The sequence below is a fragment of the Strix uralensis genome, chromosome 1 (genome assembly GCF_047716275.1).
Source record: "Strix uralensis isolate ZFMK-TIS-50842 chromosome 1, bStrUra1, whole genome shotgun sequence".
In the NCBI taxonomy this organism is placed as follows: Eukaryota; Metazoa; Chordata; class Aves; order Strigiformes; family Strigidae; genus Strix; species Strix uralensis.
Window position 1 is genome coordinate 12,922,706 of NC_133972.1, and position 288,358 is coordinate 13,211,063.

Sequence of the window (288,358 nt, forward strand, 5' to 3'; positions counted from 1 at the left end):
CCCTGGCCTCACTGTGGGCACTGGGACCTCCTCCTGCTCATGCAGTGCCACTGGGTAGCAACTACTGCAAGGGACAGTGCAGGTGAGGAGGCTTCCAGCTCAGGCAAGCAAGAGCCTGGTCTGCAGCCACATCTTTTGGGGAGCTTCTGAGAGGTACCTATTTGTCACTGAGCTCCACAACTCCGAGGGTTCAGTGTCTGCTGACTGCTTTCGCACAAGGTATGAGCTGGTTTTTTAGCCCTCTGTAACCCTCTGGTGAGAGCTCAAGTTCAGCTTCTGCAGCAGGACAGTGGATGGGGATGGGGATGCCACTGACCATTTTTTTTTCTTTGAAGCTCCATCCAAAAAAGCCATATTCTGGCAATGCCATGGTGTGTGGTCTCACAGCCAAAGTCAAAGGAGTTTACCGAAAGCCATGAACTGGGGGCTGAAGTGGTCAGAAATGCCAGGAATGAGACACATCTGCCTTTTCCCAGCAAAAGCCTTCTGGGCAGATAAAGAATTTGTCTAGTGAAAACATTGCCACAATCCTTTGGCACTGCGGGATGTGCTGTAGGTCTTCAGAACAAAACTGCCTCAAGGCAAGATGGGCAAATTGGGTTTTTCCTATGGCTTGGGAGAGCTGGCTGCTCATGTCATGGAAATGGGAAGTCTTTCAGCAGCAAAGGTGCAGCGGGAACCATGCTCAGGAGGTGTAAGCACACATTTCCCATGGTCCCCCCTCAGGAGATGCTGCCTGGAGCCAGAACCCTTTCTCTGCCCAGCCTTATAGGTGCCTCTGCTTTGGGGTTTTCACTAGGGGTTGCTATAGGAACTTAAGTACTTCTGTGCATCCACATCTGAGCAGCTTCCTGCTCCCACTCCCCCTCACAAGCATGGGGCTGGCAGCACCGGGGGCTCTGAGGACAGTGGAGGATGCTCAGGTACAGCATGAGTGGGGTCGTTCAGCTCAGCTAATTAGTGCTACTATTTCTGTCTCTGGCCTTTTCTCAGTTCTTATCCATCTGGGGCTCTTTTCAGTCATTGCAGAGCTTTCTACCCTGTTGTTTTCTTTCTCTCTCCTCCTCTCTCTTCCAGATTTTTGCCACTGTTTCATGTTGCTGAGCTCAAACCACGACACTGTCCAAGTTATTTGTCTCTTCTGTCTTGCTCCGGTCGTGGGAACATTAGCAATGTTTTTCTGCAGAGCAGAGTGGCTTAGAGACCGCCTCGCAGACCTGACAGCCATCCTAGCGCTGCTGGCAAAGGCTGGAGCATCTCAGCCAGGCCCTGGGAAACGATCCTGTTTATGGTTCATCACCATCTGATCTACCCACTGTTTCTCGCTCCCTCCTGGGCTCAACTGTGCTGCCGCCGTGCTTGGCCGTGCCGAGCCGGGAGGGGAGATGCAGTCCAGCCCGCTCACTCCCCGCTCTCCTGCTGCAGCCGCCCGGTGCGTGGCTGCGAAGGGAAGCGTGACTCACACGGGCCTCCCACCCGTGAGTAACAGTGTTGGTCTATCACGTCTCAGCCTGCTCGGAGGGAGGGCGGCTGCTTCCCTGGCGAGGCATGAAATAGGTCACTCTGTCCCCGGGACATGGGTGAAACAGGGGACCATGCAAGGCATGGCAGCTGTGAGCAGCCTCACGTCAGATGCAGGGGCTGTGCCCCGTAACCGTGGGACAGGCAAGGAGGTACACGTGCAGGCAGACACGGGGTGCAGGGAGTCCCATGAAACACCGTCAGTTCTTCCTTCTTCCTTGCCCAAACCCACTCCCTTTTTCCTGGGAAATGCACGGGGCCTGTCTGAAGCCAGTAAAGGAAGATGGGCGGAGACGGTGGGAACGCGAGGGAAAGAAACACAAAGCGGTTATGTGCTTCTCGGGGTGGAAAGAGGCCCAGGTTATTAAATAGCAGGCAATTTTAGCATGAGTTATTAGCATTAGTTGTTTGTACTGGGAAGTGGTGCCTAGGGGCTCCCATTGCACTAATCATGTAACAAAGCCGTGTTCCTAACACAAATAGCTTGTGTTTCAGCCTGCAGAGAGCGAGTCATCTTCCCATTACCCCCTCTTTGAAAAAACAGTATCAAGATTGCACAGTCGAGCCCACAAAAATTGGGAAAGGAAAAAAACGACACTGGGCTGTCCTACAGTGCCAATGCTTACACCCCTCCTGATAACGCCATCAGCACCTTGGGCCCACGCCTCTCGCTCTTCCCCCGTGGCTCCCCTGGTTCATCCCCCAACCTGGCAGGTCTGGCCTCAGCATTATTGACAATTTTTTTGTTGCCTTTGTGTTCGGGTATAGTAACATCACATCACCTGCTTAGGATAGTGGGGGGCTGTGGGGGTGGGTTTTTTCCTGCCTCGCTGATCCGTGCTGTCTATCTCTGTTGTATTTTTTCAGGCTTTGCAAACTGCAGTTTTCTCGGGTACATGCCCTTCTGAAGTAACAAACCAATTTAATGAATTCAATTAATTAATTTACAGCCTTGGCACTGAAGCACAGACTAAAGGTCAACAGCATCCGCTAATTTTGGATGGTACAAACCACGAATGCCCTGCTATTTTTTGTTTTCCTGAGGACTTGGCATTATTTTGAGCTTTACCACATGGAAACACAGGTCCTCCTGCCCCAGGCTGCAGCTTTGCACATGCAACCCTTCAGCAGCCCAATCTCAAGTCAGGCTGGAGGACCAGAAATGTGTCCTGCAGCCCCAGCCCTTCTGCTCACCTCTGAGAATGCTGTGTCCCTGGTGCCTGACCTCGCACCGACTGGCAGCATCTTCATCTGCATCCTCCAGACAGCAACCAACCATGGGCGTCTCCTGCCCTCTTGACGTTCATCCTCAGGTATATCCGGCTGGTGGAGATCAACGAAAAAACGAGCATGCACGGGGATGGTTAAAGGTAGGCCTGTGCGTTTTCCCTCTGCTCTGTCGTGTCTTTGCCCAAGGCTTGTCCCATCCCTGCTGCTGATCTCCTGTTGGTGGAGGAAGCTGGGGGGAGCCACTGTCACACACATCCCCACTCCCCCCTCAGAGTGAGCTGGTGCTGGAGCACTGCCAGACTCTGGATTTTTCAGCACATGAGATAAGGCACCATGGCCACCATCAAGTTCCCTGTCCCGCTGCAGGGTCTCCTTCACCCCTATCAGACCACCCCCAGGCCTCTCCTCCTGTCTCACTGGCTTCTCAGCTGGGCTTGCTACACCTCTCCCTTCCACCCTTTGTCCCTCACAAACCTTCTGTCTGTGCTAAATGACAAAAGCTTAATAATGGCTGAAAAGTGAACAAAAAACCCCAAACCAAAACAAAGAAGTTAAGATGAGCAAATAAAAATGCAAGGTTACCTCCCCTTGGCCAAGGAAGGCCTACAACAGAATCTGAGCCACTGACAGCTCAACAGAGTGATCTGGGTCTTGCTGAGGTACGAGGAATGAAAACAAGAGGTCTTGAAATGAGAACAAATCAGTCGCCTTAACACTAAGCAACACTACAACTCCTTCTATACTTTTTGCCCCAACTAACCTGACAGCGCCCACGACAGCCATACTCCACAGGAACACTCGCTATGTCCAGCTTTGAAGAAGTCTGCATCTAGTTCTTCTGCAGATCATGCAATAACCCACCAGAGCAGACACCTACAGACTAACCCAGCCAGAGGAGCTGCTCTTCTTCCTCCCCGTGTTTCTTCATGGGTGGCCAAGCCTTTGCAAGAGATAACAGCCCAGAGCAGCTTGGCTTTGACCTCTGAAATGACTGCTCTTGCAGCAGAGCTAACCAGCTCTCTCCTCCTTTCAAACATTTTATCTGTGTGACACTGCATTTTTATTTATTTCTCCACCTGGCACCTCTCAAGCCATTTTTCTTTAGAGAGAAGGTAAATGCTGTTTTGCTTCCCTGTTTTGTGAAATGTGAATGAAGTGAAGCAACAGGCTGGGAAGTAGAAACAGCAAAGGAGCAGCCAGGAGTAGAAGCGATACAGGCGCTGATTGCAACCAGGCTCTCCAGCTGAATGAAAAAATAACTCCCTCCCCCAAGGAGATATTTTAAAAGCTGAAAGCTAAGACTTAAGTACAAAGGCTTTTGTGTTTTTATTGACATTGTAAGAAACATTTTTTTTCTTTGTTACAAAAGAGCTAAGTGGTTCTGAAAGCAGAAGTACAGTTTATATGTACACAGTGCTACAGACCCTTCAGATCAACCTAAGGCTCGAGAAACATCAGATCATAACTGCAGGTTTATCAAATGAAGACCACTAAGGCCTGTTACAGTCGAACACTATTCCTACCGTACATAAATGTATTTACACATTTTCTTTTTTTTGTTTTTTAAAAAAAGGATTACAAGCTTTATAAAAAAAACTAAAAAAAAAATTGAAAACAAAAATGAACACATTTTTATCTTACACATCTGCAGGACTGACAACAGTAATTGTTCCATAGGAGACATTCCACCAATCCAAGGACAATAACACATGAATACCAGAGGTTTACAAGACGTTTTGGACACTATTAACAGTGGTATGTGCTATTAGATGAACGGCGAATACAGCCTCATCAGGAAAATTTGGCAACACATCTTGGTCCCTCTCTTTTACAGGATCAACACAAAATAAGGCACGTACATTGTGAGAATAGAAACACTGCTGTCCAGAAGGGCGAGCCATTGCGCAACAGGCGTGGGTGAGCTGACCGGCCATTTCATTGAGGGGTGGGGGGGAAGCAATGATTGGAAGCGAGCGAGCCAGCCAGCACCTTAATGCACGTACCATTTGGGGCCATTCTCCAAGGAGAGAATAACATCATCTGCCGTGTGGATGTACGGGGCCATCGTACTCACCAGCAAAGCCCCCCTGGAAGCTCACTGACTTCTTTGCAAAAACACTTTTCCTCCACCTGGGTGTTCCTGGCAGATGAGCTCTCACTGGCGACTCCCACTCTGTGGGAATTAAAACTGCCTGGCTGAGCGAGGCGGATGTGCCCAAGGCCAACAGTGACGAATCTGGAAGACCCCCCCCCCCCGCCACAGAACCATTAGAAGAAAAGGTGATTTAGACTCAGGCTGCAACCTTTAAAAATAGGAAATTCACAATATTTTCTGCATTTTCTAGTACTCTCGGGTGAGCAGTGGGTTTCCAACTGCTATGGCAATACCAACTGACATGCCAGATAGACAAAAGCAAGCTGTAACTGGAAGAGCAGGCGTAGAGGGGTGCTGGGAAACATGCAGCAACGTTGGTGGGGCCTTCTCCAGACTGCCACACGTTGAGAAGGAGGTTGGCAAGTGAAAGCTGATGTCCAGCCTAACAGTGCCATGCTCAGAGAGCCCAGTTTACCTTATCAAAACAAAACCAAACCCCAAGACAGCCGGGCTACGACATATTGCTACCCTCACAGGTACCAAATCAGGCTCTTTAGCATAAACCAGAAAAAATACTAAAAGCTGAAAAATGACACATGAACGCAAGTGGCACATATGCTTAATGGTGAAAAGGATAAACACTTTGCACAAACTCCCTGGGGACATGGTGGAGTCTCTGGTTCTTCAACTTTGCCAAATCAAAATGGGATGCCTTTCTGGAGCATGGGGTTTCAGCCAAGACACATTGCTGGCCCAAGACAGGGGTAAGTGAGTGACGAAGGTTTGTCGAATCCAGGAAGGCAAATTAGCTACTCAAACAAGTCCCTTTTAGCCTTGAGCAGTATGAATGGCTCCTTCTAAGCTCTGATGGATCACATCTGCTAATGGCTTCCCAGCTTCAATTGGACCAGCAAATACAATTATGAACTGGAAAATTGAGTTTAAAAAAACAGTTGGGTTTTTTTTAATGTATTGGCTCTATAACAATAAAAGGCTTCTCTCCCAAGCCACCTACTCCCAAGCTGGTCATAAGTCTCCCTGTTGAAATTGTTTATAAACATGTAATTGATGGCTTAATAAACAGCCAGCGATTGGTTACCGAGAACCATCTGAAACACGTCCAGCACAGCCTTTCCTCATGCATACGCTGCTGTTTTTCCGCAGGGGTGTGAGCTGTACCCTAACACTGCAACAGTGCGGCCACCGAAGCATCCCTCCTCGCCCTGGCAGCAGGGGAGGGGCAAGGCCTGCGGACAGGCAGCGGGTCTCTACGGGGCTGCCGCTGGATGATGAGAGCACAGAAGGGAGAAGCTTTGCCACGTTGCAACAGCAAAGCAACTATTTGCCACGGTGAGCTGTGCCCAATGCCCCGTGCAGCCCAGGGACCATGGCAGCAGGGCTGCGATAGTTGGTCATGGGCAGGGAGGTTGGGAGGGGAACCAGCAAAGGGCAAAGAGCAGGATGGGGGAATATCTCTGCATGAGGCAGAGGAAGGAAGAAATGCTTGGTAAAGATATGAAGAAAGACAAGAGCTGGATGATGGTAAAAACTGTAGGATATTTACATTTGTCTTCATTTCTGACATTCCAGCTCACAGTGCAAATCACTGGGTACGTGCTGCGGTAAACCCAAATACGGCCCCAGCACCAGAGTCCTATGACGTTTTCCTACTGATTTACAGCTTCTTCCTCTGATTCTAACAGCTGTTAATAGATCAATGTAATCCGACAGCTTCACTGAGGTTGCATTCCTACATATTCCTCAAATACCATGTCCTGAATCAGTTGGTATTTCACCTTTTTTAACAGTAAAAACAAATGAGTGCTATGGCCTTCTAGCCTATAGAAATCACCTTCTGGTGCTACTCCTAATTTTGACTGGGCTAAAGTTTATCTGTATTTCAAAAGTGACCACACTTCTCCTTCTCACTGTGTGTCTACTCTAACAGCAGCTCCTTACAGGCATCAAATCCACGGCTGTAAGTGCCTGCAACACTTACATCCCATAGCAGCATTTTACTATCGGGATTTAACTGAGAAGTCTGCAAGGACTGGGCTTGTATGCAGTTTCTAGGAGTGGGTGAACTTAAACCTTGGTCTTGTAACTGCTGTCCATCCCAACCTGGTTACCCAGGAGCACTGTGTGTTCAGGGGTGCTGACATGGAGCCCAGCACAGCAAAAAAACATGCTAGAAGAGCTAGTACTTATGGAGCAAATGCCATTCACCTCTACCAGTGAGTAGCTTCACAAGAACAGCGTGTTAGGTCCCATTTTTGCTGGTGTAACTGAGCTTGGGCACTGACCCACTGGTTTGCTTTGGAATGAAATGCATGTTGGTGTCACCAAGAGAGATGTTGGGTTGGTCTTTCTGAGTTTTGATTAGTTAGTTACCAGACATACTCGCCGTTCTGCTCATTTCTTTGCTATTTCTAATGGCAATTTAAATTTCTTAATTTTGTAAAGCCTGGATACAGTGGAAAAGCATTTAAGATTATCAGACTGCTTGCAATCACTTTGATTTATTTGGCGAGTCTGAGAACTGGGCCATTTGTTTTCTACTTGTTTTACATGCCATGACCAGCATGCTTCTGAAGCCGTAATTGTGTGTTCTGTCAGTGGGCATTTACTTATTTTAAAACATACCATCAATCCACAAAGCTGTATGTGCTAAAAGGGATGTACAGGACAGTTCTCCCGGCAAAGGAATTGTTACCGCGAATAAGAACCAGTGGCTCAGCAAACCACATCTCAACAATTTGCATTTTTTAAAAAACAGTCCCCAGTATGGAATACTGCAATTTTGTTATTTTGTTGTATGAAATACTCTGTAAGACCCCAATCGTCTCTCCACAACTGTGGCATGCAATGAAGGAATTATAGACTACTCAAATCACCAAACATGCCCATAATTTTACTATCCAGTCTTTTAAAAAAAGAAGGCTGAAAAACAGAATACCAAACCCCACAAGAGATTAGAGCTGGACTAAGAATAGCTTTCTGGTCCTCTCCTTCCTCTGAAATGGATTAAACATGAAACAATCTCACTATCATTATGCAAGGCAGTGACAGTTTTCTGTGTGTGTGTTTACAAAAACCTTAAACATTCACTAGGGATCAAAGGGCCGATGGTTTTACATTTCTTATTTGCTTGAACCTCCTAATTTCTCGTGCTCCATGACTCTGACACGACAGCCTAGGGGTACCATGGCAGTGCATTTCTAAACTGGTTGTCCACCTCAGTGCGATGTATCCAATGCATCCAGAGAGAATTTCATCACTGTATGCTCACTTCACATTGTGCCTGGTTATTTTGTGCCTATATATTTAGGGGGAAAAGTTCCAACAGTTTTACAAGGTCTAGTTTCTTTTGAGTAACAGAAAATTGCGAAGTCATTTCATCAGACCTTTCTTTAAAAAAACAAAACAAAACAAAAACATGCACTTCACACGTTTACATTGGTTTACAATTTAAAAAAAAAAAAAAAAAGAAAAAGGAAGGGAAGCATACAGACATTCAAAAAAGGGGAGAGAGAGAGAGAAGGGGAGGGGGCAAATGGGTGTAGCAATACTGATTCAAAACTGAAATGGAAGACAGTTTCTCCCTAGAACACTTTAGGGTTTTCAGAGTCCTTATTCCATAAAAGGAATATACTTGAAACACATCCCATTTAGGTGAGATGAGATTGCTAAAATACATACACAACTAAAAAATATGAGTCTTTCTTTTTTTATCTGTTATCTCCTAAGGGTTTTTTGTTTTTTTGTTTTTATGTCTATTGCATAACAGCAAGAAACTTGCTTTCTTCTGCAAGTGAGGTCAACAAAGAGCTCATGTCCCCAATAGCCATGTTGGTTGTGCTTACGGGCATAGCTGGGAATGTAAGAGACGCTCGGGGAGTGGTGAGGCGTGAGGAGTTGCGGGAGAGGTTCTGAATGATACTCGGGCTCAGGGCTCCCGAAATTAAGCTGACATGGTCCCCATCATCTATGATAGCATCGAAATCAATCTGCACACCCTCTAAGCTGTTGCTGTCAATGCTGTCAACTGTGCTCGACACTTGGTTAGCCCCCGGGGAAAGAAGCTCGGATGAATTTGCATTCGCAGTCCCCTGCAGCAGGCAGTTAGCTTCCGAACCAAAGAAAGAACCTGTTTTCATAGCTTGGTGGCTAAAGCCCGTGGTTTGGTCATATAACTGACCAGAGTAATTCTGCACGTTAGAGCAGAACTGCTGTGATTGACCTTGCATCTCCATCTTAACGGTGTTTACCCTGTACATCTGGTTGCCATCACTTATGTGTCCTTGCTGTTGTGCCAGGTTGTTTCTCAACACGTTTTGCCGTCTGTTGCCACTGTAATTAGAGCACGGCTGGTAACTTTTGGCTGCCAACAAACCTGAAGGCTGGCTACCAATGGTGTGAGATACCGGTGGACAACTCTGCGGTCCTTGATACAGGCTGCTTTGTGAGGTAGGACTAACCTGCCCTAGCATCATTTGACCGGATTGATTGACTCCCTGGTAATGAACGCCGTCTCCGACTGGTTGGTTTTGCAAATATTCCTGTTCCATCATATTCCTGTTCTGCATCCCATTTGCCATACTGGTGGCTTGATCGCTGGGTGCCATGGGATGGCCAAAATTTTGCTGGTTCCCACTCACTGGCACGTTGCTGCTTCTCAGCTTCTGCCCTTGAACTGCCATGCCACAGGAATTGTCCATTGCCCCAGACATCATTGCTTGCCTGACGATGCTTTCGCTGTAAGGCTTATTGGGCTGCATGCTGAAAGAATTACCGGCTCCGCTGCCAAGAACTGTGTTCTGCTGTAAACTGTAGGAACCGTTGTTCTCCATGAGGTTCCGATAGCCGTTCTGCTGGGCCACGTTGCTTCTCTCCAGGTTCTGCTGCTGAATCATCATGTTGTTATACAGTCCGAAGGCCCGAGCCTGCTGCACCGTTGAGCGCTGACCACATTTCAGTTTTGAAGGAGATAAGTCAGAACTTCCTGAGCTTACTTCATTCCACTGAATGGGCAAGTCGCTCTTGTTTGCCTCAGAACCTGCCTGCTGACTGCTTGGCGGAGGGGCTTGGTCAAAGTTGCTGGGGTTGTTGTTTCCTAACACTGAGCTGTGATGCATTTTGTTGCTGTCTAGGACATTGTTCAACAAGTGGTCGTACATGCCCTGGTTCTGGGAATTCAGATACTGAACGACGTCATCTGGCAGGAGATCCTCATCATTCAGGCTGCCACCCGCTTCCATCGTAGCAGCCTCCAGGGCAACGTTCTCACTGATGCTCGGAGGACAGGGGGAGCTGAAGCCGCGGAAGACGCCACCCTCAGAACGGGTATAGTTCTGAAGAACAAGGTTGCGCTTTTCCATGGACGGAGGCAAAGCAGGAGGGTTAAAGCTATTAAGACTGTTGAAACGCTGGACTCTAGGGACAGAGAGGTTGTCGGAGGCCATTCTTACTGGATCACTGGCTCTCCTCGTCCCGTTTCCTAGAGCATCGTGAGACAGAAAATGCCTCCTGCTGTAACCATTTGCCCCACCGTCACTACATCTTCGAGGGGCATTCACTGGAGGCAGTGGAGATACTCCGGAGTCCCTGCAGTCACCCAAGAGTGCCATCCTTGTTTTGAGGCTCATCCTCTCCATGTTAGGCAGTGGAGTTGGTGGGGGTCCACCAGTAGCTGCTGCGTATTTAGCTTTCAGCCTGTATTGCTGGGCCGGGGTGAGGCTGAGAAGACTTGGCAGGTCATCACATTGGCTCGCTTCACTGGAGCGCCGGGAGGCATCTGTCGAGATGGGGTCATAGGAGTCTGCAACACTCATGTTCTGCGGCCTTCCCTCCGCCTGGGAGGCGTCGCTGGACCTCCGGCTGGAGAAGCAAGGTGAGATTCCAGAGGACCTGCGGCTGCTCAAGTAGGCTGAACTGATTGTGCTAGTATTGCTGTCTCTCCTGTTCAGCATGTTCAACACAGTGATGTCCGTACTTGAAAGTTCGTTCCTGTTTGGCAGAATAGTCATGGATCCTCCTACACTGCAGCTGCTGTTCGACTGGGTACCTGGAGGTAAAATTCACAGTTAAACAAAGGGGCATCACCCAGAAACTGGTACAGAAAACACCCGGTAAAGAAGTAAGGGGCATACAGAGGAAGAGCCTGCACCATCACAGCAATTCATAGCAGTGCTCTTTCTTGAAAGAAGTAGGGATAAAAACTGTGTCCTTAGGTTAAAAGCTAATTCAGAGACTCAAGGGTAACATTTCAGTGTGAATCCCAGCACAAAATTTATAGGCCATAGCCACAAACTGTCATCAGCTGGTGTAGTGCTCCAGCCTGCAGTGCAGCTATGCTGACTGATGTGCCAGAAGGACACATTCGTAAGGGAGCTTTTTATAGGCAAAATATAATTGAACAGGCATTTGCATGGAATGGCAAAATATACAAATTGGAGGCTATTCAAGGTCATTTCTAAGACTTCTTGAAATATTCTTGAAATAACTCCTAACAACTGCAAAACATCTTTGCTGGTTTCCTTGTTTTGTTTTGTTTTTAAGTAAACAGAACACATTTCTTAATTTTACATAGTTTCCTTCAACTGAACGGGTTTCAGAAAACCTGGGCTGTCACTGCTGGGTGGAGTGCAGAAACCTACGGGCATGTTGTAGGCAATGTGGAGGCAGCAGGGACATATGTTTTGCACTGAGCCGCTCCTTGTACAAAAACAACTATGGAACTTCATTTCAATCTTGCCTTGCTCCCGTTCAGGCATATCTGCCCTTTGTAGCAGTAGTATCTGTATGTGTGATTACTTATATGTGTGGAAACAGTTTATTTAAAGGGCAGCCCGACACATCTATGCAAAGGGTGTCTTGCTAAGGCCTCATCTGAAAGACTTGCATACAATAAACTGGCAGGTATTTATTTCATCTGCCTTGCCTCAGAACAAGATAGGATTATGATGATCTTGGCTCCAAACCTTTAACTGTAAGCAATATTTAAAATGTGATGCATGGCTCCCTTGCTGGCCCCTGTTCTGTGAAACATGGGACTATCAGACTGCTCTCAGGGTGCGTAGTAGGACTTGTAATGAAGGGCTAAACAGAAAGTGATCAATTTACGAACCATTCTCACAGCTGCTGAGTTTCATAAGCAACAAATTTAAGAACAAAAAGTGTTACCACTCCTTTCATGTGTATCTCACCATTTCCTATGAGAGGCGGCAAGGTCGGGGCTTTGGAAGGTGGAACGGGGTTCAGTCTTGGAAGCATTCCATTAACTTGTTTCAACCTTTCTAATTTCACTTGCTCCATCCATTTGGTCCCTGTCATATTCCTCCTGGCCTGTAAGCCAAGTGCTGTGGTGGCTGTGGAAATGGTAGAGTCCATGATTGGGGTTTCATCGATGACACTGAGGTCTCCTACACTACCACCACCAGTCAGAGTAAGCTCGATCCCATTGTTGGAATAGTTGCTGATGGGGGACTGTTCGCTGCTGCATGTAGACTGACCACCAGGGCTTGGCTGAGATGTCTGCTGGAGTGAAGTAAGAAACAAAAGAACATGAGGATTAAGCAAACAACGTTAGCAAGAGCACTTGCAGCAAATGCAACTCTAAATGGAGCCAAAGGAAACCAAACGTAAAGAAAAGTTTAGCATTAAAGGATGACAGTGATCATTCATTATGAGGCTTTCTAGATATTAACTGCAGTAAATGGCATTGCAAAACTCGAGATTAAAATCCACTTTAATATCTTGCTGATAATATACATTATATCTACATGAGACATTTATTTCTTTTAGTCCCATAATTGCTTCTATCACTTCATGTCATTTGTGAGCATGTATGTATGGATACTCTGGGTAATGCGCTGTTCCCAACTGAAGTTGCAGCTCAATAAACCAAATCAGAATTCAGCCATGTTACAAGGTCTAATTTACACTGCTAGGCTTGCAGCAAGCAAACAAACAAACAAGACTCCAACAATGGAATTTGGGTTTTTTTAATTAGACTTGTGGCTAAAGGATATAAGTATTTTCCAAGCTTAAGGCTCATTGTTACGAGCAGCGGTTGGCCCGAAATGTTGGCGCGTAATAAAACAGGGACAAAGCATCAGTGCAAAAAATACTGTATCGTATTATCAGTGTCCTGTGACTCTAGCAGCACTAGGGTATAACTTATACTTCCTCTTAAACCTAACTTATACCACCTCTGCCCTGAATCAAGAAGGCTATGATCTACTGAAACAAATCCTTCGTTTTATTAGAATTTAAGATTTTAAATTTAAGAATTTAAGTACACAGTACAGGCTGCTAATCTATGGGGATATAAAACCACTGCAATAGCTTCTTCTTTCTTAACAGACAGTGTTCCCTGCTGCTCTAGCAGAATTCTTGCTGTGGGGAAACACGGGCTTGATTTATTTTTCATACTCATAGAGTTCTCATAAAAGAATGGGAAAATATCTCTGGCAAACTTAAACACTCAGACAGACTGACAGACAAAACAGACAGCAAGACAGACAGAAGTCTCTTGACATGGTATCTCACTGTAGGTTGTATCAGTGTGATCACAAATCAGTGGGGCATGCAGTATCATTTTGCTCCCAAGAACAGTTTCATGTAAGTATTTCACTTCTGGGGTTTCTGCTGTGTTGATTTTTTTCTGCCAGCCTGGGATTTTTACGCACATTTTACTGACAGATGCTAGCTAGAATTTCTGAGGTAGCAGCGACGGCTCTCACTTTTAACATCAGCAAATGAAGACACAGATTCATGGCAGTACTGTAGCTTCATATGCCCCTGAGGAGTCCATTAAGATACAATAACTATTTTATTATTTCTAACTTGAACAATGATACTTAGAATTTTATGAGGCCACACTGAGCAAGTTCATTTCCAAATCCTGGCCATGGCAGATTTGGTGACAAGAATAGAAATAACAGTTATTATACAAAAGAGAGTTTGTGCTTCTGGACAATAGCCCCATGCTATATGGAAGAAGATGAATAATGGTCAGAAGCCCATTCTTGTAGCCACGTGTCAAGATCACAGTGAGGTATGTTACAGAAATAAGAACTGTATTATGGAGTACATACATTTCTAGATGTGCAGTACAGAAAAAAATGGATGTATCATCTAGAGGGGAAGGTACAAACACATTTCTGAAGACATTTCACCAATATAAGCCAGATTTTTCACATGTCAAGTGTTGCAAAATGCTCACAGCACATTCATTTGGGAATGAGTTTGATGGATTGCACATTACTAAATAAAGGGATGATTGGACAACAGGCAGAAGGCTAAAATAAAGACATAAATAATGTGGCAATAAGAAAAACAGCAGAAAAAGTTAAAATGCCCTCACCTTATTACCCACTGTCCTTAGGAAGTTAGAACAAGACATTTAAGAGCATTAGACAGAAAAGACATTGGATTAGTTGAAAAACAAGAAATCTTAATTCATACAAGCAATAAAAAGCAGGAAATACAGAATTATTTTTAGAAGGTATTTTTCAGTGAGAAATATTTAATACTACGTAAGCAATCAGCATTAACGCCCCTCTCCTGCAAATTTTAATGTTAAAACCATCTACACCCAACATGCCTCAGTAATGCTACAGATTTACTTAGCTAAGCAAGAGGGGAATGGGTTTTGTTCCTTTGTAATCTAAGGCAGTTATCACCAAAGACAGCAGAGGATCTCCTTTCGACTTCAGCAGGAGTTAAATGGGCCCTCGGAAGTTTCTGAATTCAGGATTAATACTCCACAGTTTGGGCACAAGCCTTAGGCACAATATAGCAGTAACTCGTATTTCAATGAGTAATCACTTTGAATTGCAGCGTGATTAACAATATGAGCAGAATTTGGAGGGCTCATATTTGTAGTCCCCAAGGGTCTGGTCCAGATGAATCGTAGACCCAGATGTGGAACAGGATGGAGTGACTGCCTTTGCTAGTTTTAACCCTTGTGAAGAGGATGGATGGCACATGAAACGCAGGCAAATGACCAAAAAAACTTCTTTATTTAATATAGCATGTCAAAAAATGGAATAAGGTCCCTTCAACGTTCAAGGCTATACTGGTTTAATGAAAGACATTAAAGTAAACCACTGAAAAGACCTTCAGAGACTCTTAATTCAGCTCGATTTAGTTAAATTGGAATTAGGCTAACTTGGTCAAGTTAAATTAAGTACCAGACTAACATAAGAGGTCACATCACAATAGAGATCAAATGTAATCGGAAGATCTCCTCCTGCTGTTTAAGCAAGTCAATTTATCCTGCTTCAGTTTGATCCATGACCCAACAACCTCAAGCCCCTAAAATCTGACTGTTTCCCCAGGTTGTCCAAAAATTATCATCTTCAATATTGTCATTTTAGTCTTTTGGACTTTTCTTTTTCACGTTCTGGTTTTGAGCCTGCAGGATTCACATTCGCTAACTTTCTTCTGTAAACAGGAGAGTGGAAAAAAATGCCTTTTTAAAAATGAAAACTATGATTTTCTCATAATATGCTGATTCCAAAAGATGGAACTTTAAGAGAAACAACTACTGTGAAAGTTGCCAACACTGCACTTACTGCATATTGCACAGACTAGATGTAAACTTTTTATTTGCTATTTCTTAGCCTTTAAAAACGTTTTACAATGTAAACTAAAAAAGGAAACCTCAGAAAACCTAACCTTGTGAGCTAGAGTTTACGTGCTTGAGCGTTTCATAAAGGGATTATTAATTGGTTGCAAGAAGAAAAAGGACAAAGGGAGTGGCACGGTGTATTGCATACCATTGGTTTTTCTGACTTGACCGCTTTCACTTGGAGGCATTCTTCACGCTTTGAGGTAGTGTTGCTGAGGTCCTTCTGCTCACCAATTGCACCCTGAGTCTGATGGCCTGGTGACCGGGTCTGAGAGTGGCTGCCTGGGTCTCTCGGTGGCGGAGGCCTTGGGTGGATATCTCCCCGCTGCTTCTTGGTGACGTGTGCCTCTGGGCCGTGCACGGTCTTCACATGTTTCCGGAGAGAACTGGGGTCTGTGTAGCGCTTTGTGCAGCCCGGTATCTTGCAAACATACGGTTTCTGCCAAGAGAGGAAAAACACTTAAATTAGATTTCATTTCATGTGGGACTCTTGAAGAGCTCTTTGGAGCACAGCTGGTGTTACAGTTATATACTTTTATGGTCTCTACAGTGAATCATAGAATGGTTTGGGTTGAAAGGGACCTTAAAGACCATCCAGTCCCAACCCCCTGCCACGGGCAGGGACACCTTCCACTAGCCCAGGTTGCTCAAAGCCCCGTTCAACCTGGCCTTGAACACTGCCAGGAAGGGGGCAGCCACAGCTTCTCTGGGCAACCTGTGCCAGGGCCTCACCACCACCACCACAGTGAAGAATTTCTTCCTTAGATCTAATCTAAATCTACTCTCTTTCAGTTTAAAACTGTTACCCCATGTCCCATCAAGCACTCAGCCAAGCCTATTAACTGCCCTTGGGTTTGAAGGGACCCACTAACGCTGCAGAGTTTACAGAGGGCAGAGGCTCTCATGATACGAACTGGCACAGCTTTGACTTATAGCAGAAAAGTCAACAGAGCTATGGCAATTTATGAAGACTGGCCTAATTTTCTACCCTGTCAATTGCCCTCAGCAGCCTGATACCCTGTTTCTAGTGTGCCCAGTACCTACTCCTTGACATTCAGAGGCAAACAACCCCCTTCAAAACAGGTTGGGACATTTGTTCAGGCAGGATTATCTGAGGAAGCATTTTTTCCCTGGCTCCTTCAGATTACCAGTATAATGTCAAAGCACAGGATGCAGCACCATAAACATTTTCATGCTGCAGCAATATATGCACTAGTGCTATTAGTGCTACTAGCATAACCAATCACTCATTTTTGTAAAACCTGCTTCCTTTGTCTGTGAATTTCTCTAGTTCACTAAGCAATGTAGAATAAAGTAAATTTACTGTCTTATAGTATAACAAAGACTTTGTTCTTGTATTATGAGAGGATTAAAACGAAGAGTTGAGCCCTCCCTAAACACTTTAATTGCCTCAGGAAACAAAGTATCATTCACTCACTTTTATGACTGAATTGTTTCCAAAAAACTACTATTTTAAAGTCTTATTTATACTAGCTCTCAAGAAAAAAAAAAGAGACCTTCATGCAGAGTTCCTCAAAGGGGTTCTGTCTGCTTACACATGGCACTGTGAAGCCTCTGACAAATGCAGCTTCTTCATGGCTATCTAAGGCCTGAGCCTGATTCCACTGACGTCAGTGGGAAAAAAATCCCATCGACTTTAATAGGAGCAAGAATGTTGATTGTGAGCAATTTAAAGTTGATGCTGAGCTACTGAGGCAGGTTTTCTCAAATTGCTATGGAAGTACGAGTCAGCTCTCTTCTACATGTGTAAGGCATATCTGCATCAAGATATGTCAGCTGCTTTTAAATCTGTCTCCAGGTTACCTCCTTACAATCAAAATGGCACTGTGAGGAAGTGCTGAATTGGGTCTGTGCTTTCCACAGAATTCATGGCACTCCATTAGTATACATTGCCTAAGAATATTCACCTGTTTCATTGTGAAATAATGGAGGAGGGAATTTTTCATTTGCCCTTGCTGCTGCACCTACCAGAAATGATGCGCAGGAGAAGATTTTTCTTGGTGACTTACTGTTAGACATGAAATCGTGATCTTAAAACACATGCAGTACAGGTCATGTCTTTAACTTTGAGAGGATCTTACTCATCAACTAGGCATCAGATTGGTTCAGACAGTGAATAAAAAAAAAATGTTCAGTCAACTATTAGTGAGACTCGGTGAACTTTCTTCTACCTTGGTGACAATTCACAAAATTGCTGCTGGGCTTCAGTGCAGTTGTTAATTGGGCTGCTGAGAGCACACACTGTAGGGATGGGGCAAACTCAAGACTTGTGCAATGGTCTCTCCTCCCCTTGGGACTCAAGAGATGCTGCAGGGACTGGAAGAAGATGAATGCTACCAGCAGATTCTGCCAGCTCTAGTGAATGCCTGCGACAGACCTGACAGACAGCTAGAAAAGACACAAGCCTTGTGGAAAGGGATATAGCTGCTATGGTTTCCACACCACACAGTCAGCATGCTGGTACGCCCTGCCCTTCCAGTACTTCCAGGTGTAGACTACAGTATAGGGAGAGATCAAGGAGAAGAGACCGGGCTCCAAGACGTACGACTGAGATGATGCGACTCCCTGTGTAACCTGAAATGGGGCAATAAAACAGGGACAAGGTATGAAGATGGTGTGATTCCTGAAAGAGGGGGCAGCAGTAACGGGAAACACACAGTAATAAAGAGGTGTTACGCTCAGAGTCTGGGAGACAGCTGTGGCTGCCACAGCTGGTTTGCTTGAGAAAGATCAAAACAGCCCAGAGAAGGAGGAAAAGGCATAATTCAGAACTTACGGGGCAACCCAAATTTTCTAAACCCTGGAGAATTCTCCGTAGCTACCCGCAAGAGCCCAAAGGGATGATGCAAGGCGCCGTGGGAGCTGTGGGCTGGCAGCCCCGTGTGCCACCACTGCCCCAGGCGAGGGGATGTGCTCCGGGCACTGGGCAAGCCCCTCCAGCTCCAGAGGGAAGAATGACCCCAGCCTTCCAGGGAAACCAGGATCTCTCCCTCGTTAACACCTGTTTCCATTACACCCCTCCTTCAAACCTTTCTTATGCTTAATAAAAAGACCAGCAGCCTCTCTAGTGTACAACACAGGAATGATTGTGCTGCTAAGAGACACCTAGAAATTCTATTCCTTTCAGGTTGCTGAGGGTTTCTGTGTCTGTCCTCTGTAATGAATCATTATGACTGCATTGTAAGTCTGTTCGATGCCGAATTTCATTATTTTTTTTGAAGCTGTGCTTACTTACCTCATTGGAATGAGTCCTGTTTTGGTGCTTGGCCCTGTCGGACGCGTTGGAGAAAGCTTTGTTGCAGCCTTCATGTTCACACACATATGGTTTCTCTCCAGTGTGAGATCTCAAGTGCGTTTTCAAGTTTTCTAGTCTGGAGTAGGCCTTTGTACAACCTTCAAACTGCAGACAAGAAGTAAGTCTGGATTAATTTTAATCTTTGGACTTGCAGGAAACAGTAAAAGCTGACCTATAAAAGTTTAGAAACTTTCCAAGCCTTCATAACCTTGCCCAATGTAATTTTGTTTTTTAGATTTTAATTTCACCCAGGTAAACTCCATCACAGCTCAAGTTAAAATGCTTCCAGCATTATGTAAATCTTGTCTTACAGGAGAGCGCAGTATTTGTCTAAGACAGAAATTCATTGCAAAGCCGTTAGGAGGCTGGTGGCCAGCAATAATACCCAGCTCTGTAAGAGAAAGTGCTTTTAAATAATTAAGCAAACTGAGCCCTGTTTAATAATGCCTTTTGGGGTTTCTTTGCACTTTAAACTTGAGGAAGTGGGCCAAGTTATCCAGTGAATCCCCTCTCCTAAAGCTCTTCTCATCTGGGCGAGCTGGATCACAAAGCAGACATGGTAGCCTCTTCTCCAGCAAATGTCCGACGGACAAGAGTTCAGGGAATGCAGCATCTGTGCCGCTCTGTTCCCTGCACATCCCCAGCTCCCCCGTTGGAGCCTGGAGCTCAGCCCGCTTTACTCACAGTGCATTTGTGTGGCTTTTCCCCTGTATGTCTCCTCATGTGGACCACCAGCATATACTGGGCTTTGAATGGTTTCTGCTCCCGGGAACAGTCCAGCCATCGGCACACAAACTCTTTCTTCTCACCGTGTATATGGTCATTGTTTATATGCTGTTCAGGTAGAAGAGAGATTACAGTTTAACAGAACTGCAACATCGTCATCAGCCTTACTGCAACAGCACCAGAGGCTCAGGTGTGAACCAGGATGCTGCAGTACTAAAAGAGTAAGAAGATTGTCTGAGCTTCAAAGCGATCACGGGGTTCAAATTATAGATCTCACTGGAAGTCCACTAACGCCCATGAATTTGTTTCTACTGACGTCAACAGGCTTTGGATCAGGCCTTGGGGATACAGGCTGTTAAATGGATCCTGGATAATCTCATGCACAGCACCACTTGCGTGATTCACACTGAGTAATGCTTTCTCGGACCAGGAAAGCCTTATTTAAGTGCCACTCAACACAAACAAGGTTTACAAAATGAGGCCTTTAAAAACACATCCTCCAACCTGAAAAATCAACAGAACTGCTAAACCAAGTTTCCACCAAGACTTTTAACTCCCCGCTACCCATATTTTCTTCCAGTAAATGTATTAGGTTAGTGTACACGCTGTGGCGGGGGAAACAAAACCCTGCACACTGCAGTAAGGAAAAACTCTGAGCACTGAAGCAGTCATCAAACCAGCTTTTGCCATTGCCAAGTATGGCTCTGCCTGCACGTCTCTGGGAGCAACACCTGCCCCAGGCCTGCTGAGACGCACGCACGTGCCTTGCTGTGGTCAGCGTCATCTGCGTGAGTGCATCCAGAGACAGGCTGGGGCTGTGTACCTTTTACTCTTCCAGAAAGGTAGCTTGCTCTGTTCCCTTTACTAAGATCCAGTTCAGCAGAGCATTTAAATACGGATTTAATTCTTTCGGAGAAGAAATGGGCAGATGAATCAGGGCCAGCCTCAAGACTGGTTTGTGGTTTTTTTAAGGTTCAACTGTTTGAATTTTTTGCACAGCTTCAGAAAACAACAAAAGCACCCTACACCTGGGCTTTCGAAGGTTTATGAAAGCTGGAATTTCAGCAGGAGCTACCTGACTCATCCTCCTGGACTCTGTTGGAGAAACCCTGTCTCAGAGACTTGATTCCCCCTGGCTGTACTTTCTACCACAGCTTGCTAGCTGTGCCACTAGATGGCCGCATTTCTCAGCGAATGCGATGATTTCCATTAAGGTACTAGACAAAAACCTTCCAGAGTTTATATTTGATCACAGCACAGGGATGAAATCTGTACCTACTCCATTAAGTAGCTCACAGAAAAAGCCAGCTGTACAGAAACTCAGTAGTTCATACTGGAACACAAAGAAGATAATCCCGATCCTTTCTAAAGTCCTGAAATCAATCAGAAAACCAAATAAAATCACTTATGTTCACAATTACGCGGCATCACCATGGCAAACAGATGTACGCTGCCTATAAAAGATGACCGCTCTTTTTCTCTTTCGGAAACTTTATTGCCATTTTTTAAAGGTTGTGATGGGGCACAGAGCACATGAACAGAGCAGATGTGCTGGACAATGGACAACATGAAATCTGCAGGAGTTTATGTTTTAAGTGCAGATCTCCAGTTCATTCGTACTACACACGCCTGTGCCAAAAGTGAGCAAATGCCCTGCGCTGTGAAATGGCATCGGAAGAGTACAATGAGGTTAATGTGCACTCTTCTTTCCTGAAAAAGAAAGAAGTAACAGGACAAAACTCAATGCATTCAAGTAATTCTTAGCCAAATCTTACTGTAGATGTTACAGACTATGAGTTATTTCATTAAACCTACACAGCCACGAGGGAAATGAAAATTAAGTGTGTGACACAAGCTTTCCATTCGATACAAAAACTTCAAGGCTGGTTCAATCAGTTCACAACAGCACCTCCCTTTACCTCCTGCTGTGTGGACACTCAAGGCACCATGCATGCTCTCTCAGAGAAATACTCCATAGGACACTTTTTCTATTTGTCCCTGCAAATGAGCTTGCTCCTTGCCTTCTGCTCCTTTAGACCTTTAGCCTTTATCAGCACGAGCATCCTCTAAAACTGGCCTTCCTCATGGGCACAGAACCTCCCTTCCTCACTCCCTCCCCAGGCCAGGCTCACTGCAGCAGCTGACAAAGGTCAGGCAGTGCAATAGGCTGCCCAGGGAGGGGGTGGAGTCACCATCCCTGGATGTGTTTAAGGGTCGTTTAGATGAGATGCTGGGGGATATGGTGTACGGGAGAACTTTGGGCTGATGGCTGGACTCGATGATCCCAAGGGTCTTTTCCAACCTGAATGATTCTGGGATTCTGTGAAAGCTTGCCCAGGATTGATCACTCACCTCTCTCTGCCACTCCACTGGCTCACCTGTCAAGTAATTGTGATCACCCTCAGGTCCCTGCACAACTGTGTCCCTCCATACTCGTCTGCCCTGCTCTCTTACCCTGCCACTCCTTTCCTACTCCCTCTGCTCTTCCTACACTCAAACCCCTATTTGCGCTGTTTTCTCTCATCGCTCTGATGCTCCAAGTGGCCTCTGAGAGCTCACCTCCAAAGCCATCTTGTTCTCATTCAATCTCTCTGAGGATCCTCACCTTCAGGTAAAGCCTAGAAGAAACGAGCCCATGACATTGTCTGCTAATCTGGGTAATTTCTTTAGCTCTCAAGTGAGATGCTCAATTGCGTTTTGCAGAGGGGGAATATTTTAGAAGACCTATAAATGTGCCCAAATACTGGCAGGCTTGTTGGGAAGAAGACACTTGTTAGACATTAAGTCAGTACAAGTAGGAGGCCAACAGCAGAAACCAGCGGTGCTCTCAGGTAAGGAGATTCACAGCATTTGTAACCCTGACCATGTAGGGCCAGATTCAAATGCCCCCACTCACCCAAGTCATGATGTGAAAACTCATCAGTCATCTGCTATGGACATGTAGGCAGAACTAGACAAATTCAAAACAGGAACTAAAACTACACTGGGATTTTTTATCATTTGGCAGAAACAATGTGCAATATTAATATTTACAACATGTTTAAAGGAAGAAGGAGGTCTCACTGCACAAACAACGGCAATTAGGAAAGTTCAGAAGTTTGTGAACTCTGGCATTCAGGTTCTTTGACTCAGATAATTACCTTTGGATTTTGCACGGTGTTTTTGGCTCCCTGGTCTCTATTATGAGAGGGAATGAATAGTTTTGAGCTTGTAAAACAAAGAACAGTCAGGAATAAGAGTATTATGCAAAGTAGAAGCTTTGGTACAGTACAATAAGGATTTATAGGGTTTCAATTTATAATCTGTTTGTAACCTTATTACACTCATGAAATGTCACATTCCAGGGACTAGATCAGAAGGATTTTTTTTTTCCTGGTGAAATTGAATTTTGATGCAGTTTCAGGGTGTGAAAAGGCTTTTCTTTTAATTTTGTAGGCCCGAACCTGCAAGTTTTACTTACGTTGGTAATCCTTATTACCGTAAATAGGCGCATGAAAGCCAATGATATTACTCCCTAGTGTCAGGTTTGCTAACATAAGGCTCTGAAGCACCAGCTCTGTATTATTAAGAATTTCTGACCTGAAAAAAAGCCCCCATTAAAAGCTGGAATTCTACTAGCTATCTCCCACTGCACACAGATCCAAAAAGCTGCTAAACAGGGGTCATTTGCAGAATACCAGTCACTTTCATGCCACTTCAATGCTCATTACCAAACCTCAGTCTGTCCTGCCTCATTTTCTCTAAAAAATGTTGCTATTATCATTCGACTCCAAAATACCTGAAAATGAACAGAGGAAGCTGACCTAAATACTGATTTTGGTCTCAAAATTCCCTGGCTTTGAAGGAGGAAGCTCTGAGATGGTTTTCAATTCTAGAGACAAAAAAAAAAGCCCCCAAATTCATTGAAATCAAGGCTGAAGTTGGCCTGTCATCTCTATTGGGGAGGCTCAAAAGCCAGAGGTAACAGGGAGCACAACCTGCAGTGTCCTGGAAGCACAAATGCTTACACGGCAAGAAATACTATTTAAAAAGCAACACCTTAAATCATACATGTTCTCATATAATCAATGCACACCGTACATGCTACCCCATATTGTAGCAGATGATGTGAAGTGAGACTTGGAGGAAGGATCTGCAATAATCTTAGTGTTCCATTTCCTTCCTCCACGTGTTTTTTAGAAGAAAGGAGTATCTAAGCATATCCTAGCTGACTGCTTGGTACCCATTAGCTATTCAATACATAAACAAAGGACAAATGTGCTCTCACAGTAGTCAAACAGCAGGAGGAAAGCCTCTTCATACCAGTGGAATGAGTTAGGAACAACAGAAAAAGAATGATTGTCACCTGCAACTGAGATTGCATCTGAAAGCAAAGTGTTATTTGGCGGATAAAGCAGAAAACATTGAGAAAATCTGAGAAAAAAACATTGAGAAAATATAGGTTCTGCTTTCTAACCTAGACACACTACCCTAGAGTATGCTAGGAGAAAACTGGGAAGAGACTATGCTGTATTGATATAATGTGGGAAGTTAGTGGCACAGTGGAAGGCATATCACCATTGCCAAAAATTGGTTTAATTTCAATTATACAACGACAATTTCAGACTTTTATCTTCTCACAGTTATTTCCCTGTATTTCAAAAATTTAAAAAGGTGGTGCTAAATAACTTCTTACTAGATCTCACTACTGCCATTGAGCAAAAGCAGCATTTAAGCCATCTCCTAGCACAAATCTCCCCCTGGACTGTACTGCCACAGAAAGTCCCTCACACCAGCAGAGCTGCTGCATTTGCTGCGTAGGAGACAAAGCGCAAACGGCGAAGAGGCATCGCAGTGGAACTGCTGCTAAACAGAGCTCACCCTGCAGCTACACGAGGGAGTCGCAGAGCCCACGGTCTGCAGAGAGGACATGTGTCCAGCAGGAACAGACTGGATAGCTCTGAGGCTGGTTTGGAAGGGGATTAGCTGCCCTTGACCTGTCACCCTGCAGGGAACGCTCTTATTTATGTGTTTTGCATAGGGGATGTAGATTTGTCCTTAAATTCACGTACGGTTAGAAACAGCAGGAGGGTTCCTGGTCATCAGACCCATCCCTCGCTGCGGCAAGCCCTGCTACACATAATCCTGGTCATGAACGGAGCAAGCTTCATCTTCTAAGTACGCTGGTGATCTGCTCCCTCTGCTCCCATCGGAAGGCTCTTCTAGGAACTCACTCCTCTGCTGGTTAGCAACTAATTTCTAGCTTCGATTTATTCACAGCCAATTTATATCCATTTGTTCTTGTGCCAACATTATCCTTTAGCTTAAACAGCTCTCCTTCCCTACATGGTGTTTATTTCTCTCCCTTCCCCACCCTAACTAACTGACTGACAGCACTCTCCTCTCTGCCTTCATTTGCTGGATTAAAGAAGCTGATTCCTTCTGGTCTTCCCTAGGATGACCAAGTCCTCATTCCCCCTCTTACCCTGCTTTGGCTTGAGGTGTGGAAGTCCCTGTGTACTGCCTGTCATTTTGTTCCCAGGTTCCCCATTGTCACTTCCAGCACTGTGTCAGTCCATCCCTCCTCAGTGGTCCTCCCACCCCTCCTCTTCACCTGCTCTAATATGATTTCAACCTTGTCTACCAGGATATTGTGAAGTACACCAGAGCTCGCCAGACTTAAGAGTGACAGAATTCAAACTTCCCTGTCCTCGCTTAGGTGTAGGTACGGATCTCTCCTTCACATTGGACTTTAGACCATTACCAAAGCATCTGAACACCTCACAGTGTGTGAATGTACCCCTCCTAACAACAAACCCTGGGAAACAGTATCTGCTTCTATGGCCACAGTAGAGGCGGAGATGTAAGGCCCAGGAAAGCTAAAGCCCTCATGCATAGAAGTATTTACGTCTCTGATTCCCACTAAAAGTAGTCACTTGTTCATGAGTGGTGTGACTACTTTTGAGGTTCTTGACCCACACAGCTTCTTGAGATATCTGAGTGATTGTAAAAAGAGTATCAGCATTCAGAAAAGCGACGGGGCGGCACTTAAGCAAGTACCCAATGCTTGCCTGCTCCCCGGGGAATCCACAGCTCATCACTGCTCCTTGCTACCATTTTAGGTAGTCAGACAGCTACAAGATGACATCAGGCAGGCCTCCCTACCATCTCATTAACATCTCGATAAAGATTAACTCCATGATCCACACAAGATGGACAGACAAAAGCTTTGTAAAGAAGTCAGGATATAAAGGAGGTCCTGGTGAGGCAGGAAATATCCTGTGACAATAGAAATCCCATTGTGAAGAGGAAAAAAACCGGCATCTCCATGGAGTGAAATCCCCAGCAGACTTTTTGGACACGTTCCAATCACTGCAATCGAGTGTCTCGCTAACCTCTGTGACTCTCTGTTAGAACAATGCATGCATTTTAATTTCCTCTTATCTGCTGAAAAATAGGTATGGATCCTGTCTGTCCTTTCCCTACTAAAGATCATTTGCAGGCACAACCAGGCTAAACAACCAGAGGAGACTAATGTCTCTTCCCTGCTGCACAAGTCAAGAGTATGCTGTTGACCTCATGTCCTTAGGGTGGCATAAGTACTTAAGCCATTTTTAGTTCCTGAGACGGAAGAAGCACTTAAGCTGCTTTAAACCTTTATGGTGGCATAAATGCTTAAGCTGGCTGCAGTTCCTAAAGCCAAGTTGAAGCTATAGCTATACATGAAGAACTCTGCACTTCTGCATAGGCACAAGCCTGTGGAGTAGCTCAGATAATGATCTCCAGTCCTCCTTCCTTTTCTTTGGATGCATTTATTGTTATTCTATTAGAGTTCTTGCGGCTGTCTTGCATACTTTATGGAAGATTTAAGAAATGTTGTGACAGATCTCTGCTAACGCTGATTAGCAACATGACAATTTATACAATCCGATGATCTGGCCCAAAGCAGGTCAGCGCCTCGACAGTCTTGACACCTTTGCTGAAACAGAATACTTGCAGTTGAAATCAGCTGGATCTTCAAAGCACTGCACGGTAATTTCCTCTGGGCATAATGAATGCACTAAATACTCTGTTTGCACACTGCACTCCTCACCTCGCAGTGTTTGATCTTGTCATTCAATCTCAATACTTAATTTTCAAAGTTTTTCACTATTAACAAATGAATCCCCCCGCTCCCCCTAGATTTGGTCATGATTGTAAACCTAAATGAGGACTAGCGGCACACCACACAGAGAGAAGTGTGACTTTTTTAACAGCATAAAAAAAACATGTACTGCAAATGTTTATAACTTAGTGTGTCTAAAAAGGTTCTACTCATTAAGAAAAATCAAATCACTAAATAAAGAGTTTCAGTCAAAAAGATGGTTATTTCAAAAAGGAGTGAAGTATGTAGAAAATAGGAAATATAACTTAGGCTATTTTACAAACATAATATATGAACTCTGTGTCCAGGACTGTTAATACTTAATTATAAGAAAAAAATTAGACCTCAGTCAGCACTCTAGCTGAATTCATAGTTGAAGCTCATTTATTACTGTGCCATTCTGGATTCCCATCTCTGTCCCTTGAGAACTGGCAATAGCAGTCAATGAAGAAAGGGAGGGATCAAAATTAGAAGCCCGAGTCAACTGAAAAATAATGATGATTTATAACTTGGAAGTAGATGGACAGGGATGACAGGCACAGAAGGGCAGCATGGAAACCAATGGCTGGAAGAGAGAATGGAAACAGTAAGAAAGGAGGAAAGTGGCGGGTGGCGGGGATCACATCACGTTCTGGCCATGCTGAGACACTGCATGGTTCTGCCCCATAACAGCTCATCACCTTTTCTTACCTGTTGCTGTACCTCCAATTTCACTACTTCAATAGCTCATAAACTGTTTATTCACCTGCCTTGGTCCAAAGGGCTTGGGTTAATCTGGTTATTTTGACTCCAGGATTCGAGGGAGAATTCCCATGTGAAGGACAGGCTGAGGGGAACCTCAGAGATGCTGCAAGAAACAGTTGGGGTCAACAGCTGCCTTGGACCAGCACAGCTGTCACTGGGAGAAGACCAGGTTTATAGTCACATTTTAAAATGTATTAAAGATCTGGGGTCAGTGCAACACACGGCAAGATACTGTTCTTGTCCCATAGGGCATACAGGTTTGGAATGAAGGAATGCACAAAGACTGAGAGCAGTCAAACTAATAATAGTTAATGAACATTTGCATTTTGTGGAGTTTACTGTAAGCCTAAGCAGGAGTCATCTTTTTGCCCCAAACACGGTTTAACCAAGCCATGACGAAGCAAATCATTTTCTATGTATGGGCTCAGAGAAGTCTTGCTCTCTAAGTGTGAAACTGTATTACTAATGAACAAGAATACAGTAATTCAAAGGACACAACCCATCAGGACAGTTTTCCTCTCCCCTCCCTGTTTCAGTTAAAAATATAGGTCCGATTAATTTTTTCATCTCTCTGCACTAATAACAGCAATAAAAGTTCTCAATCCCCAAGTTAAAAAAAAGATGTTTTCTTTCTGCTTCTCCTTTTGTTCTCTTGGAATAAATTCTGTAGTTGTCTTTGTTGCCTATCAATAGGTTAAACATATCCAACTTGTATGTTTAAATGCTAAAGACAGAGAAGTCCCCAAGGATACGTCAATCGTTGGCTCTTGTACAAAGAAAATACTGTATTTTGCTCAGAAGAGCTTTCTGTGGCAATTTAAACACAGTGAGACAGACACAATATCCTGGAGAGAGGAAAACCTGCCTTATTACATTCCTGACCCAAGAGAAAGGATCTGCCCTTAGGACATAAAGAGAATCAGTGGGGGGAAAAAAAGAGGAAAGTTATCTAATCCTAAAAATAAAGACAGCAGTTCATAATACAGCATGACCTTCTTTTAATCTCTGATATAGTAGTTATACAGTATGGATGTGATATAATACCAACAGGGCAAACACAGCTTGCTCATCAGGCTGGGAACTGACTCCCTCAGCCTGTATCTACATTTCCAGGTTTTGGACAGCTTTTTGGTAGGCTTTGGGATATTCTGTGGAGGGAATGGAACTTATGGGATATTGCGGGGATTCTTTCCCAATAAGATCACATCTTGTTCTTGTTTCATTTAATATACATATATTCACGTATACAGTACAGTTAAGTCTGTTAGCAGCAAAATGCAGCTCTATCAAGGGCAATGTTTTACAGCTCTCCCTTGATTTCCTGTGTGAGAGCATACAGCTATAAAGCAACAGGCAGAAATTGCATCTTTATTTCCTAAACCTGAAAATTTAATAAATGAGATTCAGCCAGAACATCAACATAAACGCTGTGGACATTAATCATTCCACTTTTACAGTGGTAGGAACGATGCTTTGATGACTCTCAGCTTTGTTTCTTCTCTGATGTTCTCTTCCATAACTCTGACTACAATCAAGTGCCATCTCTTTCTTGAAGGTTGCATTCTTATATTACTAGCTGGGAGGTTAATAGATGAAGCTGGTATGTTACAGGAATTCCAGCTTCCTTTACTCTTTTTTCTTCCCAAATGTATGGAAATAATTTTTTAATGTGTGATGCTGTGATAACTGGGCTTTGCCAGCTCCTCCAGCACTGATGCTCTGTATTGCGTTTGCCTTAGTTCAAGCAATGTATCACAGCTGCCATATTTTGTGATGTTACAAAAAAAAGAAAAAAAAAACACCTCTGTCTTCAACCACCTGAATCTGTGACCTGCCCAAGGACAGGGCTAATTGCATTTGTGTGAGGAAGCTGCAGCAGAGAATCCCTGTGAAGGAAAGTGGAAACCATGAACCGGATGCGCAGGTTCTCAAAGGGGGACATTTTGGTTGTGTCCCTGCCCTCCAGGGGTACGCCCTGCTCTCCTGAGAACTGCTGAAGCAGGGAAAGGTGCAACAGCGTTCCCATGAGGATGACTAAGATCTTCAGGCACTGGAATGAAGGAGCCCATAGGGAAGAAGTGCCCCCCCCCCCCTGCTCCTGAAAGAGTACAAGGGGCCAACTGCCAGCTGACTGCTCCTGGCGTTTCTCCCAACCACCTTCTCCTACCTGTCTGCCGTCTGCATTACTTCCCGGCTCTGGCTGCCCTCCCGGCTGCCTCCACCGCAGCGCACGCCTGTGCACAACTCCTGTGGGTTGTATTGCACACTCCACACCACTGTGTGGATGCTGGTAAACTCTTCTCCAACTTCCACTCGCTCCAGCATCTTTCTTGGTGCAAACTGTGCATGTTCGGATGCTGCACTGAGCATGTAACTGCTACGCTGACAGCAAGAAAGCCTTCTGCTGGAGGGTAATCCCTTTTGGAAGAGGCAACCTGACAGGTAGAACCCCTATACAACTTTCATCTTCACCAAGACTCCAAGACTTTAAGAAAAATAATCTTACATATCCATGTTTGGCTCACTTTTAGTTTGTGGGGTTTTATGCTCTTCACATTTAGCTCCCCAAATCATACCCACATTTTACCTGTCTCCTGTGTGAAGGTCGTGCAAGAAAAATTTAGGGTAATTTGATGCCTGTAGCATAAACCAAGAGACCCAAGACAGATTAGCAAGGAGAAAAGCAGAGTGAGAAAGAAGCCAGGTGAAGTGTGCACCAGTGATGAGGAATTCAAACTTGTCTCAAAAGGCCAGGGCTGGAAGAAGAAACTGAACAAAGGATGCTTGCTGAAGGGTTTAAGACCCACTGCTGACTAAGTGATGGAACTTGGTCTTTACGACACAATAGAGACTGAAGGTGGTCTTCTCCCAAATCCTATACCCTAGCCCTGCACTGATGACCACTGATGGTCACTGATGGTCTGTTCTCTGCTTTCCTTCCTTCTTTCTCCATCACACATGCACACGAGCTCTCCTCACAGGCTTTCTGAGAGCTGGCTAGGGGCAGGAGTGTTACAGCTTCAGATGCAGGAAGGATTCCTGCCTTCAGGAAACAGCTCTACCTCACGACTGCAAGGAGGTGCAATGCCTGTTCCTGCCATAAACTCACAAGAGAGGAGGAGACCTTCATTGCAAAGAGCTCCACATTCTCCGCAAATCTGTTACACATTCCTCTCTCAACCTAGCCAAAGCAGAAGTGCACAAACAAGGGCAGAGTTCTTCCTACAGTTGGATGGGAAGAGGGTAAAGGCTGGCCTGAAACCAAACATCTGCCCTTCACTAGGTCTGAGATTACCAGTGAATGTTGCCTAGAAAATGCACTGTCTGATATCTTCTAGGAGTGACTGAATATGGAAGGAGAGAAAACCACCTGAGGCTCAACTTCAAAATTTGCTGCTTCGTGATCTTTGCATTTAGGGATTAAAATTGATTTTACATGCAACAGCTACAGAATTTCCAGGAAAATCAAGTTAAAACCCATTAAAACTCTCTCACAGGCAGTACCGAACACGAGCAATGGCTGACTTCCTTCTTTACAAATCTGAACTCACATACAGCTGTGTGCAATCTTTAACAAAAACATACGTGAAAAACAGTCCTTACCTTAAAAAAACCCCACCAAAATCTGAACAGCCTAGCACTTAGCACTGCTACAGATGTTAGCGTAACACATTTAAAAGCATATATTCTATTTCTGGATTTTTCTCACTAGCAAAAAAAGACCACAGAGGACTCCTGCCAGAACACTTGAGAAGGAAGTCATCATAAAGAGGCATTACAATAAGGTATTTCATCTTATTTGCAAACAGCATGAAGAATGAAAATACCATCCTGATTTTGTAAGAAGCACACCAGCACACATGAAGCAGAAGAACTAAATACTTTGGATGTTTTCCCACATTGCTGCAGAAAACAAAAATCTAGAGGCCTCCTTCCTGCCACCATAACTCATCTGACTTCAATGGAAATCAGACCCGCTGTACGTATTAACCTGAAATTAACTGTTCTCCCCCCATATTGTTTAGCTTTCATAAATTCCGATCGGCTCCTAGCCGAGATGCGCAGACCTTGGTTCTATGAGCTGCTCTGCTTGCACAGGCTCTTAGGGCAGCCTGGAGCCCATTAAATTCGATTGGGTCTAAACGCACCAAGGTCTCTGCAGGAGCAGGGCTTTAGCAGCTCTTCTAGTTAGTTATTGAGCTGTGGGTTCAAACCACGCTCAAAGTAATAATATTTTCGTTTAAAATAGGGCATGTTCACAAGAAAATAAAATGGGAAGAAATTTCTAATCTTTACATTCCAGAGCACAGACCAGACTGGTGGAGCCAAGAAATAAATGCTCAACAGTAAAGATGCCTAGAGCAGAAAAAAATTGAAGTAAAAAAAGTACCCAGCAAAATATCCCAACAACTGTGGTGCACCAAATGAATATATAGAGCCAGAGCAGTTTTATAAAAATTGTATGGCTCTAATGATGAAAATCTATTAAAATTTACACTGCTTTTCAGTGCACGGGTTTGGAAATACACTGCAAGCAGGTTAGTACCAACAGGCTCTTTAAGTTAAAATGTAACCATATATTACAACAGCTTTATATCATTTTATATTAGCAGAGACAAACCGCTTAATCCCATGAGCCAACTTATAAATCTATGAAAGGCTATAGCAAGATAGAATAAGGAAAAGCTATCCATTTTAACAAGATTTTGAAGTCTTCCAAGCTCCCGGACTGGTACAATGGGTCATCTATCTATGCAGAAGGATTAGCAAAATACTTGATCTCTTACCAAAAAGTTAAACTATGGCCTTCTTTTACTGAAAATCCTATGCTCCTAATGGGGTGAAATAGCAAGGTAAATGTCAGACAATTAAACAGGATCTGCTCTTCAGGGTGTATTAAGCATATGGCCACTAACACTACGCATGTAGACGGGACTTGCTGAACAACATGCACTTCATTTAGTTCAACCTTGGACCAGATTTTGTAAAACCATGCACTTTCTTCTGCTTTTAGTACTCTGTTAATGATTACAGAACAGTTAACACCGATCCACTTAAAATGAAAGAAAAGATATCCCTCAGCAGGATCTTCCTGTGTAAATCAATCAGTAAATCCTTTTAATTTTTTTAAAGAGAGTCCTATGCTTACCACATGGACACATTCAAATTGCCTGTATGATAAAAACACCAATGCTTCATCTGCAGAAAGAGACTGTCGAATAGCAGGATTTTTTTCAATAAATGCACTTAGTGTCTCCTTATACATAATCTACAAAAGATGCAGTTTCGATTGGAGATAATACTTGATCCACTTTTTGCAATGAAACGCACAAAAAGCCCTAAGAAAACTGGGAATGTAGTGACTTAAAAACACACAACTCTTCTCACAGAAACTACAAAGAAAAATGTTGGTCGTGATAAGCATTACCAAAATCTTTACTAGGTGACGTACGTTTTAATGTTTGTTTCGTCACAGAGGAGATCCTGGTAGAATTAATCCAGCAACGGTGGGTAACAGCAACAGCAGTGTGTTAAAGCCACGACATCACAACTGAACTGGAGAAAATATTTGGGGCGCTTTCTTCTTAAGATCTCTAAGAAACATTTCGAACAAGCTTCAGCACGTGCAACAGTTTATTGCTCTTCTGAGATCTCTTGCAGCTTTCTTCCACTGGACATCCATTTAGAATTTACCATTCACATCCATGCTAGGCTTGGAGTTTCCTGTCACATCCTAGCAAAGTCAGGGTTAGCAAAGGTCTCTGTCACATGTTAGATGTTAGTCACCCTTGATGCTCCAGGGAGTGGCAGCAGAAATACCTTCTTTCATCCCTCTCTAGCCATGGGATAACATTTTCTATTCTCTCATACATACCCCAGGCAGTCTTGCGCTGTAGCTAGACTACAGACATATGTTTGAGCTGTTGGAATGAAAACTGTGCAGGATCTCTTAGTAGAACATGGGGTATCGCCTAACACACTTAGAAAAGAGCCAAGCCCAATTCTTTTCTGCCTTGCATTCCATGCACTAACTTTAATTGACTTGCAGTGAACTTACAGGTGCTTCTGGTAACTAAAAATCAATCCTAAATCGTCTGGTTTATCTCAAAGATTCATCTCTTCTCCTATATACCATTGTTGCACCATCTGAAGGGGACAGAGTTGTACTGGTAGTCAACCCCAGTCTTACAGGAGTAAACCAAAGGGCAGTCCTGTATCTCTGTAACTCTCCCTCACCCAGAAACTATCAGAGCTGGAGCCTGGCGCCTCCAGAATGTGATATAAACCACACTTCTTTGTTCAGGCTTCTTTTACTAACCGTAAATGTCGGAATCCCCTTGGCAATTAATTTCCTGGCTGGTAATCCCTTGGCTCTGATCCACGCAGAGAAAGTGGCTGCACTGGAGGGAGGTGTGCAAGGCACATGCTCCGGCTTTGCAAAATGAAGTGGTCTCTTGATATAAATGACAACAGCCAAGCCTGAAAACTTATTTGCTCTGCATAATGAAGTAAGCTAAGCTCACTGTTAAACGCTCTTTAAGATGAGTGTAATGTGGTGAATAGTCAAATACTGCAAGCAGGGTTGTCTCTGGTAATATTAGAAATAGTTTAGGCACACGAAAGATATGCAAAAACTATCCTAGTGAGATACAGAAATATACATCGTACGATAATTAGCACTGATAAGTTTAAAGGATAAAGCCTTTATTTTACTAACTTTAAGAAGAATTACACTAACCAAAAAAAAAAAAATTTCTCCATACCCATAGCATATCAAGCCTCTATATATTCTCAGCTCTTGTACTGAGGTACAAAACTCTTGTGCAGTAATCCTGCCTAGTGCTGGTAACTGGCAAAACAATCTACAATGCACAGTCCAGAGCTACATGGATGCCTCTCCCTAGCAGCCAGCCCAGGTGGGCTTGATCAGTTTTGACATATATATATTGTTTAAGGTCGTCTGAGACGAAAGGACAGAGAAACTGTGAGGGCATAATTTCTATAAGCAGCCAAACTCTCAAAAACATCTTGACTAAGTTTCCTTTAGTTTTAGACAAAGGCTGTCACAGGAGGAAGAAAGTTGGTACCGTGCTCACATGTGCTGTGATGAGTGAGATACTATCTTTTTAATTAACTCAGCCTAAAGTGATGCAGTCTTAAGTGAAGTGCTCCAATCCTGGATTCCTCAAAAATTAGGATAAATAAATACAGGAAAGCCACTTGCTCTTCACACTCCAGAATGCTAGAAAAAACCTCACAAAACCCAGGGTCTCCCTGGGTGCACCCTCTTTCCACATTGTCCTGACATGGAGGGCCTACCCATGGGCATACCTTAAACAAGGATCATAAATAAAACCAGTGCCAAGGGAATAACAGAAGGAAAAAAGGACAGTGAACATCTGAGGTACGAATACTTGTGGAGCAAGCTCTTGCCCTCACTGAAAACACTCTGAAAAAGATCCCTGAATTCAAGGGGTGTTGCCTTTATCTGGCAGAAATCACTGTGCTAACTAGAAGCAAAGGATGGACTTTGCTGTGTTGTGCTTCTCTCCGAAAATTTAGTGAGTGCCTACCTGCTGCTGTGTTGCTGCTGTTCTTTCTTTTAGTGCTTTCTTGACACATGTAGGAGAGGATAAAAGCCTAATGGGTACGAGTGTCAGCACAATATAAATTACTGCAAGGAAAAACTTGATGCATGGCTTGGGATCTGAAAGAGGAATGTCCACCATTGTTTGTGATTATGGATCACATCACAATCTAATAGCAATTTTTATTTAATCAATAATTTCCATGCTGAACAGACAGCCCTGTTACAGAGAATCGACAAGCAGGTACTGATAGCGACAAGGCTTGTTATTAATCTTTACCCTGCCAACATATCAACCAAACTACTGTAAAAAAGCACCACCAGGATGGATTTAGAAGTAGGTCTGTCTTTTTCTTTCTTTCTTTCCTGTCTCTCTTTCTTTTTTCTCCTTCTCTTTCTTTCCATATCTCTCTCTTTCTTTCTCCCCTCCTTCCTTTACCTTTCTTTTCTTTTTAGCTACACAACCCCATTACCCTTCTCCCTTTCCAGGTATGTAATGTCTCATACACTTTATATTCTAAGTTTATTTGAAAAACCTGGGGCTTGAATTACACAAAAAGGCAATTCATATTAAGCAATTTCACAAATCAGTGGGACCTAGCCCAGTGCTCAGTGTTAGCCATTATAGGCTAATAAATCATACTTTCTCTTTGAGATGTCAATCGCCAAAGTGCTTTGTAAAAATGTTGGCATCTGTAATTCAGCGAAGCCTTTTCATCTTGAAATAAGATGCTCCAGACTGATAACAAGAATAATCCTCTCTTGATCAAAAAAAAAATCTGCATTTTACCAATTAAAGCTGCTGCCAGAAGCCAAACGGAGCAGCACTGAGACTCCACTGTAGTTTATCTCTACTAAACACAAGGAGGGATACAGTTAGAGCTTTGTTTCATTTTCAGCTTGACTACTTTATCTCATGGAGAACTGCAGCATCTCAGCCCTGCGATACACGTAAGAATGGTATATGCAGACCTCATACCTACAGTGCAAGCCACCAGAGGACCCACTCCTGACAAAACCACCACCCATTCATTTTATAGATTAGGTGAAGAAGAAAAGTCACGCTCACACAAAAGTTTAAGCACCGGAAAACACTAAATTTGTTTCACCACGATAAAAGGCTCATCTGCTTTTTTTTTTTTTTTATTTCTATGAAAAGCTTACACAAACAAAAGAGACTGCAAAAATGAATCCATGCAGCCCAGCCCTCTCAGAATCAAATGCAGAAGCTGCACTCATGCCTGTATTTAGCTTGCCTGTCCTTGCCTCCGTTCGTGCACACTGATCTGCCAGTTCTGTCTGAGAAAAAGCAGTTCCACATGCAATAGCTGGACAGCACTCATAGATTTCTATTCTTCCAGTCACTGGGTTTCTACAGGCAAAGCTTCTGGGTAGAATATGGGCAGCTATGAGGGTGAACGTGGTACTTGTGACAAAGATACGAAGATGGGCTGTACTATGGATGGAATCCTCTCCATCAGGAGATGACAAAAGCAGTGCAGAGACACATCACACTGAACAGGGGACTCCGGAAGGTCCGAGGTAGATCTTCCACTGGTTCACTGTAACAACACAGGCTACATAACAGCAAATCACTTAGTCAGCAGTAGCAAGGCAGGCAAAAGCTTCACAGAAACCACAGCTCTGTCCAGGAGAATATGCCGTGTCCTGGCCACGTGGTCGGGACTGAAAGGTACCTGGAGTCAGTGCACAAGCCCAACCTGCCTTGCAGCTCAGAGGCAGCAAAAAAAGCAGGCTGGGACTTCCCTTTTCTCTCTTCTCCGTGATATGCCAACAAGAGTCAGGAGCCAAAGACCCAACTCAGTTTGCAGTTTTACTCTTGCCCTCGAGTTTGTCACTCAGTCAGTGTGGGCTCCCCTGGGACTTGGCTGGCAGCTTTTCATCCGAAACTGGAAGTCCTCTATGAAACACCACTAACCTGGAAGAGTTTACTAGCTGAACTCTCAGGCAAAATAAACACTTTAAATAAGTACATATATCCCAAACCCACCTAAAACAATGCTTTGTGATTAAAAACACGGACAGAGGCCAAACCTTGCTTTCTGCAACACACTGCCCTTTCCACTCAAGTGCTCACTTGCTAAGATTTTAATCTAAATGGCTAGGGTAACTTCTTGGAGCACGGGAGGAGCACTGTTCATCCCCACCCGCAACAGAGAAAAAGAAGTGCTATTTAAATGACATATCATAGTTTAGCAACCTCTCTCAGGGACACCAATTCAAAGACATTGACTTTGGCAGCTCATATGAACAGTAGTGGTAGCAGCAGCAGACTAACAACAAGTTTTCCTAATGCTGTGAAAGAAATGCTAATTACAGAGGAATTAAAATAAAAAAAATGATTACATTTCTCTCTCTAAATCCCCTCTTAATACTTCACAGATTAGGGTGGATTTATTTTTTTGTAAACCTTTCTCTATCAAAAAAAGAAATCCCCACTTTATTTTTTTTTTTTTTCTCTTCTCCTCTGTGATTCATCAAAAGCCAGACTCTAGGTAGGGGAACTGCCGATCCGCTTGTGTAGTGGAGTGCTTAAGAGGACCTGAGCCAAAGCACAGCTGGCCTTTGGGTCAAGCCCAGAGTGAATAAGATCTTTTCACAAGACAGCAGTGCTGACTTTTAACACTGCTGGAAGGCAGAGGGCATCACGGTGGCTGGTGCAGAGCAAGGATGTGCTGGGAAGGCAAACAGGGGCTGTGCCAGGCCCCGAGGGCTACTGAGGCTACAGAACAGCAGTGAGGTCTGTCTGCGGTTACTTAACCTTAAAACCCCACAGCATTTACACAGTTACCTTTGATGAGGGGTTAAACACTTGCTTCATTTAAAGAAGTCTGTATTAGGTACCCATACTGAAACCAAGAGAGAATGAACACGCATTTAGGGGCACAGATCTGCTTACCAGCTTTCCTATGCCGTGTAATGAATTGCTGTCCTGCAAACGATGCTGCCATTCCGGCACAGTTCAAAACTCTGGGTTCAGCAGCCTATAATCCAGCACAGTAAGGTGGTGTCTCAATTATAACTCAGCCTTTAAACAGGCAGTGAGGAAGAGATTTCAAAATCTAAAAACCTCTGGACAGATGTTTCTCATGATTATTTGCTATAATCTCTCCTCCCTCTCTCTCCTCTCCTTGTTCCCTCTCAGCTACAAAGATCAAATATACTGAGGGGATGCACAAACTGGAAAAAAACCTTTCAACAGCACTTGCTTGCCTTTGAAACAGCTCCTTGCCTTCTCCATGTTTTCCCAAACTTCAGCCCAAGCCCTGGGCTTGTCTCACTTAAAGAATAATTTCTTTTGTCCACAGCATTGCTTCTCCAAATATGGATTAGGGTCCAGACCCCAGTGAGTAAAAAATAAAGTAAGATGAAACGGAATAAAACCACCAACAAAATCCCCTTTGCTGTTGTACGTAAAACATTCTCCTTTTGTCAGGAAAAAAATGATTACTATAATGGATTTCATGTTCTTATCTATTCCTTACTCTTTTCAATTTAAAGGAAACATTTCTGAACCTTTCAGGGCAGTAGCTGTCACTGCCACGCACAATGAGCTTGCGAATGGGCTGAAGCCTCTCCGTGTTACTGCGCTAGAGCAAAAATAAAACTATAATGAAAATGTACTGAAAACTGCCTCTGCAAAGAAGAATTAAAAATTAAATAAATCCCTGCATATATCTGGAGATGTATGCAAACTGGGATGTGTAATTACACCCCTTTGGGATTGTGAAGCGACTTGCTTCACGTAGCTGGGACTTCACCTACTTTCACCACCAGTTTGCAAGCACACCTCCAGCATGCAGAGAAAAGAAATAGGTAACACACAAAGGGTAATCTGCCTTTTGGGGCAGCTGTGTGTAATTGCCTCCTTTCAGGTGTAGATGGCTACCAGCACCCAGCACCCAGTCTTTGGCAGCTCGAGGCTGTTTGCTCACAGGGCAGTTTCTGTGTGACTCTCGGGATCATTTACAGCTCTGCCACTGCAGCTATTAGTTAGGGAAACTGCTCTAATCTGGTTTATTCTCCTATTGCAGCTGGATCTTTTTTTAGAGAAGAGACGTGAAGTCCTTACCTACCACTCTCCTACAGGAGACTTGCTGAGGAAGAAGCCACAGGCCAAAGGCAGCACAGAGTGAGACTTTCAAGGCTATTGACTTGGAGTGTCCCTACTTCTGGGCATCCAAACTGACCCACTCCAAAGAGGTCTAGTCCTTCAGAGAGTGCTGTGCTCTTCACCTCCCGATCAGACATGCTCTTAAGTGTTCTGAGGTGCACCTCGTTGATTAAGGCAACTCATATCACGAGAGATGCTGCAAACCCTGAGCCAAGGCAGGCTGTGGGCACAGCCCAGGTTTTACGTAGGTCTCCATGGATCACTGGCCAACTTCTGTTGGTCAGAGCTGAACCCACCCTCTTCTGTAGGAGCCACGGGCAAAAACATTAAGAAACCCAAGTCAGGGAACTTCACATAAATAGTTCTTCTGGGTATCCTCAGTGCACTGTGATTACCTTGGGAACACGTGGGCATCTGAGAAACACAAGAAACTTTCCCCCGGTGCGATAAGGGAGCCTGGTGGAGCATTACAGCAGCTGCCCCGGGGATTGCCAGGGGAGTGCTCCAGTCATCGGGGCTTTGCAGATAGGCAGGAAGACCTCAGCAAATGAAATCATGAGTGTAAGCCATTACTGTCAGTTTAGGGCTTTTTGATCTCATCTAATCAAATGTAACAACAATGAGAGAATTTTATTGCTGTACAATTAAGGAGAAAACACTAACAAAAAATAGCTCTGTGGTTCTTCAAGCATGTTTTTGAATAAAAAATAATTATCATCAAGGCTACACAGCAAGGGGGATGAGAAATAGGCAGCACTGCGTTTTTCTGATTGCCATTGTATTAATATTTAACAATAACTTCAGTCATTTCCTTGAAGGATAATTTTCTTAAACAAACTTTTATCTTTAGTGTCTAACCCTTTTGCAATATTTTATTCTTAAACTGATTTCTGGGGGAAAAAAAAAGACAAACCGCAACAAAAAGCAGATTTATAAAAATATACAATATCTTATTAGCTTCTGGGCGCTCAAGTGCATTTATCACATATTTAAAACAAACTTCAGCTCAGCTAAGCCCAATTATAATATCTCGCTGGGCAGAGAAATTAATTAAACAGCTGAATGATAAAGACCCCAGCAGCAAACTGAGGCTTTAAAATAAATAAGATTTTTTTTTTTTTTTTTTTTAAGAAGAAGGGAAAGAAAGAAACCTATCATACACATGTTCAAGCAGTAATGTAAGCAGTCTTTTCAAGAGTGCAACGCACTGTAAATAAGGCTACCAGGCAGGTGAACGCCGCGGCGGCTCTCCAACTTTGTGATTTGCTAATGTGCAACACGCGCACCCCTTCTGCACCAACTTCAAACAACCCTGGGATCCCAGCAGTGCAGCTCAGCGACTGAACCAGAACAAGGGCAGAACTTGTCAGGATTTAAGAGCTTTCAGCAAAACCCTTCAATTGCAGCCGGTACCCTATTCCATAGAAGGATATCAATTATAGATAGTGACTTGCTTTAGCAGGGCAGTCGGTACTGTCAGACGCTAGATAGACAACCATGAAGAATCATGAATCTTTCTATTAACTGTAAGAGAGGGGGGAAAAAGGGATGGATAGGTGCTATAAATAAGGCAGAGCGTCTGAATGGTTTAACACCTTGCCTTTTGGTGTATGTATCATGAAAATTTAACCACGCTGAATTCTGAGTGGCACATATCGCTTGAAAATAAGAGCTCCCGCACCAAAATCATTTCAGTGTCAAACCCTTCTGGGTGGGTCAATAACGATTCTTTTATGTAGCTTTTCAGTTATTTATTCATAGCAGCCCAGGTTCTGTTCATAAATTCAGTCAGAAAACATTGTCTCTTGGGGCCTAAGCACACTTTCACTAGCGCCCACATTTTACACTAATAACAGCAGGACTTTGCTACAGAAAATAATGCAGAAAACTGCCATCAAATGCTGAGCATTGTGCCCAAGACTGCAATTTCTGCTCCAAAACTATACCACATATTCAGACACAGATTATGTTTGTATTTACCATCTCATACATGCTATATCACACATCATTTTGTAATGCAGATATTGCTAGAATATGATTCACCTACGGTTGATTTCAAAGTAAATCAGGTTCCATCATTCCCAAAAAGACAATAAGGCTATCCCCACGTGACAGAAAGACCAGAATATAAACAAATTTGTATTTACCTCTTTCGAAACACATGCATATGTGCTTGTGTATACACGCTATACATGGTGGGAGTAATGAGATCTATAATGTGAACTGTGTGTTGTATATTGTGGAAAAGCTCTCCTAGCTCTGCTCAACCTGTTACAACTAGAATTCACACTGAGGTACCTAATCCTTTAGGAAACAAAGCAAACAGCTAGAAACATACTTCCACCTTTTCCCTAAACACTGCAGTTCCTCTAAATTGCTTTGGGATGCAAGGCTTGGGTAACAGCCTGTTCTGTGCCATTGGATGTTTTGGGTCTGATATCTTACTATTACATATGGCTACAAACAGTAGCTTTATTCCCTTGACAAAAAACCCCACATTCATTAAAAGACTTACTGCTAGCCTGTGTAGATCCTGAAAATTTAGCCTTATCGGGATGTACAAGAATGCTTTTAAGGTCTTTTTTCTGAAACTGAGCATTTTACAAATTTATTCTTCCCAGCTGAACTTCCAAAGCCCAGGGAACTGATTTAGAGACTTGTACGGGTGAAAGAATTCCCAAGTCAAATATACAAATGCATTTTCCTTTCTTCTGAATATACGCTACATACCACGTAGCCAATGAAGTGGGTGACAGGGAAGGGGTTTCTTGCAATCCTTTGTGAAGGTCTGCATAGCTCACTCTTAGCTTCACTGTACAGTTCACTTGACTACCCACAGTATGGGCAAGTAGGTGTGTGTACACAATATGATGTAGTATCACATGTGTAGTGCTATATCACACCCACCCAACTTCTGAACATGTGACTGCGGCCCTCTGCTCGTGCTAATCATCCTTTCTGAGTGTCAGGGAATAAGGGAAGACAGCAGATGTTATCTAGATGAGTCTTGCTAGGGCAATTTAAGCCTTTATCTATGCCAGTTGCCCCTGCCTGGATGATTACTACCCCACAGCAGAGTCAACAAAACAGGATGGTTACCTATACTTTTGATGTCCCAGATGGCAGTCCACCGTCTTACTTCAAAACCACCTTCAAGCTTGGCTGGAGCAACCAAAGCTCTGCTGACTCTGACAGCGGGTTGGGAATCACCCACTGAGCTGCAGCGTGTGCAACCAGGAGAGGCAACGTGGCAGAGCTCTGCTGCAAGATTTGAAGGTTAATAGTGTGATCCTACCTGTACACAAGCTCAGGTACCTCCAGACAGCACTGAACAGCCCGATGTACATGGCCCCGGAGCTGCAGGGTGAAGGCCTCATGCCCGTATCAGCCCCATTCTTTCTATTGCATTTGTGCAGCGCCTAGCACCACAGGACTCTGGGCTTGACAAAGCCTCCAGCTACTACTGCAGTGTAAATATTACTGAGTAAAGGATGTACTTATGCCATTGAGACACATATGTGTGTGCCTAGTTCAGGTGCACACACCAAGTCAGGAACTCACCCAGTGCAAAAAGACTGAGGTAAGCACACTTATAGCAATCGGTATCTACTTGGATTTACCCACCAGTATTTGGGTAGGAGGCACATATGAGCCACATCAGTGGGGAGATTTTCAAGGACCAAACTGCTGCAAAGGGACTGAATGCTTTCTGCTGGAGTCACACACCTAAGCAAAACCAGGACTGCCCTCCCACAAAGCCCTACCGAGACTCAGACTTCATTTCCCTGGTTGTTGCAGGTGTACATTAGAGGGCTATGGCAATCAAGGGCAGACAAAATGTGGGAGAGATAGACCCGGGTGAAGGGCCAGACTTTCAAACAGATGTCTAAAGCTCTTTGCAAATCTGGACAGAAATAACTCGCTCAAGTCCCCACAGCAGGGCTCTGTCAGAGCAGCAAAAGAAATCACAAACCAGGGCCCCATCACTGAGTCACGCTGACTCTTACAGTGTGATTTGTGCTACTTGAATGTGATGGTTGCAATGATGAATTTATTGTCTTCGGGGTATCGAGTCAGGACTTGGACCTCGTAATCGTAAATGCCATCATAACATATCTGAATTCTGAGCCCTGCCAAAAAGAACTCCTTGTATCACAGAAACATTTTTTATATCCCTTTTTTATGTCTAGAGAAACCCATTTCAGATGTTGCCATTGTGCAGAAACATAAGAAACACACTTTTTTCAGAGGAGTCTTGTTGTTGACCCTTGTAATACAGTCAGATCTACTATAAAAATCACACCAGCAACAACAAATGCATTTAAAAAAACCCAAAACAACCAAATTATCACACTGTCAATTTAATTTACCTTAAACTACAAAACATTAGCTATTAACTAACAGGCACAGAGAAATTCAATTAAATTTTACATCTGAAACATCAAAAAATCATCTTCCTTTTTTTCATTACCAAGGGCACCTTTATTCTGAATTTCTCTTTTATTTCATATATTTTGGTGTAAATCATTTATCATCATCACTGGGATCATTTCTGAATATTGAGAAAGGTTTGCCAGGCGTCATAAAGCTTCAGCCTTACAATTATTAGCAGATAGAAAAGACTGTGCCTGTGCAGAGCCCCAGATGATGTCAATTGGTCTGTTTGCACGGAATCAATTGCAAGACCAACGCTTTATCTTTTAAATATGTCCAACCCTTTGCAGTAGCCATTCGTATGGCTTTTCTTCCCAAAAAGATATTGTGATGCCAAAAGAGTCTCTCCTCACATTTCATTTTGGCCTATTAAAATGTGAGGAAATTATTTGAGCAAAATGTGTCCAAAGAGTTCTTTAAAAGTGTCACATTTCTGCCATTATTTTAGTTTTTTATAGTCTTTCATTTATTATTATTGTTGCTACCATTACTGCTACTACCTAATAATAATGACAAGAAACTGAAAATACATCTTGATGAATAACTGCAACACCAAGAGGCTCTCACACTCCAGCAAGTGAAAGCTGGCATCGCTTTACTAAAGTCAGCTTTGTGGCATCAGTTTACCGTTTTGCATAGTGTTTGGAGATATATAGAGGGGGTTTTTTATTTATTTTGGGTGGAAAAGTACACTTTTCAACAGGCTATTTCAGTAGTACTGGCCACATTTTGCAATAGATTTTGCATGATCTCCAGGAAAGCATTAAACAGTTTTCTACAGTAAATATGATTCTGATGCACTGATCATTTGCTGAAGATGTTCCTCTCTACTTTGTACTAGGAATTTCTTTTTTTTCCAGAGTATTTGATATGCTTTATGATGCTGCTAATTAAGAGAGGTGCTGCTAGCTAAGAAGGTGTGGGGGGGACTGTACTTGTCAGGTTATATTCTAGATTTTGATTGTTCATTTCTAGCTTACAATACTACAAAACAGCAAAAATTATTTTGGAGAGGTGGCAGACACGACGAAAAACAAGACAGATACGACTAATATTTGGTGTAGCATGAAAAAAGACCAGACAGTTTGCTTTTGCTAAAAAGACTGAAATAACTCAGTCTCCATCTATTTAGCCAAATAACCCCCCTCAGTTTACACACAACAGCAAATTGATACCAAAACCCCCCTTAGGGGAGGGGATGAATTCCACTCACCCTCTTCTACTGTTACAGTCCCTTTGGGGAGAAAAAAAAATCAAACTTTGCTAAAGGTTAATAATAATTCATGTCCAGCTTACTATTACTCAATAACTATCAAAGTCTCTAACTCAAAATAGCGTTTGCTGGCTTACAGGATCAGAGCCATTACAATCTCTATTGAAGACTTTATTGAATTTTACACTAAGCTTTAGCTGACTGAACAGGTCAAGCACTGTGGCTCCGAGTTTTCTTTATTCTCAGAAACTCATAAACCCCTCTCCAGTTTGCAGCGCTGTTAGCTAAGAAACTTGACTCAGCACAGGGTCAGAGAACCCGACCCCCATGAAAAAGGTCACGTAGTTTTAAAACCCAGTTCCTGAATACCATTAACTTACATGCACTAGCTGTTCCTGCGTGTCAAACTCCCGGGAACAGCCTTCCCAGTGGCAGTTTGTCTCATAGACCACTTCAGGCTCCTGTTTGCTTTCATCTTTGTCCCCTTCCTCTTTTACCAGGGTCATTCCTTCTGGCTGTTCCTGGAGAGAGGGAAAAAACAGGCGTGAGGAGAAAGGAAATTCCGAAACTGAGGAGGAAGAAAAGTGAATTACTTCAGCATTTAAAGAAAGATGATGGGGGCGTGGGGGTATTATTTTACTCTGTTCTACAAAATACAAAAGCCCAAAACAGGCCTGGTAAGCCAGAAGCCATTCGCAGACTATACGTGTAAAATAAAGTTTTCCTCCCCATAAGTACTCACTGCAGAGAATTTAAAAAAAAAAAAATAATCTCTTTACATTTCAATTAAAAGCAAATCATAAAGGCTTGGCTTCCCTATCCCTATATTTAAGCAGCTTGTCATTTGTACACTTGCCCCTTATTATTCAGGGGCACCACTAGTGAAAAAGGCACTATTCAACGTAGTTGAATTAATTGCAATTTAACTTTAGTACTGGGGTTAGACCCAAACTGGATCACCAGTAACCCGAAGTGTGTTTTCATTGTTAATCCAGTGATAGTTTTGTACATTGAAACCTTTCCAAGAGCAGGCTGGTAACATTCAGGTGACTTTTTAGTCTGTTCTTGCCTATAACGTGTGCATGAAAGGGGTGAGTGGGGGAAGCGAGTATTTAATTTTGGTTTGTGACTTTCCACCTTCAGCTCCTCAAGGTGCCTCATTCTCCCCAGCTTGTTATTTGCTGAGGGTGAGAGTCAGATGTTAGCATAAACATTTGGTTCAGATTATGCACTCGTGCCTATTTTTTCCATTTCAAACCTGCTGAAGGATTTAGATAGACCTCTGCTTTGTTTTCATGGATCCACTCACAAGATCAAGGCTCCGATTCTCATCTCCCCCGAGTCACTGTAAATCAGGAGTCGCTCTAGTAAAACCAGTGGCATTATCTGGTATAGAAAGTATAGCAAACAGGACTGGAGTCTGACACTGAGAGGCCTCAATGCAGTACAGTGCCAAGACCTGGCAAAAGTCAAGCTGGCGTTAAGTGTTTTTGCTGAACAGAAAACACGTCCTCAATAAAGACCTGAATGTCCCTTGTTCACTTTCCCATGGCCAACAGAGGGTTGAGCACACTGATCTCTGTCAGCCTCCTTCCTCTCTGCCCTCATTCTGCAACAGACCCTGCACCCCAGCAGCCCCTCACTGCTCACATTTAACCCTTGCTACCGTGAAGGGCCGTAGGCGTGCAGGAAGCCTGAAAGCACGTGCTACAGGCAAGGTGCGTTTTCCCTCCGGCAGCGAGGCGAAAGGCTTGTGGCTGTGACCTGACCACCATACCTGCACGCTTCCTGCTCCCGGGCTGGGGAGGTCCTCGTCGGGCTTTATCTTGGAGCGCTTGTTGTGCATGGGATCTCCAGTGCTGCTCACTGCAGATTCGCTTGTGGGTTTATTCTGCTGCAGGCACATTTTTTTTTTTTTTTCCCCCAAAAGAAGACAAAATTAGACTGTGATAAATATGTAGCTCCAAACAAAAATATGCAGCATCTGCTCAGCAACTTTATTTGGAGAAGCTACACTGTTAATTATATTGGATATGCAATTATATTGTGTTTCAATTACATAGCATTAACTTGTGGAAGAGCTGCATCACTCAACCTTGTAATGGAGCAGGGAGGGAACAGGAAGGAGGGCATCTGATGTAATTCTTTGCTACAAACCAATGTTGTTTTTGTCAGGCCAGGGAGGAGTAGGAAGAACTCAATTTTCCACATAATGATGACTTCAGAAAGGCAATTTTGAAAAGCAAAATCACTGTATGCTCATTCAAATAAACACAAGAGAAAGATTTATTTTTTCACACTTGGAGGAAAGGTTTTGCACTTAACATCTACACACAAGATCTTGGCTCTTTTACTGCGTTTCCCATTATAACAGTGGATAGAAAGAAAAACTGAACAACACTAGTGTGAGACTCAGTTGAAAAATCCTAGATGAAGTCCTGGATTCTCCCAAGTCAACAGCAAAACTACTGCTAACATAAACAGGCCAGAATCTTGTTTTTCTCTTTCTGTGCTAGACTGAACACCATTATCTACACCTGCAAATGGATCTTGTAGGAATCCAGAGATCTTTTAGAGATATCTGAACTTGCATGGACCCCACAAAAAATCAATATGCTTCTTACAGCAGCATGTTCTGCTTCTACATTTGTAAAAGCTAGCCAGGAGATAAACAGCTCCCAGACTGATAAATAACCTATCCCAGGTCATCTGGAAACAAACAGCACTAGTTAATAACAGGCAAACCACAAACTGTGATAAACTCTACATTATGGGCCTGATTCACTGCTGCACATCCCCAGGTTTTGAGAATACACCTTGGTTTATTGACATGATTAATTCAAATTCAGTAAGTCCAATTTTGCACAAATCAGAAAAAAATTTTCAAACCTGTGCACTATCTTTGAGTTCCTCTGCTGCTCACAGATTGTTACTCACTTTGAGTTATTCACACCTGTGTCAGGAGGGCAGAATAGGACCCTGTGTATATTAGTCAGCCTGATTTGGAGGTGAAGCCGCTAATCTTTAAATTGTTAGAGTTTTGATGTGTTTTTCCCCCTTTTCTTACTTACCACCTCTATTAAGTTCCTCTGTAAGATCCAGCAGAGACAGTTTGGAATAAGAAGCTGCTGCAGCACGCTGAAATATTTATGAGGACTAAAAAGCATGCTACCAATCAGAACTGCGCATACACTCCTGTGATTTATAATAAAGGGACTGCAAATGCTATAGCTGCAAGAAAACTGTTATCGAAGGGTCTCAGTGACAGTGGTGATTAATTGTCATCGAGACAATGTCATTTATTTAATTTTTAAATTAACGGGGTGCAAAGGTTTCTTTTGTCATCTCTCACCTGTGTGGACTCAGAAGGTCCAGAGCTGACCTGGACAGGGTTCAGGACACTGGGGATGCCGGGGATAGGTCTCTGGGTAGGAAAAGTTGGAGCAGGATGGATGAGTGGAGGGCTGTGTCCAAAGGCTGAACCTAGGGTTTGCTGACGACTTATAATTTGCTGATGCATTTGCTGGAGAGATACCGGTGTAGGAGGGTACGTGAAACTCAGAGCAGGGCTGAATTTGGGAGGAAAAATAAGAGGGAAGAGAGAGGAAAAAGATGAGGATCATTACAGTACGGAATTGTACAGATTAAGCCTTTAAAATATATTTGATATATTTACATTAATTGAAGTCAGGTCCCTTTCTCTCATATCTTCCTTCGTGCCCCAGAGGATGATAAATTCTGGTTTTAAATCCAGAGTTGGCCTGGATTTACTAGTGAGTGCAAAAATGAAACCATAACAAAACATAACATTTTTTCCTAACATTTACCAGGAAACCACAGAAAGCCAGCTGAAATAAAATTCAGAAAAACTGAAATAAAAGGCAAGCAGTTCAATAACAGCTATTTATTGCAATAACAAACTTTATATAAAGAAAAAGAATGGGTGCCTACATGCTTTATAGTACTTTTATTGATAATGCAGTTCCCCTATGTTCGCGTGTATGAAGCAGTTCCTTTAATCTTGGCTCATGCTACACTCTTTCATATGTCTCGAGATCTTATTACAAGAGGAGAGAAAATCAATTGGTTAAATGTGTTCTGAACACCATGCTTGTCATATCACTCATTTGTTTGCAAAGATGGAAAGCTCAGTTCATCCAGAATGTCACCTAAAGAATTTCCATCAGTGCCGTTTGGTTACAGAAACTGATGGATTAACCTTTCCCCTCTGAAATTGGTGATCAATGAGTTTCAATGTAGAAATATTCCAATGGGAAAGCACTTCTCCTTCTTCCAGTTAAACAACATTAAATGTCTATTAAAGCCCATTATGCATGTTAATACCTGTCATCACTTCATTACTTCACCGTATTTCCCAGACTACAGTGACTTTGGAGGAAATTATACTGCCATCTAAGGACCTATTTTGTGGGTAGAGCCAAAGCATTCTTTGTGTCACACTCGAGAAATAAATGGTGTGGAACTAAATCTTCACACACAGGAATATGAGATTCTCCTGTAAACATTTGCCAATAACTTACAATCATAAAAGGAAAAAAAAAAAGCACGTATTCATTGATTTTTTTTTTTCTTAAAAAAAACACCGAACAACCACAGTTCAAAAGAGCCATGCAAACTTAAAACATTAGGTCTTAAAAGAGAAGGGTGTAAGCATAATACCTTTTAAGAATCAAGGCTTTTTCTAATGTCAAAAGGGTGGATTTAATCCAAATTTACAGTCTGGAGTCTTAATTGCTGTTGCTGTTAAGTGCATTAACTGAAAATACTGTGATACAAAAAGAGCTAAAATCATTTCAACCATTTTAAGTAGTAATTCTACAGAAATTCTGTGTTCATTAATCTGACTATACAGTTTGTCTGTTTGACTACAATCCATAAAGAGACAGCTTCAATGTGATTACATTACTATTATTCCTGGTGAGAACTCTGCATTACAATAGTTTGCCCATTTAGGACAGAATATCATTAAGAATACCCTGGGAGAATTTTACTGGTCTTTGAGGAACTCTCTTTTCATTTTGCATTGTATTCTTTTTAATAAAGGGAGGCAGAAATGTAGTGAAAACAGTAATTGTTCACAGCAAGAGTTAGGGAGAAATCAGTAATAATATTCAGTTATTGCAGCTCTATAGTCCCTGCTAGTGTTCCTGTAAGCAACCATGAATGATTACAGCACGACTTAGCTAAGGTAGCCACTATGGATGATTGATAGGACATTAATCAAAAGATGCATATCAGGCTCAGAATTTGTTCACAAGCTTTCTTCTAATAGCTGATTTCATGTTCACTGAGCTCTATGCCAGTTTGTTCAATTTATTCTTCAGTGTACAAGCCATTCATCAAAGAGCACAATGATTTAACACCCCTTTTCCATTTTAGTGAACAAACATCACTAAGTGTAACTACTCTGGTCTGTTCATTAAAAAACATACAATTACAATGTCATACATGAGGCTGAAACAATGCCTCCTTGCTATATCCTGGCATTTTTTGCTTCCATATATACAGTGGCAGTTCACCTCATACCCTTCAAACACTAGACGGCACCATCCTGAAGATGCTATCAAATTCACCATGATCAACAAACGCAACATAAAAACAATTTGGATGAAGTATTTTATTTGTCTGCGAGTGGTTAACGTCTGGGACATCTTCACCCTTCAGCTGAATCAGTTTAAAAAGAAAAAAAATTAGTGGACTGATTTCATTGGGAGCTCCAAGCACATAGCACCCTTGGAAATACAGGTTGGGATTTTTCCTTTCTAGGTGTTTAAGCATGCACAACAATACCTAGCTTTGCAAGTCCAGGCTCAAAACTTTGGTAATATTCTTCAGATCCTATACTGTAAAAAGACAAACCTACAATTCAGCCGCAAGACATGACCGACTTAAGACCTCAGCTCGGAGATGTAGACCTGGCCCATCACTGCTCTGTGACCACAGTTACATTGAGCACCTGCATCTAACATTAATTTTTTAACCTACCCGAAGAGAAAGCACAGGAGATCCCCCCCAAACACTTCAGGAGGGGCAGGAGGAACTGCTGTGATCTGAATATACTTTTACCTCAGTAGGAGGCTGTTAAGGTGCCACTGACTAGACACTCAGAAACTTGGGAGTGAAACCTTTGGCCCCGGGTAGAAAACAGACCGTAGGAGCCCCAAGATGTATACATACAGCTTGCACTTAACACAGCTCACTTACATTTACTGGAGTTTGGCAATATTCTCCACTCAGTCCCTCCAAAGATGGGAAGAGACTGCAGTGTCATAGGGTATTTTTGACCAAGCATCCCTCCTTTGCTTTCTCTACCCCACGCAGAGCAACACAAAAAGTGATGACGCCCCCCCAATGGCAAAATACCTTTCTAAGTAAAGGACAAAAGCAGCTCTGCTTTAACAAATAGAGAAGCTAGTTTCACTGGCCTGCAGTGACACACCTTACACTAGTACAGTGCAAGTGTTTAAATGTTACTTAAGTATATTTGCTATTCCCCTCCCTATATAAATAAAAATGGCTTCCATCAAAACGACAGATTTTACCTCACAGAGATGTCCTCTTTATCTACATCTGCTCTAACACCATATGGGCCTCCAGGAGGAGGATGCTAAGCCAGGCATTGCCAACTTTTGTCCAACTTGCAAGCAAGCAAACTTGTAGGGTACAGAAGAGTAGACAACACGATCTTAGCTAGTGGCTCCTACTGGAAAACGATGACACCAGCAGCAGATGCATTAAGACACCACTGGACAGATGTGCTAAGGAAAGGAGGAATCCTTTAGTATCTTTCTTCTGCCCCATGCTCAGCAGCAAGAGTTGAGTCTGAGGTGCTAGGATTTTCCTATGGAGCCTGGCAACTTTCACCTCATTCCCTCTACCTCCAAACTTCAAGCATCTCAGACTGGAACGAAAAGGTGACCATGAGGGAGCAGAGGAATAACCAGCACAGCTAAGGGGAGTACTCAGAAATGGTGACAACAGTTCAGCCATCACGGTGATTTCTTAAATAGCTCAGATAGCTATCTTCAAATAAATCTCTCCAGCTGTTTCTGAAGAGCTCTTCATAAGGCAAGATGACCTGGCTGCGTTTAAAATCACCTGCATGCAAGATGCTGTCACAGGGCAGCCTGGATGATTTTTCTGATCTGAAAAGATCAGAAGGATCTGAAGAGAACAGAAGGTGGCAGGTCTTTCTCTGTCTTTCAGAAACCATTCAGGCTGCTCGACAATGAAATTGATGTTGTGGGCCAAAAAGAAGAAAAAGAAATAAAAGCAAACAGTTCTTGGGAAGGGGAGACCTGGATTCCTGCCCTCCTTCCCAAAGTTTTTAATGCACTTTGTTCAGTAACTCTTGAATACAGGATGCGTGAAGGACCCCCATAGCCCAGAGTCCCCTCAGACCCCATGGGATCCATCTGCCTTGTCTGGCAGCCGTATGCCCTCTTGCTGGCCACACCAAGCTCACATTGCTTTCTAGCCAGGAGGCCAGCATCAACAGGAAGGGTGTGCAGCAGCACCACTTGGCCTTGCCCAGCCAATCCAGCCCAAGATGGCACCAAGTGTCACTCTGTAACCATCTAAAATCCATGCCCAGAGTGGTAAACAAGACCTAGAAGTAATCGTTTTGAGAGTCCAGAACTACTAAAACCAACAACCAGTTTTTTCAAAAGCTATGAGTGGTTTGAGGCCTCAATTTGCTTCATGCTTCTTTTAAGATACCTTAAAGAGGCTGCATTTCAGGCAAGGTGATGCCAGATGAATGCAAGATGCCTGTTCCAATCATCCACATTTTCCAAAACACCAGTCACTTCCAAGAAAAGCCTGGATTCATGGAAGTGCGAGTGAACTATGAATCTTTTTCTTCCATCTACCTACCGAGAAATGAAAATCTACACCACTGGAGGGAATCTGATTTGTATTTCTGTTACAGACTTTTTCTTTTTAAACGAAGTAGAAAAGGAAAAGAAGAAAAAGATGAATGCATGCAAGACCACTAATAAACTACATGCAGGTTATCTTTTCAGTTGTTGAGTTTTATGGGAGATAGGGGTTAGAAAAAACGTGTAATACTCCTGCTTAAGCATTCAATAACTCATATACACTGACAGAAAAGCCCATCAGTGATATCATTTATTTTTCCATACTGTGGGCTTCTGTGTCTGTCTGTCAGTCTGTCTCTCTCTCTCTCTTTCTCTTCTCCTCCTCTGCAAAGTCTCAAACTCCCTTCACCGGAGGTAAAGCAGGGCAGTGAACTACATTGCAATTACATGAGCACATCAAATTTTAAGGAACAGACTTCAAGAAGAAGAAAAACAGACGTTATAATCAAAACCAAACTTTGTGGCTACTTTGTGGCTGTCCTACTAACAAGGTCATCCAGTTTCTGGTCACAGCTGCGGAATTTACCGCAAAACAGCTGTGAATTCAAGTCAGGAAATATTCCTTCTTTCCTATACATTGCATAGGTGTGCCTAAGGAGACAGGCTGACACAAAAAACGCTGAGGAGATCCCAATTTTGTGAATATTGTGAGGACAGTTTTGTTATATCACAATAGTTTTCTTCACAAAAAGAAGAATGCGATACATGTGAAGATACCTTCCATGTATCACAACACACATGCAGTTCTGCAAGACCTGACGCATATAAGTCTTGCAAAAGTAACCCAGTGCTTTTCCCTTTCTGGTTCTGCTTTGCAAGGTTTTAGGAAAAGAGCTTTTCAAGTGTGTAAACTAGAGGGCATTCAATGAAAGCCACAGGTGAACAACTTAAAAGATTAAAAAAGCATTGGCGGACTTCTGGAACAGCTGCCCCAAGAGTCACATATAGGCAGCAGGTCCGTATGGGACTAGACAAGTCCAAAGACAACAGGTCCATAAATACTAAAAAGAACAAACAAAAGCATATGCTTTGGGAATCGCTAATCCAATGATTATTGATGTTGGGAGAGCGCAGAGAGAACAAAAGTCAGAAAGTCTTAGCTGGTCACACCAAGATCTGCTTCTTAAATAGCATCCGCTGTTTGCACCATCAGACAGACTGCGTGACTAGACAGCATCTAACACCTATACCTTGACCCATGGGACATTTCTTATGTCTTAAAATCTCTTTTCTTTTTTAAATTTCACAGGATAGATTTGTTTCTTTGGGATATCTTTATTTATTCATACAGAACTACATGGTGTTTACCATATTAAAGTTTTCTTTCCTATCCTCTATCCTGAATCTTTCCTGCAGCAATTCAAGATGAGCACTAGTTATTCTATCCAGCACTCACCATGCACCTTCCCCTTTGCAGTCTCTTAGTTTCTCTTCTCTTTTGCATATTTGAAATTATTACTATACCTTCTTCTTGTCCAGTCTTCTCATCTTTAATCTGGACAAAATAGGTCAAGTCCATTTTATCTCATCGGTATCACTTTTCAGAACTCTGATCATTTTCCCTGCTCTTCCTTGTAGCCCCCTCAGTGGTCTAACATCTTTCCTGAAATCAGATGTACACAACTGGTCACAGTACAGGAATGTGTCATGGTGAGACACACTGGCTCCATCTACACCACCATGCAGGAGAAGGCTTCAGACCCTTTGGCCTGAAGGGTCTTTGACATGGTGCACTCACTGCCCAAGCGCTCACTCCATGAGGGAGGGCACACCCTGCACTGCAAGGGGGCACACAGGCCCTTCCCAACTTGTGAAAAAGCCTTAACACTCCCAGATTGTTCCATAGCCTCCATTATTTGTTCTTGCTGTCAGCAACAGATGCTAGGCAGACAAAATGATCCAAGTCCCTCCAAAAAGGACCCCAGTTCATGAAAGGAGAGGTAATTTGTAGGTGGACTGGCTCCATGTTCAATAAAGCTGATAACCAGGTCTTAGGATAACACCACGGTTTCTTCTACCTCATGCTCAAGTAGGTATAGATGTCATTACTTTGTCTTACTCTTCCTTAAGAGTTGCATGAAGCCTGTGGGCAAGTGAAACTGAGAAACCAGGGTGCAGAAACCCACTAATAAACATTGGATGAATAGCTGGACTCACTGAATTTTAATGGACTTTGTATCCTTTTCTTGCACCAGGCCAGGATTTCACCTTTAGTTATTTTATCTGGATTTTCAAAGTCCTTATTTATTGTTTAGGAATGTTGTTAAGGGGCAAACAAGCACCTTTCCTGTTTTACAAATGTATCCAGCTACACTTCAGGAAAGTCCCTAATAACACTTAAATACTTCTGAAGAGGGACTGACTTCAGCAAGTCCTTAAGTACCATCCTAAAACCTGGGTCCTACAGACACTGCAGTCTTAACTAAGTCATAAAGTCATAATTAAATTAACAGTGATAAATACTGCTTTTCACACGCTCAGATGCTCTGGTTTTAAAAGGAGTAATGTAAGAAACAGCTTCATTCATCCCATGGTAAACTGACACGTAAAAGCCACTGTCCAAAATACGGGATGTATGTAAGGGTGGCTGGGAGTTGAGCCACGGGTGCTGCATAATCTGACTTCATACACCGAAGTTTATGTATACACTTTGATGGAACTATATATATGTGTAATACGCAGCCAGGAACATTGCAGAGTCAGAGGTGGAAAGCTGTGGACAGCCAGCAGGACCAACTTGTAGTCTGATCCCAACAGAGATGTAGCGGAGAGAAAGCCCATGAGTTCTGCTTGGACAGGACCCGGAAGAGAAGCAGCAGCCGGGAATATCATGTAAGAAAACTATCTCCTGTTGTTTGAGTTGGCAGAGACAGGAATTTGTGTATGTTCTTTGTAAATGAACAGGAGTGAATAGAAAGAAGTTTCCAACTGTCATCTACTTCTCTTCCTGATGGAAACAACCTGCAGGAGTGACTGTTGACAAATTGCTCAGGTCACAGGACTGACAATGCACTCAGCCACCTCGCAGCCCTGAAGAGACCTGTGAAATTCTTAGTGCTTCAAGTATCTGAGATGCAAAATGAAAACCAAACGGCGTTACAGGAAGGGAGACTTTACAAATGCACTTCTGTTTGGAGCATTTTACCCACAGTATGTGTAACATTTTTAGTAATGCAAAAGAAGAGTTTTGTTTTAAATTCTGTTCTTTTCCTTCTACTTTCTAACTGACAACACTGATCTTTGAGTAGACAATGCAGACAAGTCATCAGTTGCTTTTATGGCTTGTCACTTAAGTACAGGGGAAAACAATATCAAACTGTGACTATGAAACCGGACACGTGGCATTATCTTAAAGGCAGGTAAGGGACTTGAGATCCTTTGAAGTAACTTCTCAAAACTGACTAGGTTTCATGAATGTCCCTCTGCATTTGTAAGTTTGACACATTTCATTAAAAATCACTAACTTAAGAGACAAGTCATCTAACTGAATTTGTAAAAAGACATAACCTGCATCTAATAAAGTATAGCATACATTATACTTTTTTTCCAGTTTTCATCAGATAATAGTCATCATTTTACAATTGTATTTAACTCACATACATCATTGCCTCTTTTTTCACTTTTCTATTACCAGTTTAAAATTAACAGAGCTTGTGGTTTGTACTTTCTCTTCAGCTTACCATGTTATCTATTCTGTTTTATCTGCTAGGCTAGGTGAAATTTTTCTTCATGAATACGTTGCCGTATGCCAGAGTGAAATGGAATAGTTTCACTGAGAGCAACAGAGCCACACTCATTAACCTTATGTGCTCAGACAGCACTGACAGCTTTGTCCTTCTCACTGGGATATTCCTCTTCAGGAATCCTTGGTATCCTAACTGGACTTTGTATTAACAGTACCTTGTGTAATTCATCTGTGCTCTCTCCATGCAAGCTCATGACCCTCCTGGCAAACATAATTTTGAATTAAATTAATGGCTAAGCATTTTTGGGTTTCTAAAACTGGTATCCTTAATTACACGGAAAGTGCTAATTAATACTTGCTTTTAGGGTCTGAAAATGAAGTAATGAAGCGTTGAACTCCAGCACACTTCTCTTAGCTCCAGAACTTTCCTGGATCTAATAATGCTCTGGGTCCAATGCCCTTAAACTCTTTGAGTAACATTGAACCAGTCTGGAGCAAGTTGCTTCAACCTGACTTTTAATTACAAGATCTGTGACATACACATTTACAGGCATACCTACATAATCACACTTGCATAGATATGTATTTGTGCATGTAAATGTGCATGCAACACGTGCCTGCATGGTCTATATTCTTTATGTTGCTTGACTTCTTATAACATACACTTTCTGAAGGTAAAAATCTTGCCAATCGTGTGTATTTGTGGTGAAAAACATCCATCACTTTCTAATGCAAGATGCAGGTGAGCTCCAAAACACTCTCCCCGAATGTCACCATCCTATAATCTATATGAGCTTTCTGTAGGAGGCTAGCTGCAGAATGACAGAGCCTGAATTAGACACAACTCTGTAATACTGATGAATTTCATTTTTACTCACTTTGTAGCACTTCTCTGCCATTCACACTTCTTGAAAGAGGGTATAAAATGAAGCTATTATAGCACGATCGAGCATTATATTCCCTTCTTTAGATTAACCATACACAGTACCAGACCATGGAGAATAAAGCCCTGTGCTGCACATATGTGATGTGTCTAGTTATAATAGAACCTGTTTCAGTGGGGTTACACCTGGTCTGAATTTGACTCAGGCTGAACTGCAACTAAGCTTTCATTTACAGCATATTACATGTAATTAACTAGAGACCTTTTAATGTAAAAACAAGTTTTCATTCAAAGGCAGCTTTGCATCTCACTTAGGCAGATCCCAACAGTGATAATAAAACAGCAAAACACCTGTAATGCTCACACACTGAACACACTTTTTATCCTGTACATCTTATAAGGAGCTTCTTGCAAAACATTGGTGAATATATTGTGTTCTACCTGTTCTACTCTAAACACATCCTTTTTAAGATTAATTTAATTAAGCAGTATTTGAGTGTATCCTTTTACACAGATTTAAATACATAAATATACAAACGTGAAAGTTACCTGCCTAAAACAGAAATCAAAAGTAAGAATTAAGCAGTTGGCTTTCAGTAAAAGTTAGATACAAATTCTCAAATGGGGGTCTTCTGGTTTTTAGTGCAATTGTCAGCAATCTGGGCACGGAGTCAAGCAATGAAGAAATGAAATCTGCATATATGACAAAATTATTTTGAGCAGCGTGGTGAAGAGCCAAGAGGTTATCTTTAGAGCCAAGTATGTTAAATGAATGAGCAATACTGAGAGCAAGATGCGTATCAATACTGAAGGGGAGTCTGAGCTACTCATACACTGGTTCTACATTAGCTGAGCCAACTCATGAGAAGCACTTGCTTGTCTCAATGCGGAATTCAATGGAGGAATGAAAATTTGATCAACGTGAAGCTATGGCAAAAACATGTTAAGATAAATGGAATGGGAGACAGAACACAGAATACTATTGTGCATTTGAATTGCTGGTCCTCTTCTGGAATATTATTGCATGTAGTAAAGGGAGACTGTTTCAGACAGCATCGGCAGAAATGACAATGCAAGAACTCTAAAGAGCACACTGAAAACAACCATTTGCCTCAGAAAGGAGATGAATAAGATGAGACATAATAAGAATATATAAAATATTGAATAAAGAAGGAAGACTGAGAACATGAGGGCTCCCTGTCTTATAACTATGAGACATTCTGTTAAATTCAAGAACTGGATAATTTAAACCTGATAAAAGGATACTCTTTTCTTTTTTTACACAGTGCCTAATTAGACTGTTGGGCTCTCTGCTGGAGATACTTTCACTTTTCTCTGTGATAACCTGATACTTCATTTGTATATCTTAACTCTGTTTTTATTTTTCTCTTTGCTTTTCTCTCCACGTTTGCCAAGGGGAACTGGAGAGAAATTAATACACGGTGACTTGTCTCTAGATATAAAGCAGTTCAGAGAGAAGGGCACTGACTAATTATACAACAAACGCTCTATACAAGGAGCTTATATGAGATGAGGAAAGCATTGAGAATACACAATACCTGCTTGCAGAAACACAGACTCTTGTCTTCCTCACTGATATTAATCCACTGCTGCCTAAGCTCACCCTACAAACCTGGCTATCCCTTTCTAGTGCTCTTTGTGAAAGTATCCTCACCACCATTCCCTGATGCTCAACTTCAGATCAGTCCAGAGCAAAGTTACAGGACCTAGAACAGCCAAGATCTGTCTGTAATTAACCACACTATGTTAATTGCTCCTTCCTGTTCTGATGACATCAGGGAAGCAGGAGCAGAGCCTGGTGGGAGAAAAAAAAAAAAAAGAAGTGCTTCTGTGCTTTCTCCATTTCTTTCAAACCTTGGAGGAGATCCCAAAGGGCTCTCGTGCTCACATGAAGCTGAATTTTAACATGTTATGAGATGGCTAAGGTGTATTCACAGTTACATCTGCCTAGACCCAAAGAAAGTCTCTTGTAGTAGGTGGAACTACTCCTGATTTAAACACCTTGTAGCTCACAGAGAATTCAGCTCATTTTCTGAAAACTAACTTTGTAAATTTGGTTTCGCAGCACTGCTAAGGGACTAGAAAAATACAGAGGTTCTGAATTTCAGATCATATAGAACATGAAGTCCCAACCTCCTGTGTTTATTAAGACCAGCTAATCTTTTGTATCGGTATTCTTAATATCATGGGAAGTGATTACTCCCTCTATACTCACTCTAGGCCATGCTGTCTCTCAAAAAGAAGTGCTGCTGAAGTGCAAAGTCTAATAATTGTCACAGGTAGCAGATATAACATTAAGTACATCCTGACAAAAGATTAATAGCAGGGGTGCTGCACTGCAGGACTGAGGCAGGTAACCAAATGAGTAAATGTCAAATGAAGGATTATCCTCATTTGATGCTATTTCATACGCCTCCTTTCTGCATAATCTCTCCCAGCTGAGACCTAAACCAGGTGTTTTCAAATGCACAAAGTAGAAGCTCTACCTGGTGTGCTAAAGGAGATCCACTATTAGCTGTCAGCAGGAGCGACATCTTCTTTTCAAGTACTCAGCCAGTAGTCAGGATACAGCATTACACTGCCAGCTGACAATGACAAAGCGCCCGCCTAGTCAAGCCCTATCTGGATTGTGCTAAACTTTTATTATTTATTATTTTAACTGCAGTAGTACCCATGTCAAGGACCAGAGCCCTTCTTTGCTCGGCTCTGTAAAAACAGAGCCTGAAACGTGGCTCCTTTCATTTGATTTCATCCTCAACATCCCACAGTGCTCATATAGAGGGTCCTACGCTGGGCAGCTGTGTGAAGCACAGGATGTAATCTTTTAGCCAGAGGATGTACTTTTTTTAGCCAATGCAATGACCAGTCAGGTCTTGGAGACATCTTCCTAACACAAGTAGCACCTTTGCAAAAACAGGTTAAAAGAGCATAGAGCCTGCCAAATCAAACATACCAGAATCAAACCTTTCCGCACCTTCATGCGCTGACTCATCTGCTTTTAGTTACGTGACCACACACCCCTTTTTGCCTCTGCAGAATTCATTACTTGTTCAGTGCACAAGATGCGCAATAGTCTTCAGTGAGAGACCCTCTGGTATTTTTCTTCTCCTTGCCCAGAGGCCTTTCTTCCATTGTATTTAAGCCATCAGTGAATACATAATTACTGATGCCCTCCTGAGCTCCTCTACTGTGCTCATCACTCTATAATCTAAGTGCTTCACAAAACATTAATGCTTTCAACCCCCCTCTGAGGTGAAGGGGAAGGACTCATTTTGCACAGGAACACGAATCAGAGAAAGATGAAGGTTAAAAGTGCCACTCATTGTGGTTGCCCAATTTCAGACATGGAGACCAGATCTCGCAGGTTAGTTAACATGAGCAATTCGGCTCCTCTGCATAATTAAGAGTGCCAGGCTGGGACTTTAGAAGAGAAACTATGAGCCTGGTGGTCCCTTCCGACTAGTTCCGTTCGCCCACCATCAGGCTGGGATTACATTGCAAGAGCAGGGTCTGCTCTCCAGGCAGCAAACCACCAGGTAAGAGGCTCCCTCCTCTTTTACAGCTGCCTGGGGCAGGTGAGGCAGGGTCCTGCGGCTCTGACTGATCCGGAGAGGATGTTCAGCCCAAACACTGCAGCAGGCAGGGGCCCGGTGAAAAAATACTGTGCAACCCTGAAATTAAAGATGGTATCAAAGCACAATCACAAGGGGGCAGTACCTTCATTCTCCTTAATGACCGGCTTCTGCATGCTTTATTTTGCAGCTTTTTCTCTCTTCTAGCGTAATCCTATGTTGTGTTATAGAAAAGCATTTTGTCCCAGCTTGCTTAACCTGGACAGTTCCTGGTCTGACTCCCGGCTCCTCTGAAGACTGCTTTCTTTTCACAAGGCTGGTATGGCTGGGCTGACAGTTTAGCCTCCACAGGCTTCCCAAGGAGGTACCAGATTAACCAGAGCTGCAGCTGCAGGTAAAGGTCCTCCTTCGCCTCTGTGGGCCCCGGACTGGAAGATGCTGAACACTTAGTCTATTTAACACATGCTAATAGAAACTCTTAAAGGCTTATCTCTTGGCTGAATGAGACAATTCCTCAAGAACATCAAAGATCATATCTATAGCATCTAGGCAACATTCCTGGCAAATTTGAGCTTCTCAGTGAAAAGGTAGCAAGAGGTCTTTTACAGTCTGTACAGGAAAGTCTCTTCTTCCCTAACTTCATTCTGATAAATGAGTAACTTTGTTGATGCTTCCTGGAAATACTCAGCATTAGATAGGTATCTGCCATGAAAAATACTGCCAAGTGTAAACTATTTGGGCTAAGTTAAAAGTGACTGGAAACAAGATCTAAAAGTAGAAGGATTGTGTAATGTTAAGTATAGTTAATGCTACTGATGTTGCCTCAAATACAAATCCTTCCTGTCTCACAATTGCATCTAGTGGCCTGCACAACTGTGCCATTTTTTTGCAGCAACTCCTATGAGATTTACCTGCAAGTTTCCAGAAGTTAGAGTTTTACACTAGGAAAAGTTTTTTCTAGACTTTGATCACTGTTGCCGACAGGATATTAAATGGGATGAACCTACGGTTTGATTCAGTACAGCAGTTCTGGTGCTGAATGCATTATTTACAAGACAGTGAGTTGCAATAAATTCAGTTTTACTGATAGTCTTGTTGCTATTTAGTCTCGGAATTTATTAAAGCAATGAAATGTGGTTTGGGTTTAATACCTTACGTCACTATTTACTTTGGTGTAAGTCTTTTATAGACAGGTTCACATGGGAGAAGTTAAAGGGCATCAACAGAGGTGAGCTGCAATGCTGGAAAAAGAGCTAGCTCTCCCCCTCTCCCTCCTTTCCACTGGCAAGAGTAGAGATGAACATTTCTAACTTTTCATGTTGAACAGGCATACTCTTATCAAAAATTAAAAAATTATTAATTCAAAATCATGTGAAATTTTGGATTATGCATTCCCAGAAAGTAAGACCAGGAAGTGCTGAAAGCTTTGGTCAGCCATAGGCTCAGTCACACAAGCCTTGCTTTCTTCAGTGACACCGGTTCACAAGACTCACTGTTCTACTCCTTAGCATCCTTACTCAGTCTCTGCCCATAACTTACTCCAGTTCCACAACTGCCTTCAACAAAACTATTCATCTGACTCCAGCTTTGCAGGGATGGCCCTTAGGTTTCTGATTCTATGTTTCAAAAACATATACCAACCATTTCCATCTGTGGAGGAAGAGTAAAAGGAGGGAAGACTTACTCCACTGTAGAGGCTATGCCAACTTTCATGGACTATTTGCTTTACCAAAGTTACAAGCAATGGAAAAGGAGGTTAGTAATTAAAGTGCCATCCCGTCTTAACGACAGTGGGGATAGTACACCTCCACACTGTGCATGTATTTAACAGATGTGGTCCAAAACTGCTGCCAGCTGTTGACATAAATCATATTCCACATTATGGAGCTTCGTAACTGTGACCGTGGTTACACAGATTGCAGAGTTGTATTGCAGAGTTATGATATCATACCTGTGAAATACTATACAGCTATTCAAGTACATCAGAGCTACGAAGCATGCCTGTTTAAAAGAAGTGCTAAAAAAACCCCAACCGCACTTATACTAATACCAAATATTTACAGTGCTGTCACCTTCAAAGTCTGGCAGGCTGATGGTTTCTAACACACCAGTTGCATGCCCCTTTTTCTCCAAAAGTGCAAATCCCCATAGCCAGTTTTTGAAGTTCTAAGTGTGTCATTTTTGCTGGAGAGGCATGTTTGAGCCTTGCCAAAACTGGGTCTTTTAGATCAAGAAATTGCTATGGGGACTTGCTCCTCTGCCTCATTGCAAATCGAAGGTGGAGGCTGCTTTTAAGCCAGGGACCAGCAGCACTCTTTGAGTGCCATAAATGCAAACTCAGTATTTTCTGGAGGCTTTGGAGAGGTGGGGGATTTTTTTTGGAATAACAAAGGAGCTTTTCTCAGTTAACATATAGCAATCAAACACAAGAACACTCTGGAGCTGCATCGCCATTTTTTCTGCTGCTTCTCTTAATTTTCTTCCACTCTCTTTTTTTTGACATTCTTGCTTTTGTTCCCTCTCCCTGTGCCCTGTTTGCTTCCCTTTCCTGTACAACTTCTGCCCACCTCTTCCCTCGCTACTCTACTCTTCTGCCTCCAGAACAACCATTTTTGCCTGCTTTCTTGTACATGCAAGTGAAGCTGCCAAGTGAAAATCACAGCATTTCTGATGATACTGGATGATAACAGTACTTCCTTGGTACAAAAAGAAGATAATTTAGCCACAGAAAGTCTAATCTTTCAATACATGAACTAAAATATGAAGAAAAACTTGGGAGATAAATACCAAGAAGTTCTAGCCAAACATTTTAACTGAACAGTACCACGCATCTGTGCTTTACTCTCTGATGACTGTAATGTAGGAACGTTTCACAGTCCATCCTATCTATGGCCAGAAGAACCCAAGTGACTTAAGTCACAAACCTGTTTTAGAGCTTCTTCTCTGAAAACAGATTCCCAAGCACACAGACACACACACCATTAATGCTGGTCAGATGGAATATCACCTGCACTGGACAGTAATATGCCAAAAAGTCCCTTGTGGTTACCTTTCTGAGCCAAGAAGAAAAGTATTTTGTACTTTAAATTAAGCTCCAGTGAACATGCATTATAGAAACTGCAAAATACACGTATTCACAAAACAAAGTGGTTCCTTAAAGATGTGAGTATACATTCACATTTGCATGTGGTGTATGACACATAAATGAAAATATACAATATAGGTAGAAAATGCTATTCTTACCTTATTGCACTTGCAGATAAGTGGCCATAAGAACCACTGGCTGAGGAACTGCTACGAGAATTATTGAGAATTGTGACCAAGGAATTTGGAGATGTCCGTATCATGGTCTGAAGGTCAAAGCTGTGATCAGATAGGGGGGATATGGACAACGTACGCTTTCGGCTTGGTCTAGCTGACAATCTCGGACTCGGAAACCTGGCGCCTGTTATGTAAACACAAATAATTATCCACCAGGGTACTTAATCGCATTTATTTGTTATCAGTGATGGGTAGAGGGAGTCGCAAGACACCAACACGCTGTGACAAGCCCACTCTCTCCACTTGTGATCTACTGGCTATGATTGAGGAAAATTAGGAAGAAAAATCTATCTTCCTGTGGCTTACCTCAGGGGAGCTCTGTTTATTAATGTGCAAGCAAAATGATAAATTGCTAAACAAAAGGAAAAGACTTTTATGAGTTATCCCTCTCATTTCTGGTGATTTATGAATCTGATGGCTTCTTAGACATTCACATCATTAATTCAACCATGAGCAATGAGACAGTTGTTCAGATCTGGGCTACCAGCAAACCCAAACCCACATCACTTTAATACATACAGCCAAAGCTAAACTTGTAAAATACAGCGTAGAAATTAAAGGCAGCTTTTCCTTTGTTGACCATAATTCTGCCTGGTTGATAATTGATGCAAACCTAAAAATCAGGACTGAAAAAACACTATAAATGCCAGATCTATCAGCAGAAGTCAAACTGACATTCACAGCATTAGACTGAGAAACGGGCTTTATTTGACTTTGTCCAGGATCCCGTGATATTCTTGTGCTGGAATGTACAGGGTCTATGATTGCCAGATTTCTTTAAGACTAGAGATTAAGCTTTTCAAAGCAGCAAAGAGAAGGCAACCACATAGATACCATTTAAATAAATATATATTACATTTCTAAATTTTCTGTGCTGCTCTGGAAATCTCTACCTCTTCCGGTCTATTTTACCATGTCATCCCAACTCTCTGCAGTCCTGAGGGAAGATATATCACCTTAAATTTCTTCCATTTATTTAATTATTTTCCATCTCAGTTGAGACCAGGGAGAGAATTAGCTTCCCCACTGCATACTGAATTATTTCCTTTAGCAGTACTGAGCTTCTACCTTTTTAATCCCTTTAACCTGTAGTAAAGGACTGAGTCCTAATGATTTTGGCAGCAGGGTCATGCAGGTCTTGGGTTTGTTACCTACTTTACAGCTACTTGTCCCAGAGTCCCTGGCATTGTCTGTAACTTGGTAATAATTCACAGCTGGTCACAAGCCTCCATCAGAGGTCTGCCTTTCCTAATTCTTTCTCATGTCTTGGTGCCCAGGACCATTTTTCAACAGGGTATTTAAGCTTACGTGCCTAAGAGTAATCAGGAGAAGAGCCCAACTGACTCCACTTAGACTCACCTCAAGGACAGAGCTGGATTAGAATCTGCCATTATGTTTTCCTTACACACCTGAGTGGGTTGCCCTTCTTTCTGTTTGTGCTATCCAAGATTTTCATCTGGTATTAAAAGCTGCCATGTTATTGCTGCTGTGACTGTGTGATCAGATCTCTGTATACAGTCCTTCTCCTAATCTGTGTTTAGATTTGTCTCAACTAGCCAACATGAGTGTCAGTTGTCTTTGGCATCTGGCTAACACAGAGGTTTTTTCCCTTCGTGCCGTTTCCGCAACAGGCCTTAGCCCATACTACTTCAGTCTTTCAATGAATATTCACGCTCTTGATTCATCATTTAAAACTTAGGCATAGCCTTTTATTTCTTCCTAAAGGCTACTACACGTTATTTTATGTAATCTGTTTTATCTCCTTTTTATGAGCTTGCTATTGTACTGTGCCTCCTTGATATTTCATTAGTGCTGTGCCTCCTGTCTTTTGTTTGTGCTAAAATAAAAACCAACACTGATCAGCAGCTATAAGAAGCTGCAACATATTTGGTAAGGAAATACAAGATACACGTCATGGTAAAACAAAAATAGTAATACTTTGCACTTAGATCTTTCATCCACAACTCTCCACTGCTGACTGTTCAGCCAGCATGAATGAGGACAATGCCTCTGAAGTCAGCAGTGGTAACATAACTTGTTGCAGCTAAGGATACAATTCGAGTGCTTTAGAGGTGAATAAACTCTGTTATCGTGGTTTTACATGGGGATAGCTAAGTACAGGTGTTCATGGTTAAACAGCAAGTGAAGGGGACAGGAAGACCTGCTATGCATTGGCTGACCAGCACAATGAGACGTTACTCAAACACTGCTACCACAGTATCATGCGTTACTACCAGCCATCCTAATGGTGTGCTATGTGCGACAGCAACAGTTTGCAGTCATGTGAACATAATTATGAACCCTCTGTTTCCCTCAAACTGATGGGCACAGACCTCATCGTGCCAGCAAGAAGGCAGCAGAGATGCTCAGAGGGGACAAGCACAGATCACCTTCTTTTCATAAGCAAGTTAAATTTCTGTATTTACAACTGAGAGTCACTGTGTGCTACTGATGGCCAATGTATGAACAGTTTCAAATGTGATTTCCATGAGAAACACTTTCAAAAAATTACTTGTTATGGAACTGAAGTCCAGTTTTGAATCTGTACAACTACAGAGGGATTGCCACTTATTTGAGAAATTCATTACAAGCCTGCTAAACGTGGACTACTGATACTAACTAAAGAGGGGGTGCATAGGTTTGATCAAAAAAGTGAAGGAGTTGTTAAGAATACTAGCACCTGAGCATCTCTCCTTTGAAGTAGACTGGGCAATAAAAGCAGGAGACGACAGTTGTGTTTTGCTGCTTCTGTGATCAGACACCATGTATTTTCCGTGCCACAACCTCCCAATCAGACTCGCCGGTACTCCAGCCCGCATCTCAGAGACAAGCGTTACCGACAACTGTTCAAAGCTCTTACCATCTTGGAGAGAAGCACAGTCACCCTGGACAGATCACAGAGGAGGGGAATTTATACTCCCTGTGGTGCTCTGCAGACTCTCAAAAACTTGAACAACTTCCCTCTTCCTCCTCACCCATTCTGCACTTGAGCCCATCTCCTTTACCCATTGCCTAAGTCATGCTACGGCTCTTGTAAGAGGCCCTCTCTGCCCACTCCTCATTAAACCTCCCCCTTGCCTGCCAGCTGCTGCCAGGGCATCCCTGTCCCTGCTCTGTGAGGGATGCACCAGTTCTGCAGCCAGTGATGGAGAAAGATGCTCATTCCAGCTTCCAGGGGCAGAGCCCAGGCTTCAGCCACACCACGGCGCAGTCTCAGGCTTCCACTTCTCCTCCAGGCAGCGCCTGTTTCAAGCCCCACCTAGACCTGGGAATTCGGCAGCCCCCTCCATCTACCTGGGACAGGAATACCCTCCTAAGGGCCAACAGCCTCCTGCAAAAATGGAATATTTCTGCTTTGCAGCAGGAGCTCAACAGCTGAGGCCCAGCATGTACTGTACAGAGGAGAGGGGGATTCGCTTCAAGGGAGGCCACAACTTTCAAAATTGAAAATACAATTAAATGGAATTACTGTTTTTTCAGATCTTCGTGGTTTAATTAGGTTTCACATGCCTAAAAAGTCTTAAGCATGAGCTGACCACTCATTACGCTGCAGGACGTTTGCTAAACCATTCATTTAGCATAACATCAGTCTTAGTTAGTATGTTACTATAAAAAGGAATAGGTCACAATTTGTCAGTGCCTCTGAATACTAAACCAACTTTCAGCCCTGCCCAGGCATTTATTTTAAAAACAAATACTTCAATATTTATTTAGCAATTTGAGATGTTCATCCGCTCACAGTATTCTCCCACCGAAGCATTACATTCCCTACTCAATAATGCTTTAAAATCAAAAAATGCAGGAGCACTGATTCACTAAAAATCCATTTACCTCTGTGCATGTGCTGAAAAAAACCCATCAGTTTTGGCAAAGCATGCAAATGGAAGCTGACAGTGAAGATTTGTTTAGGAATGTCACCTTTTTGGAGTAGACATTACAGTAATAAAAAGTCAGTAGTTGATAGTAAAGACTTGAGTGCACCAACAAAAAATCCAGCAGGTGTCAGAAGAAAAGATCTCACTCCTGAGGTGGAGATCAATTCTAAAATAACAGATATCTATCTCCATCATAAATTTCAAAAATGGAATATGCCATCCAGCAAATTTGCCCATGAATTTGATTTCTGAGTTGAAGTTTTTAGCATTGCTTAATCATTTATAAGGCAATCTTCAGACATGTATCATTTATTCCATCCCTTTAAATCAAACTTCTTCAACCTTTTTTCTCCCATCCCTCTAAATCAAACTTCTTTGAACCTGTCTCAGGCACTAGTTTTTGCTGAAGGCTGTGAACATGGGAAGTTTGATTTTTTTTTTTTTTACATGAAAGCTTTTTTCTCTTCTTTCTTTTCCTTCTGGTTTCTGCTCACAGATGTGTAAACTTTGTTTCACTTCATGAAACTTTGTCATAAATTTTGGTGCAGCTTTCAAAATGGTAAATCTGTCATCAGTATGAGAGGAAAATGAATGACTTTGTTACTCCACCCTCATTCTCCAACTGTGTCTGAAAATCAGAAATCAAACCCAGTCCAAAGCTGCTCACATTGGCTTAACTCTTCAGGCTGGCAGAACTCTTTAAGTCAATTGTCTCTAATGCCAAAAGGGGTAGGTCAATGCTGAACACCTTTGAAAAAGAAAAACCTCCTATTCTGAGTAAGCATAGGCAAAAGTTAATCAGAGTGAAGATATTAATACTCTCAGGGTGAATCTAGAAACCTCAGGGAACATGCTTGCCTTCCACTGAACACCAGTTAAAAGAATAGCAAAACATTCCACAAGTGAAAAATGCAGCTATCAAACCCAAAAGGCTGTGATTTTTGGAATTATGTAAGTGCTTAAAAGACAGTTTTGGCATACAGTATCTTTACAGCCACAACAAGGAATTTCAGTTGCTGCTGCTGTGGTACTGTCAATACCTTCCCCATCTACTCCCGTCCTGGTTACTCTGATGTTTTACTTAAAGGTAGCACATGTGATCCTTTTAGATCAAGCAAGAAGATGGGAAGACTGCATCAGGGATTCTGGCCACCAAAAGTGTAAAAAAGCTTTATAGCAGCAAAGAAAATTCTGGTCCACTTTTCATGTCACACAGGACAGGATGAGGAAAAATGACAATCAAGCATACACAATCTTGACTTTATTCTTCCACAATATATTTGACAGTTCATGGACAGTGAAGTTCAGAGCTTCAAGAAGTCTACTGCTCCTCAGGCAAGATTTCACTTTCTGATTAACGCTGCTCCCACTCATATCATCCTCATTTTGAAATCAGTTTTCCAGCACCACAGAGCAAAACAAAAGGCCCAAAACTGCACAAACTGTATGTAATATGCTTTTGTGCCGAGTGCATGCTGGTGTTGGAATTATTATTTGTACTACAGAAGAGGGTAGAGATGCCAAATTACTGTGCTAGATGCCGCATAAACACATAATTAGGAGACAGACTTGCTTTACAAAAGAACAATGCCTTGCTTGTATCTATTTGGTTGTTGTGTGGAATAAATGAGTAGCAGCCTTTGAGTGAGTTGAGTCAACTTGCTCAGAATTTGATAGCAGATAATGAGGGAAACTACCAATCTCTCTTCTGTTTCCTTTGACAAGACTGGGCAAAGGAGAAAGAGTACTTTTAAGATTGTCATACAAACCCTTAAGAAGAAAGATCCAAACAAATAGCATTGCTTTGCATTGATCACTGTACTTTGTTACTAAATGCAAACATGGGCATTCTCATTGTTTTTTTGAAAAAAGTCTTAATATCGGCTTCCTGCTAATTGTTTTGTTCTCGTTTCTAATCTAAAATTCTGACAAAGAAGAAAGGGGTTTTCTTTAGCATGATGAATGATAGGACATTCGGATTCCTACTTAATGACAATTAATTTACTGTATACCCATGCAAGTTAAGATAGTTTTAATTAGTTTTTACAAAGTAAAAGGGTAACTTCATACTCAATTTAGATAAAAGCAGCCATTGCCTGACTAAACACATTCTCATCAAATACAGAAGGTGAGCTGGGTGACCTTACTAGGATTCACTCTTATTTTAATTCTCTATTTACTGTTTAAAAATAACCCATTTGCATATTAGTGCTACACATTTTTTTGTCTTTAATGCTGAAATAATCTCTAATTGAAAAGTTGCTGCTATAATGAATCTCAAATGTGTGATCTTAATTTTTAAAAACAAACACAAAACAAATTAAAAACGCATTTTGAATGTATCGTACCTAAAGCTGGTGACAGCAAATATCCTTATTAGAGATAGTGTTTAGGCACCTTTTATAAATGGGCTGAAGTTATGGGCAAAGGTCAAAACATCTTCTCTTAAGTAAGAAGTGATAACATTCCTGGGATGCAACAGCTGAAATTCTATGTAGATTACAGCAAACACAGTCTCTAACACGTGAAGGTCCTTTGTGCAAATGCCATTATTTGTATGAGTACTGCAACATCTTCTGGTTTTCTTAAGTTTTCTGGCATACATCTGGGTATCTATCTTCCTATAGACTGAATAGAACCATCCAAATATGTGGTTTAGCACTGCTACGTACATGCATTAAGAAATTCTCTCTCAATAGGAACCAAAAACATTGAAAGTTTAAAATATCCCTGCTCACTGCAGGGGTGGTTGGACTAGATGACCTTTAAAGGTCACTTCCAACCCAAACCATTCTGTGATTCGATGATCCCTTTACGTCAATGAAATCATGTCCATTCATACAAGCTGGGGATTTTCCTTGCAGCTGGAATATAGCAGCAGATTTACATTACCTGAACCATGCATAAGTTTCCATTCTGCAAGGTATTATTAATATGCATCAAGTGCATTAGCAGCGTACCTCGCCTCTCCCTATTCCTCTCAAAATCCAAATTAGGAAGTATCATATCCTTAAGCTTTCAAGCACTGAAATCTGCATATTAATTACTGGTCCAGGCTACTTGTGTGGCTTTATTATGTTTCTGAAGTGGGTTCAAGTTATGTTACGTTACTGTAAAATCACTATGCACGCTACCAGTGCAGTGAGACTGATAACAGAAACTGAATTAAAAAATCCTTCACTATCAAGGTAACAAAACAAGTAGTTTCCCTGCCCAGTTTCACAACTATTTGTCTTGCCCGGTTCTTATAAAAATTGTTGGTCAGTCAACCACTTCACACTCCCAGGCATGTGTTCTGCAGGGGTAGCTATCGATATTCCCACGTGCTCCAGAGGTGAACCTCCCAGCTCCCACACTCCTTGAGATCAGCAGCTATGGCATGCAGCCAACAGCAGGGAACAAGAAACTGCATGCTAACAAAGATTTTAAAAAGCTGTGGGACACGAAATGGTCTAAGGCTATTGTGTTGCTCTGTACTACCAAGCAAGAGTCAACAGTCACCACCTTTTCTTGTCACCACCTTTTATTTTGCTTGTTGGAAAGGACCGAGTACATCCCAAACAGCATGTAAGCATCTTACGACTAGAGGGGATAGCTCTGCATAATCCCTTCTGGCTGATCACAAGCAGCAGTAGTGAGCAGTTTGGAATAGGGTGCTCTCACTTCCTCCTTCACCAGAGAAAGGGAGACAGATTAGAAGTCTGAAAGATGCTGAAGTGGGTAAAGAAAGATCTTAATGTTAGGGAAAACTAAGTCAGGATCCTTGAGAATTCAGCAAACTGCTTCACCTTAGAAGTGGTCTCAAAGTCTATCAGTCTATGATACACAACTTGTAAGCATGGTTACCACTCTCTAAAAAAGTAGGGGAACATGCTCTCCTATTGGAAAACCAGATGTAAACCTTTTATTAACAGAGAGCTCACATCAGGGAAATACTGAGCCTAACAATGAAAGTGAGTTTCTGACTGTGAATAGAAAAGGACATTTCCAAAAGCACCTAAGCCCTGCTGGAAATAAAATTTATAACCTGTTTTCAGGAGCAGTCCTGTTCCTCTCCCTCCTCACTTTCAAAGTCTACTTTCAGACTTGACGTAACCCTTGTACATTTGGCAATCAATGCTTTGGCCCTCCAGCCTCATGAGGAGGCTTACGTTGACTCCCACTTCTCTGTCTGCGTGGAGGCCTTTTGGGTCAGACCAGGGACAACCCACGTGGTTCCCTTTGTGGGACTGTCTGTATTTCTGGAAAACATCACTTACTATCCATGGCGTGAAGATACTCCATGTGAAGAGCACCGGCTCCTGCAGTGGCAGCTGAAGGGATGATGTCTGCATAGGGGCTGCGCTGGCCTGCCAACAGAGCCATCTGATGATAATATTCAGCTGGACTGACGCCAGCATGTGGAGCTAAAAACACAACATAAAAAGCACCGTTAATGACGTAAGATAAACGAGAAGGAAAGTTTTATCACATTGCTGGTTTCTCTGGCTATTAAAACAGCTTGTTTATTTTTTAATGTAATGCAATGTCTGCAGTATGCCACCACCGGTCAATATATTTCAACCAATGATACTGTAAAGACACCATTCAAAAAACAGCAAGGCATAAAATATTAATGAGCTCGGTGATCTCATACTTTTATATTTATTATTAAGTGACTCAAAAAGTGACAGGCTGACAGCAATGGAAACTAGTATGATTTATTTAGTGACATAAAAAAGCAGGAAAACCTTCCTACAGCTTTATTCCCATTTACCTCATCTCTGGCCCAAAGGACTCCATCTCTAAGGTAACAACGTGACTGAACTTCCATAAGCATTCCAGTTTCAGGAGTCTCTGCTTAGAGGACCAGAAGATTTTCACTCACAGTGACAGCTTGTGTATAAGTTTAGGAGTAAACAAGGACAAACGTTTTCAAGATAAATACTAGTTTTCCATGAACAACATCAGGGCAGTTTTTGGGAGGACAGACTATAAAGTCAATGAATGTGGCCATCCCATCCTTCAAAGTTCATATATAAGCGTACTTGACGCACGAGCATATTTGCAGAGTCAAACCCACAGACTGGATAGGCTCCACATCCCTTCAGTGAGATTATGACTGATGCAGTCCTCTGATAATGACTTATGTTAGCCTTTCTCTCCTGTAAAAATAATATGCAAGCTTTCTTTCCCCTGCAGTTTTCAATCATGCCATCAAATAATGGGCAACTCTGGACCAACACAAAAATCCACATAATTTTAATATCATCTCATCTCAGCAGGCTTCAGAGGGTACCGTAAGTAGAGGATCATTTCATGGGCTTGGGGGAGAAGTACTCATAAAATAAGCTGGGCTTCATCTCCCTGATCCTGAGTGTAACTTGCTATGTGACCTGAGGTGACCAACCTTCTTCTCTGCTCTCTACTTGTTGCACTCACAGAATAGTTAAAATTTCCTTATGCTCTGCTCACCAGAAGATGGTATGCAAGTTTGCCTAAAATACTTCAAGTTCCTTGGGCTACACCCCAACAGATTATTTTTATATTCTTTCATATTATTTAATGAGATTTTTCTTTGATCCCAGGAACTGAATCTTGAATGGAAGCAAAATTTTAAGCTGAAATGCAAACCTTAGAAGCAAAGAATCAACATTTGCACTAAAGGGAGGTAAACAAGGCATTGGAGTTTGGAGAAAAGTTTATTCAGCAACAGATTTCTAAAGTGTATAATCTGTCTTTATTTTTACCAAAGAAAATGGAAGAATGTGCTTTTGATGTTATAATGCTAAATATAATCCTTTTCAGGAAAGGTTCAGAAAAATAAAAGTACATCAAACAGGAACAGGAATGGCATAAAAATAAGCTGAGATAAATTAAAGGTTGCTGGTATTTTTTCCAAATTACAAATTGATTTATCGATTAAATATAATCTACTTCAGCCTCCACCACTTTCTGTGAAATGGCAAGAAAAATATTCAGAACAAATTTTAAAAGAGCAGTAACTCACACTGAATCACTGATTTAAAAAGTTTTACAGTAGTAGGCAACCAACATATCGTTCCAGACACACTGAAAATACTTCCTAAGCTTTCTGACATAAGTGTCTGGGTTAACTAACAATAACATTGGCTGCGAACTTTAAAATGAACTGCTGCAGAAAACATAGTGAGCATATAATTGCGTTACTAAATGTTCCATATGCTGAGAAATGCTCTGGTGCTCTTTAAAGATCATTCCTTACTACCATCTTCAAACATAAAAAATTAGCCTACTAAATGATGTATTTGCATGAAGGGTAAATGAAGGGTAAACGGCAAGGTCCGCAGCCCTGAATTTTCTCCTGTTTGTTCCTGGGTAGCTTCAGCTTTGCCCCTGCTTTTTTTACCAGGGGAGGCATTTGCTTCTGCATTGTGGGTGCTGCTGAGCTTCGTTTGAGCACTCTGCTCTCCACACACCACTGACTCAGTCCTTACCCCTGCCCTGAACCCTCTGTGTTACTTGGCCACCCCCGGCCCACCGATTCTGCCAGGTAAGGTGAAGTGACAAGACAGAAGACACTCTACCATTACTGCTGCTGTGGCAGTCATTAATTACAGCTGGCAAGACTCTGCTCTTCGTTATGTTCCAGATTGTTTTGGCTCCTGGCCATCCCCAGATCTGTGAGTCGACAGACTGAGCCCAGTAGTACACTGACCTAATTATCTAACTGGCCTAAAGCAATTAGGGTAGGAAGAGAAATCTTGCTATGACATTCAAAAGAACAATTACAACTTTCAAGTTTTCATAGTTCAAATGCTATATGACCTAAGCCATGGTGTCCATTATGTTATTAGTACATTATGTGCACGTACCCCTTTAAATCACAGGGGTTTTTAATTTACATTCTAGTAGTGCCCAAGCCATGACCTGGACTATGTGATCCCAGGAACCTACACCTGAAAAAAGCATTTCATTGTATACCTGACTGATCACACAACTAACTATGGATTCCAGAGAACAAATTTAACAGCTGTTCAATAAGCACGTTGTTTTACTGAAAGATCTCCAATGCTTCAATCAAGTTACTGTATTTTCACGAGGTGCTGCACAACACCTGGGCTGTGGTAACTGATCAAAGATAAGCTGTGAGTCTAGAGGAAACGTGAAGTAACGTGTATTTGTTTAAAACCCAAAGAAAGAAGCTTAAGCTAGTAAGTTTAGTTTGTACTTATGAAAAGCTAAGGTTGTGTATACAGTCAGCAATCAAAGCTCAGGGGACAAGTGTTAGAGCATACTCAACTGCGTTGTCCACACCTGAGTGTCTCGTGCCATCTGAAAGCCCGTGGGTATCCAAGGCACCTACATGAGGATGGCAGGTATGAGACAGGCCTTAGAGGAGAAAACCGCCTTTCCGAGGTAAGCAGTTGGAGTTTAGGCAAGGTATTTCAGACCTGAACTGACACCAAACACCTACGTTGTAGACAGATGAATCTTAGCATCAGTGCAGTTAAGATGGAGCTCCAGACTCAGCTGGTAACATGCAAGTGTCTGTATTTGGGTTAACTGAATAGTTCTCTAAGGCTCCACTGACTGCACTACCTAGAACTCACTGGACTATAACGGCAAGACAACAGACCAAGATCACAGAGAGATTTCTATACTGTAAAGACCTAAATTCAGGTGCCAGAATCTGGAACCAAATTCTACCCTGAGACATCCTAGAGTTTCAGAGAGGTTACCAGTGGCCTGGTGAATATGGCAAAGCACCTCCAGAAGACCTCTGCCTTTCTGGAGTGTCAGCTGGGTACTCGCTTAGATACCCCAGTGTTATCTCAGATAGCACGATCTACCTACATCTATGCAAGTGACTTCAGTGTTGTGTACCCAAGACCAAGAACATACACAGATTAATGTCACATGGTTGTGATAGGTGGTTTCCTTCCCTCCTGCCTATGTATGTGCAACCAGAGCATACCCTAAGCATAAATGAAATTCTGCAGGCATGTGATCTGAAGATTCTTGAAGGAAAGATAGCAAAGTGTTCTGCATACTAGCTTTTGTGAAAAGCCCAAATACACAACTGCAAGAGTTTTCCCAATTTTTGACTCAGCTCCCTGAGACAAAACATGTATTTCTGAGCATTCAAACTGTTCCTTCAAAATATTTTTTTTAATACTTTGGCTAAAATAAAAAGGGTAGAATTAGCAAGGATTCATACAACATCCAAAGTGCTGCTAGGAAAGCCCTATGTGCATGCCATATACCTTGACTGACAATAGGTCATTAAAATTTATTCTCATAAGAATATGTGCCCATAACTAATGGATTAACTGTAAAGGTATATGTTCTTATAAGCGAGGATTAATTAGTTATCCGTTTGGATAGGGTGCACAGCTCATTTTTCAAATTCAGCTAAAGGCAGTTTAGCTCCATTTGGTGAGTTTCTGCATATACTGGGAAGATCTTTCCCATAGTTAAAATAAAAGTTTAATTATCTTCACTACATATTTGTTTCCGATCATGTTGTATTTTAGCTCTTTTCAGCAAATGCTACAATTTTGAAATGTCAAACTGCTTACTCTATTATTGAAAAACCTACTGCTAACAAGACTGAGCCTTTTTACAGTTCTGTTCATTGCTCGCTTTGGCAAAATTCCCATTGAAATGAATAGGAAATGTGTCAAGAGTAATGCCAAGGGTGATTGCAGGAGTTCACTTCAACACAAATAACCTGGAAAGTAATAGCCATGGTCACACCAAGACCTAAAGCACTGGTATTTCAAGTATACTGCCCACCATTTAAACAAAAGCGGCCAGTCCTGATCATCAGCCACGTCTCCTGCACCAGCATCATTTCATTTGGCCATATCATTGGCTAGGATAAACTGAAATAATTCTACATAACTTTTAACAGAACTATTGACTAAATATGACAAGACAGTGCATGCTTTACATGACTGAAAAATACTATTTTAATTAACAAGCCTTTTGCACCTGAAGAACTCCATGGTTATACACTGATGTGCACTCATGAAGAATCTGGCTCAATTCAGTGCAGATACAGTGGATTTCTTGGGAGATCAGAATCACACCCTAGCTCAGCTCCACCAATAAAAGATATCACAAGACATATACCACCCTTCCAGCTTAAATTTTGAATGAAGCAGGGCTTTTTTTTTTTCTTCTCCCTGAAGTTTCAACATTTGTGAGATGTACAAATGAGCCATGATCGGCTGATGAAGTATTGAAACATTTATGACATAATGAATATGTCTGACAAACCTGCTGAAGCTGCTTTGAACAAGGGGGGAAAAATGTTGACAAGATTAATATAACTTAAGTTGCTACAATGACAGAAAACAGGAAGCCTGTCTTAACCCACCGTCTGTTGGGCTGAGTCCACGGGCTGCTGAGATCATGGAGAGGGATGGGCTGCTGTGCAGGGACCTGATGTAGTCCATGTAGGGGTTAATGTATGGGTGAGGAGTGCTGAAGGGAGATTCTGATGTCGCAGCAGGATTTCGGTGCGGGGAGATTCTAAGGAACGGAAGCTCTGAGTATGTCGGGCTACTAGATAAGGCAGAAGGCCTGGAAGAAAAAAGAAAGACAAACAAAAACCATCCAGGTTATCTACACGATAAAGAAAAATACTGTAAAGGTAACACATTCATTTCTTGAAGAATAACAACTGGGTTGCACATGTAATAGCTTCCACTAAAGTCAACTGCCTGGAAACAAAAAGGATAGGAAATTAGTTCTTCTCTATACCCATTATTAGCAACATTTCTCTGACAAATTTTAACACGAGTTTATATTTGGTTTAATCTTTACATCCCTCACTACCCTTTCCCCATGGAGATCAGCAGAAAATCACTTTAATTAGTGTGAAATATGCACCCTGTATACCACATATTAATTCTTGCTGCAATACGGAAGACATACTGAGATGCTGAATCATCTACATCTTCAAAACCATGTGGCTATTAGAAAAAGAGTTTTGAGAACTACACTGCGCCCACTCCCTTCACTTGCCAGCTTATTCTTCCTGAAACTACGAGATTGCACGTTTATACAGAAGTCACTTCAGAAGACCCAAACTTTGCAAGCCATTAAGATAGCTGGGTCCTTTAGAGCATTTTTTTGTTGATGTCCCTTCCCATGAAGGATGCAGAAAACTTGGTGGCAAAGGAAGAAAGATTGCTGCATATGTTTGGTTTTTAGCATGGTACCAGAGACTAATGCCTTTAACAAGACCACATTAATTAACTACCTCATTCTTGCAAAGGGAGAGGTGTGGTGCCTTTTCAGGCTACATGTATGAAGCTGTGATGAACCAAGGCTGAAAGCTGAGTTCTGAGCTGCCAAAAGATAAATAACTTGCCATAACTCTCCCCATCATCCCACCCTGTCAGTATGACAGCGTCCGGGCTCTGTGTGGAGACCTTTCTCTAGCAGCATCCTGCCTCCAAAGGCACTGGAAAAAGTCCAAATTTCATCAGAAGGGGTTGGAGTCCCTGCCCTTGCCAACCTGCTCTTTGGCAAAAGACAATGATTAAGCCTGTCATGCATTTGCTGTAGTCCAACTGGTTGACCCGAACTAAATGCCTTTTTGTCCCTGTTTTTCCAATTAATTTAGCATATATACAGCACAGACACAGGCAGCAGCTGTGAGAGCAGTGAGGGCAGCCTTTTCTTTTGATGCTGCTGGCTTACAGAGAATAATAAAACAAGAAATGTATTTTTTTTTCCTTTAACATACACATACCATGATCAGTGGAGATAGCTGTCATCGCCTAAAAGGCCAAAGAACATAATCTTACAGGAGCCAATTCTACCCTGCCATCAGCTCGGAAATGCTAGCTTAGGAGTGGGACAAAGATCAAAGTTACTCACTCCTAACATGATGCCGGCTTCCCTGCCACAAAATCCATGAGGACTCATAAAATCTGGAGAATAAAGATTTTTCCTGTTGTGCTTTTCTCCCTCTTTTCCTTTCCCTTCCCTTCCCTATTTGGCTTTTGTGTGTTTCTTGCCCTCCTACAGCTTTCTGCAAGGTAAGCCTGTTTAGCCTTCCCGTATGAAATTGCCTCCCAGCTCCAAAGTTTGTTAGAGAGCTGCATTCGTTGTGCGCTAGCAGCAGGTACCAGCAGCACAATCACTCCTCTGGCACCCAAGCAAGTGAGTCACATGAAGCCCAGCCGCTCGCTGGTACACCTTCACTGTTTTTAAAATGCACCAAGAACCTGAAACCACCACTGTGCAAAACAGGCATCTCCTTTCCCCAGACCACTTTTTCTCTGCATGGTTTTGAAGCACCTTTGTTTTATGCTGGAAACACATCTTTACTCTTGTTGGTACTGTGAAACCCCACCAGCCATGAAGCATTGCTGTCTCATGGCTCACTGTCAGGCTGAGTATGGAAGGCAGGAGTCTTACAAGTCATGGTGATGTAGGAAGCAAAAATACCACAGCTGGCTATCACATTACAGAGTGAATTTTCCATCCTGGCAGTGAGGAAAATACAGTAGTATAGCAAATTTAATACAAGAGTAACAAAGAAACTAAGTTTAGATGTCATTTTACAAGTAATTTTTTCTAATGTGATCTCAACTCAGTTAGTTGAAAGTTAGAAACCCGAAGAGCATGCAGGCTAGCAGGAGCCCTGGCCTTATCTGGTGCATATCAAACAGAAAACTGTTTAAATGCTTTTGCAAGAAGGCTGAAAGTCTGTATCAGCCTCAGTGATTCACTCTCCAGCTGGCCAACGGCCAAACGCTGCCGCAGGAGCAAGATTAAGAGCCAGGCTGTCAGCTTCTCCCTCTAGATCCAATGGGAGCCATTCAAGGACACTGGGACTCAACCGCTTCTACTCCTCCTCTGCCCTGCCTCTTCTCTCTCCGCTCCTCTAAGCTCCTCAGTTTTCTAAGGATGCTAGGGAAAGGACGCCGACCTGGGTAACATCAATCAACAGCTGGCATATAAACCGTATTATCAGAGGCAGAAATAAGGAGTCATCAGATTCCACATAAAATTCCCAGCTCTGGACTCTCATGTTTACTGATTTTTCTCCAACATCTGATTTTAACGTGCCACTAACTTCCCCGCTCACTTCCAGCCTGCACTTTTCTCACTCCTCTGTGTTTCCAGACCCTCATTCCCCTACAGTCCCATTTTTCCTTCTGCCTCCATCTGCTCTCACCTCCCACTGTTTGAGCCCTCCTGATTTACTCCAATAAACGTCACATTCTTCCCTTCCTTTCCCTCTATGATTAAACTTCACTACGAACATCTTTCAAAAGTATTGTTTAACTCCCTTCTTCGAACTAAAACGTGACTTTTAGAAAGGCTGCAGCCAAACACACTTACTATTAGCTGTTGCTTTGCAACCTCTTTGCGCACCAATAAAGAGTGACTTTTGTCCTGTAAACAACAAACATTACAGCCCAGGAGTGGCTCTGCAGATACTGAATTCAGTGAGAAGCAAATCCAATCTCCAGATGTGGGTGGCAGTCCACCGCCATCATTTTTATTTCACGTGTACTTTGTCCCCAGCCTTGGCAAATGGTGTTCTGCCTTGGGTCTGAGGCTGCTTTGTGGGATGCAATGAGGCTTCAGCATGAGAAAAGGCAGAGACATTTTCAGTGATACTGCTTGAAAGTTTATGCCTCACTTGTAAACCATGGGAAGGCAGAACTTGCTCTGCATCCTCTCCTACACAGGGGTTTTCCTGTTCAAAGACATACTCGGAGCACTTAGGCTTCCTTCAGAGAGAGGGAGCAAAGCAGGTGTATGCTTTTTTCTGAATCAGGACCTTTGCATCTACTCCCAGAGATCCTGCAACCTCAACTCAAATTTAATACAAGCCTATCATACTTTCAGTACTTACTTGAAGTTGGAGGTCTCCAGGTTTGGGAGTAAAAGAGATCCTATGGTTGTGTTTTATCACTGCAATTTTTATTCTGGCACATTAGGCTGATTTTATTATTTTCTCAGTAACCTTGGTTACATCTATACCCCTGACATTAAAGAGAAGCAGCAGAGAATGGGGCCGGCTGTAAAGGCGTCTCCTCCCTTCTGTCCAGACTGCCTTCCTACTCACCGTTAAGGTGCCAAAACACTGTGACAGACACACAGCTTCCACATCTAACACAGGTCTTCCCACTCCCCACCCACCTCCAGGCTGCTCACTTCTCCCTGTCCTGACTCTGGAGAACCAAAACTCCTCAGCAGGAGAATGGCACACACGTGCCGAGGCATTGAGATATGGGCAAACACGTGTATTTTTTCTTATTAGTCATGGCAGTTTTTTTGACAAATGTTGCAGAGGTGTCCGCACTGTCTTAAAAACTTATGTGGCCACACCAGTTCAGCAGCTGCGAGCAGCATCAGACGTATGGAAATATGGAAATCACAAAATGCCCCAAGCCACTGTTTTTTTTTTTTTGGATGCTTTTTCTGACCACTGCTGAACCACAGGTGAGCTGTATGCAAGATTTCAGTTATTACTCATGAAAACGGTGTGTCATTTTGTTTTGCTGCTTACACCTGCAACAGATGAATTCTGCACCAGAAGACTGACCAGCAGCAGATTTGGATTTTAGCCACCACAAAAACTGAACAAAGCACAATTCCCTTTTCAGCCAATGCAGCCCTTTTTTTAACTGGGGAAGGAAGATCATGGGAATCTGAGAGTTGATGCTGCAAGCATGAGCGAGTTATACGTATTTCAAAATGATGTGCATGCACAGATCACTACCTAGTATTCTCTTGTAAGATCACACATTTTTTCCATCAGCAGAGAGAACAGGGATAGGAGTTGTTTTTTCTACCTAAGCATTATCCAGTTTTACAATGAAGAAGATCAGAGGCTCCAAATGCAAGTGGAAATCCTATCCTTTTCTCTGGTAGTAAAGGCATGGCTAACTCGTGCAGGTGAAATACTGCTGCCTGGCTATGACTAACTAAGGGTAAAAATCCCCAAGCAAGCACAGAGCTTGCTGACTATGTGGCCCTTCAGCCATCCTCTCTTCTCAGTGCGTACCGACAGGATTCAGGAGCACAATTTCCAGTCTCTGCCCATGTCCCTGGTGCGGCAGGGTGAGGTGTGACAGGTGCCAAATGTGCTCTGGATATTAGGCTAGAGAAGGCACAGAGTGTTCCCTACCTTACCTCATTTTTCCATTCTAGCTTGCACCTTTTTTCCCACCTACTTTCCTGAACTGCTCCTGTGGCACAAGGCAGAAGGAAACCACAGGTGGGAATAAACAACTTCCTTGAATTCTGTACATTCAAAATATTTGGTGATTTTGAGCCTCTAAAAAATGAAGACCGACAAAAATATTAATGGGTTTTTATCCTCCAGGCTAGTAGACCTGTAACTGTTCAGAAATTTCGTAACAAAACGAGAACACTGAACTCCAATTTCCCATTCTCCTTTTTTCACCCCCTTCCTAAGTCACGCAGTTTTCATGTAGACCTAGTCAAGAGCCAGGCAGAGGACCAGCCCAAAGTACCATGAAACTATCTTAGGTGGATTTATGCTTGTAACTGAGTAAGGGTGGTTAGCCCAGGAATTGAAGGAGGGGAGGGGATGGGAAGAAAGACTCAGTTCAGGGTGCTGGGGAGCAGCAAGGGCCAGCTGCTGTCTAAGGGAAGCAAAGCCAGGAGCCAAGGTTAACTCCAGCACAGGCCATGCACGCCATGCCACCAGATCTGAACTGAATGACCAGAGCCAGGTGCTGGTAACAGGGTCCATCAGCAGTCTGAGACAAGGCAAAGTGACAACCCAGGTCCCAGCAGAGCAGTCAAGTGCAGAAGGAGATAGGGCCAAAGCTACACCATGGCTCTGAGGGGTCAGCCCAGGAGAACAGCTACCTACAGTGCAGGTCCCAAGGTCAGGCAGGAGCAGGACCAGAGATGGGCGCTACCTACAACACAGCTCAGGCAGGGACTAAAGGCCCCAAGCTGATCTTAAAAGGGGCTCCTGGATGCATGAGATGTGGATTGAGTTCCCTGGTGAGGCTGTTCAAGGCAATTATGGCCTGTTAGTGACCTCAGGGTCCTCACACTGGGTTTCTTTGCTTTGGAGTCCTTGAACAGCTCTAAGACATGCCAGAATATCAACACAGAGCACACTGTCCCTGTTCTTGACTGTCTTGCAACTGTGCAAAGTATGGAAAGTACAGCAGGCCCTGGGACGTACTGCAACCCCCACCCTTGCCAGAGAGCACACTTCAATAGCAATGTTTTCTGGAAGCAGACACAAAGCCACTCAGGACAGCCACAAAGGTCTGTGTCACAGGAAAATCTGGATGAAAATTTTGAGGTTGGTTTGGTGTTAAGAGAAGTGATCTGTCACAAATGGTCTCCAAATAGCTTTAAGCTGTGCTTTGGCAAAAACCTCTTCTAAGCACAACCTATCTTAAAAAAAAAAAAAAAAAAATCATGGTGATTTAAGCATTTCCTGATTTTAAAGGAAACTATAACTCCAGGACTGGAAATTTTAATGCCAAGTTTTGTCCTGATAAATTTTTAAATGGCTCTTTTATGAATGTGTTGAAAAATACATTTATATTGAAAACAGCAAGTGATCCTTAACTATAACATTGTAAATATGACACTGAGCTGAGGTTACAGATGGAACAATAATCTATCTCACAGAACAAAGCTTGTCAACGAAGTGGGATGAAATATTGTAACATAACCTAATTTATTATTGCCTTTTCATCCATCTTGTTATATTATGAAAGTGTCAAAGTTCAAACCTCGATATTTAATCATTTAACAGTACGTTATTCAATGCTGGAGCAAGCACTGATGGCATAACTCTCATACCAATGATATCCACACTGTTTCTCTGATACCTGCTCAATTCAGTCCTGCCTGAAGAATTGAAAAATGTTGAACTCATTAAACTGCCTATGATCCTTTTCTTTTTTCTTTTTCTTTTTTTTTGTTTTTTTTTTTTTTTTTTTTTTTCTGCAATAATCTTCTGAGGGCTGCCCCCAAAACATTAACACTTTTATTTCTAGTAGATCCTGGAGGATGAACAAACAGTAAGGACTCCCTTGCTATGTAGTGACTCCTATTTTAAAGCACACGGCTCAATTCCTTTGGTAGTATCTCCCATGTTAAATGACTATTGTTTGTTTGATGCCATAGTTGCTTGTACAGACTGAACCTTTGGCATCAGCAGTCATCAACTGGCTAATAAAAGGTTTTTATACTAAAAAAGCTGAGCTCTAAGGAAGTAAGGCTCAATCCTGGAAATACCAGTGAGAACAATTCTAATAGTTGTGATTAGCCCAAATGATCAAGTTACTCCTCACTGCTACAAGCACATACGTGGTTGTAGGTGCTCAATACATCAGGCTCAAGCAACTAAGTATACGCCTAAATGATACGGAAAAATTAAGAGTCAAATAATCACCCCGCTTCTCAAAATCTTTAGCTGCTATTGTAGGGTTCAACCTTGTATAAACAGCAATCAATGGGAAAGTGTCCACTGATTTAATTGATAAAATCCTTAAGTGATCATAAACAGGATCTTTGTAAGCACAAAGTGCTGACCCAATTCTGCTCTCCCCAACAGCGCTCAGTAAGGCTTCTACTGACTTCAGTGCAAGGAGAGTGAGGCCAGCACCAACTATTTTTAAAATGCAATTCCACAATCCCTTTTCTCTTTGCACTTCTAATTGAACTTGTAAACAATCAAACCCATAAATATGTAATATGGGAGATCAATAGTATCATCTTTTAATACTTAATTCTTTTTCAGAAATTGGGTCTTAAAATAGGCAGTACATTCTCTTAAAATCACTCGCTGCCCCAAAGCTACTGTATTGCATTCTTGGACTTCGGAAAACTAAGAAAATTATTTTGAACATTTAAAGAATTAGAGTTAAGTGAATACACGGAAATGTCAGCGCATTCTTCACGTAAAGAGCTGAAGTGCTACAAAAAGGTAAGCACTGGTAACTGTATGTTCTTAGTGGTGCAAATGAAGAAGAGGGAAAACAAGAACATGCTTACATCCTAATACGAGAAAGAACATTGATTTCCTATACTCCTTTCCATGTTCCAACACCTAGTCAATATTTTGCTCACTTTTCCTCCAAAAGTCACACTGGAATTGTAGTCAGTATGGAGAAGTCAGTCACAGAATTGGATTTGGTAGCAACCTTCCCTTCAGTACATATATGTACAAATAAACCACGAATGGGTCAGTGCCTATGTAGTTTATGCCTAAAAGGAGCTATATCAGGGTTTAAGGTACACAGGGTCTGGTTTGGTTTCCATCACTTATCTGCTGTGCCACCTTGGACACATTTGTTGACTTCCTCATCTGCTGTTTCCCCATCGATAAACTGTGGTAAAACACCCAGAAAGTGTTCGGTATCTACAGTGGAAAGGTCAGACCAAGAGGTACTATGTTATTAATATCTTCTCATTGAGGCAAGGACAATGCCTTACAAAATGTGTGCAGTTCTGGAATGTAAATTCCTGAAATATACAAATAACCTCACTTTGGGTTAGAATAAAATGTTTCTCCCTCATAAAGTTAAAAGGTACCACTGCAGGAAAAAAATAAAGACACAAATGACTGCACAAGAGATGTTGGAAATCATGCACAACAATCAGCTGATGACCCACAGCAAAAGAATATTACTCTGGTTCCCCTTTCCTTCTTTGGGAAGGGTTAACATTATGTAGTTACAGTTAAAAATTGGCTACATTAATCAAGGCACTAAATCCTTAGCCAGTGACTGTATTCCTATTTTTCAACTGATGGACTGCCTGAACGCAAATCCAGCTTTTCTACATACACCCTCTGCTACTTCTAATACTTCATAAATAATCCAACCATCAGCTTGTGGATTCCCTCTACAAGAGTTTATGCTGTAAAAAGCAATGAATAATCATTCCATTATTTAACATTTTGTTTACATAAGGTCAGCTGTAACGCCAGTGGCCTTCAGCCCACAGTAACCACCTGTATTGACTACAGTGTGCAATTGCTGCTTCAGATGCCACTAAGTCAAGGTACACTCATTTCATTACACGAGTCTTGACATGCATTCCTTAAATGTGTATGCAGATACAGTTTTGACTGATTTTTTTTTCTTCTTTATGCAAAATACAAATAAAACCATGTACTGTCTCCTAGTATTTCTCCAAGTCAAGCCCAGGCTTCTTGTTCTCCTCCTCACACAATGGTAATCTCCCCAAACCAACCTGCCTCTCCTTTTCCTCTTCCTTCTACCCTGCCACCAGCCACCGTCACTGCCTCCCGACACTCCTCTGAAACACCGTCCACTTGGCCTTTGCCTACAGAGCATCCCACCTTGCCTCTCCTTCCTCCAAATCCTTCTCAGGACTGCTGCAAAGAAATCGGTGACTAGGGGAGGACTATGTGGATTTACTTGGCAATTTGTTTGTACAAACGTACAAAAACCTCACCAACTGTCACTACTCACTCCAAATGCCACTTGCCTTTTAGGCTTCTAGCAGATGTCCTCTTGCAAATTTTGTGGCGGCTGTGTAAGCTTTTACTGCCCCCAACTCCCCAACTGGTGCCCCTCCCCACACAGGCAGCACAACTCTGCCTCTAACCACTCCAGTGCCCAGTTTCAGTGAGCCACAGCAAAGTTGCCAGATTGTATATGGGGCAAAGGCACACTGTCTGACCCTGCTGAGGAACGAGGGATAATCTTCAGGGCGAGGAAAGCAGCTGGGGCTGGTAACCCCCTAGGCCGTCAGAGCCGACTCACTAGAGTTCATTTGCCAAAGCTGTCCGACCGCGAGCTCTTCCTGGCAGAGCTCCTTGTATTTGCACAACACTCAGCAGAACTCTGGTCCTGTACAGAGCTGTTGGACATTGAGGCAATGAAAACAGTAAATAAAAGTAATGCTAACAAGATACGCTGTGATTTCCATCGCCTTACCAAGGCATTGCCTTACTTTGCTCGGTTCACACTGACTATGAACCACAACTAAGCTAAGACCCCATACCCGCATAGCACAGCCCAGTGTCAGTGCTGGTAAATTTTTCCTCCCCTGTCTTCAGCTGGTTGCACGTCTGTTGACTTGTGGTCATTAATATATTGAAGAGAATGTATTAATGCTGCATTTGATGCAGAACTCATCATCACAAATATAAAACAGATGCACTGGACAAGCAAATGTTATTTGAATACGCCTTGGAAAAGTGTTGCTACACATCAGACGTGAGACTGCTCCACACACAATTCCCTCTTCAAACTGTGCTGTAGCACAAAGTGCAGCAGGAAAATCTAAAAGGTCTACAGCATACTCATTATCTGTTGTTATTAATAACAGACTGGACAGTGAAATTACCAACTGCATTCCTACAGCAAACTTCCCTCTCTGCAATTCTTTTCTGATGCTCTAGAGGTGGTCTCATTGCTATTCAAATTTTAGCCTCCTCTGGGTTACAGGCAGGCCCTGCCATCTCTTGAAGTGTTTAACGACAGCGGCACCATCATATGAATATGTGGGCATATATAAATCCTGACAGCATTGATGCACCCCTTTCTTCCTTCCCTTTCCGCTTCCTCTCCTCCTGCAAAAGAGTGGGTCAAAGGAGTGTCAGAAGCTTTCTCACACTTAATGCTGTTAAGTCAGCTAATTGAATAAACATTTGTTTAACATTTGCTCCTATTTCACTAATGCACTGTGAGAATGAGAAGAATTTTATTCCCCTTCTCCCCCGTCCTCCCCCTTCCTCAGGAGTGCCACTAGCTGTTATCGCAGTGACTAATGTGCTGTATGTGGCCATTATAGTCCTCAACTCTGAAATTACACCCAGGATGAACGATAGGCTCTGCCTGTATGCTGATTGGAGTTGGATGATGATTGATTAGAAGAAAGTCAGACTACGTAGCCATGCAAAAAGAACTGCACTAAGCCACAAGCTTAAACACTAAAGAGCATTTCACCAGTGGCTTCAGAGCTATTAGATGTTTTCATATGAACAACATTTCTCACATCCAGGTTTGCGCATTTTATCTTTATTCTTTCAAATCCTGAAATTGCTTGGATAAGAGGGTTTTATATATATATTTATACACATTTCTAAGAGTAGCCTGAACTTTTAGGGGAAATTGAAGAGGCTTTGTGTCAAGTACAGCTAAATCCAGCCTTTCTATATCAAACCCCTGCTAGAAAATTACTGTGCAGATGATAAGGCTGAAAGATATAATAAAAAGTGACTCTACTCAATTTACACTGCAATATTGGTATGACTGAATATTTTTCATTCAGGTGACTGATAAAATCACTAAACTGTATTGCAGATAAATAAAGGAGGCTTCTGTCAAGAATAAACACCATTAATCATGAAGTCTCACCCTCTGAGTGGCTGTGCTATGCAACTGAACAAATGCACCATCACAAGTGGCATGTGACCCAGTGCCTCCTTTCTTCCCCCGGCTCCCTGGTGACGCTGTCTTCTTAGGAAACTTTTATTTTTTTTACTGCCTTTACAACATTTGGAAGTCCTGTAATATCTTTTCCATTTGAGTTTGTGTGCGATTGCAACTGAAATCTAAATTTCAGTGATGATACATTCAGCTAAAAATTGATCCCACGAGACAAAGTGAACCAATGCAGACTGTGGCCACATTTCTGTAAATCCAGCATCACACTGAGGAATGCTGTATTTAAACTGGTGAGGATGAGATCTTTGTAACTCTAAAACTGAAACAAGTAGGAAAATTTTATCAGTTCCCCCAAGACAGCTTCCCCTTTTCTCCCCAAACCACATTTTCTTAGATTTGCTGCTTCGAAATAGGTGCTAAATTTCTTTTTGAACATGCAAATATGAAATTTCTCACCATGGCAAATCTACCTGAGCAGAATCGATGGGTCTCCTTTCAAAAAGCAACTTATAGGCTAAAACTGGACATGTGCTGAAAGAAACTGTTACCCAGTAAAAGCACGGCCGTACAAAAAGAAAACCAGACAACTTAGGTAACCTTTTTGTAACCTGTTTTAGAGCAAGTGATGATTCAATAGTGGCCATGTTATTAAGCTGGAATGAAGCAGTGCCCTACACACTAATGAGGTTAAAAAATGTAGTTAGGTCTTCATGTTAAAGGCACTTAGCAAGCAGTTTGCTTGGCAAAGACCAACTGTGTGTTGGAGCAGAGGACTAATCACACAGGCAGGAATCAAATCGACTGGAAGAATTAGGAGACTTGCGGCCCCGAGGAATGTAATTCATGCAGAAAAGCAGTTGTCAGAGTGAGGCCAGGGAACTGTGTGGGAAGAAAGCAAAATAAACAGCTCAACAAAGAAAACAAAGACGCTCAAATAGTGGCTTTTCTACTGCTTGAGTACACTGAAACTTCAGTGGGTGCATATGACAAAAACCTCATCAAAGACGACCTCTATACAAGCAATACACCGGTGAATGGTGCACTGGTTCAAAAACACTCAGAAAATGCCTGAAGGTCTTTAAAAAATAACCTTGAGGTTGTTATGCACAACCAAGAAAGTGCACATAGGTACGTGTATGCATGACTGGGAGAAGAGAAACATCCAAATGGTACAAAGCTAAGAGTTGAAATGGTTACTCCTGATTTCTCTCTCTGCCGTTCAGAGATGAGAAGAGGATGCAGCCTGCATGCAGAGAGCACTCCTGCCTATGTGCAGCAATACTCTCGGTGGAAAAATGGCATTGCTAATTGGGATCCACTCCTGCAGCGTGAAGATCAGCTGACTGCAACCACCGGGGGCATTACCTGACCAGAAAGAAGAGCTTGAGGCTGGTCCTAAATCTCAAGAAAACTCATGTGCTATTCACAGAAAGTTTTTCTTGGGACCGGTATGACCCATGACAGTAAAATCAAACTTTGAAATCAACTGATATATGAATTTCACAAATACTCTGTTCTCTCAAAAAACAGTATTTTCCACTAATGGGTGTTTACTCCCATAATTTAATGTTTTTAAATTTTTAGAGGATGAAGCTTTTAGCACTTTTGGTACTTAAGCACCTCTCTCCTCATGTCATTCACTCACTGATGATTTTTGTAAGCCCCCACTACCTCACACTCCAGAATGCCACATTCACCATTGTTTCAGCAAATTTCAGCTTCTCTTCTTCCCTTAACTCCTTCTTCCTGCTAAGGCAGGCATTCCTCGTCCTGACAAAGCTCCTGAAAAGCCTCTCACGTTACCTCAAATGAACACTCTCCTCAATGTCTGTTCTGTGGTGCCAAGAAACACTCTTTTTCCGAATTCAAAACCACAGCAAAACAAACCCCTCCGCTTTCATTTCCAGTGCCTACTGTAAGTCACATCCACAATATCACAAAACTGAGATTCGGGGGAAGAGAGAAAGCTTTTCTTCAATTCTCATTTTATATGCTAAATAAGATCTTAACTGTTTAAAACAAAAGCAAGTTGGTAATAACAAAAGACAAATTCAGTGACTGAATGTCCCTCCTATTGCACTTGCTACCTAAATTTGGTTTTGAAAAGAACATTTGACTAAAATTCTAACTTTAAAGGACTACAGTCCTGACAGAAACAGTGATGTGAAGGTTCAGCATTAATCATTTCTGTGGAGGTATGACTGGATTTGCTTCACATCTCTGTACTAACATTAACAGACAGCCCAAAATTGATATTCGCAAGGATTAGTGACTGTTACTGAACAGAGAGAGTACCAGTTAGAAATTCTCACCTAACACTACCACTTGCAGCAGAAAAAAAAAAATCATACAGATGTACAGAAATTTCTGTATAAAATTTTTATGTACATACATTTCTATATAAAATACACAGATTATTTTCTGAAATCCCTCCCCCCCCTCCAAGGCAAATCCACGATTTGGGAAAGAAAAGCCATTCTGAGAGTGCACCTCAGTGACAGTACCAGATGTACGGTACACGTGTATGCTGAACCCAGGACTGCAAGTCAAGGAGTGACCCTATGAAAACACAACAGCTTCTGAGCTTCTCCCATCCTCCAAGCACCACCACAAATAGCAGGCAAGCCACAGATCAGCACCAACATCCATGGGGGCAGTAGGATTCACAGGTATATGAAGCACAATTTATATCAAAGGTGAATGCTGCTATGTTAGGAGGGGGGGGGAAAGAAAGATATTCTGCTAATAGTCACTTCTCGTATTTTCTCTGCCAGTACCAAAGGTCCAGGTGTGGGAGCTGGCTAGGGTGCCACCAAATCAGAGTGGGAAAACACCCAGTTCTCATGTTGGGCTAAGAAGTTTTGTCTCAGTCAGGCCAGCTTCTTTATTTGATCCTGCAGGCACTGAAAGCCATTGTGGTGCTACATAATCTGCACAAGTCAGTTCTCACAAATGGTGAATATAAAATGACTGGAACACCATAGCCATCAGAAGAAACAAGAGATAAAGGCTTCACACTGCTGTTCTTGCTCTATTTGTGTGCAAAAATGGAGTTAAAAAAACATTTCTTGGGCAAAGCTGTAACTTCGAACAACCTCAAGAACCAGAAATGGGTGGGGACACCACCTCTAATGTGACTGTAGGGGGAAATATGTGAAAAACAAACACTCAGTGTAAAGCAAATGAATGTTCTGTCTGCACATTTTTAGAGAAGTATTAAATTAAGTTTTGAAGTCTTTGAGGTAAAGGCACTATCTATATGCTGAAATTAGTTCCCTAAACAGAGTAGGTAGCTATGTGTGCAGATGAAAACCCCAAGGGGAACAAGCTGGCCAACTCAGGACACACTTGCACCATCAGGACGACCAACACATTTGTTCCCTCAGCACCTCTGCAATTCCATCTAATCACCTGAGTAGAAACGGTTCCCAGAAATGTGTGGGATGGAAGCCTGACATCCAAGGAACGACTACAGCAAACCAAGACAGAGGAAGCTACGCAAGCTTTCTTGGTACTGTCTTGATGATGTACGCTGATAGTGATCTTCCAGGGTGATGCAGAGAACACCTGATTGCCTCTGGTCATTCAGCTCCTGCCCTCCCCGCCAAATCTGTCTACAATGTTGTTAAATGGGGCTATTTGCGTTGGTGGCCTCTATAAACTGGACTAGACTATCAATCTTTTCTTCCACAGGCCAGAGGAAGAGGCATGATAAATCTAGGCTGAATTTCAACAGGAGATACAGGACTGAAAGATGTGTATCTTTAAAGAGATAGCCACTTAAATCTGATATGTTTAGAAATTCTCCCTCATGCGAAATACTCCCTAATTTTCTGTTGATCCTTAACACCAGTGGTCACAGCACCTCATAAATAATGCTTTCAAGACGATGACAGGTCAGTTCGTTCCTTCAGAAGCTTTGTATTCCTGGCTTATACGCTTCAGGATGTTTTGCCTCTGTGTCTAACCTCTGTGGGGTCTCCAGAAAATTACCAACACCCCCATAAAGTTGACTATAAATCCAGTCATAATCTACTGTAGGCTCAGACCTACACATTCAGTGCTGGAAAGGACTACGCAAAATATTCTCGCCTGGGCTTTAATGGCAACTTCATAGGGCCCAGCTTCAATAAAAATCTTCTTCCAAAATAAGTTCCCAAGTCATTCCCTGGTCAGGTAAAGCATCCAAAGAGCAAAAATCAAACAGCATAACATTTTTCTTTAAATCGTTTCCTCTATTAATCGATAACATCAGTCACAAATGTTGGCCCAGCCTACACCGAGGCACACAGATAAAACACCCATTGAGCACATTCCTTTGGGTGGAATTAGGGTCTTGTCCTTCTTGTTCCTAGCATCATATAATAGAGAATATGCAAGTCAGTCTCCTACATCTCAGCAGCATAGCCAACACCAGCTCGAGAGCCTGCTTTGTCACAAATATGCAAACATATATAGACATATATATATATAAAATATAGTGGGTTGAGTAAGGGGTGACAAAAAGGGAAACTAGGTCTTATTTAACTTCTGGTTTTAGTTCCTTTGGTAAAAAAAGTCTGAACTAAATTCAATCCATACTCCAAGATTATAGGACATGATGTCTGTGTTGGGGGAGGAGAGAGTCTAAGTCAGAGAAAGATTGCATGAGAGTATGATGAAGATGCTCTGTGCTCTTACACTGCAGATGTATTCATTGCTCACAGTTCTCCCAGTTTATACCTACTCTCACTTTAGGGACTTCCAATTCACAACACCAAAACCTCACCAGTACACTTTAAAAAAAGAAAGCAGAAAAAGGAAAGAAAGAAAGAACGCTAAGACTGTAACATTTCAGTTCTCTTTGAAGCAAGATTTAACATGAGTGGAAGAATTGTACTGAAAAAAAAGGAATCTGTCACAGTCCAGTACCTCACAGGCCACTGCAACAAGTTTGACAGCAGCCTCTATAGAGTTGGCTTGCTTCTGGTTCACTGCACGTGAATACCACAGTCAATATCTGCTCACTCGACTAATACTGCTGACTACAGCACAAAGAACACAGGAATTTTGTCCAAGAAACCACAGGCTCAGAGCCTCTGAATGTGGACTATATTTAGAGCTTGCATTCTTTGCAGCTGATAACAGAATGAGATAATAGAAAATTCAAGCAGCAGAACTCCAGCATTGCAGCTATTCTATGTATTTTTGGTTAAATGTTAAATTAAGGTAATGATCCACGTTCTCAATGGTTTTGCCCACGAATATTTTTCCTGCTTGTTTTGTCATGTTTTCCCTCTAATTTTCCATCTTTCTTAGGCTCTGTGTAGCTCATTCCATTAGTTTTAACTGTAAAGATCTAGAAATATTCAGTCCATGATAAATGCAAGCACAGATATTCACCCTATCATGTAAAGAGGATGCACGCACACACACACACAAATGCACACTTGTATACGCGTCCACACAGAGGGAGTGCCCCAAAAGCTTGAAGTCATGCCTAGTTATTCCTCAGTCTACAGAAAAATGTTACATACAACACAGTGTCCCGAGGCATGACTTTGCTGGCCATTCATTTTGCTTCCATCATCTCTTAATTCATGCTGGTTTGAAAGCCTGCCTTAGGGAACCACTTCTCACTGGCAGCCAAGAATTTGTCTAAGCACTGTTAACTGCCCAGATGGGGTAAATCAGCTAAGTGGCAGTGCTGTCCAGTGCCGATAGATACGTAACTGCTGATAAATCTACAAACTGTTTCTCTGCAACAACATAATCCATACAAACCTCTTTAAGAATCCTTTTCACTGGATTGGGCCCCACCAGACGAATCTGTGCCATTCTGCCTCTCAGGTGGGGCTCAGGCAACTGGTTCCCTTCAGGCCAGCAGAGGAGCATTCCCGAGGACCACTGAGGGCTTCCCTCTCTTTTTCCTCCCTCCGCGTTGCCCCGGGAAGTTGCCCTGCGAGCTGTTGCTGCTACCGAGTGACCGTATCATGAGAGGTGGTCAGCCAGCAGCCAGCTGGTGGAAACATGCCTTTCTCATTAAGGCTGGGGGCTGCTGGCTCTCCAGAGCTTTTCTTGACATAAAAAAAATGAACGGAAGATTTGGGGGAAGTTTCTACCAAAGTATTTTTTAACAAAACAAACCATTGCGTTTTACAAGCTTTGCCTTCTACATTAAAAATCTCACCAAAATTTTCCTCTTATTTCAATTGCCCTAACTTCCCCAGCCATCCCGAAATCAAGTTGGCTGTATGGGAAGAACAAAGAGCCTCTGTTAACGCAATATTTATCTGCTGCTATTGTTTCTCCTTTATAAATCTGTAGTTCCTTGGCCTTACAATTAGCTACTCCAGAGAAAATGATTATGTCACAAAGTATTATCCGCCACAGAAACAGATGAATGATGTGAACCAAATGTAATCTGGTGCGCTTAGAGGCAATTCTGTTGACTTTCATGTAAATGCGCTTGCTAAAAGTGGGGATGATTTTTAGCAGTGAATCCTTATTTGATCTAGAATTTATTTGCCAGCAGAAATTAACTTTTATAGAAAATCCTCTTTTCTCAATACCACTTTTTCCTAGTAGGAAGAGAGCAAACCTGTGAGAAATATAAGAGAGTTGAATCGAGTGTTCAGAAACTTCAGACTTCAGCTTACCTAAACAAATCAATGTAACTGAACTTACGTAAAACAGCTACATTCAAAAATATTTACCTCTTTTTACCCACATTATCTACTTCTTTCCTAATTTTAAGTGTGTCTCAGTCAAAAACTTAAGAGAATCACATCTTTTTTTTTTTTTTCTGCAATTCAATATATGCCCCAAGTAATTTGTTTTCCAAACTTTTCCCAGTTTCAGATAGTTTTTAAAAAATGGTCTGTTTCTGAAGCTACCCTGCAAGACTGCTTGCAAAGGAGAATTCATGGTCTGCAAGTCTTAATGTGAATATTACTAAACAAGTACCAACAGCTAAACAAAACACTAATTTGCTATTTCCAATGATGCAACACTATATACTGAGAGATTGCAGTTCTGGTCTAGACTCAGGCTTCCTCTTCCCCGCTTTATAAAAGGCCTGGCACTGAATGAAAACTACCTGCTCGAGTTTATGTGCAGGCATCTGGCACTGCTATTTTACTTCTGTGAAACACCATCGCCGCGCTGCTCTAAGAAAAGAGGCATACATGCTGCTTGCACAGCCTACAACACACATATCCATGGCATATAACAAACTCTGAATAACCTTAATGAATCACCAGACCATGCTGGTTCCTTCTCAGAGACTTGCTATAGAAATCCTCCAGTCTATTAGCAGCTGCTTATCCTCGATGCAGCACTTCACTTCCAGGGACAGGTTTCTTGAGGTGCTTCCCATTTAATACAAGGTTTCTCCTTGCTTACAGAAAATACTTTCATGGATGATTTTGGAAAGCTGTAACTAGTGTCATCTTTTCATGTCCCAAGAACTTCCCAGTTTTTCTTCTGATGGCTCCTGGCTAAACCATAAAACCCCTTCCAAGTCCTAAAGTAATTAAAGCCAATTCAACTAGTGATGTTTTTCACACTGGGTGGAGCTCTCCTTCCCACCGTGAAAGGATCAATGAATGCTCTGACAAGCTGACAGATTCCTTGCCAAGTCTCCAGCTTAGAGGTACGCTGAGGTAAAGCGGTAGGTAAAAGATTTAAGAGGTTTAAACACCAAGATTTTTAAAGAAATAAGAGTTTAGGAATGAAAGTGCAAAGGAAAAATCAAAATGTCAGTGATGGGGCTGGGAAAACCTAAACACCCTAGCAAACGTATGGCAAGCAGTTTCTCTCATAATCATGGATATTTTGCAGAGCCAATGCTTTAATCTTCTCGTATTTGGACATCCCCCATTATACTGCATGGTCCAAAATCAGAAGCTGATGAAAGCTGAGCATCTGGGCCTGACTTGCCTTTCCTTTTCACCCTTGTGTAACTGATGTCTGTATAAATTAGATATGAAATAACATATCTAAGAATCAGACTCTCTTTTTATCAACTTGAAGCTGACTGCAAGCAAAACACATGCTTTGCTTTAGTATGGGTGCATTCACACAGTTCAAAATTATCTGTTCAAGGCATTCATGTTAGGCACATGCACAATTATCTGCATGTGCATCATTCCAGGGCATAAGTCTGCCAAACTTGGATGCCGCTAGCCTCAGTCAGGTAGTAAAAAGGGAGCTTGGAGTATCGTTGATCCTAGGAAGCTACAGCTTTACCCTGCAGCTTCCTCCTTGCAAGGGCAGCCTCCCCTGGCCGTAAGCATATGGGTAACTATCAACGCCCCTTCCCTTAGATTTACCTGCTCACACTCCCTTACTCACAGTCCAGAGCTAAAATGTGATGGGAACAGAAAGAGACACAGAGACTAAATGGATGAATGTTCTGAAACATGCGTGGTGTATCCTGTAGTACATTCAGCCCTGAAACTTTAACTTTCTACTGGACTCCTACGACATGTGTGTTAACTACTCTGAGATGCAGACCGGCCACCACCCTGGAGCCACTCCTGATATTGCCACCTGGCAGTTGTCCCCTGCCCCACCTCTGCAGGAGTGTGCTTCCTTCACAGCCACATTAACAGCACCTGGAAATACTGGGTTAGGTCACCTTAAAGGCTGTCCAACCAACTTTGAAATAAAGCAGATTGGGAGCAGCCTATTAACGCAACTTGGTAACGGTCTGGGAATGAACGAATGAATGAATGAATGATGAAGAATGGTAGCTTCCTAAATCGCTGCAGTTAAGTTGGTCAGTAGAAGTTTGCCTCTGCCTCAGGAGCTTTTTTATCTTTAAATTAATAAATAAAAACTCCATCCTGGCTAAGTCAGATTTTAGAAGTTGTGGGAGTATAAAGTTATTCACACTTGCAGTGTCATAAAAGTAGTCAAGACACCCTTATTCTTCCCCTGCTCACTGCTAACAGCTCTCATTCCAACAAAGCCAATGTCAACACAGGCAACCGGAAGAGTTAGCCAATAGGAAATTTATGGTTTGGTTCTTGAGGAGTAAAAAAAAATAGCGTGCTCAATATATTAGTTTATGTTCAAATAAATACCCTCATTAAGAGCATGATTTTGAATCACTGCAAACCAACCAGAGAAGGCATCACACTCTATTGCATGGCCTAGCAAATGTCAAGGACCAAAACATAGTTTGGCTTCAGTTTCTCCTTTAGTACCTTACTTCAGCAATCATTTCTGGAAATTAAGAAAGAGCTAGACGAAAACAACAACAAAGAAGAACAAAGCAAGAAGTGAGATTATTAAAGCCATGCTTCTTTCGGCATGTTTAAATCATACAGTGTTTAACAAGTAATTTAACTTGGTAGTTCAATGAAAGTGGCAAAACTGAATTACAGTTTACTGGAATATTTTTTTAAAACTAAGATTCATGCCTCGAATTTGAAAACATAAAAAAAAAAAAAATAAAAAAAAAGGAAAACACAAGCTCCACCTCCAATTACACTGTTCATGTGTTGCGGCTAAAGAACAACTTAAGTTTTTACTGAAGTATAAACTGAAGATGTACTGTAGAAATTCCAGGATAACTACACAGTCCTAACAAACAGGTTTTGGTAACACAAAGTGACACATTTCAGTACATATTCATAAGGGTTGGGGGTTATTATTGGGCTGTAATTGCAGTTGTTCTAACACCTAATAAGCCATGGCTGGAAAAACAAAGGCAGGTTAATTTGTGATTTCCTCTACTCATTCAGAGGCAAATTAAGTGTCAAACAGCTAATACAGAACATATTTCATTTTATGAGATTTTAATTTAATTCTGCACCATATCGTTGATGCCTTAATGTAGGGTGGTTTATCTAAGAGGAAGAGCAATTTATAAACCTCTTTCAATTGAAATCTTTAATGATAGGATACGATAGCATAATTACAGCAATGCCTGCTAGTCCTACCATACATAAGCATCTGTCAGCAATTCCATCATAAACATAAACCCTTATTTTAGGGGTTTATAACTCAAATGATAAAATTTAGCTCCAGGCTGAAATTTGGGATACAACAGTTCTGCCCATCAGCAATTAAACTACAAAAATTATGTATATAAATACATATATATCTTTAAAGCTGCAAGTACATAAGAGTGCTGTAACACCTTAAAAATTCCTCCTTTCTTTTTCCTTTTTCACTTGGCCATTGTTCAGAATTACGTGCACACACTGTAGGTATCATGCAGACAAGGCCCTCTCCACATTTTTTCTTGCACTTGTATTATACCTAAACTAATCCCACTAAGGCTTGACAGGTTCTGGAACACATTTCTAAGAGTTTCAATAACTGGAATGATGCCAATTTTTTGCCCTTTTTTAATTTATATTACACACACACACATTTGAGAGTATTATGAAGCTGAGGAGAAAACCACTCATACAATGAAGTCACTGATGAAGCTGTGGGTAAATATTTGTATCCTGACTGGTGTTCTTGCCATTTTCTCACATTTCTCAAAAAACTTCTCTGACCCAGTTCTTTCTTCTGCTTTTTTTTTAATGGGTGTTAGGACAGCAGTTCAAGTAATGGCTCCAAATAATCCCAAATCTAACACTCCTACGTGATACACCAGGCTCTGTAAGACTTGCAAGAAAACTTCTGTGTGTCTACCTCATACATTAAAACGTATTCCTGAAAACTGCAAAAGCATGACAAACCTTGGAATCTGATGGATAATTTTTTTTAAGTTGCTTTATTGCATACTTAAATTTAATCACACTGACCACAACGGCTCCAAGGGTCCACTACAGCTCATCATTCCAATGGCGACACAAACCAAATGAGCGGAAGAATCGACAGAAGTTAATGGAAAAATAAATGGTCGGTATCAAGGAAATTTTGAGTTTAAAGCTTGCGCTGGTATCAGAGTGTTTTTCTAAAGCAGCTGCCTGCAGTCATATCACATCATGCTAAGATCTTCTCGTCTCTAACAAGCCTCTGCAGGGCCCGGCTGAATCACCGCCGCACCGCGGGGTTCGGCAGGGAGTGGGGGTGCCCGGCGCACAGCGCGTGGCACCTTTCCGCAGAAGGGGCGTTGATTTCGGCATCGGAGGGACTACTGAACACCGAAACGAGGCATGAAGCAGACGTTTTCAGCATCTTTTGGGGCTCTTACAGAAACCCTTGCACTTTTAGCAGTGCAGGCTGCTAGTCCCGATTTCCCACTGTCACCCGAAGCAGTGGGTGCAGGGTGTCACGGCATGGGCTGGGTTCACAGGGCTCAGGCTCTGGAGAGGGCTCAGCACAGCAAGCGCAGCCAGGAGAGGTCCCACACGGCACCGGCTCTAGAAGCCTCCGTGAAAGCTCACAGGTACCCAGGTTTTGGATGTCAGTCCTCTGCTGACGCAGGTTAACACACTTCCCGGGGCTCCCTACCCCGTCTGCCACGCACCGAAGACAAAGACAAATTCGCCACTAGCTTCAGAAGGAGCAGGATCATCCCTCAGCTCCCAAAAACATCCAGGCAGAAGATTCACTCCACTACAAAATCTAGGATAACTGTTAAATGACTGAGTCTGCCACCTTCAGCTTACAATGTTTTTTAGCAGCAAATTTAAGTGTGTATTTGAAGTATATTTTATGATGTGATTGACTGTGGTGTAAATAGTGATGCATCAGAGGAACTCTGAGGAATAAATCACAAGTTTCTGTACTCTCTCCTATAAATACCCACTTTTCCTCTAATGCCCAAGAAGACTGCAACACAGATTTATTACTTACCTCCAGGCAAATTTGCTCTGAAATTACAATTCAGTAATAGAAGACTGACCCAAAAAAACCTGTTAGTAAAATATTGCGTGTGTACTTGGGCATGTAGTTAGGATTGTTAATATCAATTAATTCTGCTCACAGAGGAGGACTTGTTTTAAAACAACTTCATTTTTCTTCTGCATATATGTAATTACACAGCTGTAACTAATAGCCATAGCAAAGCAATCCGCCATCTAAACAACTAGCATTATTCTTCAAAGTATTACTTGTGCTTTTCTTCCTGTATTTTCTCAGTATGAGAGGTGATTAGTAGACATGATTAAATGTATATATCAAGCCTTTTATACCAAGCCCCGCTTTTTGGCTCCATTTTTAATGGTATATAGCAGTTTTCTGGACACAACAACTATTTTATTCTGCAATGCTGATATCAGTCTCCCCATATAGAATAAGATAAAATTTATTTCTACAGGATTTCACCACTACCACCCTTTTCTAATGCATGTTATCACTGGTATTCATTTCTTTTATCTTTGTGTAAACCATGTGCTCTATCACATTTGCCATTTTGTTTGGGTGACATTCCCATCAATCAACCGATTGCCTGTGCATGCACACAACAGGGTCTATGAAAATTTACCAAAAATTTCATTATGCTTCATAGCAGTCACTGGAAAAAAAATATTTCACATGAGAGGAAATTTTAGCAATGAAGAATCCCAAGACTAATACAGACAAAATACACGTTTTGTCTGGCTGTATTTCACAGGGTTCAGCACTTTTTAATTTAGTATTTATAGAACAACAGCACACAGAATAAATATCAGCAGAACATATAGGTAACACTTGCCAGCCACCTATTTTAACAGGAATTCCTCAGGCACCAGCCTGGGTTTTGCTTCACAAGCAGATAACATCAACGCTTTCCAAAAGTAAATCTTGCTCTCCGGCAAGGCTGGCAAAGCGCTCCAGGTGCATGGCTTTAAGCACTGCAAAGGTTCATATATTTGCCCGTTCTTCCAGGCAGCTGAAGGGAGGGGAAATACTGAATACTCACACATGCAGAGGAGGAATGGGAGATGGTTCATAATGGTAGCGTCCCTCATGATGTCTCGCATCAATTGGTACAGGAGGGTGGAATGCTGGAAAGAGGTGAGGTGGATCTGAAAAAACAAGCAAGGTTCCCAGATCTGAGTATCTCCAGCGACTCTTTAAAAACAACATTCGTAAAGACGGAACAGATACTGAAAAGCAGGTGTCATCAGCACTACAACTTACGGGTCACATTCTCCTTCCCTGTGGCAGTCAGTCAGGTCTGTTTGAGGAGAGTTTGGCCCACAGTGTTTGCATGAATATGTATTTACTAATTTTAATATTCTCTTTTTTTAGCTTAAATGGAAAGGGACGTAAAGAAGTCTTTAATAAGTAATTATGTGCCCATATGTGAAGTGTCAGATCAAAAGAACCACCAAGCCTTTCATAAGCATTCCTGATTTATTTATTTTTTATTAAAACAAGGAAAAAAAACCATCATCCCAGGACGAAAAGCCTAGGCAGAGAATACAATACAATAAAAAAAGGATATCCTCAGAGATGTACACACAATTCTACAATGGAAAGCAAAACTGAAGAGGCATGCTGGAGAAATTACTATCTGGAGTAAATCAGACAACAGAGTTAAAAGGGCAATGCAACTGGGAAAGGCTGTACTGGAGATGCTTAACAACTGCATCACACCAATGGCCTCATCCGGAGAAATGTGCCTGAGGACAAGGGGACTCATTTCATACACCACTCTTAAAAAGGAAGGGTGCCTTCTTTGTCCCCACAGCTGGAGACCTGGGGACCGACGGCTGCAGTAAGCTCCCCTGCCCCATCTCCTCCAAGGCTTTCACAAGATGGGGGTTTCTGCAGCTGCCAGGGCTCCTGTTCCCCACTGTTTCCGGAGAGCCTGGGCAACAAGACCAACAAAAGGGGGAATGCACCCCCGTTGGCCCCAAGGGCTCTGCCCTGAGGGGTCAAGCGCAAGCCCACCCCACAGCTCCCCACCTTGCCTCCCAGCTTTGGGGGACACAACGCACACAGACCACAGGTTGCACACAATGCACACAATGCACAGAGACCACAGGTCTCTACACCAGCACACCGGTGTGATTTGTGTGCCTAGAGGAGGTTATTGCCAACCGTGCTGCTCACCGTTGTCTCCCAAATGTTCAAAGTCCAAACGAGATGCTGAGCATCTCCAGCAGCACGAAACAAACCCATCCTGCACAGTTATTACCCACTTGCCACTTTGGATGAAGTCATGTGTTTATCCGACACCAAAAACCGAGATTAGAATCCAAACATGGATTTACTAAAATGCTTCTAGAAAGAAAGAAAACTTTTATTATGCACTGGAAGTAAAACTAAGCCTATTTCAGTTTTGCCTGCTGACTCTTGAAGGTATCTTCTCTTTGTATTTCCTGCCTTTCTTATTCAGCAAAATGTAATCCTCCTCTTAGATTATATTATCTGTGAAAGCAGTTCCCTCATGCCAACTGGAGATGGTTAAAAAAAAAAAAAAAAGATTTTTCCCCTTGGTGTTTGTCAAAAGTTGCGTTGGTTTATTATCATGTTTTGAAGCAAGAGAAAGAACTAGAGGAACAAACCTCATGGCCCTGAGGGATTAAGTGGAGGGAACAAAGGGGAAATCGTGTAAATTCTGAGGAAATATTCCTAGTATTTCAGGAAAATCTGGAAACATCTGACGCAGCCTGTCCAATTTCATGGCTTGATTTTGCGAAACATCGCCAGCATGTGATCAGCCACAGCATATTTCTGCCGTTCACTGACTCAGGGCTTAGGCACCATAAATGAAAAATAATTGTGGCTTACTACTGTGAGCTGGGAGGTCAAACTGGCGGTAGTTTTAATTCTGGTTCTGCTGCACCAACTGGACCTTGGCATGCAATCTGTTGCAAGCTTCACTCCCCATGGCAAGCACTCCTGGGCTTCAGCAGGAGTAAAGGAGTAAAGGTGGGTCACAGATGACCAAGTACCCCCGTGAACACTGTCATCATCTGAGTGGAAGATGCTGGCTGCCACCTCCTGAAACACATTCCTCACCAGCTGCCAAGGTGGAGAAGGGGAAAAGGGGCATGAGAAGTGTATTTTAGCACAGCTCCCTGCCTGCCCTGTTCCCTACTTCGCTGGTATTTGACTACAGCAGCGTAAGCCAAAGGGAGGAGGTTTTAAAGCAGATGTCTGGCATTTTACCATAAAAACTCTGCCACCATTTTTTCAGCAAAGAAGTAAGTCACTCATGCCCTCGTAGATGCACAGGCATCCTCTGCCCTCTGTGTCTCTGAAGGGTGAGTCTGTGAAGCATGGGTGAGACCACAGACAGGACGGGCTCCACCTGGCCAAGGCAAGCAACCCCACTCAGGACACGGAGCCTCCTCACTGTCCCACCCTCGCCCAGCCTGAGCTCCTACCCATTAAAGCAGTCCCAATATTTATGCAGCAGAACACCATTTAACCCTCCTGAATGCGATCACCTATCTTCCCCATCTGGGAAATGGAAAATGAGTATTAAACGACCCAAAAAGGGCATCCCCTTTGTGGGGCCTGCGCAGTGCAGAGCACCAACAAGTTGTATTTAACACACGAGATATAAATCTTCAAGGACCTTTTTGAGTCCTCTCACATTAAGGCCCTTTGTGTATCTTGGTTGCATCTTGTTTGCAGTTTCCATCTGGGAAACAGCCGTACTCCATCACGGCACAGGGAGCTGTCTCCGTCAGCCCTGCACCGACCGGAGCAGAGCTGCATATCAAAACCCAACATAATTATCCATCTCACAGTTTATTATTTACACATGAGCAATACAGCTGCTGAACATCATAACTCAAGTGTATGTGTAATAAGTTACTACACTGTAGCCATCTCCTGTTCCAACCCTTAAGAAAAACCACATGATGACTTTTCCAAAGTCAGGCTAAAACTGCTGAAGCAGAATAAAGTGCCACTAAACCTGGCTACCTCCTATTTATCATATAATTTCCTGACTGATGGTTCCACAAACCAGCTGCTAAGTGCTGTGTACTCTACTGTCACCAGACTAACATGCTAAATGGGAGACAGGGAGAATAATGTGCAGAACTAGTGGAGTCAATTTTACGGAGAGAATTCAAATTCTGCCATGTTTGGGTCAGCCCCTGGCACAGAGGTAGGCAGTAAATTCTACATGCTTGGGGGTCCAAAACCACTCCACTTTGAAAAACATTGCATATTTATATGGAAAGACTCTTAGATCAAACAGAGACCTGCCAAAGCACCCATCGTCTAGGGCTTCACTTGGAATTCACTTGAAACTCCATAAAAATGTAATCTGTTGACATGTATTTATATGGAAATACATAGTAAGAAGTTTGCAAAGCAGTAACTCGGGCTGTAGCCAGTTTCACTTTGCTTTTTCATATCACACCCAGTAACTATTTCATTAAAGGCACCATCAGAATATTACAGGCACATTCCAGTAACTATTTCATTAAAGGCACCATCAGAATATTACAGGCGCATTCTGCCGCTATTATTTATGCTGTAGCTGAGTAAAGAATGAGTTAGACTACTCATAGAACTGAGCCTGGACCTAGCTGACTCCTGGCTGTTTGTGAGACATGCTCTACCTATCTAGAAAACCAGGGGGCAACTTAGCGTAAAAGACAGAATACCTGCTCTGACTATAAAGTGTGAGGAACAAAACTCTTAACCTTAGCAAAGAGGAACTCCTCCCACCAAAACGAATCAACAAAATCTAAATTCCTATTCTGCGAGGGAAATTATTTATTAGCATTTGCAACTTCTTAAAAATTCTGACTGAGATGCAAACCACCACAGCACATGCCACGCAGTTTTCTTACAGACATGCAAAGGCAACCATGAACTCCTGGACCAATCCTTCAATTACATCCTTGCAGAGACTCCCTGATGTAAGTGTACAGTACAGGAGTCAAGACAGACAGATGCTGCCCGTGTATCTGGAGCCCTCAGCTCCAATTCAGCAGAAGTATCTGATTCTGTGCTTAAATTTCACTATTTTCAAGAACTTGTAAGGACATGCCAAGGCACTGGAAATACACTTAAACACATTCCTCACTCATTGCTGAATTTGGTAGCTGTTGCCACCTTCTGAATTCTCTGCTGCCTACTACTGTAAGATTCCTTCAGATGCTCTCCTGTCTCTTGCATAGCTAACAGGGTCTCCTCAAAACAAAATGGGAGATACAACGGCCTGAAATGCTACAAACTCATCAATTTTAGCACTGTGAGATTTTCTGGAAAATATGTCAATTTATGCTGACTTTTTGTTGTGTAAAACGTGCCTTTTTATTTCTTCTTCAAGAATCTTTCCTGCCTTCTTAAAGACAGTGAATAGGAAAATCTCTCTCAAATTACAATCACTCCCATACAGGAAAAAAGAAGAGACCTTACACTTGTTCTCTGAAGGTCAGCAACCTAGGGCTCCGCTGCAGCATCAAGGGAAAGAAACTGGGAGAAATGACAGGTATGGTCCTTGCTGCTGAACTGCAAACCTGAACTGAAGTCTGATGAGATGAAGCTGGCAGCAGCAATGCACTGCAAGACTTGGTGGAAAGGTAGATGATGCCAACTGGCTCAAAGGTGCTGTGCAACATCTTGAGACAACAGCAAAGAGGTTGGGCTGCTCCGAAGCTCACTGGAGTTAAGGGTAACTTCTCTGTAGACTCTGTAGTCTCTCAAATAAGCCTCACTCAGTTATGGGATCACTACATTTGGAAAGCTTGGCTGTGGTAATAAGGCTAGTAAAACTCTGCCCTCAGCTAACCGACTTGCTCAAGAACCTTGTGATTCCTGCCAAACCCTTGAGGAAGACGGCTGCTGAAATGACAGGCTGCGTTTTTCAGCACATCAAGAAAACATTTGCTACTGTAGAAAACGCCTTCATCAGCTTGAACGCACCCAGTGTGGCCCCGATGCCTGCACCTGTGTGGTGCGATCAGGACCAAGCCAACACAGGACTCCAGCCCAACACAGGAAGCCCTTGGTATGTTTTAGCAGATTTGTCCTCAGGACAATCAGCTCACCAAATTAAATGTCAGAATTGAGGCAGGTGCAAACCTCTATCTCAGATATAACCTCATTTGAGGTGAAATCTCCTTCCTGCTTAAATTCATTATGGTCTTGATGCTGAACTCAGTGGTACCAAGCTTTCACAACAGATGTAACAGGAACAGTATCAGGCAAAATATAGCCTCCCCTCTAATGTCTTTTCAATACGCAGAACAGTTTTGAAGAGTTTGCCAGCAAATTTCTACACTTCCTTTGGTTCCTAAGCTGATCACCAGATGGGAATTTTCTAATATTCAGGTTTGCAGAGTCCCTAAGGGCACCACTGTTTCTTCACGTACATTCACTTCAACTGATCTGAACTTAATGGTATTGCCAGGTTTTATGGCAAGAATTAGGTTCTTTTTTGCCAAGCAAAGATCCTATGTTGGATTTCTGTTTAATTACAGCTTGCATTAGGGCTCAATAAGAGCACATGTTGTCTTTGGGGGGTTTTTCAGGTCTCTTTCAGAAAGGGGTGAGTTATGTTCTCCACGTATGCTTATACAGAGGCTTTAATCAGGAAGAAAAATGACTGAGCCACAGCCACACGTTAATGCATGCACTTAACTTTGTGCACTTTGAAGAGTCTCCCTACGGTGACGGGGGTTGCTGCTTCAAGCGTGGCTGGTTGCCATCTGAAGCACTGCTTCTTTGCAGGCTGATCCACAGATGTGCTACAGCCAGTTATCTCAGGAGGCTTTTCCGTGTGGGGGTCCGTCCGTGTGTGCGTGCATACACACGCACGCTTCCGATGTGGCAACCGTCGCATTGACAGCGACGTGACTACTCACTATCTGACTTCACAGAGGAGGAGATTTTAAGTAGGAAGAAGAAAAAGCCACAGCAAAACCAAGAAAAAAAGGCAAATAAACAGATAAAGCCAAGAAATGGACAGAAGGAGAGTGAGAAAAAGAATTTTTAATTGGTAAGTCCTCTCCGTTTCGGTAATACTAAAAGTTAATTGTTGTAACATACAGTAGATGTAACACTTTCAGAGAAAAACCACAATTTTCAATCAGATCACATCCTTTCCATGTGTCTGTGTGTATTAATGATGATCAGACTTCCCCTCCCTACCCTCTGCTTGTGCTTGCACAGCCTGTACACTGATCTTAAAAATAAACCACAGGAGTTCCAGGCCAAACCTCACAAACTAGAGCCCAGCTCCAACTCTGTGCCTCTTGTTACAGCCGAAAAATTATTTCTACCTTTGTGAAACTGAAAATTAAGACTTCAGGGCATCTTAGATCCCTGTCATCCATTTTACTGCTTTTTAGTTTGTAAACTTAAAACACCTTGTGAGAACACGTTTTATTGTTTTTAGTAGTTCCACAACAACCATCAGGCCAAACACATGAAGGAGGAGCAGTTATCGGTGTGCTGGAAGAAAAGTGGCTGGAAATTATTTCATCAGCTGGCACTGAGAGGTCTTTAATACGCCAAATTTGCTGCAGGTACTGGCTAAATAACTACTGGATTTATTTCGGTTTGAACGTATTATTATTCCTCCCAGTCACTGCAACTCTGCTGTCTGAGGAGCAGGACTGCCTTCTGGAATACTAACTAAACTTCAAGTCCATTCAGCTGATTCCAGTGTTCCCTGCCGTTCGCCCATCCAAAACAGAAAAAGAAAAAAAAAAAATCAGTAAGAGACAGACTTGCAGGGTAATAAACATAATGCATGTACAAAACACCTTGGACTGAAATGTCTCAAATTCTTGAGGAACAGAATTTGCGGTTCATCACAGCCCCATGACTTACAAGTGACTTTCCACTGGGCTGGACTCACTGGTTAGCAAAGGAAGGACTCCTTGTGCTGCCCTGAGCATGCAGTCGTCAACTTGCCTGGGGAGCGGGGTGGGCACAGCACTGCCACCCCACTGCCTCCCCAGGACACACATTTTCAGAGGAGGAAAGTCAAGGCACAACACTAGCATAGTATGCCCAAGAACAAACAGCAAATTGGTAGAAATGCACCAGGAATATCCCACCCCAGTGGCTTCTTCCACCCAAACAACACTGGCTACTTCATCCTATAAGCAACCTTAGAAAACCCTCATGAACATGAGCAAGAGTTGCATATAGTCAGCATCTGCACATTGACCCGTGCTTTCAGGAAAAGCTGATGATGATGAGACAGCCTCATCACCATGTTACTTGGAGGGAAAATTGTTTCATCTAACGCAGCTGGCTCTTGGTACAGCACAGCTCATCTTTTTCATAACCTCTGGATCCCACGCAGCATTTCTTAACTAACTTAATAATGTGGTCTCCGCAAGAAAATGACAAATTGTCCTCTGCCAGGAAGCTGACAAAAGAAATCCCTCCCTCCACTACCTCCGATGGACTCTGCAGTGAAAAAATAATTCAGCTTCTGCCTTGCAACACACTTGCTGTTTTGCTGTTGCTCCCCCTAACTTCTTGTGAACCATGTGTCAGTGCATCCTCCAACGCTTAAAAATCGCCCGCCCCAATTATGGAGAACAAAACAAGCATCCATGTTTAACTCTCAACAACTCCAGACAAACGATTTCACCCAGCTGCTCAGGAATGCTTCCCACCTTTGATTACACATGTGTATGAAGGAGCACATTCTCAGCGTTTCCTTCTGTAGGAGCAGCAAGTAACTGGATGCATAACCACAATATGTACACAAATAATTGGTACCTATGTACCTGTGCATACTCACTTCTGGAACACACAGCAAATTCCAGTGGTTGAATATAAGCTACAAAGTGGAAACTAAGGAAATGAAAAGATTATAAAAGAAATAAATCCTGATCCACGCTGGAGAGAACTAAAGGAGAAATCTCACAGCAAGGCTCTCAACTCCAAACTACTAAGCAGAGGTTTAATGTGGGCTTCCTGACCAGTAGGAACAAGGAGCTGCCACACAACAGCTTAGTTATTCCCTACGGCTCAACACAGCTCAAGGAAAGCATTCAAATGCCCTGCTATCAGCTGCATGCCTTAACTCAGCAATGACAAATATCTGTAAGATGCAAAGGTAAATGTGGCTAAAGAGAGGTAACAGAAAGTTAGAAACTAGAAAAAAAAATCCAAAAGCAACCTTGTATGGCTGTTGATTTGATGGGGGAACAAATAAAGACAGCGAGCTTTGGTAACATCCTTAGAAGTTTATAAAGCAGCAGCGTGAGTCAGTCTGCAAATGTTATTTGTTTAAATGGTGCTTTGGAGACTTGTGTGATCTTCTGTGTACTAGAATCAAGTTTAAAAGCTATTTGAAAGGCCAAACCTCAAACAGTTGGGTATCAGTATAGCATGATGAAAATCACTGTAGCTAAACAGATTTCCAGCAGCTGAAGGTCTGGACCACAGGGTGAAAGACTTAGAAATAGGTTATACTTAGCAGCTTTGATGAGTAATTTATGGCATGATAGGAATTAGAGAGGGAAAGTATAATTAGCTCAATTATGTCTATTTTTAGATATTAAACCAGTTCAGATTCTATGGGATGCACAATCAGATGAACACTCGGAGAGATTTTTTTTTTCCCTGCTGTTCAACCTGATTTTTTAAAATTTCATCCAAATATTCATACTTATTTAACTTCTCTCCGTAGCATCCCTAGCAATTACTCTCCTCCTGCGGTGTTTACACTTTTGAAGCTCTTGCAGATGAGCAGATAGTTATCACATGTGCTGTCAGGCCACTCGATAATATACATTTATTGCATCCTTTAATCTCTATGTCCATATTCTAAATTAATCACAGTCACTTGGTTTTGCTCCCTGGGTTTCTTCGAGCTTGGGAGAGATATATAGTTGTCACCCTTCCACTCTTGGGCATCAGGTTTTCATGCAGGCTGACATGACACTGTTTAGGAGGAGGCAGCCTCAGAAATTTATAAAACAAATAACCTATTTCTGTGAATTTCTCTTTCCAGTAGGAGTATGTGTTTCTTGTACACAGTCTCAAATACCATTACTTTTCGTTTTCCCACTATGAGACAGTGCCTTCATCGTGTGGCACTGACCTACCCTACCATTTCTAGGGGACTGCTGGTGAAATGGGCACTGCTCAAGTCAAGCAACGGCAACACAAACTGGCTCTTGATTATTACTTCTTGACGTTTCTAAATTCTTGACTTTAAGTTGCTTTCTTCCTCTTTGTTCCCTCATCCTCCCTCAGCTGCTTAGAGAGTTTCTCCCCTACATTTCATTTTTATGCTGGGTATCTTTTTGTTTCAGATCATTACTGAAGATGGAAAGTATGGCGAGTTCCCTTAATTTGCCCTATTGACATTCATCCTAAGTGCTCATTCAGCTTATTTTTGAGAATGTCATTTTGTCGATATTTCACTCAATCTGAGTTAGTTTTTTCAAGCCAAGCTTTGAGGCAAATACTTTTAATGAAGAGGGCCATACTCAAATTACACCACTTCCCTGTGCCTCAGTCTGGTCACTGTTAACACAGAGATATCCCTTCTGAGACACTCAGACCCTCTTCAGTGAAAAGTCCCAACAAAGAGCTAGAATAACAGTATTTTATCCACTACCCATTATTTCTTTAATTCTTTAAAAAGATAGGTTCAATTGCCTAAAACTGCTCATTCTTTACAAACCTCTCTCGGGTTTTGCTCGTGATCTTTTTTTAAGTTTGTTTTTCTTTACAGACAACTTTTTCTTTGTTTCCTATTACTCAGAGGGTGAGAGTATCCGCTTTAGATATAACCATGCTTTTTGTGGGTTTTTAGGATCACTGTTCGGATCCCCACCAGTTCCCCTTCCCCACCAAGCAGCTTTTCTCTCTACAGCATATGGGAAGTTCCTCACAAAGTCCTATCAACACCTTCACCTTCATCCCCTCTCAGCAGACATAGTGGCAGGATCTAGTCTACACTTCTCTTGCTTTGGGAACTAAGTGCTGCTTACCAAAAGCGGCCCAGCCTTTGCATCACCCACTTACAGCTCACACCACTGCTGAGAAATGGGATGAAGGGCACGTATGTCCGAGCATACTTGTTTAAAAAGACAAATCAAGAAATCGGAGTCAACCACCTCAGCTTGATTAACACTCATGGTCCTTACACCCCGTGAGGGCAGCCCCAAGTTAGCTGCATGTTGTGTCAAATCCAGATGCTGCACCTGGTTGCATCAGAGCTGCGGAGTAGGGGCACCAACTGGCTGCAGAACCAGCTCCAGCATCTCCTGAGCTCTCCTGCCCACACCGCCTCCTACTCGCACAAGCCTCACTGCTAGGACTCCAGTGTCACGGGCTCCGTGGGTAGGTCCAGCCTCATCAGAGAGGAAAACCACTCCCATTAATGAGAGAAAAGGAAAAATGGAAGAACGGAGACACGAACAGGCAGGAGCATACAAATGCAGTAGCAGGCAAAGCAACCCATGGCATTAGCAAAATTCTTCTGCATAGCAACAGCACAAAAGCAAACTCTTCAGGGCAGTTTCCATCTCTATATCACCTGTCTACAGTGCTTACCACAACAGGGCCCCCCAGTCTCTGACTGACCTTTTGGCACTACCACAAATGACACAACAGCATTGCTTTCACCAGCTTCCAGTCCAGGCAGACCAGAGGAAAAGTTACATTACCTGCCTATGCACGGCCATGTTTTTCAGTTTGGTGATTAAGGGACAAGATGGGAGAAAACATAGAATTACGTGGAGCACAATCACACAAATATGAGAGAAGTGAGAAAGGACCATTCTTCTGCACCTCTGGGTAGGCAAGGAGGCACTGAAGAGGAGGCCACTGCTTTTAATTCCTCTCTTTACATCCTAGAGGAGAAGCCAAAGGTGCTATGAGGACACAACAGGAGACAGAAGAGGGGAAAGATGGCCAAGTTAGTATGAGGCACGCAGACCACCATTCCCTGACACACGGCCAACTGCCACAGGGAGGCTACAGACACCGAAAGTTTAAATGGCCTCAAGGGGAAAGTCACAGAAAAGAAATGCAGTAAGGGTCCAAATGTGTAGAAACCACTTATGGACCAGGAAATTCCTGGTCTGCAAATTTTGGGAAGTTGGGAGAGTGCCTGGGGGCAAAAAGAGAGGAGAATCACATTCTTACATTAACTCCTGGGCGTCTGCTTTTGGTCACTGCTTGGAAAGGATACCAGGCCAGATGGACCTGTGGTGTGGGCCAGAATGGTCCCTCATGCTCTGTGCACTCCTGGCATGTTCCCCAAGGCCGAGATGGTTGCAAACCCCTTCCCCTGACACTCAGCCAGCACATCACCAAGAGCAGTGCCCGAGCTGTGGGACTTCAGCCCGTACAGTTCTGTGGCACAAGCATGAAGACTTCCTGAGCCTGTAAAAGCCCATCTTTCAGTTGTATGTTTGCACAACACGCGGCACAAAAGAGGGCTTTGGTCTACGGCTAATGTCAAGCACATGGTGGAAATAAAAATAACTCAAGATGTCTATCCCCTGCCCACCGAGACACAATCCTCCCTTCAGCATTTCTGTGCAGAGTTCAGACGCAATCTGGCTATAGGAAAACGGGGGACTTCACGGGGGACTTCATTTACCCTCCGACAGAAGAGGAGACAGCTCTCCTCAGTCCCACCCTCTGGCAGTCTTGGAGCTTTTCCAATGCATTAAGCATCAGTTTCCCGCCAGTGGAGTGTTTGATGCTCTACTAAATGCAGCGGCCCTCAGAGAGGTATAGTAACCCTCCATATGGAAAAGCCGTTTGACACAAAGGTTGGAGGTCAAAAGTTTAAATGTTCGTGACAGAGACGACAGCAGTCCTTTTCTGGTCAATAACATCAAAGGATTTGCCAGCTCTTAATGCTACTATTGTCGCTTGTTTGGATCCTATTGAAATTCTAGCATATTTATTGCACTCCAGGAGCATAAGGACTTTTTGTTTGTTTTAATCTCTATGCTGAACCCAAGGAGTCTGAAGTGTTGTGACTCCCCTTGCTCCCGAAGAGAATGCACGGGGAAACAATGCCAGAGGATGCGGCATTGTAATCCCAACCAACTTGGCGCTTTCTTCCCCACCAAAAAATATAAATGATGGATGGAAACATATGGTCTCTATTGGACAGGGCTGGAAATCTCTGCTCCTGAACTCCCCACATGACCGGCTTTAATTGTTTTGTGCTATGGCAGGGGGTGAAAAGCGCTCCCCACCAAAGATCTCCATTTTGCCAGTCATTGTTGAGAAACGTTGTGCTGCAGCCGACTAAGACTCCCATCAGGCACAACTGTGGCGGAGCCGGGAACAGCAGTGAGGTTCTCCGAGACGAATTGTAATGCCATAACCACAAAGAGTATCACTTCTCCCAGCCCTCCTTCGCTCTCTGAACTTCTGCTTGCGGTTAGGCAGAAACTTATTACCAGAGCTCTGCAGTGCATGTTCCAAGCATTGTATCAGCCATCGATACCTCGTGCCTTGCCAGGAGCAGGATCCAAGTTCATTTGTTACTACCTTCCTCAGATTCCTGTTCCCCTCTCCACAATGAGGATTAGCAGTTTAAGTTATGTTGCTGACCTCCAGCTGGCTAGGCAGAAACAGATGTCTGCGCACTCGGGCACGATCTTATTTCAAAGTGGGGACTCTGGGTTACTAATGACGTTATAAAGGCAATAGCATATGTTGGCTCTCAACAGTCCATTGTCTAATTGGGATGGTTTTAATCAAATATGAATGTACCCAAGTTTTCGCAGCTAATGAATAAATCCCCTTTTTAAATAACGACAGTAATTTTGAGCTCTCCATGGAGGCAGCATCCCAAGGAAGCCTACATGAGCAGCAGTCATCACAGAAGGCCCGTAAGAGGCTGCAGCAACATCCGCCGCATCCCAGTTCATTATTTAAACAGCTCCTAACTGCCCTTCCCAGAGGTAAGCTGCAGCCAAATTGTTTTCCTTCACTTCACAAACCAGATATGCATGGCTTATGTGAACAGCCCGAAAGTTTACTTTAGTCTCTGTTTAAATACCTTCTACCACATATTTCAAACAAACAGTTCACTTCATTAGAAAGGCAAACAGCGTAGCCGCAGAATACGAGCACTTGAGGAGAACCACGCCGGGCAGAGAAATCCTCTGCCCCTGAGTAAACACTGCTGCTCTGCAGCTCGGGCAGCATCCGCCTGCAACGCCACTTCAAAAGCCTTTTCACAAATACTTCACACGGCTGTTTGTAAGTAAATGATAACCCTGAAGAGATTATCGCAGGGCTGAGAGCGATGACTATCACTACCACTGCATAGGCAAAAAAAGAAAAGCCAAAACCTTTGCTGCCAGCCCTGGGTGAGTTATGAAACCATAATAAACTCAGTGGCGATCCAGTAGCATCAGCTAAACCGGAAAAGCAGTGCTGCTTTGGTAGCCTGCTTTGGTGTATTAGGCTCCACAAAGGGAAGCAAGTTTTACCTTAGCAATGGAAAGGTTACCGCACCTCCATCGTTATTTAACCGAGTCGTTAAATTGGCACACAGCAGAGAGTTGTACAAAAGAGCAAGAAAGCTGCACAGCCAACAAACCGCCAGATAAAGCCCTAAGCTATTTCTTTCTGGACAAAATACACATGGCGATTTGAATGCCCCAGGAGCATACTCTCAAATCCCAGAAACAACTATGAAAGGAGGAGGAAATAAAAAGACAGCCAGACACGGAGAGAAGAGGTGAGGGAAGGCAGCCAGTGCTAGCAGGCTCCTGTCCCCTGCCCTCCCCACCGCACGCCCCTGCGGCTCCGCGGGACACTTGCCGCCGAGCAGGGAATACACCCTCAAGAGAGCAAAGCGGCTCAGAAACAGCGTTTGCTGACACTCCCTGCTGTTTTTACTGCTTTGTGCCAACTGAAAAGTTTTAATCAAAATACTGGCATTTGCATATTTGAGGGAAAGGCAGCTCATTATAAGCAAAGGCACTCTCACCATGTCCATCACTACCATCATCACTGGAGCGATCACAGCAAGCTACCGGGACGGCATCTCTTGGCATCAGTCATGAAGCACAGACCCATGGTATGCCCAACACTTTAGCACAGCATTAAAAAATGTATTATCAACTATCCATATGCTCTTAAATCCATTCTCAGTCAAAAAGAAACAACCAAAAATCTAAAAATCCTCAAAAAAGTTCATGAGCAGAGACCGTACCTGGCTGTAGGTTAAGGGTTCACAAGCTGTGAGAGTGCTGAAGTTATTCCAGCTGGCATATAAAGAGGAGAGGAACAGATAACATTTTTATTAGGGGGAATCAAGTATTGTCAAATATGGACATGAATGTTAGGACACCTCCACAACCACAGCTTTAACCTTGCAGTGACTCAAAACGTAATTTTCAGTTATTTTGATTCTCAGGGTGAAACTAAGTCCCACTAAGTCAATGACTGTTTTATCATTAATTTCAGAGGAGGCAGTGTAGGCAGCTCTTGTGATTTTATCAGGAGTCTTATTTTTCTTTTCAGTGTTTTGGGGGTTTTTTTTAAGCTCCGGTCTTTTCAGTCATGTCACTAAGCAAGAATCTCAGCTTTCATTTAAAAAAAAAAAAAAAGTAAAACAACCAAAAAACCCACACGTATGTTCCCAGCTGTTATGGTTGCAGAGAAAAGCTGGAAAAAGTAAAACTTCCAGGTTTCATAACCTGTGAGCAAATAAAAAGATCCAACAAAACCACACATGAGCAGGTATGTAGTACAGGATCTTTCAATAGGTATGTACGCATTTTGCACACTCACATACACAAAATTATTCTTTTGAACACCTAGATACGTGGGGATGGCTGGACAGTGCATCTGTGTTACAAATGGTATCTGTTGGCATTAAAATCTGTGGTTTTTAACTGTGATCATCTTTAAAGTTGCTTGCACAGGTTTTGGTCCATACCAGAACTGCACATCACGTATCAATGATTTTTTTATTTGACTACATAGATGTTTCCTGTATAAAGGCTATTTTTTTTTTTTGCCCTCTCTATTAACAGTTGAGGATTCTTCTACATTCTGCTTTAAGACCATAATCTGGGTTTATGAGGATTATTTACTAAAAAACGTGAGGTAGAAAGATCCTTTCTGAGCATTTTAGTGGAAAGGCTGAATTTAGGTTTAAAGTGGAAATAAAAAACCCCCTAAGTTTCAGCATGAAGAAAATAACAGTCTTAGCTCTTCGAGTGGCTGCGATAATACAAGCAATAAATTTACTATTATTATTACAATTGATAACACAAGCTGAGCTAATGGAACTACAATATCTTCTAAAGCAGTTCTTGGAGAGCTGATAATATTAACCTTTAGGTGCCAGGAGTTGGGGATTTCCCAGCGTACCAAGCTCGTTGACTTACTGACACTAAAAATAGGACTCTAAACCCTGCTGGCTCTTCTGGGCTATGTACGAACAATATGATGTTTTTCAAGCAACTCTGATCCATTCAGAAGGGTAAAAAAAAAAAAATCAATTTCTTTCAAGATGTTTATGGCCTGAGGCTTTTCCAATACAAAAAGGGGAAAAACAATTTATTTTTTATTATGCCATTCCCCAATCTTCAACTTGAAACAGACCACTTCCGTACAAGTTTTTTACAACATTCCAGTGACTCCTCTGTTGCAGTTTTTTGTTCCCTAGCACATTGAGCTACTAGCTGAAATTTGCCTGGCCATTCTCCTTAAAGCATCTTTGATACAAATAACTAAGTAGTACAAGACTTAACAGACAACAACACTGTCTATTCCTTTATTGCACGTATTTATTTCATATATTACTAATAGCAAAATAAGAAGAGTTTGCATGTACAAGTCCCAGTTCTACCTTCTGTTTGATCATCCAAATCAAGGAGGAGATGCACCAGCTCGCCCTGGTATTTAAAAGACACCCCCTCAATTTTATTTCTCAGAGTGATCTCACTCAGCTTCTGCAAGATGTTATGCGTACCCAAACAGCACATGGTTTTGTTAGTTGGTGGTTCAAGGTGCCAGAGTTAATCTAAGCTCCATCACAAGCACCAGTCAATAGACTACAGTTTTCCTTCCAAATCCAGTACACCCTCTTGCCACAAATGGACAAGCTCCATGGGAGAGTCAGTTCAGAGATAAGGAGATACTGCATCCTCTGACCCACAAACACAGAGAAGAGTCCTAGGAACACAGAAAAAACATCATCCCGTCTTTCTCTGCAAGTGTTATTTCTGCTCCTTTCTTTGCTTGAGCAGTCTGCCATTAGTTTCATTTCATCTACCCATACTGCAGCAATAAAAACCTCAAATGAGCTAAAGAGAACAACTCATGTAAGCATCTTATGAATGTACTTTAAAGAGTGAAATACATAATGAGCATTCACTGAAGAAATACAGGTCTCTGTTTTAGCTCCACGAAAGATCACCGTGGCTTGTCTTTTCCGAGTGTTTAACTTGGGGTGACATCTCTTTGGAAAAAATGACCTCTCACTTGATGCCCAAGCCCAGGGTCATCCTCAAGAGACTCTCAATCACGCTTGAGTTCAGCAGCCTTCTTGATAGAGGAATGTGAACAAGCAGCATCAACAATAGCCTGTGCTCCTAGATTCCTCTTGGTGACATATTCTCATTAGTCAAAACAAGATGGCAACACTTCACTGATGTTTACAATAATGGTGGCACAAGCTGCCCTTCAGTGCAGATGAAAAGCAACTAAGAGGGGCTTGTCCCTTTCTTAAGTGCAAACATATAAAGAAGCAACAAGTATATTTAGTATTTTCTTCAGTTCACCAAAATGGATCTCCAGAACTTGCTGAACAGTCCCAAATGGTTAAAGCAGGTAGGAGTTGGAAAGCTATTTTTCATAGGCCTGCGGATTCATTAGTACATCATGGGTAGAATTTGCAGGGAACCAAGGACAGAGACAATCGTCAACAACAAACCTTGAACTGGGACGCAGTGAATGATCCTATGATGAGGTACAGTAGAAGCTGAGACCAAGAGAAGATGATTCAAAAGGACTAGCAACTACCACCTTCTCCTTCACACACAAGGCTTGTCTGTTCTAGCAGAAATCTAAGGCGCTACTTCCTAAAGCACCCAGGCTGTACGATCCATTCCAGGCAGATGTGGCATGTAAATTCTCAGGACAAGAGGTACATGCCTTTCCTCCCCTCTCACCTGAAAGATTTTGAGAAGGTCAAAGTGAGGAAGCAACAACGAGGATTCAACGGAGTTGAGAGTCAACACTTGAGCACCAGGCAGGCTCTCATGGGAGGGCTGACCCATCGTGCCAGCCACATGTGGGGACTTCTTGGCCAGGTGGGAAAGCGGTTTTCAAGATGAAAAGCTCCCTTTGGCTGCCTTTGCTTCTGGCATTCGTTCCTATTTGTATCTGATTACAGATTTGGTGTAGAATTTACTTTTGGAAAAAAAAAATTCAGGGAAGAGTCTCTTTTTCAGACACGGGCTTAGAGAGAAAAAGAGAGCCTCATGCTCCTTCCTCTCCCTGCTCCTGAGCTGCACGTAACAGGGTGGGGGTCAGGAGGGCAGCAAACCCTCTGTAAATAATCCCCAATTAAGTTTGTTCTTAACTGAAGCACTTGGCTCGTGGGCAGATGCTGTTTCTCCTGCACACGTGAGCTCAGCAGAGAGAAAACCCTGGCTCGAAGCTGTGTGCCTTGAGCAGAGGGAAACTCCTTGTTCCCTGGAGCTGAGCTGGTGGGTGAGAAAGAGCATGAAGACCACACTGAAATGAGAGCTACATTAAGGGGACTTGCGTAAGTCCTGATTTGCACCGATGGCTGGCTATGTACACGGTAAGACTGAAATAAGCCTGACTGAGAATCCAGTTCACTTGCCTCACTTATACAAACCCAGCAAAGCATACAGCATACTCTGAACGTAACAACTTTTGGGAACTCTGACGGAGGCCTGGCAGAAGAAGAAACTTAACCAACCCAAAGCAGCCTTCTCAAGTGCTGTGGTGTGTATTCAGTTCTTTAAGGAAGGCATTTCTACCAGGACCAGGGACATTTGGTACATGTATGGAGCAGCCCACTGAGGCTTTGCCTGCATGCCAGAGATGTGACCAGCACGTGCAGACACCAGAGAACAGTGAAGCTCTCCCGAGGACTAGGAGCTGCGTCTCCCACACACGAGCCATACAATGATCTGGTATGCTCCCACAGCCCAGAAATGGCAAGGACAACTAAGCTGTCTCTGGGACTACCCCTGCAGCCACAGAAAGAGGCCACAGCCTCTCTCCTCTGCCCTAGCAACCCTCCTCTCCTGTTCTCTCAGCACAGCCCCCAGCCACTGCTAGTACAGCAGGGACAGTGGAGTGGGACAAGAAGCCTGGAGCTGCTGACCCCCCATGAGCGAAGCCATGCTTGCACTGTATCTGCCCAGTCTGGTTCACAGGGTCCCAGCAAGAGCGGAGCTGTGGTAACACAAACCCTGGCATCACAGCTGCGCTCCTGGCCTGTTGATTCAGACAGTGAGCCCAGAGCTGGGGTAGCCTGCACGGTGCCCATCGGCATCAGCACCTGAGCTGGTGGGACACCGGTGGGCACCAGCACCAGCACCAGCCGTGCCTGGGACTGTGATGGACTCACGGGGTCCATGCTAACTCCCTGGCCTGAGGGTGAGTGGGAACAAGCCCAGCCACAGCTGGCAGGATGCTAAACTAATGCTCCAATTATGCTCCCAGGACAGCGGTGAGCAGAGCCAGCACCTCGAGCGGGGCACGGCTGTACTAGGCACTCTTCGACATATACGGACACATTAACCCCCCCATAGAGGCTCATACCTTACCAGCCCTTAGCAGACTGAAGGCTAAAGCAGGCCAGGGAGTTTCCAGCCTGTCAAATAAAATATAGAGGTGTCTGCTGGGAAGAGCTTTTCCAGCCAATGTTCTCTATTTAATAACCCAGTGTCTCTTCATAGGGTGTTAACCCTACCATGGAAAAGAGGGGGGAAAAAAAGGAAAAAAAAAATCAGACTTTGGACATGATCCAAAACCCACATTCCCAAAGCAGCTGAGAATCACTATGGGGACAATTAAGAACACAGTGTTTTTTTCATGTGACAGCTTCAGACTGAAACCCCCAGGCACTGGCATGTTGAACTGTGCGTTTCAATCCTGCCACACTGCTCCAGCAATAGCATCTGGAGTGGTTGCAGCAGCCACTGCCGCCATAACAGGTATTACTTTTGCTGCCAAAACAGCTGGGGAAGAGGTATTGGCAAAGATCTGGCGTACGGATGTGTGCAAGTGCTTTTGAACTTTCCCCCCCCTCACCGCCTCCCTTGCTGGCAGCGGCCTATGCCAGTACAGACACTTTGAAACTACAGACAAGAAAGAACACAAAGTTAGTTAAAGGAGGATCGGAAAATAAAGTAACATCTAAAGAGAAAAAAAAATCCCCAACAAGGCAGACTCCAGCATAACTGCAGGTTTTAGGAAGCATGGGAGGAGATCTGTGTGGATAATAAGCAATACTAGGGAAACTCTGTGAGAAGGCCTCACAGAGCTCATTTGTTGCTGAAATAGGTACAAATCTGGCAGGCAGCAACTGCAAAGAGTAAGAAAGGAGAAGGGGAAAAGAGACCGGAGCTTGGCTCAGGGATGAAGAGAGAGAGGGAAGCTGGCCTCCCGCCAGGATTTTTGTGAATGGGTGGGTATGTAGTATCCATTTCCTCCCAGTTCCAGGGGGGAAAAAACAACAAGAGGGTAGGGAAATGCTTCGAGTGATATGTTATTTGGTCATGCTTCAAAAATGTGCATCTACTGTCACACATTTTGATATTTTCCTGGTATTATGGGTATTTTCTAGCAGCCTGACTTCTTTCTTAACAAAGGTATTTTTCACAGTGTGCTGAATGTATTCAACTTTTACACACTGTCTATTCATAAAAAATGCAAGCCCTTTAAGTGAAAAATTCTGAATTTATGAGTATAAAAGACTGTAATGTACCTTAACTGTCTTAAATTCTCATGCTGATTTCTGCCGAGCTAACATTTTCTTCTTCTAGCATAAAGGGAGAGCAAGGAGTGTTGCAAGAAGAGGCAATTTCACAGGTGTTGCAAAAATTACAGTTGCTCCAAAGTATATTTGAAGCATTGTACTGTATTGCTGGCCAGATGAAGACGGAAAGAACATCTGATGACGAAAACACTGAACTAGACACATGAAAAAAATTAGACCTCTAATATGGTGAGGTTTGGGGTGTTGCTGTTTTTTCCCTGGCTGTATGATTCAAGTCTTGTCTTTCTCTTTCATTGTTTGGATCTAGTTTTTCATTATAAATGTTTCTTAATTATAAAGCACATGAATTGTGTGGTGGAGATATTCTAAGCTGAAATAATCATGTACCATTGAACAGATTACAGCAATTTGAAAGTCAGCTGCAAAACAAAGCAAGGAAAACTGTTTAGAATACGTCACAGAACTCAGAGAGAACGAATCTAGGAGAAAGGAGTATGCAATAATTAGAGCCAAGACTGAAAGAGAAGGGCCTAAAATTAGGCTCCTCAGCAGAGACTGAAGTATACAAGTCACAGATTTCCTGAAGTTATGGTTCCCTAAAGTCAACATGCTTGAAAGTGGGGAAGAGGGCTGTCTGACTTCAAGAGGGGTAAATTTTCACCTCCAATTTTCAGATATATTTATTATTCAGACACTAATCAAACCCAAACTTCACCATTATTGATAGTTAATTTTCCAAACTTTCTAATACAGGTTTTTAGAAAGTAGGTTGTTTTCAGTGCTTGATAAGAACTGCAAAGCTCCCAGTAAGAGATTTAGAATAAGAGAATGGCATTTATTCAGGGTGAACCCCAAAAATGAGATATAACTTCGCCCTGGACTGCTGAAATGAAGGACTTTTAGGTTTCCCCTAACCAGCAGGGAAGTTGCAGAATTGCCCTGTGGGGACCCCAGGAGCTGTTTGTTTAGTTTGTGTGCCAAGTGCTTCTTAAACGAGCTTCTAAATAAACGGCCCTCAGTAATCACAGGTAAAAGGGGACTTGGGCTCACTAGCCATGACCACCAGAGTAAGCCAACCCATTTGAGACTGTTTCTGTGCCACAAAGAGCAAGCAGGGACCAGTGAAAGCAGAAACTGTTTGTAACTCCTCCCTAGCTCAGCTCCACTGCAGGATTTAAAGACCTGGAGGCCTGCCTATAAAAAAGAGCAGCCTCCAGCCTTGCTAACTAGTGCGAACTTGGAAAGTGTTTTGAAGATGTAAAGAAGTGGCTGTCACTTAATAGAGCGTAAGTTTTAAATAACGATAACCATTTAACATTCCTGCAGAGCCTTTTGAGTCAACAACTTGTCACCTTGGGCTTGGCGGACAGAAGTGTGTAACAGCCACACAGAGCAAACGAAGTTCTCCTTGCATCTCTTCAATCTCTCTCCCAGGGTTTGAATTTCTTACAAACAATTTATTTCTCTTCCATTATCTTACCTTCAGAACAGGTTATGTATTTTGGTGCTGCCCTGCCACCTTGCATGAATTCAATTTTTATTAAAGTACAGACACAGAAGGAAAAAGAGAAGAAATTCCTTTGGCAAGATTATTTAAAAAGAAATATATGTTCAGTCCATGAGGGCTACTGATGTTTCTCACACAGACTATTTTGTTGTGGGGTTTTTTTTTTTTAATATTATCATTATGACAGATGGATCTGGTAAGCTATGTACACTTACCTAGAGTATAGCATACATGTTGTCATCATTCACCAATAAAAATATTCTTATTTTCAGTTCAGTGTAAATTCATTCAGTGTAAGTTCATTCAACCAACAGGATGTGATATTCCATGCTGAACGATGTATCATGGTATATTGTAAAAGGTGACATCAGTCTGAGAAGACTCCATGCTTCTAAAGTTAAATGGATGTTTTACTGAGGAAAACATCTATAAGGTAGCTCAGAGTACAGATACACCTATCACTTTAGACATGTCCCTACAGACTGGTATGTCAGCGTGTCCAGCAAGCTGTTCCTCACCAAACCAAAGCCTCTGCTCCCATCTTCAAGTTTAGTGATGGTTTAATGGCTTGCTTGGTTTTTTTTAAATAAATCAATTCCTTACTCCTGTATCTTTTCCCCAAAATTTGTTGGCCTATTGGGATTGGCATGTAATATGCCTTTTACACATTTCTATCACATCCTCTTAGTCTTCCCACCTCTCTGTCTGTGTTAATACCTTTAGTTGATTTTGCCACTCTGTGGCTATCTTCACTACTCTGGGAGAATTCATATTATTCATGTGTGTTGCTGATATATCTGATTTCTTCTGATCTTCCTACAACAGGAGGGCCAATTGCTGAGCTTTCTGCTTAGACCTCTTTCTCCTTTGCATAAAGATGTGGCACAGCCTTCTACAAAGCTAATTTCTTCTTTGCCTGTTAATTATTATGAACCTACAGCTTCTTCACATGAATTGTATCTTGCTACTGCTTACATCAGGCCACTCCCTTTCCTATTGTCTTTTGTTGCTTATTGGTCTCCTGGACATAGATAAAATGTCTAAGTGACATCAAGAAGTCCTTGGGATCCTCAATGTAGAGGACTGGTTTTAACCTTGGTTTTTTCACACCTGCTTCTTCGTTCTGTCCATTGTTTCTCCCAACACAGTAGCACCACAATCCTTGCTGGAAGCAAAGGCCAGATTCTCTGAATTAATCTATGGATCAGTGATCCTCTCTGCTCTCTAGAGTTTATCAGGCAGGCATCACTTCTGCCAACTCTGACTTTGCTGCCAAGTGGGTTTTTTTCCAAAAACCCTTCCTGACAATTCCTGTTGTTTCAAAGGCATGCTGGAGAATATGCCCTGTGTTCAAATTCCCAACTGCAAACAAATTTTACCTGAATCCTGCATCATGCCAATGGCTCATCTCCTAAGCAGTGACTAGCAGGCATGCTACAGGCACAGAGACATATCTTTGTGAATGAAGTTCACTATAGGTAGGCAGAAGAATTGGATTTGTTTCATAGCTGACAGTTTCATGAAGAAGCGCAAGTACACAACTGTATTACAGAAACATAAGGACTATTGAAACTTAAACTTCTGAGAGATACCACTTGTTATAAAAGCTTCCTAAGAGGGAAGTCTTTAATTTCTTACTCTTTTGAGACAGAGGAGTAAAACATGCAGGTTTGGAGGGCCTGTGGAATATTTAATTGGAGATCAGATTACAGCAGGGACCAGAAGCTCCAAAACCACCCTATGATTAATACTTACAAAAACCAGTGAGAATTTGCCATTCTGTCTGCAGACTAGACCAGGCCAGATAAGAATTCAAGTTCTAGAGGGAAAACAAAACAATCACAAAGTACTGAGGGTAACAAGCCTCAGATCTGTTGGGGCGAGCAGAAGCAATCCTCCAAGAAGGAGCTTGCAAAATGCCACAACGTGACCCTGCAAGAGGCAGCAGGACTCATGGCTGTATATACATAGTGGAAGAAAACACTGCCATAGGAAGTGTCCAGCCTGTAGACAGAAATAATGAAGTTGTTAAAATTTTTGGTAAAAGCTACAGAAAAAGGACTAAAAAGAATACACGTCCAAAATAATGCAGAAGAATTGCACTGTAAAAAGAGTTTAAAGGATATTTAGTGAAATAAAGCCCTGAACACAGATGGATCCCTTTTTACTCACAAGTAAATTGGAAATAGTCATGTAAATGTGAACCACAGAGTGGGAGAATAGCTTTTATATAGATATAGATATAGATATAGATATAGATATAGATATAGATATAGATATAGATATATAGGACATCTGAGAGTTTGGCGACAAAATTGCCATCTGGAGTGCTGACATGTTTTCATCCCTAGGATGGGTATTCTGTTTCTTGAATGCTGTTTACATCCACTTTTACACGTGTCTTAGACTTTCACTTGAATGAGAGAGAAGACTGACAGCTAAGTTGACCTGTCCAAAAGTTTAGTGCTCAGTCTAAGGTATTTTTTCTACCCTGCCAGAAAAATCCAAGGGCCAAGTACCTGCAGGACCAATTCACTCCATCTTAATGAAGGTGTCTACATGCCACAGGCTACTCTGAACGTTTCCAAGTCTCAACACTGGCTAATGGAAAACCCAAATCTTATGGCAGTCACCAACCTTTATCTCACCTCATTACGTGCATGTTAATTCCTGGCCTTCATCTTTCAACCACTCCTTTCTCAATAAGGACAAACCAAAGGAAAAAAGGAACCACCAGAACACAGGCTTTGCAATAAAAGCTCTGCAACACAAGACATATACATATATGTACAGAGCAACAGAAACGGGCAACAGAGGTATTGCCACACCAGGAAGTGGGTTCTGACTTCCATGTGGAAATTACTAACCACAGGCAGAACCACAAAAGGCATCTTCAGTTTCTTTCACAAAAACAGGAGGGAGATCCCATGCTTCCAAAGCCATAGGTGAGCAAAGACAAAACAACATGACACACCAGATACAGCCTGTGGGGCACTACAGAAACCCAAGCTTGAAAGCAACTCACAACAAAAGCACATATGCAGTTTTCCCCTGCATGGTGGGATCTGAATATAAGAGATTTCTGTTTAAACTTGATCACCAGAATGAGGTACATGAGCTCTTTGCCCTAAAGTTTGCTGGAGTATCCCCTATTAAACAAAAGATTCACTGTAGCCAGGTGTTCTGAGTCAGGGTTCCCATTAATCACTATCTAAGCATGCTGCAGAGACTCTGTATGAAAAGAGAAGGAAAAAGGTCTGACAGGAATAAAGTACAAAGTGACCAGAAGCCAAGAAAAAACAAATAGGAACAAAAGCAACCCAAGTTGGGAATAGTTGGAAACAGGAATGGACATTCCTCACTTCTGCTATCAGAAAGACATTTTCAGTTCTGCTGAGAGGCTTTGTATCCTCTTCTCCCGCTTCTAGTCGGTCTGTAACACGACTCAATTAGGCAACATGGCACAAATGGTGGGAACCCCAAGCATGCTGTAAATCCCAGGTCACATCAGCATGGCTCTACTATATTTTCTGTTTTTTCTTCTTAATTACTTAAGAATTTATATACACACACAGAGGTATTTGATGAATTACTATATTAAGACAAATTCTCTCTTCTGACTTCTTGGGCACCTGATCCTGCTTCCAAAAATATGTACCTAGAGAGCTCATCAGAATAGACCCAGAAGACCCAGTCATGTTCATCCATACAGATATGCTGAAAGCCATCGACTGACCTGTTGATGCTTGCAGACCAACACTGACTTCTGTGAAAGACTTCAGCCCATATGCTGAATCGGGCTTTTTAAGGGGAAAACATTTATACTAGAAAAGATTTTCTTCCCCTTGTAGCTAGAATTCTTCTATTTCAGTTTACAAATACTTAATACAGAACTCATGAAGGATCATGAAGGATCTACACTTACATCTATTAATAGCTTTTAAAATAAATATATACATGTATATCTAGGAAAAAAGAAGATAGGTAAGGATGTAGCAAAGACTTTGTGGTTATTCTTAGCTGACATATAGGTTAATTCAGTGCAATAAAACCTATCAACTAGTGAATGACTGCAAAATCACTTGCTTAGCAAAGGTGAAAGATCTGTACTGAACACATTCCAGTAGTTTTTCTATGCAGAAATGACCGCTACCATGATTTTTATCTTTAAGTTGAATGACATTAGATTTATTAGATTTAGCTACGAGAATATAAGAAAAAAAAAACCTGCTTGAAAACGTGCAAGTCCAGAGCTTTTTAATGTCTCTTACTTATTGGTGGCACCTAGACAATTAATCAGAGCAGTTAAGCACAGGATAAACTTGCAAGTTTATCATCTGCCCTCTTTAGCAGAAACCTTAAAACTAAATTAAGTGACCCAAGGGGCAGTGAAGCAGCCCATTCTCTCTCCAGCTTGCCCCACGATGGTGTGAGCTCAGGTGAGAGCTCTGAGCTAAGACAGACCAGACATCACAGCTCACACAACAGACACACAGCATGGAAATGCTGCTTCAATCTCCGCCAGATACACAGGCTACATGAATGGGTTTTTCCTATAGCTTTTTTTTTTTCCCTCATCGCTGTAGGTTAAGATGGCCACAACTGGGTTGCACTGGTTTCCCCTTATAGAAGAGAAACATGGCATGTCAAGTTTCATCCTCCCCATCCACCCCAAAGCTGAACAACAGTCACCTCAATGTATGGTTGTAACCAAGTCGTTGACCAGTCCAGCTTCAGTGGTGCTTCTGTGATAAATAGCATGTACTTTTCCATGAGGTCAACAGAAGTGGTTAATCCAAACAAAACCTTTATATTTATGAGCTTACTTTGGCACCTGGTTTTCATGTCAGCATTATATGAGTATCAATAAGGATGCAAAAGATTATGACAGAATCACCCAGGCGACAGGCAACCGTACATGTAACAGCATCTGTGAACATCAAGCAGCTAATGTACCGTTTTTGAGAAGAAAGCTTCCTTACTGACAACAAGTCACTCATGCTAATTGAAGTCCCACGCTTGGTTATGATAAATGACAAACATCTCAGGATCTTACATGAGAAAGCTTTCCTTTGATACATCTGCAGGCTTGTCGTGCTTTCTTGACTTATTGTAAAGTAAAGACACAGGACAGGAGGCTTTTGAGACTCCAAAAACATGAAGAAAAATAATGGAACTCATTACTGAGCACAGTTTTGACTTGTTTGAGGTCTGCTTTTGCTAGTGAATGGAACAAATGATGTTACGGGGTGAAAGCTGCCAAGTTTCATTAGAGTACTTCTGTGAAAGTGTATGATCTCAGAGGCTATACATGTTAATTTACAGTAGAGTTTAGATTAAAGTGATGAATGTGTAGCTAGTGTACATTTAAATGCAATTTTAAAAGAAAACCAAGCTGCAGCCTTCCTGTTCAACATGCCACTGCAGATTCTCCAGCGTAAAAGCAGAGCACCTCAAGCAGTTGTTACAGTCTCTATTCACAGAACGACACTATTTAATTAAATGTCCACTATAACTGTGAAGTTCATTTCCTAACCCTGGGTTCAGCTATCAGAATACAAGTAGTTTGAACAGTGTTTCATATCTGCTTGATGGGTAAAAGCTGTCAGAAGGTCCTGTCAAACATGAAACAAAGTAAAAGATGAATTTCCCAGTAAATTCAGTTGTGTCTTTTTTCTCTTTAGCTGAAGATGCTGGTTACCATTTCGCTGTTTCCCTTCACAGTGAGCAGCCCTAGCGCTCATCCCTCCTGAAACCATTTTAGTATTTTTCCATTCTTTTTATACACAAAGTCATACGCTGACCCAGGTGCATGAAGTAAACAAGATGAGCATGGGTGCTATGCACTCACGTAGAAGCGTGGCAAGTCCATTCTTCAGTGAGGATGTATTTAGATATTTTTGTTTATCTCCCCATTTATAACACACGCCCAAACCACAACTAAACCTACACAACTAGAAACTCCAATTCTGTCATTAATTTAATGGAGTACAGGAGCAGGCTTCTTGCTTATGTCTCACATATTTCCTTCGGAAGGGATAGGTGGTGTCAGGCCAGTTGGGCCTGCATGAGGTCCATGTTACCCACAAAGGGTAAAACGCTGCAGAGAGCCTCCAAGTCAAAACCTCCCAGCTGATAACTTCCCGTCAGTGCAGAGCAGTGGACAGATGATGTTCTGGGGGAGAACACCCAGCGTGCCGCAGGCTCAGCCCGAGCTTTGCTCCCCAGGCTGCACTGACACCTTTGGTCTCCGAGCGCTGGTCCAGGCAGCAGCTGGCCGTGGACTACTCAAGCTGCGCTGGTTTAGAAAGCAGCGTAACTTCATGGCAAGGAGCTGCATGCAATTTTGAGGAAAATTCACTTCTTTTTTTTTTTTTTAAATCAGGTCTGTTTAAACTGAAATTGAACACTGTGCTTGTAGAAACAGGACCTACCAGCATCTGCTGACAGCTGTGCTGATAAAAGCACAGCTCCTCTTCAGTGCGTGACACAGGAAACTGGGGAATGGATTCTGCTTTCTGTTACGTGACTGCAGGTCTGCTGACTTCAGCTCTGGTATCTGGACCTAGCAGACCAAGAACCAGAGCCAGAGATACACGCAGACACCGGCCTAAGGAGCAGGAATGTTGCTTCAGGGAAAGGACGGTCTGAAAATCTCTACCACTCTCCACAAAACACAGTAATATCCTTGCACATTTACGTGAGAGCAAGACTTCGAACCATCTAATTAGCTGAAGAATGAGGTAATCAGCAGCAAGCTAACATATAGAAAACAGGTACATTATTTTTAAACGTCAGGGGAGATTTCAGAGGCTAAGAGCATGGGTCATAGATAAGCAGTAAGGCATCAAAATGATACTCGAGTGGTATTTTCTTTTACACTGAAGCCCTCAAGTTAAAAAAAAAGGCCAGTAGAATAAGTTGTGTTTACTGGGTCCCTAGACTTGCCATCTAATACAGCTATTCATCAAAATACTGCATGCTTTTTGCATGACACGTGTGTCTTGTTCAATCAATGGAAAGCTGCTAAAAATCTCCTAAATATCCTATTCTAAACAACGCTTAGCAGCTACAACCAGAGCCTGATTTTGATTTATTGAATAATTTGACTGGAGAACACCTTAAGTCACAACAACATTAAGTGCAATAACTTTTCATTCCATTGCTGAACACCATATGAAATTAAACAAAATAAAAATTGACAGCACCAAGTTATCCTGAATCTATTCCAGATGGATTAAGTTCACTGTATGTATTAAATGGAGATTTTAGCTTGGGTTTGACATTGCATTTCACTGACTCCCAAAAACAAATCAAAAATAACCTAAGATGTGTTACCAATTCCATTTTAAATCTAAATATTTCTGATACTAAGTATGGAGCAAAGAGAAAATGTTGAAGACATCCCAACTTTAACAACGCTGCCATTCTGATTAAAAAATATCAGCTTTACATCTGCAAGAGATTTATAAAGTGGACCCTTTACAAATTGTTATGGAGCAATTTGTGCACAGTTAGTTCTTTGTTTAATCGAGAAATCTGCCCAAACCCTGATTGTGTGCTTATTTCCCTAAGGCTGGGAGTGAAGGTTATTTCATTATGCCTTTTGGGAGCAGCAATCTATCTAATACGTTTCTGAATTATTCCAGACTGAGCCGAAGCTGAACATGAGAACAAAGCCCTGCTTCCACAGCAGAAAGACCAGCCTAACTCCCAGCTGGGAAGGTTTAGGCAGAGATTTATAAGTACAAACACTGAAGAAATTTGCAAGTAATTGCATGTATTTGCTTTCTGTTGTGGTATGCTGTAAACTAATATTTATTAAAACGTATCAGCACAGTACTGCTCATTACACCCTTCCCAGTCTCTTCCTGCAAGGTTGTAATGAAGGTTTGGTTTGGTTTTTTTCCTTTATTCTTTCAGAGCAAGAGTGCTAACAAAAGAGGGCAAGAAAATCAGGATTATTGATTGATGCATGCTGTTTATGGAGGTTATAATGTACATAAATCCTATCTCTGTAATTAAACAGAATATTGTAATTGCTGACAATGAGCAGACAGGAAACACAGTACTGCCACCCGCTCTATTTATCAAGAACAAAAATCTCCTGGAGAGTATGCATCTTCACTAACCATCACCTATGGAAAGTAACTGTGAGGTACTCAAACTTACCAATACCTACCTTTTGGTTTTCTTGCCACGTACAGAAATACCCATGTATTTTATTAGTGCCCACACACTCTGCAGGTACACGTTTTGCCACAACATTCACTTTAATTACTGCTGTGGTTTGAAGTGTTGGTTTAGCCAGCACCAGTAAAGCCTCAGTGGGCCTTAGCAGTAGTTACTTTGGAGATCACTTCATTCAGTGCGCAGGAATGTGATGTTAAAGATCAACACATTTAATTGTCATGGTGGCACCCCCATTTAACTGCAACACAGGTGGGTTTTTCAGAAGATTCGGATCTTCCTTCGTGGTATTTACTTCTCCAAAAGTTTTGTCAAAGCTCAAGTTTGAGCTGAACTTAAATCACTTTGGAAGCCATTCACTTTCCAGAGGTTTCCTAACAAAGGGGACACCTGGAGAAGTCATAGCAATATCTGATTTTGGAGAATGCGAGGGATACCCAGACTTATTCCATCCAGTGATGGTCTAAAACTGCCTATTCCAAATACAACGTGTTTCAAAAGTCTGTTTAGTGTTGCTAGGCGACAGAAGCGTACCTAGCTAACACATCACTTCCAAAACCCTAGCAATTTAAAAGCAAAGAAAGGAGTGGCTGCGGACATAAATTTGACTCTGTCCTTGTATCCTCATCAGGTCAGGGAACATACGTTCCCCATGTACCTGAACCTACAACATCGCAGCCTAAACTGATGAGATTTTACAATTGTATTATATCACATTACCAAACTGTTTTAAGAGGGCACATTCTCTGTTTCATAGGTTTATCTGAAAACAAATAATCCTGTTGAGCACTTACAATGTCCAAAAAAGATGTTCCTGTACAATCCTGTACAGACTTCAAAAGGAAATGTTTATAACACAGACTTTTGGTAAAAATTTAATGTATAGCTAGTGACTTGTACTGGGGGTTTTAGAGAATATATCATTAATAAGTACTTAGCATTACACAGCGATTTTATTATTCATGCAAGATTTTTGTGTAGTTCTTAGTATTTTGACATTCCAGCTACAAGAGCAGCACATTTTCAAACCAGTAGTCAGAATTTAGCCTGTCTCCTACTCCAAAATGAAAATTTCAACTACTGATTACTTGGGGTTGAGTTCATGTAGTTTAAAGTTGGTAAGAATTATGTGCTTATTTACTATGTGGGTAGTGTAAGATTTATGACAGCCTTAACTATTAATTTTCACATTTATAAGTGCTGGGATTGTATAAACTATGAGACAGGTTAACTCTACTGTTGTCACTTCGCAACCGTAAGTGGCTATTAAAATGAGTGTTTTCTTTTGGGAATTTCTCCATGAGGTCCCTGCACTACCTTTGCCATCCAAGTTCCCTTTTTTCTTCTGCGGGGGTACCTAAAGTTTCAGTCTTGTTGCATGAAAGCACTTTATCAGGGACAACAAGTAAGCAGATGCTCAACTTCGAGACTTTTTTGTAACAATCTGCAGTTTGTGGAGTACAAGGACATGAGTAAATGCTGCAGTACAACAATAAGCTTAAGCTTTTTTAAAAAAAACCTCTTTCAGTAAGTGGGGGAAAAAAACATGCACATCATGTAAAATTCTAGGTGTGACTAGAGCTGGCCAGGCTGATAATTGCTCCTCTGAGACCTGCTGCGTTCACTGCACACCTGACAACACCTGCACGTTCATTATGAGGCAAAATTAACCACACACATTACAGTACAGCCTATTTTCACCTTGGTTACTAGCAAAATACATGCGAAGAAGGTGTCCAAGTTCAAGACTAGAAATGAGGGCCAAGATTTGCAGAAATCAGAACTCTTAAGTTAGACTTTCAGACTGTGATCTTCAAAAATTCTCACCTTACTAGGAATTCGGAGTCTTAATCCTATTAATCCAAAACCTGATTAAAGTAGAGAAAACACTCTTCTTTTTCAAATTACCAAGCAACTAAGAGCTTCTGAAAAAATTTCAATGCAAAGAACTTCTGAAAATCCAGCCATTTACATTGCTGCATCAAGCTGTAGTTTGACTCCACAAAGTTCTTCAAGCAGTTTACATCTTAAATAGTAATTAACTATCAAATTACTGACCCAATCTCAGCTTCATGTGAAAAAAATTGTGGCCAATAAGAACACTTTGAAAGAACATCTGTAAAATAAAGGGTTAAAAAAAATACCCAAATTGAAAACCAGGCTACAAACAGAGATTTGAATCCACTTTGAAAGTCTTTCTAGTTAATTAGTAAGGCATGGGCTTAGCACATTAGACAAAGATTTTTATTTGTGGTTTTGCTACAAACTTCCTTGGAGATCTCCAACAAATCTCAACCTCTCTGCCTGTTAGTCGCTACAAATGGGAAATGGGTCTGTGCACACTGCTTTGAGAGAAAAACAGCACTTCATACAGAACACATGACATGGGGCCTCTCTTAATCAACCCCTGGAGTTTTGTTTCATTTTTTGAAAAAATAATGTGGGTCAATGATGAAAACATTATCCACTACTGGCTCCTCTATATTGACTTTGTTTATGAGGAATCATGTTTAACAAGCCCTTTACTATCTTAGAAAACTGCTTTCTTGAGCAGATGGAAAGATTTACTTTCCTTCCCCTGCTCCCCAAATTACACCTTGTAAAAAATAGGGTATGTACCAAGAAGCAACAAAACAGACAATAGACCAAAATATCAAAAAAGAATCACTTCTAACTGAGCTATTTTTAGAAGTACTTCATCTGTGTTCCTGTTTTTAGAAGATTATAAAATCTAATCCTGAACATACTTGCAAGCCTTCAGCTGTTTGGGGTGGGGAGGGGTTTCATCCCTAACAAGTCCAAAATCAGTCTGTGTGCTTTACAGGATGAGACCCTCAGCTTTGGTGAATGAGCTTTGCCCACCTACAGAGCCAAGGCCAGACCCCACCATTTCATACTGTACCACCCAAACCAAGGAAGACCCGTTTACCACCTTATATCCAAGACCTGTATGTTCTTCCAAAGCTGCAGCCAGTGCTCAGATAGATACCGGGGAATTGAGCTGACACCTATTGAGTGCCCAAACTCTGTCAAAGCTGCTTAAATGACACTTTGATGCTACTCTGCCACCCAGTATTCAGGTCCTTGCTATGTCTTATTGGCTACGCTTATACTGCCTTTCCCAAGATGGAAAGCTTTGCAGGACATGTAAGCTCAGGTCAGTTTTGAAGATTTTTCTCTTCTTGCAGCATGAGCAGAAGGCAGACAAGCAAATCCCATGTGGCTCTAGCTTTGGGAGACAGGGGCCAGGAAGAAAGTATACAGAGAGGTTAGGAAAGTGGATGATCCTGTGGATATTCGAGCATGGATGAAACTAAGTTTGGAAGGTAAGAGAATGTGCACAAGATTTCACAGAAAATAAGGAAAAAAAGTCTGGATGACCTTGATAGGAAGAGAAGACCAAAGAAAGAGTTGTGCACAAGGAATCCCTAAAAAACTCTGAAGGACAGCAATTGGGAAATCCATCCAGCTTTTTTTCCTAATCCAACTCTTATTATAGATTCAAATCATATTAACAGAGTTTTAACACAACAACTGGCAACTAAAATTCACTGAAACAATTTAACTGAGGTGAATTCCTACAGTTCTCACAGATCACATTGCATTTCAGAGACTGAGTATACATTTCTTCTTGCAGGGCTAGCACCTACCATTGCTATGGCCATTCCTGAAAGAAATTTATACGTGTTAACACCAGCATTCATGTATGGCATGTATGTAGGTACTTAATACACACACACACACACGTTATGTTGCTTTTTTTTTTTTACTTTCAGATTGATAAGCATTTTCTAAATGCAAATAAAGACAATCTGGTGCAATCATTAGACTTACTTTGAACAAGTCCTAGTCCATTCCACACTTGTTAGCCTGAGATCAATTTCAATTACAATTTTGTTCCTTCCTAAATAAAAAAGGTGAGATTCTACTGCTATTAATACAAAATACAGAATTTACTACCATTGGAAAATTTTAGTCTAATGAGAGGTATAAAGCCCCAAAGCTGCAAAGAAATTTTTAATATATGCAATACAAATATATATATATACACACATCTATATATTTATACTTAGAGAGAGAGAGGTTTGGGTAGCCCCTACTGTAGTAGATTTATATAAGGACAAGACCCTATTTTTAGCCAATTATAACTTTCTGGAAACTTCTTTTTCAGGAGTTATATTTTCCACGCTTGTTTTTCTATTGAGCAAAATCAAGTACCATATTTTTCGTTTATGTCACAGCAGGAAAAAAAAGAACAGGTTTTCATTTTCATATACTGTTTTCCTCTCACAATGAAAGAATGGCTGAACTTTATGATTTGAACTCCCAGGATGGCTGACCCCCACTCATTACTAGGTACTTCTGTTATTTAGAAAACACTGATACTAATATGAGTAAATGTTACCATGGTATATGTACAAACAGTGCAAGAGCTGGCCATTTTACTTCCCTGTCTCCAAGAGACATTATTTCTTAGAGCCTGAGTAAAGACAAGCCCAGGAGTCAGCCCCAGGGCCCAGAAGACAACCCTACCCATTTCTTGCATCGCTGCAGGCTGCACAGCTGAATCCTTGGACTGCAGCATCACATTCCCATCAAGCTGCCTCCCCTTTGTCCCATCCAGACCACTTGTGTTTAGGATGAAAGGGGAAAGGAACCAGGGCTTTCTACAGAATAGGTCACAATCTGGCTCAGTGTAGCCAAGCACATTTTTCCACCTGAAACACACTTAACTGTGCTGAACTGTTGTTAAACTGCGGTGTTGACTTTTGGTTTGCAAAGATGCTTTATAATGGCATCTTACATTGAAATTACACAAACAGCCATTAAATTCAATTAAATACTTAGCACTGGCAATTTTCATGCATTTGTTATCAGGTGAAAAAAAATCACACATTCCACGTATTTCGTTAAGTCAGAAATGTAACAACAACCTTCAGAACAGTTCTACAGAAGTCTAAATTACTGACAACTAACTCTAATGTGAAATTAAAGAAGGGGACATAAATTTAACATCACATTACTCAAAGTATTTGTATCTTAGAGACAGTAAGTCATTCTATTTATATATATTCAATATATGCATCAAGACGATGGCTACAGCACTTGATTGCATGTGTATATATAAATCAGACAGGTGTGTCTGTATAAAGTTAGGTTGCCAAGAATTTGCCTGTATTTCTTCAGAAGACAGGTCTTTTTGAAGGGATCTACAGCACCTCACATCATGACATATTTTATTACCTTTATTTTAGTTAATCTTTTTTTCCTTAGTTTCTGCTTCTCCCATCCTCCCACCCTTGTAGAGTTAGCTATTAGGGAAAAAATTCGTATGGGCAGAATTTAATGGTCTTTGCAAATACAGTAAAAATTAAATATGTGCATTACTCTTAAATTATGTGTCGTTTGGAAATGTAAAAGTGTATGAGGGTCACAGGCATATTTATGGTAATAATGGCACCATACAGTTTTATATAGCCAGCATTAGCTATAGGGTTTCCTATAATAATTTCTTTAGTATATAAAGAAAACTAATCTGCTATACACCCATTACGAACACTTTTCAACACACCACATAACTTCCAAACAGAACACTCAAAAAACTACCCAGAAGGCTTGTGAAGGTGCTCTTTTGCTTGCTTTTTTTTATAAAGTAAAATCACTACATAACTAATGACCAAGTACTGTGTAGGCAACAACGCACAACTCATTATTTTACCCCAAAAGGACTCAACTTACAGCTAGTGCTGGGTTTTCTAGGTAGAAATAGGGGTTTTTTTTAAATAAAACACGCTATCACTTTTCATAGTAATTTGAATTAGGACCATCAAGCTGCTTAATATGGGTTCAGAAGAGCTAAACTTCTACTGCAAGATAAAGATGAGTCCCTTAAGCTATATATTACCCTCAGAGCAGTAAATTTAATTATACCTGTCAGGGTCACTGATACTGTTTTCACTTATCCAACATGAACCTTTGTCTTACTTTCACCTCAACTACCATCTTAAAGTTATAGTATCAAAATGGCTTTGTAACACTTTGTTCAATTAGGGAAATAATGAATGACACTGAAGGAAAAAAAATCCAGTTCAGAGAAACGTTCCTTTCCTTGGAATCAAGGCTGCATGCCTTTTTTCTCATCTCTAAGACGCAGATCTACAATAGAGTTACACAGAAACAGTCCCAATAACAGAACGTATCGAGGAGCTGGAAGGCACTTGCTTCCTATTGCGTCACCAAATCCCGGGTATGATTCCTGCACACGTCACTGCTGCACTCTGCTTGCTGCCATTCCAGCAAGGGCAGGCCTTGCCTCTTGAAAGCAATAAATGTTTTTTTCATAAACACATCCTCATAAGTACTGATGCGTCTTTTTAATAAATTAATGCTGATAATTTACAACATTCCCGTATCCTGAACCCTCTTCCCTGAGCAGAATGGAATGAATGCAAAATCCACTAGTGCAGGGATGGGAATAAACCGGCAATGGGATGATTTCTGATTCCGAAGCCAAACATCACCACTCCCCTCCTTTAAGAAGGAGAAAGGGGGGTGGGCACAAGAAGAAAAGAAAAAGAAGGACTGCCAAAACCAGCAGGCTAAGTAGAGTAACCGGAAGCGTACAATTTACTGCTAATGGTTCAGTGTCTGCAAAGGACTGCTCAAGCTGTGCTCAACAAAAACTCAGTAATAGCCAAAGAGGGAAGCAAAAAAAGGCAAGATGTTTGGTTTTACTTTCTGTCAAATACTGTTAAATATGAGCCACTTTAAAAAAAATAGAATGAAAGAAAGCAATAATGCTTTGTACAGGTGGTACCAAGGTCCCTGGCTGGGCCTTCAGACAAAACCATTCCCATGTAAACCTTAAAGAGGATTAATCCTCAAGGACCACTGTAATGAGACCTTAAAAGGCTGAACAACAGCAGCCTATCAGGGAGGGAAGCAGTAGCCTGCTCCCAGAAGTCTTCTCTAGCAGAGTTACATCAAAGCAAACTGGGACCAGATAGCAGGATTCTGCAAGAATCCCTTATCTCAGCGCTAGCGGATGCTTCTCCTCTGATTGTCTTGAACTGCCACCTGTCCCAGGCATCTTTGAAGGCAACGTTAAGCCTGTGATGGATCTGACCTCCTTGAGCTGAGATTCTTTTATGTCTTTCTTCATTTTCTGCTCTGTTACATTCTTTCCCTGCAACGCACACTACATGAAACAAAGGGAGTTCTCACTCCTTGACTTACTGTCCCCAGCTATTTGAAAGCAAAAAAACAATGTTAAGGATTATACTCCACCCGCAATATGGAGCTGTCCTCAGGAGACAAGCCTCTTATTTTTGAGAGTTATAACTAGATGGCTTTTACACGAAGGGACTTTACAATGAGGTTGAACGTTGCTGGGAGCCAAGATATGAAAGCTGCATATCAGAGATAGCTTAAAAAACAAAAAGGTTCATAATACAGAAGTATATGAAAAATCACATTATGAAAAATAAGCAGGAAAATAACCAGGAAGCAACAAGCCTCAGAGAAAACACCAAATTACTGTGGTGTATGCATGCATCCCATATTGCACACAAATATCCTATAATACCAGTGTCCAGCATACTGTAACGGTGCTGAATTCATCCTAGGTTAAAACAAAGAGTTGGCCAGTTCAAACAAAATAGCAACTCTGCTACTTGAGATGCAGGCATACACTGACATAAAGTATACATCCAGCTCACACAAAGGGATAGGACTTTACCATGAATGTCACATGTCAGGGTTTCAGTTTGTAAACAGAAATACACTGGCAACCATGCTCCCACCATCTTGGTGACATGTGCTTCCACAGTAGGTATCACCCAAAGTTGCAAAGAGCCGAAGATGGGTTCAAGGACTTGTCATCAGATTTTATCCTGAGAGCTGCAAGCTACAATATACAAGTGACCACGGTCCTGAAAAGGCCAGGCTGAGGAGGAATGCTGCTACAGTTCCCACCTCTGGTTTCCCACTCTTGCACTCAGTCGATTCTGGACCAGTTTTTAAGTCCTTTTCTTCTAAGCGCATGGCACTGTCAGAAAAAGAAGCAAAGTATAGATAGGCTGAAGAGGGTGTTGCCTGCCAGCAGCCCCTCTCAGTTCCCTGTCACTGACAAAGTAAGAGGGTGTCATTAGTTGCAGTTAGGTGAGGCTCATGGAAGCATTATGCAGCTGGATGGAAAGAAAAAGCACGTTCTGCTTTTGAAGCTTGCTGGGAAACCACAGCCTGGAGAATTCAACCAACCACATAAATGGTGAGATTCTGCATCAAACAGCTGAGCTGGACACTTGATCTCTCATGATTACACACAGATAAGCAAACAAGGAGCAAATATATAGGATCTGAATGTTAATTAAAAAGGGCGTTACACGGAAAACTCTGAGCAGACCACAGCATTTTCTGGAGCCAAGACCTATTGCCACGTGTTGCCAAGTTAACCTGGCCTAGAGGCATGCTCAGAAGGAATTTGAAGTTGAAGATGACTTCTTCCCATCCACATGACAATTCCTAAAAGAAGGTATTGTGCTTCAGGACCACAGAGCAATGTCAGGCTAGCACCAGCCTCCCATAAGAAAATCCAACAGTCACTTCTCAACAGCCAGCAGAGCACACAGCATCAGATGACTGTCTTCCTCAGACAGCTTTGTCAATACCTTGTGCAGCTTAACAAGCAGTATCCATGTCTACATCATTTCTTAAAGGCAGCCCAGAGGTCACCCCCTTAAGATAGGGCATGGCAACCTTGTGCTTTGCCAGCCTTCAGGCTGGGCCTCAGCAGCAACTGGCCTAGAGCCCTCTGGTCCAGCAAGACCCTGCACGCCCAGGCAAGCGCCACGTGTGACCCCAACACAGGCAACACTCCCACAGGCTGTCTACCAAAAAATCCCAGAGAGGGAGGCTGGTCAGGATGCAGAGGCACAGCATGCTTTAACCTCCCCATACAGACCACCCTTCAGAGCGGTACACACATAAAACGAACATCTGTGCGAGGAACCACTAGAGCAGCCCATGTCCTCCACCTGCCTTTCTGGTCTGCAACGCGCAGAGGATGGAAGGCACTACTAAATGTAGGATGTGTGTTAAATCTGGGACATACACGGTAAATAACTACCGTCTCTGAAGACATGTGCCATTTCCCCACAAGAACTCAAAAACACTTCCACAGGCCAGCATTTCGGGTTTCATTCAGGTTTTGTAATTTTTTCCATGGAAGCAGACAAAGCCAGATCAGGCCTTTGGGTCTTTATTTATAAGGGGTTTCTTCCAGTTGGCTTTATGTGCCTATAAGCTTGTTTAAATTTTCTGTACTCAAGTTGACAAATCAAGAAAAACTGAAAACCTGCAAGAGTGAAAATAAACATAGACCATGGCCACTGCCAGTCTCAGGCAAAGTAGGGGCATATATGAGCAGGCCATACATCAGACTTTCCAAATCAAACATCCCAAGTACTGGGCAGCTCAGTGATTAGTCAGTGATATATGACTAGTGCTCCTCTTCTCCCTTCTAATTTAAAAAAGAAAAAAAAATCCGCTCCTATCATAGCAGCAATTAACGTTCTTGATGTCTGGCACCAATTTTATTGTTAAAAGCACTGTAGATCACTGGTGTTGATGCCAACTCAAATAGCATCCAGCATGAAACATGGCTTTGGTGCCAACATCTTCCTATCGCCGTACCATGCTGGTCCATCCCAGTAAAGTGAGCAACCACTGTTTATACATAACACGGGCCTTGATCCAACAAACCTTATTCACCCAAATAACCCAATTTCATTTCAACCACGACATCTAACAGAGGTCAAGGCCAAAGCTGGAGGCTTTCAACAGTTCTATCTGTAGGCAGGTTGGTGAAAAAACATACAAATCAAATGCAGTACCTTTTTACACTAAGGAGTGTGACATGCTGGAATGAAATTTATTTCAACACATTCTACCTCATTAGTTATTTGCTTCAACACTTGGTCTGGTGTTACACTCAGCTGTTACCATCATCAACCGTTTACTTGAAAGTATGTCATATGCCATTACTTTTGGCTTGTTACCATAAGCTACTTCAACAGGGGACTGTAGATAGAGGAATAACAACGTTCAGCTCTTCATTTGCGAAATGGTAACATGGATCCTTGGGAATTGTAATTTTAAATCATAACTAGCATGGGAGCAGGTAAGATGAAAGGGTAGAATATAAGGCAACTGGGGATTATTACAAAGTTCACTGAAGCCAGCAGCTGTTGATTCATTGAATTCATTGGGTTCTGGATCAGCGCCGTTCGGCTGTTTGGGAAAAACGATGGCTTGGGGCAGCACTGAAATGTGAAAGGGAAACCAGAATGAACAATGGGGGACCCTCTCTGCTACCTTATTCAGTGTGAAGCAGGAAACACGCATAATTTAGATTAGAAACCAATTCTGTTATCTGGCAAGCTCTCTGCGCTGAACTCCAAAAACTCAGCAAGACAAATTCTGAAAGACAATACAAAACATTCTTTTGCCTTTTTTTTTTTAAGTGATTACTCTTATTTTTAAGTATGAAGACAATGTACAAACCTGTACATGCAAAGACTTCCATGCACGTACTGCCTTTCCTGCTGCTGTGTACCAACGACCACCACACGTGCCAATGACCACACGGCAATACAGCAGCTGTACACTTTAAAACACAGCTACCAGTACAGTGATATCAGTGCAGCACTGGTTCCCCACACTGGTGGTTGCCTCGGCTGTAAGTGGTATGATCACAAATGAAAAAGGTAACCTGTGTAACACTGACTGAAGGGGGACGCGTTCCTGACATGATCTCCAAACTCAGATGTGACCCACTGAGCAAGCTCAAGAGCCTCAGTTATAAGTAAATTTGAGCAGTGTTTTAGTAACAGTTTAGAGTGTACTGTGTAAACTACCCAAGAGCCAGGCTAAGAGGAAGCTAATTGGGTTGCTAGGAATAATAATAATAAAAGGAAGGAGAAGCTATGGCTAAGAGGCTCTCCTCCTAAGTACTGAGTTCAATCAATAGGGATAAAGCTGTATCCGCTAGTGATCCTGAAAACGGTTCAGCAACCAAAGCATTTAAATGGTCTTAGAAGTACAGGCCTGTTCAACCCTGGACTCCCAACAGGAGGCCAAAGCTGGTGCTGAGAGACTTCCACGGGACAATCCTGAAACTGCACCTTGTCAACAGGAATAACGCTGCCTTTCAAAACATCCCTTGACACGTCCGTGCCAGGGAGAGTGGGCCCATGGTGCTCCCACACTGTCCATTACCCTCCCTGCCCAGCCCGAGGCATCCTCTGGGACACAACACCCTCCCCTTCAGCGCCCACACTTTTGGGTTTCCCCCTGGCCCCAAGGACAGCAGCAAGGAAGGATAGTGCACATCCAGATCTCGGTGACAAGCACCCAGGAAGCAAGAAAATTCACACAAGCGAACCACGAAAGAGAAGCACCCTGTAGGCACTGGCTACCCTGCAATCCAATTATTGCCACAGATTTCTTCACAAGAGCTGGATGATGGCAGCAGAGATGGGGTCAAAGAGGAACTGAACTTAAATGTTTATTTTCTACATTTGGACACACTGATTTAAACTCCCGGTTACAACACTGACGAGGATTCAGCTGACTAAACACAGACACATAGTGCCTTCTTAGACCCCTAAGGTATCCGAGACGTTCATACAGAGTTAACAGATATGACACAGGCTATGAAGACCAGTCTTCCCAGGGTAGCTGACAGACCAACTGGGATCCTCTGAGGCATGAAAATGGCACTTGAAACCTCTGCTTAGGCAACTGAATTCCCTCTATTGTGTTGACCAGATGGAGGGCCACCAATGCAAGAGAACCATCTCCTTGGCAGTGTAAAGGACTGCACACAGTGGTTAAGTGCCTGGCTTGTACTCACCAGCTCAGGAGAATCTGCGTCAGTTCTTGATGGAAATCATGATCACTGAACCAGCATCTGGTTCACATGTTCCCCATGCTTTGCCACAATGACTTGAGTTGTTGCAGCCACAGAGATCCTTACAGATAACAGGTTACACATCTGACACCAAAAGCTGGGTGAGGCCAAGTTCTGGCTAACCTTTTTTAAAACTCTAAGCAGCCAAGTCAAAGTGGCTGCTTTTCAAACCATGTCCCCTTGGCCAAGAAATGCTTGCAGGGCAAAGCACTCAAAAAGCTGACTCACGGCAACCTCAGGGATAATGGGATGATTCAAAATTTGCAAAAAATGATGCTTATCTTCTTTTGGCCACTAGTTCTCTACATACTTGTCATACTTGGCTAACCCCTTGCACTACAGTCTCAACAACAGCACAAAGATCACTGATAACTACTAGAAAGAGAAAATCTTGCCCGTGCAAATGGCAGTAATGAGCACAACAGCTATACATCAGGCTGGGGCGTTTGGGGCTTTGGGGGGTTTTTGGACGGTTTTGCAGTTTGGGTTTTTTTTCAGAGAACACAGCAATGGGAAGTAACATATCTCCTGCATGCTAGCAGATCTCCAGGAGGCAAGAGGAAACTTCATCAAAACTTTTCAACTCAGACTTTTATGGCTTCTAAATTTTTTTCCCCACCTTCCAGCTGCTGATGCTACAGAAGTTACCATGTAGGGACACAAGATCAGTCCAAACCCACTACAGATATTGTCACAAGGCTCTTAAAGATAGAAATGTCCATGTATCAAGGGACATAGCAACTCTGGAAAAGCTTTTCATTCTCTCCTGATCTAGGGACAGCTGATCTGCCTTGAGGATAAAGAGATGGATTACATTATTTCTTGGCTTTTTTTCCCAAGAGTTCTTAACTATGATTCTATGGCTCCGAGCAATGTATTCTGTGTCCTTCCATGAAGACAGTATACAACAAATACACACTCTAAAGCATCTAAAAAAGCTTTAGCTGACAAACCAAATCAAATCTGTGAAAGAGGTGTTTTTGCATCTGTCCTCTGTCTTTATCTTCCCTATTCCTTAAAAAAAACCAACCACCAAACAAACCACAAAAACCCTCACCCCACAGCTTACATACACTCGAATAGACCAAAAAAGAGAGACTGACAGAACCCGTCTGCTTCTCAGAAGGTTCCATACCCGGTAGTGCCTGGCAGGTAAATTCTCTTAGGTGCCATAGAGGAATTTTTTTTAAAATGTGATCCTCAGGCCATTTTTATTTTGAAACCCAACAATTATAGGGCCATAAGAGATCTCAAATATCCTATTCTACCCTCCACACAAACAGGATCACCTCTTTCCACATCATGGCCTATAGTTTCCAGATGAAATTAATACTACTGGTAATGACAAGAAAAAGTCAATATTCAAAGATGTGTATTCACCTAAACTTAAAGCAAAAAAACCCCTGAAAGATCACCTTTCAGCTTCTCAACCACATTACATTTCAATGCCTTTCAGATATTAGCAGTTCTGCAGTCTGTCTCACGCTGAACACAGAAACAATCCAGTAGAAGAAAGGACATCTCTGCGTGCCGCTTCTAGCTGTAAATCTATGGGTGCAATTGTTACTTCCAAATGAGAGCATCACGCAGGGACAGCAACTCCAGGGCTCTCAAAAGTCCCTGCTTATTCCACAGACAGGCTCCAGAGAAGTGGGCAGGAGTACCTGTAACGAGCAGAACTTCCCAAACACAACCCAGGAGGTTTGGGAGGCATCTTGGAGAATATATTTCCATTTATAAGCTGCTGTTAAGCTTTCAAGGTCTGCAGCACCTTTCTAAATTTCAAACTGAAGTTGCCTCTAACTCTTAAGTTTGATTTTGAGAGCAGTAACATTTTTTGTTGGAGCCTATTGAAAGATACTACTACATTTTAGATTTTTATCCCCAAAACATTTTTGCAAGCATGGTAATTTTCTTAAAGACCACCATTTCAGTTTCTCACCTGACACCAGTAATCTGACATTCACTTTTATACTAAAGGCTTTTTTTCCTGTGAGTTTTATTAAAAGCTTTAGATTTTACTTTTTTCAACTACTCTCCTTGACAACATTTGGAAACCACCCCATAAATCACTGTCAGTGGAGAGTTTTGTTATTAGAGCACTTAAGCCCCTCCCCTGCAAAATGCTGCAGAAAGAGCTGAAGAAGTAGGACCCAGATTTTCAGAGGTATTTAAGAGGCCAAGCTCACTTTGAAATTGAAGAGCCCCTAAACATCTTTAAAGACCCTGGCCCTAAATCTCTACAAGGATTCCTCACTGACACTCTCTGACTGCTCTCCAACAAGGCTGGGGGGAAGCCCTCCATAAAAAGCTGCCCCAGTCTCCTGCCACTCAGTGATGCTGTGAAGCTAGCAGTGAGTTAAGAAAAGTGCCCACTTTGGGACTATCCAAAAAGTGCCTCGGTTGTCCCTCCAGAGTTTGAAAATGTGCCAGGGAGACAACAGGAGAGGCCAGTGGCTCCCCCCTCTACAAAGCAAATGGGGACCCCCTTCCATGAGTTCCTCTGCTGGTGGCAACTCAGACTGCTCTCACTGTCCAATGCACTGCACATAGCTGGCCATCATGGTTCAAGCCACATTGCCATGAAAAGTCATCGCTTTAATTGTTGCATTTTAAGGCAGTGTTTCCAGTTACCAGTTTGCATTTCCAGAAAGAAAATCTAATTTCCTTTTTTTTTCTCCCTCCTTTTTTTTCTTCTATGGGGAGATGAAGGAAGGGGAATTCTTGTCAATAGAAATTAAAATGCAGTAAATGAACAAGTGCACCTCGTGAACCGGCACTGTATTTTCCTTGCTGTGGTCTTTTGTTCATGGCGCAAATTGATTTTGAGAGGACACTAACACTGGGTAATCTAACCCGGGCAGTTATGTGGGGCCCAATCCTTACAAAGCACAAGTCCAGGCACAGTCAGTGGGAACTGAGGGCAATCAATACGTTTGGAGGGTTAATCCTATGAAATGTGCAATAAGCAGTTCCACTTCCCCAGATAGATACCGAAGCTTCAAAACCAGCAGAATAAATCCCTGGTAAGGGGAGGGGGGGGGTGGGGGGAGAAAAAGAAGTGAGTTCCTGCTTTCAGCTACATTCAGTGCAACCTCTTCGAGATGAAGGGATGTACCAGAAGGAGAATCCCTGCCAGGGCCATTCCTGTATATACAGATTTTTAGATCAGAGCCAACTGAACTGTCACTCCTTTTTACTTAAGACAATTCTTCAGGCTTTACTAATTAGGTACTAACAATTCTTTCAGATGAGCTGTGAAACCAAGAGAAGAATACCAGCAGTATGTTTTAAATCAAAGTGTTTACATCAGGAATGATTCATTTTTTCCATGAGGAATGACTTGTGAGACAGGCAGTCTTAGCACTACCATAAATCTGCGTGGGAATTAGATTTGGGGAAGAGAATAACAAAGGGGAGTTGCTATCCCCACCTCCCCTGCCTCAGCCCCACCTCTAGAGACAGAATTTACATTAACAAGGGGCTCCAGCTACCACTGCAATCAGTGTTTGAGAACACAGGGTTTTAAATTCATTTAAGAAACACTGCAATTATGCTCAGCAACCCTGCTCTCCTCAAAAAAAAGGTGCAATCCATGAAAGGAAACTCCAGCATTTTTGTCATCTGCCCTAAAGCTTTTAAAAAGAAAAAAAGCTTTAAGAAGTTAAAAAACCAAAACCAAACCCCCCACACTTTGTGGTTAAGAAATTCATCACAAAAAAAGCGCCAGAAAACAGAAATTTCTGGTTTAGGCCTGTATGTTTTCCCTTTTATCTCTTGGAGGATAGAGGGCTGCAAGCTGAGCACGAGGCCGCTCTCTCATTCTCTGTTGCTAAATGGTTGAGGGGCTCTGGCAGTGTAGAAGGGCCGCCAGCTCCATAGCACGTTTCATCCCAGCTGTTTGAAAAGCCGGTCCACTTGAAACACAACCATTATCCCCACCCACACTCTGCAGGAGAGCAAACTCCCCCTCAATGAGGTATTTATTCCACATATATGGTAACTATTATTTCCAACATTTACAACATCAGTCATTTTAATTAGGAAAAAAATTATACCAACAAAAAGGCCTGCAACGCACATACACAGAGACACGCATATTTACACGTAGAAATGCAAAGCATTCAAGTTGTTTCTAATAACTGCAGCTCCTGGAGGGGACATGCGTTCCACACACAATTGACTTAAATGTTCTTTTTCTTTTCTTGCCATAAAAATATACAGATGTCCTTCAAAAAAATTATTTTCCCTTTTCCTGTGTTACAGGAAGCCTGCCCACACTTTTAAATACAAAGTGGGTATAAATAGAAGCACAAATTAGGCATCTTGAAAAGTCTGTATTTTCCAACCACAGGGAAACTAAGGAATTACTGTGAGTGTTTACATACCCAGCTATGTTGAATTAAAACAGCATTTTCTATCCATATGCCCAGAAAAAACTGCTAAGAAACTAAGGGAAGGGAATGATAGCCTTGCTGGTTCTTCACCTGTTGCTACATTTGGACTGGAGTATGTTTACATTATTTAGCCTTCTTCATATGGACCACTATAAGTGTCAGCCTGAATACAGTCACCACTTTGATGAAAGCATGTCTGACATATAAATGATACAACTACTATGAAAGTTTCAGTAAGCCTGTCTGCTTTCCTATAAATCTAACTAGACATTTGTCTCTTTAGTTGTCCTTCTGTATCACGTTTATTAAAGGTAAATAAAAGCATGATGGCTCTTTATATGACATTAATAGCTTGAGGGATTTTATAAATCAGTGAGTACAAATGTACGACTCGCTGTAGCAGTGGTGAAGCAGGTCTGCCCATCTGATGTCTTCTGACTTTGACTCTGCTTTAAGATCACGTTGCTCATTCAAAATTAACTCAAGTCCTGTTCCTCTACTGTTATATGCTGGGTAACTTCTGCTGTTCTCTCAACTTCTGACATCAATGTTTTTCCAGTAGCCCACACATCCTAACTAGCTAGCGTTACTGGCCACAATGCAGACATAGTAGCTTCACTAAACCTTGAGAACTCTTGTCAAAAGGCAAATTCAATAAAATAAAATAAAACAAATGCGAACCACTCAGACTCATTCTGACCAGCTGTCCCATTTTCTTCCATTTGAATCTTCAGTAGTATCAATAACACTTTGAACTAGATTTAAGGTGTGAGCTTGCAGCTGGTCAGATGGTCAAAAAATTTGGGGGTTGCATTAACAAACCATAAGTTACGAATAGTGTCTCCAACCCACAAGCTATTATTTCTACACGCTGCTGCTCGTGAGCAGTTGTTTGCTCTGCACATTCACGCCTCTCTGGCAGACGAGTCTGCCACTGGTGTGCTGCAGCACATCCTCCTCAGCAGAAAGATGAGTAACTCCCCCAGAGGGTTTGAGCGGGGCTGTGCGAGAGAGGAGGAAGAGGGTGTACAGAAACCAACTGCCTACACTGGAAGAGAGCTCAAAAGCTTAACTACAAACTTTTCCCCTAAATACTGATCTAAACTATAAAGACAACAAGCGTTCATTTTCTTATAATACCTCCAATCCTTATTAACAATCAGGCTTTTTTTTAAAAAAAAAAAACGGAGGTTGGTGAGACTTAAGGTTGTGTGAGACATACTTTGATCTGCACCCTGATGAGTGAACATTCCCCTTTGCTGCTAGCCCAACTAATGAAGGGATAAAATTAGCTTTTATCCCTGGCACTTTCTTTAGCAAAAAAACATGCACTAATCAGCTGTCCTCACTAATCAGTCGTCTGGCTAATGACCTTTTGCCTTAAAACACTAAAATTTCTGAATGATGTGGAAAAAAACCCCAAAACAGACTGGCCCCTCTTTGTGGGTCTTAAGCCTATCATCTGGAACTGGAGACTGGAAGGTTAAATGGCAAATCTGTATCCTGACTGGGTGATAAATCTATAATCAAAAGGCACAAGCCTTGACACCTCAAGATGTACTTCATTACTACACAACTAAATGGTTTTTTTCCCCCTCTTTCTTTTTTTGTAAACTAGAAGCAGATGAAAAAAATTGCTTAACTCTCTCATATTTTGCCTGTGGAGAAATCCATTCCACATCTGTGTTCAAGTGTCAGTTAATTTCTTACTTTTTTATTAATGCCTGAGCAGGAATTCAGAAGTTGAAACCATTTGCCTTCTCCCCCCTACCCCTCCCCGCCCCCCAACTTCAGGGAACTGTAGCTGGGAAAGAAAATTGCAAAACCACTCCATCAGCCTGCATACTCAAACACACACATGAATCCCTAAAAAACCTCCAAAACAAAGCAAAAACCCCCAAAACACAGCAATATACCTTCCAATCCACACACACCCACCCCCGCCACCCCCCCCACCCCAAAATTCTCATTGTATAAGGCACGGTCCTTCCTCCTCTTAATACCATACTTTAACAGTGTTTTGAAAGAGGGATTTTAAGGCCTGTTTCATTTTCCTTCTGTGCTTTCTTTAATGAGGCTTTTTTCTTCATGTATTAAGAAGGTGGAGCAAATGCAACCCTGGACAGCTGAGGAGGATTAGCAACAGATGAGATGTCCTGTGGAAGTTGCTTTGCAGAGGCCTGTGATAATTTTGAGCTGCAGTGCATCTGCCCCCTGGTTTTTAACTTCAGAAAGAAAGGTTGTATTCCCTCAAACCACCCCCCACCAGACAAAGCAGTTCTCCCTGGGGACGATGCAAGGCAACAAATAAAACTTCATTAAATTTGACAGCCTTGACAGCCTTCCAACTTTGCATCCCAAAATGAACCGGCAGTAGATACTCACGGTAATGAGGGTCCATGTAACCGTTTCGGGGGTCCATGGTAAAGAGCGTCCCGCGGTAAGGTACAGAAGGTTCGGGAAGGTGCGATATAGATCCATGGATCTCCTTCTTGATTAATGAGGCCCTTTCCTCGCTCGACGTGGAAGGCTCTTCACTGATCTTGCCGAGGCCTTGCCCACCCTGCGGCTGCATTGTGATCGCGTTCCTTCTCTCTCTGTGATAGGTCTGCCCAGGACTTTCATCCTCTGCAAAAAAACGAGGGAGAAGAAAGAGAGAAGGGAAAGAGAAAGAGAGACACACACTTTTAGCCCATTTATAGCAAACACAATAAAGAAAAGTTCTCCCCCCCGCCCTCCTCCTCACGGTGTAAGTTTGTGACAGTAGGTGTATGCGTGGCTATGAGAGATGGTCTGGGGAAGCCCGACCGTTCGGAGCGGGCAGCTGCCGAGCGGTAGATCATAGTCACCCATGCGCCGATGCTCCTACCGGCAGGGCTATCAATCGTGCGAGAACAGACACAGGCTTGCTGTTTTCTTGCCTCTGGGACAAGGAGACTGGGAGTTTGGGCTGCCTGATGGGGAGGCAAAAAACAATTTGTCACAAAGAGGAGAAGATGAACCCCGCTGGCTGGGCCTAAATCAAACCTAGCCACCCACTGCTGCTCTGCAGCCTGGCTCCAGTCCCTGGAGGTTTGCTTGTGTGAGAGGCTGGAGCCTTGCAGGAAGGTCATTAGCCATCAGAAGTAAGGTGGGCAACAAAAAAATGGGCAAAATTGCTCAAGATAGAGCACCAGCAGCACCAGGCAGGCACAAGTGAGGCCACCCGCTCTAACAGTGTCACCACACGGATGTGTGTGCAGGGTGGTGGAGCACGCTTCCCCTCCTTCTTTTTCCCCATATCCACACAGACAAACCCACAAATTCTTAATGAACAAGGGGAAAAAGAAAGTACATTAGGAGGGTCAAACCCAAGCCCTAGTCTGGAGTACACCTCTAGGCCTGTGGTACCACTTGTGAGGGGACAAGGGCCTCCTGACAACAGCTCCACCAGCCTCCCTTGCAGGCAGCCCCAGGACCGGGTGCTGAACCAACCCTCTGCTCCCTTGCGAATTTTAACCCCCAGGGACCACGTGCACCCTTCAAAAACCAGGCCTAATGGTTCCATTCCTCAAAAGCCAGATGCATGTTCCCAGGTATGTTTCACACGGGACATGTGGTGGAGGGGTTTTGTTAGTTACACAGGTCTCTACTGTAAATGTTCTCCTTACATGGCATTATTGCTTTAAAATACAAAGACATTTATCTAAACAAGCACCATTGCTGGCTGTAATCCTTGGCCAATACCCATGCTCCAGGTACAGCCTTGTTCAATCAGCCATGCTGCACGCGTGGCTGTACACCAATACATCTTGAAGAGGTACTGATAAATATGCTTAGCTTCAAAAGTTGCTCAGCAGTTCTAGCAGAACATGAAGAACTTCAGATTATTAAACACCAGGCACAAAAAAGGTAACTAGAAAGGAAATTAAAACACCCCTAGGAAATAAAACTGAGGTACACTTACTCTACAACCCACATGCAAGGAAGGATCATTGACAACAGTGCCAAGATTGCACTTCAGTTGTCAGAGATTTGTCAGGGCTAAATTTTACTGGTACCTTGCCTGAGTGTATTCATTCACACAGCGAAAGCACCAGCCAGCAAGTCACCAAGAGACTACTTTCACCAAGCCTGGCACCAGCATAACTCAACCTATTTGCCTTCATATGAACTAGATTAGAAACAGGCGCCATACATAAGTATAGATACCTGGATCTGAATTTTGGCCATTATATGCATAAACTAGCTACACCAGTACTTTGAATGGGGTGCTCTCTAGGCTTCTCCCTGCCCCCTCTCCTTCCAAGCAGCAACAACAAGAAAACCCAGCAGCATAGCCTATTGAGCGCTTAATTATTTTTCTATCTCCAAGTATTACAGCAACCGGGGTCTGCTGACTTATCAGCATCTTCCAGGGACTGAATTCTTTTTACAGCCAGCAGTAATTCTCCATACAGAGCATTTCCAGGGTTGGGACTGAGAAGAAAGAGTTAATAGAAACGGACAACAACACTGCAGAGTTTAAACCCTTTGCCCTTTTCTACTTTTTATTAATATGCACAGGCACCAGTCCCTGCTCTGGATTAGCAGGGTTTAAGGTTTCAACTTTTTACACCAAAGCTGGTTTTAGTTAGAGAACTGCAAAAGGGAGTCTAAAACTTTAAAACTTATATGAGGTTTTTAGAAAGCTGCTTGTATAACTAAAAAATAAAAAAATATATCACCCCAAAGTCATATTTTCCATCACATTTCTCTCTAGCTGAAGTCTTTTATGTTAAATTTCAACCTAGAGTGAACTTTCACTGATGAGATGTAAACTCTTGTAAAAATAGGAGATTACACTCCATTTGAAATCCTGACAGACCCTTAAGAAGAGCAACCTAACCTGTTCTACCTCAGCATGGAAAGAAGCAAGCTGGAGTGATTTGTGGGGCTGTATAATCAATCCGAGGATCAGATATGATTTCAATTCTTTTACTCTTCCATATAAAGATAATATTTGTTAAAAATGCCATCCTGGGATACAACAAGAAGCTGACGTCTCTCTGCAGGCTCCACTTTTATTCTTTCCTTCTCAAAACATGCATGTGTCATGAATCAAGGTACTAGCAACTGCTATGGAACAAGCTGATTTTCCAAATTGCTGAATGAAATTCAAAACCTACTTTCAGTAACTTTGAAACTAAAGGAAAAATGTGTTTTGCTTTAATAAGCTTTCCTCTTTTTTTTTGGGTTCCTCGAGGAAAAAAAGAAAACAAAAAAGCAGTATTTTTCCTTCTGCATCAACCACCTCTCTTCCCATTATGAAATTACTGCCGCGTGCTGTTAGAAGTCAAACATTTCCGTACGTTGTCTGCCATATAAAAATTCCCCCAGAAGTATTTTTTTTTTTTTTAAGTAAACATGATGGCATTTTTGCAATAATAAGGCATATTCAGCAGCCAAACATCTTGCTAAGCGTTTACTTCACGCTCTGCACCACTGAGCTGCTTTTGATAGGGGGCAGATGAGAAACTTGACAGCACCCGCGCTCCAGGACACGAACAGGCGAGCGGTTTGCAGGAGCTCCCCGGGCGCCGAGCGGGAAACTCCTCTTGCAGTAACGCTACCGACTCTCGCAACGGCAGGCGAGCCACTCCAGTGTGCCAAAAGGCGGAAAGCTGTCTAATCTTGTTCTGTTTCAGCTGAATCGTTCAATAAAGTTTTAAGAGTAAGTGCGGGCAAGCCGCGCCAGGCCAAATTATTGACAGAAACATACTGTCCACCATGGCAACAAGTGGGAGTCTATAGCAAAAATGTAAGCAAACAGCCCACTTCTCCAGCAGCATCTGCCAAAGGGGTTTACAGCCAAATACAGGACAACTGTTACTGCTCTTCTCACATTTTAGAAGTGGCCGGCTTTAGGGTCAAAAGAAACATCCAATTTACTAAAATCTTGCAGAGAGACAAATGCCAAAGTTAAAGGGACTGATCCTCCCTCATCGGTACGTGCTTCCCACTGGTGGGACTCCACTGACTGCAGCATAATTCATCCTACCTTTTGCAGGTGTAAGAGAGAGGGGTTAAATAAGAAAAAAGAAAAAAGTAATCAGGCCCCAAGAGTAATCTGCATAAACTTCTCTTTCTTCAGGTATACCCTACTCTGTCTTAACAAGCCAGTAGCCAGAGACACATGTTACAAGTGCCCATCCTGGAACAATCGCATTAATCCAAGATTCTCCCATCCCCTGAGAAATACTCAATTTAGTCCTGCTATCCTGACCAGAAGCAGTTTCTGTTAGAAGTGCTGAGCACCAAGGAGCATCTCATTTAATCAACAAGCTTTTTCAAAAAAACTCACACTGGACAGCATGCCTGCATAAACACACTTTTAATTGCTCAGCTAATTTACGCAGAAAATTAAAAATCAGGACAAACCAAAACCTAAAGCAAAAATCCATTAAACTTTTTTTACCTGTTGAACTTTTTTTGTTCTTTTTTTATTGTAGACCAATACAAAGTACAAGCTTTTTTACTTTAAACCTCTTAAAGTCAGCAACTAAAAAAAGTTGAAATCTATTGATACACTACAATAAAAATCAGCCTCAACACACTTCAGAGAGACCTCTGCTTAAACAAGACAACACCAGCCCAGTTAAACCTGTTTATGTATTAAGTTTCATTACCACATTTCTGCATGCAACTTGCAGAGAGAGCATTACTGTCTCATGAGCAACCTGCCGATGCACTTCGGCTGGGTAAGAGAAGAGACAAGGTACTTACAACTCAGTCCAAGAGACCCTGGCTGATGCTCCCTCCAAGCTCTTCTCTTGACCAAAATTCTCTGGCTACCGGGATGTGGGCATTCCTCCCTCTCTTTTCCTCTCTCTCCCTTCCCCCCCCATCCCCCCCGCCCCGTCTCCCTCCCTCTCTCTCAGAGGCAGTGCTTCTCCCATTAGAGGAATTAAAAGTGGTTGGTGCCATGCTAAATTTAACAAGCTCATTAGTATTCTTCCTGTGTGCTTCCTAGTGAACTCTCCCTATTCAAGCGGCTCTCTCTAGCTGAGGGGTCAGGCGGCTAATCATTAAATCAAACTAATGTCACCCTATCACAATCGGCCTAAGAGAAGGAGGGTTTATTATTTCAGTTTATGCTAAATAAACGGTTTTACAAATGGTCTCCAAGCAAGGTCAACAGCAGCTTCAATTACAAGACAAACTTAACAAGAGTTGCTATAAACCAAGTGCTCCATATTGACCTAAGCACAAGCTCGGCTCCGCATATTGCCACTAGCAGGATTGTACAGGAATGCATATTGTAAAATAAAGGAAAGGGTAATCTTTTCTTTGCCAGAATTTGTGACTGCACAGAGACTGCTCATTCACCTCTCCCCAACCAGCTTGCTGCTCAGCTCAATTCACCCCACACAAAGGCTGAAGACCAGACCTCAATGGACCGAGTGAAACATGTTCAAAACTAGGCTCTCTATTGTGACTGAATTTCTTAACATCTTTTCAAAAAGCGGAGAATGCCTTGAGGCTAAAGGAAGAAACAGGCTAATGGTGAATTGGGAATACTGAGCAAATTTCAGAGCCCTTTCCTCCTAGCTTTTGAGGTTGAAAGCAAGCTCTTTCCTTTCAAGTTTCAAAGTCCTTTTTCCTCCCGCAGTGTCACAGAAGGATTTGAAAAGAAGGTAATTGTGCTCACAGTCCCCCTGATCAGAGCTTACGTCCTATTTCTGGTATTTCAGAATACTTCTTGCAATAATGGTGCATATAGCTCAATCCCTTAACCGTCCTGCACTCTGCAATTGCTCATTAAATGAACAATTGCTGGTATAAAATGCCTTTTATGTTCAAGGTCTGGATATAAGATAAGCATTCTAGTACTCTAAATTTGGTTTACTAAGGAAACTCTCCATCATTAAATTACAAAACTGAAGTCAGAATATCAGTCTTTCCCAGAAAAGTAGCATTTTAGGTTGCTGTGAGACAGAAGGAAGGTGGGGGAGATGGAATGTAAAAAAGATTGACTACTTCGATTCTTAATAGAATAGATACCTAAGTAAGAAAGCAGTTTCCCCTCACGTTTAAAAGGTCTAAGTTTTTGAGACTTGGTATTTTCTTACTTGAAGTGATGCAATAGAGCAATTGCCAGGCTCGTTAGGACATGTGCATCTGTGCCTTCATGGATACACATGCTGATCGCTACTCTCTGACCACCTTAAGAGGAAAGCCGGAGGAAATACATCTGTAGGACTGTGCCTGCCTTTAAAAACAGTGTGTGTTGTAACCAAAGTTTTGGTTTGGGTGGGTACGGTAGTTTAAATTAGGCACTCTTGGTCCCAAGTTTGTTATTTTCCTGCGTTTGGAGCAACTGCACATGAAGTACATGCTCTGGAAATACTAACACAGATATGAAGCACAATGCTCATAAATGGTTTTAAAAATAGACTCCAACCATACGAGAGGCTACAAAATCTGTTAGATAACAAGTACGGTACTCACTTTATTTACAGTGCTTAAGCATACCTTATACAAGACTTTTGTGCTTATAAATAGCATACATTATCTGAGCTCACCACTGAAAATGTATAGATTTTTATTTCCATTTGTAATGGATTTTCAGCTTAGTTATTTTCCCATTACCATATGTATAGTATTTTCCAGGAACTGATTTGTGACCTTTGGAATATGAATACACATCTCTTTTCTCTGGGGTTTTTTGTTTGTTTTGAGAAAACCTGTTATATTCTTGTTTGTCATCTTTAACTTTCACTGGAAGAAAAAGGATTTATCAACAAGGCAGAAAGCAGACCCAATCCCAACAATATCTACATAATACCCCCCACCCCCTTGTTGTTTTCCACAAATGACACATACATTCATTCTTGCTGCATCTACAGCACAACTCAATTCAGTCCTGTTTTTGAAAGAACAGAGGAAGCCAGAACACAGTGCATCAATACAGTTTCTATGACTTTCGAAACAGAGCCTGATCCTGCGCTCCTCTGGGTCAATGGCAGAGCTCCCACCGACCTGCAGGAGACAAAACTGGGCCTGTACAGAGCTCACACTGCCCCAACACTAAGCCAGAGATACATTGCTGTCAGCAGAACATGGCTCACAGCCTTTTCCAGCTGTGCACGTAACTCTTCCCCAAGACTGCTGGGGAACCTGCTAATGGTGTGAAACAGCTTAAAATTCAGCTAAACTTTTTCAGACACTTAGATCAGAGAGCTTTCTTAGTAGCGATGTCTCTACCTCAATTTCTTGATTATCCAGATGAATTTGCACTGCTTGGTGCCTCCCCAACTGCTCCCAGCTAAAACCAAGGGGCTGAATGCAGACACATGAAATTATGTAAAATAAAACCACCTTTTAAATTTTCATACAAGCAAACACCTACTGGATTTAACGGGGAGTCTGCATCTACAAACCCCAGCATGAGACCTACAGGGAAATGCTAAAACTCTCATTTAAACCCAATTTAAAAATCCTACGTGGGGAACACAAGAGGTAGCTGCAGACACAGCTACCTACACACAAAGGTACAGGGTGCTGTGGAAACCTCCTTGTCAGTCCTGGGACTCTCAGAAGGCGGACAAGGAGGTTGCTCCTTGGGCTGGGCTGCCTCACACCTGATCCTACATCTCGCTGATCACACGGGACATGGGGAAAAGGAGTAACATTTGGCTATATGCCTGAGGTTACTGACCTCACACTCGAGCCATCCCACTGATTTCAGTGACTCTGGGTCAAGCCGCGGCAGTCGCTTGCTGCGAACCAGCTTCTGTGGTATCCTGTTGGCCAAGTCCGCCGAGAGCTGCCAACCAGCCGATACATGGAGGAGCCTGAGCCCCTGCCATGCCCAGCCCCAGCCCGCGGGGCTGCGAGTCTCAGGGAAGCTAACAGGGGCTCTAATTCTCAGCAACTCGCACAGACTCCAAAGAAGTGGGAGCCTCACTTCTGAACAAGCCCTCTCCCAGCTTGTTTCCACACAGGCTTTAAAATAACAAAAACAAACAATTTAAATCAAAACAGCTGAAAACCATTTTCTCCCTTTCCAAGTTCAGGGCTCGATGTTTCTCCCATGGCAGACGGCGGATTATTGCCGTGATACTTAACACCACTCGCAAGCACAGCCCCCAGCGCTATGGTTTAGGTGTTAGTGACAGCATTGACTGCTGCAGGAGAGAGACTAAACCCTGCACCCAGGTACTAGACAGGTGGTGAGCTTTTAAGTTTACCTTCATGGGGCCTACAAGGCCCAAATCCTGCTTGCTTTACTCACACTGTAATCCTGGGGATTCAGTATAACTACTCGTGCAAGCAGAGCAAGAGGGATTCACATCCAGCATCAGAAATGCTCCGACCACTGGGCACAAATGGTCTGTGCCTGGAAAACGTATTGGAGATGTTTGTTAGCATGTGGAAATGCTGTATCATTTGTTTGATGAAAAAGGGACTCTTAGTAGAAGTGCTCTGTAGTTCCAGTGGACAAGAAAAAAAGAAAGCCTTAATGGAGAAATAGAAGACCTTTGAAGGTAGAATTGGCAAAATTAACACGTAGTGTGTGATTTCTCCTTTTAAACTTGCAGAACTAGAAGGCAGACAAAAACATCTCCTTTTCTTGGTATATTAAAATTTATTTTTATTTTGCTACTCGAGGATTGGGAAATTCACATGAGAAAAAAATCTCTTGCAAAAAACAATCTTACTTTTTCATTTCCCCTTTTAAAAAGTGTTCCACCTTACGAAATTCAGCAAAGACTGCAAGTTACTGCATGACAGCCCCAGCAAACTGGAACATTTGCTCCAAGTCTGCTGATCAGGGCTAAAACCCAAGCTTTGCACTTTCAGAGTATCTCCAGGATTACTGCTCTTCTCCAACATCTAGCCTCTTCAAAGAGTCATAAAACTCAAATGTAACTTAGAGAAAGACTACGGACATCAGGATCTGGCTACTGGCAGTCATTTCTCAGAAGGGAAAAGCTCCTCAGCCTCTTGCAAAGCACTCGAAAGAATCCTGATTTGAAAACACTATGAAGTTCCTTCCATTAGCCAGTTATTAGACTGTTAGTCACTGCTTACTTTGAGCGGCTAATTAGTTACATCAAAGGCACTACAATAAATTCCCAGGAGGGTTTTAGGGGGGAAAAAATATATTTCTCAACCATCTAATAGCGCATTTATGCCTATCTGAGTGTAACTGCCTCATTTCACTAAGAGACTGGGGGACATATTCTGTGGTACTGTCACTTTCTACCAAGCCAGCAGCAACACCAGGCCTTAAAGCTGTTTTACAAAGCTGTTTGTAGCCTGATATAAATTTGATTAGCCATGCTTAGAAGCCACAAAAGAGCAAAAGAGGAGTTATAAACCCTTTGGTGCACCATCTCCCTTTGTAACATCTACAGCCCAGACACCTTGGTCTTGACGGAATAAAAAAAAAGTTACTGTAATTGGTGCTGCATACAGAGTTGATATTTCTTCCCTTTTTCCTTTAGTGGGTTCAAACTGCTAAACGCAATCATTAGTCAATCACTAAGTGGTTAGCAAGAATCCAGAGCCATGGCGACCCTTCAGTTTAGATGGCAGATATCACCTATTTAATTGCAAAATTTATTTATTGCTGCATCCTTTTGCACAGTTGCAGTAAGAGTCAGTGTTTCCATTATATCCCTGTACTTCTGGCCTCTGAAGCATACCAGTTGTTTAAAAATATGTTATGGGTTACTCTGCCCTAATTTACGGTGGCTGCAATCTCAGTTGCAAACAATGATTTCATCAAGGTCTCAGGGCAAAATTTGAATTCCATATAATTTTTCTGTGTGCAGATGTATATGTATTTCGATGTACACATAGGTATACACACGTGTGGTCACATGCACTCACAAATTCAGCTCCACCTTACATTATATAAAATCCAAACAACTGCAGATGAGGCTCTGCATGTAAGTGTCCACACAGGCATGGTGGATACCTGAACACAGAAATAAGACTTTTCACATTCCTCATCGGTAGTCTAAATAATTCAGGAGAAGAATGCTGCAAAACAAATGCAAGACTTACAACAAAGGATGTTTTCAAGTAAAGAAAAAACCTCCCCAGAAAACTTAAGTCCTGTACACCAAATGGTTTGATTCTTTGAATGATCTTCTGCATATCAGTGTCTTAGTTAAAAACTGCAGAGCTACTAATCCACAGATATTGTCAAATATTCCTTTTAGCAACACTGCTTCTCCCCCAAGAATTTGATTTCTGAGAGCCCCAAATCTGATGACATCTGTTTACCTATCAAGTAGACACAGTAAGTGTTAGAAGTTCAGAGGCTGTCTTCCCTGATGGGAGACACCTCCTTACAAAAGAAAATAAAAAATCTCTACTTAGGTCTTAAAAGGTGTTCAACCTTCCCAAAGAGCAACCTGTTTCCCCCCCGCTCCCCCCGTCCACTTTCTTTTCAGTTTTCTCCACTAAGGAGGATGCATGAGCTCTGGCAGAGATGCACACTGCCATACTACCTCACGTAGTTACCGTCTTCACGTTCTAATCATCAACAATACTACTGCCAGACACAAGCAAGCAGCAGACTGGGTCCAAGGACAGGTGCACGTGGGTGAGCAAAGAGGGATAGAGAGTGGAGAGCCTGGAAGAAAAGGAAGGAGGAAATTCTTCATACCATGGTCTCTGCTCCCCTCGCCTAGGGGAAGGAATACTCCAAAAAGCTTTGGAGAGAAGGCTTGTGATGCATGGAGTTGGAGAATTAAGAAAACTGACTACATTTCACTAGCTTGTGGGGTCCCCTTCCCAGGGCAGTGGGTCCTTCCTTGCCAGTGCCTCTCTCCCCCCTTCTTCACTTCCACTGCACATTTCTGGGCAGGCTTTCCAGCCTCTGGCTGGGTCCGCCAGCCTTGCCTGCTACATTTGAGAAGAGGCAAGAAAGCCTGAGACACACCACATTTTTCCAACTTCTCAACACAACCCCACAGCAGGAGGAACTGCACACCAAACAGACCACTTTTATGGATCAAAACAAGTCAATGGTTAATGTTTTCTGTTAAGTTCTAGGGATGAGCAAAACTGGTTTCAAGACTTTACTTTTTTGACTACTTCTGCATTTCTCTTTCTAATGTGAATGCTGTATAACAGATTTTAAAAGACACTGGAATATTGCTGCAAGCCTTTAACAATCCAACCACATGCAGGTACTTAAGTGCTTATAACTGTCTTAAGCAATATTATATATTTCCATTTATCATCACGCAATGGACACCTGAGATCATAAAGACAGCCAAGTTAGAAAAACACTCATACATTCAAAAAGAAAGTGTCAGAACAATTTTATTAAAACAGCACCTTCTCTTCCTACTACATTAGCCATGGCAGCTCAAAAAGAGCATTCTTAACTTGTTAATCGTGTTTTGGTGGCTTCATCCATGCACAATCTAGCAAAAGGAAATTTCAATGTTTCCTTATTATTTTTTCCTTATTATTTTTGGCTACCTAGATTTTTCAGGCAACATCCATTTCATAGAAAAATAAACTAAGTCTCATCTCCCCACCCCTCCCCAAGCTAAATAAGCATTGGGAAGGAGGTTGGGGAAGAAAAAGGGAACCACCTCAAAAAGTTCACTTGGCTGTATACAGACAAGCAAAATAAAAAAAAAAAAATAAAAAATTACTGCACATTGCCCAGGAGTATAATCATTTCTGTGTGCTGAGAAAGAATATAAAACTGTAGCCAGTAAAGAAAGATCCATTCTGAACCAGAAAGTATTCCAACAACAAAAGAGAGTTACTAAATTTTACTGAAAAGAGCCTGTTTTTAAAAAAGAAAGTAGGACTGCCTCTTAAATGTACCAGTAAGAATTCTAACTATTTCTAAGCATGCCACAGACTTTTTCCCATCACGGCAGAATCAAAACTAAAAACCATTTTCCTCCATTATTGTTAAGAAGTTGTGTGATAAAAAGGTGCAGCACTGTGGCACTGAACAAAAAGAAAACTAATGTCAGAAAGCATGCTTCCTCTTGAAAAACAAATAATCAGAACATTTTTTAAAGGAAAACACAACCTCTACAAGCATTTCACATACAACTGTCATGAGGGACTGAACCTCCAAGTTCTTGCACAAGCAAAATTGTTAAGGGAGAATTCACAGTGGACTCTGGACTTGAAGATCTTTCTGCTGCTCAAATCTCACCCTGGTCTTCCATAAAGCCGCTTCACTTCTCACAACTTCTTCACTCACCAAATCGTTAAAATACTGCTAACTGATTTCATAAGAGAAAAAGTATTTTTATGTAGCAAATAAGCACAGTAATGATGGAAGGATTCAAGGTCCATTTGATTTACATACAGCAACATCCAGCTAGATCTGAAGGCAGAATCTGTTGAACAGTCAGCCCAAAGCTGCCCTACAAATCACCCTGTACATTAAATGTTTCAATTCTGCGAAATGCAGCATGCCTCTCATTTCTATTACATAAAACATTTGTCCACAACTTGCACAACTTGTCTACAAATACATAACTATTGACTAATAACTATATACCATGTCCCTCCACAGGGAAGGAAAAAAAATATAAAAACCATAAAATCAGAAGAAAACAAACAAATCAACCTTTAAAGTTATTGCCCTAAATTCTATGAATTTATGATATTTATGATGCCTACTCCATCCAGCCCTCTTGTCTACTGTATCATTAGCAGAGAAATCTCACCCAAAACACACTGCCTCCCCCCCTTCATAATAAACTACCTTAACTTCTGAATGATGGCTTTTAATAAGTTTCCTGAGCAAACCGAATAATAGCAGTGGACTTGATTTACCAGTCTCCTCTACAGACTGCTAAATAGTTGAAGAAGCTTTTTTCCAAATAGTGGTGATGTTATTTCTTCCCCACTGCAGGACAGAAGGTCCATCTTGCCAGCACCAACACGAATTCACCTTTTTCCTTTAGAGAGAAAGCATAGTCTCTTGGAACTATAATACAGATATCTCTCACATCATACTGCCAAATCTTTCAGATTAAGATGCTTTCATGCTAATCTCATTGTTTGGACCAGTTTTACCACAAGTCTTGTAAACATGAAAAAAGAAGATAACCTGTAGCTTAAACACGTTAAGGTACTTCTACAGTTATTCATGACAACATTTTCAACTGTGCCACAATCATTTGTTGTATTAACATATCCTTCTTGCAGAGGATATGAGATTTAAACACATTTGTGCTATAAAATTCAATTAGCCTTTTTAGACGCACCAGAATTGTAACATCAAAACCAGCTAGATGTAAAGAAGAAATTCCCATTAGAAAATGATGGTTTTTCATGGCAAAAAGACTGACAGTCCACAGCCTTCTCAAAGCAGAATGCATATTGGGCTTGCTTGTTGCAACTCCTTTCTAAAGGCTAGAAAAAAAATCTTTTCCAGAGCAGTAAGGCTACCACTGTCAGCTGCACTGAACTACATACTTCCATCTCTTTCGGGTCTTATCTTCAAAAATCACGGAAACAAAGATGTAAACTTGGACATTAAAGAGTGTTAACATCAAAGTACATGCACTACTTTTGATATTAACCAAAGCCTTGAACCAGCAATCTAACTGGCACAAATCAGGGGTGTCTATGTAATTTCAGGAACAGCTGAACTGAGCTCTCCGCCGTGGCCTGCATTTGCTCACTAACTTTTGAAAGCACAGTATCATTGTATGTTTTTACAACTAGCTGCCAGTCAAGCAAGCAGCAGGAATCCAAATTCACCTCTTGGCATCTTCACAGTTCATCTCTCCACATTTCAGAACACGTGAAGCCTTCTATTTGTTTCTTTTCCTTTAATACATTTTTAAAATTTTAACATCCCAGAGCAATTCCCTCGCACGGGGGCAAATCATGGCCTGTATCACATCACTGCCCTTTTGTTTACATAAAAAATACTGTATACCTCAAGTTAAGTGGAAAAAAAGAATATACAAGTGCATAAAGAAATTATGTAAACAGATAACGTATCAAACACAGCTCCCCACACCCACCACTCTTATGTCTGAGTCTGCATATTCCAACAGAGCTTCAAATTCTCTCACCAAAAAAGTTTATTAAGAAAGAATATTTATTCTCTCCTAAACTTCACCATTTCCCACGAAAACCCAGATTTTCATCAGCATTCTCACACACTCTCCCCTGCCCTTCAAGACAGTTCAATGCCATCTTCCTAACTTGGATTCAGATTTGTCTGGGCCTGAATTTAAAGACATGACCTTACAGCAGGCTAGCTAACACACTCAAGACAGTGTGGCTCCTCCAGAAAACGCAATGCAAAACATGCAGGTAGACAGCTGGACAACACTTTGATTTTTAACTTTCCCTTACGTTTTAACTTACCAGCTTAATTCATACTGAAATCTATGCAAGATTCAGAATATGTTACCTCATAAAATGTCATACAACTTTAGCTAGGACCACACATAGGACAACTAGCATAGCTTATGCACCTCAAGTTACAAGTATAAACTTCAGGGTAAATGGTAAGAAGGAAAAAGAAAAAAAAAAAGAGACACTCCAGTCTGGATTCCTAACATTTTTGGTACCCTATTAATGTTTTACATTAATAGGACAAAACCCAGGATGCCTGCTGTGATGCAGCAGTAAAACACTTGAGAAACACACTGTAGTATATAACTGTATCAGAGGAACTACTCTCCTTCCATGCCACATCCTTCTTTCGCCTCATTTCCAAAGGAAACAAGGCTAAATAATAACTATCAACAGAAGGCAGAAAGGTGTCTGGTATCTACTCTCCATAGCTTTCAAACCCACTGATCATTTTTGTCTGAGCCAGGAGTTTCTATACTAGATCTCTACCAAAAAAAAGCAGTCAGGTGGAGGAGAGGCTCTATCACCAGTCCCTCTAATGCCAAGGTCACAGAGTGATTTCTCTTTATCATACAAGAAAGTATTTAAGGAGCAAGGTGCAATAAGCATCCCACCATAAGCCAAATCTTTGATCAGAGCCAGCATCTTATTAGACATGAGAGAATCAAGTCAGGCAGCCATGCCCTGGAGGAAATTCTCAGGAAGGTCCATTCCTACTCCAAGCAGCTTTGTGTTTTGAACAGAGCTGCTGATTAGGGATGTGACTCAGAGCAGGTTTCCAGGATAACTCTTACAACTTACGGCATCATAATGCAACAGATTCACATGCAGTACTGTGCGCTACAGCAGTATCCGGATGACTAAGATGTCCATAGTGTTTGCAAGTTGTTAAGTATTCTGCTGAGGAGCACGCAGTTGTCTTCCACAGTCCCCCTCAACCACTGAGGAAGAGAATACACAGGAATGCTTTCATATACCCAATGGGCTTGTCAACCGCTTGCAAAACTATATGCAGACATGAAGATGGAGACTATAGAGTCTGTTTTGCCAGGCTGACCATAAAACCTGTCACAAACTGGAAATTAGGAAAACTATACATGCATAGTCTTAATGAAGGCTAGCAATTAAAAGTGTGGCCCCGGAGTGATCATAGTCATCATCACAGAACAGGAGCATGGTTGTAGAAATGTCAGACTTTTATATCGGAAGCTGGATTTACTGGTAAAAGGGCCTTCTCCTCAACTTCTCCACAAGACAAGACCACTATTCACTTCAGTAGGAGTTACAAGCAGGAAACGATGGCAGGAGTGGGCCCAAAGGAAGCTGGGAACAAACTGCACCTTAAACCAATAAAATACCTATGGCCCAGCAAGCTGTCTCATTACTGAGAAGGAGTCAGTAATTAAAATTTTAATGGAACGGGAGCAGGCTTCTAAATCATTAGGCAACAGAACACAAGAGTGTCAACAATATGGCTGAATGGGGCGAGGGGATAGAGAAAAATCAACCAGCACTGCTTAATCACCTCGTACTCCATCCTGCAGCCACCCATCTGAGCAGCACCAGTTGGGAAAGTCTGATTGCAACTGCCTACTCTGTAGCAAGAAGTCATTAATTTACCCTCCCTCTTCCCAAATTGTAACATTTTACTTAAGGACTTGAGAGCAGGTGTGCATTTTTGCCACCCGTGTAATATACCATTTATGAAGCATTACACATTTATGCACACGCACAGTGCTATTAGAACATAAATAAGACAACAAGAGGATAATTTGAATGTAACACCAAGCCCCCAAAAGAAAGACATGGCAAAATTAAGGTTTCCTGTGCACCACCAGTATGACCTCACACGTGTAACTACCATCTGCTTCAAGGTGCATACAAAGTAACATCCCATTTTTGTCCTGCTTCAGCCAGTGCATGGGGTGGACAGCGTGTCTCTAATAAGCAGCTTGTGACTACCTGGTTCTCCTCTCCAAGTTCAATGTGTGGCCCTTCTGATCCATGTGCTGCGCTTCACTGAAGCCCAGCTCTCCAGACAGAATTATTAATTTCCTCCTGGGCTTTCCTTGACACTCATCACAATAATTTCCGAGTGCTTCATGAATATTAACAAAATGTATTTTACAACAGTTCTGCAAGGTGAAGAGATGTATTATCCACTACCTATAGAGATTACCTATTTAAGCATCCCTAGCTGTAGGTGCCCAATCTAAAGAGTCTGAGAACCCAAGTTTTCAGAGTATTTACCATCAGACCTACTTTATATCTATGACTGCATTTGTTAGCATGCACAACTGCTCACCTTTTTGAAAATCTGCTGCAAGAAAACCAAGAAAACCATATATTGGTGGTGTTGACTTACCCCAAGTAATGAGAGTTCTAGGTGTGCTCTAATTAATGACACCATAAAAGTTCCTACATATTTGCACCTTTGCAGTGTTTAAAAAGACAGGAGTGACTGAAGATTTCCTTGCTTCTGGGGCATTTATGAAAAGTTTCTCTCCTGAGCAGGTATTTTATTGTCTAAAAGGTGATTTCAGTCCGTAACACATCCTATGGTAGCAGAGAGATACTCTGTCTTCTACTTGGTTATGTATTTTAATGAAAATCCAGGAATTTATATCGTCAAGACCTCCACCTCACTGTTAATGCAGCAAAAGTTGGCCAAGGGGGCGACAGGCTATTATAAGAGGAGAAAGAGGGGGAGAGAAAGAGAAATAGTAGGCACATACCCTGTTTCTTGAGGCCACCACACTAGGAATGCATGTGATCACATAATTAAAGACTGCATTATAATGCACAGGCACAGAGAATTCCATGTTGGCATTCCTGATATTGTGATATAAATAATAGTTCCTTAATTTAATGACTTGCATGTAGCTTCATATAGTATAAAAAAAAGAAAAAAGCAGAATGGAAAGCCGAATATGACAGCCATGAGAAACCAATGCTTTTGATTCAACCCACTGATGCTTTCAAAACCTCAAGCAAACAAAATCACCTTATAACCTTAGTAAGTTATTGTTCCCCAAGACATCCTGGACAGAAGAAGATGGACAGCTTGTCAAGGGTTCACAGAGTTGCTAATGGCAAATTTTGCATGTTGAATCCCACCACAGGCTTTGAAGAGGAAGGTTGCTCTAGTGAGAGCAAACTTTCTGCTTCTTCCACTGACATGTGCTTCTGCTGTTCCATCTTTCACCTTGTTATTTTTAAAATGCTGCATCTTTCCCACTACTATCTCCTCCTCCCAGTCCTATTTGCTGTGTCAACCCTGTTCTCCACAAACCTCTTATCTCAGACCCACTCTCTTCAGCCAATGTACGTCAGCTGTGAAATCTAAGCTTTTCGTCCTGTTCCTTGTGGGAAGAATCTCCTTGCTCAGCTGTTTCCATCTTCTGTCTCCATCTGTCTTTTTCTTCATCTTCAGTCATGCATACCAGTAAGTGTGCCCCATTCCTGATGATCTCCTGCCTCTCCCTCCAGTTCCCCATCCAATCTCAGCATGCTGAGCTTGGGCTCCTTTCTTCAGCTTCTTTTCACAGGATCTTTTCTCTCGCCCCTTTCTCCCTTCTGACAGGACACCCACTCTCCAACCCACATTCAATTAAACTTTCCCCCACCATTCTCAGCATCAAACCCTGAACTAACACAGGAAAACAGAGGTGGGGGTATCTTTCACATGATATTCAGAACAGTGGAGATCCTGTACGATCTTCTTCAGTTTCCTCTCATTCTTCCTTCACATCGTTAGCATTGACTTTTCTCGGATGCAGCTGGCTCATAGTGACAGATAAAAACCACAGACCTAAGGTCCACTTGCATGCTTTGCAGGAGGAAGATAATACCTGAAGAACAATTGTCCCTGCAACTTTCACAGTTGCAGTTAAGTCTACGGAAGCTGAGAAATGCCAGTTCATACAATCAGACCAATAAAATAGGATCCATCTCACCTAATCTTATGTAATCTAGTTGTCTTGGCTCCTTCTATCATTAGCTGAGAAAAAGACACCTCCAGACAGTGATTCGGCCTATCTCAACATGGAAGGACTTATCCTTTGGACATACATCACTGACTACAGATCACCCGGCTGATTAATGCCAGTTAGACATCTACCCTTCAGAAAGATTAAGGCAGGTAAGGTGAATCCACTTCCCAACTTTCAGAAATATGGGGAATGCAAAGAGTTTTTTCATAGTTTTTTGTAGAAGGTACTGTTTTGTCATACATGCATCCAATCTTCTATTTACTTCTGCAACTGTTTAGTCCAATTTAATCTTTCAATAACATAAGCAGTTGATCTGAAGCTAATAAATTTCATTCTCTATTTTCATTACAGCAACCAAATATTGCAGGGGACTTTTAAGGAGCAGTGAATAATTATCGCTTTCAAATGATTCATCTGACCTTCTCACTGGCTAGATAAGGAAGGCAGGCCAAACAGTACCAAAACTGGAACAGCAACACTGAAACACCAACCAAACAGTATCACTCCTACACGTGAATAATGCCTTCTCATCTCGATTGCTTATTTCAATCAAATATAGAGTCTACCATTTTGTAATAAGGGGCTATCAGCTACAAACACAAAAGTAAGGTAACACAGTCATATTTTTCTGAAGTCTACAGAAAACATCTAACACTTTCAGCCTTACAACCAGTAAGACTACAATAGGCATTTTTTAAGACTGGTAGATGGCCCCATTCCCAAAAAACATTCTCTGAGTCAGATGTCTCACTTCAGAGACTACAGACATCTGGGTGCCTGAGACACAAAGGTAATGAATGCTCACAAGACCATTTACATCAGTGAATCATTCAGAAACTTTCAGAGTCTCCTCAAACTGGGCATCTGAAAGTCAAGGTCTAAAACAATACAGACTGTAGCATTGCTAAGCAATTGCAGTCATGATTGACTGATCTACACTGTCTTTAGCAACTCGATTTCAAAACCCTGTGTGTCCTAGTGAACATCTGGTATCAGTCTGTGCCTGCACAGAAGACTGGAGATGCAAGAGACCAAGATCTCCATGAGTGTTGCGTAGCCAGTTACTTCTCGGACTCCTTCTCCATCGGTCTGCCTGTATCTGTTTTGACTGTTCAGGGTATAAACTCCCCACAGCAAGAACTGTCTGTTATCAGATACATATCCACAACTGAGCAAAGTGATGCCTCTCAAAATGGGTCCTTCAAGGGCACCACAAAAATGTTTTTCAGGCTGCACCATTTGTGTCTCTCAGAGGCTATATTTAAGCATCAGTTTACCCAATGTGCATACAGCTACCTTTGCAAAAATGGTGTGCTGCCCACTAAGTGTAAACATGGAGAGGTCTCAGTCATGATTGAGTCTCACAAAGCAAGTGCCAGAAATTCCCCCTTTGTTGTTGTCTTTAACTGGCACCACTAATGTTTTAACAAAGCAATCTCTTGAATGCAACACTTGGCATACTCACCCTTCCCTTCTGATTTTCATTTGAATGTGCCTTCCCTCACTGCTGCAGGGGTAGTTTGGCTGGACAGGAAAAGGCTGCAAACTTTGAAGTGTTCCCCTCTACCTCCATCTCTGTTACCTCCAATAATGATTTGGGAACATCACTTGAGTTGGGGGCTGCCTGGTACCACTGGTCTCCTGATCCCATGGAGAAGGAAAAGCACATGTACCCTATCTTGCTGAGAACGCCTTTTTTTAAAACAATCCAGGATCCAGTGAAGATTGATGAACTGTACAGTACAATTAATTGTCATTGTTCCCAGATGAGTTATTAAAGCTGTGGAGTAATTAAATCACATCCCGTCTTTCTTCTTACAGTCAAGACAATCTCCATGTTAAAGAAACACAGGTAGAAATAAGAAGCAGGAAAAAACTCTAGATTTCTTTACTTGCAGAGCTTGACTTAAGACAGCTTTGAGACAGCCCACTGCTGGGAGACAAAATCATGGAATAACTGTTGTGAGTAAGCATGGGTGTTTGTCAATAAGGCAAAGAGAAACCTTTGCAATTCATGAAAAATTCTCAAGCATTTGTGCATAGATGGTATAGGTTTAGATTTCATCTTCTGAATTTTAACTTGCATTGCCAAAATGTTTCGTTTCAAACTCGGGAGAGGCTGTATTTACCATGGAGAGACAATAAGCTTTAAAACACTGTTGCCATCTCTTAACAGCTAACAAATCTGGAGAGAAAATCAACCACAGAACAAAATTGGGACAAGGGAATTATTAACAAGAAAAATACTTCTCCCTTCAGCTCTACAAAGAGATCACAGAACAGTTCTTTACTCAAACCAGATTTTAGATGCTTCCTTCCGTGCACAGTACATATGGATTGCATCTATTTTTTCTTTAAAACAGAGTTACATTTCTTCCTGTTAGTAAACATATCAAGGCTTCTATGAGAACTAACAACAACAAAACTTTTCCTGCTTTTAAGGTGGATTGAATGTGGGTATTTTAAATAAGAAACCATTTCTCTGACTATACGCATAAACAGAATGGCTTCGTAAGAGCTAACTAACAGGTAAAGATATAGCCTTACATAAACCTGTGAAAATTTGTTCATTTTTACACAACCAGCATTTGAGGAGCTCTGTCTAGCACAAAAGTACTTCGACAAAGACTGAATTCAACTTGACAAGAATACCTGCGTTACCTTTTCCCCTCCAAGCTTATTTTCCCACCTTTCTCCTTATTCCACTTTTTTCTTTTGCCACCCCTTTCTTATCTGCCCTTTTTCCTTACCGAAAAGTCACTGCTGAGTAAAATATAAAATGCTAGTATGTGAGCAAATAATTCCTTCCCTCTGCCCTATCACCCCTTCCTCTGCCATCCTGAAGGCAATACAGTCACTCAGAAAGAAAAGTTGGTAGCGACTTCAGGCAAAGCTAACAAATGAAATATTGCAGGTTTTCATGCTTCGCTCTTCCAAAATAACACAGCACTATCCACCCGCTCCGACAACTGGCTCGGAAGGATTTCATTTCCTCCCCAGCCTTCTCAGCTTGGTTTCAAGTACAATAGTGAATTTGACCGCATATGTAAGCCGCAATGCAAAAGTTCAGATTACTAGTAATGCTATTTGTCCATTTTGCACACAGAGGGTGAAAAAAAGGCAAGAAATCTGCATAGAAAAATGTGTAAAAACTGATTCAGCAGTTACATCTTGCTAATATTAAGGATAAACCCGGCTGGCAGAAACCCAATAGTGAACAAGCGTAACAGAGATGTAGATAACAGGATCTGGGGGCAGCTTATGCAAATATAGGCAAAAAAATGCTCTCTGCTGTATGAAAACAGTGCACTGGGAGTGGGGTGACATACAGCAAAGGGAAAATCCTAGCTAATCACACGGGCTACCGAGCTCTCTACGTGGCACTGGCCTTCGCCAGCAGCGCAAGCCTGTGGTGGAAAATGAGAAGGGTACTGGGGACGACAAGTCTATAAAGGAGCTGATGTTGAAATGCTCTACAAATAAACTCCAAAAACTATGTACACAAGCGAAAAATATGGCACAGTTATGGCATCCAGCATTATCTTGGTGACAACTGCATACAGCGCAACAAGCTTGGAAGTGGCCAAAACAACAACTACAAGCCAGTAATTCTGAACAAAAAAGTCTGATGTATCCACCCAACTCTGACAGCCTAGTTATTTGATACTAATTGGGCTCTGCTAACAGCACAGCAAGAAGAGGCTGTACTGTGGGGCTACGGACAGCAGTCATTTATCTAATCTTAACATAGACCTTTGTTATCGCAGCTTGGCATCAATATTGTACTGTCCTCTGAAAGCCTCTCACTCTGGTATTTCCAGAGCTGCTACTATACCAATCACAATGACTTTCTCTGAAGCATCCAATTTTCCCAGCAAAAGGCACATACTAAATAATGACAAGCCTGAAGCTCTCTCATTAACAACCTTTTTCATCTGTCCATCCATCCAAAATAAGAGCATGCAGCACATTGTTCCAACATTTGCCCATACTTCCTCTTCCCATGGCCAAGCGGCCCAGACATCACTGCACAAAAAAGCGTCACAACAGCATCCTTGTTTTCATGGGTACCACACATCTCCTGGCAGAACTACAAACCAAACAATGTTTCTTCCCTCTCAGAATAGATACAAATAAACAAGGTCGCTGTCTTACAAGGCTCGCACACAACTGTATACCACAGACATTATCATCATTGATAGTTCACTTACGGCCTTTAAGTTAGAGGTCTTGTCCATTTAATATTTCTTTCAAAATAAATGATCACCAATGTATCTGTGATGGTAACAAGAGCAACTGAGCTGTATCCACACACCATTTGCAAGGGTCCTGGTTAAAAGACTTGTGTTTTTCTTGAACTCATCTCTGGAAATATCTGGCCAGCTACCCCTGAGGTCATTAGCAGAAAGCAGAGTGCAAGCAGACCAGTGACAACATGCACTACAACATCCCACTGCAAGAAACGGGGTGAGAGAAGAACTGCCCAAATCAGATCTAGAAGGACGGTTACAGCAGCCCACTGAAATAAAGGCACGACCATGCAGTAACAGAAAATAGATCTGTGCAGTTCCTAGGCTGCTGACCTTCATTAGCTCTCAGGATCCAAACCACATCATTGCTTATAAACTCTTCTAAGAAGTTGTAACACCGATGGCAAGAGAGGAGGGAGGCAGGGTTCAACAGAGGACTGCTTTAAAGCCTGACAGCTATCCCTCATTAGCAGAGATGAACATTTCTCGGAATCAAAAAGACAAAATTTGAGGCTAAAGGAAGAGCAAGTTTGGTTTCACAGTATCCATAAGGACATCACTTTGAAGTGTTGCTTCTTTGAAGTATGAGTAGTAACTGCAGAAATGTGAGATTCTTGTGAATGAAACTGAGCCACAAGGAAAAAAGGCAAAATAATCCTAACATTCCTGAAGCAGGCCAATAAGCAAAAAGACACAGCTAGGCTAGAAGAAATATACTCCCGCTCATGATACCGCAGTACCTGGACCAACACAAGAACAAGACTTAGAGATGAAGTTTTAACTACCCCATAAACTCCCCCTTTTTACTTCCCCTTCTTTCTCCTTTATGTCCTTTTCCTTCCCAGCATGAAAAGAAGGAAAGCAAAACAGCAAACTAGAGAATATGCTTTTAGTGTCACGTCAACTGCCAGGACCAGCTTCTCGGGACAATAAATCACCTGGTCATGGATACAGAAAGTTCTCATATTATTAAAGCTCACTTTAATGGTGAGGGATAAAGCTCCATCCTCTCTACCGCAGTCTCAGCACTGAGGATCCCTCAACCAAGAGCACCACGTTCTGCAAGACCTCTGGGTCTTGCCAGTAAGACGGTGACAGTCAGCTCCAGGGATGCCTTTGAAGGACATCAGCAGCATCAGCCGGTCCCCAGAGCCCAGAGTTTGGAGCAGTGCCCACCAAGGCAGAGAGGCTGTGCCATCAGTGGCAGAGATGGAATCACGCCCCGGCAGGTGCAGTTCGTCAGAACCCCACTTGAAACACCCAACATCATCTTTGAACTACTAGGGCCCATGCGGTCAAAAAAATCCTCCTCTCAGTTCAATAACAATTTTTACTGCCACAAAGTCCCACACCTTTCAGCAAGCTAAAAAGCAAAAGAAACCCTGGTCCAAATGCAATGCTTTTAAGATCAATGTTTACTCTGTGTGACCTTGTGTGATTCTCTAACACAGACTAGCTTGAAATACTGGGTCAATATTAGTTCAGAACAGTCTACATTTTATGCCAACTGCTCTTGCATCAATTTTTATCAAGTCAGATGGAGTTGTTGTATCCAAAATCCAAATGTTTTGTTTTATACCTTTCCTGCACAAATTGTTAAAGGCTTTGCACTGTTAAGCATCTGGCAAAAGTTGATTATGCACCATTAAATCTCTTCTTGCACAGGAGCATAAGTGGGTTCAGGGCAGCTATTAACATATGCCAAGGTAAAACAGCATCATCCAGTGAGATCTCCATTTGAAAGAACATCTTAAACATTGAAAGACAAGAAGAAAACACATATCTTTATCTGTTCAATATTATACCTCTTCATTTAACATCTGTGCTGTTATTCTTCCACTTACAGAACTTTCCCACCTTCTCAGGTGAAGACAAAATGTGCAGCCTGATCCTTTAAAAGAGGAAGTTTTCAGCAAGTCTTGTGCTTGATACAGTAAGCACCATCTACGTGACAGCCAAAGAATGTATATTTGATTTATACAGGCCAAAGAGTTGCCTCAGTATTAAAAAAGTACTCACATGCCCAGAAATCATTCATCCCAGAAATCATTCATGTCAAAGGAAAATACAGCAGGGTGCCTCAAACTTCTTAGGAGGTTGCTCAGAATTTAGTCATTAGATTGGCTTAATCTAACATTCTTAGTATTTACATAAAATATCGTGACAGCAACTACAAAAATTACCTGTACAAAAAGAGTAACTACATGCATCTTCTAGCTGTGCCTAACTCATTTTAGCAGCTTCAAGCAAACAAGGAGCCGTCATTATGTGAGCAGTCAGCAGAGCAGCAGCAAGGACACAGCTGATCAGCAGGAGTGCACCAGTTTTTCCTGGAAATAATCTGGTATGGACTAACAAAATATTTATGGACCCATCCATTTAAATGCAGATGACTAGTCACACTCAAGTTGCCACACACACACAGAGGTACCATTTTCTCCAGACCATTAGAGGTTCGTAGAGGACGGTGAATAATCCCACATCTTTTACAGACTTCAGCACAGAAAAAAGTCATTAGCATCTGTATTATAATGTTATGAGTACAGGTAGGCAGCATACGCAATGCAAACTATAAATACGATTCTGTCTATGCAAGTTAATGAAATGTTATGAAATATTAAGTTAAAGGATTTCAATGGATTCCACAGAAGTCATGTCTTCAGCTTCCCTGCCTCCCAAAGGCATACTAACAAGCACAAGGAGCCAAATATCAAATCCTCACTAGTAACTCATCGTGCTACACACATGTCATTACTCCCCTTTTTGCAATGAAAACCCAAGGCTGCTCTTCCCCACGCTCACCTCATCCAGGTTGCAGAGGGTAGCTGTGGGAAGAACTTGAAATTTAAAAACAAAGGGAACTGGTTTCTCTGCTATTCCCTGAATTTATGATCAGTCTCAGCAAGCTGAAAGAGGAACAACTGCTCTGCCTCTGAAACTAGTCCAGACACTACAGCATGACCTCTCCAAAAATATTCCAATTTCAGTTTGGAGAAACTGTTTCCATGTTTTGTTTTGTATGTCAGAGTAAGGGCTGATCGTTTACTGCTGAGTTGTATCATTCCTAGAAATGTGAGAACACAGAAATCATAGAGGACTTTCTCTTGCAGCTTTATACCACAGAATAAAACACATTTAGACTCATGTACATTTTAGTTAATTATACTGTGTTCATCATCACGTTCAAGGAATCTGGTGGTAACAGTTTATAAACCATGACACATTTGTTCTGTATCATTTCTGCTTATAAACCACACAGACCCCATCATTGCTACTGGTCCCACGCAGAAGGCGCTCGGCACCACCAGCCCTGTTCGGCAGCAGGCAGTTCAGTCATTCTGGCTTTCAGGTAGCTCTTTGCTGTGCCTCGCAGCACCGCTGTACCTGCAGACAATGTCTGCCATACTGACACGTCAATAAGATGACCCGTTCAAGAGGTCATATTCCTATCCGAGATCCTCAGAGCTAACAGCTTCCCTGCTGATTCAGCTCAAAACCAGCCTCCAGGACGGCAGCAGAACAAGAGAGAAAAGCTGTTCCACACCTGGATGTGGTCTTAAAGGATACGCTTATTTTATTTGGGGACTATTTCTGTTAGCTTTTCACAATGCTTACAGGCTTACAACAGGTTTCACAACGCTTACACTTTTGGGAAAGGAAATAATCTGCCTGTCAGCTTCATCTGCAAAATAGCAGCTGATTAGCACATCAAAATATATGACAATGAGAACAGAGCAGCAGGCAGAGTACAGGTGAGGGAAATGATAATCACAAAATAATCTTTCATTGCACCTTTAAACACATTCTGCGCATGTGCCAAACTTTGTAGCATCTTTACCACACATCAGAGTGCAGCCCCTTCACAGTCATGAGAGCCATACCTCAGAACTGCTGACCAGTATTTACAGGACTAATCAAAGTTTAACAAGCCCTGGCAGAACTTCCACTTATCTTAATATCAACATTTGGCATTGAAGTAAATGTTTGTAACAGAGAAACAGTTTTATTTGGGCATACACATTATCAATAAATGAACACAAAACACCAACACATACTGTTTGCTTACTGCAAACCTTGCAACAAGAGAATCTATATCACATTCATTTCTAAACCAAGTTTGAAGTCGCACAGTGCCTACAGCTTGCAAACATCACCATCATGTGTCTATGAAGAACTGCAGTGCCAGTATCCGCAACCATTTATGTAACGTGATTCACAGACTTTTCTGTGTTTTGTGTACGTTGGCATATCTTGAGGGCATGCTCAGTCTAGTGTGGTGCCTGTTTTTCATTAAATGGGAAGACTTTTTAAAAAAAATAAATATAGCTTTTCATCAGAGCCCTGAGGCATCCATTCATCACCTTATCTTGTCCCAACCAATTTTTGAACAGAGACATATAATAAAGGAGTTCTCCTTTTGCCAATTGCATAAAGGATTTCAGGATGGTGAATGAACAGAAGGAAAATCTGATATACATACTTCCACCTTTTTTTTTAATATCATAGCAGTGTTGCCCATTTCTGTCTCTCCACCCTGCCCAGTGACTGGAGTCACTTCATTAATCCAGTTCTCAATATTCTCACTGGAAACTAAAATACCATTATTGAGGTAGCAGAAGGGAATCTTTGATAGATCTCTAACCCACCTGAAGAAAACTAGAATTGCTATTTCCATAAATAAGATGTAGCTGAAGAACAGCTCTGGAAAGCTCTAGGAACACAGAAGGTAGGAAATTCTGCTCCAATTATATCAAGCAGTGAATAACACATCAGAGACAGGTACTACTGAAACCAAGTAAGGTTATGCTGCTAAAGCAACAACCCAAGATAAGCAACCAAGTTGACAGATGTAAGGAAAATCACACAGGACAACTCCACGAGAAAGAGAACAGTGGGGAGGGCTCTAGTGAAGACAGGGAAGGAGGCAAAGCAGACACTGGCCTCAGAAGTGCAGGGTAATCTTAAACAGGGTAAACTGAAGAAATGGAAAGGGAAATGAGAGGGAATGGGAAAATCACAATGAGCACATGAGAACACCAATAATTAAGAGAGCAAACAAGAGGTGGAAACAACAGGAACCTGGCAAAGAGAAATACTTCGCTAGACCAGAAGATGATGAACAGAAGAGTAACTTGAGAAAACTGAGCAAGGAAGGGAAGAAAACAGAAGAGGAGGTAAAGGCAGGAGAAGAAATAGAAAAGGCCAGACTTACCACAGCATACACAAACAGAAATGGCTAGCAAGAAGAACCAGAAGTACCAGATCTGAAGTGCAATGCAAAAAAAGAAATCTATAGAACTACACTAAGAAAAGAGGGAAGAGCAGCACATTATCTTCAGCACGGAGTCCACATTATGCCCCTCAGTAAGTCAGGGTTCCAAATTCTGGCAAATTCAGCAACTCCTCGTGTTATTTTTTCCTTCTCTTCCACTTCTGCAGCCCTATCTCCCCTCCCTGCAGCAGGGCATCATCCTGCACTAGTAACAGCGCCTGTCATCTGCTGCTGGGCAACTCTACTGGGACCTCTGCCACCAAAAAGCCAACGCCAGTTGATTTATGCTGGTTTTGTAAATCCTGCTGTACATCCATGTTTACCATCATCATGGATGAGTGGTTTACACCACTCATCACTTGTAGACTTAGGATAATGAGAACCCTAGTGACTCTCAAAATACTTGCAAACTGAGGTTTCCTGTCATGAGAGTCATCAGGGGCCTGCCTGAAGATTGCCATGAAAAAAAAAAGAAATCTGTGGGAGAAGTTATTTTTGATTTAGGTTTGTTTGGCTTCCTTAAGGAAAAAAAAAATTTCTACAGGCCACTTCTTATTCATGAGGTTGCTTCAGCAGAATGTCTGCATTTCAGCTCAAGCTGTGATCTCACCATCTTCTCCAATTTAAAAACACTCATACAGACTATTTTTGTAACTCTTACCATCCTAACCAAAACATGTGACATCACTCTTTCTATAGGTGTAAAAATGCTGTCTCTCTTTTCCACACACAGTATTGAATTACTTCATTAATCAGACAGAAAGAAACTCTGAGTTTGAGAAGCAGGACGAGTAGGGCTAGAAGCTGGAGTTCAGTATGTTAAACCAACAATATGTTGGGTTTTCATAAAATTGACTCCTTTTTTCTTCAGACACAGGTCTCTCCTCTATGTTTTTACCTACTTGGGGATTTTCTGTTTGTTTCTCTCTAACCTCAGTTCTGTTACTCTGTTCTCTTTTCTATTTTGCTTGTGATTCATCACAGATGTTTTTTCCCAAAAAATGCTCACGTGCTCATCTTTCTATTCCTTGTAAGCTTATGGCTGTCTTCCTCCACCCATTGTCTCGCTTTCTCCTAGGCATCTCATCTGTGACTTATTTTTAGCTTTCTTTTGGCTGTTTTACCTTCTACCCATCACCATTTTTAAATTAATTTCTACCTCTTTTTTTTTTTTTTTTTATGGATCCAGATGTCATTTCCCTTACCCTGCAGGAAAGTCTCCTTGGTTCTTCATCTGCCATCTTCCACCACTCCCCACTTCATTTTCCAACACCCCTCAGCCCAGTCCTCCCAGTCCAGGACTGAGCCATGCCTCCAGCAGGGACTGCAAAGTGCAGGTGGGGGAAGATGAACCAACATAGGTAGCGAATACAGCCCCGACCCGAATCCCCCGGGTCAGAACTGGGCTGGTGCCACCACCAGCTGGTGGGAGTCCTCTCCCTTTTCTGAAACAGGGGAGCAGCTGCAAAGGCACCCGAGCTTGGGAGCCCTTGCTACCTTTGCTGTCTTAGGAGAGCACAGGATCTACCTCCTGCACCACTCTTACCACACAGTAGCTCCCTCCTCATTTCTCCTCCCCTGCCCTAGCAGAAGGAACATCTACAGCCTTAGCCCTGCTCTGAGCAAGGCGTTTGACCTACGCTGCTGCCTCTGCCAACACCTCCAGCTGTAATACCTGCTGCCCGTTACCACAGAGACAACACACCAAGGAGGCAAAAGGCCTGGGAGGGGAGAGCGGCAGGAGCTCAGAGCGGCTGGGGACGAAGCCCACACAGCACCCTGTGCTTCCCATTCCTCCACTTCCAGGCAGGGGGGAGTGAGAGCCTAAAGAGATCCCCCCTCCTGTAGGCAGCTAGTGGAAACCACTGCAAATTGTTTTATTGTCCCAACTCCTCTCCTCCTTTTGCGAGGGTGGGTAAGGAAAGCGAAAAGATCTCATTTTTCTGGTGAAGGAAAGCAGTGTGATACCTGGCTTCAGAGTAAAAGCAAAGGCCTCTGGGAAGCAGGACAACAGGCCACATGCCCATCAAGGTACCATCATAAACATGTATGTCAAACAACCCTCTGTATGTCAAAGTCTCCCTAAACAAAAGAAGATTAGAGTTAGATATATAATCTTCCATTTACAGAGGAAAATAACACGCCTTGAAAGATTAAAGACCTGAGTCACACAGCAAGTTGATCAGACCCAGACTGCAATTGGTTTGGTCCCCAGCTCTTGCTCCCTACAAAACAAGGCTGCCTCATTTAAACCATAAGAGACAGCTTAATATTTAATAGTGATTTTTTTAAAAAGATCTGGCTAGTGTAAGAATTCCTTTTATTCCTCAGAAGCAATTAAGGAACAGCATTTACAGGCTCTGTAACACTGTGCTCAGTGACTAAAAGGCCAGGTGGAGCTGATTACAGCCAGAGCAAATCCCAGTTGCTTTTAAAAAATTTAAGGATCCCACCTCATGCTCAAATAGCCCTGGGGAAGGTCTCAGAAAGCACTTCCAAAGGGCACATGACTCCAAGTGCTATCAGCTAAACATTGAAAACTTGTTTCCACTCTCACTCAAAACCAATGTAAACCAAGAGGAGCCACTCAGTGAAGCAACACTGAGATAAAACTGATCCAAGCATCTGAAGGAGCATGGTCCTGGGAGAGTTTCCCCCTTGCCTGGGCTGGCTCATGATCAATGAGTGTCATTGTTCTCACTGCTGACTTGTGACTTCAGCGGCTCTTATCTCAAAGTTTCATGAACAAAATTACCCTCTGTATAATAAAGCCTTCCTAGGGCATGCTATCACTTATTTAGATGCTAAGCCAAACTTAGCTAGGCTGCTAATGCCAGTAGCTCCCTATTGGTATCCAAGCTGACCTTGCCCGTGTTCCAGCACAATGGCTCTTACCATACCCTGATATAACAGCACTGCCTGCTTAGTTTCACAGGTTACTGCTCCCTGTTTTGTTTTCAGGTCTGGAATCCAAGACTCCTTGTTACAAAACTAAGACAATATCATTAAAAATGCTGTTACTGACAAATGGAGCTGTAGCTGCACTGTAATAAACCAGACGGAAGAAGTTCAGTCCATGCTTCCCAGTAAAATTCTCAGTGAAATGGAGCAAGAAACAACACCTCCTCCTCTGAGAGCTGTGGAGCACAGATTCTTCCAAAATCTCAGGACTCATCAGGACAAAATAAAATCTGAAGCCTACACAGCAATGGGCTGTTCAGCCTGTTCATTCCACACCAAAGTGATTTTTTTGGGGGAAATATAGTCCACATATACAACAGCCAGGGACTTGTTTTTCCTGATGCTCTGGTGATTCCTGCAGAACTGGAAGAGACCGGCAAGAAAAAAAAAAAAAAAAAAAGATCAGAAAATATTTATACTAGCTTCCTGTTAAATACAAAAATGAAACACCTGGCATTATTTTGCTTTTAATTTGCCAGTGTAATATAGTGATATTATGAGATCAGCTGAACGTGGCTGGCACAGTTTCCCGAAACAAAATACTTTAATACCACCATCCCCACAGGAGGTATCTTGGAGTAGTTTGGGGTGTGTTACACACGAAGTATAATGATGCAATCTGCCTTCTGATTTCAAACATTCAGCTTGGTTTGCATTTGCATGGTACCATCCGCCAGCAGCAAACAGTTCAGGGAAGTTCGGGAGACCACACTGTGTTCAGGATAAGAGCCTAACATAAAGTTTGAGGTGTCAAAGTGTTCGTTATTGAGTCCCCTTGGGTTCTGGTGGGGTTTTTTTCCCCTGTGATAAAAAGGAGATACAAATAAACACGTGATGAGTATTTCCAGGGCAGTGGCCATTGCCAGGTTTGAAGAGAATGATCATCAGGCTGAGTCCACTGATGCAGCTCTGTTTGTGTTGTGGAAAACTCTCACTGATTTCTGTGGGAGCAGAGTTTAGACAAGGAAAAGTATAATCCCACACTAAATGCCTGCCAATGCATGAATACTGGACAACCTCCCTTGCTTCTCTCATCCTCACAGTCCAAATCTGTGCTCTGGACTTCACTGAAAGCGCCTACGTCCTTAATCCCACATGGCCATTCTGTGACAGACTGACTCCTGACCTCTTTTATTACCATGTTTCTTTAAAAAATGAAAATAATACACAAGAGACACGGCTGAAGTAAAACCTTACGTCAAAGAAGATCATTCCTGTACTGGGAAGTCTAAGGGTTTTTGGAAATCTCAGTTTAACCTAGTCTAATGTTACAATATCCTTATCATTATGGCTTTTACCAAGCCACACAAAATCAAAGTACACATAACAATAATCCAGAAAGGGCAAGAATTCAACAAGAAAAATCTGACAAAAATTAATAAGCGTACTTTAAATGAAATAGGACTTTGGTGAAACAAGTATTAATCTTGGACCAAGCTCTGACCCATTACACCAGAGGAAATCTGCTTAGGCTCATAATGATGGGATGTTAGTAAGAACAAAATTTACTTTCTATGCTTCTTTATTCAAAAGATATAAACTTTGAAAAAAGCTATTTAGCAAGTAACTGAACTGATTATTTAAGCCCTCAACCTGTGAGCAGTCTATACATACACTTAGATTTACACACTTAAAAACCTAACATTTCCTAGTAGTAGGTGTGTGTTTTTCAGGACACGTTAGCTTGAATGTTACAGCATTTTGGTTATACCATTACAAACCAAAACCCAAGGAATCTATCTGACTGTACAATGCAGTTGTATCTACTGGTTGAGAATTACTGTAGTCAACGGAAATAGAAGGCCAGATCTCCAATAATATCACAAATTTGCTCAGCAAAACTTACCTAGAGATAGCTAAAATTGTTTTTTTCTACTCACAAACACAGGACAAATGGGGAAGAGACCGATCCTGGACATTAACTGCATTCAGTCACCCAAGTACTACACTTCTCTACTAGCAGTCTGCCAGAAATGTAAGAGGGTCAGGTTATCAGTAACGGAAAGCACAGATCAGCTCTTCAAATATTAACCATAATATTTCCTTACAAGTCTGATGGCGGAAGGGTTGGGGGGCAGGGGAAGGAAAAAAAAAAAGGAGGAGAGGGAAAGGGGGAGGAAGAGAGAGCCTGTGTGTGTACGCAAGGAATGTGGGCTCAATATACAACAGCACTAAATATTTTATCTTCCAACCAAATTGCTACAAAAGAGTCCTGATTAACATTTCATTGCAAAAGATGCACCACTATAGTAAAGGCCTTAAAAATCTACATTTAAATGAAATACAAAAAAAAATGTTATACAAAAGCATCCTCTAGGCATTCCCTTTTAAAAGCAGTAGGTTAAAGGTTTGATTTATATAGACTTTAAAGAGGTTATACATTGCCTTTGTCACATCACAGTTTAACTGTGTAGTTTCACCTCAGCTTCACATTTATGAACTGGATGAAGACAATACCATTTCTGAAGTGCAAATCCAGACTTTTTTTTTTTTGTCTGTTAAAAATTCTCTTTAGCACATATAAATGCTAACATCTAGCCTTTGAGGTATTTCTCTTTTTGTTTTTTTACCCATTTCCCTGAAAAACTAACATGCTACAGGTTTTAATTTATTTTACAATAAACAGCACATGAAAGCACTTGCTGGAATATTTATTAGATTCATCAATTATCGTTTTGTTACATGATCTGCAAAGAAGAAAAAAATATACTCACAGTTATGCAAAAGAGCATAGTTGGTGCACCATGACTGCAATACAGACTGGTTGATCTTTACTGGACCCTACACCACAAATGAAAAATCCTTGGCTTTACTACATTTCAGTGTGTTAAGTGTTCACACAAGCAATGTTGTTTGAATTATCCAAGCTCTCTGCTGTGTATCACCTATAGACCAATAATTCTCACTCTGTGCAAAATCCAACTAAGCTAAACATAAACACAAAAGATAAAATTCAACACTTTCTAATCAGTTGTTCCATAGCAAAACACAGCACAGAAGGGGCTTGCACGGCAACCAGCCTCCATGGGATGCCAAAGCATTCAAACTGGGGACCCATCTTCTCATCTAACCCCCAGTGTTTACACAAGGAACCAGTGAGAGATACTAAGCAAAGACACCAAGCCACAAGAGAGCAGCCAACACTTAATAAATGCAAAACATCACAACCTAAATATGTTAGCCTAAATGTTGAATGACTCCTAATTATTTATAATCAGCAATCATTAAGAGTCACATTTCTCCCCACTGATTCCTTCAGTAGAGAGGAGGCAAGTGTGAAAAATTGGTTAGCAACCTTTCTGTGGGCCAATTGCTCTTGTTCCCACAGGGACTCAGCCAAAGCCCCTTCAGAAGTCACTGACCTCAACACACTGTGGATCAGGCCCTGAACTCCAGCTTCCAGGAAGGTTATGCTCCACCTGGCTTTATAGTCAGAGAGAGAAGACATGGGCAGCCTCACACTACAGCCTCTTTCCCAGAAGACTATTAAGCTTCCTATGAAACACAGGCAGAGGTTAAACACTGCATTACCGCCAGCTTACCTCCCACAGACTTGAAAAGTGGTGGCCACCTTCTGCAGAAAACGAGCGAGGGAGGGAGGAGTAATGCAATTATGCCTGAACTCCAAGGCATGGCAGGTATGCCCAGCATCGATGTGCGACTGCAGCACACGTCTGCACCTGCAGATTGCCTGCTCCTGCCCTTGACAGAGAAACTGTCTACATAAATGCTGTACAGGTGGGTCTCCCGGAAGGTAATGGTGATCTGGTTAAAAAAACAGCATTTATAAAGCATTCTTCAGCATTCTGACTTTAAAACCATGTTGCAATGTCTTACACATCCTACCTCATATCACACCTTTGCTATTTTCAGTGAAGCTCACTGCTCTTCTGCTGGGAGTCCTACCCAGAACAAATGTAGTCTATATGTAAAGGCTACTAATTAAAACAGCTCCAGAAGTCACCAACCAAATTCTCTCCCCATCGTCCTCATGCAGCAAAATAAAACTTCTAACCAAAAGTTCAGTGATGCCACTGACATATGCCTTCCTTGACGGTGCTGAAGATCCTAAAGGAGAAACACTCGACAAACTGTTTGTGAAGCATTAGAGAGCTACAGTGCAATGTTTTGTAAATAGATGATATGAAAAGTTTTACAGAGTTGCTGAAAAACACCTTTTGTGTTTCCAGATACTTACCACAAGCTCATAATCACAGCACTTCTAAAACTCCCTGAATCTGCACTATAGGATACTTGATGACATAGCAAATAACTCTTTCACTGATGCAGCAGTAGCAGCTCTCAGACGCAACTCTGGCATTTACTCCCCGAGAAGTAAATATTGACTTAACAGCAACTCCCAGAGCATATGCAAAGCCATATGAACGATTGCTTCCGCCAGTGCAGACTCACGCGTTCAGAACGACGCCTGCCGCTTTATTCTTACTCGTTCAACCATGTAAAGCATGAGAGAGAAATCTCCTCTTACATCTGTGATGAAAAGAAGCCAAGAGATTCTCCTCTAATTTCATCCAACCTATAACTCTATTCTTAAATGGGCATTTTACACACAACATCCCAGTCCTGCCAACGCACGTACCTGACAATGATTCCAGGGTAGCAGCCTGTGTAAGTAACACCCATCAGCACCCAAAGACCATTTTACACTGTGCGGATCTGGGATTTTTAGGTCAGGTCCTTATCTTCGAGCAACCACTGTTTCAAGTTAATTTTACAGTAAAAGGTTGGATTAGTGTCAGTTTGGAAAATGCTATGCAATGAAATTTCCTCCACTTTTTCACTCTGAAATGTACCATAAGATGTATTGTCCTTGCCACTCCAAGCCTCACAGGAGCCCTCAGGGCATTCCAACCCTCAACAAGCACTGTAAAATGCAAATAACTAGCATCATCAGACTTAGTACCCAATTGCAAGGGTTTATTGCTAAGCTGAGGGCAATTCTCGACATAAAATTAGGCCAGTAGATAACGAAGCTAGACTGCTACCTATTGGTACGGACTTTTGAGGGCATGACTTCATGGTTCTGCATTAAGTAACCCAAGCAGAAGGATGGAGTGGTAAACTGGAGCTCATGTAGGTGCACCTGACATGTGCTTGTTTGCAAGGTCCAGTGAGGAATGTGCATGTGCGTTCATAAGAGAAAGGGTCTGTCTCCACAAACAGATGTTTCCCAGCACTACCACCACGACAAGACAAGAAGGTCCAGTCTGCAGTCTTACAGATTCAGAGCCATCTCATCTGCCCCAACGGTGAATTTACAGTACTGGTCTCAAAAGTGTGAAACTCTCAGGAATTTCCTTTTCACATGAACAGCTATCCAAGAGAGGTAAGGATAGGACCTCAAATCCCATCTTAAATGTAGCACAGCCAAGAGCTGAACATATATCTGCAGAGATCAAATACCAGCATATAAACAAGCTGTGATGGCTTGTTTCTTGAAACCCAACAAGAAGGCGGTCTAATAAGGGAGTCACTTACACGTCTTTAATTATGCTGGCTCCACAAGTTTAACTAGCATTTAGGCAATTCCAAAAACATGGCAATTGCAAAATAATTTATACCTCAACCATAACCGCTTATTGTGAGTAATGTACACTGCATGTTCTTTTCAGCTGATAGCAAAGCAGAGAGAGGTAGCACCCTGATTTGGCAAAGGTTCCTAATGACTGTCTTAACCCCAGAAAGGAGAGACAGCCATCATCATCACCACCATTCATCCACTTCTAGCAATCCAGAGCTGAAGGGAACATAGGGATACTCATCCTGATACAACATGTTACAAAATCATATTCCCCAGAGGATACAGGCAAGCTTATATAAGCAGCAGTGAAACTGGGCAACTTTCCAGCAAATTTATCCAACTGCCTGCAGTCTCCCATTTCAAGGTAGCTGAAACGCTGAGCGCTGCATAAACTCATTTGATCCACATCCCATGCATTTTAATAAAGAATGGGAAAGAACAGGCACCTATTAGTGTTTGCTAATTTTTATTTCCTAACACACTGAAATGTAAAACATCCTCCTCTTTTCCCTTGCCTACACAGTCCCTTTTAGTTTTAAGTCACTCGTAGGCATCTTCAGTACGGAAATAAAAAAAAAAAAAAAAAAAAGTGTTTATGAACAGAAGCCTGAGTGGTTTTTAAAAAAAAATGTTGTATCAGATACCAATTAAGAAAAAAAAAAAGTTTAACGAAAGCACTGTAAACTCAAGTGGTCTCCTTTTCCCTTTCCAGCTCCTTCCATCCCCCTCCCTTTAAATTCCATTCCTTGAAATAAACTGGGATCACTGGGATCAGCTGGTAGTAGTCACATAAGCCAACTTCACACTCTTTACTGACCTCTTAAGAGAAAGTTTAGACTGGATGGACCCATCTAGGAGAAGGGAACAGACGAAGGAGCAATGTTACCATGCTGTTTGCGACATCTGCACATTTTTATTTTTACTTCTCACTTTTAGGGTTGGAAACTGATTCTGCCTGACCTCCAGAACGAGCGAAAGAAAAGTCTACAACCTGAAGGGACAGAAAGCTGGGAAACAGATTTTCAGTGAGATCATTTCATACCTCTTCATAGCTTGTGTTTACTGTAGTTAACATCCACCTAGCCTCAAGGACTCTTTACATTTTGAAGAAGAATTAACTGTCGCTAAATTCTGAATGTTCTCCATTTCAATTACAGTTTGATAGCCTGAGATATACGCACTGTTGCCTTCTGCAACTCCTCCAGCAGAACCAAGGAAAAGCAATTTCACTGCTCTCTTCATTGCTAAAATAAAATAAAAATAAAGGCTTTTCCTTAGATTCCTCTGAATTTCTCACTGTTTAGGTATGTTCCATGTTAAAATAGGTTTAATCCTGCAAGAGAGGTGGCTCTCACAACCAGACTGCCAAGGATTTGGTTTCCACAGTAGCCAAGATTCCTGGAAATCCAGAAGCATCTGTACAAGGCAACACTGCATACAGCCAGACCACACCTGAGACCTGCAGATACAAGGGATGCCCGTCACATCCCTGCCGAGCACATGCTCAAGGCAACCCCACTTACACAGAGGCCTGGCCAGTAAGTCTGACTTATCTGGGACTGCAAAAAGCCAGCAGTCAACACTGTGCCCACATCCTGCTCTCCTCTTGCGTTGGGCTGAGTTTCTGCCTTCGCTTCCCAAAGAACCTACACATCTCAGAGGGTAAGCGATGTAAATCCAACATAGTACGTCTGGCCAAACGCAGACACAAAACCAGCACCTAAAGTATGTTCAGACACTCGAACAAAAAACTTCTGTCACTCTCTCTTTGTGTCTAACACACATTCTTCCCCATAATTACAGAGTCCAAAATACAATTTTCACCTATTATGAAAATTCATGTTAAGTTATTCTATATCAACTACTCTGTGCCTACGTGCAAGCTCTTACACCTCTGCAGTTAAAGTACTGGTTCCATAACAACGACTTCCACCTAACAATGCTAAAATACTGATTTTTGACAGGTTCTCAGTCCAACTATGGCAACCAAAAAATCTGTTTAAATGTGAGAACCACAGAGGAGCACAGGGCTCTTTTTTTCTTTCCTTCCTTCCCTTCTTCCTTTTCTTCCTTTTCCTTTAGGTCCTGCCTTTCTTCCTTTCTTTCACTCTTTCTCTCTCTCTCCCTCTCTTGTAAATACCTGGTGGAATTTTTGATATCTTCGCTCAAGGTTCTTACTCACTTACAGATAGAATTATTAATTTTTTTTAAGAGTAGGCTTATTTTTAGTACCTGTTTGGAGCCTTGAAGATAAATGTAGCAATAAATCACAGTCCCTTGAAATATTTTTATTACTTGAGATGTTTCGGTATCCTTCATACTGAGGTTATTTCTCAGAGAAAAAAATAAATAATTTTGTGGTGCCAAAGAAAATGCATGCAAGGCTTTAATTCTGCTTTAAGTTAGATGGCTGAAGAAAAACGTCTTTTCCTATCCTCTGAACAATCAAAAGAAAGTGTTCAAAGCTGAGATTGTTTCTGCTCTTATATATGCAACATTAACCTCTACCATGTCAGCAAACAAAAAGGTGTCTTGGAACAGATACTTTAAGCTCAGGGAGACTGTCAGAAGAAGATGCTGATGCATATCAAATTGAAAATATTAAATACAACCTACCATAAATATTTTTCCTCGGCCAATACTTAGAAAACATGGCAATGACTTAGACTGGGATGAATGTTGGGAATGAAGTTGGGAGAAATCCCTTGAGGGGTTCCAGATGCATGCTTTTTTTGGCAGAGGCACTGTGAACCTGTACCTGTCCTGGTGTCTGAAAGATGCCAATGTCCATTCACTCTAACTCTTCAGCCAAAAGTCTCTGAAGGTAAGAAATAATTCATCATATACACACTCAGAAAATGAAGTTTAAAATAATGTTCAGATAACAGCTTAGAAGCCTGGCATTTCTCTAAGCAAAATTGTGCCGTTTTCAGTTTTGCTTTCTAGGGAGAGCTGTGACCTGTTGTGAAGGCACTGAAAACACCTGTGAAAAACGGAAGAGTTTTTCTGCAGTTTGTGACTAAATATTTAAATATCAATTAAAATAAAAGGATTCCCGTGCAGCTGCTGTGGAAGTCAACAGCAGTTGTGCCACTGGCTTCATGTCAGAAGCAAAGTTTGTGTCTTACCAAATCCCTGAAACCTGGAGTAGTTCAAACTACAAAGAGTCACTCTAATTATTACAACTGCATGGGAACTAGGTCATAATTTTTTTTTTTCTTTTTTTCTGACCTTACAGAAGAGCATTTAAATAGGACATTTGCAAAAGAAAGCACAAGCACACTTCCAGGATTAGGTCCTGAGATAGCTTCATGAGAAGTTATCTCAAGTTTCTGAGACGAAGCTTGTAATTCAGTGATCAAGGGTGTCAGGAGCCCAGATGTCCCACTGAGGGGAACCAACTAAAAGACAATGGCTTGAGTCAGGAGGCAGGAAAGCAACACGTAAGATTAAATATTTAAAGCCTGGAATAGTTCAAGTTGCTAAAAAACCTTTCAGTATTTCAATGAGTTGCGGACTGGGGTCTTAAATGAAATAAAGCTCAGCCTTATCACTAAAGAACAATATGAAATTATGACTACGAACGCACTTTACCACACACCTTTTATGGGGTTAATTTTGTCTCATCCCTGTCTCATTATGGATCCCGCAGGTCGTGCTCCTGTTCCAAGCCCTAACCCCAGGGAGCAGGCAGCTCTGCCTCCTCAGGGCAGCCCCACAAACACCCCGGGGTACGGCAAGCACGCGCTCCGCTCGTTGTGTGGGGACGCTGCCCGTAAGCCGCAGAAGCAGGGGGCTGGACTACAGGCAAGCTAGGCTGAGGTGGGGAAGCCAAGCCTCCCCTCTCCCGACCCGCAGCCACCATCTCCACCGAGGTCTCCTCCTGGCCGTGAGAAGCCACAGCTTTCTGGGCACTTCCAATGGGAAAACCCATGGAGTCGAGAGAGAAACGTGCCAGACACCTCCTGAGCCCACTCTGCACGGCTACGCCTTGCGGTCAGCACTGAGATCAGCCCAGGGTTGAGGGCTGAAGCATCACAGGTGCTGAGCACCCCGGGGAGCCTCAAACAACTCGCGGGGTCCAGCCTCTGCCCTCCTCATCTCCAGCAGAAATACAAATTTGAAAATAAAAGCAGGAAGACAGTTTATGAGGAGCATTTTATCTGAGTTAAAGTTGGAGCGGGCTGTAAACTCCCATGGGACATCTAGGTTTACACACTTCGGATGAAACTGTAAATTGAATATTAAACACACATTTTTATCAAATGATATTTCTCCCAGAGAAGGCTGAGGACTGTCTGTTTATTTTTTTAATCTGATTTGCTATGTTTACAAGTGGTAGAAAAGCTGGTTATATCAGCCACTCCATCTTTTTAGTTCTATTCGAATGACTTTGATTTTGTTTTTCTAACAACACTAAGAAAACTATAATGCAAAAAAAAAAAAAAAATCTATAATCTGTGAAAAGGCACTCTGAAATCCATCAACCAAGTTGTATCCATAATTGCTTCCCTGGCTTATCAAAAAAAGGCTCATTTGCATTATCTGTTATCTTTAGATACCCATCCTGGTCTATAAACAGAGTTATCAATCCCGTTCAGAGGCCAGTCCACAAATTGAAGTTTTCTATAGAGGGAATTAGCTATAAACAAGCCCAAGGCAATTTTCTTTGACAGCCAATGGTAAACCATAGGAAGTAACTTTAATAGTGATTTACAGTTCTTCTCTGGTTTCCATCCAACTTTTCCTTCTTGTGCTTCTGTTCCATCCAAAAAGGAATTTTTCAGATGTTCTAATTTCCCATTCAAGATGCAATCAATCCCAACTCTAGGTGTGTCTAATCCAATTTTTACGGTATGTTCATGGGCCAGCACCAGAGAAAAAGAACTCTCTTTTTATTTTCTTTCAATTGCCTCTGCTGCAATCACAAGACTTATCATCTCCTGGTGTGAAATGCACAACAGTAGAAGAGAGAGCGAAGGAGATTCGAGAGAGAGAGAAAGAGAGAAATGAGCCAACCTACTGAAAAGAAAGGGGAAAAGAGATACACAAAAATAACATTAACATTTTTGAATTATCCTACATATTGAAAGCTTCCATTTACCAGAATAATTAATTAACTCAAGATTTTTAAAGCCTGTACAGAGTTTTTTAATTCCTCATTTAAATCACAATATGCTGTTACAAGGGGGATATTTAGGAATGGACTCCAGCTTCACACCACCCAGCTTCCTCATCTATACCACAGTGAAGCCAGACTCGAGTCCTGTACCACTTGCTCACGCACACCGCCCTTATGCACACGAGTAAACCCCGCTGTCCCAGCTCCCACACCACCGAGAGTCAGAGGACTGCTCCTCCTTTACAAACGAAATATCTTTTCTCTTAACAGCTTATTCCGGCTAACTCTGAACTTCCAAGAGACATACATTTAAAATACTGATTTTTCAATGTCTAATTAAAAAATATCTCTAAGCCACTGACACACACAGCGGATCTTAACGTGCATCACAGGCACAGCAAAGAAACAAGCTGGGGCATGGTTCCTCTCTGAGTAAACTACAGCAAATGAAGATAAAGCAGCCAAAAACCACGGACAACAGAGACCTACGTGGATTTACATCTGTGAGAGCAGCTGCAGAAGAACAGAGGAGAATTACACCCAAGAGTTTAGCAATTAATAAATATCCTCTGTATCAATGCAGACCAATAAAAATTGTTCTCTTTTACATTAAAGAAAAACACATTTACTTTATTTTACATAACTCAGACCACAAAGCTTTGTACACTCTCCTATTCCTTTTCTTTATATATGCATACACATGGGGGGCATATATATATATATGTATGTGTGTATGTGCATGGGTTATTTTTCCCCTGATTGAAAGCTATCCTAATGGGTAGGCACTAATGGATTTGAAGTGATAAGGAAAAGGCGGACATGCAAAATGCTCCAGAACTTCTGTTCCTAATCAATCACCAGAGATCAGTGACATCATTCAAGCCTTTGATCAGAGCTCCCCTTTCAAGCTTAAAAAGGGGGATAGATTGACCCACACCAGCAGAGGGACTAAAGAAACACCTAGGATACAATTCACAGTGAAATATGAGAAGTCACCGGCATCCCTCTTCAGAAAAAACTATCCCTTCCCACCTTCCTCAAGGAATACAGCACGCATTCCAGAGCAACCAAGCACAAACAACAGATTTATCTCTTTCCCCAATAATTAGAAAACAGCCAGGGAAACAACACATCACAAAATCCTTTCAGGTTTTATTTTCAAAGCCTGCGCACGCATTTATCCTGAGCAAGCGATTTATTATGTTTGCTTGCGTTTAAAAATCTTCTCAAGTCCATTAGTACACCAAAAGAAAGAAAAAAAAAAGAGGAACTTATTTTTCAAAAATGCCTGAGCAGCTTTAACAACTAAAGGCTGACGCCCATTTTTAAAAAAGAAATAATTTTCAGGAGAATCAGCATCACGGCAAGCATTTGCTACACTTAGCACCAGCCTTTGTCCACGTCAGGGCATTCAGAGAGTTCGGATCACTAATCCCACTTCAGCTAAAATTGAGCCCCATTGTTTCTCAGTTCATCTGAGTTTCCATGGCACTTACTAGGACTTAAGTGTTATTTACTTAGTGCAGTTTGTTAAAAACAAAAACCAATAACTAAGTCTTAACACAAGCATCAGGTTTGCTTTTTTTTTTTCCTTTTTACTTTCGATAAGCTCGAGATGCAGTCAGCATTTTACAGTCTCAGAGACTTCTTCCATCAAAAAATCTTCAAGAAAAGCAAAGTTGAAAATAGACCTGAAAACGTTCACTTCATTGTTTTGGCTTGGTTTTCTCCCATCTGTATTTTTAAAAAATCTAATTGAGCTTCCTGAACAGCAGCAAAAATGTAGTTTATTATCTCCCTCATCAGGTGATCAATGATTTCATTAATAAGACAGATAACAAAACTGTCATATCATCGACACAGTTATGAAAGATGATCCTGGCTTCTTGCTCCATTTTCCAAGGTCTGGGATTCTCTGTGGCAGCTCTGAGTCCATTCAATATTTTCCACAGACAGAGAAAAGTGAAAATCCATTTTGAAACCAATTTCAATTAGGATCCAGAAGCTGTTATCACAGGTGTCGCAGAATGGGCCCGTAAGTGGAAATGTCGCCTATCCATTCTGAAATGAAACCTTATCAGGGGCTACGAAGATGGCTGAGGACAGCCTATCTGTAAATTACTTTTCGTCCTGTGTTAACTCAACCCTAGTTCTGTCATATGGAATTCTTTCCAGCCCCTCGTAATAATCTAATGACTAACTAGGCGCTGCACCAAAACGGCTTTTATTCTGCTCGGGCTTCCCCCGCCGAACGGGGCTGCAAATGCAAATAACCGGAGGCGGCCAGGCGAGCCAGCGTATTTAGTAATATCATTTAAAGCTCTCATAGTTTATTACGAGGAAGTAACGGGCTTGCATTCTGAAGCCTGTCTCCACCCATTGCATTCCTGGTGATTTTTCAATTGCAAACTCCAAGGCCCAGTTATTTCATTAATTCAGCACCCAAGTAGTGAGGCTTTTCTCTCACATCTTTCAGTCTCCTTTTAGCAAATTATCCCATGACGGAGGATTTATTCAGTCAAAGACCTCGGACTTTGAGAGGCAACAAAAGAATCAAGAGACTTTCTGGTCCACCTGCCTGGCGAATGATGAGGCAGGGTAAAGCCTCCCCTAGAGAAACCAATCAAACCATTGTGTGGCACAGTCAGACCTTTTCAACTGTCAAGCCAGGAGAGCAGGAAAAGAGATGAAAGAACTCAGGATGAAGCTACCATTTACAGAACCATGTGGGAATGGTCTCCGAAGATTTAATAATTGGGATGGAACTCAACTTTCTGAAAACTAAAAGGAAGAACAAAAAAAAAAAAAAACAAAAAAAAAAAAAAGGAAAAGAAAAGAGAGAGAAAGGGGAGAAAGAGGGAAAGAAAAGAGAGAGACTAGGAGGAGGGGAAAACACTACCAGTCAGGCCCAGAAAGAACTCTTCTACAAAATCCTCTGTTGTTATGTATGAACCCCTATGCTGGAAAAGAAGAGAAAAGCAAGTGTACGACGGGGACAGGGAGAGAACAAGAGAGAGAGCACAGTTTGTAATTACTAACTTAGTTTCAGCAATTTATCATCACATCTTAGGAAAAACTCCATCAGTACAAATCTGTTCTATTAAGCAGAACAAAAGAATCCCCTTAGTGTGGGATATCTGGGTGTATTTGCAAGCTATTGCACGTGTGGGACTTAAGTTTTCACATTTCCACTTGGCTGCATGTGGAATCTGCACGGAAAGTCGTACTAAATGAATGGAAACCAGCGTATTTTAAGCGGTTGGCATGTGCAAAGAATGTGCACACACAGCTCCCGTGTAGCAAGACTCCAGCTGATTGCAGGCACCAGATTAGGAACTGTCTTTTGATAACCTGACCCATAAAGCCTTACAACCCAAATTCTACAATCATCTGAACAAAACCCAGTATTTCCCGTGTATTTCCGAAGCACATCTGCGCACTTGAAATACACATTCATCAGGAGGTCCAGATCACATTTACAAGTAAATCAACATTTTTCTGAATTGTCAGCCTTACGAACAAAAATAGAATCTGCAAATTAAATTGTGACCCCTTGCAGTATACATCAAAGGCAAAGACTTTTAATAGGAAATACGATAATAACATAGAATAAAATGTACCTCATTCCCTCTTAGTTGGGATGGCAAAAGAATGCACCTCCCTCCCCTCCCACCCTCACCCCAAAATAATGAGATATGGCTTGGAAAGAATACAGACAATGTCGTTTTAATACAGTACATTCTTTACACAATCACATACCATACCCTAAGCCCACTTCTCTCACTTATTGGCATATGTATTTAGTAACAATTTCTGTGTAAGCAGAAGCTGAGGTTTTATATCTGCCAGAAAAGAATAAGAAAATAAAAAAAAAAAAAAAGGAAAAAAGTAAATAGAAACATACAAAGCAGGGATATAATCAAATGCAACACTGATACCTGATTATTTCATTTTAACTGGAGACAGACATGAAATAGGAAACATCTAGAAGAGAAAAGCTGAATGGCATTTGAAAACCTGTTAAGTAATTTAATTATTTCAACTGCCTTAATTTACACAGCCCTAATTCTAAAGCCAAATACTGTGCCTGCCAGAGGGGTTGCCTGGTTTTAAGTCAATTAGAAGGATTTTTAAAAATTCTTTTTATTTACTTTAAGAAGAAGATCTGCTCCATGTAGCTCCTTCACTTGCAGATTCCCAAGTCTGATCTCTTTTCAGGACCCAGGAGCTTTCTACCTTTATTTTTTAGTGCCCTTCCAATTCTCCCCAGCTACCTGGCACCCATATGTTTGTTGACACCCGTTTCCAGCAGTTGGGAGGAAGGTGCCATCGCTTGGAGCAGCAGTCTGCTGCGGTGCAAGGTCATGAGGAGGCCCTTTCTCTTTTAGGGTATCCTCCCCAGAGACCAGCACTTTGCAGCAGTGAGTGAGCCCTTTTCTGGAAGGCTAACAATATCACTGAAGCTTCAGCTGCCCACAGCCTTTTTCCTACTAAAAATCAAACCTCTTGTTGCTCCCCCCTCCCCAGTACTGTGGGCTGTAATGCCTGAAGTTTTTGAGCTCTGATTGATACTGGGTTCCTGCAAAGCACAAGCTACAGAGCACGGTACCGTTGTTGTACAGTAGAGACCCACTTTAAACCTTTTTATTATTATCACTTCTTACTCTATTTCAACACGCAGGTACAACTGTAATATGGTTGCTTGAGTGTTTTGTGGGGTGGGTTTTTTTATTTGTTTTTCAGGAAAAAAGAATCCCTAGTGTATAATTCCCTAAATTTAACCTCCACTTTGTCCAGGTGGCAAGCTTCTGCTGCTAACTAATGTTTTCTCCCGATTCCACCTCATGTTATCCAGCAGGATGTTAAGTCATTACTTACTGATTACAGTGATTGCAGGGATAAGCCACTCAATCATCTCTTTCTGGAACTTGCAAAGGGATACAGGAGGATTGACATTTAATATCCCTTATGCTATTAACCACTGCAGGGAGGGGAGAGAAGGGGGGGAAAAAGCAGGGAAATCTCCGCAGAATTAATGAAGCAATACTGTATTGCACTTGCAGATCATTGGCTTTAGAGCAGGGTAAGGGTAGGGCTGGCTCACTGCGGGACAACACTAGAAAATAGTATCAGGCAGAATGAGTTATTACAGTCTACAATAAACCCTAACTTGATGACTGGAATTTTATAAGTAAGCATAAAGGACCATGGGTGCATTACTCCGAATGAACACGTATTTAATCAGCTACTCGCATCAGATCACAATATACCAAGACATGCAGTCCCCACCTAATTACAACCTCCAATACTTTTGCTTCCAATATTTCCAAGCATCAGGAGAGCCTGTCCTCCCCAAGGATAGGTACCTCCTTTTAGTTTATCCTCTTAGGACCTGGCCACAATTATTAGAACAGAAGGGTACACAAAATCTTGCAAGTTCAGGTCTTTGCCCTTACTTTTCTATGCTACGACACATGACCATTCTACCCTTACTTTTCATGCTGCTGTATGCCACCGTTACAGATAGGGAATACTTGCAATATTTGTCTTGCTGAAAAACAAAACCCTCAGAAAAACCTATACATTGAAGTCAGCACTTCCAATATCTAATACTACAGGATGCTGTTTCCTCGTTGACCTGAAAATGAGAAGTGAAGAGGGCCCCTCCATCCCCTTTGATTTCAGGAGAGGAGGAGGACATCTCCTGATCACTTTGTAGAATCAGGTCTCATATAATCAATTTGGGACTCAATTTGCAGGTCACTAAAATAGTACAGGCAATGTTTCTCGATACCTAACAACCTCTTTTGAACCCCGACCTCTCAATGGGACCCTGAGCACATCAGTCCGACGAGGGGGCCGAGAATGGGTATTATGATTAACACTTATTTTATGGTGAGCTTGAAAGCAAGCAGCAGGACAAGTAACCAGCTGAAAGTTTAAACAGGAAATGTGATTCTTATGGGGTTGCAGACTGCTGAATACTTCCCTCATTCAACCCTGAAAGAACTACTAGGAAGAAAAAAAGAAAAAAGGAGACCTAGATGAAGCTGGCTCTTCTTCTGAAAGAATCAAAGTGGACGCATGCCCTTCCTCTCATTTATTCATCCATCAAGCTTGGTTTTAAGTTACATCATCATTAAGATAATAATTTCTGCTTTCTATCACTTTAAAGTATGTTCTCAATAACTATCTGATTCTGATAAAGGTAGTCAAGTCCACAACCTACATACGTTTATAATTAGCTTTTTTTTAAGGCAGAGTAATAGGTTAATAAGAAATATCAAATTACACTGGAACAAGCTCATGGGTCAAAAACTAGACAAAACACATCAAACTGAAAATAAGTGCTTGCCTGTCAGACACTGAAGGAGTCCCTATACAATAACTGCATTGTTTTAAAGCAACGTTAAAAACGTCGGTTTAGAGCCAAAATGTGCAAAAGAGGAAAGCATTTTAGTCACTGACAAAATTCACAAGCCAAATAGTAAATAAATCAGGGTTGAATGCAGTATTACAATCTCCTAACGTTCTCCAAGCAACGCTGCAAAGTGCAGCTTTGCCTTGTAGAAGTATTAATTCAGCCCTCACAGAAATTCCCTGTACTTTTTCGAAAATAAAACAAAAAATTAATTATATCCATGCTACAGATTAAGTGTAAAAAATAAACTGCATATAGCTGAGGGCTGTGTTAGGTTAGCGTGGGGTTTTCTAGCCAACACCTCTCAGGAAGTACACTAACAATAAATCTGATTCACCTACAAAGCAGCACGTAGAGTCGAAGCGGCCAGCCTGGTAAAGCATTAAAGCAACTGCCTAATTTTAAGCATGCAAATACCCACGTTAGGGCCAACAGAGCTATTCCTGCGCCTAAAGCGAGGCGTTCGCTTGAGTACTTGCTGGACTGGCGTTCAAGCCTTGACTGCAATGCTGGGACTCGGGAGGGCTGGTGATTCCCCATGCCGGGATGCAGGAGGGCACTGCACCAGCGCAGGCAGCACAGCTGCGCAGGCAGGGGAGCGAGCGGAGTTTTCTGCTCCGGCACTGCAGTGCTCAGCCTGACATATCGACTTGGCGTGCTGCTGATCTCAGCGACAGCTCCTATGCCAGGCTGCAAGGCATGGCAGCCCAGGAGCAGGCACCCTGCTCGCCCTGCCAGCCCTGGCGCTGGCCCGCAGAGCGGCGTGGAGGAGTAGCCGAGAACAAGCCTTCACATCAGTGTTCGTCACACTTCAGCAAGGCACGTCACCACGCCGACGCCTGCAACGTTTACAGCCTTCACCTGAAGGTTTCTTCTTAATCCTGGGATTACTTGAAATTACAGGAGGTACCATATTATCCAATGGCGGTCTAGCAAGGCAGGTTTCATGACCTGCAATACCAGGCAAAGGCTTTCCAAGGGGAGCACAGAACTAATTTTAATGAGCTAATCAATGGATACCTCTCTTCAGAAAGCCGTCCCTTGCACAATTTGATAGAAATCTGTGTCTGCATGCAGCAACTTTCAGGAGATGACCTAAATCCATGCATGGACATGGTAGGGAATAGGGTCTCACTGCTTTGTCTCCAGAAAAGTGGCAGGGATGCATGTGTGAGAAGACAAGGCTTGACAACACGGCACCGTGGTAGCAAGGTGGTCCGGGACACTGGCCTCATTACTCCAATGTCATGACTCCATAGTCATGACATAAACACTGTATTTATTTGTTGCTGTTATTACTTTGCCAAAGCAGATCAGTCAGAGGCTATCAAATCACACAATACACAAAAGTAAGCTTACTTTACACCCTAGCACAAACTTCTTATTCATACAGCGTTTTGTAAATCAACATTTCCGTTGGCAGTTTTCTTTAGCAGTTTCCCCCTCCTTGGATATTAGCCTAGCAGTAAATACAGCAGTCAAACAAAGGAGTAAAAGGAACAATTTGAAAAGAAATGTATCCTAGTAAACTGCATGCAGTTTGGTTGAGATACACAAAGAAGAAAAAAATCAAAAGCTTGCAAAAATGAATTCAAAACAAAGCAAGAGAGGTCCCAAATTACAAAGTCCCACTGGGGATCAAAGTACACCAAAGATTTTTGTTAGTTATTACAAATTATGATTTTTTTTTTTTACTTTTTTTGATCACATGTATTTTAAAAGAAGTTTTAATTTTCTCCAGCCCTAAGACCTTCCCCACATGTTTCGGCCTGGAGCACATTTTAATGGCTTAGTTATAAATCCCTGAAATTAGGGGTTTATAATGGAAACGCTGGCAGGCCCTTATCTAACACAGTGCAAGCATCTTAGCAATACAGTCAGGGTTTGTAGTTAGGTGAGTGCAGCAGAAATCTTTTTTGTGTTAAGTAGTGACAGGAACTCAGCAGAAGTGGCTAACGTGTAAACTACAGCCCAAGCTTGCTTATTGTTCAAGTCTACAGTGCAGCTGGTACCTTCCAAGGGGCACCCACAAGTCTGGGTCTCATAACTTGTATGGCATACTTAGGGTTAACACAAGAGCTGCCCTTCCAGGTCACCTTCCCCACTTTCTTTCCCTTGCACCTAGATTTACACCAGGCTTTTCAATAAACAGTTTGCACACCATATGGTTTAAAAGTTTTCTACACTCAATACTCATTTTAACATAGATTCTGCTACTGGGTGTTAGTCACTTTTGGGAGCTGTTGAAATAATGGCATTTTCTTTGTTTCTTCATGACTGTAAGCTTTGCATAAAACCTGTAACTAACAGCTTTCCATCTATTTATGATCCAAGTTCTGACTCCTTCAGAAGACTGCAGAGCTATTGAGAAAATACTAGTTTCTCCATCACACCTCAGACAGCTGTCACTCAAGTACACATTACCCTGCAAACTTTTCTAATTAATGTGTTGTTCTGAAGGAGAGAAGCGGTGACATTAGACATGCTTACGAGGTGACACTGGTATGATAGGCAGATGTTGCTCTGCAATGACAGCAGTCTTCTGACAAAAGCAGCAAGGATCATTCTGTCTTTTTGTTATTTTTAAGGGTACCTTACCTTGTTTAACAGAGCATTCAAATGCAAATCACAACCGTTTAACATTACCACAGCCCTCTGCAAAAAAAGCGGCACTGAATCAACAAAAGCTGCATGTTTTGTAGGAGTGGTGTCTTATATCAACGGATGATGTTCCTGTAGTAATACTCATTCCAGCATTAAAGAAGAAAAGATGCAAATGCAATGCAAGCTCCAGCTTTCATGCAAATTGGTCCTTGTAACCAAAATTCATTATCATGACAATCACATCTGCAAGAAGCAAAACTTTAAAACACTGCAACAGTAAAAGTCATGTTTAAGTAAGTTCCTAAAGTTTTGATATTAGTATTTGTTTTGGTACATGCTTCATGGAGTCTCCACACTAAGATAAAATTTTTCATATACAGGAAGGAATGGAATTTTTTATCCCTCTGAAGCCCAACCCTGTATCTCTGGAAAGTCGTTTGCTTGGTTATACATGAAGGTAGTTAGAAACCCAAACCTTGGAGATCCTGGTGACTTCCCTAAATACAAAGATTAACAAGACCAACCCTTACTCACTGAAAACAAAGGTAACTGTCATCACCTCAACCAAATGCAGCCTCAGGCCCCAGGATGTGTACTGCATTAGCATCTCATTCCATTAATAGGAGACAATTCCAGTGACAAAAATGTCTAGTCATTCATTAGACTTAGAATCATTCCAGCTCTTGGGAGTTTGATGCCCCTGACATGCAGTTAATACACCACCTAGATGAAGCAGGTAGTTAAGAACTAATATTACCGTTAAAGCCGATCGGTAGAATAGAGAGAGAATTTGACCATGGAGTAAATCATGTCGGAATAAGCCAAAAACGTCTTGAAGGCTTTATTTTTAGCCCTCTCAAACTAAATGTTTAACGATAATGTTAGAGCTAGCCCAAACAGTCCGAGGTATGCGCCACTATCGAGTTTGAGTACAAACCCTTGACACATCAAAGAATACACATATGTGTTTGAGACTGCATCTGTTTGAAAAGTTGGGCCAAAGTGGAAAATCCTATTATCAAAAAAAATACAATGGGGAGCTCTTCAGCTAATGTGAACCTCTGTAATTCTATTGACAGCAACAGATCTGTGCTGACTTACACCAGCTGAGGATCTAATTTCATATGCTTTAGAAAACTGATGCAACTTTTTCCATAGCTGCTCAAGAGTTTCTATACTCCCGTGAGGATCAACTCCAACTAGTAGGTCAGCAGGTGCTGAGTTTGCTTTGAATCTGAAGTCCAGAAGGATACTGGGATATGAGCCATCTAATTTTTACTGACCCACAGAGATTCCCCTCTAGTACGGCTGTGGGATTCATGTATTTTCTGCTTTAGTCTAGTGGGACATACATGTTTCTTTGAGAAAGCAGAAACCGTTCTTCAAGATTTCAAAGTGAGAACTTGACCTGGACCACAAGCCCCCATGAGTAAGCATGATGGAAGCAGAAAGGGTGAACAGAAAATGCTTTGCCAGAAACACACCAGGTCTCCAAAATACGCAGAAAGACATCTTCCGGTTTTAGCCATTATTACACTGATTTGCAAAAACCAACAGTTAATCTGCAGCTATCCAAATTCCACAGGTCTAAACTCTGTTCACACCTTTTCAAGCAATTTTCTTTCCTAATGCAAAGGGAGTTTTGCATTAGTAGGGACCAACACACTCAGCCCTCTTACACTGAACAATGAAAGGGCCAGGGCTGGGATTACACACTCTCCAGAGAGGCAGAGAATATGTAAAATTGTCAGTGAGGTAATCTCTGGGGAGAATTAAGCAAACTACTCCAGTTTTGCAAATCTACAAGCTGTATATTCACAACTTTGAAATGAATTCATGGGAGGATACACTCTTAGCTTGATGTTTTGTCTCTGGCCATTAAAGAACTTTGGGGAGGTGGGGGCAGCCCTTTGGGAGGAGCAAGTTTATTTGTAAAAGAAGAGAAGAAAAGAAAACTTTGCCATTAATTTTCACAGAGCTACTTCTGTCTCTTTTGTAATAACTAATTATCTAACTAGCGTAAGCGATTTCAATGGCCAAATGCAAAGCACTCGCAAGCCCTGCCAGGCTAATCAAGACAATTTCCAAAACGCCAAAAACAGGAACTTCCTATAATAAATAACTTAGCACATTTACATCTCAAATTAGAACATCTGGAAGAAAAAGACTACGCCTGATGCCAAAACAGGCCTTATTGTATCCTACCACTTTCCATCACCATCACCCCCCCGCCTTGTTCGTTTTCTTTAGCCTTTCCTTAGAACAAACACTGATCCAGGTGCAAACGCTCAATTCACAAGGAATGCAGTGAACATAAAATTACTGTAGGTTTGGCTGCTAGTAAATCCCCGCTGTTACTCACCATTGGAAGTTGTGCTGGAGGCAACAGCTTTCTCACTGACATCTGTTCGACTGGAGCATTTCACGATGGAATTCTCCACTTTTTTCTTCTCCGTCGTGGTAGAGCTATGGGACTGCGCCTCCATGATGACTTCTCATTACTTCAGCTCTCCTTGTACTAATACCTGAATGAAACAAGAGAGTCATAAACTTGAAATACTATTTGAAAGCTTAGACTAAAACCTCTCACACCTCTCACCCTGAAGAAGAGCCCGCAGCACAACTGAATTAGCAGTCCCACAGGCCACTTCTGGATGCCCATCAAATCATGTGTGCATGCATGAATTCCTGAAGGACTTAAGGAAGCACTAACACCAAAAATAAGTATGTTTGCCTTTAAAGAGAATCAGCATCACAAACCACTACGCTGCTTGACAGGTAGGTCCATGTTTTTCAAGCCTGTAGGGTTTTAATGGACCCAGGGGAAAAAAGCCAGCATTTTCCTCCTATGTCCAGAGCACTTTGGAACAACACTAAAGAAATCAAGACAGACCTTCATGTTGACTATAGAAGTCAAATATTTAAATTCCAACATTCACACTATCCGAACACACTGCAGCAAGAATTATCCTGTCTATCTCTACACCTTGTCCTACTCGTGTAAACATCTCTCACTTTGTTCAGAAATCTAACTCAAACAAAAGTGCATTGGAGCAACACCCTAAAAACCACAGGGAAAGGCAAATATTATTGCTAGTGGCAGATAATGAGATCACTTTCTTTTGCATGAAAACACTGAAAATGGAAAACCCTGCAGAGGTGTGTGTCTGGTTATTCTGCCTTTCCTGGCTGTTCTCAGTGTCATCCCCAGTGATACATTACTTTTATACCCTGCGGATCACTTCTCCTTATTCCCAGAGCTTTTACATTCCTGACATAAACCCAAGAAGCCCATAAGCTTCCAAAAGGGTAATACTGCTTGTGCAGCAGCATATCCCCACCAGGCCCCAAGACTGCTGGGATCCTGGGCTGTGAAGAACACAAGCATTTCCAAGCACTGGTCTGCAGCTTAACTTGATGCATGCCAGTCTGTCCAAGTAAACGTTACATTAATCATCAATATTTAGCACACACCATGCTTAGAACTGAAGTACCTGGGTACTTCAGTAGTTTGAACATGATCCTATGCAACAACGAAAAATAGTAATAAAGAGAGTGTTTTCAGCTCTGAGCAGGACTGCAGTCATTAGCTAAAGGGGTCTGAAACGGAAGGAAGTCACACTGTTCTAAAACATCATTTAAATGAAATAAAAAACCAAAGGCTTCAAAACAAGCCACAAAGTGAACTATAATGAAGTGTAATTACATCAGCAACCTGTTTCCCCAATTCTGACAGTCAAAAAAAACCCACCAACCAAAACAACAAACCCCAAAAAAGGCTACAAAGCCAATTCATCACAAACACAGCTGTCTAGTAAACCTTCCCTTTCCCACCTCCCTAGTAGGAGTTCTTTTTAATAGCACAATAAAACACTCCAAAGCCTCATTGTTATACAGTAAGGATCAAAGAAGAGCCCAATGACTAAATGAATCATTATTTAGCTAGGCAGCACAGCCAGGGAACTGAATTAGATATCAGAGACTCTCTGCCACTGACCTACTGGTCTAACCTTTGGGAAGGCCAACTCCCTTGAGTTTCTTTCTTGCTAAAGACAAGAATAACAAAGCTCTGCCTGCCATGGCAGAGTACTTCCAAGATCTACTCGTGAAAGTGCTATAAACATTATTATGACCTGTGAAACAACTTCCTACCAGAACATGAAGGGGAACGTCAGGTGTCTTCAAACAGGACGCAGGAGAGATCTAACAATACTCAACTTGCAACAGCCCTCGCGTGCAGCCAGCAATGCACAAATCTCCTTGAGAAGAGATCTCATACAAGCTTGCTAAACAGCCCCTTTCCAAATTTCTCATATGCTTTCTCCCCCTTTTCCCTTGTGCACCTCATACAAGGGCGTCCACAACTTTGGTCACTTATCACATATATCAGGCTTTGAGTTATTTAACAGTCTTTAAAAATAATAACATTCTACACTATCTCTGAAGGAATTTAAAAAGCAATACATTTTCAGTTGTGGTTATGTTTCTTCTCTTTTGCCTTCTAAGGGCCAAGTCTGCCATTCAGGCAGCATCTTCATTTACATCAAAGAGTCTGACTTTAAGAGCTTGGAGGGAGAAGCTGCAGAACATTTTCTTCTGTCCTTGGTTCACAAGCCTGTTTCTTTTGGCTAAAAGTCATGGAAGGAAACAATTACGCTCCCTACTCCACTAGAAAGGAAGAAGCCACATGGCCCCAGTTTCAAAAGGCCACTGGAATGGCATGAAACATTTGGGCAAAGGTCACAAAAAAGATGACAGGTATCTACAGTGGTTCCACCACCTCCTGCCACAGAGATGTCTGCGCAGATATGAGCAAGGAGCCCTCATTTATCTCCACCTCCTTCCCCTCTTCACCATGGCAGGACAGGACCTCCCTTACAATCTGGAGATGAAGGTACCGTAAGGAGTTAACACAGCTTTAATCTCCTAAAAAGCATCTTTGGATCATCTGCAATTCAAGAGCAACACGTGGCTGCTCAGACTGGCATCCATCCATTCTCTTGGCTATTTTTTTTCTTTCCCCAGAAGCCTACCAATGAGATTTTTCTGGTGCTTTGGGGTTGTTTTCTTTAATGGAGGGAAGACTAGCAGACATAATTCCACGTTTCCCACCACTCTCTATCACTTTCCTGTTTTACACTACCTAGTGTGGACAATGGGACAGAACAGAGGCCTAAAGTAGCAGCTTAAAGTGAATTTTTGGTCAGAAAATTGCAGAACTGGCCACGAGCTAACATAAACACCTGCTCTTGGTACCTGTTCTGGTTCATGTCTGCTTAGTTTACATCCAGAAGGCTGCTTTTATTCGTGCTTTTATTCAGCATGGAAGAAGGAACACCGCAAGAGTAAACTTTCTTACTCAGCTCTACACCCTGCACCACGAGCCAATGGCCCCGGCGCTGCTGACGCTTCCTCCCGTGCCTTCTTTCCTCCACTCCCAACCCACGCACGCCCGTGTGGCAAGGGTGTCTGCAAGAATTCCAGCAGCTCCAGTTACACCCCAGTGCTTCATCAACTACATGGTGGTATGCATGGCTGGGAAAGCACGGAAAGCCAGGAGAGGTGGCAGGACTAACAAGCAGAGGTATGTGTTTTGGTACCTTCTGCCAAGCATGCCCGATAGGGAAGCAGCCGACTGGAAATCAATATGGTGCCCCACAAAACTTTTTTCCTGAAGACGAACTTAAGCCCAAGTTGAAAACACAAACCAGACACACACGTCTTCTAGAATCATTCTCCTTAATTTTGGCTGTGATTTTTATTTTCTCTCAGAAATCATACTGAAAGATGGAGAATTGCAGTCTACCAAAAAACACCCATCCAGGATGATGTAAAGATTTCTTTCTACTGGCTGCTAATCCCTAACGAAAAGCATTCTGAAAATCAGCCAGCCTGACATCACCTTCACATTAAAATACGAAGTGGTTTATATTATGGTGTACACGGCTCTCCCCAGCGTGGGGGTCAGTGACTTCCCTGTTCCTGCCCCCAGGCCTGAGACAATATGTATCAATTCTGCAGCAAGGAGCTCTGCTTTCAAAACACCAGAAAGCTAGTTTCTGTGGCTACCCAGCATCTCCATGTGCATATGAATGGCAAGAAAATGCTATAACAGTATATGGGCAAAAGCCTGAACTTTCATAGGTAAATAGGGGGATAAACATTCCTTCTTGAAAGCAAACATTCATGGCTTTTTCCCATTCAACCATGCTTGAACCTTTTGTAATGTTCCTAAAGCCTGAACCCACTGCACAATTAATTCCAGATCCCCATTTTAAACCTAATCCCTCTCAAAACAGCAACCTGCCTGCAGGTGTGTCTCTTCTTTTTAAACCATAAATGCAAACTTTCACCAATTGCATATTAAATTGGAGGAATTTCAGGAAGTAGCTACTGCAATGAACTAGTTAAATGAGGAAAACTGTCTCTTTTAAAAGGAGTGTCAACAAATAACAGTATGTTGGAAATGCATTTCAAACAAAAAAAATCTTTCAAGCAATTTGAAATGATATAATTTCCGGTCCTTATGTATGCTGGTCATAAAACTGCCTCACAGTAGTAAAAATAATCATATTAATATACTGGGGAGAAAAAAAAAATCTTTTTGTTCATTTACTCACAGTGCCAACTAACCGAAACCAGTGGAGCAGCCCTCCGCCTGGAAGAGCAGGAAACGTGACCCCTTCTGAACATACACTTCAATTTTCCAATTCCTCTCTGAATTACTTTTTAAATCATTGCATTTATATTGCATATGTTAGTTTTAAAGACCAGATCATGCAAATTTTTATTCATAGGAATAGGCTCACTGACTTCAACAGTACTACTTGCTTCAGTCTAAGTGCTTGGGCAGGAATCAGCATCTAGAATTTGCATGTTAGATTGGTTTATGTTTCTTGCGAACTTAAACCTTCTTCTGCCTTTATTTGTTATATTTTTTGAGGGGGTATCCTTTAATGTGTTGGGTTAAAAAAAAAAAAAATCGTTTCCCTGTTTTATTCGATGCTGCTGTAGTTGTATTCAATTCATTAACAAGTGGTTTGCATCCGCTGAGAAGAGCTGTCTGAAATAGCAGTGTCACAGCATTCATCATCATTACATCAGCAGTAGGGAAGTTCATACTGATTGCTATCAGCAACCAGAGTGCCCCAATCAGCGTGCAAGCAAACATAGCATGTTTAATTTTTCAGAAATGACTGGGTAGTTAGGGTGTTCATAGGTACTACTTTGATCCACACTACTGGAAGCAGTCTTTGGGGATACAATACATCTTGAACAGCACAACTGTATGAAAGTGAAAAACACAAGGGGAGGCATGAAGAACAATCAGGAAATTACAGTCTCTCTCAACCATAAAGGACCCTTTATCAGTTTTATCAAAACCAGTTACACCGTTCCTTGGGACTATTTAAGGATAAAAAAAAAAATCTGTCTTGTTCAGATACATTCAAATGCAAACTTTACATGAGACAATCTTACGCTATTATATGAGAGCTATTTCACACTGATTTATACAGGCTTGATTCAGGTACATTTAACTTCCAAAACCCACCTAGATTTCAGCAGTGCTTTCCATCAAACCTGCTTGCAAAGCTGCACTGACAAAGTTACCCCTGACAGTACTTGCTGAAAAATACACAAGCGCTCAGACATTTTATGAAGTCTCTTCTAGCTGCAACATTAACCTCTTGGTACCCTTCACCATTTTTATAATAGCTATAGGAACTAATCTAATTACTATACATCTTTTAAATAGTTTTATCTTTTCCCAGTTTTTTGTATGCTAAACCAGAATTCTGCAACCCCCATTAACTACTCCTGGGCAAATTTTGTTCGGATTCTTCCCTGTTGAGACAACTGGGCACAGTAAGACTAAGACTGCCATAAACAGTACAAATAATAGTCTTATACCGTCTATATATAAAATCACAACAAACCATTAGTAAGTTGGGGAAAAAAGGTATCTTATACTTTGCAGTACTTATCTCTGTTTAAATTACAAGCATAAACTACAAATGCACTAGTTGCTAATTGCTTACTTCTCCTAAATCTGTTTTGAAATGCAAAGTAAAATTAGAAAGAAAAAACAAAAAAAAAAAACCAACAGAATCAGATAGGAGGATCTGTTGCTTGAAATTAAAAAATACCCCAAGTTATAGGGCACCACATTTATTAATACAATCTTTCCAAATTCATTACTATCTGCTGTCTTTTCCTGTGTTGCATTCCTTTGATTTCTTCCCCCCATAAAGACTGAAAAACAACTAGACCTAAAGCCTGGTTAATGATGATCTGATCTGTTCCTGATAGGTTAAATAGCTTGTGGCAACAATAATGCTGGATCACAAACACAAAGGCAATCAGCTAGGCGAAGCAGTGCTATTAGCATCCTCGTGATTAAGATCCTAAGAAACTATTCTATGGCATACACGGAACTACTGATCAACTGTAATAATTGCTCAACTCCAGAGGAATTACATTTGCTTACATCTTTCTGCTACAGATAAACTGGATTACCAACAGTTCTGAAAATATTTAAAACCTACGCATACAGTAGGATCAATAAGTGACACTTTCTACTGAGGCAGCACCTCAGTTGCTTTTAATACACATCACCCACATACTCTTACAAGTAGATTATCTCTACTTTTGTTACGGGATTTAGAAAGCTGTTAAGTATAACCCCAATTAAATGTTTTTACTATTACTTCAACAGATTAAACTGTACCTAAATAACACAGCTTTCCGCCAGGAAAGAAGTGATTCGTAGTTTCTTACCCAGTAAACAGAATGTAATGGATAAAAACACTGAAGGATTTGGGTCAAACTGTCTATATCCAACCAGTCCATCCCTCACAGAAGTTACTGTTTAGGGACACACAACACAAAGCTGAGGGATACAGAACCAGAACTTACAACACATCTTAGTGGCTTTACACTTCAGATATGATGTATCCTCTGAGGTAAAAATTCGTAATCCATTCATCATCCAAGTCTTTAGATTAAACAACTGAACTTTAAAATGAAAAAAAAAAAAAACAACAAACCAAAAAAACCAAAAAAACCTCAACCCCACAACCACAACCAGATAAATAAACCAGGTCATTAACTCTGCATCTAAGCATTTGCTATTTTAATCACATGGTCTTGGGTTTCTTTATTCCTCATTTTGACTCTTCTTACAAACTATCTAAATACAGACAACGGAAAGAACAAAGGTTATTTCTTTAAAAACAGAAAGTGCCACATATTTTTCCAGTCTTCAAATCTGTAAATATATTTGGGGAGGGGAGCGGGTTTAAAAACGGTAACACACTTACCCTTCAGAAATCGGAACTCCTGCCAGTTAAACTGCCTAATATTGCTAGAAAATTCAGAGCAGTGCGTTATTGTTTGCTTTGCAATCCTACATGTCCTTGTGCTTCCAACTCCGCAGCAGCAAAAACTCTAATAATTATGTCAAAGTAAGATTAGCTGTAAAAGAATTAGCACAGGGAGGGGAAAAAAAAAATCTCCTGTGGACTTTACTGCTTGTAGCAATAGGTAAAAATGAGTGGTGACACTTCAAACTTCCCTACCAAGCCTACACTCAGTTTTTGCCCCTATCTTTCTTCAGGAATTCAGCAGCACTAAATTCAAAACAAACTTCAATAATAGCACAGTGACTTCCTTCTGTAAAACACTTATTTTATGAAACCTGGAGCATTCTATACATGCTCAAGATTTGAAAGGACGGGAATATTCAGAGAGGAGGACAACCAGCAAGACTTGCTGTGTTGATAACATACCCTATGACTTCCTCTGCTGATTCTGTTATGAGCACTAGGAACAATTATGGTGACGATATAGGATGTTTTCTTCTTTCCCTTCTTGCCAGTTTGTCGACAAACAGCTTGGTAAAGCAAATTACAAACATCTGCAACGGGTGTGCTTTGCATCACGATTTATTTAGTTCATCAAATAAGAAGTCACTACAACTGCCACAGAAAAATGCAGAAATATTCTAAGTTAGAGCATCAGAGCTAAATGTGAATTCCAATGGCATGAACATTTTCTTCACACTTTTTGCTTGATCTCATCAATCCCAAGAGATGAAAGTTTCCTTAGAATCAAAACTAGATCTATATATCAATGTCAATCTATACAGGAACTGAGCTCAAGGAAGAATATATTTAATGTACATCCATTGCAAAGATGTGCCTTCTGTTTCCAACTTATGATATGCAAATGAAAGAAGAAAAGACTGTATTCCATGTTTTACAATTAGCATTTTAAAACAAGATTAAAGGAATCAAGTATAATGTTTCTGAAAGTGCCATGTTTTGATCACCAGTCCCGTTCCTGGAAGCCTGTTTATCTCCTCAGCATACTCTCAGGTTAAGGGATGCCCTCATCCAGAATTTCACGTTCTAACCCAACACAGATGTTTTAACACGTAAAAGAGCTAGGAAAGCTCCATATATCCAGGAAGAACTTCAAGTGTGAAAGGTACTTTATAAAACTTTATCTTCAGCTTTTACAGTTTACTTTAGGTTTTACACCTGTCTCATAGTAGCAGTAAAACTGCATCATGATTCCTTCACGTTTTTGTAACTTGACAAAATACAACAGCACAACTCTGAACTGCTGCCGTATAAATTACCTTGCAATCCACTACCCCAGTTCAAATGGTGTAATCATAGAATTGTACAGCTGTCTTATTTTCCCAGAAAAAACATCCACAGTGAATTGAAGAGCCAAGCAAAACCACACCAAACCACATGTCCTGTTAGTTAAGAATCAGTGGTGCTAGGATTTCATTTTAATATACGCGGTTCAGAACAGCAGACATTGTACTGAAGTGACACTAACTTGATCTGTGTTTCTGACTATTCGGTTTCAGGTATTCATACTTCTTATCTAATGAAGGCTTCATTCTCCCGGCAGCTGGATGAAGTATTCTTTACATGCAGTTGATTTTCTTGACATTAACAGATTTGTACGTAAAGAAAACAGAGTGGCATACAAAGCAGCAAACATAGTTGGGGGGGATGTTCAGCTATAAACCACCAAATGGTTAGTTGGGTCCTTTAGCCCTGACCTAAATATCAGATGCCAAAAAAATAAAGCAGCATTTTCAGCATCGCTAAAAAAAAAAAAAAAAAAAAAAAAAAAAAAAAAGATTAATTGTCTTGCTTGGTAATCAGTGCAAAAAATAACTTGACATTAGAGTGGAAACTTCAGCTAAGAAAATTATTCAATCAGATCTCTTGGTAGTGGATTCTGATATTATCAGTTCTGACACCCAGCAACTATTCAGAGACAAACGCATTCTATCCCAATTAGTCCGTCCCTTGTTGTAATCTAAATAATCTTGCAGGCATTTTTAACATCTATGTATTCTCGTTTCTTGTTTTGTTCTTAAAAAAGAGAGAAACCAACTCCTCAGATCAGCAGCCAATTTAATACACTTTCAAGGTAATATGTACAGCGTATACCACAACAAAACCACAGTATGATGCCAGCACAATCTTTAAGAAAGTTTTCCCCTCAATCTCTGCAGAAAGCGGCCTTAAAAGAAAGCGGGGATTAGAGAGAGCTGGAAGGTAGGGAGGGGACTTACCTCAAACCCAGCCAAGCGGAAATCAGAGCAGTAATTCTACAAGTCGGCAGAGTACACTTTTAGAGCTATAATGGTGTGAAGAAGTGCTGGGCAGCATTGCCTGAAGGCAGCACTAATACACTGATGACTAATGACTGGGCCATGCAGACAATGAATTTGGGGGTTGAAAACTAACAGAAACCATGCAGTACCTTGACAAATGGGCTTTCAAAATTTCATTCATTGAATAACCTTTAAGCACAAAATTGGCTCAAGTTCTCTCGGGAATAACATGACACATGTTGTTGGACAATAAGTATTTTCCTTTTTAATTAAAACTATTACACCAAATACATAAACATGATTACAGTGAATAAAACATAAGAGTTAACTATTTAGCAGCTAGAAAAGAAGACCTGAATTTGAGGTGCAACACCATTCGTTCAGAAGGGTCAACAAATCCCGGGGTTAACTACCTGATTCACTGAAATTCACCCTTGGCAGAGTACATTTTCCCTTCTTTGACACTTAAAGGAGAATGAGAACTTCAAAGGTATGTTTAATGAGCTGCTACAAATACAATTGGTTAAAAGAGGCTCAGAAATTATGTACTAAAAGCTGCATTGTGCTCAGAATTACAACTGAAAAAGTCTCGTTTTAAAGAGCCCGGTCAAAGTCAAGCCCCCATAAAACAAATCAAGCCTCGTATAAACTTTGTAACCTTGTGTACTGACAAACACATTAAAACAACAGAATCCCTCTTTAAAGGAGCTCTTTTTTTCAGTGCAACTCGACTTCCAATTTGAAAATAGCAATTCTGGCCATTTTTACAGACAGAATGAAATAGCTAAAGTGTCTCTAAATTAACAAGTACCACTTGCCATAGACAGCATCGCCTTTAGCAGCTCCTAAAAACTTCAGAAAAGGATCTTAAAACAGGAAGCTTAGTGAGCTCATAAAACTGTTGTTGGAGCCAGGAACACATAGCATATTTAATCTGCAAACTGTGAGAGTCTACAATGATTTCAGCAAGATCTGAGGCATGCCCTCAAGGTTTGCTGGGATCTGGGATTAGGGAGTTGATAAGAACCCTCTACTGCCCATGGACATGTTTTTCTTCTGCAGTTAAACACAAATGCATAGAGACGTTTGACTGCTGCTTGGCGTTACTGCTCAAGTTATATAAAAGCTTTGCAGCTCCTTTTGCTGTCAATATATCAAAGTTTAAAAAAAATCATCAAAGTGTGAAATTTCATTTAAAGTCTTTGCCAGTCTACAGCTCTATTTCACAGACCTATCAAATAAAAGTAAAGATGAAAAATGCACTGAAAGAACTTGAAAAGTTTGCAGCAGCACCCATGCCCTATTTTTGTTTATTCTGTCTCATTTTATTTGATTTTAAAGTATAACAAATCAATTCCCTTATAAAAATGACAAAGTCTAAAGGGAGGACGTCTATAAAACCTATGGTTAAAAGACAACTTGAAATCATTATTACAGCTGAACCTTTTGTTGAATAAAAAGCTTCCTCTGTAGCCATTTTAGCATTTTAATTGCCTAACTGCAAGTTGGCAGAAAATTTCTTGAATCTTCCAAAACAATCAGAGTGACTACAGAATATGAGTGCCAGAAAAACTAAAGCCTTCTTCAAAGTATTCTTTAGCTAGGGATTTACAACAATTGCATAAAGAAGAAAAGTCTGACTTTTAAGATAATCTACTATAGTCTAAAAGCATTAACATTCCATTACTAAGGTTTTCCTGAGGATTTCATGACTCATTGATTCACTTTTCCTTCAAGTCTGCTTTTTCTTTGTACATTACTGTCTCCATATAGTTGAGTGCATGCAACACTGATCATTAAACTGCTTCCTTCCATAACTCCAAATAAATCCTGCTTTAATAACCATCAGATTCCTTATTTATCAGGCAAAGATGACTAACTTTTCTCTAACACTCTGCAGCACAAAAATATGCCATTCCTTCCTTGAATGCGCAGGATGAAATTCAGACACGCTGCGGAGTGCAGGTAATGGAACAGCTTTCCCCAAAACGGGGCAGGAAGTGTAACTGAAACTTTTATGGGTCAGTATCAAATGCACACATTTATCTCGTTAAAAAATGAAGTAATCTGCAAGATGAACAAACCATAATGATATCTCAAAACTTGAGTATTTTGGTTTCTCCAACCCCAAATCCAGAATAAACAGAACTGTTTTATAACCATCAATACTTTAATTTCTTAGTTACAAAACGTTTTTGTGTTTGAAAATGCACAATGTATCTTTCACAACTGAAGAATACTTATAGCAGTAGATGCTGTCTTGGCCACTGCACGCCTTCTAAAGACAAAAACATTACTCCACTTAAGCAGGAAAATGCAGGTGATGTCTTTGTTTCGTAGTACTTCCGCAGAAATGCTTTGGTAAAACAGCATGTCCTGCTGAAAACCATGTGCAATCATCGGAATGCAAGAGTGCATTCATTTAGGCACCTTAAGCCACAGTTTTACTTCCACTGCTCCTTAAAAGAATATATATACACTGAGGGAGTCCTTTTCTTACTCATTCTTCTTACTCATTCAAAATCACATAATCCTGCTTTTAAAGAAATAATCCTCCCCCTTAAAACAGCCTTCTCTCATAGTTACTATTATTTATGGTTTTAGAACTGGGCTACACACCAAACTGAAAGTATTTACATACTAGCTAGTTAAACCCAAACACTCATTATATAAACAAACTCTCAGGAGGCTGCCTACAGTTTACATTGCTAAACTCATTCACCATTACTTTTAATATATATTTCCTCAACTGAAATACAGTGGTGTGGACACGGCAATTTTTACATTTTAAGGTTACTTTACTTTTAAAACACTGCATTTGTCTTCCTTCAAAATAATCGTGACATATGTAATTAAGAAACTGTCAGATCATTATTAATTTTTAATAAAGGACGTAAATGAAATAATTATAGGAATCAATCAGTGAGGCACCTTTCCAAATTACAATGCAATTGCACAAATATTCAAACTACTTAAGGCCATTTCTTGCAGGTATCTCGCTGAACACCACATCAAAACCAATTTTGTAACACTGAGAAACTTCGTGGCTTCTCACTGTTCCACCGACTTTTAAACGGTTTTCAAAACAGACACCTACATCACGCACAGAAAGAGGGGCAGCCGTGCCCTCTTAAAAATGTTTGTTGATTTAACCAGCCACATATCTCAAGGCCTCTGAAAAAATTTCGCTTTCAAGTTTTTCTGTAGCCCACACAAAAGACATGAAGTCTGCACACTGAAGCTTAAAAAATCACGTCTACTGAGCCTTGAAAAATCAAGCGGGAAGTAGCAGGGGCGCGACGGCGATGAGTATTTTGCTGTGGGTTGCTACCTAATACTCCTTTAGTGAAGTAGCCTCTAAAACGTGACACTGTATATCAAACGGACAGCTATCCGTACCTTGGACTAAAAGGCTCTTTGAGATCCGTACAGTCCATCATTTCAAACTGAAGTGGCAGCTGGAAAATGTGGAACAGCTGGCAAGGAGCTGAGAGAAAATGTTTTACATAAATATATCTACATACAAACTGGCAGAAGGCCACGGACACCCTACCCACAGGACCGGATCAAAACTACGCACCAGAGGGTTAAAAAGAAAATCTGGGGGGTGAGGTGGGGGGTGGGTATTTCCTTTTACCTTTTCTCTTCACGTGGTGCGAGGATTTGGGAGCGGGCGCCGGAGCGCCGGCGAGCCCGTCCGGAGGCGCAGGAGCCGTGCCAGCGCCCCGGCTTCGCGGGCTTAATTAAAACCGCGGAGGATCCTTTCTCCTCAAAAACCCTTCGAAGTTGCGCGATGCGAGGGGCCGGGCCGCGGTGCCGGCCCGGGGCGGCTCCGAGGAGCTTCCCCGGGCGCCCCCCCCGCCCTCCCGCCCGGCGGCAGCCGCCCCGCTCCTCCCGCCCGGCCCCGGCCTGACCCCCTGCCAGCGGCGAGCAGCGGCGCCCCACACCGCGCCCGCCCCCCACACCGAAAGGCGCCCGCGCCCCCTCGCATCCACCCCCGGCCCGGACGCAACTTTCCCCTCAGGGAGCGGCCAGCAGGGAGCGAGCGGCCGGCCCCGGGCGCCCCTCCAGGGGTGACAGCGCCTTCTCCCCCGCGCCTCTCGCCTTTCCCCCTGCAAAGTTTGCGCCCGCCCGCCCGCCTCACGGGCGTGAAAACGGCCTGGAGTTGCTCGGGGAAGCGGGCGGGGGGGGGAATAAAAAACCAGCTGCCGCTCGCAAATCGGCAGCTCCGCCGCGGGACGTGACCGGCCGAGCCCGGGCGGCGCGGCCCGGCCCGGAGCGGCGACTGCCCCCGCCTCTGCCCGCACCCCCCGCTCCCTCCCGCGCTCTGTGACAGCCATTTTGGGGGTTAGAGACCTCGCTCCCCCCCCACCCCGCCTCCAAGTTAAGGCAGCGGGCAGGGGGCCGGGAGCGGGGAAGGAGCGCTGGGAGACGAGAAGAAAGTGGCCCGGAGCAGAGCCCGGGGAACAAAGAACTTCTCGCCCAAGTGGGTACGTACCTGCCGCCGCCGCCGCTGCCGCCGCCGAGCCCCCGCGCTGCCCATGGGCGAGGGCCGGGGCCGCCGCGGCTCGCCCCCGCGCCGCTCCCCCGGCTAGCGGGGCCGGCCCCCGCCGCGGCCGGCGGGCATGCTCCGGGGCGGGGAGGCGGGGGGGGACGGGGACACACACCCCGACACGGGACACAGGCGGGACGGGGGCGGCAGCGAGGGCCGGCGGGTGTTGGCTGTGGTTGCTTTATCCCTGCCCGCCTCCCGCGGGGAGCAGCCCGCGCCTCTGCCGCGGTGGGGAGGGGGGGGAGTGGGGGGGGGTGCGCGGATCCGACATCAGTTTCAGTGATCTTGTAATCTGATCCCTTCTGACTCACTCGCACTGACTGACATTTCTGATTTGGTTCAACAAAAAGAGCGGGGGGGAGGAGAAAAACAAGAAGAGGGGGAGCAAAAGAAAAAAAAAAAAAAAAAAAACGAATCCGCCGCCTGATATGAAGCAGTTTTGGGAGGGAAGGGGGGACCCCTCCGTCCCGTCCCGTCCCCGGCCAGCCCCGCCGCCGCCGCCCGGCATTGTTTTGCTCCGGTGCGGCCACCGAAGGAGGGGAATAAACACATCGCGCCGAGATACTCACGTGTCGGAAAAGTTGTCCCTTTTGCTTTCCTCCCTCTCGCACACTCCTCTCCGCCGCCTCCTGCAAGTTTTACAGATGTTGCAGGGCTCCTCGCCGCCGCCCCCTCTTCCCGGCGCTGCCCTCTGGATCAGAGCAGGGGAAAGGCTCTTTAGGGATAACTCCTAATTCAAACACCCTCCGCTAAACTTTTCCCCCTCCCTCCCCTTCCTTTCAGCGGCGGAGAGGGCTCGCTCTCCTTCCCCCCCTTCCCCCCGCCCGCTCGGGACGCGGCCGCTGCTGCCCGGGCCCGGCGGGAAGCGGGGCCGCCTGCCTGGGGGAGCGGCGGAGGGCTGCGCCCCGGGGTGCGGGTCGGGCCGCGGCCTGGCGGGCTGCGACGCGGGCTCTCGGCATGACACCCCCGCTCCCCCCTTCCTCCTCCTCCTCCCACCCCCCCCTCGCCATCCCCCCGGCCCGGCCCGGCCCGCCCCGGCGGCGGCCCGAAGGCGGCGACACCCCGCCCACAGCCGGGAGGCAGCGCGGGGCGACGGCGGCCCCCCCCGGAGCGGCCCCCCTCCGCCGCGGGTCTGCTTCCTCCCTCTCCCCCCCGTCCTCCTCCTCCTCTCCCGCTCCATCCTTCAGCTCAGCCTGCATCTGCAGCCCCGTTTCCCCGCGCACCGGTGCGCTGGACGCCGCTTTCTCCCGCCCTGAGGGGCCGGGGCCTTCCCCACCCCCTAAAAAATCGGGGCTTTTGAGGGGAAAACGTGTCCTCCGGGTGGGTTTTCAGTGTGCGCTGCGGCTTCTGGGTTCGCCTTTGCTCTGGCGCCGCAGGCTGCCTTGAATGACGGACTTCAAGGAAAGTTTCACCTAAGCCATGTGACGCTGAAAAATAGCACTTTCGGGGAAAAAAGGCAAGCGCTTGGGCGAGGGGAAGGGTGCCAGTGGCGCCTTCGCCTGCTCCTCCCGTGCCAGCCCTCCCCGGCGCTCTGCCGGGCTCCTCCGGCCTTCACCTCAGGCTGCCCATCGCCCCTGCCCCATGGCCGGCCCCCCCCGGCTCCCCCAGCGCTCCCCCACAGCAGTGCGGGTCACAAATAGCAGCAGCCGGGATGCCAAAACTTATTTGTTCCAGCGTGTCCATCCTTGGGGACATGATACATCCCCGCAAGACACCTTGCCTTTTCCTAGTCCTGCAGATTGCTCCCCTGATACTAAAACAGTCGGAGAAACCATAAATGAACGTTATCACAAGCATTTTCCATCAAGTCCAAAGGTGGGGCTGGCTCTTGGAAAAAGCGTTTATATTTAAGTTGTTGCCATCACAATGTCAAATACTTCATATGCACCTTTGTTCCTAACCTGGCTCACAACAGAGCCAAAGAAAGATTTGTTACTGATGGAAATGATTTAACAAGGTACCTAAGCTCGAGCTACCCTGAGCGTTGAGGAAGTCCCACAAAAAACAATGGTTTTTGAAGAAAGGCGTGTTTGCTGGTGGAAATGAGAGACTAGCCTTTGATGCTGTGCATTTCGTAAACCTTCCCTTAATTTTGCCACTGAAAGTGTTCATAATTTTACAACAAAATAAAGCTGCGGGTATTCTGTGGTTTGGGGCGACTTGGTTCATGACTTTTTTTAAAAACAAGGAAAAGCGGTCTTATCTGACTATATCACACCACTGCACATCCAAATTCCTTTGGACTCAGTGTTGGGGTTTTTTTCTGACCGGGAAATCTCTGGGTGCAAAAGGATAGCTTTGGAGAGATGCCTCTAATTTATGGATGTCACAGGCGTGGTCAGACCAATGGCACCGGCAATCCCAGGGATGCTGATTTGTGTGCACCTTTCACAGCACCAGGCCCGTCCACCCTGACTTTCCGAACAGACACGGTACTCGGATGCTTTCACGGCGAGTAAGAGGCGCACATCATCCAACCTGCCACTCGCGCCCGGGCCGGCAAGATCCCCAACACCCGACTCCTGTGCGCCGCGGGGAGTTAAAGGCCAGCACAGGGACACGGTGGGAAGGACAGCAGGCTGTGACCTGGTGCCACGGCTGCCTAACCGGCGATTTCACCCTGTGCCAACAGGCAGAAGGAGCAGCCCTTGGTTGCCCAACCGATACTGCTGACAGGCGTAGCGCTACGTGGGGAGGAGGCATGTGCAACAGCAGGATCTGAACACAGATATCGAGAGCTGATATTCTCTTCCACCTTTTTTCGTCTCATAGAACTTCATTTTCCGGTCCCATTTTTCTGCTAAGATGTTGGCTGTTTCATGATATTATGATAATAGTACTATGGTACTGCGGATGTTTTGTTTTAGATAGATGTATATATACTGGGGGGGGGGGGGGGTGTACCGAATTTTTAGGCAAACCTCTGGTCCCTTTAGAGATCCGTTTAGAGCAATATGATACCTTCAGCTCATCGTTCCCTTCTCTCTTTTTCTGCCTATTGACTATTCCTTTGTATTTTTGCAATCAATTTTTTTCTTAAACTATTTTTTCCTCAAACTATTTTTTCGTCTTTGCATAATTAAAGCCCTTAAAAGTAACAGGGGAAATCAACCAACATACAAAGTGTTACTTCATAAAAGAAACAAATTAATGTGGAAGATCCTGTTTGTCTAACCATTTATAATTCAGTATTGGTGATCTTAAGATACTGCTTTTAAAAATAGGTAGAAAAGATGTTCAAACAGGGGCATCATTTTAAATTGAGCATGGCCCTTCAAATCAGTATTCCTCTTAGACTTTTGAAAAAAAAAATTCCTATTTCCTGAGAGTTTGGACATCTTGTCACATCATAAAACTATATTTCATCCTCCTTTTTTTTTTTTAATTGTGATTCACACCAACTCTTTTCAAGGCACATATTTCTGATTTAAGGAAAAAACCCCAAACCTTTCACTACACTCAGCTCACACCAAAATCAAGACATTCAAGAAATTTTAAAAACTAAAGAGCAGATAGAATGCTTTGAGCTCTGCTTGCAAAAAAAAAAAAATACTCCTGGTGCATTTCTGAGCAGTGAAAGTCTTGAGAGAAGGGAAACACAGAAACAACAACCAAGGTTTCTGCCTGTGCCTGTCTGAATGGCCAGGCCAAGCAGAAAATAAAAACCGACGGAGAGTGGGTGACATTTGCCATTTGAAATGTATTGTAAATGTTTCAACACCTTGACAATGAAGCGCATAACAGAAGCTTAGAGCATCCAAGACCCTTCAGCTAAACAAAATGAAAATGGGCAGCTCTGTTTAGGGAGGTGCCTTTCTTAACATCTTTCATGTCTGCTTCAGAGGAATCATACTTGAAAGTCGCAAGACAAAAACTATATATTAACATAATGTAATGATTTTTCCACACATCTGGATAGCCCCTCCAAGAGAAGCTGACCTCTGAGACTTGTCTGTGATGTTTCCCTGCAAATAGGAATTGGCTCTTGCAGAAGACCTGTTGACCGGTGCCAAAACCCATTTCTCTGACAGAAGATACCACAACCACAGGACGTTTCCGCCATAAGTTATATCACACACAATACTTCTGCATTTCTTCAGCCTACCTTATGTCCCCACTTCTTCTCAGCCTATGCCTTGAAAATTACAGGCCTTCAGGCTGTGGGCTTATATTCCCTTTTTGCTGCACCCGTTGTTCCAGGAAAGCACAATCAGAAGGAGCCAGGCGCTCTGCTGACATAAGCTGCAATGCAAAAGACCTGATACTAAGTCACACCAAGAGCTGGTCTCCTCACCACTCCCAGTTGCACCACCCTCCACTTTCTCTCCAATCCCAGCGAATACTCCTCTGGACGCATTCAAGGACCTTAACTGTTGCTGGTTATCCAGGTGCCACCCACTAGCAGACAAAGCTATCAAGATTGTCACGTTTTTGCCAAGAGGCAAATACCTTATTGGAATAAATTCTGTGAAATGGGCACATCTGCCATGCTTTCCCAGGGGCAGCCTCAGCTGGAGCGCTAGAATATAGAGCAATAGCACCAATTTCTGATCATTTGTGCAATATCCATCACCAGAGAACTTGGCCAGTGCATCTTACTCCCACCCATGCAACCCCCTTGATGCCTGGCTGCCTGGTACAGCAGCGGGGTCTGAAGAGGTGGCTGGTGGAAGAAAAAGAGGGATATGAGGTGGTACCACGTCAAAATCTTCAAAGTCTGCAGAAGGAGCAGCTGGGGGTACAGGGAAAGGTGCATGGCCTAAGGTGGGATGCAGAAGTGGGGTGTGGGGTGACCACAGTTGGGAGGGATGTAAAGGTCAGGGCAAAAATCTTACCTGCAGTACTAACTGTAGGGAAGATGTGGGGAAGGCAAATGGGATGCGGCCTGAGTAGGGAAAGAACTAATTGGTTGGAATCTCTTAGTTTTGAAAGAAATTATATACTGATGTACCACTGCACACTAGACTAATTTAGGTCTCCAGCGGGAGCCAAATTTCTTTTACTTTTCTGTGAGAAAGGCAGTATAGAACCTGCTATATTCCCAGAGGAAGACTGTGAAATGGGCTACTGAGCTCTAATAAAAATTTGGAGCCAATATCAAGATTTTTCTTGCAGTCTGCTTGATTAATGGCAATATAACGTAACATTATCATGTCGTGGAACATACTTCAACTTAGATAAATATTGCAGACCTGAATTATTAGTCAGGGAATTTTGTTACTGTATTGTAATTCTTTGCATTTCATTTATGGTCTTATGAATTTCACTATCGGTTTGCCATTCAGGTTTTATTTTGCAGACACATTTCAGTTTCCAGCCTCACAGAGAATTTTTGTTTTGATTTAGATTCTTTCTTTATTTGTATTTTTGATTGTTATTAGTGCCATTGGAAAGAATGGAAAATTGTCAGCCAATATCCAGATTTTTCAAAACAACAACCCTCATTCAAGAGTCTGAATTTTCTAAGGATGCTCACTGTAGCCCTTCACAGACTTGGACATACATCATTTCTTCTGGTGGTCCTTAGCAAGGAGCCTCTGCGTCTTTCTACTTCTTCTGTTAACACTGGGGATCTTGCTAGATTTCAGTGGAAGAAGGACTGATCCCTAGTGATCAGGATTATCTTTCTACTCTAGCAGATCATCTCTTATCCACCATCGTCTTTCTCTGAATGTCTAATCTAACTAACCTAGCTAGCTATTTATACCATATTCATCACTAGGTTTTTTGAATGCTGTACAAAAAAATCAAATGGGTCAAGGCCCAGTGATATTTTTTTTAATCTCCTTCCATCTTAAATATATAAGGATATATTTTTTTAAAAAAATATTTTTTAACTCTGCTGTTATTGCTGGAGGGAAACTAAGGCAAAGAGCTGGGTTTTACACATGGACAAAAAAAGCATTAGTTTCTGCAGAAATTTCTGTATTTTGGGCTGGCTACGTAGAAGGTCTGAGCTCTCCAGCTCTTAAATATAAACCTTTCTTCAAGATACTTTTACCCACTTTGACTTCAGGTGTATGGTTGCATTAAGACACTTCATTATTATGAACATCATTTTCATAAGAAGAATGTTTTCTTCTTCCAAGAAATTTGAACTGCTGCTCTTTGGTGTGAGATATTCTTGTATATGACCATAAACATACCAAACAAGCAGAGGGAGTTTCCTTTGTTTGCTATTTAAAAGCACCCCTACATGTTAATTACCAGGCAGGGAGCATACAGGGAAAAGCACGGTCTCTCTAACAGGCTACATCCAATAAAGACACCAAAATCATAACATTCCATGCAGAATAAGCATAAATAATCTGTTTATCTCCTTTTTGCCGTGCTATAATAAGAAATGAATTGCTGACGGTGCTGATATTTAGGTTATTATAATTAGATAGATCATCATTAACATCCCCTTTAAATGATCTGGGATACTTTCAACCTCTCTCTAGAGAATTGTCTCAGCTTCTCTCCCGACTGAGCCGTCAAACTACATGTGAAAGGATTTAGCAGTATTTTGCAGTGGGTAGTCACAAGTCCTACTCCAGGAGATGGAGTTTATATAGACTCTTCTAGCAGAATTTAAACCAGTTCCTCGAATGAAATAATCTTTATCAGAAAAAAGACAGTTTTTCCTAGCATATCCAATCCTACTTTAACATTGCCTAGTACAGTTGTGTCAGTCATGGGTGGGAAATATCACATATATAAAGGATCCGTCAAAATGTCTTTTTTTTTTTTCAGTTGTTGATGCAGTGATTTGGAAACACATATTCTGAGGTGAAACACAGCATTCAGACCCTCCCCTAGGAAATTACTAGGTTTTTCCCTAAGCCTTAAATCTACTAGCCAACATTTTAAAGTTAAAGCATTCTCAAATACCATGGAAAGCTTGCAGTTTTCAGACTTTTCGTCAGCCTCTTAAATAATTTTTTCAATAGCTGGTGGATGCCCATTGTCATAGTTCAAATGCACAGAGAAGGGCTTTGTTTACTTTTTTTAATGGCAAAAGGAAAACCAGGTAAACAGCATCTAAGTAATTTCATCTTGGCCTTACATATCTCTAACGAGACTGCTTAGTGAGCATTTGCCAATGTCTCATCCATGAAGTGTTAATGCTCTACTACTACACTACTAGCAGAGCATCCCCAGTTAAAGTTGTCCTCAGTAAAGTGTGACAATAACCTTTGTAAATCAGGTAGCATTCCATGGGCATTAAGGAGCCCCTGAGAACTGCTAGTTTATCCTTCAGCCACCTGGGTGCAAACTCCAATCTAGTCAGGAATCCAGCCGGTTTACTGGCCTTAATCTGTCCTTGCTGGACATTTGTCCTTACAGAAAGATACAGCGCAACATATTTGACGGTATCTAGGCAGGAGACATCTGAGATTAGTGAATCTAAGGCATGAATTTCTCATCCACCAAGATCTCATGTGATAAATCTATCTATATCTACCTCTCTCAAGCTCTGTCTCTCATCTATCCGTTTATACCAGTTGCTGGCTTAGTCTCATTGTGAATGGGACACTGAGCTGTGCACCCACCAAATGGATCAAATAAAATGCAAATACTTCACCAGATGATACTTTGAAGGGACTGTGGTGACTTTGCCCCCACCTTTACCCCTGGCATCATGCCCCGTATCAGGCTACATTTCAGAAAGACACTAAATCTCACTTCATAGCTTCTAGTACTGGATCTCAAATGCCACACCACTTCAATATAAAGCTATTCTGTTGGTAGAGAGTCAGGACATTAAAAATTACTAATGAGCTTGAACAGTCAGGATTTATACCAGGTGTGATATTTTCTGTTCCCCTGCAGCCAGCATAAAACCAACACAAGCTCGCTCTGGTTAACTTAGCAGGAAGGTGGTCAGGTGTGAGCCAGCAGCATGCACAGCTCTCATTAACGACAGAGGACAACCGTCCCATGTACACCTACACATACATGCACATATACAAAAACACAGCCTTTCATTTTCCCTATAGTTATTTTTCCTTGCATGTCATTTATATCAGACTATTTGAATTCTCCCTTCTCCGCTTCTGTAATGAAGAACATTCACGAGAGCCTGGGAGGAACTGATTAGCAGAAGACTTGCACTGTTTCACAAGGAAGTAACCTGAATTACACCTCTCTGTTCCTCAGATTGGAGGTTTGGGTAACGCCTCACTGGGAGACAAGAAGAAATCTGCAGCTTAAGTTCATGCAGTGTTGTTCAAAGGGAAGCAAAGACCTGACACTTTAGAAATGAAAAAATACATACATTGATGTGCCCTGTTCCTTTTACCGGGGCTTAATGATACACCCTTGCCTAAGTACCTTTGGCAAAACAAGCCAACCAAACGTGGGATCCCAGGATCACAACTGATCCCACAGCATGCCCCTCTTTTCTGAAAATATCCTCATATTTAGTTCTTTGGTACTACTTTTTAAATTTCTCAGTCGCAAAACTGAGAAAGATAAAATACAGTAAAGTTGAGGTCCCTCCATCCAGATTTGAGGTCCTGGACTGAAAGACTAAGCAAATAGTTCTCAAAATTACACCTAGTTAGTTAGATAAAGTGGAAGTTTGGGGAGGAGCCCCATGGATCAAAACCAGCCACCCCCAGCACCGGTCTGGCTGCAATCCCCCCCACTAGCAGTCTGAAGTAGAATACAATGCCAGCTGGTAGCTAACAGTAACTGAACTTTCTGGCTTTTTTCAATGTCCTTCAGCAAGCCCGGGCATCCAGGGACCTGCAAGTCTTAAGTGAAAGCAGATGTCACATTTTGACCATTTGTGTCAAATATGAACCTTACCTCCCAATTCAGTATCAAGGCTCCCAGGTTTGACTGAAGTCGGTGGAATTTTTGCCATAGGCTTTGATGGGCATGAGGGACATAATTTCAACAGTGAATTCTGTTAAATTTCCTGGAGTTACCTGCACACTTAAAGTAAACGGTAATTTTTTGTATGTTTGCAGGATTTCATCCTAAGGAAGCTATTTGGAAAATAAGGAATAGAAGAGCCTTTTCCTTATGAAATTAGGATCCTTTGTCAACATGCCTCAAATCTGTCAACAGCTGGCAGAAATATCTAAAAAATACTTAACAAATTGGAAGAGCTGCATGTTATTTTGCTTGAACCCAAAAGGTTTCAGTCCTGCAGTGCTCAAGCAAACAAAAAGTCTGTGAAATTTTACTTGAATAAACATTGCAGGCTGGTGCTAACTTGTTATTGGTACTGACACAGCCCAGCAATTGGCCAACCAAGAAAACACCAGACAAGGAAAACAATGTGAGAGGTGCTATAATATATAGTCCTGCGTTTTGAGCCAGTAAGACAAAACCAAACACAAGTTTTGAAAAAAATCACCAGAGTTTTTAGGCAGGAAATATCACTTCACGGTCTTTACATTTACCCAGCACAGCTAGACCAATGCTCCATCAAAGGCACTAGAACATTTTACAATGGAGACCAACCATGGTTTTATGATTATCATCATCAGTTCAAGTAACCACCACAAATAGCTACAGAGAAAAAGCAAGCTTGCAGAATATCTCAAAGTGAAAAAATAAGCTATTAAATATAAGACAAGCTAGAAAAAATCCCAAGCCACAAAGAATCGTACTAGATATTCATTTTACATGCATTTAGGGTGAAGCACAATCCACAGGAAGAATGCCAAATACCATAAATGTGCATCTATCCTCTATTCATTGTAAGATTTCAACTTTTCCCTTTCCAAAAGCATAGCCATCATGCAGATGGATGGCTCCTTTCTTTTTTCCTGGAGTTGTTTTACCCTCTCAATTTTATTCTGCCCTTGGGGGTTTTTTTGTTTAGTTTGTTGAGCTATTAAACTAGATTTAGAAATCAGATTCTTCTTACCTTTCAACACATTAGTTAATAGGAGCACAAATAGGGTCTAAACCATTTTCATTTTTATATAGCTTTCTGAATATATTGTGTGAATGATGCACATGGTACCACACAGTACATAATCACAATAGAGACATCAAAGTATTTGAAATCAGTGAATTTGGCTCTCATACGTCATGAGATGTGCTTAAAAAAGAAGATTAAACTACAACTGAAATACTACTGAAATCTCCTCAGTTCCTCTGGTTATTCAGTTAGTGAAGGGTACGCTGTAAAAATTGAAACTGCATTAGACTTGCAAGTTTTGCTTTGCAACTATGAAGGTGGGGAAGACACAGTTAAAGCAGAATGATAGCTGATGCTCACATGATTCTGGGATCTGGAGTTTGAAGAGAGAGAAATAAGTACTCACAAAACTCCACACGATATAGCTGGATACCTGAGCTAAGAAATGGAAATCTGAGGACACTGCACGTGGGAATTTAACAAGGCTGACAGGAATCGAGGGAAGGTATTTTTGATCTTCCTAAGGAGACAAACCAGAGGAAATTCATAAGCAGAAGACAGTAATGTGATCAAAAGATGACAGAGGGCTGTACTCGTCCTTGACCATATACAACTTCATGACTACTCATACCATAGCCCAGACTTAGATAAGATCAGCTAATGGATGGAAAACAGAGAAGTAAAGAAACAAGATAGAAACAATGCTGGTGAGCAGACAAGAGCTTTATGGAGAACGTGCAGCCATGATACTGTCTCCTTCACCTGAATGTATATAAAAGCACTTGGTCAGTGCACTCCACTGTTCACAAGAGTTAATCCTCACTCACACTTGTGAGCAGACGTCATGTCAACTCCACTTTAATGGGCTAAAAGCTCATCCTCCAGTTTGAACTTCCCATTTGGACATCCTTGACAGTCCCTGCGTTGCGATTCATCCCTCCTAAAACAGGCAACTAAGACAGGGTGGATGAATCAGTCTTTGGAAATCCAGGGCCAATTGATCTTGCCGTCTGCAAGGAAGTCACAGGAGAAGGTTAGGCACAGGCATCCAGCTGCCCCAGCGCTGCCTGGTGAGACAAATCCCACCTGGACTCTGACCTTCCAGCTCCCTGAGCAGTGCCTTCTTCCACCCGTGGTTCCTTCGTGGCAGCCAGTGACCTCACCTCCGACTTCTGCATTTGCCTTCTTCACCTTTGCCTGATAAAAGTGTCCCATACAATGCTTCTACTATAATAACATAAAAAGAACCCTGCTCAAGAAGCCTTCTCAACAGCATAGACTACTGCTAGAAAATTAAGCCTGTCCTTTGTCCTCTGTACTGGCTTCCCAAAGAATCCCAAGGCAGGTGAGATTCCTGAGCTTACTGTAGCTAAAAACATGCCTAATGCTTCAAGGTGATAACCACAATAATAACATCATTCCTCAGACACACTGGAGCCTACTAGAGTGAACCTTGTTTGTGTAGGAAACTGGGGTAAGGCAATCCTGAGAAACAATCCCTCCTGTCTTCTGTTCCAACACAAATCTGCGAGCTTCTACCTGCCATCTCCATACAGGGAAGAGAAGCACAAACAATTAAAAACAAATAGAAAACCTCCAACCGTCAAGGTAGACCTCCAAAGTCTGTGTGCAGTAAGACAATGAACAGGGTTTACTCAGCTCCATGGAGCCTGGAAAAGGTACGACTCGTGAGCAATATGGGGGACAAATCGTTCTGAGGTGGCGTAGAAGCAAGTTTAATTTACAGTTATAGCCCCCAAATCCCATTTAACAGGCCAAAGCGTGATTAATTTGTTCTACCATGTTGGGTTGTGTAAAAGGATGTGCTGAGCCCTAATATATGAGCAGTCTAATATCACTCACTATATCAAACCACTACAACTCCTTCTTTGAGAGCTCAGCCTACTCAAGGAGGTTACAGACAGCTAGCAATCTACCTTTGGTGTACAATCTTAGGTGAAATTGTATCACTCCTTTTATCTCTTCATAAAGAACAGAAGCAATGGCCAGAGAACACAGATTTTATTAAAAAATTCTTGGATCATACATAAATTCTTTTGGTATTGATATTCTATATATACACCACACAACGTGCAGCATAGCTTTATGGCCTAAGCCAGGCAATTTCCATGGAGCAGGGAGAAAATGTGTTGGCTTTAGCATCACAGATGCATTATACATTTATACATACTATTCCGGTAAGCTTTTTATAAGCCCAGGTATCAAACTGTGATTGATTGGTGTGCTCTGCTCCTTCTGTCTGGCTAAGGTCAGTGGGCCATATTCTGCAGTCCTTATCCAGTTGCCTCTCATGTTTTTTTACTGCCTCAGTCTGGGAGACATCAGTGAGAAAGCTGTCTTCAGCAAGAACAGCTGAATAAAAACTTCAAAAACTGGTCCTGTATTTGGTCTGCTATCTTTTGAAAAATCTGCTGAGACTTGTGGTAACAAAATGAGGCCGTAGCTTCTCCAGACCCTGAGTTTTGCACAGCACAGACTGAAACACAGAGCCAAATCAGCGGCAACTCCTTCCACGTCCCAGATAGCAAAAAACCATACAGTAGCCTGTTCTGCAGAGAAGGACGAGGACTCCCTGCCTCTTGCTGACCATGTAAAGAAATGAACTTTGCAGCGTGGCCTGCAAGCAGCAAACATGAGCCCCTCAGGGCTGGAAGAAGCTAAGGGAGTTACTGAGATGCCTTCCTCCCTAGGGCTCTGCCAGAGGCTCCCTCTCCTTCAGGGAGGGAGTGTCAGCAGGAATGCTGCTCCTGATGCTGAGCAGCCGCTTGGCAGAGGATGAGAGCGGTCCTTGCAGGTAGGTCGGCCTCAGGACATGGTGGGGCTTTACAAATCAAAGCCAATGCCAGCACCACATGCTCAGAGCAAGGCAGCCCAGCCACAAGCCTTCCGAGCCAGCTTCCAAATATGCCTGAGACGGGGCCTTGGTGGGGGTGGGTGAGGCAGTGGTGAGTTTGCAGGTGGAAAAGGCATGAATCACAGGAATGAGGTCTGCTTTGGAGAAAAGGTAACTGGAGATAAATGCGAAGAAGAATGTCCTTCTCAATTAGTCTTGGATCCCAGTTACCCAGCAAGAAATTGAATGCTAACCAGAACTGGGAACATGAGTAATAGTAAGTGGCAGGTACACACCCTCCCAAAGGGGCAGATATTATCCCTACCATAACTCCTGATTGTTTTCTCGGTGTTATTAACAGCAACGCGCTCTTATCTGGATGGCGCCGCAGCCAGCTGGCCCTTCCCCATGCCCCAACCTTGCATGCCAGGGGAGACAATCAACCAGCCCTTCTAACCAAATCGGTAAAGACAAAAACAGAGCCGCGTTTTATCTGCAAAACCAAAGACACACAGCCACCCGTGCATCCTCACTACCTGCCTGATCTGCACGTAAAACAACCTGCTCCCTAAAGTGGGTCTGGGAGCTCCAGTGAGTGAAGGAGAAACTCTCTTGAGTTTAGGGTCAGGCAGATAAAGGACCTCAAGGTCCTTCCCACAGAGAAGCTTGTGGTGAGCTGATGGGCACACGTGTGGGCTGCTCTGCCTTGAGCAGGTTCCTCTGCACTTATTTCCAGGGCAGGTCAGTTGTGAAGCTAATTCTACTTTGACTCCATTTCATGGGCTGAGAAATCCCTTCTTTCTATGGAGGATAATATGCCTTTTCTTTTTTTTCTTTTTATTTTTTTCTTTTTCTTTTATTTTTCTTTTCTTTATCTTTTTTTTTTTTTTTTTTTTTTTCCCCCAGAACATCAAAGTTGGCCAAACATGTTCTGGTTTGTACGACAGACTCATAGTGATTTTCATCATCCTGGATAAAAGATATTAAACAGCAACGTTTTCCTGTTGAAGGAATTACGGGATTCATACAACAAAATCTCAATCTTTGTTACTTCTGGAGTTCTTTAGTGTACAACTGAAACCAGAGTACCACTCTGCTAGACAATACTTAGGAAGCTGAAGCTTATACCATTGAATCTATTTCAATGCTATTCTCACTTTGCCTCACCTTTCAAAAAGCTGAAGATTTCACAATTTGTTTTTCTTAACTAAAAGAAAAAAAATATTTCCACCAAGGCACCCCTGATGACAACCAATGGGCTGCCAAGAAAAATAAAATAAAAATGTATTTCTCTGAAACAACGTTATCCTTCCCCACAATACTGACCTCTGAGACAAGGATTGCTTTGAAAGCATCATCTCCCTCATGCTATTTAAAGATGGGGGTAGGGAAAAGCTTTTCAAACAGTGTCAGGCTGGACATGGTCCACCTTTCATCATATTTCAAATGGATTGCCTTTGAAATGCAGGTAGAGTAAACCACCTGACTGACACCCACCTTCTCACATCATTTGCTAAGGTTTTTCTTATCATATAGAAGTGTTACATCTGTTACTGAAGATTCAAACATACAACGGTATAGAGACTCACATTTTCGCACACACAGATATACAGTATTTCTAGTCTAATACTAGGAAGACTCCAGATTTATTTGTGGCTAAGCCAGGGTCCAAATTTGGTGGGGGGAGAGTGCTTAAAAAGTTAGTATTTTCAAAGATAGACTATTTAGACAAACAAATCTTTTTAATTTTAATGCAAGATGAGTATCTAAATACCCAAGCTGGCTTTGAGAATGTCAGCCTTAATCTCTTTGTGAATAAGTTTCTAAATTTCCTTCTTTATAGTCCTTTATAGTGCTCAGAACTTTTCCTTGAGTAATTGTGTTACTGCATACAAACCAGGAGAACCTCAGTATAAATAGGCTGCTCTCATTTTGCTTTCCAACGTGAGTGACATAAAAAGAACATTTTTAATTCTCTAAAATGTTGGCATTGGGAAGGGATTCTTTAAAAACAAGTACGCTTGGTTTTCATCATACTCGAGCACGTTAGAGCAATTCTGCTGAACTCATTGAAATTATCTCTGTGTAAATCTGGTTTCAATGAGACAGACTCAAACTAAAACAAATAGGTATTTTTTAGTGGTCATTGTCAAGTTAATGTTTTTGATGAGCAAACTCAGAGGGCCAGACTTGTAACCAGTTTCAATGTCATTGCATCTGCTTACATTAGCGGTACATTTGGCTCAGAATCTTTTCAAGTGGTGTATTAGCCAGACAGTAGATCAATAAACAACACAGATAAACAAGTATCTTCTTTAGAAGTGTACAAGCATTTCTACAGAGGAGGGAATATGACCGTTCGGATGTTCTTTAAACTATAAACACGCCATTATCCAGATGTTTAATTCCCCTCTTAGAATGCACAGTAATAAATACAGATAAACACTTTTAAAAAATCTGGCTAACATTCTTCAGAGGAGCTTATCAAACTATTATTTTTTCAAGGCAAGGAAATTCTATTTGCATTCCTGCTTCTTCATTACCACACACTTTATATTTTTGGTCAAATGATCCTCAAAGCTGAGTATCCTCAAGTCCCACAGGAGACAGGGAGCACCTTGGAGGGCTGGTGACCAAGCTGGCCACTCATTTAGCATCCTCAGCTATTTGCAGATTCAGCCATCATTTATCCAAGGGATGGGTTGTACACAAATAGACAGAATACAGTGACATAAATTCTCCAAGTCACTCTTTTTACATCTTTACAAGACATCTCTTGAAAAGATTTTTGCTTATTTATGGATATTTTAATAGGCATAATGCAATTCTGCCCAAAATATCCACACAGGACACTCAGTAGGAATCTGTTCAGTGTTTATAGGAAACCCACTTCCATTAAGCAACTGATCTTTGTCAGTCCCATGAGCGCTTACCATAAACAAGTTCACTGTATCTGTTCACACTGCCTATCTCTTTCCTTCCTCCTGCAATCTGCAGCACCACTGATATACCTGGAGCTTCTGAATCCATTTATTTTCCACCCTCTGGGTACTTACTGCCCTGGCAGGCTTTGCCCCATCACTTACAGTGGGAAAGGCTCTTAAAACCTTGTGCGGAATAGCTGGGGCCAGGCAAGGAAATTCAGCTCCAAGCTCAGAGATGGGGAAGTGACTGGTGATGGGAAGGATTCTTTAGGCAGTGATGGGAAGTGTTAGGGGTGGAAGGAGGAGAGAAGGCATAGGAGTGGAAGGGAGTCAGATATCTGACTGGAAAACTCAGGAAATGTTAAAGAAAAAAAAAAAAAAAAGGAGGTTAGAAATACATTAGTCCATGACTGGCACGCTTACATGAGTTAGTTACAGCAGCGGGATGAATTTGGGATGAAGGAGCTGGCTAATAGGTGAAGAACAGGAAGACTTCGATATTTAAAGAAAAAAAAAAAAAAAAAAGCAAATGCAGTGGGAAAGGAATACATATTCTTTTGCTTTGACTCATTTCTTTTGCCTTTGTTTTTTTTTCAGTAAGACCTGGCAGGGATTTGCTCTGCCAGGGGCACTTCACTGTGCTACTCCTCACTGGTTGCACTGGTCCCATTTCCAGCTACGGACTGACTTGGGGGCATTGCTGAACCAACAGGAAGAGCTCTGCTGGGGGTATGGTCAGGACTGCAGACAGTGATGACCCAGGCAATTAAAATGCACGGAAGAAGCATGTATTTTCTACAAGCAGGAACCACTTTTATGAGTGTTCTGCCACAAAACAACTTCGTGCTGCATGAAGAGGCTGCGGTGGCACCCAGCTGCTACAAACACTTCGAAAGACCCTGTCTGTTTAGACACGTAAGAGTTTAAACTTAATTTTCCTAACCTTTCAGGTTCTAGTTACAGCTTCTTGGGAGGAAAGCATAATGACTTTTTCATTTCTGTAAATGCTACAATTTCAAATTTCAGGAACTCTCACTTTTAATATTTTTCTTCCTTTGGCTATTTTATGTTCCTTTTTTTTCCCCCTACATGTTTGGAGATTGTCCAAAGAAATTAATTAAACTTGAAGGACATGATATTTGTTTCTTGTTTCAACCTCTTTCCCAGATTCCTGCTGCTGGGCGTTGCCCTTAATTAACAGCATTTTTGTTTGAAATCACATACTTAATGATCCCTATGTTCTCACTCTTTTGTTTGGTTTAGGTTTTTCCTATTTCCTTCTTCTGTTTCTTTTTTTTGTTTTGTTGTTGTTGAAAAATTTAGGTTTATTTATTTGCAAAGACTATACTGTTTATCCAAGTGAATAGTATCTTTAAGTGGAAAAAGAAAAGCCAGGCCAATTTCGCTGCTTCTTTACTGTCTCAGCTTAATAGCTCTGTGGTTTCTACTTTTTTTTTCTTTTTGTGTGTGTTTCTAATTCCAGCTGTGCAACACACATCAAACCAGTCTGTGGTTATACTTCTTGGTAAACTATACTACTTAACATTTCATTTAAAAAACAATTAGTCTTTCTTCCCTCCAAGAAAACAAAATGAAACTACAATACTATTCTTTCGGTTATATCCACAGATACTGACTAATTGATTTCCGCTGTACATTAAAAAAGCATTTTTCTGTTTTGTTGGCAACTCCAGATCTTTTTAATTTAATTAATGTTTCAAAAGGTAAACTGATTCAATTAGGATAACTTTTCAATGGAAATAGTGAGATGCAGAAGAAACGTTTTTCAAAGTTAGTTGAAGGATCTTGTGTGACTTCCCTGTGAGAGCAAAGCAGCCCATTTTAAATCAGCTGAGTTTCATCAATAAAATGAGAACGGGTCCTAGTAGAATCACTCTGGAGCTGAGCTGTTTGCAAAAATATTTTATTTCCCATGGCAATTTTAAAAGACTTTATTTATTTTAATATAAAGACACTTTTTTCCCCCCATAGGCAGCCCCATTTTGTCAAAAACAGCAAACAAAACATTTTTCTAAAAAATACCTGATGAACTCTTTAAGGGTGCAAAATCAAGAGGAATTCTTGCAATAGAGAACTGATGTGACTGGAGTATAAAATGTTTAGGGCTGCATTATGCCTTGAACAGAAAATAGTGTTAGGCCACCTTCCTACAAAGTTTTGTTCCTCAGGGCCTCCTTTGTTGTAGGGGGACGATAACACGCTGCCAATCTGCCCAGTGACCATCTGAGATAGGCAGCGCCTATGTGAGGTGACCTACTGCCACCAGTAACTGGACAGTCAAGCTGACACTCCTTTCACATCCCTCCTCACCCTCCTGCTCCGCAAACACAGCAGGAAAAGCACTGCTCCTCTTGTGTGTGAGGATGGACAGTGACTTCACATCAGGACCAGCATGAGGAGACCCAGCCAGCTTGGGCAGTGCAAGCTGAGGACTCTGAGGTCTGGAAGAGCCCAGGACTAACACCTCCCAGCTTTAAAGCCCCTACCCACTTTAATTGTTTACAAGAGCAGCAACACTGTTTTATGGGACCCAAAAATTATCCTCTCTTCCTCATTAGGAGTGAGATAACGTTACTCTGAAACCAGCAAGAAACAGTAACTCTACTTGCCATGTTCAAAACCAGTCTCTTTTTAAGTGCAGGCTTATACAGTCCCTGCTGGAGCCCCCAAACCCAGGAAAATCTGTTCTTTGTTAAGGCTTTGGGTCATACGCCATTCATCTGCGTGCACGGGATCCCACTGATACTGGCTTATGGGACTGACACGCAGAACAAAACCAGTGTGTAGCCCCTTTCATGCTGCATTTCTCCAGTGGACACTGCTCAACCTTAAGCTGTAAATGGCTTAAAAGGCAGGCCCTGCCTGTCTCATGATTCATGACCAAACCTCCCACTGATGCCACCAAGGAGGGGCATGTAGGAAATGCAGGATCTGTTGCCAGTTCTTATTAATTACATTATTATATTATTATATATATTATTTATTATTATTATATCGTGTGAGTTATAGTATCTCCTTCAAAAAATAATTTTCTTAATCATCAGGAATGACATCTCCTTCTGGTGAAGACAACAAGTCAGCTAAAAGATGGATGGGGAAATGACCTCCTGCTTTCACCTCTGAAGTGACTAGGTAATCATTTGTCTTTCTTGTAAAGCAGGAATCATATTCCTTTTACATTTGATAAAGGAAATGGAACACATCCAGCAAAAAACACCAGCCATCCTCCAGCAGACCACAGAAGTCAGTCGGATGCCAGCACTGAAGGAGACTTGCTTAGGTGGACTTGGGAAAACTACTGAAAAGAGCTTTTCCAGAATTCACCCCCCTCCTCCAGTTGTGCAATGGAGAATTACAAAGTCTCTGAGAACATGAGCTAGCGGAGTGTGCATGACACTCTGAAATGCCTACATAGCGAAACCTAAAGGACTGGGTTTTACAGAGTGGTCAGCCAAAGAGACTTTTTGTTGAAGATGTAGTATTTGTAACTTGATAATCTGCTTGAGAAATGTGATGAAGAAGTTGTTCCTGGAACTATTTTAAACTGCCTTGGAGCCTGCATGTGTATTTGCAGCTGAACAGTTAAAATAAATTCGTGTCAGCAAAACACCAATGTCTTCATTAGTTGAGCTTGATGCATAAGACAAAGCCTGTCTCTCTTCTCAAGCTCAGCCTTTTGGCTAACAGGCCAGACAGCATCGTTGACAATACAAATTAGTGACTAATTCCTTTCACACACCTTGATAAGGAGATAAGATAAAACCAGACACACTACAGGTGTTTACACTGGTGTGACCCCTTGGTATCCCTGATCATACCATGTCCTGCTCTGCTCATCTGCCAAGCACTACCAATACATCTGTATTTAGAAGTCATTGGCTGAGGATACCGGGGGCAGGAGGGGAGGATGACCACTCCTCACACACAGTAATATTGCTCAGACTATGAAACAGTGAAAGGTGGATCCCTCTTTTCTCCTGGTGAGGGTGGGCCATGGTGGTGAAGGAATATGAGTTGGACAGGGACAGGGAGAGGAACAAAGCTAAACAAAAGGATTTCCTCCCTGAAACAGGAAAAGGGGGACTCTTTCAGCTCCCAACCCTGTCACATCATTCAATGATCCAAATGGAAAATCTTTAATTCATCCTTGGGGCAGGAAGCAGGATTCACTACTCCTGTGTTGAGGCAAGTCCCCTCCAACACCTTTACTATCTCAATCCTGAAAAATGCTAATCAGACTCAACGGTATCAGCCATAAGAGCAGTTTACTACTTGGTATTGGAAAGAAATTTACTCTATCAGCTCCTTAACAAATCAGGCAAGTCCACAGTCACCCTCCTTCCCTCTCTACCCCTGCTCCAAATTCCCACTGGGAACAGATGTTCAAGGCTCCCTGTTCCACCATCACCGTTCCTGTATTGCATCTAGTTTTTATATGACATTCATGGACTGAGGATAGTTACAGTTCTGGTAAGAAGATCATGTATTCAATATGCCTCATGACGTCCCACATAAAGCCGTACCAGCATGTTTTCAGAAGGTAGAAGGAAGGTGCAAATACAATAGAAATAATAATCAAGCAACCTTAAGCAGTGGGGGAAGGAAATGAGCTAATTTCCAAATGCTCAGTGCCCAGTCATGGAGACCGAGGGCAGGTAAACAGGAAAAGAGAGGAAGGAGGAGGTCATTACACCTTTGGCTAGAGAAGCTTTCAGGGCAGTTGTTTGGAGCAGCTACTGCTCTTAAGAGGTGAGGAAAGATGTAGGCTGAAGGACTGTCCGAGGCAGGCTAGTCCTTGAACGGGTTATGGAGTCCATATAGCCAGCCATGTAAGTCAGCTGAAACGTTGTGATGACTTAACATTATTGTTAGATGTTTATTAAGACTACGTGTAGTCCTGCTAAATCCATTTTTGTTCTTTTAAATTAATGTAATTTTACATTACTGTAAATTGACATTTTCAATTCTTACTTTGAATTATAAGTAAAAATGCATCTTGGCTAGTGATGGAGTTGATTCTTAGCAATCTGACTCAGGGTGCACTCACGGGGAAAACAGGAAACCTCACCAGTCTCTGCTCTCTTACACCTCATTCCATTTATTTTCCTTTGAATAGTGGGGCTGAAACCTGGAAGAATATTAGGTCAGATCTGTTGAACAGGCTAGACTCACTCTGAGTTCATGGTGATTTGCAAGAGCAGAAGCCCAGTGGGAATTCACCAGAAGACAGTGTGCCATGTCAAGGCACAAAAATAGGCTTTTCTCCATACCGAGGGTGTCAGGAGTTGCCAAGGGCATATTCTGTAAAGATGTTTTGGGTTTTGGTGCTCAGCCATGCAATACACAAGTCAGGCAGCCTGCTGAGAGAGGCTTTGTGGGTCATGATCCAGGGCAAAGTTGTCATGCTTTCCTGCAAAACGTGTCCTAGGGGTGAAAGCAGAGGATGCTCAGGACACCACAACATCTACACAGATTAGCACAGGCCCAGCAACACTTAGGATCTGAAAAGCCCTTAAGTCTCTTAATGGATCTTCTCTTAAGCTTTAAAAAGATAGGGAGGTAGGGCCAGGGAATCTGAGGAATTTGTTGATTAAGTGACTTCCATCAGTGGGAATTTTGTGGGATCCTGGACTCAGCTGTCCCAGTGGGAATTGTGACAATAGGGCACCAACAGTAATATGGATTGTCTTCCCTCGCAGTTCAAGAGAGATGCTGGCACAACAACGTGTAATTTAAATTTCCCTGCTCCTGTTTCAGGGAATCCATGTCTGTATCTTTGATTTTTCACTGAATACTCCTTTTTCCTTTGCTGTTTGTATTATTCTCTCCTTATCCCAATAATCCAAAAGTGTTATTTTCTCTCTAATTTGTTCCCACAGATGGCAGGGTAAGGAAAGCAAAAACCGAAGTCAGATACCTTGGGAGTATAATGAAAATGAAATCACGTGCCTCCAGATTAAAAAGAGGAAATGTATTAAACCTTTAAAACTACAGATTAATCAATTATGTATGCAAAAGAGGACACAAGAATTACAGTCATGAAAAGCGGAAGGAAATTCAGAAGTACAGTATATGCCTCTGGGATCCTCCTGACTCAAATCCAGCAAAGGGATGTATTTTCCCTCCATGCATGCCCATAAATCCCATGAATGTCAAAGGGACACTGTTAATTTAGAATAGACCCAAAATTTAGGTTTAGAGAAAAGGAAAAGAAAAGAGGTTTCATGAAATATTATCATAACAGCAACAGCTTTAAAAATTTTAAGCACATTTCGGTGACCATTAAGGGGGGCAGAAAAAGAAGGAATTGAACAACTTCTCTCACATTGTTACAATTCCCACACCAGAGACTATAATTTACAGACACTGCTATATTGGCTTTCATTACACATTATACTAGTGGAAGAGGCCTGTGGCAGTCCAAGATGGATGCACCAAGGAACATTATACAGAAGCACCTTGGAAAGGATGCCTCGTGCTCTTTAGGATAATCTGATGACCTGGCCTGTCAGCAATACTGTAGGAAAGAGAGGGATCAAAATACCACCACCTAAGTTTAGTGTTTAGTGTTCTGCTGTTGCAATCCTTGGGAGATACTCAGGGTGTCTTCCGGGTAAGATCATAACGAAGGGGGAAGAAAAAAAAAAATTAAGTGCCCATTTATATATGTGTGCTTGGAGGGCCAAATTTTATCCTACTGAATTGTCTGGGACGGTAAAATAATTCCTAACACTAACATAAAAGTAACTCCTCCCAGTGTAGATAGTGTTTTCCTATCATTCTTCGCTTCTGGTATGCTGACTAGGTTTCCAGGACCATGTCTTTTCCCATGAGGAGTGAAGACCTCACGGTTGTGTTGACATTACACAAACGTAACATTTATATCATTTTATATAGAAACATAAATTGACAGACATCTCCTGGTGATTTAAGTCCAAATCCTTGTTGTGTCAACCAACCAGCGATATGTTAAGAACATTTTGATTAGCGTCAAAACAAAACCAACGGAGTATTCTCCCTAAGCCCGCTTTCCAAACTTCTCAGAACTTACCCTGAACTTACTGTAAAACTAGCTGGGTTACTTGCCTTCAAAAAATCTTGCAGGAGAGCTACTCTAGATCTTCACCACTCTAATGGTTCAAAAGCTTCTAGTTTTAAATACAGATATATTTGTGGCCAGCAGTGTTCTTTTGGTTTTGTATCAACATTGACCTGAATAATGCTGAAATACTGCTTTCCCTACGTGCTCTTTATCCTCCCTACCTCCAGAGAATTACATACTTCTCCTCCCAGACTTTGCTTTGCCAAGCCATCCTGCTTTCATCTCAACCATCGAACTTGCCACTCCCAGATCATCCTACCAGTTCTTTTTTGTATCTGTTCTAGATTCAGTTAATGTTTCCTAATATGTGAGGACACAACTACACACACAGTAATTCTAGCTGGCTCTTACTCATACCTTACACAACACTATTACAAGTTCCCTATCTCTACTGGAAATGCCTCACCAATGCAATTAGAATGGTGTGTTACTGCTGTGGCCGTGTGTTACATGATGTGGCCATCAGCCTTTTTCCACAGTTGTTGGCAAGTCAAGAGCTCCTGGCCTAGGGCAGAAATGCTAGTTATTGGACCCCAAATGAACATTTTCTACTGTTAACTATCATCCCATTACTACTACCTCCCTTTTCAAAATCATTCACGCAATTCTTTCTGTAGGGTGTTCTGATCCTTCCAGATATCAGCAATGCCTTCCAATTTGGAAGGTCTGGAAAACTTCGTTAATACAAATCTAATTGTGGCATTCATTAAGAAAAATACTAAATAAGGTCCCACACTGACTGCCAATGAACTCTGCTAGCTACATGTCAGAAATCACTAGAAGTTTTTATATAGCTAGAGTAAAATAATGCTATTTCTGTTGAAGACAGAACCGCATTTGTCACAGTCAGTCTTAGAAGTAAAAGGTGAAGATTAACAAACAGAAGAGGTGGTCATACTGATCTCAAAGGAGGTTTTACTTCTGTGTTTCCTTCTGTCCCAAGAAATCTTTAGGTCTGCATAAACTGTGAAAGCCAAATCTCTTATCTCTTCTTATCAAGGTATCTTTCTTTCCATAGTGTCAGAACTGTCCATACTAAATAGTTCACATTTTATTCCATACATGCAGCAGCTTAATACTGTTGACATTATGGAAGCTTTTGCATAAAGCCAAAAATGTGCACATATAATGTAATGAATCGCTATGACTATGCTATTCAGGTGTTATTGCAGGTGTTATGGAATTTCACCAATTTCACTCTGTAGAGTCTGCATCACTTTGCGACATATTGGCACTTGGTCTTTTGCTATAGGTTACATTACACTTGCAACTACAAAATGCAAATATGCCATTTTATGTTTGGCCTTACGCTGTTTGAAGCATCCACCAGTTTTAATGGTTAGCAGCAACTTCCTAGAAATAAAAATAAGTTTAACTCATACTAAAGAGGCAACATTTCTTTGAGATCATTGGGAACAGTTAGATGGCACAGTGTAGTACGCAGTTTTGCCCAGTAAATTTTGTTTTCATTTAACTTATGTATGATTTACTTTAACATTATATATAGGTGTATTATTCCTACCATTTTCCCCATTAAAAATATATCAGCTGATGGGATTTTGATGCCAGAAGAAGGATCCTTTTTTTTTTTTTTTTTCCACTCCATGTCTATATTTCCATCTTGATTTTTTTCCCCACTTCATTTCCTCATCTTTTTTGGCTTCTTTTCTGACTTTCTGAATCCATTTACAAACTGCAATCCTATTTGGAGAAATAAAATGAGTTAGTTAATTATGTCAAATATACAGAAAAAAACAACCTGAAAAGAAACAGATAAGCAAACCTTACCCCAGTGTGTATATCTGAGAAAAACGCTCTATCTTTACATTTCCTGAAGAATCAAATGCTGTGATTTTTTGTGAAAGGAAGCAAAGTATATTAAGAAAATTGTCTGTACTGCAACTTTGGAAGTTTTGACGTGGTGCAAGAAAGGAAAAAGACCTTTGTTGCACAGTGGCATCAACCTGCAATAAATACTATGCTTGTGCAGTTCTGCTATTTTATTTAAATACAAAATAATTATTATACACTTCAATAAAAGCTGAGCAATGTCACAAAAATACACACATGCCATGCTAAACATCACAGTATTCTAATCATCCAACTACTAGAAGCATTTCCCAGTTCCCTTTCCAATTCATTTCAACATTAAGGAATATATCCCTTCACAAATATACACACTGACTTTACGAGGGAACTTAAAGATGTTCAGCCATGGCAGAGACTATCATGAAGGAAGCAGAAGTGAGGATTTGGGGCAAGGTCCTATTACGTTAGGTGCCAACTCATTCGAAGTTGGTTGCAGATGGATAATAGGTAGTACACTGTGATTTCCATGCAGCAAATGGGGGTGCTGGGAAGAGATGCTGCATGCTCTCAGTGGTTCTCAAGCTGTTTCCATCTCCATGATGTTGCCCTTCCAGTGACCTCCTTTCTTCAGAATTTACTTCAAAAACTAAAATAGCCTTTCCAGGCTACTTTGAAATTAGTTTACTTTAGGATTAGTTTACCTTAAAATAAATAAAATTAATAGAAATTTGTACAATGATTGTCATCTATTTGTTCCACTCCAGTTTCTAAACTAGAAGTTACTGTGATCGCTCAACCTTTTTGTCCTGTGTGCACTTCATTCATACGCAAACACACAATATTATGATTTTGTATAGTGCAGGATACCTTTACTATAGTAACAGTAGGATGTTGTCCCAATCGCTTATTCTTACAGCGTGCTTTTGTCCCTTGAAATACAGATCAACTTACGAACAGTGACTGCCACGTGAAGCTGTTACCCTGCATTAGAAGCCCAACACAGCTGCCTGACCTACCTGTTTACAGGATTGATTTCAATCTCTGTTCTTAAAATTCCCCTAATTCACCTATTTCAGTGTAATTTACTTTGTTGTCAGTAAGCCTTTTCTCCATATCTTTCTATAACCTAGCTCATGCAGTTTAGTCAGAAAGCATTCTCTTTAAAATATCACGTGTTTCTAAGAGTATGTAACAAAATGCGATCTGCAAAGATAAAAAATATTAAGTTGCAATTTTAATAGGGCTACTTGTCCTGATCAGTTGATTCATCCACAAATCCAACTATAAAATCAAGAAGTCAGATGTCTGTGCCGTTCCCTGAAAAGCACTACCAATACCAAATTATACATTCCCCTCACCCCAAACTGCAGCTAATTTTCTTCTGCTCCATATAACACAGGCAACATTTGTTAAGTATCGCAATACAGGCACTATTCAATGGAAGTTTTAATGTGAATTCAACACATTCATTAATTTACTGAAATTTTCCCCAAAATGCACACATTTGACAATGTGCAAGAAAGACTTGTCTCATTTCGTACTGTTTCTTAATGACTGAAAGGCATGTGTTGATTTTTCAGTTCAGTGTTTAGCATTTATGCTGTTCGAAAGCTGGTATTTGCGTTCCACAGCATGTTTAGAAGTGCCGAGGAAAAATAATTAATTTCACTTTTGAATAAACATCAGAAGTCTCCTAAAGAAGGAAAAGAAAACTATTTGAAGGTATTTTAAACTGTCGCCTTCAAACCTAGATGAGACTTGGAAGGTTAAACCCCGAGTCTCCTGCCTCCCACTTTCAGCAAAGAATTGCTCTCACAGAGCAAGAGGTCCTGGAGACCGGGCTTCCTGAGCTGGCACTCAGGCAAGATGTTTGGAAAACAAGCAAGATTTCATCAGGATGTCATTAGCGCTTTGTCAGAGGTCTTTGAAATGGGCAGGCTTCTGGAAAATATGCTATTTTAAAAACATTAGCTTTTTACGATGGATTTTGAGGAATTTTCTGCTAAAGCAAGTTGTAGAAGCAATTCAGTGGGATGTCACTTTAAGCAAGGATGAGATCATGATGTGCTTGAGATTTTAAAGTCCAAACCATGAAGACATATATTAGTGAAGAATATCGCCATGAACAGAATGTGGTCTTCATACTATTCTGATGAAAAATGAACCCACTTATTCCTGGTTCTGTACTCTCCAGTGGTCTTCTACCTTTGAAATAGGTCAATACCAACCCAGAAACCCATATGCCTTCAGAACTTTTTTTTCCTATAGTCTTCCACTGTCAAAAGATGTGTTTTTCTTTACAAATGTCCTGCTTTGGAAACCTGCACTGAAAACTGAGCTGCTTCAATTAGCATTTGTCTGTGTTTCTGTTTCTTGACTGCATGTGCTTAGGTCTTCAAAGCAGATCTTCAGGGCAAATTCTTGTGGATATCTATTCCCAAATGCATTTCCCACAAATAGCCTGTAAGATATATTTAAAAATCAGATATTTTGTTTAACATTCTTTCTAGCTGACCTTTTGCTTGTCACAGTGACCTCATCCTACCCTCTCTTCCAAGTCTCAGTGTTTCCTCTTATCTGCTCCCTTCCTCTTTCCTTCACCTCTCATTCTCATTTTGTTCTTCTCTTTCCTCACACTACAAAAATGCCTTGTTTCTTCTCCTATCTAAAATCTCCCACCTTTCACTCCACTTCTATAATTTCCACCCCATCTCTCTTTTCCCTGTAAGCAGACTGAAGATGCTTTTTACAATAACTCCCTGAATTCCTCCTTTCTGGTTCAACCTTATATTCCCCATGTGCTCTCTTCCCCTTTCACCTTGCAGAAACCATAATGCTATTTCTTAGCTAAATCTCAGCATTCCTACTCCATCTTCACCTTCCTGGTCCTGTCACTATCACTAACACTATCAAACAGAGTCCTCTTGACCACCTCTCCTTTCTTGATTCCAAATATTCCCCCTCTCCTTTTCCTCAAAGTATCTTCCCTTCTCCTGCTTTCTGTAGGCATTCCACAAGTTTCCCTTCTCTTCTATACATTGTCTGTGGATAATCTCATACACCCATGCAAACAAATCACAATTTCCATAACACAGATTCAGAGCTCTGTTCCATATCACTTTATTCCAGGCATGTCTCCTTCTATCCAAATGGGAGTCTTGGCCAGTCTCTGGATATCACACTTGGGGTGACTAAAGGCCCTGAATGTTCCTAAGTCCTTCCCCTTATCTTCACCTTTGGTCGTGGTGAGCAACACCGCTTCCAGCCATGGATGTTCACATGCAGAAACACAAGATCCTGTCTTCTCGCTGAGTCTCCCATCTGTGTTCTGATTCAGTCCGCATCGTGTTTCCACACGCTCCCTCTAAACAATTGTCTTTATTGTCTCTACTTGCTGCTGAAGTTCTTGTCCTGCCACTCATCTCGATTAGCGCAATGCCCTCTTCTCTGGCCTTCACAAAAGCACTCTTGCCCTGCTCATTTCAGGGCCCAGCTATATAAATCATTTTCCTGGTCTGTTGTTCTGACTATACCCATTATCTTTGAACCCTTTCAATGATTCCTTTTTCCTCTGGGACATCAAGCTTATTGTGACTCTCTTAACTTTCAAAGCCCTTCATGGCTTACTCCCAACTTGTCACTTTTTATTCACTATCAAAATATAAATGCCCAGCATCAGTCAGCCCCAGATGCCAGCTTCAATTGATCAATTTGTTAAATTTTCCAACAAGCATCTTTTGTGCTTTCTCCCTTGCTGCCCCTCAGGCTTGAGAAGAGCCTGCATGTGCATTCATAAAACCAACTGTTATCCTCCTTTGAATCCCTTATTAAAATTCTCCTTTGCCAAAAACTTGAAAATGGTTAGCTTACAGGCACATGGTAAGCATCCCCTGGTACGATCTCGTTATTCCCTTATTCTTATCCATCTGTGGTCACTGGTTTTATATTTTGATTATTTTACTATAAGACCTTTGGGACAGAAGCTGGCTGGTTTATGTTTCTGCAGCACTTAGTGCACAGTGGTTCTAGACCACAATTTGGACTGCAAGGTGCTGTGGTAACACAAATGAGAAAAAAAGTCAGTATAAAGAAAAGGGGCAGACTCGTTTGCAAGGCTACCTCCGAGAAGCAAACGACCAAGCAGCGCAGAGTGATTTCTTTTAACATTTTGTACGAACGTTTGCAAGAAACTTCCTGCTGGCTTCACTCGGTGCAGAAAGGAAGACTAGACTGCCTGTTCTGGTCTGAAAAGCCAGGCACAGGAACAGGAGCATGGCAGACAAATAACACACAAGTAAAGCCCTTTACATATTCATGCCTATAAGCTAAACACAGACTGTATTTTCTAGAAACATGGTTTTGGAAATGCTGACAGAGCCAGGTCAGTTACAGCAAACAGAGTATCAGACAGTTTAAGCTGGTTTGAGCTTCCAGCACATAAAAAGATGCATACTTTCTTTCTCCGAGTTTCTCATTTATTTTTTCAAACAGGACTGAGATTGATAATTATTTCGAACTAGTCAGTGGTACAGTAATAATCTGTTATTTGCCTGCTGTTTTCAAGCACCCATCTTACTAGCAGAGCTAAATTGTTCAGTGTTTCTTTCCATTTCAATGCTGTTGAACAAAGTTTTATGCTAAATTTTTTGAAGGCAGACATAAGATAGCGAAAAATATAGCAACTCAAGTACACACTACACTAACTGTGTGCTTTCTGGGGGACTGTCCAGAACACTCCTGGCCTTCCTTAATTTTAAAGAGATGGATGGGAGAAAAAGTACCCTACACCGTTTCCAAGATCTTAAAGTAACCACAGCAAGCCCTCTTATAATTAAACCACTCCCCTCCATTCACTTTCTTTCTAAGTTCGCTGTAACCAAAATTGCAGTGTCCACAGTGAAGGAATTCAGGAGCTTTATTCTCTTTCATTATAGCAAGATTTGCGCTACACTGGTGATTCTCAAAAGGAGGATTGTTAGTGGTGGTTTTCTCTCTGGCTTAGAATTGTAGCACCTATTTCTACTTCTGTACGCACAGCTCACCAGGGTGCACGCTGCTTACAAGACAGCATTTCTCCTGCTCTGGGCTGGCTTTATAGGATGTCTCTCTGCCTTCTGTACCTTAGACCCTTGCTTTGTAGGACCTTCATCTTTTCACCTTTCTGAGGTAAGGCCAAGTGCTGCAGGAATGAAGCTGGGTGCTAGATGTTCGCCTTTAGCAGCAACCAGACTGGAAAAACAAAGGAAAAATGGATTGGCCACATGAAAAGCTTTGGTTTTGTTTTGACTTAGATTAATTCAATTATGCTTAAAAAAAGTTAAGTTCCAAGGAGGAGAAATAAGTAAATTTACATAGAGATTAGGTAATAAAAGGTCTGTTGCACTGTATTCTCATTGGATGTCATAGCTTGCACTCCAAGTCAGAATTACAAAATATCACTTTTAAGGGGATATAGGTGTCTTAAATTCCTTTTTCATTTATTTTCTTTTAAATTTCACCTAAGATCTTACCTCCTTTGCCTTGCAACTCAGAGTGCTGTATGCATATAGAATCCTTATTGCTGTGCTTTTAAGCTGCAATGCCCTGCAGGCTCCCCCTCCCTCTCCCTTGTATCCTATTTGAAGACCTTAATGAAAGGGCCTGGTTCCAGAATCACAGCAGCTTGTCTGCACAACCAAATTCCATCTCCTAATGAGTTCCTCTAAATCTGCCATCAGGTGACTTTATTGACTCTATGATCATAATGAGGTAGCAGCTCACTTTCTGCAGTTTTGCTGGTTTCAAGCCTGAAGTTCTCCTCTGCTCCCAGACTTTAGCTGATATTTAATGATTAGGAATCAAGCAGGGTTTTAATGTCTGCAAGAAATGTCCCTGAAGTGTAAAAAGCCCCAGACAGCAGTCTTGAAACTTTCCAGAGCCATATGACTCTCTAATGGTACACTAACAAACAGGAAATCAGCCCATCAGTAGCTAATTGACATATCTGAAGGTTTAATTGCTTCCCTATTAGAGAAGGTGATGCAGTATTCAAGTTGCCATTAAAACAAACACACTCTTTAATACATGAGGATTTATCTGAAACACATATCCCTCAGTTTCTCTATCCAATCTCCAAATCCTCTGTGATTTAGTTTGAAACTGTGCATCTCCCAACATGATTTCACTCTTTCATTCCAGGGTAATTGGAAGATTATCCTATGGCATGTGAATAGGTACAAGCTGCTCAGGAAAAAATGCAATCTTTAATGAGTACTGTGCAGGCAGTCCAGACACACATGGAGTCCCGTTACCCTCGAGGAGTCTAAGAGAAATTTTAGTTAGCTTCAGCATCCTCCTACATGGCTGTAAGGCATCAGGCACACTTTTGTTCTCGTATATCTAATAAGGAGATGGAAGTGTGTAATATGAAAGTGAAGAGGCCACCTGGCTCTGGCTGTTTTGTCAGGGTTTTCTTTAACTTTCTCACCTATAATCTTTAAATAGTTTTCATTTGCTCCTTATCTATTAAAAATGGATGATGCAGTTTTAATTGTATTTGAATTCTGCAGATTCCAGTCAGTCCTGAACTTGCCTAGAAGTTGAGCAAATCTCATTCAGGGTTTGGAAATGTTTATCTTCACTTTCATTTTTTTTTCCTCTCCATTTTTGGTCTGTGTTTAACTTCAGATTAGAATTCGAGTGTTCAAGCACCATCACATCTGTTCTCAAGATAATTCTCTTTCAAGCCCTACAAGCAACCTCAGAAGTTTTGTAATATCCAACATGGTTTTGCAGATAAACCCTCAGCTTTTCTAATCTGTAGACTGAACAGAACTGAAGTTGAGGTTCAGATCTTCTCTCCATGAATTCTGGTAAGAACTAAGAAAAGTCAAGTGTTCTTTTGGAAATTTGAGGCACTTTCCTAGGGAATCTAAACCTTTACATTTCTGCTTGAAACTTGAGATATTTTTACAGTTCCATTTTCACTGATCCCGTGTTTTTCACTTTTTCCCCTCCAGACTTGTAGAATTCTCACATTGCTGGTGGGAATATATATGCATATATGTGTGTGTGTGTGTGTGTCTGTGTAATGCACAGTTAGTGTAATCCTTTAGGTATTAGGTCAGGACTGTTCCCAATAATATCCTCTCATAAATAGCACCTTTTAGCAGAACATCTGGAATCGGTATTGATGCTACTACACTTTCCCCTGTTCAGTCTTTACATTTGTTCCATACCACTGACAAAAGGAAGAGAAGTTGATAGTAAATATATCGCTTTTGGCAACCAAATTTTATCCCAATAGTTTAAAAAGCATTCCGTTAGATACTGGTAACTCTGTGCATTATAATCATGTAATAGCATTCACTGGCTCCTGTAGCTCTAACCACAGTACACTTACAAAACTCATGAAATTGAGTGGGGCCAAAATGGCCAGCATGAAAAGACTCAGTCCTCCCATCAGCAATGGAAACAGGGAATAGAAACGAAAGAGCATGTGAGAAGAAGGATAAGATGGTCAAGCATGAATTTAAATAATGGAGACAAGTATCTCCAAAGGATGCTTTCAAAAGTGCCTCCCTAAAATAGGATTTGCCAACAGAGGTGGCCCTGCAGCCCAGCTAGCTCAGACGAGATGACCTTAGGCATCTGAGTGCAGGCACTTGCGGTACACCCGCGTTAGCCACACAGTAAGATCAGAGTCATGCAGGCAAGGCTAGAACTGGTCTCAGTTCTGGTCTCGGTGCCTGCGGCCCCGCGTACCATCCCAGAGCAGCCTCCCTGCGTACACACCAGCTGACTGGTGTCCGTACCGTAGACTGGCTGGGTAGACTCAGCATCCTCATTTCACAGCACCGTGTCTCAGAGCAGCGCTGAATTCAGATGGAAACCTGAGCAGAGAGTGGTGGCTGAGCCAGCCAGCCCCGTGACAGCTGCCTCGAGGGGCTGCGCTGTTGCTCAGGGCCTGCATGGCCAAGCTGCTACAGACATTTCATTGAATTAATCTTGACTTATTGATCAACTGGACTGATATTAGAGGAAAGAAATTGTTGAATCCACTGCTCTGATTCCAAAGAGAACCGGCTATCCATGTTTCACTGTTGCAGTAGCACCCTAGCTTGAAGTCCTAATTATCCAGCATAATGGTGACAAAGGTGTGAATGTCTGTTGTCACAGTTATGTGAGAGAAGGCTGTCATCTTCAGGGCAGTGGCAGCAGTAATATGTATATCACAGACCTGTCTCTTAAACCCCTTCAGTGATGTTCGGTGCAGCTTCTCTGGACCCACAGGCACTTTCTCATTTTTATTTGAGTTGAGATTCAGACAACTTTGTCTTGCAGATGCTGTCAAGCATTTTGGGAACTCAACTGACCTCAAGGAAGTGTTTCTATGTCATTGGAGTTTGTGATGCAAAAAACAATAGGCTCTTGGACTGTTTGCTTTAGAAATACATACTTCTTTTATAAAATACTGTAAAGAATGTCATTAAAAACCCCCACATCTTAAATCCCTTTAGTGTTCTTAAAAGTCTAAAATTGTTATCATATCTACCTATCTCATTTTTACCAGTATGAAACTTTGCAAATTGGGATAAAAAATGTCCATTCTTGCTTGGGCCTACAGGATTTCAAACCATGTGAGAGCCTGCACAATCAGAAGAGCATTCCAGAGACCCGTGGAACCAGGAATTACGTTTAGTTGGACCAAAACAACCATCCCTGTTTCTGTTCCAGGTGTCTAACGTGTATGGCATGCATGTGGCAAGGCATTTTCTCTTACTTTACCCAACAGAAATTCAAATAAGGGCCATCTGATGTTGTCAAACTCTGTTTGGGATTGATGAGGACAGTGGTACTCTACTGCATCCTTTTTGGTGCAATCCCAAATAAAAACACCACCTTGTTTTTTCTACTGTGATTTGTAGGAAACAAAGAAGGGAGCCTGCTTTGTATTCAGACAGGCCTAGTGAGGATTCCATGGCAAAATGCAACAAAATGCTAAGTGGAAAGGTCAGCCACGCCTTGGCCCAGGCACGGTGAAGAGATCTCCAACTTAGGAGAGACCAAATCACAACACAGAGATCTCAGACACAATTGTGTACAGGTTCTGCCTGGGGTTGACACTTTCCTAACTCTTGCTGCTTACAGCTCCAAGCATCTTTCACCCTAACCCATGAACAAATTTTGAGATAATTAATCCATGTGGGGCCTTCCACTGGAGATGTTACTGGGATTCCCTTCTAAGCCTTTTTCTACTTTGCATCCAGCTAGCTAGCAGTGGGGCAGGTGCAATACGGAGACTGATCACTGAATAGTTCATTAGAATTAAAGGACAGGTTTCAGCTGTAGCCAGCTTTGCTTAAGCAACAGGTTTTCCTATGTCATCATGATAGTAGCTACCACACCACAGAACTCAGCAATAACAAAAAATTAAATGGAGGAAGGAAATTAAGTTTGTTAATGGTGATTTGAGCTCCGGATAGACTAGAGGTGACTATGCCTTTTAAACCTATAATCCTACAAAAGACCAGTTTATGACTCCAGCTCTGAAGGGTGTTAGGCCAAGCAAGGCAAGAGAGAAAGTCTAGCTGGTGAGAGGTCTAATCTGGTTGTGCATTGTGGCTGCTCCATGGCAATTGTAGGATAGGCCATGTGGTTGCAACACCGCTCTCTGGCCAAAGGCTTGTCTTCAGGTATTCCCCCTGCGTCAGCCTTTTTGTGTTTGTAGAGATGGAGAGATGAGGTTTCACCAGTAGACACATTTTAGCAGTACCCTGGATATTGCTGCTGCCTGAGAAGTTCAGGAGAGTCCTCTATTTTTATCAAGATAGTTCACTAGGCAGAGACACATTTGGAAACAATTAAAAAATAATGGGCCAAACTCACCCCAGTATAACCCCACTGAATTAAGTCACTGAGTTTAGCCTAGGGAATTAGTTTTATTGCTTCAATGATAGTTTTGACCTCAAATGGTTTTTCCTTAGTCTGCTTTAGACTGGGAAAACTGAGTTGAAGGGTATTTAATTGTTCTCCTGTTCATCTGTACACAGTGGTGATTCCACTTCTATAAATATAAATATGGTTCACAGCAATCTTGATGATGTTTATGTAAAGATTAAATAGGCAGAATATAAGATTTGGAATTTTCTTCTTAGGCACAAAAGTGATTCTTTATACAATTGTTAGGAATAATTGTTGTTATTTATAATGTTATTCAAAAGCTGCAGTTGGACTGGGGCTTCTTTGTATTTATCATAGTCTCAGAATAGGGAATTCTTCTCAGACAAATATAGGGAAACAGTAGATAGCAATATACTGTGACAAATAAGTATGGCTTATGCGAGCTACGTGCCTCATAGAGTTAAAGCATTCTTTGGTTTTAATTAAGGTTACAATCAAGGGAAACGTGCAGAAAAGGAGAAAAAAGGGGAAGAGTCAACACTGGTCTTTCTGTGGACAGCAGGCTATGTTTGGCCAGGATCAGCACAAACCTAAGCTTTAAGAAAGGAAGTGAAAAAAGACAAGTTTCATACTTTTTCTCAACAGGGACAATGGGCTCACATGGGGAAAAGAACAAAAGTTTTTACTGGAAAAGGAAGTATGGTGAAGAGAATACTTGATGTCCCCATAGAAGACCACTGTGGCTGTTGCGAAGGATCTTAATGGCAAGACTGTACGCACAGAAAGATTGCCTTTCCCTTCCAACTATCTTCTCTCTATGTTGGGTATCTTTCTGTGATCCTCAGAGTAGGAAATTTATAAAACCGTGAAGAGGACTTTTTTTCTCTCTCACATAGTCAACCAAACTGCCAGTTATGTCCCATTCATAGGCAGAAAACACAACAAGCACCGAGAACTTGGCTTGATTTCAGATCCCAGCTCATGGTTACAGAGCTTGCAGCCAAGGGTGGGCAAAGGTTGTTACACTTCGGCTTTCACTAATTCTACCACTGCAAGAGGAATCAAACTTCTCCCTTGAAACCATTTAGATTAAACCCAGCTGAATTCCCTGCATTGCTGATGTGATCACTTGCTGGATAGTGTTATCCCTCAGTGCAAACAAAATTAATTAGATTTGGAGTAATGAAACTGACTGGTAAATAGAAGAATGAATCCAATGGACATTCATCTCTTGTCTGAGCAGGTCAAGGGATTTGTCCAGTACCTTAGGCATCTCTGGGTTCTGTTGTTCATAGAGACGAATAATTAAAGGCTATAGGGCGTGAAGTCTACCACAGACTCTTGGCTACTGGAAACCAGCCACTATGTGTGCTTTATTAAAATTCTGCTTAAATTATTGGTAGCGCTGCATTACCAGTAAGAACAAACTGATCTGCATCATACAGGGTCATTTGCTCCTTCCCGCTCCTGCTTACTAATTAATTCTGGCTGCAGTCGTGCATTAGGGGAGGTGCTGGAGGCATACAGATGCTGTGATATATTCAAGTCATACATCAAAGGAGGTTACTGAACTATTAGCCTTGAAGAAAGGATCTCTGGCAAGATTATTAACATTCATGCTTCTTCGCCCTGGATTCCTTCTTTTGTTTGGATGTACACCAAGAGTTTCTTGTGTACACCTAGCTTTTCCTGTGTTGCTGTTTGTGCTGGCAATCTGGCAAACTTCGCTGAGATAGAGGCGATAAGCACAGTGCTTGCCTTGTGCAATTCTGGGGATAGGAAGCTAATATTTTAGTGCGCTGGTCCTACATGAGCTTTGCATTACTCTCACAGTGTGCTCTCTCCAGGGTTATTTGCCTGTTAGCATCACCATGGAAGAAATGTTTGCACTGCTAACACTTCGGAAGTGTATGCTTCATCTTCCCCACTATTTCCCATGTCTAATGTAATTTGCTGGTCTGAATCTTACCATTATTGGGAAGCCTAGTTCTCATATATACTCCTTAGCTAGACAATGCTGCAAAGCTATAATGCTTCTGTTCGGGGGGAGGTGGTGGGGGGGAGAAATGTAATTTTTGCCATGATTTGCTTTCCTTATGCTTTGAGTATTACATTTTACACGACTACTCTAGTCTAAAAAGATTAGGTTCTAGTTTCTCACATCTCTGAAATCTTTGAGTTGGAGCAACTTAGACATGAATGAATTCAAGCCTGAGAGAAATACAGCAGAAGCTGAGAAGAGGATCTGAAAGAGAAACTATCAATAGGCAGTCTGAAGCCCCAGGGAAGTATCATACAGAGAGTATGATCAGCAAAGGTTTGAGGATGAGTACTACAGAACCAAGAACTGGAGGACAGTAAGACTTCAAAGCCTGGGAACCCAGGTAATGGGGAGATTTGACACACAACTTGACTGAACTGAAAAAGGATGATAAAGAGAACCAAGGGAAGATTGGAGGAGCTGTAAATTGCACCAATATGAGCTATGTTGTCCCCTGATTTAGCTTCCAGGAGCTAAAGGTTCATTGTTCGTTGAAATGTAGGGATTAGCACAGTTAAAGTTGTATATTTGCACAATGCTTGCTGTCTTACAAAAGAGAAAAAAAAGTCTTAGCTTGGAGTTCTAATTTGAAAATGGGAAAAGAACTGAAGGTATACATAGAATTCAAGAGAAAGATGTAGTATTCACTGTAAACCCTTGCTTTTACTGAGAAAGTCTATGAGAGTGCCAAGAAAAAAACCTTAAATCTGGATGAGCTGTCTTTACATTAGTATCCTCAGAATCCTCAGAATGTAAACTTAAGAAAGTACTAGTAGCAATTTAGGAAACTTTTTGTTAGCAAATGCATATTCATTAATACAAAAATCAATGGTTTATGGAAAAAGGTCAGTTATGAACATTTCTAATTTTGACAAAATTTTGAAAAAAGTTTTGAAGATATCAGAATATTGTATTTTGACAGTTTTTAAAAAACTGCCCTGATTTCAGTGTAAAATCTTGCCGATTTGAACATTTTGAGTGATCAAATACAATATTTGAGATTTTTCATCTCAGTTTGATTTGAGACTTTTTTCAAAATCTCGGAAATTTTCAGAGGATAAGAACATTATTTCCAACCCACACACAGTGGTTGGTATCTATTTCAGCAGCAGTCAACTTACTGATCCGTCCCATATGGACATTCACTGATTTGAGCCAACTCCAGCTGTTTGAACTGCCTTCTAAACACCTGATACCATGGACTCACAAGTGAAAATACATCCCCTTTAAATTTCTCTCTTAAATATCATCAGTTATAAAACTTTTGAAGCAGAAGCATCCTGACTCAGAGCTACACAGCAGACATGAATGAAAAAGGAGCCACCCCTGGGACTCTCCAAACAATACTCAAAGAGTAAACCATGAATACATATCAGTCAGAAGTGCTCGACTTTGATTTTTACTAAGCATTAATATCGGGAAGTACCTCTTGACCGTTTTTTAATTGAAAAAGCTCTTAAGCTTTTTAAAATAATACATTGACTCCTCAACCTTTAAAAAATTTCTACAATCAACTGTGACCATTTATGTTCGCAACCATGCAAAAATTCAGTTATAGTCTGAATGTTTTTTCATTTATTTTCTCTTACATTGTTTGCCTGCTGACTTCCACGTGTGAATATTAGAGAATAGTTATGTCATTTTGGAGGAGGTGGGAATTTAAAATTATTTTGTGGCCTATCATCTGTTGCCAGTGGTCCATGAAACAAAAAGTGAATAACATAAAGGGAGGAAATTTGTCTGATGGTAGGGTGAGTTTGAAAAGTAGTATCAGAGACTCTGCAATAGAAAGTAGATATTACTAAAGTCTGAAATTAAAGAAGTACTCACTTAATTTTCTTGAGTTTTCACAGCTGACACATTCTCAACTAAACCAAAAATATGATTTTTTTCCCCGTTTGTTTCAATTTGCAAAGAGGCAAAAAAAAAAACCCTTGTAGTTGAAACCTAAAATAAGAAAAAAACCTACTCTGCCTCATTTTTTTAAGAAGAACAAGGAAAGAACAGGATAAGAGAAAGTCAGTTTGGTTATCGGTTTTGGGAATTCTTACTAATTCACAAGACATAGAATAGCTTCAGAAATTTTGGCTGAATCTATTATAAATTCATGGCAATTTGGGGAAGGTTTTGAGGCTTGAAATAGGGACTCAGATACTGTGAGATAGAGTGAGGCCTTTGCAACATCCTGAGTTTATGAGGTTATCCTGGGTTCCCCTGCTTGGTGAGGCAGAGAAAGGCAGGATGAGCTTTTGAACGTGACTGACACTGGATCAAGGTCTGGGCTTGTGAGTTTGGCACAGTACCTTGCTCAAAAACTGTGGCTAGTTCATCTCGCTTTGAGGTCACAGACTAACACAGGCAAAGAACGAACCCAAGCGCTGGGACATGAGCAGATCTGAGATCTAGAGGACAGGGAGCAAGATGGATATCAACTCTGCTTAGCCCAAGAAAAGCAGCAAAGATCTGCTATCTCACTCAGAGGAAAACAGACCTTTTAAGGTCTCTCTTCAGTGTCCACAACTGGCATGAAGTGAGGTAAATTTAACATTTACCTCAAAACTTGTGCATCTCAAGAATAACAACTGGTTAACAGCAAAACCAGGCTAAGGTTAAACCTTCTGAGCAGTTTCTCGTTTGCAGCTCATCAATCAGCATTGGTCAATGATGTATAATGTAAAGTTAGGTACAACTGATGAGCACAGCACTGATCATCCTCAAAGTGGCGAGGACCCCTGTCTCCTTTGCCATTTAGCATCATGCCATGCACAAGCCAGACAAGGTAACCAAAAAGCTCTGGAACCTACCAGGAAGTTTTATATCGTGACAATTCAGGCACTTTGAATCTTCTTCACGAATAACCTTTCCTGAGCGTGCTAGACACTGGGAAGCTGTGCACTTTTATGGATCAAAAGCTTAATTAAATAATACACATATGTACACAAATATGCACACACTGGCACAGTATGTGTAAAGAGGGTTTGCATTTGTGGGAGTTTCCAAAGAAAGCAGCAGCACAGCTACAGTGGCATGTTTGGTAGAGCCGGGAGAGAAACAGGCACTGGTATGCCTCATGAAGCGTGCAAAGCAAAGCCTGGCATCAAGCATTTCTGTATTTTTTGTACTCTTTGGAGCAAAGAAGCAATCACTAAAGCTAACTATCTAAAAAATAATAATTATATTATGAAGCTCACTGAGTACTCTAACAGTCTTCACAGTTTGTTGGTGAAAAGTTACTCAGCACATGTGGTTTTGCAATGACGCACTGAAAAAATCCACCGTGTTTAGTGGCTCTCGTATACATCAACCTGTGGAAGCTGTAATGTTCCTGCGCGGGGCTGTAATACAAAACATACTGGCCAGACACAAGACTCCAGACCAGAGCTTCAGACAGGAAAGGTCTGTTGTCTGTAGGATATGTGAATATGAATTGGCGCTAGTGCTTTGGTGACGTTTTCATGGGATCAGCATTCTCTTTCTGACCACCACTGTGCACCATTTGAATCAAAGATCTGCCTTCTCCAACAAAATGGCTTTCCAGAACATGCCAGCCAGCTCCTTTAGGCTAATTCCTGGGGAATGACTGTTCCTGTTGCCCAGACAAGAGTGGGCACAAGCAGCACGCAGCCCTGCTCCCAGCTGGCCCCATCTGACTGCCTGTGCATTGGCAGTGCCTGCAGAGAAAGTCCGTGGCCTGGAGATCACTTATCACCAGCACGAGGGATGGTGACCTACCAAGGTGGTGGGGGATGACCCACTGCCCAAGGGCCATGGAAAGGGCAGACAGACTGCTGCTGCCCTGTGGGAAGACTGCGCTGAGCTGTGGTTTAATGCTGGCTGCAGCCAACCCGAACAAAACTGGCCACGCTGAGTGGAGCTGCAAACTGCATTTAGAGGCAGCTGCCTTGCTCACCAGTTATGAGCTCCACTGCGGCAGGCACGTAGGCACGGCTACGTCTGCCAGGGAGAGCGGGCTCTTGAGAGCCAGCAGAGCAGTGGAAGGCTGCTGGGGAATCCTGAATTACCCAGCTCTGGGAACAGATGGGGTTTCAGCTCTGGGAAAGTCAGCTCAGCAACCTTCACCACCTCTGAATGCACCTGAAAAGGCATAAAGATTCTCTCTCCCACTAGTGTTACTTGATGTCCCCAAACTGCAGATTCCCACCCTCATGCCTGCTTTGAGCTAAGGACTTATTCATGTGTTTAAAATAATACCCCTCCACCAAAGCAATATTTCCTTTTGCCCTATCATTTCCAGCTGCAGGTTCCCACCCAGTCCCTGTTTTGAGTTACACTTTAATAAATATACTTGCAATTGAAATCATCTTTCCTTTTTGTCCTCCCCATGCTACAGATTCCCACACTGACCCCTCCTTCAAGCCACAATTAATACATAATTTATGTCTGAAATAAAAATCATCTCCTCCTCCTGCCTTACCCATTCCAGCTGCAGTTTCCCATTGCCATTCCCCCCTTTGAGCCATGATTAATACATATGTTTAAAATAAAATAATAGAAAAGTAATCTCTCCCCTCTGCTCCCCAGCTGCAGGCTCCCATTCCTATCTTATCCTCCATTTCCAGCCTGTGAGCTCTCCCAGCACTACCTCCCAGCCGACGAGGGAGCCTCTCCCCCTCCCGGCAGCAATGGCCTCTGAGGCACCTCTTCATGGATCACTCCCATCTCCTTCAAGGATCAAACCCCACAGCATGTGAGGTGGAGGTGGCCACAATCCTTTCTTACGTCACTGACACTTTCAGCAACAAAGAAAAAAAAAAAAAATGAATGCAGTAAGTTGTCACTGAAACAGGGACCTGCTGGGGAGGGACACATCTGGGGTTTTCTCTTCTCACCCTATGGGGGTTTGCTGTGATGCCCAACAACAATGGGTTAAGCCTCTGCTTCAGTTCTGCCTCAGCAAAGATTTCCAGTTGAATAAAACTGAGCCTGAGTGACTTCATAACCTGGTGTGAGGTTTGGCCTTGCTGGGTAGCCCATGGCAGTGGTTCCTGGGCCTGGATGATGCTCCCCATGATGCTGACTGGGTCAAGGATCCTGGACAGTAACCAGTTCCTAATCCCTTCTCCACCTACCAAATACAAATAGATAATCTACCAAAATGCTTCCTATATACATTTATTTACCCAAAAATGCTCTCACAGGGGAGACTTTTCAAAAGTGTACTGGTGGTGTTGCACTGAAGAAAACATGTCTGTCTTTGCCCTTCTCCTTCAGTGAATGAAGCATCAGTAGCCTTCAGTGGGATGGGAAGGGGGCTGCTAGTGGTACTGGCAGGAGGAGAGAACAGCTTGGAGTCCTGCAACATCAACCTCAGGGTAGTAGTTGGCAGGGATGACTTCCAGGGTACTATTCAAATGGAATAAGGGTTTGATGTTGGTTTTCCAGTTGTTTGGGCATTTACCTGAATTGACACCTGAAACCCTTCACACTACCTGCATCTTCAGATTTTTTCCCCAACCTCTTCAGCAGCCATAAAAAAACCTTTTTGGGTGGGAAAGGTGAGGGGAGAGAGAGAAGAGGAAGGACCAGGAAAGGCCTGGGGTGGATTTCCAGTGCCTCTGAATCACAGAGCAGAGATCAGATATCCTGGATGCCGTAGTCCTGCCGTCCCAACCAGCCCTTCAGTGCCTCCCCACGCCTCTGGTGCAGTCAGGCTGTCTGTGCGCGCTGGCGCGAGGCTGACAGAAGAGCTTTGTTCTGGACCGGGGGGTTTCCAGCACAGCGAGTCTCGCCACCGCTCGTGCATCTGCTCTGCTGAGGGACTTGTGCAGAAAGGGCAGGACACAGGGTGCTCCTTCCCTGCCCCTGCTGCAGCCGGGACAACCTGCTCTCATCACCGTTATTAACTCTAATTTTTTTTATTAGGGATACTTGACTAACTTATTTCTGTTGGATTAAATAGTTTTCATATGGTACAGTTAGCAGAAGTAACAGCTTGTTAGCTGAAAGCAAATGTCCTCACGAGAGATGAAGCAGTGAGAGTCGGCACACAGACTGTCAGCTAGGTGACCTGGCCCTGTCTTGCACATGATGTATATATAATCTTATGCTCCCTTTACCTCAGTATATCTATTTAGCTCAGAAACTCATCAGGGAAGAGCTTATCTCCTTTTGTGTATTTGCACTGTGCCTAGTACATTAAGGCCTGAGTGCGAGTTTGGTGCCTAGAAGTATTGCTATAAGATGCAAAATAACAATTGTTCAAAATCACAGGAATTTGGGATTGTTTGGTTTGCTCATTAAAAGAAATACCTAAAATCTAAATTCAAAATCCATGTATCAATTGGCTCCTCTGCCAAGGAATGTTCTTTTTCTTATATAAGTAACCTTGAGATTAAAATGGTATAGAAGGTATGTGGAAACAGATTCTGCTTCAGATACATTTCTCACTGCACCTCCTGGGAACAGGGATCAGCTTTTCATTTCTTAAAGCTAAACCCAGAAAAATATCCTCTGTTCCACTTGCCTCAGTGGATGTTGGAGCCCCTTCCAGGCATGGGGGAGTGTCAACAGTCCTACCCTGCAAGCGTACGAGACCCGCTCTTCTCCTCAAAACCACAGAGAGGAAGAAGGGCGAGGAAGCAGTGCTGGGAGGGGTGGATGGGAACCCAGGAGATGCACACTTTTTTTCTTAACTCATTAGTGAAGCCCTTTGAGATCGACTCAGGGAAAGTCCTGCAGAAAAGGTTGGCATTGTTAATTAAAGCTTTCATATCTTTCTTACTTGGTAGGAGATGAAATGCAGCTGTCACTGTTTGCTGTCCTGATAGCTGTAAAGATGTTGAGCCATGACCCCAGTCCTGTACTCACTGCTACCTGCCCTGCTTCTCAGCCGTGCTCACGTCAGCTTTCATTTCGTTATTCTGGGCTGAAAAGTTTCTGTGGCACTTGTTTTAAATAGCATCACTTGCCTGAGAGCAGCCAGGGGACGGCAAAGGATTGCCCAAGGTGTGCAGACCTGGCGAAGCATATCCACAGAATATGCTCACACCCTGCCTCGCTTGCCAAGCAGAGCTGTTGGTAGCCTCCTGCTCCAGCTGCTGGGCACAACTGTCCAGCGGGACCTGAGCTCTGTGTGTCGGATGCAGAATCACCAAGGAGCAGGAGAGAAGTGCTGGCCCTGCTCTGCAGGGTCCGCACTCAAGGAGTGTCACCAGCAGGCACATTTCCCACCTGCTCCTTGCAAAATTTGGCTTGAAATGCTGCTTGAGGCAGGTGAGGTATTTGGTCACATCGGTGTGCTGAGGACTGAGCAAACTCAGCTGGGCTCTGCCTTGGTGGAAGGTGTGTTAATAACGGGAAGCGTCAGGGGCATGGCGGGGGGGCTGTAAAGCTCTGAGGACTGAGAAATCATCTGTGGCTCATACCGACTGTCGCTACTGCAGTGAGTTCGGTCAACATTCACTCAACAAGAATAATGACTTATCTTAAATATTTAAATTTTGATTGTGCATGAAATGAGGGGGGAGAAAGAACAAAATGAAGATAGGATTTAATAGCTGTTTTGCAGCTTTTGAGGCATTTCTGGACACTTTGTGGATGATGGATAGTTCTGCAAATATGACTTTCCCAAGAAAATCAGTCCATTTTGCAGCTGTAATGAGTCGTGATATATAGGAGTCCAAACACTGCTTGCCAGCCAGCTACCTTAAGACAAGATGCTAAGGGAATATTTTTCTTGATTAGATAATGCGCTGGTTGAAATTCCTTCAGCTTTACTGAAACAGAAGTTAGCAATTTCAGACATATCAGATGATGCATCAATTTTCTGTAAACAGAAGACTGTGCAACCCACTTTATTGAAAAGCCCTTTATACTGTGCTAGATTTAATCTCTCAATTTGAGAAGCAGCCCCATGAAATAAGATGTTTGCATGCAAAATCTCCCAGATTTCCAATGGAAATATAAAACAAAGAAGAGCATGTTCCCTTGGGGACTGCACCTATCTTGGATTAGATTTTCTCTGATGTTTTTGCATCATATTACCAATGGCTTCAGGGAAGTGAAACAGCAGTTTTCTTTCTTGAGAACAAAGGCTTGCAGAGTTAAAAAAAAATGTTAATATATTTAAAGCACTTTTGCCCACTGTTCTTTTTATTACTCTGAGAATTCTGGAGAAAAAAGGTATCTTACTGTATTATTTTATCATCTATGTTAATGAAATTTGCATTTAAGGCTACAGCCTGAGAATTCTGTAAAGGAAAATGATTGCCCTTTCTCTTTCCCATGGACAATGTTTTAACTACTAATAGTGCTCCAATAATACAGCACTGACTCCATAACCCACAGGAATAATTAAAAGTGTTTTGGTTTTTTTTCCGGTTCCATGGATTTTGGAAAGGGTCCACTGGCCCACACATACGATGTATGTAAACTTTGTAGAAAGTTTTGGAGACCTGAGAGCAGAATTGTGTGGTCCTATCCTAGATCTCAGTTCTGACATCTTCCCCTCCTTGCATGAGTAGTTTTCCCATTGTTAGCTATAACTGATATTAAATCAGTTGTAGCAGTGCTCACTGCTATAGGTTTTGCTCGTATGGTTTGTCCCACTTAATGCAATGGGTAGGCATCATGGGAGGGAGCAGCATTAAGCACATTCAGTAATTCTGCTCCTGTTTGGATCCAAGGAAGCACTTTGATTTTGCTTTGCTTAATCAATGTAGCAGATAGTTATTATTAAATTAATTAATAATTTTAAAGTCCTCATGTATTGATAAATAATTTAAGAATGTGGGATTTGTTGTCTTTGTTTGGACAATGAAAATTAATAAAGTTCTTTGCTAAGAGGTAATTCTTTTTACCACAAAAACCAACAAACTAGAAATGTTACATACTTCAGGTATAAAGACTCATTTTGGTGTTCAAAGCACTCAGTGTTTTCCTGAGCATGCCTTAATCCTATGGAGTGTTATAATGCTTTCAGATAAATGCTTTAAAAAGGTATTTTTAACAGATTATCCCTTTATCTCAATAAGAGATTAGCAAGAGGTACTATGATTTAAAAACTGCTTAAACAAAAACCATAAGAGTAGATAGTCTGGGAATTTATATTCAGCCTTTTTAGAATATTCAGTGAAACAGGGAACATGCAACGATTTGGAAAAGTGTCAGAAGGACACCTCTTCTGTAGGAAGCTCATTTGATTGTGGCACTCATGGCCTCAGAACGGTAAGAAAGCAAAGCAGTGAGCGATTTAGGGGGAAAAAATAAAAATTGGTCATTGCCATTAATGACAAGAGTTTCTGGATTCCTGATTAAGGATATTTAAAGTAAAACCAAGAGTTTCAGAAGTATGTACCTACAATTCAACTGTTCATTAACAATCAGCTAATTCTTAGATCTAAGTAAACACCCTCGATACTTAGGTTATTCTGCAGGCAACCTCAGAAACATTGTCTGCATCTTCTCAGCTATCCCAGAAAACACTAAATTAATCTGTATACATTAGTTCTAAAAAACCCCTGTGGTTTTACATTTTGACAGGTCAACGTTGACTGAAGAGGCTTCACCATATTCCCTCAAGTTATTCTGAATCAAACAAACCAGATTGTAAACGCAACACTAGTAACCCCTCTGAAAAGATGGTGTGAAATGTCTGCCTGCAAGTCATTGGAATTCCTTAATTTTCTTTAAAAGGCTTAACAAAGGGCAGAGCTGGAATAAATCTTATGTCTAAGCTTGAAGGAGATAGATAATTTGGGAATGAAAAGGAGTCAGAAACAGAAGCATAACAGACTTGAAGGTAGCACTTGGATTGGCATGGTGGAAGGTAATTGCTGAGGATACAGCTATATGTTTATTTCTCTTTAAATTTTACTTATCTGCTGTTAATTTACAGTTACCAAGTTTGTTCTTGAGCCATGCCAGTACTATCACTTCCATTGTCAGTTCACAGACTAACTGGGAGAGCAGAGAGGAGCAGGAGGGGGAAGCAAACACTCACTTCCTCACTTTAAGTTCTTTCCCAAGATATATCGCTTCAGACATGCCACCTCATCTACAGTATAACAGGAAACATCATGCCTCCACTGTCCAGTTTGTTCCCTTCTTCCTTATGAATGTATAAATTGCAATCAGACCAACAGATTTATTGATTAGTTAAATGAATTCACTCAACCAGCAGCTTGTATAAAACAAACTATGTAGATACCACTCAGCAAGACAATAGGTTAGTTAGAAAAGGAGCAGGAAAGTTAGAAGGGGGCAGGGAAGAAGAAACCAAGCCACAATGCCATGGGTAAAGCAGCAATAGCTGAAATCTTATTGCCTGAAAGTTGAGGAGATTTGAATTTCATAAGGTCAAGGAATGCGATCCAACCTACTGCGGAAAGTAAATGACATAACAGAACATAACTGATTAGCACTTCCTCTGCTTGTGTTTCTGGAAAAAAAGACAGCATCTTTTTAGACCTCTGGACACGGAGTAAATTGCCAGCAGTATGTGTCAATTAAGAAATCAGACAATAATCTTCTGGTAAGTTGCTCAACTAGTTGTCTACAACCCATGTAGGCAATTATTTGAGTAAAACTTCTGCTGTTTTAAAGTAAATCAAGGAAGAAGGAGCAGAATTAAATTTCATGTCTGACATATAAAAGACAACACCACTAGTAAAGAGTGCAAAGGCACTAAAAATATTTGTACAAAGCAATACATGAATGTAGCCATCCTATTGCTGTGTAGACATTCCTAGGTTTACATCCAGTAAGTTCCTGCAACTAGCCAGTAATAAAGATCTTTGCAGTGTTTTCCCAAATGGTTAACATGAAACTCTACCTGGTCCTTATAAAATCCTTTTGAAGAACATCTAAAGTTCAATTTAAGAGCAGCATAGTTCTGCTCTGCATTAGTTGCCCTTCATTTTCTCAGAAATGCCTTTATTTTTCAATGTCCATGCATAAAAAAATGTGTGGATGGCTTGAAAATATGTTTCTATATGTGTGTACATATCTAGTACATATGTGATAAACCGATACATATTTATTATAGCAAACGCTGTATATAATACAACACTGCTACCTATATCTAATGTGATATCCAAAAAACTATCCAGAAAAAAATGTTCTTCATTTTGTCACTGCTAATATTAGATCCCTGAGAGCGTTCACCTCAGTTGACCTGGGGCCTCAGTTTTGAACTACTGATCCTTACTCCCTTCGTAGTCCATGGAGAAAAACACATACTTGTAGTACATCCTTCATTTCTTCCTAAGGTGGACACCTTACATAGACATGATGAATCCCTCCTTGGAAGAATCTGCCTCTCTCCAGGTTATCTGGAGAGTCCAGACAAAGATATCAGAAGTTCTACCAGCTCAGGTGATCATGGCAAGCACCCAAGTAGGATCTGACAAAGTCTGCAATGGGGTCATGTTAGTGGAGGTCTGACCTTCCACAGAAGAAAACAAAACAAACCAGAGTTGGGCATTAAATATTCAAAGTTGCATAAAGTTGCCAAGTTCTCTTGATGCACACTGTCCCAAATTAGTGGATGCCTTTGATTGACTGGCATCTGTAAAATGGAGATAACAGTACCACTGCATCTCACGTTTTAACTATCAGTCTCAACATTTGTAAAATGTTCACCCAAATCTTGTTCTCATAACAGCTCACAAGTGAGCCTACAACAAAATTAACAATTCTGTACTCACTGCGGGGCCTGATGATACGTATTAAATAAGGCCCAGGGCCCCATGTCACCGGGGGGAATAAAAATAAATAATGGATGCTTCTCTGAATTGTAAGACATCACAGAGGAGTGACACTAGCAGAAGAATAGAATAACAGGCAGGCAAATTGACCTCTTAGATTCCAATATTAAACATAGTGCACTACACAATATCACATATTTGTGCATATACCATTTACATACATTTTCTGTCTTCTATAATATGTCATGCCTTTTAGAATGCAGACCAAGTAGGAAGAACTTGAGAGGAATTATATCTAAGATAGTCCTTGGCTGAACACCAGTGTTACAAGTAAATACAGGAAAAAAGCTCTATTTATATAGCCTCAACTCCTCCGGATTTTTAAAAAGCCAGCTAATCGCTACCAAGAACAAAATACCACCAATATTCCTCCCTCTAAATATGGGGTGGAGAGAGGCCATTAGAGCTGGTCTTGTTATTAGGTTGCAGGTTTTCAGCAGTGGTATGGGGATGTACTACTGTGTTGGAGGGGTGTTTACCTACAGCACCCAGCACATTCCTGTGCTGCAGGATGCAGTAAATATACATAAGGAAGCAGCACAGCTCTCTGCCTTGGAATTAGAAAAACACAGAAAGCTAGAGCAAAAATCCAGACTGATATGATCAAAATTTTCATACGTGCTGGTATGCACTCTCCTTCCCTCCTCCCTGAGTCATCTCCCCTTAAGTTCAAGCTTCGGATAAAGCTGATTTGCATGCTTAACTCTGGGCATCCTTATCTTAGGCCCATTGGAAGGAAGAGGTTTTGCTGTAACTGAATTTCATCTCTGCTGTGAGGAGCGCGAATTTCACTTCAAACTCAACATGACCCTCTGAGGCATACTGCAGTGCATACCATCAGGCCTCACTAGGTTATCTCCTCTATGCTGCTTCTCCCTTTGAATCATATACTATAAGATAAAAATGAATGAAACATGTTAAAAGAGCACGCAGCTAAGTTGAAGGGACACAAATGTATGAGATCATGTAGGATTTTTGAAAGGATGACTGAAGGAGAACTCTTTTCAAGCATCTGGTTGCTGTGATAAAAAGCAAGTTCTCCCTGTCCATTTGCTGTGGATATGATCTCATCTCAGGTGGTTTAAGAAATTGTCTCTGAAATGTAATTAGGTTAGAAAAACACGCACACTGAAATCTGGAGGGTTTGGAAGCACAGCTTGGATTTCCGGTGAAGTATGGTTGGAAAAGCAGAGGCAATATCACATTCCTTATCTGGTGATGTGGAGGTGTGCTAAGACACAGCAGTGCTGCAAAGGCCTGCTGGAAAGGCCTGAGTAGCTGTAAGCACCCAGGGACTGCAGCCCTGCTTGCTAACTGTCAGGATGGGCTCTTCAGGGACAGCCTTTGGGCTACCTCTCTCACATCCCTTCAATGCACACAGCTTATATTTCTAACTCGCTCACAACTTTGTCAACTGCAACCAAGAATCACAGTGATATTAACAGGACTTGACTCAAAGGACAACACCCAACAAAACCAGAGACCTCAAGAGATGGACCTCTGGTCTTGGCCAGCCAACTCCCACTGCCTTCGTTAGGACTTCAGGGTACAAGAACAACACTGAGCACTTGAAAAGCAAGGTCCTTCAGTTTATACCTCAAAACATAGAAGGTGCTAACACCCGGACTTCCATCGGGGTGGACGAGTCCTTTGTAAGCTGGAAGCTGTGCTTGGCTAGCTGGTGATAGCTGCCTTTACACCTGTGGTAAGAGACAACATACCGCTGGGCTGCTTTCAGGAGCTGTTCATCTCCTCCAAGGTCCCAGCAGAAAAGTGCTACAGAAGATACCTTATCCATCCTCCATTTAGAACTACGTTATTCTAGGATATTAGAAAAGCCTTGGAGATAATGAAGCTAAGAATAAATATTTTGGATATTACGATCACAATACGTACAATTTTGCACAAGTACGCTTTGCTAAGGTGATTGGGGTCTTACCATCAAAATTCAAACGCTGATGGATGCAATCACCTATACAGAATGATTTTGCAAATGAAAAGCACAGTAGAATGCACAGAAATAAATTTGGGTTGGTTTTAAAAAACATACAGAAGTAGCACGCCAAGGCTTTTTCTCTCTGTCTTCTAACAGTCATGTTTGCAAGCAATATAAAATGCAAAGTTGAATGTGGCGTTGTGTGAGAAAGGTTCTCACAGGCATTGTTCAATAGCCTGCCAGGTATTTCCCATCTGAAAATAATGATAATTTTCCATACCTTAGGATATGTGTACTTTATATAAATGTCAAATAGCCACTCAGCCTTGCCATAACTGGGCTTTCTCTACATTAGAAAAAACCCATATGTGGATTTGTAGTCACCTCTAGTAGTGTCACTTGAAGAAAAGTACTGGATCCTTAATTTAGCCAAATGTAAAATGTAAGCATAATTGCACTTTAAATAAATGCAGTTTTCAGCTGCATAAACTGAGATCATCTACAATGACCAGATTCTGTTGCATCTGGAAAATGATTAATTCTCTGACACCGAACCCTGAATTTCTGTTTTGTTGAACTTATAACTATTTAAAGATTCTTTCTAGTATAAACTTGAGATTGGCATATGAGTACTGTGGATTACTGTGTAAAGTCCCAGCTGGAGCAAGTCTCTGAATGTATTGTGTAACTGACTCACACAGGAAGAAAAGGACAACCTGGTAAAATACTTCATTCATTTATAAAATATGAGCTAAATTCTTGTCTCTACCAGTGAGCAGCCCTGAATTCAATACAGTCACACAGGTATAACTGAAAGGAGAATTTGGCCACTTGTAGAAACAATAAACCGAGAAAGATTCTATTTGATTTATTATTTCTCAGCAAGATACAAAGTAAAGAAACACTGGGTGTTTTTATAACTACAGATCTCATTGACATTGACTTTAAAGAACAAAAAATATAGGAAACAAGAAAAAGAGCAGACCCTGCCTATAAAAAACTGAATAAAGGTAGCAGCTTTCCCTTTTTAATAATTTCTGGGATTGCGTCTTAGTCTTTTAATGATATCCACTTGATTAGACAGAAAAAAGACTGGAGGAAAACTATCAACAAAAGATCAAAGTAGTCAAAATTAAAAAGACATTTCTGTCCTCTATCCTACTTAGAGTCATATGATCCACCAGGTATAAACCAACACAATTCCATTGAGATGAAACACTCTGGACAAGTTTCTTTTAAATGGGCAATACTGTGAAGCATGATACAGGCAGTAGCAATAAAGTTAATTACAGTGGTGATTTTTAGATCCCTAATATACCGACAGTTTGTGATCAGTGAAGTAGTTGAAAGAGCATGTGACTAGGCTGAGGTTTTCTTGGCCAGTATATAAACATTATGCAAACTGAGACTAAACTGAGACTAAATATCAAGAACTACAGAAGGTGCAAGTCAGCAAGAAAAAGATTAAATTCTTGTTTTCTCTTCTTTTCAATATATGTTTTGATGTGATCCTTCAAAGGGTGCTACTGCTGAAGAGTGCCCCTCATGTGAATCTGTTGTTATGTCTAGCACCACTCAACTGCTAGTGGCTGTGCTCCAGGTCCCAGAGATAATTTCTAAGTTATGAAGTAGCTCGCTTGCTCATTCCCCCCATATGAAGACTGGCTTTTTAAATATTCCTCTTGTGTGACAGTCTTATTCTATTAAAATAGGTTCTGAAGTCTACATGCACATGCATGCACATGCACACCCCTACACACAATGCTATGTACACATGTGTGTGCAAACACACACACACAAAACTCTGCAGGTACTTATATATCCGGTCTGAATTCATACAGGATTCTCATCTGTGAAAGAGACACTCATGTTGCATCCAAAAAATCTCATTATTTTCCACAGTGATAGTGGCATGGAGTTTCCAGGTATGAGATGATACCACAGATGCTACTTAGCACAGGAAAAATTTGGGGTTTCCCTGGTACCAAACAGAAAATGTTTCAGGAAATGCACAGAAAGGCAGAAGTACAGTCATAGAATACTCGCTTGTCCATTCAGTTCTTATTTAGCTATCTTAAATCTGATACTAATTTAGCAATTCTTTCAGATATTTTACTTCTCAGTTCACTAGCCAAAATTAACATCCTTGTGAGCCAGTACTCCAGCCATCCCCATGCCTACAGCGAGCATCACCTCATCCAGATGTTCCCTGCCAAGAGCAGGCGTAATATGTGTGGAATAGGGGTATATGTTGTATTTACCTTAATTTAATTATTAGTCTTCTGGATGACAGTGATCACATCTCAAACATTAATAGCCTCTATTGTGTGATCACTAGTATCTATCACAGCTGTTCCATAATGAATCTCATAAAAATATTCAATCAGTGATGGAGAGGGCCTTTGAGATCCACAGAATGAGTTTCAGATGTTTGCAGAGTACTCTGAGGTAGGCTGCAGCTCACACAAGGGAAACTCTACCAGGTGTTTGCAGTTTCATGCCTGCTGCATAAGTAATGTAACCCATAAAAAAGATTTTTTTTTTTTCCTCCCTCAGAGCAACTCAGCCAGGGGAAGCAGAACAAATAAGAAGATAAAGAAACACTTTTGGAAACGGAAATTTTGACCAATAGGGGTGAAATTCACCTTAGTGTTATAGCATTTGATAGGGAAAGGCTAAAAGATGTAATTTTTTTGTGAGGGAAGACTTGAAGTGTTTTAGAGGTACCAGAATGCATGAATATAGAGTCTGAATGTTGAAAAACATGTGTCCAACTTTGTGACTGAAATATTCAGTCTTTCTCCAAGTTTTGTGGGCTCTTGCAGACAATATCTTAAATGTAAATAAAAACATCTAAACTTCCATCCTGCTGGCCTTGGTGTCTCAAGTTTCCCCTTAAATGCTTCCCTTCACTGAAATGCAGTATACAAAACACTAGATACTTGATCTATACCACTGGGGCAACTGTCTCAGGTTTGAAGACAGCAATGGGGGTATGTGTTGGTCCTCTATGCTTCTATACAGAGGATAAGTGGCTTTTAAGGCAAGGTGGGCCAAAGATCCAGAAAGTTTCAGAGCTGGTTTCAACGATGTTCCTTTCCAGAAATTGGGACTATGTCCACTGGAAGGAAGCCACATCGCAGCCTTATGCTCTGATCTCATGTTGCAGATTGCTTTCAGGCCATACACCATCACACTTCTCCTTTATACAAGCCTTCTTCTCCCTAAATGCTATTTTTCCTGTGATTATTCCATGGCTCTGACAAGGAATTTTAGCCCTTTGCCTCAGTATATTTGTATTAGTGTAGGTGTAGGATCCATTCAATCTGTGTTTACAGACATGACACCCAGTGTAACTTACATACTAGTTATCTCATTCCTTGTATCTGCAAAACGAGGCCATTACACAGCAGCTCTTTCTCATGTCAAAGCTGCGTATGAATAGTTGTCCCATTACTCACAAGGGGAAAAAAACCAAAATCAACAAAAACCAGAAGGGCCAAGCCCTGAGAGGGAAATCCCATGAGAGAAAAATGACTTGTTAAAGTTTCCATTGGCAAACCAAGACGCTTCAGGAACAGCTTTCTGTGGTAAGTGAGAATATCTATTTCCAGAGACAGGTGAGGATGTAAAATTGGAACAGATTAGAAGGGGGAAAAAAGTTAACCAACATTTTTTGAGCCTCAAAAGTACTGCTGAGCACTGGACACCTCTGTTGCAACCAAATGTGCACATCCCGAGCTAAATACAGAAGCTTCAGCAGAGCGGCCGTGGCAGAGTACAGTTGGGGCGTCAGTTGGATGCACTCCTTTGATTCTCTGCCCAGTTCCAGTGTAGCCTCCAGCAGTCTGAGGCCGAGGGACAGCCTTAATTTGTGGCAGCTGGGCATGGTCATCGAGGCACCATATGGCGCTTGGGAGAAGCCAAGTCAGGCCATTGCCTTCCCCTGCCCTGGGATACCCTTTGCAGTGGTGGGAGGGAAGCTCTGACTCCAGAGGGATCCCTCCCGAGCCTTGTGTAGCTCCAACCCTGGGTCCTGCAAGGTGTCTTAAGTGGACTGCAAAGGGCTTAGTGCTAATCTGCCTCCAAATGTCTGTCCAGGCACATCCTCCAATACCAAGAGAGACTACAGCACCAGCCTCCTCCAGATAAATCTCCCACGGAATTAAATGCTCATACAAATTACACCAAAAGAGAGACCTTCGCACCAAGCTCATCATTTCTGCACCGCTGTGGTAGCAGCCACTGGGACACCCTCCTATGGTGTGCCTTGGGTGACAGCAGCTCCCAGGGGTCACAGCTTAGACAAAGCACCATGGATTTGGGAGCTAAATGCTGCAGAGGCATCTGGTTTCAATAAAACTGTAAACTGGGCCAAGTTTGGTCTGCACAAGTTTCTTCCAGGTACAGCACTGACATCTTATCTCAGCAGCATCTTAGCTTTTCCATACCCTTGCATTAAAAGTCAAATAATATTTATGTGCATACACTTACAGCTTATGTGGCAATCTTCTTAAAAGACATTAATGTAATATCTTCATAGATGAGCCAGTAAGAATACTAAAATTATAAATGACAGGGAACAATAAATCACAAGGTGATACTCTGAACATCCTTTAGGCTTTTTTGTTTGTATTGCAGGATCCAGAGTTGTGGGGGGTTTTGTTTGTTTGTTTGTTTGTTTTAAATCTATATGTAACCTAAGAAAACAGCAGTAAAAGAAAAAAGGAGAAATGTCCATCCAAACCTCACATGTGAAAACAGGTTTTTCTATATAGTTTAGTCTAAAAAAACAGTCAGTCTACCTTCCCAAAAGGGCCAGACATAAAAACAACTTTATTTGTGGCTTCAGACATATTCAGCAATGTTCTGGATTAGCTTTAACCATTAGGTAATGCAAGATTCAAAAACCATTACCTCTTTCATAAACCTTCAACTGAATAGTGCATTCATGTATTTCATGGATGCAGAACCAAAGAAATAAAAGTTTAATAAATTCTTGTATTCAATGGCTGGATCAGAACATGTGTCTTCTCTTTAGGCAGTTAGGAGATAGATGCTCAGACTGAACACAAAACTCAACAGCTATTTTCACCCACTTCTTGCCTTTCTCCTCAAATGTCATTTGGATCACGAGCATGATGAGCCAAATTAACTTTTTAAAAAATTGTTCAGCTCAATCCTTTTTGAGCTTCACTAGTGTTTAAAATCTCATTCATTTTTTTTTAACTTCAAATGAAAAAAGAAAACAGATCTATTATGGCTTGCTCTCCAGTACCCATAGGTTTTGCTGAGTAAAGAAATCCACTATCAGACACCAGAGAGTCGGTGTGACTTGGGGGCAAAGGGAGAAACCCCTTAGCTCATCAAGTTTACAGTTGCACTTTTGGTCTCAATAAAGCAGGTAGCTCCCCCTCAGAAGACCTTGCTGCCACCCCGAGAGGATTTCCTTGCAGTGTTTGCTCAGTTATTGCCCCACAGAGCAATGATCAGAGCTCCTTACAGGCAGGTAAAATTTTTCTGTTAGCTTCAAGATCTTCTGGCGTGGACTTTTGCTTTCACAGAGTCTGGCGATCATTTTGGATAAGATATGTGACAATGTGGAATAAAAAATATGTTTGGTGCCAGAGATATTATGCCACCGAAAAGCAGCTGAATCCTTTCCTTTACTAGTTGTCAGTCAGTTCATAACTTGCGGTCTGAAGCTGCAAGGGCAGCTGCTAAAAGTCTGTAGCTGCAGTGACATGAAACTTTTGGTATTACTCAGCACCCAGAGCTACATGAACAAAAGCTGACAGCAACAGTGTGCACCATACCCAGCTCTAAAAACTGCCACATAGTTAACCCTTGCTTCATTCCTCTCTCCTGGCTAGAGCCCCAAACCCATTAGAGTTAGGCATGGGGTTACCAGACCCCCCTCTCTCTCCCCACCCCTCCCCAAGTGGACAGGGAGGGGCTTGTGACTATTCAACACTAGGAAAAAGGTGGTGGGATCAGAGAAAAAAGTCCTGGAAGCAGAACAATGTGGGGCAGGGATGGGCTTGTCTTGGTAGTACAATGAAAGACTTGCCGTATATTACTGTAATGAGATTTTGTTGACAGATTAGTTTGGTGCTGTTGAACCTCAGGCACTCTCTGCCTCTCTGTGTCTCCCCTGCTTTTTATTGTATTGCTTCTCGAGGTTTCCCTTTTGGGGAGTGGGAGGAGGATGGGGCAGAGGTGCAGCAGGAAGGCAGTCTGCCACATCCACCCTTTGTTAGCAAGAATGTCATCAGAGGACAGTTTGGGTGCAGGAACCTGAAGATCTGGCAGGACTGAGCTGCAGTGATCAGTCGTGCACAGAGTAGACCAAGATCGTAAAAGAAAGGTCACCCAGGTCCTCTTCAGTATCGGCGCTGGGACAGATAAAGGGAAGGGCAGTTCCTTTTCGTGAACCCTGCTGAATTAGAGCAGCTAATACGCTGTCCACCAGGAAGAATACACCCCACACAAAGGGTCAGATGCTGCTGTGATTTGTATTGGTGCAAGCTAGAGCCATCCAATGGCAAACAAGTGACAGTACTTTTAATTTGTAGTGGTGGACCTTAGGTCAGGATGAGACCCACAGGTCTGAAAAGGGTAGAAAGGGAAAAACATGCACAGAGCAGTATGTGACGGTAGAATAGAGCGTTTCTAAACAAAAAGAGATAATGAGAGGATATACTGCACCAGGATAATGTATCAACAACTTTGGAAATATGGAAGTGGAAATGGTTAAATTATTTTAGTGCTCTTTCTGGTATGTTTGAGTATCATGAATATTATAATCAAGAGATTGATAATTTGGATATCTTAGCAGAACAGAAATACACAATCCCCAAAAAGTGTTAGATTGTATCAGCGTGGAAATCCCACTAACGGGAAATTTCAAAGATCTCCAGACAGATCCTTAACTGCTTCTGTGGCAGTTACGGTGCTCCCTTCTTCAAGATTACATTTTGTTATTTCATTTTTAGAAAATATCTCTTCTAATAATTAACAAAGATTCGTATCGGAGAAAACGATCTCATTTGCCTGTTAGGTAGGAGAAGATCAAAACTTTGCACAGTGACAGTCCCAGGGGACAAAGGGTGGCAGCTCCAGCGCTCCACAGTGTCTCATCAAGTTAATTCACAGTGTCACTGGCAGCAGGAACCCACAGGTGCTAAATACAACCTCTCAGTAGAGGCGCTTTGTGACTGAGCCTGTCCTCAACAGATTTTCCTGAACAGCCTTGCCGAGGAAGGGATTTTCTGAACACAGTATTCAAAATGACTGCTGCTTAACTACACCAAGCAATTAATAAAACAGCCCACTCACTGATCAAAATGACTAAAAACAAAGATACCGTTAGGCTCCCTGTATGTCTTATGCTAGAGAACTTACTACTCCACCAGAGGTGGATTTCTTACTGTTGCTGTGAAAGGTAGCAGATAGAGGAAGATTTTCAGAATTTCATCCATAAGCATTAATAATTACACCACTACTGAGAAAGAATATAGTGAGGGGAGAAAAAAACCCAAGTCCTCAAAATAGACATTTTTTCCAAGCCACAAATGGCAGCTCAGCTTTCCTTTTAATAAGCATTCTGAGTTGAATTGCCAATGCTGCTGTTGCAAATTTCTGCCAAATTTCTTCTGCAAATTTTACTCAATTTTTAGTCTACCAAAATCATATTCACCTCAGTTGGAGTTTTATTGGCATTGGAAGTGAATGAAAAACCTGAGCAAGGACTTTGGAATGTGGTTGACATATTATATGTCTTTGCATGTGTGTTTATTCATTTTTAAACATTATTATTTATACCCTCTGGAAGCAAGAGAAAAAAAAAAGAGGGGATGTACTATAGGTTAGTTTAACAAAACAACAATGATTTGCATTGCTGCTGACAACTATCTTCACTCTCCAGCACTGAGAAGTGCCAGATGGTGAATTTGGAACAGTTAGCAGCAGAAAATGCGACCATCCCAGGTTCAAGGAGTCTCTGAAAGGAGGATTTGGAAACTGGAACTCCACATAAGGATGCAATCCAGAAGCAGATCTCACTTTTATTGAAGAGGTGGCTGTGGGTAGCGTGCAGTGCATTAAAAGTGCTTTAAGGTCTCTGTTCTATTATTTGTCTCCATTCAGCTTCTGAAAAGAAGGCGGAAAAAATCTCTTCTGAACACATATATATAGGGGATTTTGAAGACGACACTGACAACATAGAAGTCAGCCTAATAAATAGGAACACGTGTCACTGCAAGCAGGAACCTGGAGAGTTCAAATTCAATGTTTTTTGGAAAGACTCAGTGAGTATATTTGTTATATATGCTGCCAAAAGAAGCATTTTCCACCGACTGATGCTACCTGGTGGGATTTCACACCTACACATTTTAAAGAGAAGGAGTGGTCACACATCTGGCCAGCTGGAGTGGGGTTAGAGTGACCAGCTGGGACAGCTACCTCAGGGAGACAACATATGAGCCTGGCCTGAGAGTCAGATCCTTGTTTCCTTCTTTTTTCTTAACAGATTCAACATTGATAGAAGACAAAAGTGATGGTGTGTGGTATTCAGGTCCCACAACTTTGGATATCTAGCTAGTTATCCAGGAGCCCTCTATTCCCTCTAACACCAACATATGAACCATGTGAGTCACACCGTGTCTAAGACACGCTAGGTAAATCCCACCTTTTAGGGTACACGTTTTTCTTGACCACACTAGGTGCCTGCACACCTCCCCTTTAGGTGAGATTTGAGTGCCTAAACAGACATGTCACATCATCGTAAGCACCCTAGGGTGTCCCACCTGGCTTCTTTCTGCCTCCCCAGAAGGGCACAAGTCTCTTGGAGATCACCTACTCGGGCTCTGTCTTTCAAAGAAGGATTTTCATCACATTTGCCAGTCCTGTCCAAATGTCCTGCATACCTCTGGGCACATCTACAGTGGTGCCAGACACCCGAATTGCTCGCTGAGTGGGGAAGCAATTGCCAGGTAGAACAAAATCCATTTTGTATTATCAAAAAAATTTTGCATTAGAAGAAAGACAGTAAGACATGCATATCAGAGCAAAGGTCCATCGAACGCACTATGCTTTCTCCAACTGTGGTAGTTGGATGCTTAAAGAAGAGAAGCAGCAAGACAGGCATATATGAAATTTCCCATTAGTAGTCTCCCATTCTCCAACTATTTTCAGTTTGGGAGTTCTTGATTAAGATGTGGTTCCTGTGTATTTAATAATCATCACTGGGTTTCTCTTCCAAGAACATGTTCAGTCTGCCCTTGAACTCAAACTGACTTTTACCAAAAACAGAAGCAAAAAAAGACAAACATCCTGCCTTCCCCAACCACCTAGCAGTACAGAAATATATCTAAAAATAGAGAAAGTTCTCAAAGACCATGCAATCCTTGCTGGCTTAGTAAAAGATAAACAGAGAGACAGAGCAGAAATAATTTCAAAATATTTTCTGCTAAAAATGGTGTTGGGAGAACCTAACTAACCTACAGGTAAGGCTCGTAAACATCCACTGATTCTCAAATGATCCCATGAAGGCCTAACACTATGCTAGTACTTGGTCTGGAAAATATCACCCTTTTTTCAAGTTCTGAAGAGCTATAAGGAATTATGTCAAATTTTTTTTTACCCATGTTAAGCAATGAAAAGAAGTTATTGCACTATAGATGGAAAATCAGATTCCTTAAACATCCTGTATGCCTCCTTGTGAATCCTTCAGTAAAAAAATACACCTTCAAAGTAATTTTTCATTAGTGGTCTTTACAGAAGTACATTCTCCTTCTCTTCATTTCTCCTGTTGATCCCAAACTTAAAATGCATTCTTCCAAACCTCATCCATGACTATAAATTTTACAATTACATTTATACCTCCTTATTTTTTCATAGGTTCATCTATTAAATAAATTTAGATTTGAAAATATTGGGGGAAATATCTTTTGTAGAATATAAATATTTATTTGTAAAAACAGAAATGTAAATGCTGAGATAGGCAACAATGTTGATATGGAAATTCCACACAGCAAGTTTGAATGAAGGGTGGGAGAACATCTCAGTAGCATAAGACAAAACGTATTATAGGAGTGGTGATTATTTCAAATCCACATGTAATAAAGTCAGGAAATTCATAGCGAATATGGGAACAGGCTATAGAAAAGTGCAGAGGTAGAGAAATCAAACAACCTAACAATGATCTCAGGGGACAATGATTTTGCCTCTTTTTTTTCCTCTTTATAATGTCACCAAAGGGCAGAATTCAAATTGTCAGGGATGTAAATTATTACAAGAGAAGATGGTAAATTAATTACTTGGACAGAAAAAGTAACATTGGAGTCCTGCTAAGGAACTGGTATTTATCTATTGCCTTATGATATAGTTGAGGACACAAGAGGCCTAGAGTAAATTGCAGCACCTCTCCAGAGGCTGCTGTTGTTCATAATATCAGAAACTTTATTTCATATGTTATCTGGCCAGACTTTGAAGTCACTAACAGTTGTGCAAAGCCACAATAACTCCTCTGGCACCTCTACATCTACTCTTTGAACTCCAGGGGTGTAACAAAGTGAGACATGTGCCCAGGGACCTTCCACAGGACCAGGTTTGGGGTCTCTGGTGCCAAGGACATCAGAGGATACCGAACAGAATAACAGTAGGAACTGGAAAGACTTTGGTAGGTGTTTTCACAAGTTTACTGAGTTCAGGAGTGGTCTCTGAGGAAAAAGGATGACTAACACATAATGCCATGACTTTAAAAGTGAACCTATAGAGACATAGTAGGAAACTACACACTAGTCAGTTTGACATGAGTTGTGAGCCTTTGAAACTCTTTTAAGAGTCAAAAGGGAGAACATTTGGAAAAGCACAGATTAACTGAAAGTAGCCAGCGTGGCTTCAGGAAGGGGAGGTCACCATGGCTCACTAGCAGAGGGGAATTCTTCACGGATGTTACTGCTGGGCTAGACAAGGGGCTACGGCACACCATCGCCAGGGCTGGGCGTTTCTCAAAGCAGTCTGACAAGTTCCACAGAGGTAATCGATGGGCAAGGCGTGGAGTTTATGGAATTGGAGGAGACTCAGCACATTCAGACTGAGTGTGGGCTAAAGGAGAGACTACAAGAGATGACCTAAAATGGAAAATTTTAAATGTGAAAAGTAGAAGAAGGCTACAAAGCACTGCAGGAATGTGAGCTGGCTTGAATAAATTTAAAAAAAAAAAAGAAAAAAAAAAAGAAAAAAAGAAACACAAAAATGAGAGAGGAAAGCTTGTTATTAATTCAGCAGACAGTGACCAAGATCACCACATCACTTTCTTCCAACACTCTGCAGTGATGTGGGACAGCACCATGTTGCCAAGGATTTCAAAGTCTCTGGCAAATAATAAGCCCCTCAATGCACTGTTAAATTAGGTAAGGATTGCTATGGCCTTTTTATACAAGAGGGAAAACAGAAGCTCCTCAATATTAATGGCTTGCCCAAGCTCACACCTCCTACTTCAGCTGTCTGGCATGTCAGCAGTGCTTGCAGGAGAAAGGCAAAACCTGGGAGTAGGATCCTGACAGGTAAGTAAAAGGGAAAATGTTTTTTCAATACCTTGTTTTAAAATAAACATGCTTCAAATTGGGGGGCAGATCTTGTGAGGCAAGAGAATGATGATGGTTGATTCTCCCTGGGGATTTGCCCACTGAAGCCTTCCCTCTGCCCTCCCTGGAGAGGTCTGGCAAGGTCCCCAGTGCTGGGAGTTCTCAGGCACCCACGGGAGATTTGGGGTGACTTCTTCCAGGGTCACCCTCGCAGCAAGGTGATTTATCTCCTGGTACAAATATACCATATCCACTGAGGTTTCAAAGATGCAGAAGGAAATAATTCCACAGTGCAATTGCACCTCACTTAATTGCCAGTCAGGAAACTCAACTGAAAGCCACTCACACCACACAAAAATGTCCTGGAGGAAGGCCCACAAACATGTATTGCTGTTATCACCGTATTGCTGACAGCACTAATAATAAAAACCCTTTTTGTTTTATTGGTATAGTATCTGCTGTCACCGAATGCCATGATTCCCAGCTGCTGCCGCATGGACCCCAACTCTGGGAGCCATGCTGGGAGGTAGGTGCTGGAGGGAGGCTGTGACCCTGCCCGTGGGGTTTGTTTTCAGAGAAGTCTGGGTGCCTAAAGCCCAGGTATGTCCCCTGGGAAAGGGGGGTGATCCTGGAGCACCATCCAACTGCCACAAGACCAAGAGGCTCTGTCCTGGGCACAGAGATGCTGGGGCCTCTCAGCCTCCTGCACTATGTTAAACCTCTCCTCAAAGTAATGAATCACAGAGCCACGGGTTTCACTGTGCAACCTTTTCCAGGCTTCTCCTGCTGTTGACGGGAACTATAAAGGCCAGGACTTTCCGCTGACTGCCTGTGGGTTTCAAGGCCTCTTTTTTCCTTTCCTTTTCTGGTGCTTCTTTGCCCTGTCTTACATATTCTAATTAGCTTTCCTGGAGGAGTTTTACAAGATGAAGATAAGAAGGAGCTTATCCTAGGCAGTTGTTTGTCTTCACATTTTCCCTCAGAAAAAAAAAAAAAAAAAAAAAAAAAGGACTTTCAAGGACTGAGTTTCCTATCTGAACCGTTATTTGAGGGGCTAGAGAACAGAAATGCTCTGGGCGGTCAAGCAGGGAACTTTAAAAGGAATCCATCCGAAATGCAATAAAACAAATATTTGCAGGGATTTTTGAGGAATTCCAGCATAACCCACTCCTCCCTTTTTATTAGCTTCACCAGTGCTTGATGAGGCGGCTACATTCTCCAAGTGACTGACAAAAGCCACTTTTATACCATTATTTAAGAAGCAACTATGTGGCTGCATGACTGTGTTACCCCACCAGAGAGGAGCCTTTTGAGCCATGCCTTGAGCTGACATTTCCTTTTCCCAGTTTCACTTTTTTTGGGAAGAGAAATATTTGCTTTCCTTCAACAGCTAGCTCTTGGAGTCAGCCAAGTGTAGCTAGGAGACAGCATGATAAATATTGTTAAGTCACAGGGTAATCTTTTAATAAAAGATTGTGACCTGTGTCTCTCCTTTAACAGATATCATGGCACTTACTAGCTCTATATCCTGTGAGTTTGATTTCGTAGCCTACAACTTGGCCCACAAACTGCCAAACTGAACTCAGCTTCCCCTCATACATTCATCGCCGTCCCGGTTCTAGTGTCATGTTGGAGGCCAAGCTTACACATCTTACTGAAGTGGCTTTTGAGCTTATGAAAAACTGTGGAACTCCCTCCTGCAGCATGCTGTAGGGGTTAAAATATCAAAGGTCTTAGAAATACAATTAAATAAATTAATGGAAATCCACAAGGGGCTATTAAAGAGGAAGATAGAGACATAGCCTCTAGTTCAAAAAGTGCCTAGGCTGCAGACTGCCAGAAAGGAGGTAGAAATATGGGGCAAGTATCACAGTAAGATAGCTCTGTTTTTATGCAAAGATATCCTTTTTGGTGAAGCAATGACACGGTGTCCACTAAAGGGCTAAGTAGCCTAGCAGATGTTGAATGCAAAGTTAGGCCCCATGAGGAGGAAGCCATTTTTCACAACACTGTGCTACAGCACATATATTTTATTCTGCACATGTCCCTGTTGTTGTCTCTTTTTTTCTGAGTTTTGTTTTGATATGGGCAACTGGTGTTCAGCTTATAGAAATCACCCCAAGAACTAGAGAAAAAGCAGTCACGGGAACAGACAGGAGGACTGCAGCCTCTGCCGAGGAGGTGTCTAGGTGCAAGGTTGCAGATCCAGAGAAGGTTTCTATATGAGGAGAAATGGGAGATGTGGGAGGGAATTTTAAGATGGATTAGTGCTTGGGTGGCAGAGAATTTTGAGGTTTGAGGATGGGGTTTGGAAGAGTTGGGGTTGGTGAAAAGAAAGGAGGACATTTGGTTATTTGGTGGGAGGATAATGAAGGAATGATCAGTCCAAATGTGCATTTCTAATCACAGTCATCTTTCTGAAGGAAAGAGAACTAACTTTCCTTCTTCCCATCTTCTCTTTCTCACATACAAATGCACGGAAACAAATGCACACTCCCAACTGTGTGGTACCTACTCCCAATCTCATTTTTACTGCTGGGAACACAGTATCAGATTTTTATTCTATTGATAGAGTTTGGGAGAGTAAGAATATCTTCACTTCCAGTGGTAATCTTAACACATTTCAAATTCAATCACAGGCTGTGTTCTGGGCACTGCAACCCAGAAAATAACCAACGAATCGGGACTGTATTGTGTCTCCTGAGAGACAGACTTGCAGCAGTTTTGGGGTAAGTAGCAAGAAGAACATAGTTCTTCAAAGACATCACAGGAGAAGATACTTGCCTAACACATGGCTGACCAGAATAATTGCAAATATGTTCAAAGAACTAGAAGAAGAGCATAGATAAACCAGGTGCCAGAATACACAGGCAAACACTATTTTAGTATAAATAATATTAACCAGAGTGCTTTGTCTGCATAATTACGGATTTAGTAAAAGTTGCACATGCTTATATAAAGGAAAAAAAAAATCAACTTTAGGGAGGTTTTATGAAGTACTACATATTTACTGAGATTGCTTTTTTGCATGTTGTTCCTTGGAGTGAGAGGAAACATAATATTTTTGTAGCTCAGGAAAAATATGGAGTATATGCTTTGAGATATCTACTATGAATTAAGGGTCACCATCAAATTTTCATTATATACAATCTCTCTCTATATATTTATATTTATTTTGCTTGTCCTTGTAGTATATGCACATCTACCAAGTCTACAGCAAAACAGAACCCAAATGCCTTGAAACGCAAGAAAAAGGCCACAGATGGAAACTGTTCCAAACCACACCTCAGCCAAAAATCTACATCCAAACAGTCCCTGAAATGCTAGGAACCAAATAGTTTAGGCCCATTTCCACTGCTATGAAATCTATCCTTCATTATTAGCTGCCATACAGGTGCTTTAATTTCTGTCCAAGTCTCCTATGGCCAAAGCAGACAACTAATGTGGTAAGTTCTATATCAGATTCTCCTCTCCTTGTTGCTATGCATCTTTCCTGCTGACATAATGCTATTTAATTAACTCGAGACCCTGCTGGGTTTTTTTCCTTTCTTTTTTTCTTTTCAAGAAAATGGTTGTGTGATCAACATTCTTGTAGGAAATGGTTGCATGGTTTTGAACACATAATATTTTCTCCAGAATCAAAGCAATATTCTTTTATGGGTTGTGGTTTTGGGGTTTGGGGTTTGGCAGGGTAATTTTGAATCAGTTAAAAATTTTTCTTCAGCATTACTGGAAGAGGTGAGGGTATAACTGAGCTCTTAATGGTTGAGAAGGATTAGGAAAGGAATAGAGGGAATCAATATGGCAACAAATATTCACAATACAGAATGCAGTACTGATCTGTCCGTCCTTTCCTCTCCTTGGCCCTCCATTCAAAAAAGGAGCCACAAAACAAATAAAAAAAGACAAGGATGGCCAGAAATATGGAGTGGCTTCCAGACAAAGAGAGATTCAACAGACTAGGATTCTTCATCTCTGAGGAGAGATGACTGTGAGATGGTATGATAGAACCCAGAAAAACAATGGATGATGTGTTTATTAACTGCTGTTCTTTCATTATTGCAGTAAAAAGTAAGAGACACCCACTGAAATTGGTCAGTGAAGGCACTCAATGCAAAAACAAGTTGAAAGCAAAGCAGAGAAAGTACTTTCTGTTTCGCCCTGACTTACACCAAGATCTTTATGCTGGGGCATCCACTGTGCCCCTATTTCCTTCTCTCCCTTCATGAATTTTTTTTCTTTATATTCTACATTGTTTTCCATATATCAAGTCTGCTTGTGACTTTTTTCCTCCACCATGGACTGTGATCCTCTTCTCCTACCTGTATGTCCCCTTGCTAACTGGACTTCTCCCAGGCTATTGCCTCACTGCACGTCCTACTTCAGACTATGTTCCCACCAAACCATCTGTCAGTCATGCTTTACTCAAAAATGCTGTGGAAGTTTTTGACAGACCAACTCTAGGTCTTCCACATTTTGCTCTAGATATTTCCCAGGGGTTTTCAGAGTAATCGAAGAGGTTTGCCACAAGGTTGGCCTTGAGCCAGAATGACTCTGCTGGGTCATTCTTACTCTCTTCTGATGGTCCTTCCATTTCCTCTCAGTTTTAACCTTTCATGAAACCTACTATTTACCCAAAACCACCTTTATTTTGTTGCCTCTGGAGCTGGAGAGAAGAGCTTCCAAACACAGAGCTGCTGGGTCTGCAGGTGGGCACACTTGCGCTGGTACTTTGGCTGGCAAGAATTAGTTCGGTTAGGACACCAGGCAGGAGGGAGATTTAGGGGGGGAAGATGGACAAGGAGGAGACAGATTAAGTGGTCTATATCAAGCTTTGCACTGCTGACCACTCAGGTAGAAACATCTGTCTGTGGTAGGATTGCACAAAGAGCTGTAACAGTACTCATCCATTTTCCACACAAGCTTTGTTCTTGCTTTCACATAGGTGGTAAGAAAGACACAATTAATGAAGTCAAAAAGGAAGGCTCTGCGAGTTTTTGGCATGGTCTTTGTGCTATGGATTTTTCAATTCTTCTATGTCCTGCACAGTATTTTTAAAGACCATCCCAATCCATCTGGCTGCTGCAACTTGGAAGTACAGTTGCCGAAAGGAAAAAATAAGTACGTGGATGATAAATATTCATGGTGCATGAAATAAGAAAAGAAATTGTTCCTTCAGAGACAGCGAAAGATAGAATAATACCTAAAGTATGGGAGATATTAATGAATACTGTAGAGCTGGCAAGAACATGTCAAGAATTGGTGCACATATGCTATTAATAACTTTTTAGATATCAGCCTTTCTGCTGCACAAATAGGTTTACATTATGTTTTTAACCAGCTCAGTAGAGAGATGAAGAAAATGGTACAATGTGAGGGAAGGCAAATATTTCCAATTCCTCCACTACAAAGGCATAGCAATATTCTTAAAACAAGGCATTTCCCACTCCTTTATCTCTAACTTCTCTGCCATAACAAGCCTCTCATGCTGGCTCAAATTGCATATATGCCAGACTCAAAATCCAGAGTCTTAATTTTCTGAGTTTGGAGGTTTGGATTACTGGCTAGTACCTGTCTCTATAACCAAACAAATTAATCCCAGAGTTTCAAACTCCCTAATGACCCACATAGGCATTTGATGTTGGAATCCTTCCAAATCCATGCCTTCATTTTAGGAACTACTGGCTTAAGTTATGGTACAGTACACGCCAAATCATCAGGTGCATAATATTTATACAGTGCCATTTAATGGCACAGGGATCTGGCCTGAGAGACTGGGTGAAAACAGTTAAAGCCAAAACTATGTTTAGAGTGAAAAAATGCAGGAAATATAAAGCGAGTGCCCACATCAAAGTATCTGTGACTACTCTGAATGGCATTTGCACTTTCAGAATCCCACAGTATTATTTGCTTTAGCATTTGTGGTTGATCTGCAGTCAGACCAAGCAATATACTTCAGGAGTGCATCTGAGGAGATAATCTGGGAAAACAATGGGTTTTGCTCTGTTTCCTGAACAGCATCATCATCAAAACTTTCTGAAATCAAAAACAAAAACACAGCAAAGCGCAAAGGGGTCAAGTCTCGGTCAGGCTGGAACCTGGAGAGTGGCACATGCTGCTCTCCCTCCAACCAACGTTTTCCTACACCTTCTCCAAATTAGTCACCAAGCAAATCTTTCATGGACTAAATGAGGTGCTGAAGAAGCACAAATTAAGATAAAACAATGGAGATGAAGTTAGAGGAATTAAGCTGGGGTCAGAAGCTGATTTAGAAATGACAGTTAAGCAAGAAAAAAACTATTAAATTTCACCTGATGCATGTGAGGTGACCCCAGAGGTTCACCTTGTCCTGGGTCTTCTCCATGGCAGTGATGAGTGCTGGGCACTTCAGGATGGCATGTCTGAATAAATGTGTCACTAGGTATGTGAACAGTCTCAAGCACCTCCTCTTAGACATATGCAAAGAATGGGATACGTTTGCAAGGCACACAGTATTGCAATATTGAAGCATAGGCCATTTTTACATGTCTTTCATTGGCTCTTACAAGCCCTCCTCAGATTCTTTTGGACTAAGGCTTGGTGAACCTTATTTTAAAGGAAAGCTTAGAATCACTTGTCAATCTCGGTCTTTTTCATTACTATACCTGCCCTGGGATAGGAAATGGAAATGACTTCCTTTTTAGCTCAGCGCTGAGGCTGAAGGATCTCTGCAGTAACAGCAGTCATTTCACTATACCCAGGTACAACCCCTGGCACACAGAACCCCAAATGAAGAGCACCACTGACAATAACACACACAATTCAATGCCACAAATGAATCCATGAAGCATGAGACCTGAAAGTAATTTTAAAGATTATTTTCACAATGTTTTGTAATGTTCTGTCTATACTATGGGGTTTTGTTCTTTACTACAAAACGTATTCTTAAGATAGAATAGCCTTTTGTAATTTTCTGGAGAAAAGGAAGCTGAGGGGAGACCTCATTGCCCTCCACAGCTCCCTGAAAGGAGGTTGCAGAGAGCTGGGGATGAGTCTCTTGAACCAAGGAACAAGCAATAGGACAAGAGGGAATGGCCTCAAATTGCACCAGGGAAGGTTTAGACTGGATATTAGGAAGCATTTTTTTCCAGAAGGGGTTGTTGGATGTTGGAATGGGCTGCCCAGAGCAGGGGTGGAGTCCCCATCCCTGGAGGGGTTTAAGAGTCGGGTTGACATGGCACTTAAGGATCTGGTGTAGTTGGGAACTGTCAGTGTTAGATCAATGGTTGGACTGGATGATCTTCAAGGTCTTTTCCAATCTAGACGATTCTGTGATTCTGTGAATTTTGGATATTAACTGTAGGAAATATTGCTGGAGCCTGTAACATCCTAAAAATTGGAAAGAACTAAAGTCTGATCTTCCAGTACCTACATGTCATCTTGTCATTTTTACCCATGCAGAGTGAGCGTCGACTGCTGCCAGACCAGAACAACAAAAGGCTGCAGCAGAAGTTCCCAGGGGCCATGGCAGAAGTAATATCTATGATCTTCTCTGTATTAGGTGTTGAGTCAGAGTCTCAGTGGCTGAGACAAAAAAAAAGTGGCTGACACAAACTGTCCTGCTCTGTCATAATTTTCCATCCTGTTTCAGCTCTTCAGGGTAGAGAAGAATCAAAACCCACGTGTGCTTAGCTACCATATCCAACTTTGAAATGCATAAAAACTTCCAGAGGATAATAATTCACTAAGCACTGTCTTACTCATTTTATGTCTCTTGGGTTATATTCTTCACTGGTGTAAATGACTGAGCCAAACAGTCACTGAACTCAGCTGCCTATTGCCTGACAACAGGGCTCACGGCTTTCCTCTTGACTTCATTGTCTTCTGCTTTTTATTGCTGCAAAAAGGCAAACAACTGCATCTCACCATTATTTTGTTTACTTCTCTCAGAGACCATACCCTTTTTTTTTTTTTCCTCAGTGAAATCAGCCCTCTGGCTTAGTAGTACAAAAGCTGAGCCTGCAGTTGACAGCAAATCTGAAACTGCCTTTGCCAGTGGGCTCTTCTGGGGCACTGTTCTTCAGAAAACCCAGTAGTTTCCAGGCAGTCTCAGGCATACATTTGTGACAGGGCTATGGAGAGATGAAGGTCCTTAACTGTGTCCTTTTCCTTTGGGTAACTGGGAGCACCTCACACAAAAAGCAGGTGCTGTATTCCCTCCCCATAGAAGAGCTGATCCTCCCTCCACATGCTATTAATATTTCCCTTCCCTGAATTTTTCCTATTTTTTTTCCCAACTGGTCTGCAGTCACCACATATGGGCACAGTAACCCACATGCTAAGTGAACATGTGCCACATAGTTAATTACATAATGGCCTACTAATATTTTCCATGTTATTTTTCCCTCTGTTCCTAAAGCAAAACTATTCCTTGTGACTGGTTTTGTTTTCTTTTTGAACTACCATTTCATTTTCAGCAGATATAATTACTGATGTGCTGACATTAAAGCTATTGATTTCTTCTAAAAGAAAGATACTGCATCAAGTGCAAAAATACGTAACACTTTTCTAAATAAAGACAGAAAAATATCTAGTAATTACTGAAAATTTCCCCAAACAAATTATAAATCATTTTTCAATGGAGATATAAGAACTAATGACAACCCTAGGATAACCAATGAATTGAACACCACATCTTAGATGCAGTGTTGGGCACTTAACTCACGGGATGCTGTATCTGTTGGCTGACTGACATTGATAAAAAATTTCTGCCCAAAGGAATTTCAGTCTTGCACTTGACTCTGAAATATCTATAAATATTTGTACAATCAAAATTTTTCCTTTAGTGATGTGTCTCAATGGCACATAATAAAGGGATAAAGACAGGCTGAAGCGAAATTAATTTTAAATGTGATGAAAGCCTTTTCCAAAGGAGTTCTATGGTACTCAGCCACTTGTTACTGGTTCAATAGTCAACAGTAGCTGCTGTACAAAATTATTCTTCCAAGGACCATTATTTTGCACTTCAACACTTTGTTAGGAGTTTCAGGACCAGCTTATTGTACAGTTGTCTTAAGTCTGTTATATCATAAGAATTTGGAAATTACAAGGTAATACCAGGGGAACAGCAGTGTCCAATCTCACACGTTGTTGTAGTAAATCCACCTCAGATGAACATGGAAGAACCCCAACAATAGGTTATGGTAGAGTCATCTCTTCATACAATGCATGTCTTCCTAACACTGAATAAATGCTGACATGAAAGAGTATCTCTCTTGTATTTTTACTCCCATATGAAAACATGGCAGATTTTCATCTTATCCACAAACTTCTTAAATCACTTGAAAACAATCCAATTCCTTTTTTAGCTTCTTTGGAAGTCTACAGGCCCTTTGACACAAGTCAAGTGTTGGCCAAGCAGAGAAAGTTGCAGTAGGAACGTGTAGTTAGCTTTGTGTTTCACTATATGTTCATCTGTGCACAATCAGCATATGCACTTCTGAGTAATGCATCCAAAGAGATCTCTCATTTCAAGAAATGTGGTAGGCAGCAGAAAGCAAAATAAAAAGATCCTTATTGGAGAAAACCATGAGAAAGGATGGAAGACAGATGGATCTGACCAGCAGTCCCTTGGACTTTAACCAGACCATAATTATCTACCAAAGAGCTCACTGATGGTGCAACACCAGGGCCCATCTTGGGTCTGTGCAGCAACCCCATTATTCACAGTCATCCCAAACAACTCACCTCCCAGACAGAGAGGAGCCAGCTGGGGTACAGAGTCTTGCATCTTTTGCACATTCCTTCAGGCAAAAAATGTCAAAAATTTTTATATAGTTCTAAAAACTAAGCATTTTATAAGGTATGCTTTTATATGCACACATACATATGTTTAGGTGTTAAATAACATTTTCCTTCAGTTATGGATTTTAGTTCCCCTCCCCTTTCTTCATCTCCTTCTTCAGTCATTCTAGGAGTTCTCCTTGAATAGATGACTTTTCTTACCTCTGTTTTTAAAATTATTTCTAACTGGAAATGAGTAAGCTATTCCTGTGAAACCCATCTTGTGGATTTGTAAGATACTACAGTTACTTAATCAAAACACTTGTCAAAAAAAGAATTTTCTTTGATATTTTTGAAAAAGAACACAAATTTTTACATTTTGCAAGGAGAGTTTGTATTGTTTCAGGGCCAGAATTTAAAAAGAAACTAAAAACCCCCAACCCCCCACATATTAGGGAAAATGAAATAGAAGTAAAAAATCAGTTCTCCCATAGGGTCCCTTATTATTTTAGCAAAACGTAACCTAGCTCAAAAAGTTCAGGAACTTTGGCTTTTTAAAATGCTTGAAAAGTTCGTGTAGATAAAGTTTGCCAATGAAAAAAATATTTTTTAGTAGAGCCTAAAAGTCTTGTGATTTTTATTAATTGGAGGATTATAAAAGATGACAGAATCCATAAATCATGCAAAAATATTAATCACAAATAGCCCAACATGTTTTCCCCTAGTCATATGATACATCCCCTATGCATTCAGGTCATTCTCATGATCCATCTTCATCTAGTTTTATTAGACTAGTATTCAGAGCCTTCTGATTAGTTCATTCTTACAGTAACAGCAGTTAAAAAGCAAAGATGTAATAATGCACACACAAAATTCGTGGGACATACAGAGTGACAAAGATCACAAAGAGATCAGTAATGGCAGAAGAAACCGTCTGGCAGTCAGGATTTGTAA

At 41.9% G+C, this 288,358-nt stretch overlaps 1 protein-coding gene and 1 long non-coding RNA gene across 2 annotated transcripts; one reads left to right on the forward strand and one right to left on the reverse strand.

Annotated features, from left to right (window-relative positions):
* Nucleotides 1-7,829: 7,829 nt before the first annotated feature.
* GLI3 (GLI family zinc finger 3) lies at nt 7,830-216,542 on the reverse strand. Its single transcript, XM_074889064.1, has 15 exons — nt 216,461-216,542; nt 202,058-202,220; nt 149,579-149,821; nt 101,173-101,278; nt 77,363-77,568; nt 72,279-72,425; nt 64,067-64,268; nt 48,114-48,330; nt 46,539-46,655; nt 45,142-45,282; nt 19,483-19,632; nt 18,739-18,903; nt 15,631-15,921; nt 12,052-12,379; nt 7,830-10,910 (listed from the first exon to the last, which is right to left on the reverse strand). Exons 2-15 carry the CDS (start codon nt 202,179-202,181, stop codon nt 8,620-8,622), a joined length of 4,728 nt encoding a protein of 1,575 aa, XP_074745165.1. The 5' UTR covers nt 202,182-202,220; nt 216,461-216,542; the 3' UTR covers nt 7,830-8,619.
* LOC141952099 (uncharacterized) lies at nt 215,643-235,162 on the forward strand. Its single transcript, XR_012631552.1, has 3 exons — nt 215,643-215,829; nt 232,132-232,449; nt 234,600-235,162. It is a non-coding gene; the product is annotated as an uncharacterized LOC141952099 (long non-coding RNA).
* Nucleotides 235,163-288,358: the final 53,196 nt, after the last annotated feature.

Coding starts and splice junctions, on each gene's coding strand:
- GLI3 (XM_074889064.1), bottom strand. CDS start 202,181: ATGGAGGCGCAGTCCCATAGCTCTACCACGACGGAGAAGAAAAAAGTG. Junction 149,822..202,057: donor CTCCAGCACAACTTCCAATG/GTGAGTAACAGC, acceptor GTTTTTTTGCAG/AGGATGAAAGTCCTGGGCAG. Junction 45,283..46,538: donor CGGGAGCAGGAAGCGTGCAG/GTATGGTGGTCA, acceptor CCCTCTCTCCAG/GAACAGCCAGAAGGAATGAC.